The sequence below is a fragment of the Anopheles gambiae genome, chromosome 2, assembly GCF_943734735.2.
Source record: "Anopheles gambiae chromosome 2, idAnoGambNW_F1_1, whole genome shotgun sequence".
NCBI lineage: Eukaryota > Metazoa > Arthropoda > Insecta > Diptera > Culicidae > Anopheles > Anopheles gambiae.
In genome coordinates this window covers 66,339,935-66,582,274 of record NC_064601.1, presented here as the reverse complement: position 1 = coordinate 66,582,274, position 242,340 = coordinate 66,339,935, and the positions used below count along the sequence as shown (strand labels likewise).

General features: G+C 38.0%; 19 protein-coding genes and 1 long non-coding RNA gene across 40 annotated transcripts; 13 read left to right on the top strand and 7 right to left on the bottom strand.

The window, feature by feature from the left end:
• Window positions 1–1,635: 1,635 nt before the first annotated feature.
• Window positions 1,636–7,697, top strand: LOC133392178 (uncharacterized). The gene is made up of 2 exons (XM_061651362.1): window positions 1,636–4,185; window positions 4,260–7,697. Exons 1-2 carry the CDS (start codon window positions 3,019–3,021, stop codon window positions 4,263–4,265), a joined length of 1,173 nt encoding a protein of 390 aa, XP_061507346.1. The 5' UTR covers window positions 1,636–3,018; the 3' UTR covers window positions 4,266–7,697.
• Window positions 7,698–12,267: 4,570 nt separating this feature from the next.
• LOC4576578 (zinc finger protein pita) lies at window positions 12,268–15,235 on the top strand. 2 transcript variants are annotated; one of them, XM_061645189.1, is made up of 8 exons: window positions 12,268–12,748; window positions 12,824–13,412; window positions 13,479–13,793; window positions 13,883–14,010; window positions 14,072–14,161; window positions 14,262–14,351; window positions 14,432–14,572; window positions 14,652–15,235. In XM_061645189.1, the coding sequence occupies exons 1-8, from the start codon at window positions 12,617–12,619 to the stop codon at window positions 14,718–14,720; spliced, it is 1,554 nt and encodes a 517-aa protein (XP_061501173.1). In that variant the 5' UTR covers window positions 12,268–12,616; the 3' UTR covers window positions 14,721–15,235. The 2 variants fall into 2 exon arrangements, with proteins under 2 accessions (XP_061501173.1, XP_061501174.1); XM_061645190.1 differs by having other exon boundaries at window positions 12,610–12,748; window positions 12,797–13,412.
• Window positions 15,236–30,076: 14,841 nt separating this feature from the next.
• Window positions 30,077–38,423, top strand: LOC1278500 (armadillo repeat-containing protein 2). 2 transcript variants are annotated; one of them, XM_061647220.1, is made up of 9 exons: window positions 30,077–30,471; window positions 30,540–30,887; window positions 35,291–35,469; window positions 35,565–35,708; window positions 35,776–35,910; window positions 35,999–36,101; window positions 36,190–37,091; window positions 37,184–37,739; window positions 37,813–38,423. In XM_061647220.1, the coding sequence occupies exons 1-9, from the start codon at window positions 30,315–30,317 to the stop codon at window positions 37,953–37,955; spliced, it is 2,667 nt and encodes an 888-aa protein (XP_061503204.1). In that variant the 5' UTR covers window positions 30,077–30,314; the 3' UTR covers window positions 37,956–38,423. The 2 variants fall into 2 exon arrangements, with proteins under 2 accessions (XP_061503204.1, XP_061503205.1); XM_061647221.1 differs by lacking the exons at window positions 30,077–30,471; window positions 30,540–30,887 and having other exon boundaries at window positions 35,323–35,469; window positions 35,567–35,708.
• A 6,446-nt stretch (window positions 38,424–44,869) lies between these two features.
• On the bottom strand, window positions 44,870–47,406 carry LOC1278501 (gustatory receptor for sugar taste 43a). 5 transcript variants are annotated; one of them, XM_061648735.1, is made up of 13 exons: window positions 47,178–47,402; window positions 47,013–47,067; window positions 46,794–46,938; window positions 46,567–46,678; window positions 46,408–46,470; window positions 46,196–46,339; window positions 46,022–46,126; window positions 45,851–45,947; window positions 45,673–45,769; window positions 45,509–45,604; window positions 45,375–45,443; window positions 45,214–45,303; window positions 44,870–45,124 (listed from the first exon to the last, which is right to left on the bottom strand). In XM_061648735.1, exons 1-13 carry the CDS (start codon window positions 47,332–47,334, stop codon window positions 45,041–45,043), a joined length of 1,314 nt encoding a protein of 437 aa, XP_061504719.1. In that variant the 5' UTR covers window positions 47,335–47,402; the 3' UTR covers window positions 44,870–45,040. The 5 variants fall into 5 exon arrangements, with proteins under 5 accessions (XP_061504719.1, XP_061504720.1, XP_061504718.1 ...); XM_061648736.1 differs by having other exon boundaries at window positions 46,794–46,926; window positions 47,178–47,401; XM_061648734.1 differs by having other exon boundaries at window positions 46,022–46,339; window positions 46,794–46,926; window positions 47,178–47,406.
• Window positions 47,407–50,573: 3,167 nt separating this feature from the next.
• Window positions 50,574–56,906, top strand: LOC1278502 (uncharacterized protein CG3556). 2 transcript variants are annotated; one of them, XM_061641970.1, is made up of 7 exons: window positions 50,574–50,952; window positions 52,322–53,265; window positions 53,373–53,656; window positions 53,890–54,209; window positions 54,337–54,414; window positions 54,476–54,558; window positions 54,669–56,906. In XM_061641970.1, exons 2-7 carry the CDS (start codon window positions 52,329–52,331, stop codon window positions 54,728–54,730), a joined length of 1,764 nt encoding a protein of 587 aa, XP_061497954.1. In that variant the 5' UTR covers window positions 50,574–50,952; window positions 52,322–52,328; the 3' UTR covers window positions 54,731–56,906. The 2 variants fall into 2 exon arrangements, with proteins under 2 accessions (XP_061497954.1, XP_061497953.1); XM_061641969.1 differs by having other exon boundaries at window positions 50,575–50,952; window positions 52,298–53,265.
• Window positions 56,907–58,651: 1,745 nt separating this feature from the next.
• LOC1278503 (eukaryotic translation initiation factor 3 subunit C) lies at window positions 58,652–62,447 on the bottom strand. Its single transcript, XM_318103.5, has 3 exons — window positions 62,269–62,447; window positions 61,826–61,940; window positions 58,652–61,755 (listed from the first exon to the last, which is right to left on the bottom strand). Exons 2-3 carry the CDS (start codon window positions 61,916–61,918, stop codon window positions 58,981–58,983), a joined length of 2,868 nt encoding a protein of 955 aa, XP_318103.3. The 5' UTR covers window positions 61,919–61,940; window positions 62,269–62,447; the 3' UTR covers window positions 58,652–58,980.
• Window positions 62,448–62,955: 508 nt separating this feature from the next.
• LOC1278504 (intraflagellar transport protein 74 homolog) lies at window positions 62,956–75,182 on the bottom strand. The gene is made up of 5 exons (XM_061644667.1): window positions 73,819–75,182; window positions 65,230–65,344; window positions 64,119–65,094; window positions 63,526–64,046; window positions 62,956–63,446 (listed from the first exon to the last, which is right to left on the bottom strand). Exons 1-5 carry the CDS (start codon window positions 73,977–73,979, stop codon window positions 63,372–63,374), a joined length of 1,848 nt encoding a protein of 615 aa, XP_061500651.1. The 5' UTR covers window positions 73,980–75,182; the 3' UTR covers window positions 62,956–63,371.
• Window positions 75,183–88,731: 13,549 nt separating this feature from the next.
• LOC1278505 (chromobox protein homolog 1) lies at window positions 88,732–92,769 on the bottom strand. Of its 2 annotated transcripts, none has more exons than XM_061644665.1 (5): window positions 92,480–92,769; window positions 92,219–92,375; window positions 92,044–92,164; window positions 91,827–91,964; window positions 88,732–89,110 (listed from the first exon to the last, which is right to left on the bottom strand). In XM_061644665.1, exons 2-5 carry the CDS (start codon window positions 92,312–92,314, stop codon window positions 88,932–88,934), a joined length of 534 nt encoding a protein of 177 aa, XP_061500649.1. In that variant the 5' UTR covers window positions 92,315–92,375; window positions 92,480–92,769; the 3' UTR covers window positions 88,732–88,931. The 2 variants fall into 2 exon arrangements, with proteins under 2 accessions (XP_061500649.1, XP_061500650.1); XM_061644666.1 differs by having other exon boundaries at window positions 92,582–92,722.
• Window positions 92,770–96,859: 4,090 nt separating this feature from the next.
• LOC1278506 (iron-sulfur cluster co-chaperone protein HscB) lies at window positions 96,860–97,912 on the top strand. The gene is made up of 2 exons (XM_318106.4): window positions 96,860–97,238; window positions 97,318–97,912. Exons 1-2 carry the CDS (start codon window positions 97,065–97,067, stop codon window positions 97,816–97,818), a joined length of 675 nt encoding a protein of 224 aa, XP_318106.3. The 5' UTR covers window positions 96,860–97,064; the 3' UTR covers window positions 97,819–97,912.
• A 155-nt stretch (window positions 97,913–98,067) lies between these two features.
• LOC133392162 (uncharacterized) lies at window positions 98,068–98,486 on the top strand. The gene is made up of 2 exons (XM_061651152.1): window positions 98,068–98,266; window positions 98,336–98,486. The coding sequence occupies exons 1-2, from the start codon at window positions 98,202–98,204 to the stop codon at window positions 98,427–98,429; spliced, it is 159 nt and encodes a 52-aa protein (XP_061507136.1). The 5' UTR covers window positions 98,068–98,201; the 3' UTR covers window positions 98,430–98,486.
• Window positions 98,476–100,501, top strand: LOC1278507 (N-acetylglucosamine-6-sulfatase). The gene is made up of 7 exons (XM_318108.4): window positions 98,476–98,613; window positions 98,676–98,735; window positions 98,807–99,145; window positions 99,232–99,406; window positions 99,484–99,684; window positions 99,747–100,174; window positions 100,254–100,501. The coding sequence occupies exons 1-7, from the start codon at window positions 98,482–98,484 to the stop codon at window positions 100,401–100,403; spliced, it is 1,485 nt and encodes a 494-aa protein (XP_318108.4). The 5' UTR covers window positions 98,476–98,481; the 3' UTR covers window positions 100,404–100,501.
• Window positions 100,502–107,352: 6,851 nt separating this feature from the next.
• On the bottom strand, window positions 107,353–124,116 carry LOC1278508 (TWiK family of potassium channels protein 7). Its single transcript, XM_061651135.1, has 6 exons — window positions 123,861–124,116; window positions 110,605–110,903; window positions 110,370–110,526; window positions 110,189–110,285; window positions 109,232–109,361; window positions 107,353–109,054 (listed from the first exon to the last, which is right to left on the bottom strand). The coding sequence occupies exons 2-6, from the start codon at window positions 110,777–110,779 to the stop codon at window positions 108,315–108,317; spliced, it is 1,299 nt and encodes a 432-aa protein (XP_061507119.1). The 5' UTR covers window positions 110,780–110,903; window positions 123,861–124,116; the 3' UTR covers window positions 107,353–108,314.
• Window positions 124,117–130,508: 6,392 nt separating this feature from the next.
• LOC133395109 (uncharacterized) lies at window positions 130,509–131,918 on the top strand. Its single transcript, XM_061663807.1, has one exon. It carries the CDS (start codon window positions 130,968–130,970, stop codon window positions 131,916–131,918), a length of 951 nt encoding a protein of 316 aa, XP_061519791.1. The 5' UTR covers window positions 130,509–130,967.
• Window positions 131,919–138,426: 6,508 nt separating this feature from the next.
• Window positions 138,427–140,955, top strand: LOC1278509 (CLIP domain-containing serine protease C9). Its single transcript, XM_061651140.1, has 3 exons — window positions 138,427–138,975; window positions 139,039–139,216; window positions 140,520–140,955. The coding sequence occupies exons 1-3, from the start codon at window positions 138,442–138,444 to the stop codon at window positions 140,876–140,878; spliced, it is 1,071 nt and encodes a 356-aa protein (XP_061507124.1). The 5' UTR covers window positions 138,427–138,441; the 3' UTR covers window positions 140,879–140,955.
• On the bottom strand, window positions 140,936–175,333 carry LOC1278511 (potassium channel subfamily K member 18). 4 transcript variants are annotated; one of them, XM_061651136.1, is made up of 10 exons: window positions 175,172–175,333; window positions 174,120–174,524; window positions 164,226–164,373; window positions 163,730–163,878; window positions 162,362–162,463; window positions 162,139–162,269; window positions 161,853–161,989; window positions 161,637–161,760; window positions 141,346–141,450; window positions 140,936–141,262 (listed from the first exon to the last, which is right to left on the bottom strand). In XM_061651136.1, the coding sequence occupies exons 2-10, from the start codon at window positions 174,256–174,258 to the stop codon at window positions 141,161–141,163; spliced, it is 1,137 nt and encodes a 378-aa protein (XP_061507120.1). In that variant the 5' UTR covers window positions 174,259–174,524; window positions 175,172–175,333; the 3' UTR covers window positions 140,936–141,160. The 4 variants fall into 4 exon arrangements, with proteins under 4 accessions (XP_061507120.1, XP_061507122.1, XP_061507121.1 ...); XM_061651138.1 differs by having other exon boundaries at window positions 175,241–175,332; XM_061651137.1 differs by having other exon boundaries at window positions 175,217–175,331.
• LOC133392158 (uncharacterized) lies at window positions 141,734–144,837 on the top strand. Its single transcript, XM_061651141.1, has 2 exons — window positions 141,734–142,788; window positions 142,865–144,837. The coding sequence occupies exons 1-2, from the start codon at window positions 142,748–142,750 to the stop codon at window positions 143,820–143,822; spliced, it is 999 nt and encodes a 332-aa protein (XP_061507125.1). The 5' UTR covers window positions 141,734–142,747; the 3' UTR covers window positions 143,823–144,837.
• Window positions 153,023–153,851, top strand: LOC133392160 (uncharacterized). The gene is made up of 2 exons (XM_061651151.1): window positions 153,023–153,459; window positions 153,537–153,851. Exons 1-2 carry the CDS (start codon window positions 153,199–153,201, stop codon window positions 153,540–153,542), a joined length of 267 nt encoding a protein of 88 aa, XP_061507135.1. The 5' UTR covers window positions 153,023–153,198; the 3' UTR covers window positions 153,543–153,851.
• A 6,986-nt stretch (window positions 175,334–182,319) lies between the features above and the next one.
• On the bottom strand, window positions 182,320–212,354 carry LOC1278512 (uncharacterized). Of its 4 annotated transcripts, none has more exons than XM_061651133.1 (11): window positions 212,276–212,354; window positions 211,337–211,619; window positions 205,273–205,392; window positions 204,952–205,078; window positions 189,855–189,981; window positions 188,901–188,999; window positions 187,183–187,323; window positions 186,394–186,680; window positions 184,555–184,863; window positions 183,254–183,538; window positions 182,320–182,707 (listed from the first exon to the last, which is right to left on the bottom strand). In XM_061651133.1, the coding sequence occupies exons 2-11, from the start codon at window positions 211,568–211,570 to the stop codon at window positions 182,511–182,513; spliced, it is 1,926 nt and encodes a 641-aa protein (XP_061507117.1). In that variant the 5' UTR covers window positions 211,571–211,619; window positions 212,276–212,354; the 3' UTR covers window positions 182,320–182,510. The 4 variants fall into 4 exon arrangements, with proteins under 4 accessions (XP_061507117.1, XP_061507115.1, XP_061507114.1 ...); XM_061651131.1 differs by having other exon boundaries at window positions 211,968–212,343; XM_061651130.1 differs by having other exon boundaries at window positions 212,148–212,343.
• Window positions 201,957–205,008, top strand: LOC133392159 (uncharacterized). Of its 7 annotated transcripts, none has more exons than XM_061651144.1 (6): window positions 201,957–202,186; window positions 202,394–202,490; window positions 203,372–203,407; window positions 203,562–203,772; window positions 203,879–203,992; window positions 204,295–205,008. In XM_061651144.1, exons 3-6 carry the CDS (start codon window positions 203,398–203,400, stop codon window positions 204,815–204,817), a joined length of 858 nt encoding a protein of 285 aa, XP_061507128.1. In that variant the 5' UTR covers window positions 201,957–202,186; window positions 202,394–202,490; window positions 203,372–203,397; the 3' UTR covers window positions 204,818–205,008. The 7 variants fall into 7 exon arrangements, with proteins under 7 accessions (XP_061507128.1, XP_061507130.1, XP_061507134.1 ...); XM_061651146.1 differs by having other exon boundaries at window positions 201,957–202,199; XM_061651150.1 differs by lacking the exon at window positions 202,394–202,490 and having other exon boundaries at window positions 201,957–202,143.
• LOC133392161 (uncharacterized) lies at window positions 212,350–218,708 on the top strand. The gene is made up of 5 exons (XR_009765497.1): window positions 212,350–212,739; window positions 215,133–215,291; window positions 216,054–216,128; window positions 216,208–216,297; window positions 216,657–218,708. It is a non-coding gene; the product is annotated as an uncharacterized LOC133392161 (long non-coding RNA).
• Window positions 218,709–242,340: the final 23,632 nt, after the last annotated feature.

Sequence of the window (242,340 nt, the reverse complement as noted above, 5' to 3'; positions counted from 1 at the left end):
TCTATTAAGGAGAACAGGTCGATGCAAAGCCCGTTGCTAGGTTGCCATTTTCAGGTCGCTTTTGACAGTTTCATGAAAAAGTGTTTACAAACAAACGGCTAATAGTTAACGCGGAAAAGTGGACGAATTTACTATTAGGAAGATTATATTGGTTAAATTTCTTGTGGTCAATCACTTCTGGAGAATTAAGGAGGCGTAATTGCAGTCTACTCTGTGTTCAGAAACGTTGATAATCTTTTTGATTGTTTTCCATTCCGTGACCACAAACCACTACCGTTTTCAACGGTCCTGCTGGGAAAACGAAAAGTTTAACATGTTCCAACTGGGTAAAAGAAGTCCTATTTACTTTCAATGAAACACTGAGAGTATAATGAAACATCCAATCGACACACACTGATACAATATGCATACCGTCTTTTACTTATAACCCGGCGACGAATGATAAATGAGATCCATGGATTCAATCAGCCATGTAATATTCTAATTAGATTCTATTTTTTATAATATTCTAAAAGGAAATGAGTGCAAAATGCTGAACAAAACTTCCATTCGCTCCATAGCAACGTCCATCGCTAAACATAAACAATGTTCACTTTAACTGTCAAAATTTTCCCATGGCTTTCTGTCATTTTACTCTACGCTTCGACCTGTTCTCTTTCAAGGACCTTGGGTGGTATCAGTAATATGAAGATTTATTTACGAAGTACTTGCATTGATTAAAACATTTTCCGACCCGTATTCGCGTTACCAAAAATAGGAGCACAGCCTGCCGAAAACAGGAACAAATTGCCGAAAATAGGAGCAAAAACAGTGGGTGGGATCGCCAATGGAAGTCGTCAAAATAAACGACGGTTAAAAAAGACGACATCTGCTCGATTGCAATGTTTCATCGTCAAATTAATAATCGTAGTTGGCTAACCGCAGGACTCCACACAGCATAACACGGAGCGCAACATAACAACTGCTAAACGCTTCAGAAAACGCTTCTTTGATGGTAACAAGTTTTGAATATCCTTAGTAGGCCGCTCATTGCTCGTAGAAAAGCCACCAACCTACTGCGATGACCGACAGGTAATTAAACGCTTTGCCTCCTTTCCCAAGCGTTTTCTCAAGCGTTTGGCAGCTGTCAGTTGTTATGTTGCGCTCCGTGTTATGCTGTGTGGAGTCCTGGCGTTATGCTGTGTGGAGTCCTGCGGTAAGAGTCGTTTGTTTTCCAGTTAAATTGAGGTGTTTCTAGTGTGCATTTGTGTATTTATGAATGTGTTTTCCAAACGAACAACATATTCTATATTCCATATTCCAAACGAACAACATGCACGTCATAAACCCATGTTCTCACTTTCCTCTGAATCTTTATCCGGTTGCTATGGATCGCAATCCATGAGAATGGATCGCAATCAACTACGTCTGAATCGTTTTCAACTACGTCTGAATCGTTTTCAGCGACGTTTGGATCGCTCTCAGCTACCATTGGATTTTGCGGTAGCTCTCGCAAATTTCGTTTTGGCGCACCGTTTATTCGGTGACCGCTCGTCGTACCTTAAACCTCGTCGTACGAAACTTAAGCTTGAGGTGGAGAAAGAAGCATCCAATGAAGTCGGTGATTCGAGAATTATGGCTAAATATGAAATTTACACGCTATGACCCTGCGCGGTCGCTTAGTCTTGATTCGCCGGGAACATCGACGGGAACTTCTACCAGCGATCTGGAGCTATTCTGATCGACCCGAAAGGCTGAGTAGGTACAATAAAGCATAAGCGACTCCGAGGTTGGATCGAGCCAAAGTAGGTTCAAGGCCCGACCTGAACTCACTGCACCAGTAGGTCGATGTCACTTATGCTTCATTGCACCAACTGTCCCGTAGTCGACCTTGATTTCGATTCCGACCTTACGCTGCATCCTTGGGTATGAAATATATGAATATGAAATTAAATATAAAAAAAATATTGAGAATATTGATCAAATGAGACGGCGGCGCACTGCCTTCGGCTATGTTTCAAGAGGAGGAGGACAGTTGGCTTCAAAGAAGATATAAACTTACCGCAACGTAGAGTAGCAAACACTATCCCAAGCGCCACAGATTGGGCTTAAACGACTGGAAAATCAAATATCCATAGACAAAAAATGAAAGCTTCGTAGCTTCACTTGGTTTACTCAATAGATGGCGTTTTACAACTGATCATTATATTGCTATCCTTTTCTTGCAATGTGTCGACAAGCTTCATCTAATCATGACATACTATAAATAACCTTCTAACTTTCTGAGAAAAAACCTATATGAATGGTCGTGTGGTCAGATCAAGGTGGATTAAAAATATCAGGTGGTGGATTAGGGCCTTTGGGGGGTCGCCATAGTTGAGGGACTTTACGTCATTTTAAAACCGTTAATCATTGGTTTCCGCACACAAAGCTTAGATAATAGAACAGATTTCTTTGTTATTATGTGCATTTTTGTGTGTCTATTGATTTTGTCGAAAAAATGAGATAAATTAACAAAAGATTTGATGATTTGTTAATGCACGAAATTTAAAATCATGTGAGTAAGAGTTCTAATCTCACGTAAATTGTCCATGCGGCTCGTAGATAATGAGGAATTAATGTAAAAATTGAAAAAAATTATGATTTTTTAGTTTGTATCATCAATAATGTCGAAAACACAATTAATTATAGAATACATTCACGGAATAACACAAAATAACACACTTTAATCCATGTTTTAATCTTAAATAAGAACTCGCAAAGTCAAAAATGTATTTTTTGTAGAAATTAGAAATTCGAATTTGTATATACCTCACACATACACCTTGACATCCTTACACATACACCTTTTCTATATGTACATCTTGTTTGTGCGATCACACCTAGGTTTAAGTATCTCAGGCAATACTGTCAAATAGAGATGTCATTCGTGATTGAGCGCTAAAACAGAAAACACGCAATTCTTCAGCCTTCAGTTAATTCTTCCGAAATTAAGAAAGATTACAATTCAGAAGTGGGATAAACCGTTTGTGCCGAAAAATGCTTACAAAAGAGGAACTTCTTTGTGCTTTGGAAGTTGCTAACATCGAAGTGCCTCCGAAAGCAACTTTACCACAACTACGCATGTTGTACGAGCAAAGTGTACCGAAAAACAAAATGGAGGAACAATCAACCCAGAATTTCATTCCTCAAAGAGTGTGTGCAGATGAAGACGAAGTGACGAACAATGGAAACCACGTTGCAGCAGCCGCCATCTTGATGAAAGACAAAGCTGCTCCGACATCTTCGACGCAAGGTGCTTCATTCGACGCAACTTCTCATCAATTGGAATTAATGGCGCTACGAGCAAAAATTATGGAAATGGAACAGCGGCAGACGTTTACGGATGGTCGATTGGTTCATCCCGAGGAGTTGAAACATTTGATACCGGAATTTTCTGACGGCCTCGGTATCAATAAGTGGATCAATACGATTCGCTACAATAGCGAATTATATGGATGGCAGGATCGCACGATGCTTTTATATGCAGGCAGTCGGTTGACTGGAGCAGCAAGCGAATGGTACAATGGCTTCCGTAACACTTTGAAGACATTCGACGAATTCGCTGACACAATTAAAAAGGCTTTTCCTGATCGCTGTAACGAAGCCGTTATTCATAGCCAATTAGCATCGGTCTACAAGAAAATTTCTGAGTCGTACACAAGCTATGTATACCGAGTAAATGCGCTGGGAATGTCAGGCCACGTGAGTGAGGAGGCTATCATAACTTATGTCATCAGAGGACTTTCTCGTGACCCTCTCTATGATAGCCTTGTGACCAAGGATTACCGCGATATTTACGACCTGATTGATAACATTAAGCGATATGAATCCCATCTTCTGTTGCGCAAAAACCCAGAACGCCGCAGCCCATCTCACATCAACACCATTTCCCCGAGACCGATTCCACCAAGACAAACGACGACAGAACCTCTTCGATGTTATAACTGCTCGAATCATGGACATCATTCATCGCAATGCACACAACCTCGCCGAGCTCCGGGTTCCTGTTTCCGATGTGGTAGCACATCACATGTCATTCGCAACTGTCCTGTCCCAGATAGACGTCAACTAACGGTTGCTGCGGTACAGGGCAACGACAATGAAACAGCGCATCTAGATTCTGGGGAAAATGGAAACTTCGTTCAACTTGAGGCCTATCAGGAGGTAAGTGTAGCTTTTAAGAGAAACAATGTTTGGAGCCCAGGGTTAATTATAACATCTCTTTTTGATTCCGGTAGCTCTAAAAGCTTCATAAATGAAGCCATTGTTCCGGTTACAAAACTAAGCGCTCCCCAACCAAGTGGATTTCGAGGAATAGGAAATGTGAATTTACAAACTCTTGGAACAGTACAGCTAAAACTTAGTTTTCGTAATCAAACATTCATTCACAATTTCTATATTTTACCAAAAAGCTACATGTCCCTATCCATGATAGTAGGGAGAGATTTGTTATCAGAATTTAACATCACACTCGCTCAATTCCGTAAACATTACAGCAAACTTATGCTGATGAATTTAAATAAAGATAAAATTCTGAACTTAAAAAAACCGGGTTTTTACCATAAGCTCCAAACGTTGGGTCTTTTACGTAGTTCGATCCAGGCTCCCTTACCAGAGGTATGCAAAGATTCGAAATTGTCCGATCCCAATATTTCTTCAAAATTCATTTCGATATCAGACAAATCTGAACATAAACAACAATATGACACAACTTTTTCTGAAATGTGTTCTATAAATATTAGCGATGAGGCTAGCACTATAAATGTTGGAGAACATCTTTCTAAAGAACAAGGCATTGCTTTAAGATCAATAGTGTCCAATAATTACATTAATTTTCCGGATAAACATATAATACCATCTGCTCATAAAATGCGAATTAGCTTAACTCATGATACTCCTATTTTCACAAAGCCTAGACGACTTTCTTTCGATGAAAGGAATAAAGTAAAAGTCATTGTGAAGGATTTATTAGAGAAAAATATAATAAGACCCAGTAACTCTCCTTATGCTTCCGCACTGGTACTCGTTAGGAAGAAAAATGGCGAAATTCGTAAGTGTGTCGACTACCGACCTCTTAATAAAGTAACAATCCGCGACAACTACCCGCTTCCACTCATAGAGACGTGCCTAGAACACTTGGGCAATAAAAAATTCTTTACGTTACTAGACCTAAAGAGTGGTTTTCATCAAGTGGCAATGGACGAGGATTCAATTAAATTCACAGCGTTTGTTACTCCAGACGGCCAGTACGAGTACACGCGTATGCCCTTCGGATTAAAAAACGCGCCAGCTGAATTTCAGCGTTTCATTAATACAATTTTGCGGAAATTCATCGAGAATGAAAAGCTGGTTGTATACATTGACGACATTCTCATAGCTTCTCAAGACTTTAAAGAACATCTTGAAATAGTTAGTGAAGTTTTGCATACTCTACGAAATAATGGGTTGGAGCTACGGCTTGATAAATGTAAGTTTGCTTACGATGAATTGGATTACTTAGGATACAAGGCCAATCATTCAGGTATATGTCCTAGCGATAATCATGTAAAAATTATCAAAAACTATCCTGTTCCTCAGAACACAAAACAGGTACAACAATGTTTAGGTCTTTTTTCGTTTTTCCGGAGGTTTGTTCCACATTTCTCTAGTATTGCAAAACCACTTACTAATCTTTTGAAAAACAATGTTCCATTTATTTTTGATGATGAGTGTAAAAAAGCATTTGAAACACTCCGAGATAAATTGATAGTAGCTCCGGTGCTTGCCATATACGACCCTAAACGCGAAACTGAACTTCACTGTGACGCAAGTTCGATAGCTTTTGGTTCTGTGCTTTTGCAAAAACAGGATGATGGTAGATATCACCCTATTTCGTATTTTTCCAAAACCACTTCGGCTGATGAAGCTAAATTGCACAGCTACGAGCTTGAAACATTGGCCGTTATATATGCGCTCAAACGTTTCCATACCTATGTACACGGCATTCCAATAAAGATAGTGACTGATTGTAATTCTCTGGTAGAAACGCTTAAAAATAGAAATTCGTCCGCAAAGATAGCACGTTGGTCACTGTTCCTGGAGAATTATAATTACATTATTCAACATCGCCCTGGATTAGCAATGAGTCATGTAGACGCATTAAGCCGACTGGAACATTTGGCTGCCTTCGATGATGTTGATATTGACTTCCAAATACGTGTAGCTCAGGCTAGGGATCCGCTTATCCAAACTCTGAAAAAAGAGTTAGAGACGACGGATGTCGAAGGTTACCAATTACAAGACGGTATTGTATTCAAACGATCACCTTCTAATAGGCTAAAATTATACGTGCCAACAGAAATGGTTAATAATCTGATACGATCAATACACGAACAAATAGGTCATTTGGGAGCCGAAAAATGTTGCAACCAAATAGATCAGAATTATTGGTTTCCTAACAGAAAAACACGGATAATAAACTTTATAAATAACTGCTTGAAGTGCATTATTCACTCTGCTCCATCTAGAGTAAATAATCGGAACCTTCATAGCATCCAAAAAGAACCTTACCCATTTGATACCTTGCACATTGACCATTTTGGACCGCTACCTACATCATCTTTAAAGAAAAAATACTTATTGGTAGTAATAGACGCATTTACGAAATTCGTTAAATTGTATCCAACAACTTCCACTAGTACAAAAGAGGTGTGCAATGCTCTAAAACAATATTTCTCTTACTACAGTCGACCTAAAAGAATAATTAGCGATCGAGGTACATGCTTTACTTCAGCCGCATTTTCCAATTTCCTTTCTTCTCGCGGAATTAGCCATGTGTTGAATGCCACAGGATCACCACAAGCTAATGGTCAAGTGGAAAGGGTCAATCGCATTATTCGTCCCATATTGAGCAAATTATCAAATCAGACCGACCATGTAGATTGGGTGACCCATTTGCTATCTACAGAATACGCTCTTAATAATACCATTCATTCGTCCACTCGTTTTTCCCCTTCTATGCTATTGTTTGGTGTTAACCAACGAGGCCCTTCAGTAGATATATTGACCGAATATTTAGAAGACAAAAACAAAGCATTTTCAGATTTAGAAACTATACGTGCAGAAGCATCATTCAATATTTTAAAATCACAACAAAATAATGAGAAACAACATGCTAAACACCATCGCCCTGCTCCCGTATTCAATGAAGGAGAGTTTGTTGTAATTAAAAATGTAGATAACACACCAAATTCAAACAAAAAACTCATTGCCAGATATAAAGGTCCATACGTTATCCACAAACGTTTACCTAATGACAGATATGTTATACGTGATATCGATGGAATACAAATGACGCAAATACCATATGATGGAGTGTTGGAGTCGGACAAGTTGAGAAGATGGATAGTGCCTCTGGGGGGAGCTTGATCGGAATATGTTCATAAAGCTACACTTAAGATTAAGGGTAGGGCTATACATATGCAGGAAAAATTGAGGTCAATTTCTCGTCAGGATGGCCGAGCTGTAGAAATTAGAAATTCGAATTTGTATATACCTCACACATACACCTTGACATCCTTACACATACACCTTTTCTATATGTACATCTTGTTTGTGCGATCACACCTAGGTTTAAGTATCTCAGGCAATACTGTCAAATAGAGATGTCATTCGTGATTGAGCGCTAAAACAGAAAACACGCAATTCTTCAGCCTTCAGTTAATTCTTCCGAAATTAAGAAAGATTACATTTTAAAGAATATTTAATAAAAAAAGGGGGTAGATAAGTTTTATGAACAAATTTAATATAAATGTAAAGAAAGTTTGAATCCTGGGGACCTTACGTCAAGTGACGAATTGTCAAAATGCACTAGAGTCCAAGGTGTATGGATATTAGGAGGTGAAGTGCTTCAGAGCAAATTGACATTTCACGACTTGACATAACAATACTGGAGGCTCCGGTATTAAAATCAAAGTGGGTAGAAAGGAGGTGTCGTCATGTAGAACAATTGGGCATCGAGGCTTTAGAAAAAAGCACAAAACCAGGATCGACGGCAGTTGTCAAATGCGACGAATGTTGTTGGTATTTGGATATGATAAATGAATTGTTTTCGTTCAATAAACATTTGTTTAGCACTAAAAATGTGTATTTTGCATCCACACTCCATAAATTGGCATTTTACACATTATAATGCAGCTGCTGCTTGTAATCAAATATCGACGGCTGTTGTCAAACAGAATCTCAAAATGGCAACATGCCAAACGCTAAGACGACACCTCCTCTATATTCCACCTTGATTAAAATCGGGGAGGGCTGGAGGGGGGTATAGAAAATTGTATGCGATTTGACATAACAATACTCAATGATGGCGCCCGGAAAACGCGCTAACAATTCACCTCCTTAATAAACACACCTTGCTAGAGTCCACCACCTGATATTTTTAAATCCACCTTGGGTCAGATACATGGGTATCAACGCCAGCGACCATAACTCAACCCAAGCGCCACAGATTAAGCTTAAACGACTAGAAAATTGAATATCCATAGAAAAAAAATGAAAGCTCCACAACTTCATTGGTTTGATCAATAGATGGCGTATTACAACTCATCATTATATTGCTATCCTTTTCTTGCAATGTGTTTCGACAAGTTTCATCTTATCAAGACCTATATAGCCTTCTAACTTTCTGAGCAAAAATCTATATGAATGGTTGTGTGGTCAGATACGTGGGTATCAACACACACGACTAGGCATGGGCAAAACGATTCTTTTCACCGAACGCGAACGAACTAGTTCGCTCACCAAAAAGAACCGAACGCGAACGACGATTCTTTCGTTCTTTGTTTCATGAGGTTTTTATTCACAAAGAACGGTCGTTATCTTTTTCATTTACCCACCATAGACGCATACTGTAGCCAAAGAAGTACTCATTCTGCGGTTGAAACCAATAATTTAAAAACATTAAACACTCGGCTGTCTGGTCAACACAATCCATCGCAAAACCGACTAAAAACTAGCATGTAAAAAACTAATACGAGCAAAAATGTCTCCTGCATATATTGTACCCCATGCCTTATACACACTGAAGGATTCTAAAAAACAAAATTATTTAAATATGGATCAACATGATGAACAATGACTAATCCGTTTGAACGGGCTCGATCTATTGAATTGTATAGGTATAATTTCCATACCAACAGAACACAGATCGAACACCAGTTCGAACGCGTTCGATGAATTCAGTTGTGTAGGTACGATTTATACACCAACAGAACACAGATCGAACACCAGTTCGAACGCGTTCGATTGAATTCAATTGTGTAGGTACGATTTATACACCAACAGAACACAGATCGAACACCAGTTCGAACGCGTTCGATGAATTCAGTTGTGTAGGTACGATTTATACACCAACAGAACACAGATCGAACACTAACGGATCAGATCGAAAGCGTTCGATGAATTCAGTTGTGTAGGTACGATTTACACACCAACAGAACACAGATCGAACACCCGTTCGAACGCGTTCGATGAATTCAGTCGTATAGATACGATTTCCACACCAACAGCACACGTATCGAACACTGCTGGACAAATTCGACGGCGTTCGAGGAATTGAGTTGTATGGGTACGATTTCAACACCAACAGGGTACATTTTGATCTCTGACGACCCGTTCGCACGGTGCGAAGAATGAGCGAGAAAGCAATATGATTTTGCACGTTTTATTGCCACATTTATATGTGCCGTCGAACACTGAACGGTGTAGTCAGTTTCTTCCAAAAGTCCTGGTCGTTCTTTTTGTTAAGAACTTCGTTTGTTCGTGCACTTTACCGAACTGTTCGAACGGTGCGATTCTCGTTCATTTTACACATGCCTACACACGACCATTACTCAAATCTTAGGCGGCGCTCTGGGACCAATCGAACGAGACAAACAAACACGACTCTGTTCGATAGGTGCTCTGTCAGCTGTTCGATGTCTTATAGACCTGTCATGATGCACTGCAATACGCCTTTCTTTTCGTCTCGAAAATGAAGCATTTTCATAGTTTAAATGAATATCCACCTACAGGGGGAAGATTAAACTCATAATTTACTAGTTATTCACATCTATAATAACATAGAAATCATTCAAATTTAATATTGAAAAATGTAAACAAACGTCCATGCCAAAACACATACAGTGCATACACATGAATTATGTACACACAATAGTTTAATACGTTTCAATCCTTTATATTTGATGTTATAATTGATTGAAAAGTTTAACAATAATTATCGATAGCTATTTTAAATATTTTGCACGCAATTTTAAGAAGAAAAAGAGACAAACTACGTAAACAAACTTAAAAATGCCCCGAATTGAATTCTATCTACTGTAGCTGTGAAGCGTTTGACAGCCAAGGTACTCACAGCACAGGTGGGTATCGAACATCACAGACAGAATCAACTGACACGTGTTCGACTCGACGTTTGTCTTGTTTGTTTGTTTGTGTCTGACAGTGCACCTCCATATGATTATATGGGTTTGTTCGTGTCGGATGTCGTGTTCGATTGCAGCTAGAGCGCCGCCTTACTTGCTTCAGTGCTAGAGGTTTCCGTTGGAGTTTAGTATTTAAACAATCGTATCGCCGTTCTAGTTCTAGCGATGCATAACTTCAATGCGAAACCATACAACAGTACAGAGAAAATGAGAAAGCTCTCCTCCAAGCGATGAAGCTCAACTGGTTGAGGTATCCCACCAACAGAGAGCGCCACCAGCTTTTTCGCTATTTTTAGAATCCATGAGTCGTTTGCCGTCTGCTTAACGAAGTCTTTCTACATTCCGTTTAGGTAGAGAGCTTGAGTCGTTTAGAAGCCGTTTAGTGGTCGTTTAGTGGATTTGTGGCACTTGGGAAATCTCACTTGCTTCAGTGCTGGTGGTTTCTATTGGAGTTTAAAACTTAAACAATTGTATCGCCGTTTTATTTCTAGCGATGTATATCTTCAATGCGAAACCGTACAATACTACAAGGAGAAGGACTAAGCTCTCAAAGCGAGGAAAGCGGGCTAGTTTGGGTATCCCACCAACAGATGTATGTCGCCACCAGTTTTTTTTGCTATTTTTAGAAAACATCAGTCGTTCACCGTCTGCTAAACGAAGTCTTTCTATATTCCGTTTAGGTAGAGAGCTTGAGTCGTTTATAACCCGTTTAGTGGTCGTTTGGTGGATTTGTGGCACTTGGGACCCAAAAAAAACTCGAATTGTTAGGCGGGACACTGGAATAAATAAAAAAATAAACAAATAAACAAACCAGTGAAGCTATGGAGCTTTTGTTTTTTTTCTATGGATGTTTGATTTTCCAGTTCCCAAGTGCCACAAATCCACTAAACGACCACTAAACGGCTTCTAAACGACTCAAGCACTCTACCTAAACGGAATATACAGTTGAGCTTCATCGCTTGGAGGAGAGCTTTATGCATCGCTAGAACTAGAACGGCGATACGATTGTTTAAATACTAAACTCCAACGGAAACCACCAGCACTGAAGCAAGTGAGATTTGAGTAATGGTCGTTGGTGTTGATACCCACGTATCTGACCACACGACCATTTATATAGATTTTTGCTCGGAAAGTTAGAAGGCTATATAGGTTATGATAAGATGAAACTTGCCGAAACACATTGCAAGAAAAGGATAGCAATATAATGATGAGTTGTAATACACCATCTATTGATCAAACCAATGAAGCTGTGGAGCTTTCATTTTTTTCTATGGATATTCAATTTTCCAGTCGTTTAAGCTTAATCTGTGGCGCTTGGGTTGTTTAAGCTTAATGTGTGGCGCTTGGGTTAGACCTGTTTTGCTGTGAAAATGTAGGTTTAACGTTGTTATGTAGGTTTTAGTAACAAGTTTTTTTAACGTTTTGTTTACCATTTTGAAAAGCTAAACCATTTACTTAAATGGTAAAATTGCGAGTAGAACCAATCTTTAAAGTGTTTTAGAAAAAAAACATTAGTTTCCAATTTCCATCAATATATTGCATCGATAACGGATTACACATGTAAAATATATAAGCCTACAATGTCGCTTGCTACCCGAATGCGTCGTTAAGTTAAAAATACTCAACCAGTAAGATTTTATTTTAGGACTAAAATTGGGAGTGACGAATCAAAACGATTTATTTTACATTTAACAAAACGTGTTTTTGAGAAACGAGATATTTTGAAATGAAATGTGACATTTAAACTTATCGTTTCTCGTTGTCATTTTGCTTGACGTCAAAGGATATGTCAAAACCGTTTCACGACGCTGCCATGTTTGCATATTTTCGTCCGATAAAAGTTTTCCTTTTGTTTACATCGATGTGTTGATACAAATTGTCGATTAAATGCTTCGTGTTTGGTAGTGGATAAAACAGTGTTGCATATACATTTTACTGTACAGGTGGCCACTGTTATGGAATACGTTGCGGTAAAGCCATTTACAGAACGTTAGCAAACGCTTGATGTGTGTGTGTGTTTGGCAAGTCAAAGGGGTCGCTGGATAGGAAAACAACACTTTTGTTAAGAGCTATAGGAAGGAAGGGCAATTGCCCGTAGTTTGTTTTTGTAGCAAAAATTACCTCTAAGAGCAATGGAGCAATTAACGACACGGAACATCGAACTGGATAAAATTTGTCGCATTTGTTTAGTGGTGAAGAAGGAAATGCGGCCGCTATTCGGAGAGATGATTGCTGAAATGTTGATGGAAATCGCCAAGATACAGGTTAGTGTTAGAGGAAACAATGTTAAGCAGTTACAAAGATGTGTGTAGCGAATTGTTCTGTTGCTGTCATTTTAGATTGAACAAATGGATGGGTGGCCGGACAAAATTTGTGTCCAGTGCATACACCAAGTAAGCCGCTGCCATGCGTTTAAGACTCGTGTGGAAAAGTCAGATGTAACATTGAGACAATATATCAAAGGTATCACGGTAACCGAGGATCAAGATCACAAAGAATGTATACAAAAAGAGATACAAAATATAACCCTAAGTCCACCCAAGCTCCAACAAATGGCTCCGACGATGATCGCTCCGCAGTTGCACGAGTTACACATCCAGCGAACGGATATGCAAGCAATTCAGACTGAAGCTCCACTGGCCGCTCCTGCAATGATATTGACTAGTGCTCAGCTTATTAATGCTGGTGCACAAATTATAAATACAGGCCATATAATCACAACGGCTACTGGTCAGCAGATCATTCAGACCACACCACAATTTCAAGCTGCCTCAATCGGTCAGTTTATACAAGGTCCAAATAATACCGTACAAATGATTACTCAGAACGGGCATCCAGCACACGTACTGCAAATTCAGCGTACTGCAGATGATCGCTGCGAGATAATAGTGCAACCAGAAATGACAGAGGCACAATACCTGGAAAATGGTAAGAGTACGACAAATGGTTGGAATAGCTATTATATTTTATTAATATGAGCCTTTTTGTCAACAGTTTCATCAGTTCCCTTGATGGTCACGGCACCAGCAGCAACTACAGCCATACCTACCGACGCAATCCATGCACATCAGCTACATCACCATCATCACATGGCAGTGGAGCAAACGGAGCCCACAGAACTTGAGGAAAGTGAAACAGAAACACAAATACATGAGAAGCTGGAAGAGGATGTTGACTATTTGTTACCGGATGATGAAACAGTCGAGACAGATGAAATTATTGAAGAGACTGGGGGCGTAGAAGAAGGAGAGATGGAATATTATGCCGAAACAGAATGTGAGGATTCGGACGATGAAGAAAAACTGATAGGTAAGCACGCTAATCTGCCAAACGAATTTAGATGTGAGCCTAATGCGTTAGAACATAAACTAAAGCATACTGAACAAATGTTTCCACAGCGGAGTTTCTAACCTATCAGACATCTTGCCCTAGTCCTGGCCGGTATGTCTGCAATCTTTGTCACAAAGAGTTTAATCAACCGAAATGGTTGCATCTTCACATGTCATCGCATACCAACTGGATAAAGGTAAAGAGTAAATGTATGAATGGTTGATATAATTTTTTATCATGTTTTTTTCGTTTTTCAGGCGAACTGTAAAAAACAACCAGAATGTGAAATTTGCCATAAAAGTTTTCGGGGCCCGGGAATGTTGCGAATGCATATGAAAACACATGAGGTAAGCATCATAGCAAAGATCATAATAAATAAGGAGTATATTGAATATTCACATTATACTGAATTCTTTCAACCTTTTCTGGTTTAATTTTATCTTGAAGAAGGTAAACAAAATACCCACATGCAGTATTTGCAACAAAGAGTTTAAATCGAAATCGATATTGTATCGCCATCGACAGACGCATTTTGAGGTATGTCACGAAATATCGTTCCGAATTTTACCAACTTACTTAATATAATCATCTTTTTTACAACATGACTGTAACTTCAGAAAAATTTTGAATGTTCTATGTGCGAGAAGAAGTTTAGCTCAAAATACCAACTAAACATCCACGAGCAACGCCACAAAAAACAGAAAAGTCACAAATGTCCCCACTGTGACAAGTCATTCTTCAACGAGACGGAACTGAAGGTAATGCTAGAAATAAATATCTATACCAGAAGAGATTCACCAGCGCTAACACAATAAATATTTTCATTCCCATTTGTAGAACCACATTCAGCACCATTTGGGAACAAAGATGAAACAGAACAACAAAATAGCCATTAGTAGGAGTTAATCAGAAGCAATCTTCTATCGGCAGCAGTTAAGGAATATTAGATAAAAGCTAAATAAGTAAAATTCAAAGTAGAAAACATTTACCACAACAACATATGAAACAAACGGAAAACCAACACACTTTTGAGAACATGATAGCACATCAAGAGCTTATCGAACAGGTTTCGAGATCTTAGCTAAATACCCCTTACACAGGGTATGAGTCTCACAGGATGTGCAGAAGATTAACATTTTCTAACGTTTGTCTTATCGTGGGTTTTCTGTAGTTTCCTTATCTAACTGGTGCAATTGCTACGGTTCCAGCGAACATCACAAAGGGGCCACACTGCAAATTTAGTTATAATTTATCTAAATAAAGCGTCCTCATTAATAGCCAAACATTTTAAGCTACTGAACGAATCGCTTACTTATTGAATTCAATGAATTATACTGCGTGTCTACAAACAATTTGCGTTTAGTTAACGAATGCATATTTAAGAGCAGTGAAATAAAGCGGTATGGAGAGATCGATAAAAATTCGTGTTTATGTTTTCGACTTTCTCGTACAATGTTGCATACATTAGATCACTGTGATATTTTTATTTTCTCTTATACATTAATGCTGTCCTTAAACTACAGGAAACGAAGTATGCTATCTATTTATGACGTGTAATTGGCATGTTTTTCTATAGGATTTTATTTTAAGTATGTTATTATGATTTTTATGCTTTGTACTTACCGCTTTCCCACATAAAAGCGCACTTTTCATTCCAGCTGCCATCTAATTCACATCTCACATTCAACTAAACAAGGAAGCAAACTAAAAAGAGTTCAACTAGTGTATTGCAATAGCGTATCTTTTTTATCAATAAATATTTCTTCTTTCTCACTATGACTATACTTTTTTAATGCTAACATACTGCTTCCCGATTTGATAAAACATATCAGTTAGTTCTACAGTAATGGTTATGTTAAAATTGATTAAATATTAATTTCATTTAATGCCGTACAACCTAAATTTTGATGTTCAAAACTTTTGATGTTTGTACATAAAACATAGCAAAATAAAGAGATCTTATGATTTTGCAGGCATAGCCATAATGATTTGTATTTAATGCTTAAAGAATGCTATTATTTCCATGCCAGGTCTCAAGTTACCAATCTTATGAAATGAACATCAAACTTAAGGCCATTGATCAATGTATTTTTTGATTTTTTTTCGATCTCTCAATCCAGTTGAGCTCCAAATCATAACCTATCGAACGTGAAGAATGGGATAATAGTAATGTTAATCTAGGAAAACTAATAGAAAACCCATTTTTTAACTTGCTCTTATCATGTAAATTCCGGAGAATGTTAAGCTCGTTTATTTAGATTTGTAGAAGAGACTTGGTTTCTGTACGCAAAATTGAATGTAAATAGTTATGTTATATAAATAAACTAGACTTTGTGTACGGTCATTAAGCGCAACAACCGTAGTTGGTCTTTACCCAACTTTATCACTAATTCCGAATTCGCTTCGGCCCTCTTCGGCGGTGCGTTGAATTTTAAACAATAAATGACAAATAACTAATGGGTTCCGCTATCAGAGACTTATTGATTACCCATATCAGAATCTTACATGTCCTTCATCCTATGCCATAAGTATGTGAGTCATAGCCTTAAAACCGCGACGAGCTGTTGTTGCTGTTGATCTCAAGGAAATGAATTTAATTCATTATTCCAATATGTTTTACAGTTTAAATAGTTGGGGAATTGAATATCATTTGTTTTTTATGTACAATAAGCCACATTCTGATAAATATTCAATGAAATATAGCAAAAAAAAACAAATTTCGCCGTTCAATTTCACGCGAGGTCTAAAGTAACCTTAAAACGGACACCGTGCGGCAGTTTGTTTTGGACCAACATGATGCAAAAAGATGCGTTGATGTTGATTTTTTCAAATGCTGGCTTTTTCATGCGTTTGCATTTAACTCAACTGTCAGTCAGCTATCGAGCGTTCCTAAAACTAAACTATACACTACACTACTACTACAAATAAAAACCGTTCAACTATTGAATTCTGACTGTACAGTTCACGCTCAGTAATCCGCACTTGATCGACGTTTTGATGTTATGATTTTTTTAAATTTATTTGTTTTTGTCTCGGCTTATGACTTAATTATTACATAACATACATTTTCATGTTGTACAAAGAAAGCTTTTTATTTAAAAAATAGAAAGATATTAATCTTTTGAATCACATATCACTACTTTTGACCGAACGCCATGCATGATTTTGTTTGTCAAAAGTGCGGATTATCGAGGTGCATATTTGGAGGTGCATTTCCGCGGATTATCGAACGTATAATTGGGCCTTTGGGTCTATGGAGAACATAACGTTGACTAGGGTTTAAAGAGTCATACATTTTGTAGACTTAGTTCAAAATTTTTTTTAATCAAAAATATATTTAAATCTTTTTCTAGTCATGCCTGTAATCTGAATGTGAAAATGTAATCTTGATTGTGGGAAAAAATGTAGGATATGTATATATGTATAGTCAGAATGTTATAGTTGAACGCTCGATATTGGCTGACAGTTGAATTAAAAAGGAAGTGTTTGAAAAAAATGTTATAGAGAAAATTTTAATTTTTTTGAAAAAGAAAAAAAAAATTGAAAAAGGGATTCAGCTCCAGCCCACAATGCTTAAATCGTTGAGGAATGGCGTAAGAAGTATTTGCCTTATTTCATTGTTGGATCCCAGTTACAACAAGGACAATGGAAGACGAACAGGCAATGGTAGCTGATAGCAAAATAGAGAGTATAAAAGCAGCTCAATAGCTCATCACACAGTCACTCTTAAGTTGACTTCCGAATAAATCACTTGCAATAATTATTCCGGCTCACCATATTACTAGTGGCGGATTAAGGGTATCGGGGGCCCTAGGCGGAAAGACGAGTTGAGGCCCTCTGTAAATGGTAAATAGTGATGAGTCAAGTAGCACTGTGCCACCACGCACACACAGCACAGTAAAATGTGCGAGCCCAATTGCACATTTTATAAAATTGTGGTGCCACACTTCGCACGATTTTTGTGCTCCGCACAGTTTGTGTGCTCCGCACAGTTTGTGTGCTCCGCACAGTTTGTGTGCTCCGCACATTTTGTGTGCTCCGCACAGTTATTGTGTGCTCCGCACAGTTATTGTATGCAACTGTGCGGAGCACACAAACTGTGCGGAGCACAGACACTGTGCAAGTGAATAAATCGAGGTTTTCAATGTTATTTTATGCAATCTAAAGTGTTAATATGTTAATATATATACTTAAAACATCATTTATTTGTAAAGTAAGATTAAATCTAATAAGTTTCATCAAAATGAAACTTTAATGACTTTCATTAGACATTTAGCGGTAGCGGCACTAAACTTGCTGTTGCGAGATCGTCGGGGGCCCCTTCGATCATCAGTCACAGGGTCTAAAATTTTTGCTGGGGGGGGGGGGGGGGGGGGAGTGGCCCCAACGGCCATCCTTCCGGGGATTTTCGACAGACCGACATACACCCTCTGTTATTTTCAAATTGGGACAGGTTTTGTAAATCTTAGTCCAAGATCCTCCAAAAGTCCCTTCAACCATATAGCTTCAGCAGTAGCAGCACTTAAAGCGACGTATTCAGCTTCACTGGATGATGTGGCTACAGTTGTTTGTTTTTTGCTTGACCATGAAACTGTATTTCCATAAACCTTGAATATGTAACCACTAACTGATTTTCGATCAATAGTATCGACTGCCCAGTCTGCATCTGCAAATCCGACGAGTTGTTCGACTTGTTCGTTCCTTTTCAAAGTCAGTACCAAATTCTTTGTACCTTGAAGATACCGTACAATTCGCTTCAGCGCAATCCAGTGTTCGTGTCCAGAATTCTGTTGAAGCTAACCCATATATGCAACAGGGTAACAGCTATCCGGACGGGTGGACATCATAACGTACATGAGACTTCCCAGAAGCTCACGATAAGGTTCTGTTATACCGGCATTTTCTGTTCCAAGTTTCAGACCTTTCTCCATAGGTGTTCTTGAAGAATTACAATCTGCCATTCCAAATTTTTCAAGAAGTCGATCGATATTGGCAACCCGTGACAGCTGCATAATTCCTACATTTTTATCGTAGTCAATCTTGATTCCCAAAAAATATTTCAAAGTTCCACAATCCTTCATCTCGAATATTTCCAATAATTTCAATTTCAGCTCCATGCACAATGGGCAGTTTAGAACAAATTGCGGGATAAAATTATTTTTGCAGAAATTGTTAGTTTTTATCGTTTGTAGTAAAGTATTATGATAGTAAATAACATTTTATTTGTAGTTCGCATCCATACCACCAGGTGGCGCTACATAAAATAGTGTTTTAAGGGATCTTTGCTTAGTTTTATTAATTTTGTGTGTTTTTTTCTTGTATTATTTGTTGCTAATAGTATAAACCATTTTAAAATATACTGTAATGTTCCATAATGAAGATTAAATAAATAATAATAATAATAATATATAAACAAAACATAATAATTTTGAATAAGATAATTTTTTCTGCTTTGTATAGGACAATTGTAGCTAATTCTCGTCACTTTTACTCACAGGTAGTACAAATATTAAAAATTTACATACACAACTTAGGTGGATGCTATTACAAGCTCCTGACGTCTAGTTCACTTTTCTAAAGACATGAATAAAGGCATTTAAATAATTAGATAGAGCAGGTGCATTGAAATAAAGTACTTCCCATATTCGTAATGAAAAGCAGCACATGTTGTTTGTCTTTGAATATTCATCCAATACCTTTCCAAGTACTATACTGCCTTTAGAAGGGGTAATAAACTAAAAATTCCTTCTTGGTTTTACAACTATCTGAAAAAATCAAAATTGCACGATAGCTACAAACTAAGTATTTACTTCATTTGTAAAGTTAAACCCTGTCTTTGTTTTAGTGCGTGTAGCTACTGATATTGAACTGGTTAACGAATCAGAGGAATACAGCTCATTATACAAATTGTCCTTCTGGATGCATTTTCTTTCTTGCAAAATATGCTTTGTAGCATACTCCCCTCTATCCTTATATTTAGTTTGTCATGAGTTTTGGGAGTTTCTTCTCCCAAAACGCCAATAGATGCTACTGCATTCATAACGTTTTCCTGTTATGCGTATAATTTAAGAATTATTTTCCTTATATCCTTCTATAATCTGCAGTAGGACCAAAAGGTATTTGGTTCTGATTTGCTTCATTATATTTAATAATAAAGTTAGGTTAGATTAGAAATTTACATATTAGATAAGTACATGAGCTGAAACTAAGATACACAGCTTCGTAATTGAAATGAAAGTTAATCAAAAGCACGTAGAATATATTTTTGTAGAATACACGAAATACGCTACACTAGGCACTTATGGAGCCGCCTAGTTAAGCATGTGTCTGTTTTTAGAAAAAGTTGATGTGAAAAAACTTCAATAAAATTCGCGTTCGCAAACTTTCGCAGAATATTTCTTCACAGATTGATAGTATATATATTACACTATGATGTGACATATATGAGACAATGCCACTCTACGCCACTTTTATAATGGCATCAAGTCAAAAGTTAAAATGATGAAAATTTTCAGGAGGTTTCTTCAGTTATTATCGTATATTTTTGCATAAAATTAACTTAGCTCAAAAATGTGTTTTCATGTGTTTATAAAGCTGACTAAATATCCTTTATAAAATGTCTAAACTTATCAAAATCGGTTCATATTTGAAAAAGTTACAAAGGTTCAAAGTTTTCCAAAAAAGTGAAAATTTTTCTGCGTTTTTTTTTAACAAATCTCGACTTTGAGAGGTTTTTCTAGAGAACCAGAACAGATACAGAGCTCATATTTGGTATTTTTCTTAGTTTAACCCTTAGTATTAAAACCTATTATTTGGAATTGCGCTATTACAAAGTTGATTTTTTGAATTTCATCCCGGCAAATGCCCATTGTGCCATGATGGTATTTTTGTTTGGGCCTGCTATTATCAAATCAGCGACATGTAGTACAATATACATGAAATCGTTACCTTCTTTGTTGAGCCAAGTGTAAAGGCAGCAGTCATGCTTGGAACGAACAAATTTTTCATTCCAGCAACGAGGAGGATAGCTTTAGCCCATATAAAGATTTTTTTTCAAACGGCACACCATACCCGGAGCAGCTTCTACGCCATGTGGAGCTTCCATATAAATCAGCCGTATCGGCGAACTCGTTCGTTCCTAGGAACTTTCGCCGCGACGCTTATTTTCACTCATTTCATAGCCCTCTACCTCTAGATAAAAAATTAGAAAACCGTATAGATTTTGTACTGGCCAACCTAGTGGTACAACCCTGTCCACTCATGAGCGACGAATGTTTCTCGTCGAACGAGTTCGCCGGTACTGCTGAATTTCTTCTTGAAGCTCGCCGTGAAGGAATGCTGTCTTGACATCCATTTGATGAAAATAAGATCCTTTTTGGATCTTCATTCATTTCTTCCTTCAGTACTGGCCGTTGCTGCTCGAATTGTTGTTAGTTTTGCCACCTGGGCATATGTTTAGTGATAATCCATTGCAGGCTTCTGCAGAAAACCCTTCACTACTAGTCGGGCTTTATACTTCACTGGATTACCATTCTCATCCTCCTTTACACGAAATACCCACTTGGATTTCAATGGTCTACACAATGTCGGTCGCTTCACTAATGCCTAAACATCGTTTGTTTTCAACGACAACAATTCTTCCTCGATATCTTCCATCCATAATGTACGTTCTTCCCGATCCACGATTTCGCTGTATGTACATGGTGGTTAAGTTGACAACTGTCTATTTCTACCAGCTGTTGCACTAAAACCAGTGAAAAAATCACGACATTTTCTCGGCAGCCTTCGTTCTCGTTCATTATGTCGTGTTGCTATTGATTTTTCGCTTGCGCCAGTTTAGCGAGATTCATCATCACATACTGCATCGCGATATTCCTCGTTATTTTCATAAAAATCATCATGCGGTGTGGTTTCGTTTTCATCATTACATGCGACATCTTGAAGTGCTTGCGTGATATTGGCGGCATCGTCGTGTTCGTCCATGTTGGTGTTGATTTCTTCTACGTTAACAGCATCATTATTATTCTCTTACCTTCCCCTCTTGTTGAAAACGGATAGACATAATTTGTTTATCGTGATTTTCAACATTCTTCATTTAACAAAACGGTAAGCACTTCTCGTCGAACTTAACGTCTCGCGCAATGATAATCTTCTCAGATATTTGATCCCAAATACGATAACCGTTCGGAGCATACCCGACCATTATTCCCTCAAGACTCTTATTCTGCAGCTTCTTTCTTTTCTGGTCCGGGATCCACGTAAAAACCTTAATTCGCAATTTCAAAAATTCGCAGCTTTCTAAAATCTTTACCTTTACCTTCAACTAACATTCAACAGGTGTCATATAGCCCTATAATGCGCTTGTTGGGCTGCGGTTTATCAAATATGTAGCCGTAAACACCGCCTCTGACCACATTCGCTTTGGCATGTTAGAATCAATAAGCATGGTTCTGACCTTCCCAACAAACGTTCTGTTAAAACGTTCTGCAACGCCATTCTGATGTGGAGAGTAGACTACCGTACACTGCAATTGAATTCCTCTTTGCTTGTAATATGTCAGCTGTTCACTGGAACAATATTCACGGCCCTGATCTACGGTTATTTGGCTTATTTTTCTCTCAAAGAGAGCTGTTGCTATTGCTTCACACTCTTTGAATAGCTCAAATACCTCAGACTTTCTTGAAATTGGATATACTACCACAAAATGCGTGAAATTATCTATGAACAAAATATTTGGATCCGTTCCATGCAACAGAATCAATAGGACCACAAACATCTGAATGTATCCTATCTAGTGGACGTGTGGCTCGTACTCGGTACCATCAAACGGTTCGCTACAAAGTTTCCCGAGAACGCACGTGTCGCAAAAACCAATCTGCTTTGCCGTTGGATCTAAACCAGCTACCATATTATGCCGCACTAAAGTGTCCATATAGTGTTGACTTGCATGTCCAAGACAACGGTGCCTTAGTGCACTCACCTCAGATGTACACATACTTGCAGATGGTCCGGTCGTCTCCAGCTCTAGTTGCAACTCGTAAAAGTTTCGTAAAAGTCGCATATGAGCCACAGCAATCAACTCCGGTAGGTAAATTACGTTCTTGATTTCCACCGTTACGCCTTCTTTGGTTTTTCTAGTAACGCTACCTTCGTATTCACCTACCAAAGTTACACCGTCTTTGGCAACGTCCACCACGAACGGTTCGTTAAGTTTCCTTATATTTTTCGAATATTTTCTGTTGTTGATCAAGTGGTCACTGCATTCAGAATCAACGATGAAAGAGTCTACTGCGAGCTCTTTTTCTCCGATTTGAAGCTGCTATTTCACCATAAAACTCACAGGGGTCACAAAGGGGTCTTCAAGAGCTTTCCACATTTTCTTGGCTGTTTCCTTTTCTTCGACTATGGCTAGGCAATCATATCCAACAAATCCAACCAGCAAGGATTTTGCCTTTCGGTCCATTCGTAAAAACTTGTTCCGCGGTTCTCCGACCGCCTCAGGCACGTCTTCTTCGAGCGCCTCCCAAACTTCTGAAGCTTCCAAGAAATACTCGAAAATACCATTTTCCATAATTCGTTCCATTCAGCTGGGGAATGCCAGCACCTTCCTTTACAGAGGAGCCCATAACCTAAAGGAACTCGGTTCTTTGAAACGCTTAAGAAGTTTTGTTAACAAGTTTTTATATGACCGTTCTCTTCAACAGATGATTTGCGACTAACTTACGATGAATCGATGATCGTTCCTAAATCTATTCAAGACTACTTCGATAAATTGTTACTTCGATTACACGCCGCTACTTCGTTTACATTGAAAATCAGTCAAATCCAATTGCGGGCCACAATTAATGTTGCGGCGCGCTGGACTTTGCCAACCGTTGCTCTACGTCAAGCATCGACCTGGCAATAAGCGATCGCGGTTTAGTTTTAAAATTACAGGCTGGAGAATAGCGCCGGCGAGTCAAGACGGTTGTCCAGCAGTCCCACAACAAACAACCGCTGGGCCTTGCAATTGCGTTGGTTCAGCATCTCGAGACCTATTAGCGCACAGCGACTACAACTCCAGAAGCGCAAAGTGAACAGCGTGAACTTGCGCTGTCTCGATTCTAAACGGTTCTGGGGGCGTGCAGTTGATGGCCACCAATACCGAAGCGTATTCCATCCTTGGCCGCACCAAAGCACAGTACAGCATCTTGATGCAGACCGGGCCAGTGATGTCACGTATAGTATGTTTTAGTAGGAGGACATTGCAATTATAAATATCTAAAACCACCAATTGCTATCATACTGGCGTATTATAGTCGCCAATTCGCCAGACCTAACAACATGCCCGGCATGGCTTCAATCCTCAAAGAAACCGTGCTCTCACCGCAGGACTCCACACGGCATGACACGGAGCGCAACATAACGGCTGGTATTATTGAATCCGTTCGTAGCGGCGGCGTACGTCCCGACACTCATTTTCCTAATGTACTAGATGGTTGCTACAGTTATTCACCGCGGCGTGGTAGGAGCGGGTTCAAGAAATGTGTTGCCGTCCCTAGAATTTCATGTGAGCGCCGTACGTTCCCGCTACGAACGGATTCAATAATACCAGCCAACAACTGACAGCTGGTAAACGCTTCCCAAAACGCTAAGGAAAGGAGGTAAAGCGTTTCATTAACTGTCGGTCATCGCAGTAGGTTGGTAGCTTTTCAATGAGAAATTTGCGGCCTACTAAGGATATTCAAAACATGGTACCGGTAATAAAGCGTTTTCTCAAGCGTTTGGCAGCTGTCAGTTGTTACACCTGTTCTCACTTTCCTCTGAATCGTTATCCGGTTGCTATGGATCGCAATCCATGAGAATGGATCGCAATCAACTACGTCTGAATCGTTGTCAGCTACGTTTGGATTGTTTTCAGCTACGTTTGGATCGCTCTCAGCTATCTTTGGATTTTACGGTAGCTCGCGCAAATTTCGTTGCGGCGCAAAGTTTATTTAGTGACCCCTTGGCGTACTGAACGATTCACATCATAACAGACAATATGAAAAGCAACAATTTAATATTGTTCTATGTTTGAACCCAATTGAGAACTTGTGTTGAAAACCCATTTTAAGGCAATGAATAACAATTGACAGATTTGTCGGCTTCTACGCATCAGAATAGATTCGCAACCAGACCGTCCCTCCATGGCATAGAAGGAATATCCGGCTAAATCTCGAAAGCTGGAACATGACTGAAAGACCACGAAGGTCGTTACGCCAAAAAGAAGAAGATTGTGCAGATTTGTTAGGAAAACTTGGTCAAAGAAAAAAAAAAAATTTATGAATGGTAATGTATGTAAGTTTCACATAAAAAATATGATTAGATTTTACATTTGAATGGATTAATTTTTTAATGCTTTCCTTGGGATGCAAATGTGTCCCGCGGGCACTGAATAAACGGTTGCGCTACAATGAAATTTGCGCGAACTACCCCAAAATCCAAAGGTAGCTGAGAGCGATCCAAATGTAGCTGAAAACGATCCAAACGTAGCTGACAACGATTCAGACGTAGTTGATTGCGATCCATTCTCATGGATTGCGATCCATAGCAACCGGATAAAGATTCAGAGGAAAGTGAGAACAGGTGTATGTTATGCTCCGTGTTATGCTGTGTGGAGTCCTGCGGTCATACGTAGAACTGAATAACCTGCTATGATTAATCTAAAAATCAAAGAAAGCCAAGCTCGCTTGTGATTCAGACAGTAGGCCTTGACCGACAACGGGGTTTGTGCCAAAGAAGAAGAAAAAGAAGTGTGACGTAATTCGTGCCATCTTACTAAAAATAGCAAAATTATATGAGATTCGAGAACTCTTTGGAATAAGGAATACAAATTCATTGTTACAATGTATGTTGTACCAATTTTTAAACGAGTTACGCATAAAAAACCATCACGATACAAGCAACAAATGAGACTCATCAAAATTAATTGGATGGGATTTGTTATCCCGTTATTACAAACACCACAACCGTATGTTCAAATATACACTTTAATCGTAGGTAAACACACATAAAAAATGCTCTTGTTGAATCGAGATTTTAACCCAGTATGGGAAAACATTAGTTATGGCTACTTGTAGTTAACAACTATGACAAACACTCTCTTCTTTAAACTGAAATTGTTTGTACAATAAGTATCTTGGTAAAAATCCTATTCCCATCGGACCCTCAATCACATGCGTTTGTCACGCATTGCAAAAACAGTCGGGAGCAGCTATATAGTTTAAAAAAACATAAAACTTTATAATATTCTTAGGCGGTCCCGTGGTACAGTCGTCAATTCGTACGACTCAATAACATGCCCATGGGTGCATGGGTTTAAGCCTAGAATGGACCGTCCCCCCGTAGTAAGGATTGACTATCTAGCTGCGTGGTAATTCATTTAGTCTCGAAAGCCTGTATAGGCCGGCATGTCCGCGTTAGGACGTTACGCCAAATAGAAGAAGAATATTCTTGGGACGTCGTGGACTAGAGGTGTTAAAAATGGATATTTTTGAAGATCGGCTTAGTTCCGGTTCGTTCATAAAGGTGATCCAGATCATTTGATCGGATCAATCTTACAATCGTTCGTTCTCTGCTAATCCTGTTAGTTAATGTCAAATCTGTTGTATAAGACAAAGAGAACATCTTTTACAGGGATTTTCTTAGGTTTTTGTGGTTGATTCACAAACTTTATTGAATGCTTCCCAGTGGCGTATTTAACGGTAAGTAAGCAAGCAATCAAAGACGGATGCCGAGTACCCCCCCCTAACCCCCCCCCCCCCCCCGTAATCATGTACAAAGGGGCCTCAACAATTCTTACTGCTTAGGGCCCCCGACACTGTAAACCCGCTGCTGATGCTTCCCATAGTTTGTTGGCTCGTTCCCACGATTAATTAGGCGTTACCCTTATTTTTCGGTTGAATTGTTTGATGTCCAATAGAACGATACCAAAACTATGCGGAAATAATACAAAAATATATGGGAAATGGGGAAAAATCGAGAGCAAAATCCAAACAATTACGGGAACCAACCAATAAATCGTGAAAACGCTGTATCCACTGCTGTTCGTCCTTCAAAGGCTGGCTAAGGCGAAGCACGAGTCGTAGAGATGCAGTACATGTTAACGAGCGAGCGAATAAGAGAGCCAGCTATATTTTCATCATCATTGTCGAGTGGACAATACAATCGCAAAAGCTGCTTTAGCACACGATTAGCGCAAAAGAGTGAAGGTGTCTAGTTTCATATGAAATTGACACCTTGCACGGAGATATCTTCATACGATTGCTCATTGCTAACAAAAATATGCTATTTGTGTACATATTCGTGGTCGAATACAAAGTGTGAATCGGATCAGAGCGGTGTGGCCAGTCATACTTTATCGTTTTGGTATAAAGAATCATATACAGTGCAAACCCTCATAACGAGTATCTCTTATAATAAGTTTTTCGCATAACGAGCAAATCTAAATGCTCTATAAATACCCCTCTTAACGCGTAACATCTCGCATAACGAGCAATTTCATTTTTGTTCCCGATAAGAAATCGTGACCATTTCGAGAGTTTCAATCAGAACAAATAGCGAAGCTGAGAGTTTTTCTGCGCTTATCGACAGGTTAACTTATACGTGTAAAGGCTGTTTTGCAGACGAAGTGAACGTGAATATTTTTTACATTAAAATCTGGCGAATTCAGTTGCTCTGACGGCGATAAATTAAAGCTTACATCAAAACAAATAATACAGAAATTCAAACAAGACCCTTTAGGACCATTTTACCCATACGTACGACTCTGGATGATTATTTAAATTCGTTTCCCTTTAAATGAATTTTTCATCATTTAAAAATTTATTAATGAACTTATGCAATATAATAGCAGATAAATATTATATAGTTATTATTTTATGATGAATTGAATGAACGAATGTTAAATACTAATGTAAAATTTTATAGTAATATATTATTATAAATATATTTAAATCGTTTTATTCAGTTTATATTGATTGGTTTATCGAAATAATTTAAGAAACCCATCATTGAACCACATAGGATTTGAGTCGTTGACATTTTTTACGGTGAAATATTTTTCCGAAAAGACAGAACATTAGGAGAATGAGACGGTAAATTTCATTTTTTTCGCCCGAAACCAAGAGCTGTGTAGGAACGAGGTCCCGTATTGTAGAACGGTTTGACAAGTAGCCAAAAGTTCGTTACAAGCAGTTTGACATCTAAGAGCCCTTTTCGATTTGAATTTTATTTGTGATTTAATAGATAAATCGGTCTGGTTATTGCAAGAAAAATGTTAATTGGTTCATAAATTTCACAGGAAGAGTATGTATGCCTGTAGTAACAGTAAATGTTTGAGGGAATGATGAATTTTCAAGGCCTTTCTGTTGTCAAACGGCGTCCAAGATGGCCAATCCGATTTTGGCTAATATTTGACTACGTTGCTACACAGTCCTTTCCCGAAACGATAAACTTAAACCGCTTCAACAATATTACATGCTTTGCGCTCCACTCAGAATTTTACGCTTTATTCACGGTGGAAAATACTGGGTTTTGGCAGGGGTTCTCATAGTTGTGGGACACTTCCTTGACTCTTTCCTATGGAAAGTGAACTTCATATGTAGGAAATTGGACTCTATGGAACCCTTTTGGACAGGCTCCTTGGAAATTCATATTGAATTTGTCGAACAAGGGTGCTATAGAGTCCAATTCAAATTACATTAAGTTCATTTCACGTAACAAAGAGTTAATACAGGGTTTCACACTTTATCTCAAGACCGCGGGACCCCTTCCCGAATCTGTCTTAGTCAAAGCCAAGACTGCGGTATGATGATTGAAAACGTTGATGATACCTGAATTCATCGGATGCAATGCTGAATCTGCGGCACATTTCTCGAAACACACTGGTCCGCGTCGAGGACATGCGGTCGAATATTTTTTTACACGGATAACCTTTGTGTACATCAGTCTATTAGAAACACTCAATTATCCTTTTCATTTTTTTACCAGAAAAGATGATTTCCAGGGTTTCACACTTTATCTCAAGACCGTGGGACCCCTTCCCGAATCTGTCTTAGCCAAAGCCAAGATTGCGGTATGATGCTTGAAATGATGTAAAGTGGTATGATGTAAAGTGTCCCACAGCTATGAGAACTCCTGGGAAACCCTGTAATGGTCAGCGGGGAATGATAAGGAAACGCATTTAATTCATCATTTGAGCTTGTTTTATAGTCTTAATTGTTGGGGAATTCAATTTCCTTTGTTTTGGTGTACGATGAGTAATATTCCGATTAATATTCTATAAAATATAGCGAAAAATCAAAATTTCACGAACACGTAAGGTCTAAAGCGGACTTAAAGGCTTACCCGAGTACAGACGGCGCCCATGGGCCTGTCCACGCCCGAATGCAGAGCCGATTGCATACGCTTCTATCTTCACCATTAACGTAAGAGGAATAGGCTTACACCATGAACGTACCCGAAAACCTAAAGTCTACGTTGACGGGGCCCCTAGACCGCCGGAGTCCCTGGCGGCCGCCCAGTTCGCCCACAGTTAGACTCGCCACTTTATATTCGCATGTTCTGTTTAGATCCTATATTGTTGTCCGATCATTTCTCCCCGACTCACGATCAGCTTCGCCTTGCCGGTGTTTGTTGTTACACTCTCAACGTCTTTAATTTGTTTTTCTTTATTTTTATAGAGACTTTTAGCCGATTGGCCTCATTGCCGATTGGTGTTCGTCTTTTTAATGCTACCTCAGTCGGCTCTGACGGTATCTCACTGCTCTTGGCCACCGTTCTCAACACTCACAATCCTACAGTACGGATTCAGTGATAATTTTGGTATGGGTTGCAGATAAATAACCATACGAACCGGGTCGGAACAGGATTGGGACCAGTTCCTAGAACGGTTTGGATCAATTCAATCAAGTTTCAGGAATGACATGGGTTTGAGATATCAACTCCAAGGTATGTGATCTGAATCAGTTTCGCTTTATGTGTCAGTCTAATTTAAGAGGAGCCCTGGTTATTGCATTGTCTTTATAAAAAACTTGTGCGCATCCTGACGATATTAAATATTTCCATAATTGTATTGCGTGGCCCAGTAACCAGGCCAAATTAACTAGTTATTTTATGTTGTGTCAATGGTCAATGGTTTATTTCATGAAATCGAGAACAATGAACTTAGAAGTTTTTGTTGTTAAACGATTTCCATAGTAACCAAACAATAAATTGACGCATGCTTGTTGCAGCAACGTGGACAAGCACATTTGTCTGCAGTGAAGGTATATTGAGCCAAAGTTTAGTGTAAAAGACGCGGTTCCTGAAAAAGGATAATATTAAAATAAACATTTAATAACAGTTTTGTTTCATTCTGTGGGATCATACATCTCATGTGCTAAAGCTTGAACTGGGAAACCTATTCCATTAATTTGTGGCATTGCATTTGCACAAAAATAACGAAAGAAGTTTAGAAAGTTTATAGAGTAAATAGTGATGGAAAACTCGCGACCATTTATGGATTTTCCTGGAGCTGGAAATGTGGATAGCAGTGGTCTCACATTGATTAATCAGCGGTCAAAGGGTGCAGGCCGGTTAGTACGCAAAACTAGTGCAGAGATAGTTAGTGAAGCGAAAAGCATGCTTGCTGGAGGTGAGCGATGATTAAACAATACTGTATTGCTCTGGATATAATAAGGATGATGATTCTTCATGATGTAGGTATTGGAGGCACCAGGTTGGTTTCAGCCCGCCGACCAATAACGCCACGCGAACCTAGAAGGCAACTGTATGGCCGTCTGGCTCCTCCGGGGCGACCTCCAAGTGCAATAAATTTAAAGTATTTACAACAGGGAGCCAATACGCTACCATCGTTAGAGCCCATCCAGTTAAACAGCACTGCAGGAACTGCAGCGTCTAGTTCCTTACGGTCTGATTCTATCGATGTGAAAGGCAGCATAAGCATTGGAAGTGAACCGGCTGGGCACAGTTCATCTACAGTCATAGGTAGAGAAAAGTTGCCAGCACTTGCCAATATTCCGCAAAAATTATCTGGATCGTTTGAAAATAGTAAGTATTGGAATTGGATAGAACTTCGGTTCAGCTTATTATAATATATAGTTTGGCCGCTCAATGGTTTGTCGTATTAAACAGTACATCAGTGTTGCATAATTGTAAGCAATACATTGTATTACATTATCTTATGACAAACGCGACATACATTACGGCGTGGGGCATTTCAAATAATCATTCCTTATGCGTTGTTTTTTTTTAGAATAAATCCATTTTGCGATTATTGTGAAATACTACGTATTGAATTAAAGTAATGATATAATAATACTCTGCTTTTATTTCAGTCTAAATTCACTGGTTGAACTTCGATCGCAACTGTTGATTTTTTTGGTATTTAGTAATATAATATTTTCCATACAAAAAAAACCGTATCCTTGTAGCAAAGACTGACTATCCGGATGCGTGGTACCTAACAAGTTTTGAAAGCCTGAATAGGCCTGGTAACGATAGGATTTAAGGTATAACCCTATGCCAAATAGAAAAATCAGAAATTTTAGTTTAATCTTAATATCTATCATTCTTTCTTGCAAGTCATTTTATGCTAGAGTGTGTATATTTGTGGTTCTACATTAGCTCTTTCGAGTCGTCAACCGTCAACTCCATACAATATTAACAGGAGTTTGATGGGTTTGCTCAAGGTCTTTGAAAGAGAACAGGTCGATGCGCTTAGAGTAAATTGACAGAAAGCCATGGGAAAATTTTGACAGTTAAGTTGAACATGGTTTATGTTTAGCGATGGAGTGAATGAGAATTTCGTTCAGCATTTTGCACTCATTTTCTATTACTAATGAGAGCAATTATAATGTTACATGGCTGATACAATCCAAGGATCTCATTTATCATTCGTCACCGGGTTATAAGCAAAGGAAGTTATGTGTATTGTACATGTGTGTGCCGATTCGATATTTCATTTTACTCTCAGTGTTGAGTTGAAAGTTAAGAGGACTTTTCACATCCAGCTGGATCATTGACTGTGCTTTATATGACCAAAATCAGTTCCTTCTGCAGGCCTCGCTGCAAACGGTAGTGATTCGTGGCTACGGAATGGCAAATAATGAAAAATAATTTAAATGTTTCTGAATATACAGTAGACTCTATTAACTTCTCCTTTTTCTCCATGAATGGTTGGAACACTCTAAATATAAATTTGTCTTCTTTTTCGCTTTAGCTATTACCCGTTTGTTTGTAAATACTTTTTCATGAAACTGTCAAAAGCGAGCTGAAAATGGCAACCTAAAGAGAAAGGCGGTATGATTTTGTAAATAAATTTTAATTCTTTTGCCCCTTATATCTCGTTTTTATTCCATTATTAATCAGTAATCTATTCTAACCGTTACTCATGAAAAAATATAGCCTAATATGCTGCAATTGTGACGTAAATGTGACTACAGATGAGGAATTTTTTTGCAAAACATTTCTATTTATGCCGTACAATCTAGAACTTGTCTATCATAGAACTATGAGCAAAAGAATGTTTTTTACTATTTTTTTTATTAAAGTTGAATTTACTTATCTTGAGGCTTCCTTACATAGATAAATTGCCTAACAAGCATTTTTCTATCTATTTTTTCAAACTGTATTGATCGGAGCTACGCTCTAGCTTTAAAGACTTGCAATACAGGTGATAGCGCTCCTCAGAAGACAAAAAAAAAATTAGTAATAAAAATATCAATGGACTTGATCTGACTGAATTGATTCCATTTTTATCCAGTTCATACAACCATATATTACAGCGATCGGCAAGCTTTTGAGGTAAAGGGCCAAATTGTGTAAATGATCAAGAGCCGCGGGCCAGTTAATTTAGCACTCAAATTATTACATCATAAAAGATTTCAAACCGAATAATTGGATCATGATATCAAGCAATACGATTCATGATATTGTTGATTTTATGTAATAATGTCATCCAAGCAAGGTTAAAGATTGGTAATTCCTATTATTAAAACTAATTGTAAAAGTAGTACGGTAGTGAGATCTCTGCACATGCACATGCTAGTCACAACATTATTTTTCTAGATAAAACATTTATTACTGTGGTGGTAGTTTTGAACAAGAAAAATGATCGTGTTCGTGGAGCATTTCTTGATATACCAACATTTAACCAACTTCGTTATGTACAGTCAAGCGATATCAAAATGTATCACCTGAGGCTGATTTGGGGAGCTATATCGACCATAGAATAAATGGCCAATGCTTTTCATGAGCAAAAAAATTTTAAAGCATTGCGAAAAAATACTGTTGGGAAAAGAAAGTTATTGCTTCTAACAGGACTCAGCTACAACCCATAAGGTTTCAACGAAGTTGTGCGTGCGGCTTGCAATGACTTTGAAAAGCGTTTACGTGGGGTTATCAAATACAAGGAAAAAGATTTTAACTCATCTAAAATAAACGTAATTTTACTACTTAAAGATGGTTTAAACATCGATTCTGCAGATAAATAGAAACTATTGGTTTGATTTTTAAGAATTACAAAAGTGTATCAAATTTTGCTGGTGAAAGACGCATGTAAAGTTATTATTAAAAAAAATCATTGAATCAATACTTTATTGCATTTTGAACGAGCCTTTCCAAAAAGTGTGCCGTAGAGTTCACTTATCGATACATACAGTACAATTCCCGTAAAAAAGAGTCAATAAAGTGTCCCAAAATTATCTTGAAAGTGTCCCAACTTCTGAAAACCACAATAATGATTAGTCCATCAATCCATATTATGTTAATCAAGGGTGACAAGTACGACGGAATGATTTGTCATGCTAAAAGTTGTTCAGTAACTTTTGTATCATCTTCATCATCATCTCTCTCATTTGTTTCCAAGCTTATACAAATAAAGTGTTGTATTGTTTAAAACTTATTCTCTTTATTTTAAACGCCACACGTGAAATTCACTTTTTAACAATTAAATAAGCGTAGCACGCACGTCTGACCCTTATCGCGGTCCGTAGGAGAGAGCCCCAGTTCGTGTATCGATTTCTTGCATCATGCAGAAGACCGATCACCGATTATCTCTCCCGATCGGCACTCATCCTGTCGGCTTCCCGGGGTAGGCAACCTCTTTTGTCGCACACAGCATAAAGTTTATGTAATGTTTGCAATTTAAGTGATGGCAGCTCAGAATTATAACTACCCGATTTCGATGCCGTGTTCAGAATCGATTTTGGAGCTGATTCCGATTCTCGAATCGATTTTGATTTTGGAGACAATTTCAATTCTGGAATCGATTCTAATTCCGGAGGTGATGCCATACCCGAACCCGATTCTGGAGGCGATTCCGTAACCGATTTTGGAGCCAATTTCGGAGCTGATTCCAAATCTGACTACGCTTCCGGCTCCGGAATCATACTCAGTTCTGGAATTGAGATCCGAAGTTGCAGAAAAAGTTCTATTTGAAACTACAGTGGAGCGCCGTTTATCCGGGCTTCTCGGGACTCGATCTCGCCCGGATAAGCGAATAATACGGATAATGAGTCAAATGATAAATTTTATCACCAATTCCTGATGAGGTTCTGGAAAATTTTCTAATTTTTTGATAAAAATAACCCAGTTTTAATGTACTTTATGTTTTTCCAATGAGAATATTTAAAATTTGACAATGACAATGTGCTCTGATAACCGCTTTTCTAATATCCTCCTGCGCACGAAATGTCACCTTTGTATTGAGCTGTCATTTCTCAACAGCACGGATAAACAGAAAGACGGATAAAAGGTACCCGAATAAACGGCGCTCCACTGTATTCAACAACTTAGAACCTTTGTGATTATCGATACAATCGTAGCTACATACGCCAATACCCATACGTTTGCTTTCATGGAGATGCCGCAACCGATTCCGTTTGGGCAGTCGATTCTGATTTCGAAGCCGATTCCGATTTCGAAACCGATTCCAATTCCGGAGCCGATTCTGATTTCGAAGCCGATTTCTGAATTGATTTTAGAAACTGATTCCGGACCTGCGATTCGGAATTGATACCAGAAAAAAATCTGACCTAGCAGTAACCAATTCCGACCAAAACTTCATTTGGCCCATAACGCCATAATGGCTTTGTACACCGATGCTGTATGTTAACACGTTCAGCTCTAGTAAACTTTCCGTATGCCAGTGGTGGTCCCCAGGGATCGTCGTTAGTCTTTTGGTGGGGGCTAATGTTACTATCCAGCTAAAGATTTATGGTATTTGGTGGCTCCGAACAGTCAGGCGAGCTTGGAGAGTGTTCAAAAGTAGCTTAACATAATTTACTAAGGTTCGAAAACGGTGGTACTACAATTTTATTTATTTTTTATTTTTTTATTAATTTTTTTTATAGAGACGTACGTGGTGTACGTTAGGGCGTGTTACAATGTTTATGACAAATGGGATCCTGCTTCACATTCCTAATCGTTAATATTTTGTAATTTAATTGTAGTTCACGATTATGAAAATCAAGAAAGCAAATCATCGGACCAATCGAATAAGTCGTCACAGCCTGTCCCTACACATGGTTCAGCGAATAGTATTGTAAAAAACCATCCCTTGAAAAGACGCCAGGTTCAATCGTTTGAAGAAAAACTACAAGCTCCTAATGCAATTGCAACGGATGATAAGGTATAGCTGAATTAATTTGTTCTTATTGACAATCAAGCAATTGAATGAAGCAATGGTTAGCAATAATCAATATCTATTCTTAACATTACCATTAGAGTTTACTAGAAGATCAGTCAAAACTGCTAAGAAGAAGTAATGATTTGCTAGTGCAGTCTTCGACCGAGTCTCTGTTGGAGATGCTGAAAGCGTATTCTGGATTGAAGGACTGCGATGAAAGTACAACCGCTTACATCAGTGCGGTAAGCAATCGATGAAAGTGTTAATTTTTCTCAAGGGTAACATAACATAATACTATTATTTTATCAGATTCTTCATGAGCTATATGTAAGAGTAAAGAACTCTAAAGGCAGTTGGCGTGGTACAGTTTTGGGTGCATTGTACGGACTAGTGGAGGCCTCTTCGTCCAAGATATTACTATTGGTGGCCAGCACAGTTTTGGCTGTAAGTGCTATAAACGAACAAATGCAATAGCGGCTGTCTCGAGTTGTTTTTATTTATTTATTTATTTTTATTAATTTTTTGTTTGCAGATGAATGTTACGGGAAGCAATCTGACCGGTGCCTGTAAGCTTGTGTTCAAGATCGCCCGTAATGAGAATAACGACAATTTGTTTATGGATAGTGATGTGCCCGGTATGTATGCACTCTAAACGAAACTGTGAATTAGTAGTTATAAAGGATAGATTGTACGAAATTAAATCGATTTTTTTTTGTTTCGCAGAACTTCTAGTTGATGGGCTTGGACGCGCATCACCTATAGAAGATTCAGAAGCTTGCATATACGGTTACGGGGCAGTACGGTTCCTTACTGGCTCGTCGAACGGTGCAAACAATACCACAGCTAACGGTTCAGATGTAGGCAACAACGTACGTTCACTTGCTGTTCGTTTGGCTAAACATGGTCTCTGCCAGCTGATGGTGTTGCATCTAAAAATGATCAATGAAATCGCATCTACTACACAATTAGCAGGATCTCCACTGCACGCGTTGTTTCAGCTTTCGGGGGCTTTGCGCACATTGGCTGGTAATTATTGTGTAGCTGTTCCCAGCGCATGTCACTTATCCAACCGTCATCATCAAAGGCCCGATAAGAAAGATGAGGATGAGGATATTGCGCAGATCGAACAAGCTGTGCCTTTGCTGGTACGTGCGGCTGAAATGTGTATCAAAGAGCCGGAAGTGCAAGCTAATATAATTCGAACGCTGAGCGTTCTTTCGGAACGGGCGGAATGTTGCGAACGTTTAGCAGTAGCTGCCTCACGGTTAGGAATTTTGCTTGGATCCGTAATGCAGACTAGTCAAACGGTGGAGAAAGGATTGGCTACATGTAATCGGTTGGGCTACATTCTTGGCAACGTAATGGCGCGCTGGGATACAGCGCGTAACCAATTCTACTGTTGTGATGTGTCGTGCGATGCTTTGTTGGCAACGTTAGAGTACTACGCAAATAAAAGCTTTACATTGAAGAATCAGATGGGAGACTCTGTAGCACAGGTGTTGACCAAATTGATACGAATTCTGGCAAACATGTGTGTGAATGGAGACGTAGGATACGGGATGAGCAGGAGGTCACCGTTGGGTGAAATTCTTTTGAATATTTTGCTCAAAGTGAAGGACCCTAAGGCAAGTTGATGAGCATTGTTTTGGCGACCAACGTATTTGTGTTAAGTATGAAACGATGTGTTTTTTTCGATTTTTTTTTTAATTTTTTGCAGTCTACAGAATTGGAGGAGCTCTTGTTTGCCACGCTGGGCGCTTTGCATAATCTTTCGTACTACTATGAACCGAGCGACACAGACGGGGCTTCGTACCAAATGCATGCTGGAAGCATTGCAGAGCGGATGAAAGACATTTGTGGTACGTTGTGCTCCATTCTGGGAAGTGATCATAACCCTGCCCGATCGGAAGTGGCGCGTGTACTAGGCAACATGACCCGCAACACGGCAACACGTCAAACGTTCAGCGAAGAGAATGGGATGAAGATCCTGAAACAGTGTTTGACATCAAAAAACGACGAACTCATGGTTACGTCCTGCGGTGTTCTGGTGAACATGCTCGGTGATTGGTCCAGCAGAGTTCCATTCCACGAGATTGATGGTCCCACCATACTGAGGCGTTTGCTACATAGAGGCGTTAATAATCGGGACTGGATTATGGCAGGAATTGCGTGCCAGGCTATATGGAACTATTTGATAGATACGTCTGATATCATGAAATCATTGGGACAGGTGGAGATTGACTTAATTTGTGGAGCATTAGCAGACGGACTAGGTGAGCAAAGCACATGCGACCAGTAAAATGAATAGCTTGTGTAATTCCCGTATTTATTTTTTATTTATTACAGATGAAGACAATTTATTCGGTGGCAAGGAGCCTGACATCTTTTGGGAAGACTTTGCTCCGGTAGCAACAGATTTATGGGAGCGATTACAAATGTGCTTGTCAAACGGGAATTCTCCTTGTGAGTCTTCAGATGAATATGTGTGAAGAAGATGTGAACTGGGCTTATCTACCATAGCGATCAAAAGATATAACCTAGATAACATTATAGGTGAACCAAAATGTGTTATGTGTTATACAGCCTGCACCCGATTGCTGAATGTTGACGTTAGGGTCATGTTTCATAGTTTTAAACACAGAGCCGGGAAGAATTATAAGGTTGGTTTGGTGAATGACGGTACCACAATACCGAAACTAATAAACAAATCAAAAACCAAATCCCACATCCCACACAGTCGAAAATATCAATTTTAACGAGACACAATTAATGGATGACGCCGCACTGCGAATACACAGCGTGGTATTGTCCATAAAGGTAGCATCCGGTGATTTTCAAGGTACGCCCCCCAGATTTAGTAAAAGGTAGATACACATGTACAAAACTTTTCTGATCCGATTTCAGTAAAAAACATGGAAAAATAATTGAAACAAATAAAAATAATTTTCAAAAGCGGCTTCAAATCGTTTGGCATATATCGACTTTAAGCCGGGTTCGATAGCATTTCGCATGTTATTCTGCTTTCAAAGCTTAAAAAACTGGGTTTCGCTGATAACCATATTACCTGGCTTCACTCCTACTTAACCAGTCGCTCATATCACATAAGTATCGGACCTCATCGCTCTCACACTTTTACCAGTTCGTCCGGAGTCCCTCAAGGAAGTAATCTGGGCCCATTACTTTTTCTCATTTTTATCAACGATATATAGTTTGTGTACCGACGGGCTTACACCTCGTGTACGCCGACGATGTGAACATATTTCTTCCAGTGCAAAATGCCAGTGACTGTCAACGCCTCCAGATAGTCCTTGATGATATCGATAGTTGGTGCATCAGTATGTGTGGATAAATGTCAGTGCATTTTGTTGATATTAAATTAACTGTGATCAAGTGATCAAGTGATTGAACACGAGTTGGTTGCACACAATGTCACCAAGCATGCGATGGTCGCACCAACTGTTTGAGCCTCGCCTCTGATCTTCGCAGTAGAGCTCGTGACTGAGATGATTTTGTTTCAGCCAGAATTTTGCATGACTATGTCAGTGACATTTTGCAAAATTGATCACAGCAAAAAAAAGTCGTGATATAGTGACTGACCAAGCGATGGTCGCAAACATGTCATGAGCATGTATTAGTCACACCAATCGTTCTGAGTATCACCTCTGATTATCACAATTGAGTACGTGACGCTGATATGGATTTTGTTTCAGTCAGATTTTTTTATGACATTGATAGTGACATTTTGCAGCACTGCTCGCATCTTATTCGAACGTCATGTATTCGCGACCTGGGAGTGTTACTAGACGACAAACTATCATTTCGTCCCCATATCGACAGCGTTATTGCGAAGGGAAACCAGCTGCTTAATCTTATAACGTACACCTGCCGTGAATTTATCGATCCCGTGTGCATCAAATCGGTTTACTGTTCCGTTGTACGATCTTGTCTTGAGTACTGCTCTCTGGTTTGGTGCCCGCCTACTGTTGGTGATATAAATCGATTTGAAGCCTTGCAAAGGAAAATCACTAGGTACGCGATCCGGTTCCTTCCTTGGCAATCTCACCATACTAGGCCATCCTATCATCAGCGATGTCTGCTTCTCGGACTCGGAACACTTAGCAAACGGCGTCGAAATGCGCACGTCGGCGTTTAAGGAAAAATTGCGGTTGCGTGATGTGTAACGTATATGTCTGACGTATGTGTATTATTATTTATAATATAAACGATTAGACCAATAGGTCCGTCTGTTTAAAAAACAAATATAAACAATATAAAATGCTTCGATCAGCCGCCGCCAGATGCGCTAGTCAAAATTGAAATTACACGGTCGAGTACGAACAATGTACCCCGGCCTTTAACGTGGTGGTGTAGGGCATTTCGGGATTGAAGCCTTCTCTTGATAATCTCTGCCTTCTCTTGATAATTCGTTGTAGGCTGAGTGTGTGAGTATGTTTTTCATTTACGCCTTAAAAACCTCGTTTTGTGTTTCTCAATATCGTCTGTGACCCGTCAAGACCCGTCTAAAATGAATGCTATTACAAAGTTGTCACTTCAGAAGCACGTCAAACAACGTCATTCGTTCCTGGAACTCATGGACTGTTACAGTCGATTCGTTATCCAATTGAAGCAACTAATCAATAGTAAGGTAATCGCATACCTCTCGTTCACTGACACTAACAAGGATGACCTCCTGCAAAGTAAAGACCTGGTGTATGACCGAATTCCTGTCTCGGATGATCTCATAATAGCGCATACCAAACGAGCATTACGGCCTTAGTGCCGTATACTTTGATGATTCAACCATTCCTTCAGTAATCAGTCACACACACATACATACACACATAAAGGCCGGGGGACACTGTCCGTACTCGCTAGTGTAATTTCGATTTTCACTAGCGCATCTGGCGGCGGCTGACCCAAGCATTTTGCTAAACAATTTGGAACCGCTTCAGAAAATATGTTATTTTTCCATGGTTTTTACTTAAACTGGACTGGAAAAGGTTTAAAATTGATAGACAAATATGTTGTGCAAGTATTTCAGCCATTTTCGTCTAAAACAATGGTAGAAAAACTACTTAAATTTGAGATTTCAGACATCCAATCCCAGGATGACCAAAACAAGCTTCCACCAGCCGCCGCCAGATGCGCTAGTGAAAATCGAAATTACACTAGCGAGTGCGGACAGTGTCCCCCGGCCTTAAAGGTTTTTGAAAAAGTGGTTTACTCCAAGCTCTTAGCATCAGCATATCAATACATCAGCCAACAGCAACTCGGATTCGTTCCTAAACTTTCGACAGTGACCAACCTGGTCGATTTTACATCTCATTGTTTGAGAAATATGGATAAAAGATTCCAGACTGACCTAATATATACCGGTATCTAGGCAACAGTCGATAGCATTAATCAAACCATTTTACTAGAAAAGTTGTCAAAATTGGGATTCGTAACTAAAATATTAGTATGTTGGCTGAAGTCATACTTTGTTGACCGAACGTACGCTGCGATCATCGAGTAATGTATTTCCCAACTGTTTGTTGGATTGTCTGATGTTCCACAGGGAAACAATCTTGACACCCTAATTTTCATTTTATTCGTTAACTTGCTGATTTACCCGGTTTCACACGGGAGAATATGATTGTATCGTTTTAATTGAAAATAGAAGAATATGCAATCCGAGGAGTACAAACACTATTCCAACGATTATATCCCAAAGCTTCGTTTCTTCTTATCTGGCGGAATAACCGTAGGTAGTTAAGATCTGCCATAGCAGTAATTCATTTGGATACCAGTGAGTTTATTGGTTTAACCATACTTACTTACTTATTCGGTGCTACAACCGCTTTGCGGTCTTGGCCTGCCTCAGGAGAGTCCGAAACCGCTCACGGTCTCGCGCCTTCGTCTGCCAGTCCATTATCCCGGCCTTAATGGCGGACGCTTCCACGCTATCTTGCCACCTTAGTTTGGGCTCACCTCGCCTCTTCTGTCCTTGTGGACGGCCTATACCAGGATAAACAGTTTTGAGTATCAGGGACTTGATCCATGCTAAAGTTGGGCACATGACGGGCATTCTTTTGGCAATATAATTCAATTAATTATGAACTACATCAATTCAACAATGTTCTGTTTTAGCAGTTTTACTTACTCATTTTTCCAGTTTCATCTTGTTTTGTTCAAGTGACAGTAAACGTACAGAAGTCATTGTTTATATAAAATTTCCACAGCACGTAATTCCGTCGTCTTCTTTTTCTTCTTTGGCAGAACAACCGCTAATCATTGCTACGTATTGAGGGCTCGGTCCATACCAGGCTTAAATACAGGACGGGCATGTAGGTAGGTCTTGCATGATGACAACATTATCACGGAACCGGTCATTCCTCGCGATTACCATGTGATTGATGGTGTACAAACATTTAATTTGACTTTTAATTTGACTGCTCCATGGACTTTTTGTGATAAAAATACTCGTTTCTATATGGTATTCGCATATGTTTAACCCTTGTAAGGATACTATAGCATTTTTCGATATGAAATCGTTATACGCGTTAGAGCGTTAGAGATAACTCAGACCAAATTACTTATATAGTAATTAATTTACTCTCCTATTTTCCCCTATGGTTTATCCGTATTCTTTTAAAACTTTTCACAGAAAAGTGTCATGTCATCTTCATTTTTTGTGCTCGGAAAACATCGTTCTACAACTATAAATTTTGTGGTTCTTCAATCGAATATACCGACCACAGAAACGAGTTCACCGCTCCAAGAAGCATGCTTTGGAAGAGCAAAACATGCGGGAACTCGAGCAAACCAGAGAGGCGTACGGACCGACACGAAAGTTTTACCAAGCGATAGCAGGTCACCGAAATAACGTGGTACCTAAGGTTACCTGCTGTCCCAACAAGGATGGAGATCTGGTTAGTAACCAGCCAGAGGTCCTCTCGCGGTGGGCTCAGTACTTTGATGAATTACTCAACGACCAGTTAAACGAACAGCTAGAAGCGCCACTAGCAGATAGTGTCATGCTACTGCCACCTAGCATAGAAGAAACACGAAAGGCTATCCGTCGGCTGAAAAATAACAAGGCGCGCGGAACCGACGGAATTGCAGCTGAACTGGTCAAGAATGGAGGTGCACGACTAGAAAACGAGATTCATCAAATCGTTACTGAGGTGTGGGATAGCGAATCGATGCCTTGTGATTGGAATCTCGGCATCATCTACCCCGTATACAAGAAGGGAGACAGGTTGGACTGTAACAACTACAGGGGTATTAGGGTGTTGAATACCGCCTATAAAATATTCTCCCTGACCCTTCAAGATCGCCTTGTCCTGCACGTCGAAGAGATAGTAGGGAACTATCAAAGAGGATTCCGAAACGGAAAATCAACCACTGATCAGATCTTCACCATGCGGCAGATCTTGGAGAAGATGGCTGAATACAGAAACGACACATACCATCTCTTCATAGACTTCAATGCCGCATACGATAGCATAGCCAGGGTAAAACTGTACGACGCTATGAGCTCATTTGGAATCCCGGCCAAACTGATAAGGCTAGTTAGAATGACTATGACCAACGTCACATGCCAGGTGAGGGTGGATGGAAAACTCTCAGGACCTTTTGCTACCACCAAAGGTCTGCGCTAAGGAGACGGGCTTGCTTGTCTCCTATTCAACCTGGCGCTATAGAGGGCCATCCGTGACTCGAGGGTGGAGACTACGGGAACCATCTTTTATAAGTCAACCCAGATCCTGGCATACGCTGATGATATAGACATCATTGGTCTGCGGCTCTCCTATGTAGCAGAAGCCTACCAAGGGATTGAGCAGACGGCAGAGAACCTCGGATTGCAGATAAACGAGGCAAAGACCAAACTGATGGTGGCAACATCAGTGGACCTACCAATAAATAATCAGAATCTACGTAGGCGTGATGTACAGATAGGTGAACGCACTTTTGAAGTCGTCCCAGAATTCACCTATCTGGGGTCAAAGGTCAGCAACGACAACAGTATGGAAGCTGAGTTGCGCGCAAGGATGCTGGATGCCAACCGGTCATTCTACAGCCTGAAAAAGCAGTTCACCTCAAAGAACCTGTCGCGACGGACGAAGCTGGGACTATATAGTACCTATATAGTACCAGTACTCACATACGCCTCTGAGACATGGACACTGTCCAAATCTGACGAAGCCCTCTTAGCCGCGTTCGAGAGGAAGATGCTCAGAAGGATAATTGGCCCCGTATGTGTGGAAGGACAATGGAGGAGCCGCTATAATGACGAGCTATACGAGATGTACGGCGACCTCACTGTCGTACAGCGTATAAAGCTCGCCAGGCTCCGGTGGGCTGGACATGTTGTACGCATGGAAACGGACGACCCAGCCCGTAAAGTCTTCTTAGGTCGTCCACAAGGACAGAGGAGGCGTGGTAGGCCCAAATTGAGGTGGCAAGATGGCGTGGAGGCGTCCGCCATTAAGGCCGGGATAACGGACTGGCAGACGAAGGCGCGAGACCGTGAGCGGTTTCGGACACTCCTGAGGCAAGCCAAGACCGCAAAGCGGTTGTAGCGCCGCATAAGTAAGTTCGAAGCTCTTACTTCTCGGTCTCCAGTCAGTCTCTGCTCGACGCCGCATAGTGCAACAATAATTTATGGCTGCACTAGTCACGAACAACATCGATTGCGCATCTCTACTCGAGCATCTGAACTTATATGCGCCCACCACCTCATTGCGTTATCGGCCGTTGCTTACGGTGGCTCGACGGCGAACTGACTAACGTTACAATGATCCACTTAGTTCGATGAGTTGTGCATTTAATGATGTGAATCACTTGTTTGATTTTGGCAGTACTTCGCAGTTGTTTAAACATCTTTAATATCTGGGAACTTTGTTATTCATTCAATGTAACAAATAAATAATGAAATAAATATATCAGATGATTGTGACTAAGACGCTTAAAAGGATTATGGGTCGACCACGCTGGATATCTGGAGCAGATTATTTTCGAAGGATTGCAACTGTCGGCAACAGTGCTCACAATAGCATCGAGAGGCATAAGCTGCCATCCGATCACTATGTGGTCAGATGAAGCATTGAAGCACCTAAAAGAGGTCTCTTTCGCCACGAGGTCCAAAACCCTATAATTCTAATATAGGGTAATAATATTTTATGGCATGAGTTTCTGTTTTGAGTTAGGTACGGACAGGCAGTGGAAAAATACCAATGGAAACTTTCGAGGCAAGAATCACAATGCAAGAACAAATATCATCCTAGAAAGCAAAACAAAAGGATGCAACACCAGCGAGGTAAGATTGATGGAAACTGGACAAATAATACGTATGTTTACATATGTTTACATATGTTTACAATTAAAAAGAGCCCAACTTTGAAAGAAAAAAATATTTACATTCCTTATTGTGAACTATTTTTTTATTATCAAATTTATTATTTTGATATGATTATTCCACCGTACGTTTGTTGGTGATAAATAATGTTTAAATTATGTTGCTACACATAATTTTAAATTTAAACCATACACATGCCACTTTTAATGCTATACTTGTTTCATCTGTAGTCGTCTAGTGTGGCGTTTTTCCAGAATTGTCATCGGCTTCTTTAAATTGAATTAGTATTACTAAGTAAGTGGCAATCGCTCCGCAGTACTAAAATAAATAATAAATTAAAAAATTATCGGAAAAAACACAGATATTTTTTCATCCCTGAAATGTTAAACAATACAAATGAAACAAACCGATGTGATAATTCGTCTGTCAATTGTACATAGTCCACAAGCGGTGAAGGAAAAGTTGCTAGCGATCAACTGCTGCCAAAACATGTTGATCTAAACGTATATTAAATTAAGATTAATTAATTTTAAAACGATCTAATGTTATAAATTACGCTAAGACATACACTCTCTATCATTTCAACATCTTTGCAGGTCCTCCTTAAGCTGTTTATAATGGTTATAGTACGATTTGACTGAAAGAATTTAGGTTGATTAGGAGTATGCGTGTTACTTTTGCTACACTTTAGGGTGAATTTACCTCAACATTAGTTATGTGACAGGGTTCAATGGTTAGTAAAAATCTAAAAATATGAATGAATAACCACAATGCCTGAATCCACGCAAATACTGCATCCTGAAATAAATAAACAGAGCAACATATTTAACCAAGCTACGGTAACAAGCGTTATAGTTGACGTGCACCTTGTCACCAACCAACTCAACCATTAAAAAGTAGGACGTGGCGACGAGATGTAGTAAGCACGACCCTAGCACCGCCAGCAAAGCAATTCCAAATGTCCTGAAATGGTTGTACACAAAACACGAAAATTTAAGATAATATGTAGATGTGAATTTTCCTGCATTGCTTCGGTTCACTTGCTTCGAAACCAACACTATACAATATGAAAGAGAAGCATGTATTACGGCAAGATCTTCAATTATTTTTCTCGATGATAAGGTTCGCTTCCTATCAAATCCTGAAAATGATTGGTGAAAGTTGAGCTACTTCGTATCGATGGCCATTTAGAGGTTGAGTTAAACAATACCCTACCATGCGCCACGTTTGCTACACACTTTCGGAAGTCAACATCGATAGGATCATTTTTATCGGAATCTAAATTGATGGATGAGATTTCGATGCGCGGTGTTCTGCCAACTGAAAAGATAACCAAGGGATGAGAAGTACGATCTATTGATGATGAATCTGTATGAGCGAGGGTCCTACATTCGGGAAACATTTCGTACAGCGCCACATTCAAGTGGCGAAATCGATTACCAATGCCCAGTGCAGCTTGTGCGAACAGGACATGAAACATCATCAGTATGTAGTACAAGCAGTAAAATGGAAAGTAGCCTAGTACGTTGGCACCTAAAAAAAGACAATAGTGCAATAGTGAACAAAGATTCCAATAGAGGAAACACCATGAAGAAACTTACTGGAATTGCTGTTTTCTTTCTTTATCTTATCGGCAATGCGATACCATACCCATATGTCCAGAGCTGGCAAAGCAAAAACAGGAGCAAATCAATGCAAATAAAACTCAACTCTTGGCGAGTTTGTTGTAAGTCTAGTTCAGAGGAGGAGTAGAATCTTACAGAGTGCTCCAGTAATGATGAAACATACTAATCCTAGCATGAGGATTCCTTTGCGTCGTTGCCTCCGACTTCGGGTACTTTCCTTGACGTACAATGACAGTATTTCATCGGCCTCGTACATATTATGATTTAAAGGAGTGTAGAATGATTGAAAAAAATATTACAAATACATGGTAAAGTGCTGTACAGCTGTGGGAAAATTTAGAAAACACTTAAGCGGATCTCACTTCGGTTAACCGTCGATTAAGCTCACGCACAAAATGCAGTCCCCCTATTCCACTGAGTGTGCCACAAATGCAGGCAGACACTACAACCGACACGTCTAGAATGGTCACCACCTTTGAAGTAGCTGTTTTCATTCTGAAAACGAAGCTTTTTAACATTGTTAACGGGCTGTTCCTATGGTCGGGGATGTACGACATGTAAAGGCACATCGTATGTCTTACCGTATAGGTTTTTTGGAAGTTACATCGAAAAATATTCCTTTGTAGGTGAGGCCAGCTGGTAGAATTGTTTGATAGTTGATAACACAAAATGATAGAAGTGGTAGGGAAAGGCTTATTTTATAGGCGCAAACAAATGGGTACAACATATATAAACGTTGTACGTACCTAAGCAAAACACAAGACCTACACTATAAACTATGAGAAACACGCTGCGCTTGTAATCCACTATTTGGCCAATAGGAGTGCGCTTCACTACATAAGGTGCAAGACCAAATATTCTGCTTACGTAAAACACTACTTTAGTAGACTCTGATATTTCCATGACCGGGCTGTATCGTAGTATGCTTTAGACTGTAGCGCATAAAAATGCCAAACAAGGAAATTGTAACTGCACTATGATGCGTCCCTCGTGAAGCAGAACCCTTTTATAGCCTTGGATCGAGCGAAGTGCAACCACCAGGCTTGTACTTGTTGTTGTTTATTAGTTTTTTTCCGAGCTGCGTTTTACACGACTGCTATTAGCACTCACTAGTTCAGGTTTTAAATCATACTGTTTACATTGGATTAGTGCAGGCGTTGGTCGTTATCCGTTATCCATTATCAGGTGACCTGCTATCGGCTCTGGGAAGAACTGGGGAAAGGCTTTTAAATAATTGTTTCTTGACAGTCCTGTAGCAGGTAGGTGGGAAAAGGTTAATATGAGTAACAGCAGGTTACCTGTATGTTGGGTTTTGTTTATTTCCGGAGCTAGGTACGGACTAACAAAATCAACACTTGATTGTATAAGTGTGGGTATGTTCCATGTTGTATTAATGTTGTGTACAGGTTCTTTCACCGAAAGAAATACGGCTTCGTGCAACAACAAAAGGCTCATGCTACTTTGGTAAAACTTTATTAAAGCCTGAATAATAACTCAGAAGCAGTTCGGTTCTGTTTTCTAGAGACGCGCCGGCGCCCACAAGTCCGAATCGGATCGATTCTCATCTGGACCGTAGCGAAGAATATTCGGCTAAAATCTAGAAAGGCTGCATAGGCCGACCTGACCAGTCAAACTTAAACTTCATTTCTATAACCACCTACCCGGGTATGTTTTGCTTATTCTTTTTATGATCACTTTTTATTGGTTTATCGAATCGATAAAAAAAAAATAGAATGCCTATAGAAACATGTTTTAAAATCTTCTTCTTCTTCTTCTTCTTTGGCTCAACAACCGCTGTCGGTCAACGCCTGCCTTGTACCACTACTTGTGGGGTTGGCTTTTAGTGACTTATGGATAACCCCCCATAGCAGGATAGTCAGTCCTACGTATGGCGGCACGGTCCATTTGGGGCTTGAACCCATGATGGGCATGTTGTTAAGTCGTACTAGTTGACGACTGTACTATGAGACCGGCTCGATGTTTTAAAATAGTGGTGAAAATGTAGATTTTTTTAAATGTTCTTTAAAAAACGAAATCAACTTTAACCCCTTACTTCTATAACCACCTACCCGGGTATACATACAATAAAAGATTTTGGTTTCGGTTAGTCGTTAATTTTGTAATGATATGTTTATGCAAAGCATGTAGTTATATTTATAGAATCTATTCCAAAAGTTTTCTAGCTCCTAATATTCTTCTAGAGTCACATAGATTAAAATGATTGCCCAGACAATACAATGCTAGCAATATGTGCATTCTTTCTCGCTCTAAGTGAGATCGATCTTCTTGTCTCGTTGTGTGTGACAAATTCTGCCGATCCAAAACGAATGTTTTTTTTTTTCGTTCAGTTTATGACACCGACAGTTATCTTGCATCTTTTTCAGAACACATTTCAGTCAGATCTGTATGCGTGCCGAAGACCTAACCGTTCACTTTTTCCCATGCGGCGATCAACCGCACACTATAATGAACTGAGTGTGCGGCATAGGTCTCGCACAATTGTCCCATGCCTAGTTTCGAGTCATATAATGGAATAGTTCAAGCGGTTAAGGGAATATTTCAACCGGGTAATATAGTCGTGCAAGCATTCTGTGGAGGTATGCTATCATATAATGGAATGTTGCAACTGAATATGTGAATTTTGCAAGCATATTGTGGAGCTATCATCAGACTATGGGCGCCGCTGTAAATGTACCAAAACATTTTTGTTTATTTTATTAATTTATCATGTTGCCTTTGTGACTCTGAATGTCACCTGAAAAAAAATCGGTTTTTTAGAAAACAGCAGTCGTATCACTTCGAAGCTGTTTAAATCGGCGGCACCCACAATTTGATGACAGCTCCAAAGTATGCTGTCAAAATTCGCCTGTTCGGTTGCAAAACTCTATCATATGATTGCAAACCTCCACAGAATGCTTGCACGATTCCACTACCGGTTTAAAACATTCTCTTAACCGATTGAACTGTTCCATTATATGCCTCGAACCCCCAGAAGGAAACGACATGTATTAGAGATCAATTTCAACGAATGGGTTGTAAACCAATTTCACTAAATGTTTCTCTCGGATTAAAGATAACACACGGAATAGTGTTATCTTAGAAAAAACTTTGTGCACATCCTGAAGGTATTAAACATCCCCATAATTATATTGCGTAGCTCTGTAACCGTCGGCCCGGTTAACTAGTTTTATGAAAAAAATTGTTGAAACTCTAAATTTTCTATCAAACGTTATATTTGTCCACTCAATTTCCCTCTATGGAAAAGATGGTAAGAACACAGATGATACTTATAGAAAACGTTTCAAATCATTAGATATCATATTAAAACGATATCATATAACTCAGTGAGGACCGCGGCGCTAGAAGGACAAGTCGTCCTCTCCTCGCATTGCGTGTGTGCGTTATTTATAATGTATCCGTGTATCTACCAAACCAAAAAAATGTTAAATACATATTCAATATTTATTTCATACTTCATTTTGTGCGGACTTCTTCTTCTTCTTTGGCTCAACAACCGATGTCAGTCAAGGCCTGCCTGTACCCACTTGTGGGCTTTGGCTTTCAGTGACTAATTGATTCCCCTCCCCCCATAGCAGGATAGTCAGTCCTACGTATGGCGGCGCGGTCTATTTGGGGATTGAATCCATGACGGGCATGTTGTTAAGTCGTACGAGTTGACGACTGTACTACGAGACCGGCTGCGGACATTTGTGCGGACATAACTCTTAATAATGTTGAATTGTTAAAATATAACAAAGATCAGATAAATAAAGCAAATAGACACTTATACTGTACACCAATGCAGTTACAATTAACAATAATTTGATATAAAACATATAAAGAAGATAGAATGGACATGTTAAAAGCAAAAGAACGTGTTTTTGTAAAATTGAAATATTTTCATGTTCGCTACGATAATACGGTTCTAACAAACATATGAAGTTAATAGAATTTAATTTAATGAACTTAATTATTTACCAGTTTAATTAAAACACACAGTTATGTTATGATACTGAATATAACGAATTTCACATTACAAAAAAATATATATTCAAATAAGACAAACATGGAATGCTGCCAACATAACATTAGAACATGAAGAATGCGCATGTCCGTCATCTGTCGAAACCTAACATCATTATTTTTACCTTTCTTCATTGCACTTTCACAATCAAATCAACTGGGGTGTGTTTAGTATCTACTGCACATATTAATGAAAGCTGCATTATCTTTGTTATTCAGTCATTTTTCGTCCTGTGAGAACTGGGTGCATATCCCTATCGATAAACGACGGTAGTCGAATCGTAGACTATTAGCTGTGCGCTTCCTAGCTTTGAATATCTGAATGCTATTGAATTTCTTATCAGTGTAAGAAAGTGAAAGTGATTATTTAGTGGCAATCTCGTTAGAACTTGGTGCATGTATATTGCTGGTGTAAATTACGAAAGTTCCGCCCAGTAAAATAATGTGCGGTGCAATATAAACAGCTTTGAAGTATTTTCGCCGAAACCGTATTAAAAGGTAGGGAAGAAAACTGTTTGACACACGCCCTTCGTAGAAAAATAATGAGTCGATGGAAATCGCTGCAAAATCCATATCGAAAAAACAATTCATTTGTACTTCGGAGGGATTTTATATTTATTACAACATTTAAGATTTGTAGATATATTATTATATATTTTACAAATAGCGCTGTAAACTTGAGCTTTGATGAATTGACGTAGTTGGATTTTAAGGATATTGAAAAACGTTCCAAAGAGAGAGAGTCAAACTTGTTAAGCGCCGGCTTCGAAAATCATCACAAATCTCCTAAGAAGGTGACAAAAACGTCATAAAGTTCACTATATACTTTAAATCTTTTATTCATTCACTGGTTCATTGATGATAGACTATCAATCTTTGCCACTCCGTTTGCAAACTTTCAGAAATATTATTTATGATTTTTTTATGTAATTGAAAAACATTGCCGTTGTATTAAGATTTGCGGAACAAAATGAAAGTCTGATCGATGAACACCCAGTCCAGGGAACACGCCTATCCCTGGTCACTGATACCTCACCATGAAACCCGACGATTGATTGCAAAGGATGAATCACGTTACAACCCATGAAGACGAGTATTGATTTTACGATGCTTGTCGATAGATTCGACGAGTTCATGGATGTGTGTTTGTGTCTAGGCCGCGTCATGTTGTCTAGGCCGCATAGCATTGCCAATGTCGGCAGATAGAATAGTTGCTGCTTGATGGTTGTCCATCGCTACTACACACTTTTTAATAAAATATGTGTTTTGGTTAATAGTAATAAGATACACATGTTTACCTTTTGACAACATTTGCGAGTGGTTGATCGATTGAGAGCAAGCAAATTTCAATTTATTAGTTTTACTTATTCAGCATGGTAGAAAGTTCTTGTTTAATTAAAACTGATCGATCCATCAGACTCGGGATTTCTGCTAATAATGATAATTTTATTGCCCTTTGAATGTTTGCGTATTGCCGCTCCACTTGAGCGACCAGGATGTGACCAGGACAGTATTGTCAATATACTTATATTGATATTGGCTGTACGATTCAATTTGCGATGGAGGTCTGTTGAATGAACGAACGATCTAACTGCCCTTAGGAAGCGTAGAGGTTATCATCGTTCGTCTCCGCCACCGTTAACATGTTCGTCATGACATGATTAGTCAGTCATATTTAAATCATTGGTGGGTCTTTATAGATGGCCATATCGCAGATAGGGTGTTCCTTTTATTTGTTTATGTAAATCAAGCCCTGTACTAGCAGCCAGCTGCGTAAATATTTACGTCATTCACAATTAAATTCTAATTCTAGCAAAACTAATTCTAAACCATACGCTTCAAGTGCATCAATTTACAAAACTTGCAGGTTAAACATGATACATCGAAAGCAAATTGCGGCAGTACTTCTTGCTACGGTGTTACTGTTAGTCAATAGCATACTTGGTGAAAATGTTACCTCTATCATACCACCGACAATGCAAAGTACGTCTGATACAGCCCACACAACCACCGGTCTAGCACATACGACACAACAGCATCAACATTACCAGTATGCAACATCGACTGTGCAGCTAAACGCACTTCCTACCGAGCAGACGGGCTCGGTTACCGTTGGCCAGCCGGGTGGAACCGTCGCAGGATTGTATGTTAGTACCACCATTGATCCTATATCCACACAGCAATCGACCGTTTCTCCGCTGTATATATCGAACATGTCTGCTTCCTTTGCACCGGCAACTCAAATATCCTTACGGCAAGATTTAGTCGATAGCTTGCCGGTCGACGTTTTGCAGATCGAGGAAAAGCAGCTTGGGCCGGGAGGACCAAATCAGGCGGAAAGCGTGGGCATTCAGCGAGCGCTGTGTTGGCTGAGGGAGAAACGGTTGCCCGACTACAGTTGGGGCAACGACACGCACATGGTAATTCTGGCCAAAGAGTTGTCCGGAGCCCGCGACCCAACGGATAATGATAATCCTATACAGGCGGTATCAGACTTGGAGAACCTGTTGTCCATCAAGCAGATGGATATTGAGGTGTTGACGATGCTCGACCGGCATCATGCTACAGCGAAGCTACCGCATACCGATCACATTGCCAAGTACATCTTGGCCATGGGAGGTCTCTGCAAGGATGCACGTCATTTTTACGGTCACGATTTGGTAGCCGCGCTGGAGCATCATGAGCACGATCAGGGACAAGAGTATGAGTTTGCGTTGACAGCACTAGCCATATGCAGTTCTGCCACACATGTGCGAAAGCGTCAAATTCGACGACTGTTGGACATAGCTAGCGGAGAGGTGAACGATGTTGGTAAGTAAAATAACGTCGGTTCAATCCTTGTCCTTAGTTCTGCTTTAGTTTGTGGTTTATGATCCTAGCTAGATGTTTAAATTGCATTGTTTTTTTTTTTTTTGTAGATACGATTGCCATGGTGTTGTTGGCACTCCGTTGCATAGTAACCGATCATCGTCACCGACATTTGCAGCATTTTGTTCGTCGTCCTGCTCGGGGTTTGGCTAGCTTGCAGGGGCCGCAGGGTAGCTTTGGTTCCCTGCGGAGCACGGCACTAGCCATGCAGGCGCTGCAAGATTTGGAGCCCGATCCCGCCGGCAAATGGAATCGAACTGCCGCATCGGAGTGGTTACTGGCTAAGCAACGTACCGACGGAGGCTGGACGGAGGAACCGCTGCAAGATGGACAGGTTAGCAAACGATCCGCATGATCGTGAGCTGAGTGGCTCTTTTCCCATTCATAAGTTTCACCGAACGTTCACACATATATTCATTCATCCATTCATGGCTCTTCACGGGGAACTATGAACATTTTTATAGACTTTTGCTCTTTTAGCCTTCAAATTTTACCAGCCACTGCTCGAGTAAATAGCGGCCATAATTATTTAAACCTTCGTTTATTTAACCGATTGTTGTTTGATAGGATCCTAGCATTGGCATCGGATTAACAGCTGATATCGTACTTGCGCTTGGTTGGCGGGGATTGGGAGCCGTTCGAGCGCTGCAATGCGATCACGTAATGCGCGAATCCAACGAACCATCGGAAAATGGCGAGCCGAAGCTAGCTGCCCCGGTTGGGCTCGGTATTTCGCCCGTAGAAGAGCTGGAACCAAGAAACGTTTCATATACGTACACCCTGTGGGTGGGTACAAACGAAACTGAGGAGTATTTCCTCGATTTGACGTCACCGAAAAATACAACATTCTTCCGGGCCATGAAGCAAGCGGCAGAAATAGATCCTAGGTATGGCGATAGCTGATTATGGTGCGGTTATACCGTTCGTTTATGACTGTACAAGAAACATAAGCAAAAAAAGATCCTGGGTGTTGTGTGTATGCTAACTGATCTCTTTATGCTGCATGGTTTTCAGGTTTTCGTTTGAAGCACGTGAATGGCCCAACGGACACTACGTTCACACGTTGGCTGGAATGAAGGAGGAACCGAAAAGGTAGATATGTTTTAGTCTAAGAGTGGTAAACGGCTAACACATGTGACCGTTTCCTTTACAGCTATCACTTTTGGCTGCTATATCGCTTGCCCGAAAGGCCAGACACAAAAAATCCGCCTGGTAATCAGCTAATAGCTCCGCTAGGTAAGAGAGTTTTGATTTTACCTATTCTCTTGTGCCTACAGTAACTGTGGATAACTCAACATCTGTGGTGCGAGAAAATGTGCAATTAATACTGTATAAACTACTTACAGGGGTGGATGAGCTGTTAGTGGAAGATGGAGAACACTATCTCTACTGGTACAAAAAGCTTTAAGCTTTGATTTTCTTCGATTCTACAAATCTGATAAGAATAGTAAGCAATAAGAAACAACAAGTAACTTCAGCGCCACCAATAGTATTGATCAACAGTAGCAGCGATTAAAACAGCAATAAAGTATGTAACAAATGCAAATAAAGCGGTTGCAGCTTTCTGTATGAGACTGGAAATGAGCAAAGCTGCAGCATCTCTAAATGTAGGTTAGATGATCAAAAGTACACAACATCACGAATTTTGCGATGAGCAATGTTTCGAACTTTCCAGCACAACATACGATCTAGTTACACAGTTAGGTTGAATATGAGTGGTCAAATGCTCAAACCGGTCCGATCACGCGTTAGATGATACATACAGATGATACTGACGCTTCAAGGAAAAACATCGTTTGCTCAACAGTCAGGTTAAGATGCTGACGAAGAGTGCTCCGTGTAATGAAACATAATTACGATTTACGTAGTAATACCATAGAAAGTATATGTACCAGAAGAAATACGGGACGGAGGAAGGAAGATCATGTGAATCGACAGTCTTCTCTCCGCTTGCTGGCAAGGGACGGATGAGGGAAAATTAAATAATATGTGGACCATCCGTAAATGAGCATAAAGGAAGAATGTAATGAAGCTATGAACAAACACGATATATTGAGCCACCTTACAATCCATAGGCGGTATGAACATGATATAACCGTATACAAACAATTATACAAAATATACATAAATATCTATATACAAAACCGTAAATGAATATATATATATATATACACATATACATATACAGCCGTAAAATATACATATAAATACAATGCAAATGCCGAAGCATGGTAGGAACGCTAAAACAATGGTAAAAACACAACTAACCAGTAAGCCATCGCTTGTATGGTCAGTCAGCAAAAAGGTGGGCGCCTTTGCAATTGTGCAGGAGTTTTTTTTTTTTTTTTAATTTGGCCTATAACGGATCTAGCGAAGTGAATTATTGCTCAAGCAGCACCAGCAAATGATGCACTCCAAATTGACAATAATTAAAGCATAAAGAAACAAAACAGAAAACAACGGTTCGCTAAACGGTATAAGGAACGGTTCTAATCGAGCAAATAATACGTTAAGATCACGAACAGACACCAGCAATGTAGGACTGTAAGAAGTTTTGTAGCCTCAGTAATAGTGATCTGGCAAAAGGGAACAACAACATGGGTTGAGATGAAGGGAAACGATTTTAGTGCATTAAAACAAACACGAGAAACAGCAAGTACAGCAAAGCCAAGTAGTAGATTGTCTCGTTACAATGATGCTAAGTCGGTAAGCTTAGTTGGCGGAATTAGAATCTGGTATGGTAAATGTGGTGCGACTGGGATTCTTCTATTCATGATCTCGTTTGGATCTGCTAGCCCTGTCGCTTTATTACATTATAACATCTATAATGTTAAACATCGTAGCTGTATGTTTGTGTTAAAGACAATATACAATATGACCTCACTGGGAGGGATAAAGATTGAGTACCAACTAGTGGATGTGCAACTCGATGGTTGAGTTGTTTGGCAGACCGCCAATGTGATGAATGAATACGAAACTGAAAAATTTTGTCCTCCAAACTTGTTTGAACCAAACGCAAATTCATCGCAATGGCTTTGATTAAAAGCTGACCATGACTACCATTCCGAGTTTTCTTTCTGTCAAAGCTACCTCGTTGGTTGGATGACAATTCCACTATTGAGGTGCCAGCTAGTGAACAATCCAACTAAAAAAGTCCCAACTAGTGAGGTTATACTGTAATTTACATTATGCTACGCGGCTCAAATGAAGTTAATGATGGCAGTGATCTGATATTGCAAATAGGAAACTTTACCTATTATAATATTAGTTGCTCCATAAATGCATAAACTGTTATTGAGTTAGACAGTTAGACACTAACTATTTTTCGACATTCTTAAGTGTAAGCTAATTTGAATAGCTGATATGTTTCCTATCTTAATAAAAAGACAACAGCAAGCCAACAAAAACGCAACACGTAGGGTCCATCACGATACTAAACAACAATTCCACATCGCAACGGAACGGAGACGTCTTAGGAGACCGCGCTGAAAGTAACTTCATATAGAATTATTAGCAAAGCGCTAATCTAGCATCACATAGCATGATAGCAAATAAGCAACGCAATAAATAATAATAAAAAGCTATTATTGTATTGTCTACTTTAATTGTGATTAATTTCCTTGATGTAATACTTTATCTGTATTGTAGTCACAGTACACTAAACCTCTCCTTATGTTCTTCTATTTGGCGTAACTAACTAAGCGATCATGCCCCGTCCTACACAGTCTTATGATCAAGACTTAATTAAGTACCAAGCAGTCCGAACAGCCAGGAGGATAGTAAAATTTTATTATCGAGCACAATGGATGAACGTGCTACAATCGAAAATATATCACTGGTATAAAACAATTCTCTTAATTTGCCTTTGTTCATTTTTTATTGATAATATTTGTTTGTTTGTATTTGTATTTTGTACTTGTAGTCCGGTGTGAAATAGTTACATAAGCCTTAATGATACTAATATAATTTCATATGTGTTATACAAATCTTAAACGCTCTTTAAATTTCCATGTTGTCGATTTCGATGTTACGAGCATTACATTTTCATAGCCAAAAGTAAGCGACTTCAATTAAAAAGTAAAAAAAGTAATATAATAATAATGCCGATTGAATAGGCTATTTTTACATTTCCAGAATATCCGCACCGATGAAGAGTAAAAACGCGCGAAACGCAAACTCCACGCTAGAGTTCTTGTTGTGTCCGCAAAAATGAGACATGGAGACGGTGGTGTACGGCACAAACAGAATATGTGTTTTATTCCTATCTTTGGTATAGGTGCAATAAACACGGGTAATAAATAATATACACAACACACGCAATGCGGGGAGAGGACGACTGGTCCTTCTCGCGCCGCGATCCTTGCTGAGGACGTCACAGGATTACAGCCCTGCTGTCAACAGTGAGCGCTCAGGATGAGGCAGCTTTCTGTCCACAACAGTTCTTAATTTGGGAATACACATTCAAATGTATTGATAAGCGAACATAAACTTTTCCTCACACCAAATTGTCGAGAATTTAACGAAAAATCCGGTACCCTGAGAAATATATAGATAGCGCTTGGCATTTTGGCCCCACGCTTCACGTGAAATGCCCTTCATTGACGTCGATGAAATTGGAGAAAGCCTTGGGGATATCTTCAAACAAAACAACACCCAATTAACCGATTCAAAAACCAGCGCATTTTGCTCTGCGGAAAATCTTGGTCAATTTATCATTATCATCATCGAGTCGGGTAACAGTAGGTTCAATAGTCGACCTGAACTCGCTACACCAACGAATCGGAATCGCTTATGCTTTCTTGCACTTACCGGAATCATTGCACCTACTGAACCTACTTTCGGGTCGACCTTTACGACTCCGGATCGCTTATGGATGGCTCCGATCCGGTAGGTTTGGGTCGACCCGCTCATCACTAATGTACATCATGAAAGAAAATAACACCAATTATTTTTACCAAGATATCATACAGAAGTAGACTACCATGCTTTCACTACCCTCCAACCAAAGGGTAAATGTGTATTATTTTCATCTGTTTTAATCAGGTATAATTTTTAAACATATGTATTTTATTACAACCCAGAAAAAGTTAATAGAGCTAGATAGTGTTTGTTGTATGTATCCTTTAATTAGAAATGTTATGTTGTTTTGAACCTGTAATGGTCCCCTCCATACCTACTGTTGCTCAACAATTGTGTTCTTTCCAAAACATGATACACTTCAACGTTTTTTTGCTCCGATGTTCAATACAACATGCCAAGCATTCGTAACACCCTGCAGGTTTTCGATGCTCTGCTTGATGTTCCAAATGAATGGCAATTATGTATCGGCTTTTTATTTGTAGTACTGTTGGTAATAGTATAAATTTAACGGATTTTCTGAGGAGCTTTACTTTAATGAACATTTTTTGCGTAATATTTAGTCGATAGAATACTACCCTTCTAGTACCTAGAATATCTAAAAAGCGGAAGAACGATGGTAAAATCCTCCGTATTTCTATCAATTCTGTGCACTTTTAGGTGAAAGTTTACAAACCTGATTTTAAAAAATGTATCGCGTTTACCTCGCTGTGGCAAAGATACTGGTAGATGAATCTGCCGCTATCAGTGATCTGAACGAATCTGCTCTCCCGGTGCGTTGCAACGCAATAATCCAAACAATTACTCAGCCTTGTTTTGGTATTCAACGTTGCGCATCTGCTCGCGCTGTTCTCTAAATTCTCGATTCTGATGCTCCCGGTGTTCGCGCTGGTCGCGATGGTGATCGCGGTGGTGTTCACGTTGTTCCCGTCCCTCTCCACGGTTCTGATTGCCGCGGTTACCACGATTGCGGTTGTCCTGGCGACGATTGTTGTTCCAGTTTTGATTTTGATTCTGATTGCGATAATTCTGGCGATCGCGATTGTACCCTTGGTTACCGCCACGCTGAAAGAAGTTTCCTTGCTTCATTTCGAAGATTCGTTCGTTTGCGTCCACCAGATTGGTCACTTTGTCGGCCAGCTGCATCGAAAGGGCTTGTAGACGAGATGGTTCAGAACGATGCATGACGATCGTTTCGGTAGGATCATCCAGTGATGCCATTAGTTCTTCATTGATTATCATTTTGCTGATTAACGAGTGGACCTTGCTTTTCGGTAGCTTGAACATGTCGGCCAAGTGTGGTACGCTAATCGATGCAAAGACATTCGAGTATGTGAACAAATATGTGCGGAGCGATTCTTCTTTAATGAATTTAATCATCATTTCACGCACACGATTAGCTTCGTAGAAAAGATCCCACACTTTAACATTCATCTTTTTGTTGACAATGAAGTTGGCACAAGCATTCCAATCGCCGTGCCGCATTGCCTTTGCAGCAGCAACCACATGCTCGCGCATCGACTCCGGTGGTCCAACCAGAGACTGTCGCTCGGATGATCTCAATTGCTGGTAGAATGTCTTACTGATCATTCGACGACGCGCATCGAACTCATGAGCCGCCATGTATGGAATCTCGAGCAGCATAGCAGACACCAGATAGACACACTCGAGCAGCTCCAGGTTAATGTGCATGTGGAACGGCATTTGACGTTGCTTCTCGATTTTCTCTTGTTCAAGCGAGCGTTCGTGTTGACGTTGCGGTACTAGTCCTTGAGCGAGTAATTCTTTCGGCTTACCCGTCATCATCAAATCTACCAGACACAGGTGAGCATCCTTGATATTGCCGTGGCGGAAGGCACACAAGCCTAAATTGGCCATCATACGATTGTACAGAATCTGGGTTGCGGGATCGGAATGATGGATTGTTTCCTGCAGGTGCGACATCAGCACTAAATCACGCGCCTGGAACCAGTTATCATGCAATGCATGATGGAATATGTGCGATAGGATTGCACGTGTGCGTAACCGATCCGTTTGATCCTTGGCATAGATGTAACGACAAAGCTTATCCATCTCTTCAACCGACGTTATGGTGTTGGCTGGCAGTTGACCCTTTCGTTTTTTCAACACGTCCGGGTCGAATTTGTAGTACAGATGATCAATCTTGCGTAGATAGATGCGGCAGATTTCCATTTCATTACCGAGTCGCTCAACGTAAGTGACAACTTGTTCTATTATGTTCGTGACTGGGACCTCATCCTTCAGCCGGTCAACGTACTCATTGCTGTGCGGATCGCATTCTTTCAACAGTTTTGTGAACTCGTCATCCAACCGTTCCACTGCAGTCAGCATGCAGCCGCGTATCTTGAACGGTGCAGTATCGTACTCTTCGTATTCATCCAAGATCGACTCGGATAGATGCACATCCTCGTGAGCCAGAAGCAGTTTCAGCAGTTCTTGAATTTCTTCCAATAGTTTACTCCAGTGTTCCAGTTTCATCGCTCCAGATACTTTTGGATTGTAGTCGAATATGGCAGAAACAATGTTGAAACGAATTTTCACCGCCACCGCCGGGCCAAGATTGTTGGTCTCGGCCACTGTACGCAACTCACGAAGAAACTCAATCTGCATTTTTCGATCAGTACGTTTTTTACCTCGGGCAGCCATCACTTCGTTCAGCTTGTTTACGACCAGCTTCGTGTCGATTTCTGCATCCTTGGCGAACATTTTTGGCTGCTCGGAAGCACCGGACCTTGTTCCGTTGACCACCTTCCAGCCTTCTTCCTCCTCCTCGTTCTCGTCAAACATTTCATCTTGCTTGGGTTTCTTCTTCTTGCTCAAAGCTTCGCCTGTTTTCTTCTTCTTCTCTTTCTTAAACGCATCGTCACCAGATACACCGGAAGGTGCTGAAGCAATTTCTTCCGTACCCTTCTCTGGCTTCTTCAAGAACCGGTCGCGAATGCTGGTGTATTTAGCATCCTCGTCGGAAGAGGTGCTGTCCGAGTCGGAATCGCTGCCCCAGTCCGACGAATCGGAATCCGCCACAGGCTTAACAGGTTTGGCCTTCTCTGGTTCCTTTTTGAAGGATACCGCTTTCGGTTCGACTTGTACCACAACCTTCTCCTCTTCCTCATCGGACCCCTTTTCGTCTTCGCGTTCATCATCCTCTTCCTCTTCGGCAAAATCTTCTGGAGCGGCGCGGAAACGCTTCATATCCGATTCGAAATCTTTGATGTATTTCCTGAATTTTTGTCGCAGAGTTCCTAGCGCTTTGTTATTATTCTTCGAGAGATTTTTCCGACTCTCCTTGTCGTCCCAGCTCTCATTAACAAAGTCCTCCAGCTCAGCAAGCGCACGAACGACAATACGAGGCGTTACGCCATTCTCTTCCTTCATAACTACCGGCAACGCCTTCGTATACGCTCGCATAAATTCCTCAAAGCTCGTCAATACACTCGACATATCCTTGATCTTCTTATGGTTCCGGATACTCTTGATGATATTGGAGAGGTCTTCATAGCGCTTCTCCTTCTTCGATCTTACGACGCGCTTGACGTCCTCCTCCTCATCACTGAACTGTATAGTTTAAAACAAGATCACGTTGTAATAATGCAGTACTATCATTGCATTGCAATTAATAACTTACTGTGAACTGAGCCACTTGCTGACGAATTACTGGCTCGCTATCAGAAGAGCTGTCGGAATCAGAGTCCGAACCACCGGCGAAGAAACGAGACATCGTAACACCAGTTAAATTTTGCCTGAGGAAAATAGAGATGGTATACAGTTGAAACGCCGTTGCTAAACAAGATGCCGAAATGTCGAAATAAAATATAAATATATTTTTCACACAAAAAAATCGGAAATCATGTACGGTTGAACAAATGAATTGAACTGCAAGTGCCGATAAGGCAGATTTTATAGGTTAGGAAATATCTTTCATGGAATGTTCACAGCAGCTGCCACGCACTACACATAAAAAGCCAAATAAATGGTTATATTCTGCTTGAGCGAAAAAACACATTTGATCAAAAGATATGTAACACGTAAAAATGAAGAGAGCTTTTCAAAATTCTATGGAAGACTCACTTTTTACACAATTAATATAGCTTTTGTGTTACACGCACGCGTCTAGCTCGAAGGACTGAACCATTAACTGTCAGAGTTCCGAAAAAACATCGCATTTCGGTAATGCGCTTTTACACCAGACGAACTGGACAGTTCGCGCGTTCGATCTCTTACCCCCTGTTTACACATGGCAATCGCCAGTAGTGAACCCATCGAACTCCTGTCAAAATTTTATGGAGTTGAGGATGGGTTCGATGGATGGGTTTTCCGTCACTTGCGGGTATCCAGGAGCTTAGTTTTGAAAGGTATGAACGGTTACCGGTTACCGTTCAAATAGACATAGAGCGAAAACGTCGCGCGCGACAAAAAATAGCTAAATATTTAACTCCGCGTAGATCAAAGTAGCTCATTTGGCACAGTCAACCTTCATGCTTTGAAAAAAGAGTTCAAATGTGTTCAAATATATTTTTACTTTTGGCATTAATCTGGCTCGTAACAAAACTTAATAACTCGATTATTTCGGATGAAGCAGAAATGTCGCGCGAGACGAGTAGCTCTGTTTGCAAAATTGAGCTACTTTTTGCCGCGCGAGAAGTTTCGCGCGACGTTTTCGCTCTGTGTCTATTTGATCGGTTACTGCAGAGAAATCATGTGAGCGGTTGGCTGCATGCTTTCATCTAACAATATGAAATTAGTTTTCTGTTAACCTTACAATACACAAGAACTTTCAACTATATTTACCATCGAGCAATAATTGTAAGTAAATATTTATTTTGAACAGGGATTGATACAATTGTAATAATATGTCGTGTATAATATAAAAAATAATATTTTTTAGCGGGTCTCGTGGTACAGTCGTCAACTCGCACGACTTAACAACATGCCCGTCATGGGTTCAATCCCCAAATGGACTGTGCCGCCATACGTAGGACTGATTATCCTGCCATGGGGGCAAATCAATAAGTCACTGAAAGCCAAGCCCACAAGTGGTACAGACAGGCCTTGACCAACAACGGTTGTTGAGCGAAAGAAGAAGAAGAAGAAGAATATTTGATATCGATTTAATCATGATTTTGGGGTTGTTTGTTTGAGTCCTCCGGAAAGAAACACTGTCGAATTTAAATTTACAAAATTAAAAGAGTATTGTGTTCATTTACTAATTCATGCACTTCAGTACGTATGTTCGAGTAGTCGTTTTCCTGTAATGAAATACAAAACGAATGTATTATTTTTGGTTGACATTAAATTATTTCATTTAAACTGGTATGCATTATATACCTGCTGTATGTTTTTCACTGTTTCTTGAAGCACTTTATTGTCCTTCATTAAATCTATCAGCTTATCTTCAAGATGAGAAATTTGTCGATATGTATCGTTACTTTTCAGATTAATCTTTATCTCATGATTTCTATTGCGAGCTTCATCGACCACATTTTCTGTAACACGTTTTTTATCTTCCATCTCTTGCAGAATGGTGGTAAGCTCATTCATTTTTGCAATTGCCTCGGATCGAGGTATTTCCAAGTTAGCATACTTTTGAATACTTTGCAGAGCTTCTGTTTCTTCCTGGCGTAGAGAATTCATTTGCTGCACTGTACGTTTTTCCAATATTTGGAGTTGCTTGAGTTGTATGCCAAGTTTTTTGTATTCCTTCATCAGTCCCGAGTGAGAATTAAGATCATTCTTAGATGTAAATCCGTTTCCTTCTAGTTTCGCATCATACATCCCGTTCATGTTGATTCCTTGCATTGTAATTTGCTCAATAGCATACGTGATTTGATTTTTCAGCGTATCTATACCTGTAACATGTTTGCAAAGAAGAGATTGCGTTATTATAAGACACTTTGAGTAAATTAATTGAATGCACTTACATTGCTGTTCCTGATTCATGTTGCTTTTAAAACTGTCCATAAATGCTGACATTACATCATCTCGTTTTTTAAGTTCCTTGTACTTTACATGGCGCTCGGAGTTTCCTTCTTCAAGATCTTGGTCGATCTGCTGTAATGTTTCTTTTTTTTCTATCAATTGATCTTCAACGATCTTTAGTTGCTTGCCAATACTAGCTAGCGCCTGGTTGTTGGATCGTACATCGTTGATTAGTTTTTCGCGCTCCTGAGCTGGCGAGAGGCGATTGTTTTCCTCTTCTCGTAAAGCATTTCGTTTGTTTAGCAATTCTTTCAACTTTGATTTTAGACGATGTGCTTCAGAACGAGATTGTGAGTTCATAATCATTGTGTTAAGTCTGTCCTTTTGTTTTTCCATCTCGCTTATCTGGCTATGGTAAATGGCATTCTGTTTGCGAAGATTTTCCGACAAAGCTTTGTATTCCCGATATTTGTGCTGATCCTCTTCTGGTAGCGAATTGATCATTTCAATCACCTTATTTTTCTCCTGTTCTGTATTTCGTTCCAGTGCCTTGTTTTCGATGTCTTTTTGTTGTCGCTGCTTGAAAATGACCTCCAACTGTTCTTGAATGTGCTCGTTGCGTTCTCGTAATGCTACCGTTTCGTTTAATAGATGTTGCCGTGTCATACCCGATGTACAGTTGTCCAAAGCTAAATTCATCGACGTTAGGGTGGATTGTAGGTTTGTCAATTCTTTTGCAGCTTCTTTTACACGTTTCTCGTACAGCTTTCTAGCTGATCGTTCACGATCGAGAAACTTTTTTTCCTTCAAAATCTTTGTTGTTTCTTGATTGATTTCTTGAATTTTGCTTTGTAATAATGCTTGCCAGTAGCGTTTGTCTTTAATTTGACGATTACTACTAACAGCAGTTCCAAGACGTCCGTAAGACGTCGAAAGACCACTGATGCCATGCTGTGTAATTGGACGGTCTGCCATTCGCTACAAGTTGAGTTGTTTAAAGACCTTAATTAGATACACTGAAATTTCAATCAGACCCTCTTCCCACTCGTTTTAATATTTCCTGGGCTATTTATTAAATTTTATAACAAAAAAAACTCAATACCCTATGCTTACATTTCCAGCATTTCCTAAAGCTGTTCCAATGCGTTGGGATGTCGACGAAATCATAGAAATTCCATTATTTGCCAACAGCCTACTTGCAGTTCCAGAGCGCAATGCAGAAGGTGGTCTGATGGATGTAAAAATAAGCAGGTAACGTTATTATTATTGTTGTGTCAAATCGTATCTAAAGGAAAAAGATCATACATATTTAGGATACAGACTTCTTTGTCTGGTTTTTTCAAGTAATAGTCTTCCTACCGGTCTCGTGGTACAGTCGTCAACTCGTACGACTTATATATACTGTATATATATATTTATATATGTGCATATATAGATAACTATATATACGATTATAAAAAAATACCGGCTTTGGTATTTCGGGGTATTAGTCGGTATGTACAGTTTTCCATCACGCAATAACTCCAACGTTGATTTCATCCAAATCTACCGAATAGTTGAGAGTATCTCTTTTGTGATACTCCAGCAACTACACCGCAACTCCTTCTTTTGGACTAATTGCAAAATTTGATTCATATATTTTTCTTCTTCTTATTTGGTGCAATAACTCTTCTTTATTGAAGGCCTGCTTACATCATTCACGGGCGAGGCGTAGTGATTGATTGAAGTAGAAATGTTGTTGATGTAAAATGTATTGTTTTTGTACAAAAATATTAGCATTTGATTTTGTTCGCAACATTTATAAAGATATGTATCAAATATTGTTGCTTAAATACAGGTATTAAAAAAGTCGCGGAAGAAAAATTATTATGCACCTCAATTTTCATTTGTTTTTCAATATTTTTACATTACCATCCCTAACAGCCGGGGGACATTGTCCGCACTCACCAGTGTAATCTCGATTTCACTAGCGCATCTGGCGATGGCTGACCGAAGCATTTTGCAAAACAATTTGGAGCCGCTTCAGAAAATATTTTATTTTTATATGTTTTGTACTTAATTCGGACGAGAAAAGTTTTGTAAAAGGTAAATACACATGTCATGCATGCATTGCATCCATTTTCATGATAAAAAAACGATGGAAAAACTACTTAATTTTGAGATCCAGCATGACCATTCCCTCGATAACCGAAAAAAGCTTCTACTAGCCACCGCACGATGCGCTAGTGAAAATCGAAATTACACTAGCGAGTACAGACTAGTAATGGATCATCGGAATCGCAACCACGACTCGGAATCGCTTCCGAGCATTGCTACTCAGGCTCATCGAAGCCGACAAATTCAAACCGTCGATTCTGCCCTTAGCCGTCGGAGCCGTCGGAGCCGTCCAGAGCCGGTCGAAGCAGTCGGAACAGTTGGAGCCATCGGAGCCGGTTGGAGCCGTCAGAGTCATTGTAACAGACTGAAATCTGAACGACTCCAACTCCTCCAACCGGCTTTGTCGGCTACGACAGTTCCGACGGCTCCAACGACTCCGAGTTCAGAATTTCGCACCTGCCTTCCGGAACCGCTTCTTATTTTGGCGGTGTCGTTCGGAAGCGATTCCGGATTTTTCTTGAATTTACCCATCACTAGTACAGACAGTGTCCCCCGGTCTTAACAGTTATGTTGTTGCTTGGTTTACTCAATCCTTCATGTCTGGTTTCTTTTGATTATTGCTATTACCAATTGTTATTTATTTATAAGCAATTTTATAGTTCTAAACTCATAGTTAGAAAAGTTCCTCTTTACTCACAAAATTTGTCGTAACGTCTTATGCGAACATGCCGACCTATACAGGTTTTCGAGACTTTTTCCGTATCAAGCAGCCGGATAGTCAGTTTTACGAGTTAACGACTGTACCACAGGATGAGTTAGAAAAATACATCGTTTAATACAAAAACTTTCAGTTAAATGTTTAAAGTGTAAAGGAAATATGCACAATAATGTAATATAAAGAGAATATGCAATTTCATGAAACATGTTAAGAAAGCCTATATAACCTGGTATAATCGTTTCAATCGTAATGTCTACTCTTTGATCTTAGCCTTTAGGCCAATCGTAACGCCTTAGGAGATGGAAAAAATTTAATCCTGGCAAGTATCATCAGGGGCATGATTGCCACAGAAGACATTATACATCGATTGATTAATTAAAATTAGTCGTACTCATGTTATTATCTTTGCTACTGAGAATAACTCACACATCATTGAAGGCCTTGCGTACATCGAAAGGTTACGTGGAAGCTATTCTAGCAGTTGGTGAACTGCACAATACTACTCACTGATGTTTGATGTTTGTTAGATAATGATTGTATTGTTTGCTCCAGACAATATTCGTTGACGACTCTGGATCCGACCTCGCACCCACGGCACTGGAGCCAGAACTGCACCCACGGCTCCGGAGTCGGTTAAAACACAGAGCACTAAAAAAAAATTTTTCAAAGAAGTTTCAAACGGGATAATGTGTTCAAAAATGCGGTACTTAAGTGAAGGGGCGATCCTGTGTTACAGTTGTCAACTCGTACGACTTAACAACATGTCCGTCCCAGGCCAAGCCTACAAATGACCGATTCCCGGTAGGAAGGATAAGTGGCGGATCTAACGGTAGGCGGACTAGGCAGTAGCCTGGGGCTCTGCCATATAAGGGGGCCCGTAGATCGCTAGTGTATAGTATGCCGTATAGACAGAGTACTAGCGACTAAGGCCCCCGGATGGATGGACGTTGGGCCCCGAGGCTGGCGAATCATCAACGCTCCGAAACGCCCATCAATAAACTTGAATGTCTAATTAGACCTAGTTCAATGAAAATTGTTATACAGGTGTCCCCCGAGATACGACTGTATTTGGGACCGAAAAAATGTCCCAAAGCAAGGCGTAAGTCGAAAAAGTCGTATGTCGAATATCTATGAATATAAAGTTTATAACCGAAGTTTAAGAGTTGGAATTTATGATATCGTGTATTTTATTTAAAATAATGTTCGATAATGTAATAATTACATTTTAAAAACCGTACACAATATAGATATTCAAGATCGGGTAGTTTTGGAATCGGGTTTGAAGTTTGGAAATGTGTGTATAACGGTTATCAGCCCAAATATTCAAAAAAAAATACAGTAGAACGTCGATTATCCGGGCAGCTCGGGACCGGACGGTTGCCGGTTAATCGATTTGCACGGATAATGGTCCAAGAAATGTCATTTTCATACAAAAATTATTTTATTACTAGTTTTTTATTAGTTTTATGATTAATCCAACTTGAATAAATCGATTAATCGTTAGTAAAATATTATTTTAATCCATAACTATAGGTTAAACACCTGTTCATGAACAAAAATGAATTTCGAAAATATCACTAGACACTTTAGAGCCGCACAAAAATCTGGTTGCTCACTTGACTATCGCTGCAAATGTTCGCTGTACGTTTGAACAGCTGTCACAATTATGCGCACGGTTAAGCCGCCCGCCGGTTAATCAGCCCCCGGATAATCGACGTTCTACTGTACATCGATTTCTTGTCAATGACAACTTTTAACTGTCAAAATCAAAATCGTCGTATCTGCGAATCGTCGTAACTCGAGGGGGTCGTAACTCGGGGGACGCCTCTATATGAACCCTGGTATTTGACAGTTGTGTCATAACGCCTGACAGGTTGACCCTACCTTTCGTTTGTTGTAAAATGTTATTCCTTCTTTGCACCTTATTGAATTCGTTTGTTACTTTTTGCATCAACTCCTAAAACAAACCTCATGTGAACTTTTCTGCCTAATAAAGAGAATTAAATACATAACAAAAATGTTACGGGAACATTTGTTGCCAAATCGTATTGCCAATCGCCAACTGTCAAACTCAAGATGCTGGAACATTTTTGTTACAAGAGAAACAAATCGATTTGTTTCACGTTTATTTATTGCAGGGAAATTTTCAGATGCGTTTGCATCATGCATTAAATGCATTTCCTTGTGATTCCCCGCTTTGTTTATGGTAAAAATTAATGCTCAGCGGGGAATCGCAAGGAAATGCACTCAATTCATTATTTTAATATGTATTGCATTATAAATAGCTGGGTAATTGATATCCTTTCATTTGCATAAGCCATATTGTAATTTAATTTTAAATTTAATGAAATCTAGCAGAAAAAATACAAAATTTTACGCTCAATTTAACTGGAGCTGTTATCCGTGCATTATCTGCTGACGCGTAAACGACGGGATGGCGTTTACGCGTCAGAATTCACTACTCTCCTGAAGATCCCATCCCAGTAGGGTATGTGGACCATTTATGGACGAGTTTGTGCAGCGTTTGGACCAAAACAAGAACTGTGAAAAAAATATTGAATAACGTTGTAGCCGTTCTCCAAAACCTCTTCCATCTACCATTTTTTGTTCTATGTGTTCTAAATGTTGTGCTAGCTATGTACCAATTGTTGTGCTAATCCAAAAAATGTACTAAGATTGTTTGATTTGAAAATTTTGTTTGAAGATTGATTTTCAACACTAAGGTGAATATTTTTAAGGAATCTACAATTTCAAAATTTGATAACCATATGTTAAAAATCAATAAAATTTAATATTTTAAAGATAGGGTTTAGAATGTCAAGAATGTCGATTTTACATGCAAAATTACACAACTGTTTTTTTTTGCTATCTGACAGCAAAACTTGTAGGCATGAGAATAGCACATCAATTAGTACATGCCATGTTGGCAATTGTTATGCTATTTTTCAACTCGATAATATAATTATTTAACATTGTTAGACGCTCAAAAACTGTGATGTTTCAGTGTTAACGAATAATAATAAAATTTTCAACATCATTTCGCATAGGTTCTGTTCAAAGAGGCGAAAGAACTCCGTTGGAGCCAAAGCCTCTATAAACTATTCAAACAACAACATAGGTTCTGTTCTCTAGTTTACGTATAAATTGATATTGAATGTTGGGCGGGTTTTTCGCTCATCGTTAAGCAGTAGTGGAGTTTTGGACAGTGATAATAAATATAGTGATTATTTGTTTAGTTGACCTCGAAAAATTTTAAAACTTGTGAGAAAATAAGGAAATATGATAAATTACATGAATACATTGAAGTTACCACGTTGTAAATATCTTATTAGTATTTGTATAGGTTATTAGATATAGCGTTAAGTAGTATTGCGTTGATAGTGTTAGATCTAATTAGAAGTATGCGTGAAACACATATGTAATGGATATTTTTGGTAGAATAAACGCAGTCTGTAAGCAACCTTCGAAAAGAAGCGACTCGACTCGATAACTGGCGCCCGAATTAAAAGAAAAAAATTAGTAAACGTATAAGCTCCTAGTACTGGAGTGAAGCTACCTATAGCTGTCTTTGTTACGACATCAGAGAATACGACATCCAGCCTTAGAGCTATTGCCTTCCAACTGGTGATTTGCGGTGTTGTAGCGCGAATAGGTGCATTAATTTATTCATCGTGAAAGACCGTTCGATCATTTTTTTGTAATCTACGTCTACCTAGTTAGAATCTAGTTAGAAAAAAGATGGAACAACGCCAAGAAGAAATGAAATTCTTCATACAAATGGGACAGGTCCCTGACATCCTTAAAATGTTGCCGGAATTTGACGGTAACCCGAAACATCTCAACACCTGGGTTGAGGATGTCGAAGGAATATACAACTACTATTCCGCATTTGCAAATTGCCCGACGCATTTTGGAATAATAGAACGTACAGTGCGTAGAAAAATAATTGGTGCGGCATCGGACGCTTTACATGCCAGTAATGTAGGATTTGATTGGTCAGCAATCAAAGAAGTGTTGGTGAAGAAGTTCAGTGATCGTCGTGATTTGATGAGTTTAGATTACGAACTTACTACAATTAAGCGTAAGAACTATGAAAATATCGAATTATACTTCGGTAGAGTGAACGAACTTCTTACATTTATTACAAACCACATTCAAAATAATGTTAAGTATAATTCTCCTAACCATGCGTTTTTAGATTATTTTAAAGATAAAGCCGTAGATAGTTTTATAAGGGGATTAAATAGTGACTTAGGAATATTAGTTAAAACAGCTGCGCCAGACAGCTTGAATAAGGCATATGAACTTTGTGTAGAGCTCGAAAAATTACGAAAAGGTACATCGGCACAAGGTTTCCTACCAACACAAAAGTTCCCTCCGAAACAAAAACCGCACGCACCAATACCGAGCGAAACGCACACGCGTCAAGAGCCGATGGAAGTAGATCGTACCATGCGTACACACTTGCATTATCAAAACCGGCCGGCTCAAGCTTACGCTCACCAAGAGAATGATAGCACGGCAGCTCAGTGTAGCCCAACTTTTTTTGGGACAGGCTCCAATACCAACAGCCTGCCAAGGTAAAAAACAGTGGGTTAGTGTTGCCGTTTATTAAAGTGCCTACAGAACATGGTTTTATTAAACTCCTAGTCGATAGTGGTGCAAATATAAACATTATTTCGGAGAAGTGGGCAAATGTGATAGGGAGTGAAACAGTTAGAAGTGAAACAAAACAGTTTAAAAGTGTTGCCGGGATAGGAAGTGCTTCGCAAATAGTTTTTCTTGATATTTTCTCTCCAGTGCTAGAAACAAAATATAAATTTGTGGTGTACAACTTTCACGACTTTTTTGATGGCATAATTGGGACTGAAATAGTATTTGCACACAATATCAATTTAATTACACGTGCCCGAGAGATCGAACTCACAAAGCCGGACAATAACAAGTATAAAATACCACTGCATTTCCGAAAAAAAATGTGTCGTGAGTATAGTAGTGTGACAATCGATCAGATACTTGACGTAGAATCTAACACTCACATCGCACACCTAACAGAAGAAGAGTTTGAATTGTTCAGAAGAAATCCTAGGAAAATTTCAAAATATCTTCAAAGAATATTCAAGCACAAGAATGTATAAGATACGTTTCACGCAAAATATTTTGAAGGGTATTACGAACACAGAAGAACAAGAAAACATTATACAAGATGAACACGAAAGGGCCCATCGAGGCATAGAGGAGAACAAACGTAAAATTTTGAGGAAATTTTATTTTCCCAAAATTATACAAAAAATTAGAAATTTCATTCAAGTTTGCGATGCGTGCAATACATGCAAATATGATAGGCGCCCATTGAAAGTACAATTGCAGGAAACACCTATACCAAACCATCCTTTTGAGATTTTGCACTTGGACATATACCAGATAGACGGGGAAAGCATTCTTTCAAGTGTTGATAAATTTTCGAAATTTGGAAGAATGATCCCCATTAAATCAAAACAAACGATTCATATAAGAAAAGCTTTCGAACAAACAATTACATCATATATAATTCCATCTATTGTAGTAACGGATAACGAGAAATCTTTTCTATCAGCAGAAATTCGAGGGATAATGCTAGACCTTAATATAACCACCACACCAAGCAATAAATCTGAGGTTAATGGTCAAGTAGAACGCTTCCATTCTACGATTACCGAAATGTATCGCATACAAAAACGTCTGCAACCTAACTACTCAACTAAAAGGCGTATGGCGATAGTAGTAGGAAAATACAACGACACTATACATAGTGTAACTAAGAAAACTCCAAAGGAAATCCTTTTAGGTATTTCTCAAAATCCAGCATCCGTTGAAGAAATTGACGAAGTTAGAAATAGGATTTATGATGAGGTAATTTTACAATTGAAACAAGCTCAAAGCAAGCAGCTAAAAACTCATAATAAACTAAGGCAAGTACCTCCGCAGTTAGAAGTAGGGCAAGAAATCTTTGTAAAAGATAAAGTCTTCAAGGGGAAAGAAAAGCCCATATTTAAGAGGAATTTCGTGCAAGATGACAAACGTGTCACTGTTCAAAATGAAAATAACTTTAAAATACACAAAACAAATGTCAAAAATTTAATCATCTCCAAATAACTATATACCGATTTTTTTGGTTTTAAAGTTGATTCAGGAGAATCAACACTAGAAGGATGGGGCAGTTACCACGTTGTAAATATCTTATTAGTATTTGTATAGGTTATTAGATATAGCGTTAAGTAGTATTGCGTTGATAGTGTTAGATCTAATTAGAAGTATGCGTGAAACACATATGTAATGGATATTTTTGGTAGAATAAACGCAGTCTGTAAGCAACCTTCGAAGAGAAGCGACTCGACTCGATAACTTTGATATAAAACCGCAATTAACCAGATTCCTTTTTAAATTTTGATCTTTTTGTCGATAGCACAATAATTGATGCTAACACAACGTTTGGTACACCTACCCTATACTTGTTGCGGCACAAACGATCAGCTTCTTAGTGCACTATCGGCTTCTAACGATTCGTTCCATTTGCTAGACTAAAATGTATCTTTTTTTCGCCTTCGTTACATCTCCTTTCTTCTTCCTTGATTATGCCCAGTTAATTTGTATATCATTCATTATATCACTTACCCTCTCAAATATAACTGTTAACCTCTAGGGGTAGACAGTGTTTATAAATAGTATTATGATAATAATAATAATAATAATAATAATAATGATAATAATAATAATAATAATAATAATAATAATCATAATAATAATAATTTTTAATTATTATAATTATCGGTAGTATTATTATTATTATTATTTTTATTATAACATAAGAAAGAGTTATAAAATACGTCGAAGTTCTTAGCACTCACTTCAAAGCAGTTCCGGGTCTTATGATGGCAACAGGGTTAGGCGTTGCTGAGGTGGTTGTGTTATTTGAAGCAAATAGATTGTTAGTTGGACCTAAACCTCTTCGGGATGCAGGACGGTCTGAATAGGATCGTGCCGATGAGTTATTGTTAACATCTTCCATGTTTTTCTAATGCGTTTCGAAAACTAATATTCTAGATATATCTATATCCCACAGTTAACGGAGTTAGACTGCTTTCTTCAATATGTTTATTTGTTTGCCAGTAGTTTGTTACCTTGGTTACGTACAGTATTGAGCAAAGTCGGTACAAGTGGGTCCACCTGTATATTGGACTTATCCCGAACGAATTGACAACTACACCGTAGAAAAGCTATAGAAATGGTTTGCCACATTGTGGGACGGTCGCTTGATGGTGTGGGTGAGTATATTATTAAATGCAGTCAGAAATCAATACTTCAACGCTTTTTAGTTTGCGTGATTTTTAGTTGGACGCTCGATAGTTGGCTGACAGTTCAATTAAAAAGCATGCGTTTGTACCGGTTTTTGAAAATTTCACAAAAATCTCCTGGCTTGCCGAGAAAAAAATCATAAATTTTTGGTATGGTTTTCCATGTTTTTGCCAACTAAAAAGCACATATTCAATAGTTGGCAGGGAATCAAAGTTCAACCAGTGAGTTTAGACTATACAGTCTTTCCTGAGTTACGTGAATAATGCGTTCGGGAGACATTCGCGTAACTCGGATTTTCGCGTAAGTCGAGTATCATGTTTTACAGCCAAAATATACTCGATTAACCTTAATTTTAGATTGAATTTAGTTCATTCATATAATTTATTACTTATTTGATGCAAATGGTGTAGAAAAATGAGTTTTATCTGTTTTTTAGTGATTTAAAACTTTTGAAAAAAATGCAAGTTATTTTTCATTTGACAATTGATGGAGAAATTTGCACTGATTTGACTCTGAACTGTCAAAAATAAAAATTCACGTAAGGTAATGGTCAGAACTTCGCAGCATGCAATTTTGCCGCATGCGGCAAGAAAAGAGTTTTCTCAATTTTCTAGCTTTTCAAGGTATTATAATGATATTTTGTTGTTTCTTTATAAAGATAATCATTCATTGATATGATTTTAGGCATTTGACATCTGAAATAAAATCGCATGCGGCGATGCGGCAAAATCAAATGATTTTGATTTTGCCGCATCGCCGCATGCGGCTGATTCGCAAGTGCTGTCATTAACGTCAAATCCCATACAAAAGCTTGCGGCAAAATCGCATGCGGCGAAGTTCTGACCGCTGCCTAACTCGAGTGTCGCGTACATCCGGGAAAGACTGTACATCAATTTAACATAAATTAAAATGAAGCATTCATGTTATTCTCATCAAACTCACTTTTTGTTTGTTTATAATAACAAGCGTTATGCCGAAAATACACTGACCGGAATATCGCGGCCGCGCAAAGCAACAATTTTTGAACAAACATAAAACCACAGCAATCGCTATTAAAAATAAAACTCATTGATAATTCATGCGTATAAGTAAATTATAATATTATTATTAAGCTATCATTTTAACAGCAATCAAAGTTGTAACAACTTCAAGAATTACAATTGTTATTCATAAAAATAAAATATTCATAATAAATAAAAAGACAATGTTATTCATAAAAAGGGTTAATAGTAAAAAATGGTTATTTATTTATTTACCCAGCTATTGATAAAGCAAGATAATGAAATACATACAAGTATTTATTAACTTCATTAACTTTACTTTAAAAAAGAGCCCTCGCACCTAAAGTAATTTTTATTCAAAATGGTCGGAAACATAGATTGAATATGTAATAATTATATTTCATACATTAAATTTATTTATAAATATTGTTGATATTTTATATTTTCTACTCATAGGAAATGTTACTCCAATTGCAAGCTTTTGGGGTGTTTATGAACTTCCTCCTTTCACCGCAGGACTCCACACAGCATAACACGGAGAGCAACATAACAACTGACAGCTGCCAAACGCTTCAGAAAACGCTTGGGAAAGGAGGCAAAGCGTTTAAATACCTGTCGGTCATCGCAGTAAGTTGGTAGTTTTTCTACGAGCAATGAGCGGCCTACTAAGGATATTCAAAACTTCCATCAAAGAAGCGTTTTGTAACGCCAGGACTCCACAGAGCATAACACGGAGCGCAACATAACAACTGACAGCTGCCAAACGCTTGAGAAAACGCTTGGGAAAGGAGGTTAAGCGTTTCATTAACTATCGGTCATCGCAGTAGGTTGGTAGCTTTTCAACGAAAAATGAGCGGCCTACTAAGGATATTCAAAACATGGTACCGGCAATAAAGCGTTTTATGAAGCGTTTAGCAGCTGTCAGTTGTTATGTTGCGCTCCGTGTTATGTTGTGTGGAGTCCTGGCGTAAAGCGTTTGGAAGCTGTCAGTTGTTATGTTGCGCTCCGTGTTATGCTGTCTGGAGTCCTGCCGTCAGACTATTTTTTATAAACCATAGTGCAACAATGAAAAATATTAAAACGCGTAAAAAGAACAAAAATATAATCGAATCGAAAATTCGTTGCAATTTGAATGGTACGTGTACCTTGTTTGGTGTCGCTTCGCAAGCTGGCCCTTCCTTCTATTTCTTCTTGAATGTCAAATCGCTCTACATTATTCGACCTTCTATCTTTAAGGGACCTTGGTATACACGCACACTGTCGCACACACTAAGTAGGCAAGGGTTAGGGTGTGCTGAGCGTCGGGAGAGTGTGCACGAAGGCCGATCGAGCAGGGGCGCTAGGTGCGGCTGGCGCGCGGCCTACGTTTTAAAGTTTGTATTTTGTGTGTATTTATTATAATGTATAATTTTTGAACGTTCGTGTTGAACCAGCATATATTTGCGAAATGAATGCGAAAGAGGATGATGGAACCCAAATAACCAAATCGTCCTTAACCCACTGTAAAGCCACTTCAAACCCACGTGGGTTTGTGGTGGTCGATTCAGTCGTTAACCCACCAAATTTTAGAACAATCGGAGCTGCCAGTTCCGATCCGATGTATTTATCTTGCCCACCCTTAACCCACCTATTCCAAAAATGCTTTGAGGAAAAGTTTGGTCAAGGGTTGGCTAAGGTCAATATGCTGAACAGGATTTTAACTCTTCGATTGATTACATTCATTCACTTACATCACTGCACTTAAACTTCAGCAATATTATTAGTCTATAAACTATGCACTGACCAGCGAAATGGAGAGATCATTCGCAAGTAAACAAACACACATATACACATATTAAACATATGAGGCGAAAGAACTCCGCAGGAGCCAAAGCCTCTCTAAACCATACTAACAACAACAACACATATTAAACAGCGTTGTTTTACATGTTACAACAGCGAATGTTTTACAACAAACCAACTTAAACACACACGTTTAATTGTTTCCTTTGCACAATTAAATCACATTTTAACACAGGTGAAACATGTTGAGCAAATAAATTGCCCGAGCATAATAACTGACTTTAACAAAATTGAAGTGGCTGCTTCTGTAGCCGTGTGGCTTAACCCACCAAACTGATAGTTTTTTAGCTTTGTTTGATGGAACTGGATTTTTAGTACAAGAAATTGGTGGCGTTTTCAGTATCTTGGTTATATGGGAAGTGTGGTGTTTGGCAGCCCTGCACTTTAATCAGTGAGGCGGCGCTCTAGCAGCAATCGAACACGACATCCGACACGAACAAACCCATATAATCATATGGAGGTGCACTGTCAGACACAAACAAACAAACAAGACAAACGTCGAGTCGAACATGTCAGTTGATTCTGTCTGTGATGTTCGATACCCACCTGTGCTGAGAGTACCTTGGTTGTCAAACGCTTCACAGCTACAGTAGATAGAATTCAATTCGGGACATTTTTAAGTTTGTTTACGTAGTTTGTCTCTTTTTCTTCTTAAAATTGCGTGCAAAATATTTAAAATAGCTATCAATAATTATTGTTCAACTTTTCAATCAATTATAACATCAAATATAAAGGATTGGAACGTATTAAACTATTGTGTGTACATAATCCATGTGTATGCACTGTAGGTGTTTTGGCATGGACGTTTGTTTACATTTTTCAATATTAAATTTGAATGATTTCTATGTTATTATGGATGTGAATAACTAGTAAATTATGAGTTGAATCTTCCCCCTGTAGGTGGATATTCATTTAAACTATGAAAATGCTTCATTTTCGAGACGAAAAGAAAGGCGTATTGCAGTGCATCATGACAGGTCTATAAGACATCGAACTGCTGACAGAGCACCTATCGAACAGAGTCGTGTTTGTTTGTCTCGTTCGATTGGTCCCAGAGCGCCGCCTGACGTGCAGGTTCAGACAGCTCCGACAACGTCAATCTGTCAAAGCGACAAACCGCATGAAGGTGAAATAAACGGGCATTAGACAGAAGACAACCAAACGGTGTGGTCATCATTTCTATATCACAAGCTATTTCGGCGTTTGATACAAAATGGTGGAATCTGCAGAAATTCGCTTTGTGGATGTCGTAAAGCCCTTTACAGGCGATGGTGATATCGTCGGTTGGCTGGATCGCTTTGATAGGGCTGCAGAATTGCGCAAAGTGAAAAATGTTGCAGAACTGTTGCCGCTGTTTTTAGATGGCGGAGCAGCCCTGGTGTACGATCGCTTGAGCGATGAGAAGAAGAAAGATTCAGAGGCAATAAAGGTGGCGCTCAGAAAAGCCTTTGGTCCGGATCCGGCTGAATCTTACGCATCGTTCATTGGCGCACAGTGGGCTGGCGAACCACCCGAACAGTATCATCAAAAGTTATGCCGTTTAATGAAAGACGCAGGCATCAAAGGCGACGAGGTGTTACGTGCACAATACTGCCACGGGTTGCCCTTGTCGGTCAGAAGCGCGCTGCATGCGATGACAGAAAATTTGACCGACACCGAGAAGCTTCTAGATGCGACGCGATCTCTTCTCCGCGAGTACGGGAAGCGGCAAGCAGATGAAAGAGTGCGCGTGAACGACAACATGGCGGCAGCAGCTATTGTTAACCGGCGGTATACAGGGCAACAACAAGGAGAAACAATGCAGGTATGCCCGCGATGCGGGGGACAGCATTCGGCAAAAAAGTGTAAAACTCCAAAGCAACCACCTCTATGCTGGACGTGTGGGCAGGTAGGGCATTTTCGGCGTAATTGCCCTGCGGGAAACGGACAAGGGAGTTCTACGGCGCCAGCGGATCTCCCACGACATGCTTAGAGGCGCTGCCTATTGTTCGAGTTGTCGTAAACGGTGTACAGGCGCGGGCCCTTATCGACACTGGCTGTGGAAAATCGATCATCTCGCCCCGGTTCTCCACATCTACGGCGTTTGGACCGCTCGCAACGATAGTAACAATTAATGGAGACAGGGTTTCTTGCCAAGGTTATGAACGTGTACTGGTCGAATGTTCTGGAATGTCAGCCCGCATCGAGTGTCTTGTTTTGGACAAGCTGGTCGATGGCGTTGATGTAGTGCTTGGAATGGACGCGATAGAATTGTTCGGTGGCGTAATGATTACGAGCACCGAAATTTTTCTGGGAACCACTACTGCGATCCGGAGACAAAGTTGTGCGCTAACCTCGAAGCCATCGTGTGGTGCAGCATGTGGAGCGGTGCCAACAGCAGTGACAATAGACGATAGAGATTTTGAGGCGAGCTTTGACGGGAAGGAGTGGACTGCACGGTGGAAATGGAAAAAAGACCCTGCGGTGCTGAGAAACACTACCGCTAGTTACGGCAGCGTTGATGATCCTGTAAAGAAAGATCGGTTCGATGAAGAGGTTCAAACATGGATTGAGAATGGTTGGCTGCGACCATGGAAGTCACAGGTATACGGTAGGCTGCCACTCATGGCGGTAGAACAACCGAATAAGAACAAGATTAGACCGGTTCTTGACTATCGTGAGCTTAACAGCTTTGTTCAATCGAACCCTGGATTGGATGCTCCTGCTTGCGATGAAACGATTCGAAGGTGGCGGAGAATGAAGGGACCCTTAAAGTTGGTGGACCTGCGATCTGCCTATCTTCAGGTACGGATCGATCCTAGCCTCTGGGACTTTCAACAGGTATGTTTCAAAAACCGATCTTATTGCTTAACACGCTTGGGCTTTGGGTTGAGTAGCGCACCAAAAATCATGAGTAAAATAGTTGAATACGTACTATCTCAAAATGATAAAATCAGACGAGGTACTGGTAGCTACATTGACGATATTATTGTGGATGAAAGTGTGGTCTCAGCAGGCGAAGTTGTCAACCACCTGAAGCGATATGGGCTAGAAGCGAAGCCACCAGTACATTTGCATGGAGGGCGAGTTCTTGGGCTAGAACTTAGCGAGAACGAAAGGCAAGTGTTGTTTCGTCGAGGGAATGATCTGCCGACTTTCCCTGATCACGAGTTGACGAGGAGGGAATTTTTCTCTGTGTGTGGACGCCTGGTGGGACACTACCCAGTGGCTAATTGGTTGCGCGTCGCGTGCAGCTACTCGAAAAGGCATTGTCAGGGGCAGCGATGGGATGATGGTGTTGGAGAAAAGGCAATGATGATCCTCCGGGAAATATTAGAAAGAGTGCAACGCGATGATCCGGTTAGAGGTTGTTGGATGGTGCCACCAGATGCTGCGGAAGGCATTGTTTGGTGTGACGCTAGCTCTGTAGCATACGGTGTAGTCTTGGAAATTGGTGGTGAGATAGTAGAAGACGCAGCGTGGTTGCGAAAAGAAGCAGATGCTGGCCATATTAACATTGCGGAGCTAGACGCGGTGATGAGAGGAATCAACCTTGCACTGAAATGGGGCTTGAGTAAGCTGAAAGTGATGTGTGATTCGGCTACTGTGGTTAGCTGGCTTCGATCGGCCTGTGATTTGGGACCAAGAGCCAAGGTTTCTGGTGCTTCAGAGATGTTGATCAGAAGACGTTTGGGCACAATACGAGAACTCATGAACGAATATGCACTGGAGTTGAACGTGATTTTTGTTCAGTCTGAAAAGAACAAAGCAGATGCCTTGACGCGAGTGAAAAAATCATGGCTCACTAAACCGATCACACGTGAGTTACACGTGGCGTGCGCAGCAAACGTGAAGAGGTTGCATGAACAGCATCATTTTGGCGTAGATCGTTCACTCTATCTGGCAAGACTGGTAGATCCAACAATAAATAGAAATGAAATATCGCAGTGCGTACGCGAATGCATACAGTGTCAATCTATCGACCCAGCACCGACCACACACGAGCAAGGTGATCTCGAAGTAAAAAGAATATGGCAACGATTAGCTGTAGACGTAACTCACTTTGAATCAAGTAAATATCTTACAATAGTAGATTGTGGACCAGGACGATTTGCGATATGGCGCGAGATAAAAACAGAGAGTGGCTCAGAAATAAGTCAGGTGTTGGAAGGAGTATTTCGTGAAAGAGGACCTCCTGATGAATTGCTAATGGATAACGGATTGGCATTCCGCTCTAGCTATGTCGAACTGCTGTGTAGGAACTGGAATGTAGTGAGGCGATATAGAGCAGCTTATCGCCCATCCGGTAATGGTATTGTCGAACGTAACCATCGAACAATTAAAAGAATAGCTGCCAGAAGTGCCACGTCACCTCTCCAGGCCGTGTTTTGGTACAATCTGGCGTCGGATTGTAGTCGAGAGGAATCTCCAGCAGATGCCATCTTCCGTTACAAATGGAGACATCCTTCGGCAAAACCTCGAGAGCCTTCAGAAAAAGGCATCGAGGAATGCCCCTTCAAGCCAGGAGATTCAGTATTCGTTAAGCCACCCCAAGTAACCTGTACAACCAAATGGAAGCCTGGTACAGTGACTGGTGTCATATCAAGAAACACTGTAGAGGTGGAAGGCACGCCGAGACATGTGCTTGACATTCGAAGAGCTCCGAGTACATACGGGGGAAGAGATTTTTTGACAACCTCACACATTGCTTTACCATCATCTGCAGCTGAGGACGAGATAGATCTCTTTCTTGATGCGAGGTCAAACCCGAATGATTCTATAGACGCTTATGTCGAAGTTGATGAGGAGCAAGAGGAAACAAGCGTTGAGCAATATGCTGAAATTCCTGCCCAGTTTGATGAGCAACCCATAGAAATGAATGAAGGTCGACCGGCGCGGAACCGACGGCCGCCACAGGCACTGGCAGATTTTGTTGTAGACATTAAGTGATGAGAACATCATGGGGGCGTGTGGTGTTTGGCAGCCCTGCACTTTAATCAGTGACGTGCAGGTTCAGACAGCTCCGACAACGTCAATCTGTCAAAGCGACAAACCGCATGAAGGTGAAATAAACGGGCATTAGACAGAAGACAACCAAACGGTGTGGTCATCATTTCTATATCACAGGAAGAACTAAAGTTACGCCATCAATACCTTAGGGGGCGTCCATAAATTACGTAACGCTCAAAGGGGGGGGGGGGGGGGTTAACTGTAGCGTTACGGTTTGTTATATAGGGGAGAGGGGGGGTTCACATTCTGTTACGTAACGTAATACAATCCTATCACTGGTCACTGACAAATGATCGCCCACCTGGGTAAGTTTTGCACTTTTATTTCTTTATATCTTTTGATAGGGAATACGAACTTGACATTTATAAAATACCAAAACAGAGGTTTGGCAGAAAATTGCCATGAAAAAATCCACCGTGTAATACAGGTTTAAGAGCCGTGTGTCTCAGGTAAAGACTGTAGTTTTCAATCTTACAATTGAAGCCAATCTGGCAAGATGTCTAAAAATGCTCAACATACATATTATGCGTTTCTTTAATTATAAATTTTTTATCTAACTTTCCTTTCATTAATTAAACATTAATTTTAATTAAACATTAATTAAAACAACTCTGCATACTTTCTAAAAGCAATCAAATAAAAAAATATAAACCCATATTTTTTTGTATTTGTTGATGCAAAACCAAATTAAGGGGGGGGGGGGGGTTTCGATCATGCGTTACGTAATTTTGGAAGGGGGGTCTCCTCCAACGTTACGTTTTGTTACGATAGGGGGGGAGGGGGTCGAAAAATCCCAATTTCAGCGTTACGTAATTTATGGACGGCCCCTTAGTTGAAATCAAGTAGCCATTGGTCACAGCAAGCGTGGTTACACTGAATTTCGAATCAATGTAGTCTAGTTGACTCTTAGAACGGTTTACATCATCTTTCAATCACTCCCACAAAGCCATGTTGGAAAATACGGGAATGCTTGAGCTTGCAGTCTTAGTCTGAACTAGATTTAAAATTTTTTTAACTTTAAATCGGATTACTCACAAGTTGACTTCACCGCGTGAAGTTAACTATACATTCTAATTGCTCTTTCACTATCGGCTTTCACTGGTATATATTTACTTACTTGCTTACTTACCCGGCGCTATAACCGCTTTGCGATTTTGGCCTGCCTCAGGCCCAAGCGCTTCAAAACGCTCGAAAGTAATAAGGAAAACAGAATATGAAGTAGCCTTCTACTTCTCGTTCTAGTTTGGTTGCTTAAAATCAGAAAAATGTAGAACATGTGAGTTCCAGGAAAGAGCAAAAAATGAGTTCTCGAGTGTACACACTCACACGCGACGACTCACGCTTACGTTCTCTGTTCTACGCCTCCCCCCCCCCCCTCACTCACCCGACATATCTATTTTTAGAACATCACTCACTTCCATCGACCGCGGTCGATGTGACGACGCGATGTGTGTCGTCGCGTGTGTGTTGTCGATTTGGTCAGAAAAACTTTTTCTTTCACACCAAATCTCTGACTTGGACCGTCGGCGTTCCGATTGGACCATCGCGACTTTGATCAGTGTGCGCGGTTTAAACGACCTTTTGTATTGTGTTGTACGTAGCGTGCGCGGTTGTACGTAGCGCAAAATTTTCAGAGTGCGCGGAGAGTGAATGTGGTTTTTTGGGGGTGGGGGAATGATAGAGACAAATTTCGCTGCACATTAACACATACATTCTCACTGCACGGGTTGAACTGCGAATACTCAGTTCTGAGAGAATATACTCGAGCGCTCGCGCATGAGTGCAAGCAAGCGCGGTATAGAGGATAGAGGGAGACAAACGATTATTTTGCTCCAAGCTTTCTACTTTTGTCCCGTTGGGGGAGTGTCCGAAACCGCTCACGGTCTCGCGCCTTCGTCTGCCAGTCCGTTATCCCGGCCTTAATCCCGGACGCCTCCACGCCATCTTGCCACCTCAGTTTGGGCCTACCACGCCTCCTCTGTCCTTGAGGACGGCCTAACTTTTTACGGGCCTGGGTCCGTTTCCACGCCTACAACATGGCCAGCCCACCGGAGCCTGGCGAGCTTGATACGCTTGATACGCACGACAGAGGGGTCGCCGTACATCTCATCGTACATCGTACATAGCAGCTCGTCATTATAGCGGCTCCTCCATTGTCCTTCTGCACATACGGGGCCAATTATCCTTCTGAGCGGCTATCCTCTCGAACGCGGCTTAGACGGTTTCGTCAGATTTGGACAGTGTTCATGTCTCAGAGGCGTATATGAGTACCGGAACTATATAGGTACTATATAGTGCCAGCTTCGTCCGTCACGACAGGTTCTTTGAGGTGAACTGATTTTTCAGGTTGTAGAATGAGCGGTTGGCAGCCAGCATACTTGCGCGCAACTCTGCTTCCATGCTATTGTCGTTGCTGATTTTTGACCCAAGATAGGTGATTTCTGGGACGACTTCAAAAGTGCGTTCACCCATGTGGACGTCACGCCTACGTAGGTTCTGATTATTTATTGGAAGGCCCGCTGATGTTGCCACCATCAGTTTGGTTTTGCCTCGTTTATCTGCAATCCGAGGTTCTCTGCCGCCTGCTCGATCCCTTGGTAGGCTTCTGCTACATAGGAGAGCCGCAGACCAATGTTGTCTATATCATCAGCGTATGCCAGGATCTGGGTTGACTTATAGAAGATGGTTCCCGTAGTCTCCACCCTTGAGTCGTGGATAGCCCTCTCTAGCGCCAAGTCAAATAGGAGACAGGCAAGCCCGTCCTCCTGGCACAGACCCTTTTTTTTTTTTTTTTTTTTTTTTTTTTTTTTTTTTGTTAACGAAGAGTGAGCATATTCCATCCCCCTCTCCGACTCACCCAACTCGGCCGGTACGCTTGTGGTGCGTATTACTTCTTGCGGAGTCGTGTAACCTGGCACAGACCCTGATGGTAGCAAAAGGTCCTGATAGTTTTCCATCCACCCTCACCTGGCAAATGACGTTGGTCATAGTCATTCTAACTAGCCTTATCGGTTTGGCCGGGATTCCAAAAGAGCTCATAGCGTCGTACAGTTTTACCCTGGCTATGCTGTCATATGCAGCTTTAAAGTCAATGAAGAGATGGTATGTTTCGTTTCTGTATTCAACCATCTTCTCCAAGATCTGCCGCATGGTGAAGATCCGATCAGTGGTAAATTTTCCGTTTCGGAATCCTTTTTGATAGTTTCCGACTATCTCTTCGACGTGCGGGACAAGGCGATGCAGTCCAACCTATCTCCCTTACTGTATATGGGGTAGATGATGCCGAGATTCCCATCACAAGGCATCGATTCGTTATCCCACACCTCAGTAACAATTTGATGAATCTCGTTTTCTAGTCGTGCACCTCCAGTTCAGTTGCAATTCCGTCGCAATTCCGTTGCAATTCCGACCAGTTCAGCTGCAATTCCGTCAGTTCCGGATGTTATTTGTTATTTTTGTTATTTTGATATTTTGTTATTTTGTTATGTTATTTTTCAGCCGACGGATAGCCTTTCGTGTTTCTTCTATGCTAGGTGGCAGTAGCATGACACTAGCTGGTATCGCGAAAGAATTGGTTTAAAATTAACAGTCGTTAAAAATTAACCAGAGTCGTTAAAAATTGCTAGAATTTGGCATCGCGAACGCATTGAGTTCATTTGTTAATTTTAACGACTGGTCCTATGCCGTCGTTAAACAAACGACTGTCAAGAGCGTATGCGATACAAATTAACAGTCGTTTAATTATACTGCTCGAATTTTTTCCCCGTGTTTGCCTATATGCGATATCGAGCAGTCGTTAACTGTTTTGACGGTCGTTTATTTTAACAGGAATGAACAACAAATGAACTCGGTTAAACCAAAATGAACTTTAAACGACTGTTAAAAAGAGTTCATTTATTCGCGATGCCGGCTACTATCTGCTTGTGGCGCTTCTAGCTGTTCGTTAAGCGGGTCGTTGAGTAATTCATCAAAGTATTGAGCCCACCGCGAGATTACATCTGGCTGGTTACTAACCAGATCACCATCTTTGTTGCGACAGCAGGTTACCTTAGGTTACCACGTTGTTTCGGTGACCTGGTATCGGTTGGTAAAACTTTCGTGTCGGCCCGTACGCCTCTCAGGTTTGCTCGAGTTCCCGCATGTTTTGCTCTTCCAATGTTCTTCTATGCCGTTGCTGCATTGCTCGGTATGCAGTATTCTTACGTTCGGTCACTTGTCTGCATTCATCGTCGAACTAGGCAGATTTGGAGTCCGTGTTTTCTCCGCCCCCATTGGTACGGGGGCGGGCAATTCTACAACGTACACTGGTGGACATAAAAATAGGAACTTTTTTCTGTGACCGAAAGACATAGTTCTTGTCAGAAATATTTGGTAGCCCTGAAAAGGACTGTTTAAGTGGTTGTTGGGAGGTGGTGTTGCGGTGTTCCACAGAGCGAAAACACATTCTAACGGTCAATGTGTTGACCGTTATTCGCTATCACTTCCTGACAGCGTTTGGCCATATCGCCGATGAGGTTACGGCATTCGCTTCTGGGTATGCGTTTCCACATAACCTCGCAGCGTGTCCATAGATCATCGGCTGAACGTGCAGGCTGGTTCTTAAGCTGATGCTTGAGAGTTGACCACAGATTTTCAATCGGGTTTAGGTCAGGACTCAACGCAGGCCACGGTAGAACTTGCACATCCTGGTTTGCCAAAAAACATTTAACTGTTCGCGATGTGTGCTTAGATTCGTTATCATGCTGAAAGATGTAATGCTCTTCGTCTCCGAATTTTGTTCGGGCGTATGGCAACATCTTACGACTAAGTATTTTTCTATACCCTTCCGAGTTCAGTGTCCTGTTGATACGGAACAAAGGACCCGGGCCGTGCCAGGAAAAGCAACCCCACACCATTACGTGGCCGCCTCCGTGACTAAGGGTTTTTATCGTATTTTTCGGATGATACGCCTGATTAGGAAGGCGCCAGACGTATTTAATGCCGTCCGAACCATCCAGATTGATTCTGGACTCATCCGAAAAAATGATTTTGCTCCACCAAGAGATGGATGCAGCTAAATGTTCTTCGGCAAACCGAATGCGCGCTTCTACGTGGGGCGGCAGCAGCTTACAAACCTTCCGCGGTCTCCGGTCACAGAACCCAGCGGCGTAAAAAACGGCGAGACACCGTTTGCGCCGAAAAGCTCCTGCTTGATACGAGCGCAAGTTTTGAAAGGATCCGCCCTGATCATCTCAACAATCTGCGCGTCAACGTCGGCCGTTGTTTTTCGCGGACGACCTGTCGATTTACCCGTAGCCTCGCTACGAATGGCGTTGTCCACAAACGTCCGCGAACGGCCGAACGCCTTGCAGATTGTCTTGATCGGCACGTTCTCACGATATAGCCCCTGAATGTGTTTTCGCTCCTCTGGTGTGCAGTGCTTTCCGCGACCCATGATGATTTTGTGGAATTTTTAAATAGCAACCTTTCACCTTGACCACTGATGGAAGAATGAAGCGCAACACGGTTTGGCTCTCCTTTTATATTGCCACAAAACGCTGCCGGCACTCAAAACTCAGATAAGTAGCGCACCAAAAATGAGAGTATAAAAGGCAAAAATCTTCTATTGCAAATTCAGTACGCCTCGAACTGTTGGCGATGACACACCTAGTGCACGCAAAAAAAACACACAATTTTTTTTTCCTATTTTTATGTCCAGCGGTGTATCACTAAGCCAACCAAGTAGTGATCGGAATCGATATTGGCTCCTCGATATGTTCTGACATTTAACAGACTTGACTATCGTCGTCGGCTTACTAACACGAGGTCGATCTGGTTGAGGGTTACTCCATCCGGGTAGGCCCATGTAACCTTGGGGATTTTCTTGCGAGCAAATTTGGTACTTCCAACAACCAAATTGTTCCCTGCGGCAAACAGGACCAATCTACCATCATCGTTACTGTGCTCATGCAGACTGTGACAGCCAGTGTATTGGCGGTACATTGGCTCCCTAAAGACCTTTGCATTGAAGTCCCCCAGTATGATTATGAGGTCATGCCTGGGGCACGCATCTATATTTCTGGGGCATTGCGTAGGGTCGGAATCGTTGGTTCCGTTTCGTTGATTCCTTTGGCTTTCCGTAGTCTGGTATTACATGGGACTAAGTAACTGGCCCCGCGCCCACGTGACTGTTTTGTTTAGCCTCGGGCGGAATAGAAAATTATTTCGGGCCAAATGAAGTAGCACGTCAGAATAAAAGAAAACTTCTTAAGTGAGATGAATTATGCAGCTCACATCGCAAAGTGATTTGGAAACCCTGTACTTTTGTAATAAAGACAGCATTTCGGCTGCTAATCGACAATAAGACAAATGAAGCCAAAATTGTCGCGGAACACTTTTTGGTCGTCTAGAAGTGTTGCAAAACACAGACAAGAAAGTTACTCGTTTTATTTTTATTTTACAATTAGATATATATATATATATATATATATATATATATATATATATATATATATATATATATATATATATATATATATATATATATATATATATATATATATATATATATATATTTCCTCAATCATTTTACACAATGCTCTTGGTTTTGAAATTGTTGTCGCGTGATGTTGTGATGGATGACCGCTGACGATGTTTTGAAGTCTGTCTGAAGCCGATTAAGCTTTTCTACCGGTTTATAGTTTCATAGTAATTGCTTAAAATATTCTTGCAGGCTGATTGCCTGATAGGGTGGACATATTTTCACTTCGGCGATTGAGTATTACTGAAGAAACAGTAAACATAGCAGAAAACATAATGCTGTGACGCTCACAAAATACAAACAATATTTCCTTCTAGTCGTCCCGCGTATCATTTTTTGCTTCTGCGGATTGCCATGTTAGCCTAGATTCATAAAATTTAATAACAATTTGGGGACATTTTACGTTGGCTTGCTCAGCGGGTACTAAGTCAGCATTGGCAGCATTTTTCCATTTCATCAAAAACATCAATTTTCCATGTTCATCAGTTGCACCTAAAATAAAAGTATAGAGAAGAGAATTAAATAAGACAACAATCGTGTGAATTAATTTGCAGATAAAATTAAGGGGACACGGAAGTTTACTATATACAATTTTATTGGTACAGAACGCCGCACCAAGAAATTTATTTTCTTCACGAATGCTTTTCTAAATCTTCGAATCGAGGTTGTAGCTTGTAGGGCCAAAACATAACATTACGAAGTAAGTTAATTTGACTGAAGGCTAAATACACCCTTTTCGAGCCCAAATAAACAATGTTAAGGTGCTATTGAACATTGTTCAACTATAAGTAAACATTTAACGTCCAACTGAAATACTGCTGATTTTCAGAACTTCGTTCAATCGTAACTAAACAAGTGATACCCCTAAATTTATCCGTTTTCTTTATGAAGATTAGACTTTTGTTAGTAACTTCATTTGCAAAAATAGTCAATAATTTATCCCGATACCATCAGGACTAATAACTGACTTTTAAATTAGTACAACATAAAATGAATGATAAAATGAAGTTAAACAAACGACTTCTTCTTCTATTTGGCGTAACGTCCTACGCGGACATGCCGGCCTGCATAGGCTTTCGAGACTTAATTCATTACCACGTAGCCGGATAGTCAATCTCTACTACGGGGGGACGGTCCATTTTGGGCTTGGACCCATGACGGGCGTGTTATTGAGTCGTTCGAGTTGACGACTGTATCACGGGACCGCCGTGATAAAAAAAAAAACTAATTGCAACGAAATAATCATCGAAGAAACGATCCCGGATAGTATAAACGTACGTTAATATTAGGGAAAGCAAATGTTTAGTTGCGATTGAACAATGTTCAGAAATCACTATGTAAATGTTTACTCATAGGTGAACAATGTTCAAAGGCAGCTTAACATTTTTTATTTGGGCTCGAAAACGGTGTAAGATTTTTTGGCGAAAATATCAGATCCCGTAATGTAATAATAAGGTCGCAAAGTATCATGTTACATATATCTTCAAAATCTAAAAAAACCTAGAACTTGAAACGGAAAGGGCCCCAAAGATAGTAAGCTATCTTGGTGAATGTGAAGAAGCATATTTAGACACAATGATAAGTAGATTTTTTTATTAAGACTATTAACAACTAGACCGGTAAATGATTATGTTGGTAAAACGATTGAACTAGGCATAGTTTCTCTTAAATAATTTAGCAAGCGTAAAGGCCGGGCTCCATTGATCGTAATCCGTAGCGTAATTTCGATTTTCACCAGCGCATCTGGCGGCGGCTGACTGAAGCATTTTGCCAAGCAATTTGGAGCCGCTTCAGAAAATACGTTATTTTTTCATGTTTTTAACCTAATTTGGACAAGAATAGTTTTGTAAAAGGTAGATTAATATGTTGTGCAAGTATTTCAGCAGTTTTCGCATAAAAAACGGTGAAAAAACTAATTAATTTTGAGATTCAACACGAACATTCCCCCGACGACCAAAAAAAGCTTCCACCAGCCGCTGCCAGATGCGCTAGTGAAAATCGAAATTACACTTGCGAGTACGATCAATGTAGCCCGGCCTTAAGAGAAGATGGTAACGGGGTAGAAAAAAATAACGCTTTCATGCCTCTTTGATATGATATTTAAAAAAAAACCAGCATGTACACGTCATGCCTATCCCTGAAAGTTGATACTCCACTCCCTTCAGCTGCTTCTTTACCCAGTTATCATCGTTTAATGAACTTCTTCTTCTTCTTTGGCACACAACCGCTGTCGGTCAAGGCCTGCCTGTACTCACTAGTGAAGTGAGCTTAGCTTTCAGTGACTTATTGTTACCATAGCAGGATAGTCAGTCCTACGTATGGGGGCACGGTCTATTGGGGGATTGAACCCATGACGGGCATGTTGTTACGTCGTGCGAGTTGACGACTGTACTATCAGACTGGCTCAAATGGTTTGTAGAACAAAAAATGATGGAAAATACTGGTGAAAACCAGACGTTAGAGTAAAACATTTGCCTATAACATGTTGATCTTTTGGAATTTTCATTTTGGTTGCCAAATCAACCAGATACTAGGGTAACTGTTCCAGTATTTGGCAGGCTAGTGCAACAGTTTCACAACAAAAAAACAATTTTTTATTAGTTTCTATGAAAATGAAGTTATTTTGGTTGAACGTGAAAACGTTGACGATACCGGGATCTGCGGATTTGTATCGCAAGACTGCGGCACACTTTGTAGGGTACATTATCGCTTCCCAGGGACATATGGTCTTACAGCAGTGATTTTTTAATTTAAATTTTGTGCGCCCACTGTTTAGGTTTTGGGTATCGTCCCGGCATCGTCAACGTGTTCACGTATCGTACACGCATTCTTGCGATTGACTCCCGCCGATTCATGAATGTGTCCCGCGGTCTTGAGTTCTGTCGGAAAACCATGTAAAACATGAAAAGGTATGCAAACTCGTACGATTTACGATCTACCGTCCCCGTGCCCCCGTAGCAAGGATTGACTATTTGGTTGAAAGAAACTATTAACTGCATAGGCCGGGCATAGGTCGCTATGCCAAAAAGAAGAATGTACAGCACATTTCAATTCTCTCAGCCAATATGTTAGGCATTGCATTGATGAATTGGTGCATTTATTATGATAGATAGTCATAAGAAAGAGTGCTAGATAATATGCATCAAAAGAAACTTAAATTTCGCGTATGATTTCTGAGATTTTTCAAGAAAAAATATTAAAAACTTACCAATAATCTCTTCTGGGATCAATCCGCGGTCAAAGCCTACTTTCTTATCGCTCGTAGCTTTTCGTTTAGCTGGGACAGCTTTAGGTTCTTCAGATGAATCCTTGAGCTTACTTTTCCTTCCAGAACTTTCTTCTTTGGCTGTTGATACATGAAAAGAGGATAGCTGAATGGTTTTAACGATGCAATGTATAATACTTCTTAACATTCAGTGGCTTGCCTTCTTTTTTTTTTCGTGATTCTTTAAAGGCCTGTATCAGATCATCGCAGTCAAGATTTTCCTCCGGTTCCCAGGTGTTTTCTTCTGACGAATAACCTTTCCATTTCAGAAAATATTCAACCTGTTAAAGAATTCAGTATCAATATATGATATGACTTTTCACTGTAGTACGTACTTTGCCGTTGACCACTCTGCTGTCCAAAATTTTCTCGACGGAAAATTCATTTACTTCTTCAACCGGCTCCTCCGGTTTCAGCTTTTTGTTACTCATTCTAGTTCCAAATTTAGGGACACGGCAACTGCACACTGAACACAATAATAATTATCGAACCCTGTACGTATAGTTTAGTGTAAAAGGAAAGAGCTTGTTAATAATTATTATAGAAAGCTAGTTTAATGCACGGTTAGCTGCAAAGCAAAGCGTGCGGTGAATGACCTGTAGTTTATCTATAGTTGTCTAAAGAACGTAATTGTGAGGAGCACCCAGGGATGTGCACAACATACAATATGATATAAGGTTTATTAGTAAATTTATTGCCTTTGGAAGAGGTTTAATGAAATCTAACAACAATGCTGAAAAATGAGGATGAGCATAAATGCAGCTCAACTTTGCGCCCAAACAAACTTGTGACATATGTCATTAATAGACGCGGCCTTATGCAAGGTAAAATATAGAAAAGGTATCTTCTCAGCATTTGGCAGGTTGCCATTTCGAGATTCAATTTGACAACAGTCGTCCAAGGTGGATTAAAAATATCAGGTGGTGGAATCTCAAGGTGGATTGTAATATCAGGTGGTGCATAGGGGCCTTTGGGGGGTCGCCCAAGGAGGATTAAAAATACCAGGTGGTGGATTAGGGGGGTCGCCATAGTTGAGGGACTTTACGTCATTTTAGAACCGTTAACCATTGGTTTCCGCACGCAAAGCTTAGCAAATAGAACAGATTTCTTTGTTATTACAGGGTGTTCTAGATAAAGTTGACAGTTTCTGAGGGAATAGGAAAGGAATTTTTATCAAATTTATGTTAAATATTTAAAAAATATTTTTCTACAAAGTTTAGCTTACCATGTTTGCCGCATTTTTTATTCGAAGAGCCCTCCCTGCGCGTCGATGGCCGCCTGCACCCGGAACCGCGCGCAAGCCCGGACAACCATGTCTCTGGAGATGGCCGCAAACACGGCCTTTATTCTGGCCACCAGCTCCGCTTTGGTATTGCAGGACGCCCTGTTGGTGTCCCGCTCAACTGTGCCCCACACAAAGTAATCCATAGGATTAAGGTCAGGGGAGCTGGGTGGCCAAACGTCGGTGCTGGTGTATTGGTCGAAATTGGCAGTGAGCCATTGGCGTGTTTTAACGGCAGTATGGCATGGTGCTGAATCCTGCTGCCAAACCATTGGCCACCGCCCATTGGCCACCGTATTGTTTTTACGGTGTTCAGCGAACTCATCGCCGCCTTCCGAATTTCGGCATTCGTATAGCCGGCACGAACCATCATAACACACGTTACGCGCTTGTACAATTCGGACGGGTTCCACATATATACGGAGCAAGACATTTTTTACACTTGTTCGCACAACTTTTAGCAATTGAATGACATATCAATCATTTCGATACGCCAACTCAACCTTGAGTTATAAACCCAAAGGCAAGGTGTCAAATTTAGCCCGGACACCCTGTATGTGCATTTTTGTGTGTCTAGTGATTTTATCGAAAAAATGAGATATATTAACAAAAGATTTGATGATTTGTTTATGCATGAAATTTAAGATCATGTGAGTATCCCAAGTGCCACAAATCCACTAAACGACCACTTAACGGCTTCTAAACGACTCAAGTTCGCTACCTAAACGGAATATAGAAAGACTTCGTTTAGCAGACGGCAAACGACTCATGCATTCTAAAAATAGCAAAAAAGCTGGTGGCGCTCTCTGTTGGTGGGATACCCCAACCAGTTGAGCCTTCATCGCTTGGAGGAGAGCTTTCTCATTTCCTCTGTACTGTTGTATGGTTTCGCATTGAAGTTATGCATCGCTAGAACTAGAACGGCGATACGATTGTTTAAATACTAAACTCCAACGGAAACCACCAGTACTGAAGCAAGTGAGATTTGAGTACAGGCGGTCCCCGAGATACACGGTTAATGGGGACCGTAAACGGCCGCAAAATACCGCGTATCTCGAATTTCCGCGTAAGTCGAATCTCGTGATTTCCAGCTAAAATATCACTAATTTTCGTGTAATTTTGCAAGTAGGAGGCGGTTTTAGTCACTTTATGAATTATTTGATATGATTCTGACTGAATATAACTGTTTTAAACCTTTTGAAATAGTTTTTAACATTCGATCAAAACGGAAATTATTTGGCAATTTGAAATTGATGTGTCAAATCAAATACAATTTGCTCAAAGAATTGTCAAATTTAGAAAACCGCGTATCTCCGAATCCGCGTATAAGAGGTACCGTGTATCTCGGGGACCGCCTGTAATGGTCGTTGGTGTTGATACCCACGTATCTGACCACACGACCATTCATATAGATTTTTGCTCGGAAAGTCAGAAGGCTATATCCCAAGCGCCACAGATTAAGCTTAAACGACTAGAAAATTGAATATCCATAGAAAAAAAAATGAAAGCTACAGCTACAGCTACAGCTTCATTGGTTTGATCAATAGATGGCGTATTACAACTCATCATTATATTGTTATCCTTTTCTTGCAATGTGTTTCGACAAGTTTCATCTTATCATGATCTATATAGCCTTCTAACTTTCTGAGCAAAAATCTATACGAATGGTCGTGTGGTCAGATACGTGGGTATCAACACCCAACGACCATTATTAAAATCTCACTTGCTTCAGTGCTGGTGGTTTCCGTTGGAGTTTAGTATTTAAACAATCGTATCGCCGTTCTAGTTCTAGCGATGCATAACTTCAATGCGAAACCATACAACAGTACAGAGGAAAAGAGAAAGCTCTCCTCCTAGCGATGAAGCTCCACTGGTTGGGGTATCCCACCAACAGATAGCGCCATCAGCTTTTTTGCTATTTTTAGAATGCATGAGTCGTTTGCCGTCTGCTAAACGAAGTCTTTCTATATTCCGTTTAGGTAGAGAGCTTGAGTCGTTTAGAAGGCGTTTAGTGGTCGTTTAGTGGATTTGTGGCACTTGGGATAGGTCATGATAAGATGAAACTTGTCGAAACACATTGCAAGAAAAGGATAGCAATATAATGATGAGTTGTAATACGCCATCTATTGATCAAACCAACGAAGCTGTGGAGCTTTCATTTTTTTCTATGGATGTTCAATTTTCCAGTCGTTTAAGCTTAATCTGTGGCGCTTGGGATGAGTTCTAATCTCACACAAATTGTCCATACGGCTCGTAAAGAATGAGGAATCAATGTGAAAATTGAAAAAAATAATGATATCTTAATTTTTATCATCAAAATAACACATTTTAATCCATGTTCTTATGTTATATAAGAACTCGTAAAGTCCAAAATATATTTTTAAATAATATTTAATCGAAAAAATGGGGTAGATATATTATATAAACAAATTTAATCCTTTTGAATAGTTTTTGAATGAATAGTTTGAATCCTTGGGACCTTACGTCAAGTGACGAATTGTCAAAATGCACTAGAGTCCACCACCTGATATTTTTAAATCCACCTAGGGGGTCGCCATAGTTGAGGGACTTTGCGTCACTTTAAAACCGTCAACTAATGATTTCCGCACACAAAGCATAGCACATAGAAAATATTTCTTTGTTACTACGTGCATTTTTGTGTGTCTATGGATGTTATTGAAAGAGTGAGATACAGTGGAGCGCCGTTTATTCGGGCTTCTCGGGACTTCGCCCGGATAAGCGAATAACACGGATAATGAGTCAAATGATATAGTTTATCACCAATTCCTGGTTATTTTTTTGAAATTTTTCTTATTTTTTGATAAAAACAACCCAGTTTTTATTAACTTTATGTTTTATGAAAGAGAATTTTTAAAATTTGCTATGAATTATAGTGTTTTTTGTTATGGCAATGTGCTCTTATAACCGCTATTTCAAATATCCTCCTCATAACCCAATGTCACTTTTGTATTGAACTGTCATTTCTCAACAGCACGGATAAACGGAAAGCCGGATAAAAGATACCCGGATAAACGGCGCTCCACTGTATATTAACAAAAGATTTGATGATTTGTTTAGGCATGAAGTGTAAAATCATGTGAGTAAGGCCGAAAATACACGGACCGGAATTTCGCGGCCGCGGAATTCCGCTTGCTGAAAAATGTATGGATATGACAGTTCGGGAAAGTTGCTGATGACACTTTGTACATGGGTTTGACAGCAGGCGGAATTCCGCGGCCGCGAAATTCCGGTCCGTGTATTTTCGGCCTAAGAATTCTTATCGCACACAAATCATACATGCGGCTCGTAAATAAGGAGGAATAAATGTTAAACTTGAAAAACTAAATGACTTCTTAGTTTTTATCCTAAAAAATCTTGAAAACACAAAGAATTATAGAACAAATTCACGGAATAACATGAAATAAATCTTAAATCTACACTTAAATCTATGTTTTAATGTTTAATATGAACTCTCAAAGCCTAAAATATATTTTAAAAGAATATTTAATAGAAAAAATAGGGCAGATAAATTATATGAACAAATTAAATAAATCTTAACAAAGTTTGAATATTGGGGACCTTACGTCAAGTGACGAATTGTCAAAATGCTCTAGATTCCACCACCTGATATTTTTAATCCACCTTGGTAATGTTATATATCAAGTCTGATTTCTTGCTTGATTGCTGCCAGAGCGCTGCCCTAACCGATGTTTGTATTAGTGTAGGGAAATGTCATGACTGGACTTCGAACTAATTTGTGAATACAGATTTGTTTATTTACATTGTATGAACGTACATCTGAGCAGAATAGTTTTACTTTTGTATGATTCAAAATTACTCCAAGGACAGCTTCTACATTCTCATATTTAAGCTGTGCTTCAGTACTTTAAAAAGCTACGATGTTGCGGACTCATTTAAAACGTGGAACGGAAAAATGGTTGCACTTGACAAACCTTCGGTGCAGATCCAAGTCTGCTGCCGGAAAACAATGCTGGAAATGTAGCAGTTCAGATATTAACAATACGTTTTTTTGTGCTTCGTGCGGTGTGTTACGCGAGTCGGCTGAAAAAGAAGTAACTAACTTTTTAAAGACAATCCTGATGAACCAAATAGTGTGGATTTATTATTAATCTGATTTATGCACAATTTTAGGACTACTTCGAACTATTGAAACTGAAGAAAGAGTTCAACATAGACACTTTGAAACTCGTACAGAACTATCGCCATATCCAAAGTATGATACATCCAGACAAGTTTGCTCAGAAATCAGAGCATGAAAAGGCAATCGCATTAGAATGGAGCTCTTTAGTTAACAAAGCGTACAAAACACTTTCCAAGTCCATTGAGAGGGGCAAATATTTACTAACGCTTAATGGAGTAACTATATCTGAAGACAATACATCACTTGATAAAGAATTTCTCTTAGCAATGATGGATTTAAATGAATCAGTGGAGGATGCAGAAACTGCCGATGAACTAAAAAATATAGCTTCAAATGTATCTGTAAATATTGAACATCTGAATTTAAAGCTAGTCCAACACTTTAAAGCCAATGATTTGGATGGCGCTAAGGAAGCTATCATACGTTTAAAATATATGAACAACATTGAAAGGACCGTAAAAGAAAAGCTTTTACATCTTAATCTAAAGTAGTGAACATCTATTATAATATGCAACGTGTAACTACGATACACGTCATGCTCAATTGTGTGTTGGATGGAATAAACCACTTTAATATTTGTTGCAATTTATGGGTTTTCTGTTGCTCTGAAAAATTTGTAATATTCTGTTATGTAAATTCTGCGGCGCTATTTCATTCGCTTATAGAATAGTCCATGCAGCAAAAATGACGTTCAATTGGAATTACCCATGCAGCAATATTTTGATGCTTTTTGACAGCTTCAGTTATTCCAGTGGGGAAAACATCGAAAATAATCGCAGCAATCACCACGCGCTTACAGGAAATTTACAGAGAAAACGTATCTAATTATTCTGCAAGTTTACGAAAGCAAAAGGACCGTGTGAGGAATACAAAAATGGTGCAGACATCTTCAGGATTCGTTGGATTCTTCAAAAACATATATAACGATGAATACAAATGGTAAGCATTTATGCAAGTGTGCATTTGACACTCTTTAACATTAGTCTATTATCATTTTTTACTTCACAGGGCTCTGGTTAAAAGTGCATCACTGTTCATCGTGGGTGTGCGGTTTGCACAGGAATGTGTTGGTTTGGAATTGATGCCATCGGTGGCTCATTGAATAGTGACAACCCCCTAATTAATGTAACAAACGAATAAATCCGCGTTTTAAAATGTATACATTCGCGTACTGTTCATTGGTTGTTGTCTGTTTTGGTTCGATAAGTGCCGATGTAAATAGCGATTCAGGATACAACTTCTTAGTTATAGTTACTGATGACCAAGACATCATGCTGAATGGCATGGTAGGTATCTTCGGTTACAATCTAAAGGATGAATAAAAGCAATGTGAGCGTTTAATTTTCAGACCCCAATGGCCAAAACTCTTGAACACATCGCAAATGAAGGAATGACCTTTGTCAATGCAGTAAGCAACAGCCTTTTCCTTACTGTGGTGTGGGTATGAGATGCACTGTACTTTCTATGCGTTTATTGCAGTTTACAACATCTCCGATTTGTTGCCCATCACGAAGTTCAATTCTGACGGGAAAATATGCTCACAACCACCAAACAAAGAACAACTCTCGTTCCGGCGGCTGTTATGGACGTGTTTGGCGTGAAACGATTGAACCGGCGGCTCTCCCCGTTTGGTTATCTCAGGCTGGATATGACACATTTTTCGCTGGGAAGTATTTAAACGAGTATTTTTCAGCAAGTATTCCCCCGGGATGGTCTCAGTGGTTTGGTTTACATGGGAATTCGCGATACTACAACTTTACCGTCACTGAAAATGGTAAAGTGGCCACTTATACCAATGAATATTTTACTGATTACTTGGTAAGGGGTATTATAGGAGTGTTAATACGTACACTCATCTCGGTAATGATACTAATTTTCTCTAAACTAATACATTTTAATTGTAGGATACTAAAACGGTAAACTTCCTGAAGAACTTAAGAGCAGATCGGCATTTTTTTGCGATGGTAACACCTCCTGCTCCACATGCCCCATTCACACCTGCAGACAGGCACAAAGATCTTTTCCCCAATGTCAAAGCAATACAAACGCCGAATTTCAACATATCTTCCAGTCCATTACGTAATGTCGATGGTTCAGGTACCCGACAGTTCGTATTAAAAATTCTCATTCGTTTATTTTAACCTCTCTTGAATTAGAAAAACATTGGCTATTAACTATGGAACCTTCCACATTGCCATTAAAGTTCCTGGATGAGATGGACACGATTCACCGTAAGAGATGGCAAACACTGATGGCAGTTGATAATATGGTGGAGAACATTGTGAACATTTTACGTGAAAAGAAATTATTGGAAAAAACATTTATATTTTACACCTCCGACAATGGTTTTCATTTAGGTATAGTTTTTCTTGTGATCGATTGCGAATGAATTTTAGTATTATAAATATTAATATTGCAGGGCAATTCTCCCAAGCCTATGATAAACGGCAACCCTATGAGACGGATATTAGGGTACCTTTATTCGTAAGAGGACCTACAATCAAACCGAAAGCAGTCCAAGAGTCAGCCGTTGCATTGCTAGACATCGTGCCCACGATCCTGCAGCTTGCCAATCTAGAACTGCCTTCCTTCTTAGATGGCCAACCATTGCCACTGCACAGTGATGCAGATGTGTTAATTGAAAGACAACTACTGGTAGAATACTGGGGAGAAGGATCCTTGGAAACGTATAACCCCGAATGCCCATGGGCAGCGCAAGACAGACTACAGTTGTGTACTGTTGATGCTGCGTGCCATTGCCAAGACGCCTGGAATAATACTTACAATTGCGTTCGTCATCTGGCTACTGATTTGAATTTCATTTACTGCGAATTCAAGGATAATCAGGTAATATTGCATAACGCGTATCTTTTCCATTGATGTGAATATTAATACAATGGAACATCATTTAATTTTGTTCTTTCAGAATTTCGTTGAAGCTTATGATATTGCCAATGACCTGTATCAAATGAAGAACATCGGCTTCGAAATACTTCCCTCAATTAGAGCAAAGTACAGCCTAGCAATACAGAATCTCACTGCCTGTGTGGGTCATACATGTCATATTATTTACTGATTTAGTCTCCTGCAATTGAATGTTGGCTAGGAACTATTATTAAATATTGCAGTCAACTGACCGCGACCATAAATAGTCGGCACATATCAGCGCATAAATGTTTTCTTTTTCTTAAAATCTCCAAATAGCCTCGGTTGGTTAGTTTGGACAATCAAAACATTATATAGCAATTAAATGTGATGTGTATGGCAAACAAAAATAAAGCTAAAATAATCAATTTTGTCTATCAAATGTCTAATGAAAAATAATTTGCATTTTTTTGTCAACAGTTTTAAATCAATTAAAAAAAGAAGTAATCGATTTGTGTAGACCAATTGCATCAAATACGTGATAAATTACATAAATGAACTAAATTCAATCCAAAATCATTATAAATCAAGTATAGTTTGGCTGGAAAACGTGATATTCGACATACGCTAAATTCCGAGTTACCGGATGTCTCCGGAACGCATTATTCGCGTAACTCGGTGTTACGTTTTCGGGTGGTTCGTAATATAAAACGTTAAAACAACACGCGTTTTTAACGTTAACAGCTAACAGGATACTTTTTATTCCGCTTACTTCCTAATCGCGTTCCTACTTGCTTGACCGCTTATCCGAGAGTGTCCTCACGATCCCTGGCTAAACCCGAACACACTCACGTTCCGAGGCGCGCAGCTCCTGAGTGCCTAAGGGCGTTTTCTACTCGTCACAACATCTCCCCCTTTTAGTTCATACGATAAGGTGCAAACCTTCGTGGTACCGTTCTATTTCTAGAAGAGCGACGAGGTGCAAGTGGCTGTTGGGCTTCGCGATGACAAGGGGTATGCTGCGTCGACCTTGATGATGCTATTGTTGGCTGTGACGCGCTTTCTGGCTGTTACATGCATGTCGTAGAAGTCTGAGGTATAGACATACATGCAACGGGTGTCTCTGTCTCGCTAGGATTGATCGTGGTTTGCGGCGGTAACGGTAAATTCCACGATTCCAACAAAACACTTAGAGGAATGCTAGCTAATGACCTGTTTTCAGTGCTTTCATAAAATCGTTGTCTTATCTGGTTCATATGACACCTCCTAGTACGCCGATCATTTGTTTGCACCAGATACATTACGTGGCCAATCCTTCTAACTATAACCGCAGGTATCCATTTCCAATTGTTTCGGCTATACTCTTTGATAAATACTAGATCGCTTTGTTTGAATAATCTCGTGCTGTTGTATGTGGCTTGGTTCTCTAATCTTGGTGGCGGCCGCAGTAACTCAAAACAGGTTCTAATATGTCTTCCAAACATGAGCTCTGCGGGTGATTTGTTCTGCTCTACCTGAGGATTTGGAGTTGTTCTATACGTTTGCAGGAATATGTCGATTGCCTCTTGTAACGCCATGCCACCAATTCTTATCTTCCGCAATGCCCTTTTAAACGAATCCACAAAACGCTCGGCCTGGCCGTTGGACTGAGGGTGGAACGGCGCTGTTCTCATATGATGCACACCATTTTTCAAACAAAAATCACTGAATGCTTCGCTGGTAAATTGCGTACCATTATCTGTTACTAAAGTCACCGGCATGCCAAACCGGGCGAATAATCCTCTCAACATAGTTATCGTAGCTGTTGATGTACTACTTGGTGTCTTAAATATTTCCGGCCACTTAGAGTGTGCATCAACTACAATCAGAAAATATTCCCCATCAATGGGTCCTGCATAATCTACGTGTATGCGCTCCCATGGAGTGTTAGTTTTACCCCAAGCCTGTGGAGATTCATGTGGTGGTGATTTTGCGGCAGTTGCACACGATGAACATGTTCTGACATACTCCATTATATCTCTATCCAAGAATGGCCAATATATATAACTTCGTGCAACTGACTTCATTCTTTGCATACCTGGATGACCCTGGTGCAATTGCTTCAAACAACGCTCTCGCAATCTTTGTGGTATCACCACTCTCTCCCCGAAAAGAATACAACCATCAATAAGCGTTAAAGCATCCTTTCTGCTATTAAGACATGCTAGCTCATTACCGTAAGACACGCTTGTTGGCCAACCATCTTGTATATAATGTCGCACTTTACGTAGCATCGCGTCTGCCGATGTATGCCTTTCTATTTCCCTGAAGCTTATAGGAAAATTACTCATGGCCTCTATCGCCATAGCCTTTACATCTCTTTCCATCTCTATACTGGCGATAACATAATCATCCTCTGGTTGCGAACGGTTTTTTATCAATCTGGATAATATATCCGCGTTGCCAAACTGCTCAGTTCTAACGTATTCGATCTCAAAATCGTATAATTGCAGAGTTAATGCAAATCTTTGCAATCTATTTGCTGTATAAATCGGTATGCCTTTCTTAGAGCCAAAAATTTGCAATAGCGGTCGATGATCCGTCTGCAGTAAAAAATGCCGTCCATATAACATTCTGTGGAATTTTGTTACTGCATAAACTATTGCCAACCCTTCACGGTCAATTTGGCTATATCGTTTCTCTGCCTCTGTTAACGCTCTCGAAGCGTGCTGAACCACTTTCATACTACCATCCGCATACCTATGGCTCAATGTAGCTCCTAACCCAACAGAGGATGCATCAGCTGATACCACTATCTTTTCATTAGGGTTATAGTGCGCGAGGAGCAAATTTGATGAAAGTATCTTCTTAAACTGATCAAACGCTTCTTTACATTTATGATCCCACTGGAAACGCTCTCCGTGCTTTAATAATTCATCCAAGCGAAATCGGAGCTGTCGCATATTCGGCACGAATTTTCCATAATAATTTATGGCTCCCAGAAACGATCTAATCTCAGTGAGGTTTGTAGGCTCCGGTAAATTTCTTATCGCTGCAATCTTATTTGGATCTGGTCTTAAACCTTGACTATCAATTACGTGCCCCAGGTATCTTATTTCATTCGTTTTAAATTCGCATTTTTCGTTTCTGATGGTAAATCCATATTCCTCGATTCGCTTTAACACATCCTTTAAATGCCTATCATGTTCTGCTTCGGTTGCGCCTCCGATGATTAAATCATCCATATACCCACACACTCTCTTAGTTCCAGCTAGCATTGTGTCGATCAGTTGCTGAAAAGCTGCTTGAGCAACCTTTATGCCTGGTGGGAGGCGATTATAGTAGTATAGGCCACGATGCGTATTGATTGTAAGAATATGTCGGTAATCTTCGTCTATCTGAACTTGAAGGAATGCATCAGATAAATCTATCTTGCTAAATATGTGGCATCCTGATAGCTTTGCGAATATGTCATCGGGCAATGGAAGCGGGTATTCATGAGCACATAAAGATGAATTCAACCCTGTTGAATAATCGCCACATATTCTAATTTGCCCATTTGCTTTCCTTACTACTACTATGGGAGCCGCCCATTCAGAAAAGTTTGTAGGTGTTATAACTCCAAGTTTTTCTAATCTATTCAACTCATCATCTACGGCACTCTCCATGGCATGAGCTACAGGCCGCTTGGGACGGAAAATAGGTGCAACACCTTCTCTTAACTTCAGCTTTATATTTGCCTTAGTACATAATCCCAATGTGTTGCGAAAAACTGTCGGAAATTGCTCTTTAATTTGCTCTATCTTCATTACACTTTCCGCTGGTCTCTCTTGATTTTCCGAAATATAACAGCAAAATCTATCCATCGGTACAGACCACAGATTAAAACGATCGATTAAATCTGTACCAAGCAATCGTAAATTCGCATCAGCCACTCGTATTGTTGCTACTAGACTTTTTTCTTTAATCCCAACTTGTGCTCTAAATTCTCCGTTTAGCTGCAACCTAGCACCAGATGCTGTTTTGGCTCTTATTGTCACTGGCCTTAAACATGGACTCCCAATTCTTTTCCATAACTGACGATCTATAACCGTAATATCCGAAGCTGTATCTAATTGTAACCTCACATCCATACCAAACAGTTTTACAGGCACGAACTTCCGCCGACCACATACGCTCATAGCATTTACTCGAACCACACGTAGATCTGCACTATCATTCCTTCGACGGAATCCAAACGGTTTTCTTCGGTGAAAGCAATTTTTCCCTATGTGCCCTTGTTTACCACACTCGTTGCACACAATACGCTTTCTAGTACAATCACGTTGTAAATGCTGTCCTCCGCATGACCAGCATGATCGGTAAAACTTTAACTGTTGCTTGCTTCGTTGCCTGTGCTGGAACCCCTGTTGCTGTTTAACATCTTTTTTTACGGCATAAACATTACCCTCGTGAACTTTTTCTATCATAGCACTGTCCTCTTTTAAATTGATAATACGCTGACAATCGGCGGTCAAGCTTTCTAGCGTTATATCTGTACGATCTTCGATACGCGATAGCAAACGTGTCCTTATTTCCACATCTTCTTCATTTTAATTGTTCCTCACTTATCTTGCCGATTTCAAAATCTACACACACACGGTTTACACGACACGCATACGACAAATAATCCTCCCCACGAGCCTTTGTTGTATTGAGGCACTTATACCTTCTGCTTAATAGAGATTCCCTATTACCAAACAGAGCCGTTAGCTTATTTATCGTTTCTTGGAAACTGAAATCTCGCGTATACCTCGGCAATATAAAATTAGCGTAACGATTATACTCCGCAGCACCTAACTTTCTGACTAACAAACGCACTTTCGCTTCATCTTCCAACCTCGATGCATCTTTTGCGAAAAAATCTTCATATCGTGCATACCAAGCCGCAAAAGTAATTTTAGCTTCCTCGTCATACTGAAATTCTCTTACATGGGAACTTAACGAATCCAGTATTTGCTCCGGATTAAGCACTGGAACGGACACAGATTGACGCTCTGGCTGGTGTTGTTTCTGCATCATCAACTGGTTCATTTGTATCTGCAATTGTAAAATCATCTGCATTAGATCGGGTGACGAAGCATTTTGTGGTTGGGAAGAAAGCGTTTGTCCCGTATTATGCGATGGCGATATCGTCGCATTCTGCCCGGGAGCAGCACTCAGCGATGGCGGCACCCCCGCGTTTTGTGCCGGCGCTGTTACAAGCGATGGCGGATTCTGCACTGACGCCACTTGACCGCGCGCTTGCTGGTCCAATGACCCCAACACGAACGCACTGGACGATCCGCTTGCAGGCTGGTGTACGGCTGCTGCGCTCTGCTGCCAAAACATTTGCGAAAGCCGTCGTTGCTCCTCTTCCGATGATTCGCTGCCACTTGGATTCATTCTCCTGCGCTTGCGTTTAGACGGAATTTTGTCCACTTTTCTTCACTCAATACTTCTTTCACTGATAGTTCTTTTTTTTTCTCGTACAATTCACTCGCTGCTATATTTGTCTTAAACACCAATTTTATCACGGAATAATGTTAATGTTCACATACACACACAATTTTCTTTTAACATCGCTTTTTTATCACTCGTCGCCACTGTTACGTTTTCGGGTGGTTCGTAATATAAAACGTTAAAACAACACGCGTTTTTAACGTTAACAGCTAACAGGATACTTTTTATTCCGCTTACTTCCTAATCGCGTTCCTACTTGCTTGACCGCTTATCCGAGAGTGTCCTCACGATCCCTGGCTAAACCCGAACACACTCACGTTCCGAGGCGCGCAGCTCCTGAGTGCCTAAGGGCGTTTTCTACTCGTCACAACACTCGGGGAAAGACTTTAGTCTACCATGGGAGATTTCGGAGAGCTAGTAAAAAATTAGCATGGAATCAAAGAATATACAGTGGAGCGCCGTTTGTCCGGGCTCATCTTGAGGACTTGACCTCGGCCGGATATGCGAATAACACGGATAATTAGTCAAAGAATATATTTAAGCACATATTCTTGATTTTCGTTTGAAATTTATCTTATGTTTTGATACAAACTAGCAATTTTTTTTATTAACTTTATGTTTTTCCAAAGAGTATATTTGAAATTTGCCATGAATTATAGTGTTTTTTGTTATGACAATGTGCTCTGATAACCGTTTTTTTTTCAAATATTCTCCTCACAAAGCAAATTTGCTTAATTATGACTTAAGTCATCTTTGTATTGAACTGTCATTTCTCAACAGCGCGGATAAAAGGTACCCGGATAAACGGCGCTGCACTGTAACTATATTATACAGGCGGTCCCCGAGATACACGGTTAATGGGGACCGAAAACGGCCGCAAAATACCGCGTATCTCGAATTTCCGCGTAAGTCGAATCTCGTGATTTCCAGCTAAAATATCACAAATTTTCGTGTAATTTTGCAAGTAGGGGGCGGTTTTAGTCACTTTATGAATTATTTGATATGATTCTGACTGAATATAACTGTTTTAAACCTTTTGAAATAGTTTTGAACATTCGATCAAAACGGAAATTATTTGGCAATTTGCAATTGATGTGTCAAATCAGTACAATTTGCTCAAAGAATTGTCAATTTTAGAAAACCGCGTATCTCCGAATCCGCGTATAAGAAGTACCGTGTATCTCGGGGACCGCCTGTACACTAATTTTTGAGAAAAAAAACCCAGTTCAGCAGGTTTCAAACGGATTAACAGTAAAAGCATATGGGTGCAGACGCAGGTATTGCAGGATACTTCAGTCATATTTCGACATAGAGGAAAACATACAATAGCTGTAAACTTGATGATTGAAGTAAAATAACATACTGATAATCTCAACGGTTGAACTTTGGTTGGATGGTTGAATTTTCAGCAAACCCCCAGAGTCAGTGTTGCAGGATAAGAGCAAAGAAAATGTATGTTAATAGGCATTATCATCTTCTTCTTTGGCTCAACAACCGTTGTCGGTCAAGGCCTGCCTGTACCATTTGTGAGCTTGGCTTTCAGTGACTAATTGATTTTCCACCATAGCAGGATAGTCACGGTCCATTTGGGGATTGACGAGCATGTTGTTAAGTCGTACGAGTTGACGACTATACTACGAGACAAGGCATTATAGCGTCTAAGTATTTCTTCATGTTTCGACAATTAGAGCACCAGCATATTTATCTATGTAAATTTGGTTTTTATTGGCCTCACAATTTTACAACAAAATATGTACAGTGTTGATCGACGTTATTAACGGGGTTCAATTAGTTATGATAGTGCAGTACAGATTTTCGTTCACTTCATATTCAATGAATGTCACTATTCAAGGAATGCTTGTTTAGTCTCACTCACTTATTTACTACCTACTTTGCACGTAATATTTGGCACGATTTTTACCTCCTCAATGAACCTAATATTGTAGACCCGTTCATTCTTAATGTAGCGCATGAGATGTTATCGGAATGGTTGGTCTTTTGGATAAATTCGCAAACTTCTGTAGCGTTATTTTGCAAGGAAAAAATGAATATGAAGCATATCAAACATCATTTGGATGATTTGGATTATTAAAACTTTCATTATGTCTCTATTCACACGTGATATACATTCACTTGCCGTTTTATCGATCTGATTGCGTTCGCCATTGGAGTTGCGAAAACAAGCTTTTGGTAATTATGAATTAAATAAATTAAAAGCAGGCAAAGCGATCTTGGTTTTCTAGCAATATCAAACCTTAATCACATCATTAGGATACTGGTTCGACGGAGGCGTCTCACCATTACCGGACCCGTCACGTCACATAAACACATCGTTGGTCAGGGTCGGCTTTCTCGGTGTGGTAGGCAAGCCATGCAAAAATTTTGATTCGTCCTCAAACGTTACCATTTTCTCTCGTGGCTTTGGTGCGGCTAGCATGGTAGAGCTAGCTGCGTGTTGCGTAGAGAGGTTGCGTTTAGCTGGAGGAAGCGCTAGATCACCTACACCCGACAGATTGAATTCACTTACGCTTCGTGGTACGAAATATTCCATGTGATTCTCCATAATACCAGCAGAGCGTCGTGCCGGAGTGTTGCGATGAAATGCGCTAGAACGGCGCGGAAGAGAGTTGTATTCGTTGGGAATGAGATCATTTGGTCGTTGTCAAGATTTTATCGGTGTCATAGCTACTGAGACGAGAGCAACATCCTCCGTGGATGTAGGAAGTGATTCGGGGATAGTAAACTTCTTCAACCAAATAATGAGCTCCGTTTGAATGAGACTGAAGCACATCGCCACGACAGCCATGCCAATAATGATGTATGCTGATGCTGCGTATTGTGCAACAGTGCCTTTTGGCATGAGATCGCCAAATCCGATAGTACCAAGGGAGGTGAAACAAAAGTAAAGACTCTCTAAAACTCCCCAAGGCTGCAGTTTATGAAACAGTACCGCCCCGAGGGTAATATAACAAATCAATATCATAATGCAGATCGATATTGGTACAACGGACTGGGAGTGCATTTTACTGTTTGTAGCCATCCCCCCACGCAAACCATGAGCGTTGAGGGCGTATGCGCAGGGATCATGAATGGTAGAGCCACCGTGGTTCCAGGATTGATGGTAGCTCTGTTGTTGCGACCGTTTCTGCAGCTCGGCTACGGTTGCTTTGCTGCTCATGGGAACGCTGACACTGCCAATGCTTGAATTGCTGCTGTTGCTATTGTTGGTACTCCCAGAAGGAGAACGATTGGGTCGTAGCCGACGAAAGAGACATCGCATACCGCTCGATAAGCCTTCCCCAATGGCTGAAAGGTATAGTAGTATGATGGGTATACCAAAAAGTGCATAGATCAATGCCGCTACACGTCCCCATTGAGTTCGTGGAGAAATGCCGCTAAAACCTGTAAGAAAAAATAATAATAAAAGGAGTATTAAGAGAAGAGTTATGATGAATGCAAAACTCTACTCGAACCGCTGGTTTCGATCTGTGCACTTCATCTGCTACGGAAATCTTTATAATTAGCAGACCAAACCAAAGGACAGATAATGTGCATCAAAATACATACAAATATACGTACCTATTGTGGTTATCAATGTTAACGAGTAAAGGAAAGCGGAAGCGAAAGTCCATTTGTAAGGTCGTGTATTTTGCTGTACATTGGTCACCTGCTGGGTACGAGATGCTCGTACCGCACGTATTATTGTATCCTAAAAATGGAAATTGGATCAAAGTATTGAAAACGAATCTTATTCAATCAGTTACATCATTTTATTGAATGTTAAAGCGTCCAAAACAACAGAACTACGTCAAAATTGAAGTCTTTTCAAAATAAAACAATTTCGTGGATGTACTACGTGAATTTTTATGCATGTGAAAGGTGTCGATATTTCATTATCTAGCTTTTTTCCCTTTTTATGGGAACATATTTTTAACTGGAGTGCTTTTTAAATCGCTGACTTAAAGTTCGCTGACTGGAGTGATTCTCAGAAAGAAAACTTAAACATAAAAAAAACATCAAAATATCCGGAATCTCAAGAAGAGAAATTTGTCGCAAATGTGCATTTTTCACACAAATTTATGGCCTACGTTTGATTAATTAATTGCCATCTATTAATTAAATACATTCTATTAATTTACGACATCACACGAATTACTATACTTTTATCAACATTAATGAAAAAAAGAAAATGTTTTGTTTGTTCATTCAAGTCAAAACGAATGGAAGCAATCAATCCATAGAAACGTTACTCCAGTTAGCGACCGTCGTTCATTAACTGGAGCTTGTTTACCTCTCAGTTAGCGGTCAACTACGTATATATATTATAGATCAAACAAATTGTGGACAGCTGTAACGACTGATATGCTTGTCGTGGCAGTTGCGCCACCACTAGTCGGGCCGCTTAGTATGTGTCGTGCACTCAGGACGAGAGTGTATTGTGAGCAGCCGGTCGGGCAGCCGGCAGGCACGCTACAGTTAGCACGAGGCAAATGTTTCAGCATGTTGAATTATTGTTTATATTTATATTAATGTTACCTGAAAATGTAAGACTTCCTGGGCAGCCAAACGAGTCCAATTTTCTTTATAAAGTATGTTTAAATCCTCAGTAATCGACCATAACCGATCCACAGTTCTGCAGGGTAAAAATAACCGAATATTGGAGCATTTTTTTGCGGAGCTGGCAATATTTGTAGTGCTATGGACATTCCCTACTTACTTAAGGCGCATTTCTGCACTAACTAACTCGTGTCTAGGATATGGTTTGGATGCAGCAACAGAAGTCTCAATAATATCGCCATCTTCCCCATCTCCTTCAAGTGTGACGAAAAGTACAGATCCAAGCGCAGTGTACGCTAAAACCAGCACGAAAACACCTGTAAAAAAATAGCAAGAAAACGACAAACCAATTATATTCGAGATATTGCCTCACCTTGGTCATGCGAATACAATACCTAGCGCGGAAGCGCATTGAGATTTCGGGGCTTGCTGACATCCGCAGAGAGATACCGATTCATTTTTATCTATCTTGGATGATGTGGTAGAAAAACAAAGCGACGGACTTTGTGGTCGCGATGTGCTACCACCGCCAATAAAATTCGAAACTTGAAGCGGCGGTTTAGTGTTCATAATTGGAAAATATTGATTTATTGAGTTTAAAAATGTTTTGATCCTCAAACTTGAGTGTTTGTACGCATTTAAAAGCGTAGCTTATCGGCAGTTGCTTTGCTTTTTCTCAGTTTCTGGACGTGTCCTGAAATGTAAGAAAAAATTTAATCATTCATCGCAATTTGGAGGATTGTATTTATTTTATGAATCAAAAAGGTTAAAGAATTTTTGAAATAAAAAAAATCAGAAAATAATTTAACTAATAATTTAAAAATTTAACTTTTTAACAGAAAATGATTTTAATAATATAACGATTATGAAAAATTAAGTTGAGATTGTTCCTACAAAACACCATTCATTTAGTTTGACAGATAAAATCGGATGCGGCGTCCGATGAAATAAAAAAATTTTGATTCCGTCGTACGACGAAATCGCACGTCCGACGTCATCTGTCCAATCACATATAAAATTTTGATAGGCCTTCCGATAAAATCGCATCCGATGGAGCACAGACACGGGCCTAACTCGGCGGACGCCTGTATATCGATTTGACGTTTGATCTGTCAAATTTCGAAAACCGCGTACAGGCGGTCCCCGAGATACACGGTTAATGGGGACCGAAAACGGCCGCAAAATACCGCGTATCTCGAATTTCCGCGTAAGTCGAATCTCGTGATTTCCAGCTGAAATATCACTAATTTTCGTGTAATTTTGCAAGTAAGGGGTGGTTTTAGTCACTTTATGAATTATTTGATATGATTCTGACTGAATATAACTGTTTTAAACCTTTTGAAATAGTTTTGAACATTCGATCAAAACGGAAATTATTTGGCAATTTGCAATTGATGTGTCAAATCAGTACAATTTGCTCAAAGAATTGTCAAATTTAGAAAACCGCGTATCTCCGAATCCGCGTATAAGAGGTACCGTGTATCTCGGGGACCGCCTGTATTCCAAATCCGCGTAAGAGCGTTTCTACATACACCGAGACTGTAGGTGAGAGATGGCTGTGAGAGAATTGACAATCGGTTTCTCACGCCAGTGTGTGTAGAAGCTCCGGATAATAATATAATGTTTCTACGATTATTAGACGGCAAAAATGCAAACTACAATTGATCGTTTGCCATAAACTGCCAATTGAATTTTTCTCAGCTCCATCGTTCTTTGCATGCCGTGGAGAATTCTCTCACCGAAAATGATGTCAGGCGCTGTCAAAGCATGCTGTCAGTTATTTTCTCAGCTGCATTCTCGGTGTATGTAGAAACGCTCTAAGTCGAGAACCGCGTGACTCGGGAACAGACTGTAAATGAAATGAAATGAAATTATACAACGAATAGCTGATCGGGACCCGAAACTCTAAGCATATTTTCTTTAGCTTATAACATATATCTGTAAATCATTTTGTAACTTTATAGGCTTATTTCAGCTTTAATAGGGAGTGTTTGCACCTCAAATTTGAGTTTCAACAAACTTCTACAATGTTCAAATACAGCAAATTTTTGGATGAATAATCCGTTTTTGATTCTTACTTTTGAATATATAAATATTCTAGTTTTGATAAATGGCATTTTGGGAAATTTTGATCGAAAATTATCCCCCCCTCAACAAAGTCGAAATTCGCCCCTTGGGAGGAATTCTCCCTCGGTTGAAACCGCTGCTATTAACGATATGCTATGTACCTTGCGCATGCTAGGCAAATTCCTTAACATAAGTGTTGTGTTTAGCTTTTCACTTAGGTACTTTTATTATAACACTAATATAAACAGTACACATAATAAATATAAATATAAATTCATATTATTATTATAAATATAAATAAATAATAATAATATGAACAAGCACAATACACATTAAAGCAAACCGTGCCCTGCCGGGAGCCCTGCTCGACTGGCTGCTCGCAAGAAACACGGTTGTTCGAGCGCACGACACACACTAAGTGGCCCGCGCTTAGTGTACGTACGACAGTGTGCGGGACACAGATTCGTCCCCCGGATATTAATCGGACCAATAATTTGTTTGTTTGTTTATATTTATAGAGACTTTGAACCAATTGGCCTCACTCGTCTCTTTCAATCGATGAATTATTTCTAGGCTTAAAATTCTAACATTCTTCTTTGCAAGTCATTTGTGGCTTGCAGATACCTTATACCGGGTAATCTCGGTTTACTTAAAGCTATCAATTGATTTTATTGTTTGCTATAAATGTGGTTTTGGTTTTGGTTAGAGTTTTTTTTATTAAGGCTTGTAATACGAAAGAATTATAATAGTTTACGCTGGCAATCGCTGTTTGGTGAGAGGATGGTGTCGATGTTGTGGTCCAATTTGTAGGTGATGCTTTTCGCAAGTATATCCATGGCATTCGGTTAAGATGTGACGGACGGTGATGTCGACGCCACAGAAACTGCATAGTGGTGGGCTGGTGTGGGTGTGTCCAATCCGAAGTCGTGATAGAATTCTCTGGGCTTGGTGAAATGGATGGTCTCTCCATGGCAATGATGTGGTCTTGATTTTTTTTTCTTTATTTTTATAGAGACTTTGAGCCAATTGTACTCATTTGCCTCTTTCAATCGGTTATGTGGTCTTGATGGTTCTCAGGAAAGAGCAGTCGCTGTTAACCCAATAACCATTCCAGATATTGGCGATGATGGTTTTGCTAAGGCAAATATACCCAAGTGACATTTGCTCGAAATTGTTTTCCCATATCTGCTCGATTAGTACTCGATACGCTTAAAATTGTGAATTTGTGTGTGATCAAGTGTGTTCCAAGCGCCAAGACTTGGTGTGTTGGTAAATTAGACTTGCTTCTATCGATTGACGATGCCATCGAGCTCATTTTACACACATAGCTTAGATTTTTGATGAAAAACAAAAGCTAATTTTGTGTGACGTTATTTTATAAAAAATCAATATTATTTAAGTATAAAATGGCTACCTGACCAATTATAACGATAGGAAACATCATTTTCGAGCGAATCTAGAAGAAAACAACGAAAAAGCCGCATCACAGTTGATTTTAAAGGCCTTTTTCTAAATTCCCTTAAACTGGTGCAGTTTAAGGGAAGTTTAAGGCTCCAGTTTAAGGGAATTTGCTCGAATTCCCGATTATTCGTGCTCGAAAATGTCACTTGGGTAGTCACGGCGGGGAAGAGTGTTATGGTAGCAGGCCGGATTATTACGTCATGCGTTGGCTAGTCGGTCTGCTATTTCGTATCCCTGAATACCTGTGTGATCAGGAATCCAGCAGAATGTGACTTGGTGTGAATTCGGTATATTGTAGAGTTTTTGGATGTTCGAGTCACGGGTGGTTTCAGATTCAAGTGCTTGAAGGACACTTGCACTGTCTGTGAAGATCACGTTGCGTCTGCGTAGACCTTCGTTGGCTGCAATAAGCAGGGCTATTGCTTCTTCATTGAAGATTGAGGTATGGTCTCGTAGCCGGATGGTGCCATTATCGATGCTAGAGTAGATTCCATAGCTGGTGAAACCGTTTTGTACAGATCCGCCAGTGTAGATCAGATGGTGGTTAAGGTATTTTTGCTGAACAAGTCCAGCAAAATGACGGTTTGCAATGAGTCTATTGCAACCAGCCCGAAGGTGATTTTTGATGGTCCAGTCTATTTGTTGTGGGCGGCAGTACCAGGGGCAACTACCGATTTGGATGATTTTGGTGACTGAGGGTGGTGAAATCGGCGTTTGTCCTTTGCATAATGGCATCGGTTTTGATGTTGTTCTACTTTAGGGGTCTCCAATCTTTTCAGTTCGCGGGCCACATTGCTTCTCATATAATGGTGTTGAGGGCCATCTTTCCGTTGCCTGTTACTAATGCGAACGTTTAAATTTCGTCTTTATAGGAAAATACTAACATGATATACAAAATTTATATAGCTTTCTAATATTTAAGCCTGGTCTACGTCTCTGAATAGCAACAATTACATTTTCTTTAAAAATAGTCACAATAATTAACTATTTCTTTTAACTTTAACAAAGCCGCCAAGGGCCGCATAATAGGCTCCCGAGGGCCTCATGCGGCCCGCAGGACGTAATTTGGAGACCCTTGTTCAACATCATTCGTCCTGCAGCTGCTACTATCTTGTTGGTTATGATGTGGTTGAAAGGTTGATGTCCGCTTTCATACATAAGTGATGCGATGGGGCTCGTAACGAAATCCACCAGAGCGGGATGGCAGTATGGTAAAGTGGTGCAATTTGTTTTTGGAAATTTCCCCGTTGCCGGGAGACTATTTCAATGTCGTAGAGTAGTTATGGTACAAGCCAGCTATTGATGATTTGAAGTAGTGTTTAGCGAGAGGCTTTGGTATTACTGAGGTATTGTATTTAATGGGTTTTAGAATATGATGTATGCTATTGCAGATGTGACTTATTTTGGATTTGAAGTGTGAAATTGTGTTGCACAGGTTCAACGTGACCATTTCTGAACTATATTGACTCCTTCTTGTAAAGTTGTGCGTGATTCGGTTCCATTGTTGGATGCTGAGACAAGAACTATATCATCAGCATACATGAAACATTAAATGTTACTGGGCATGGGCGGCAGAGGAATTCTACACTAATCAGAAAAAGAGTGGGAGAGAGAATGGCACCCTGGGGAACACCATTCTCTTGGACATGAAAATCAGAAGATGTCGTCGCAATTAAAATTTTAAAAGTGTGATTTGATAGGAAGATTTAAAGATACGCTGTAATGCGTCCTCCAAAACCCCACATATTGATCCGTTCAAGAATTGTATGTCGCCAGGTTCTGTCGAAAGCTTTTGATAAATCTAATATTGCACAGTAAATGTGGTGGTCTTTGGAGTAGTGGGTTTCTAAAAGTTCATTAAGTTCGGCAAAATATATCTCAGTACCTTTCTCTCCTCGTGTTGCGTGTTGATTGGTGCTAAGGAGGTTACGGTCTTCTAATTCTTGCATCTTCTATTTACCATTCTCTGTATGATTTTGCCAATGCAATTCAGTAGAGAAATGGGGCGGTAACTAGATATTGTATGTGGCGGTTTATTGGGTTTTGAAATGGGAATTGTAAAACAGGGTTTCCAGTCATCCGGTATGTTCCCGGAACACCAAATATTATTGTAAATCTTAAGGAGGACTGTTTTGGACCGGTAAGGGAGATTTTGAAGCATTCCCTACTAGCAAAGAGAATGTAAAAGTGTGCGTCTTTCAGGCGAGGGGCATGTAGAAGCAGGGGGAGACGGTTGGAAATACGCGGAATTGTTCGGAGGCGTGAGCGTGTTTTGCTTTCTACACAGTTTTCGCACTCACACAATCACACATGTGTGAATGTGTGCGTTCACTTTCAGCCAGCGCGCTCAGTTTGGTTTTCTCGCAGCGGCTTGCTGGTGTCGGTGTCTCACTCGCACTAGTGCAGCGAGTATTCCTCGTGCGTTCCCTTTCTTGCTACCACACAAAATCGTCAGTACAGTTCAAGCCTTCGCAGTGTGAGGCCGCGCGCGTTTTAGCCTAAGTCCCGGGCGCTCGATGTAATTTGAAGTGAAGTGTTGAAGTGTTATTTATTTCAATTCACATTATTACGGCCTCGGTAGTATTAAGAATGCGCGGGAGGGGGCACCCTTTGTAAGAGGGATACTGGTCAAGGCTGCATTTGTTATTGTCTCTGTAAAGCAGGTAAGGGAGGGAGGATCATCTAAGGTTGATGTGTATGTTATTTTAGTAACAAATAAATTTATTTCCATTAAATTTTCGACAACGGCGATTCGAACTTAATGCGCACGCTTAAAAATTTGTCCGGTCTCTCTCGTGTTTGATTTCTAATTGCTTGCTGCTAATTGCGCCAAACTCGAACCCCTTTGTGGATTTGTGTGTGATCAAGTGTGTTAAAAGCGCCAAGATTTGGTGTGATCGTAAATTAGACGTTCCTCTATCGATGGACGATGCCGTCGAGCTCATTTTTCATTCATAGCTAAGGTTTTTTGATGAAAAACAAAAGCTAATTTTATGTGACGTTATTCTATAAAAATGGGTATTATTTAAGTATAAAATGGGTACATGACCAACTATAACGATAGGAAATATCGTTTCCGAGCGAATCTAGAAGAAAGTAACGAAAAAGTCGCATCACATTTGATTTTAAAGGACTTTTTCTAAATTCCCTTAAACTGGTGCAGTTTAAGGGAAGTTTAAGGCTCCAGTTTAAGGGAATTTGCTCGAATTCCCGATTATTCGTGCTATAAAATGTCAGTTGGGTAATCTCCTGATCGTATACTAGCGCCAATCTGCGTTTGGTGGTGGAAGCTCTCCGGTTAATCCGTTCGCTTCAACTCGCTGACAGGTGTTTGTTTATATCGTACCGTGTGCCGAAACGTGTCAACAGTGTATGTAATTTATATTTTGTATTTTTCCCAATCAACCTCCTCACATTTCCATCTGAGCAACGATAATGGTAGTACATTGGTTCAGTTCACTGCAGCGTACAATCAGACAGGCGCAGATCACATCCACAAGATCACGTGGGCGTACCAGGATCGAGAAACTTTCAACCAAATCGACCACATGTTAGTAACCGGCGACGATAGTCGAGTCTGTTAAACGTCAGAACTTGCAGAGGATATACACGGTACCTCTTATACGCGGATTCGGAGATACGCGCTTTTCTAAATTTGACAGTTCTTTGAGAAAATAGTATTGCTTTAACACATCAATTGTCCAATGCAAAATAATTTCCCTTTTGATTGAATTTTAAAAAGGTGGTTTAATTTTTTAATGGTTAAATACTGTCAGAATCATATCAAATAATTAATTGAGTGGCTAAAACCACCTTCTACCAGCAAAATTAAACGAAAATTATATTCGTGATATTTGGGCTGGAAAACACGAGATTCGACTTACGTGGAAATTTGAGAAACGCGTTTTTTTGCGGCCGTTTTCGGTCTCCATTAACCTTTAAGTTGGCAACCGGATACCCGGGTACAGTGGAGCGCCGATTATCCGGGCTCTTCGGGACTCGCCCTCGCACGGATAGTCGAATAGCATGGTTAATGAGTCAAAGTATTTAGTTTATCACGAAATCCTGGTTTGTTTTTGAAATTAATATTATGTTTTAGTAAAACCTAGCCAGTTTTATAAACTTCATGTTTTTCCGAAGATAATATTTGAAATGTGCTATGAATTATAGCGTATTTTGGTATGACAAAATGCTCTGGTAACCGCTATTTCAAATATCCTCCTCAGCACGCAATGTCATCTAGGTATTGAACTGTCATTTTTCAACAGCACGGATAGACGGATAACCGGGTAAAAGGTACCCGGATAAACGGCCCTCCACTGTATTTTTTTCAACTTTAAACTTCAATAACTTTGGATTCATTGCTTTTATTGACCTGAAATTTTTCGTAGCCTCCCAACTTTTAATTTATGATTTTTTGGTGCATAAGTTGTAATTTTAAACAGGCTGTAAGTATTTTATTTTGATTTTTTTTAACTTTACCACGTAAGTTGGCAACCAGCATACCCGGGTATTCCATACATTTTGTATGGAGAATGACGTTTCTCTTCTTCATCTTTTCGTATTGTGCTTAATTTCGAGTCAAATTCAACCGATTCCAAATTTCAATTTGACCGTTATTTTTATAATAAAATGAAAAAAACTTAATGAATAAATGAAATAGAAGAGAATATATGGTCGGCATTACTTGCTTACAGCATTAAAATATAGAAAGCATTGTTTACCTATGAAAATCGTTAATTTTTGCGTCAAAACGTGTGGAATACCCGGGTTTGCCGGTTGCCAACTTACGTGTGTAAATCTGGTTGCCAACTCTACGGTTAACCGTGTATCTCGGGGACCGCCTGACTTTGCGGCGCCATGGACAGTTCCCTAGACCACTTAACGGATTTTTTTCACACGTCTCTGATGACATTCTTTAACAATGTACAAGCAAAAAATCAGATCGATATCTTTTAAAATCTCGGAACACCATTCATAAATGTGATAAAAAGTATGAAATTTATGCGGTGCACTGAAAGTTGGACAGTCTTCATTTCATAGTGAAATGATCACGTCTTGCCAATATTGACCAATATGGTTCTTAAATCATTTGATATCAGTTGTTAGAGGTCCATCAACTAGTTTGAGTGGTCATCTGCGTTTTAGATTACATAGGTCATGCGCTCTACGGTCCGGATTAACCAATTTAAATATCAGAGTTATTTTAAAGAGAGTATTATTGTTTTTTTTCATAATTTTAAAGTTATTAGATCTTGTAGAAGTATCAGAAATTGAGTTATAAAGACAATTTTATCAGCTTTTTGCAACAATAAAGCAAAAAACAATAGTTTTGATGCATAAAATGTCGCGCAGGCTGTTAAAATCTAGAAGGATATTCATGCCCAAAACCGTTGAACTTGTTAGGGTATCTAGAAAGTTATGGGGATGCATGGGCGCTTATGGCACTAAGCCTTATTCATTACCTTGCTAAAAAGTTATACAATTTTTGTTATTAACATGTTCAAACATGTTCAGTAACCAGGCCAGGAACAAAAATGGTCAATTTGAAGCAGTAACTATTCTATCTAAATAGTGAACAACGGCATTGTGGCAATTTAGTCTTCAATGGCAGGCTAGGTAGTGTTTTTTTACTATTTCATTCATTCCTGATAGTAAGTAACTCTAAAATTATGAAAAAATTAACATTATCTAAAAAACTACTATACTGTTTCTTTAGGAACTTTGCAGAAACGGTATTTGGCTGATTAAGACCATAGAGCGTGCGCTATGAAATGAAGACTGTCCGACTTTCGATGGACCGCATAAATTTCATACCTTTTATCACATTTCTGAATGGTGTTCCAATATTTTAAAAGATGCATGTGCATAGCTAAAGAGTGTCTTCAAAGACGTATGAAGAAAGTTTTCCGATTAGCGGTCTATGGAAATGCCCAGGGTGCCGCAAATTCAGATAATAGGTGAAAATATGAATTGTCCGACTTTTGGTGGCCGCCACTGTATATGAAGATTGGGTGTTAAGGGAATCTTTACAAATTTAGGTAAAAGTAAGGCTCAGCCCTCTACGTTACGCTAGCGTTACGCGTAACGCCTGTTTATCACAAACCCAAGCAACATTTTTGAACGCCTGTTTTAACCGCCGTGGATGAGCAAATTAATAGATTACCATGTCTTAATATTTCTTATTTTTACATGATAATACATGATTTACAAGAAAAGCAACAATTTTTGAACAAAACATAAAAAGAACAGCAATTGCTAATAAACATAACACTCATTGATAATTCATGAGTATATATAAATTATATTATTACTATTAGGCTATCATTTTTAACAGCAATCAGAGTTGTAACAACATCACATATTATAATTATAACAATCTTACACATAAAAAATGGTTACTTATAAAAATGATTATTTATTTATTTTCCCAGCTATTGATAAAGCAGGATAATGAAATACATAAAAGTATTTACAGTAGAACGTCGATTATCCCGGGGCGGATTAACCGGCGGGCGGCTTAACCGTGCGCATAAATGTGACAGCTGTTCAAACGTACAGCGAACATTTGCAGCGATAGTCAAGTGGGCAACCAGATTTTTGTGCAGCTCTGAGGTGTCTCAAGGTATTTTCGAAATTCATTTTTGTTCATGAACAGTTGTTAAACCTATAGTTATTGATTAAAATAATCGGCCTCAGCACCATTTTTCGATCGAAAAAATTCGATAGGCGATAGGGCTCGATCACCCAAAATATTGAAAAAGAACCAGAACAATTACCAACTTGCTTGTACATAACGTTTTTCAAAACCATTAACCTTAATTTATGGCATTTTTCTGATATTCGAAAATTTCCGCAGCTCAATGAGTTGCGGATTTTTCGCCATACAAAGCGGAACGATCGAATTTTTGTAGCATAGTTCATTTTGCTCGTGAGTGTCATGGTATACCAGTTTTCAAAAAGACCAGTAAAATGAACACCTTGGCGGCGAAATGAGTGTCAAATGACACCAAATTGACAGCCGGATCGATCGAATTTTTTCGATCGAAAAATTGTGCTGAGGCCGAATATTTTACTAACGATTAATCGATTTATTCAAGTTGGATTAATCATAAAACTAATAAAAAACTAGTAATAAAATAATTTTTATATGAAAATGACATTTCTTGGACCATTATCCGTGCAAATCGATTAACCGGCAACCGTCCGGTCCCGAGCTGTCCGGATAATCGACGTTCTACTGTACTACCTTCATTAACCTCAATTTAAAAAAGAGCCCTCGCACCTAAAGTAAAGTTTATTCAAAATAGCCGGAAACATAGATTGAATAGGTAATAATTATATTTCATATACATTATTAATTTATTAATATTTTTAATATTTTATACTTTCTAATCATAGAAAATGTTACTAAAATTGAAAGCTTTTGGGGTGTTTATGAACTTCCTTCTTTCAGATTATTTTTCATAAATCATAATGCAGCAATGAAAAATATTAAACCTCTTATTTACTTGTTATTTAAAAATCAAATCTCGTAGAAATCGATTCATCTTAAAGCAATTAACTTGTTTTTCATCGCAGTTTAAAATATTTTCTATTCAAATAATGCACATTGGTCGGTCGCGTGGATGTAATGTATGTAAAGGCCAGTGAGACTTAAAAAAAGTATTTCGAACAGATTAGTCGGAGGATTTTGATTATCTATGATTATCCATGATATGGCTACGATGTTACTAAAAAAGGAGGATTGAATGTAAATTCAAAGGAGATTTGAACTGAAGGTGGACATGTTATAAAACCTAACTACACGATAATCAAGTGTTTCTAGTATAAGAAAAAATAAGTCTTAACAGTAGAACAAATAAACATCAGTTCTACGACTTTTAACTTCAAGTGGTTGTTATTCACTGGAACAGAAAGATGTTTCTTCTGAAGTCGGGGGTCCACTCAGACTCTGGGCTTAGCAGTTTTGCAGAACTTATTCCAACTCCAGATCGTTCCAAGACAACACTCCCCCCCCCCTCCACTCCTGCTTAATTTCTTTATTTTTAAATATTTTCCGAACGAGCTTCACGAGCTAGAGTCAACGACTCTGAACGAGTATCTGTATTCACCTTTGACCATCACCACCCCTCTGCTCGAGAAAGTCGGACTCACTCCGATTCTGTCCGGAATCGGATCAAATCGACTCCGGAAAAATTGGGAATTATCCCAATACTAATGCTTGAGCACTTGTATCACCAAACATGCCCGTCATGGGCTCAAACCTAAAAAGGACCGTCGCTCCGTCCTAACTAAACGCCCGTACATGGGCTCAAGATCCTTATGGACTGCGAACTCACCGAATTTATGTGTGTTTTACCAAAGCAATATGGTCACTGAAACTAAACTAGTAATTGATAGCCACGTGACCAATTTGATCCGAATACAGATGTTGAATACAATAAAAAATACGTAATACGTATACGTAATACTTAAAAATGCGTACAATAAATAATGCAGTGCCTGCACTGACAAAGACTGCAATGTACAATGGGTATGAAGTATTCAGCTGCCAATTCTCAATACCCATATAACCAAACTATCGCAAAATCATCCGTTTATCAACAGGGCAGAAAAAGTGTGAGTAATTCATAATTAGATATGGGAAGAGCGATGGTTCATTTATAAATGCTTTTGGTAATCGAATCAAGGAATAACAATTCAGTCTATTCCCGAGTTCTGCGGTTCTCGACTTACGCGGGTTTGGAGATATGCATTTTTTTCTCTCTAAATTTACAGTTTATGTGTCAGATCAGTTCAAATAGGTTAAAAATTGTCAAATGCAAAATAAATTGCTGTTTTTGATAAAAAAATGAATTCACTTTGTATCCAGAAATATCGTTATTTTCTTATTATACTCCCTCATATTTCTTACAAATTATTACGTGTGTAAAAGTGCACATTTAAACCAGAAATAATTATTTCTTAAATGTATTTAGGCGAATGATTATAGCATTCGAATTAAGCGGATGGCTCGGAAACAGACTGCCGATTAAAATATTTTGCTTAGTTTTTATTCTCAATTATGATTGTATGAAGGAATGCAAGGCTAGAATGCAACATACCAACACTACTGCTAATCCGTATGGTTGTGGTAAATCCTTCCTCGTGTGGATGTTCTTTTACTCTTTCGTTGGAATATATTTTATCTCGGTGATGTCGAGGCGAATTTCGTTAATAAAAGACCAAAAACTGCACATACTTTCCGTTTTTTTAGTAAGAAAAACGAGCATCATAATTTGATTTAGGTCTTGGAAGCTTGGGCTTTTGATTTGAACAATATAACTTTGCCAGGAGATCGAAGGCAATGAGAAGATGAAACTTCACCCTTGTAGAAAAATAAAAAAAAGTAAAAAAATGAGCACCATCAGCGAGCGAATTTGTTGTGAGAGGAATTCTTCTTTCTTCACTATGCTGCTTCTCAAATGTAGCCCTGGTTTTATCTTATTTATGAGACAATCTTTATCCACCCGCACTGAAACTTCATCGATTTTTCTTATATCGTGCACTAAGGCTAGTAATAAAACGCAAATTATTTCCTTTTTCTATCATTCACATTTCTTCTGCCACTTATCCGTTCTTGTGCCACACCTTACTCAATATTCTCATGCACGCGCTCATTCACAGCATATGGGATTGAGAAGTTGTCTGATGAAAAGGTATAGTAGTTTTCTACTCGTTGGATTGGATGCTCTTCTCTTGCTGTTTTGCATATTATATCCACGTATTTGTTCCCTTTAAGCACCGTAAACCAGATATTATGGCATTTCCACTAGAAAATTGTCACATGAGCTTCCACCCACAAAGGGTTTATTCGGCATGCAATACGGATACATGGAAACCGCATACTATTCTATTTTTTGCACAAACGCGGCCATTTCCACAAATAAATTTCGTACAGTGTGGAGTCGAAAAGACATCGCATTCTTTTGGTTCTCAGTGTACCACAGCGCTCACAGTAAAGTTTGTTGAGCTTAGAAAAAGAAAACGGGATTACAGGAACATTGCCACATAGGAAAGTAACTCCGACGAAGCACAACACATATGCATAGCTTATGATACTAGATGAGATGCAATATACCAGTGTACAACTATTCGCGTATCACTAGGCTAGTGATGCCTTTTTCAGCGGCTAAAGACAGAAACATTTTTTTAACAACTGTTTTATCACGAACGGTAATATTTCACATTCATGCAAACTACTGACTGTGGCATATGCACATAGCATCAGGATGCTGCAATGTGCACCTGGTTTGTTGGAGGCATATCAAATGTTATTTTCCGCAGATAAATGCAGCGTTGTTGTTCACACACACCCGAGTCTCGCGTATAACTAATTTTACCACATAGAAGAGATTAAAGACACCAAACATGAGTTTCTTGAAATCCTCTCAACAGTGGAGAGCACGTCAGTGATACGTTCTCGCTGATTATGTTTAAAGATGAGCAAATATTTCAATACTCACACAAACACACACCACGTATCCCAGGGAAAATAGCCAGGTTCCATTGAGAAAACTAGGGTACACAAATGGAAACTGGCACTAACTCGAAATGCGCATGTCTCTGCAAGTGAACTGTTAGCAGAGAAGGATTTTTGGTCTTTACCAGATTTGCTGCTCATTTACAGGTGCTCCTTATTTGTGTACTCTTGTAAGAATGTTCTTCATGATACGGATGATCATTGGGAAAGTTCAATGGGGCATCAGTTTTGGATTGTTTTGGGGTTCTTTTTGATTGTGACTAATAATATTAATATTAATATCAATATTAATTTTTAATATTAATAACCTACCTATAATGCTAATGATATTTCCTACCAACTTTAAACCACATTTGGCAAGCCTTAAAAAAACTTATAAATAGTATCCCTGACAGTTAGGTAGTTCTGAATTGATAATATTGGCTTTAAAATTAACTCTGGCAGATTTCTGAAAGGATTGAAGTGTCAACTTATTTTTTCACAGAAAAAAGTCAGTCCATTCTTAAATCTCACATTGTAAAACGCCTAGCTGTATAGAATAGTGATGTGCTGTATGGAGCGCACCGTCGACTCCGGACGACTCCGGTCGATTCCGGACGACTCCGATCCGACTCCGACCATTGTTAGTCCGATTCCGACTCCGGCAAAATGGAACCACTAAATCCGCCCGGAGACGGAGTCGTTCGGAGTCGTCCGGAATCGACCGGAGTCGTCCGGAGTCGACGACTCCGAACGACTCCGAACGACTCCGAACGACTCCGAACGACTCCGAACGACTCCGACTCCGGACGACTCCGGACGACTTCGAACGACTCCGAACGACTCCGGACGACTCCGAACGACTCCGAACGACTCCGGACGACTCCGACTCCGGGCGACTCCGGGCGACTCCGGGCGACTCCGGGCGACTCCGGACGATTCCGAACGACTCCGGATATTGAAGCGCGGACCTACCTTCCGGAGTCGATTCCGAATTTATCGGAATCGGATCGGAGTCGACTCCGGATTTTTGCCAACTTTACCCATCACTAGTATAGAATATGTGACTTACAGTAAATAAATTTATCAGTAGCACGAATAACATCTTACCCTTTTTTCTCAGGTTGTTATTAAATCTGGAAATTGATATATACAGCTCTATAGTATTGGCATTGTATGTCAGGGTTAAGAATTTAAAGAAAAAAAACCCAATAAAATCCTATACCACTCCATTTAAAAGTGTTAGAATACAGCTGCTCTAACAAATGATGGTACACCCAGCTGTTTTCCAATCATTAACCAATATCTTGAGCAATTTTCAAATTACACTTAAAAATGTTGATGTTATTCTGTCATTGATTTTTATGAGCATCGAACTGGATTTTAAAGAGCAGAATTATCAAAATTTTCAGTCATGTTTTGAACAAATTGTTAACAAAATACCTTAACTCGAAGGCAAACTTTAACTTTGTCAAAACTGCTTGTCGATTGCAAAAACTAGCTTTCTTGTGGCCGCATCACAAATCTACACATGAACTGCAAAAAGCTGAATCATTTGAATATCGTAGAAATTTTGTTGGAGAAGTACTAAATAGGTACTTAAATCAAATAGAAATATGCATTTTAGAAATATTACCATAGGGATAGGTCACAACTACGCCAAATAGCTGTGAGATTGTTCTCAAACGTCAAATTTTGTCACTTTTTGTTTACCTTTGTTAACTTTATTTCCTGCCTACTCCAGTTTACGAAATTTTGAAAAAAGCTCAAAAAAGTGACAAAAGCTCAAAAAAGTGACAAAAGCTCATATTTTGCCAAATTTGTCAGTATTCTGTCACCTCCGTGGCGCAGCACCTATGATGAAATGGACAAAACTACCACCTTTGAGGTCATAATTAAGTTTTGTTTCGCAGCGAAGGCCACTGACACATGTAAATAATGAAAACAATCCGTTGAAAACAGAAAGTCAGATTAAAAATAAATAACATAGAAATAGAAAACGTAACGGCATACAAATATCTGGGAATAACAATAGACAAACAACTTAACTTCAAAAAACATATTGAAGATATAAAAAATAAGGCAAGAGACAGATTATATGTCTTCAAAGTGCTGTGTGGAAAAAATCGAGGATTAGGAACAGATAAAGCTAGGAATATATATAGAGCTACAATTCGCAGTATACTCGAGAACGCATCGTCGATTACAAAAAATGCAAAAAACAACACCAGAAAAAAAATAAGTACTATAGCCAATACGGCACTAAGGAAAATATCAGGATGTACCAAAACAACCCCGATTAATTCGCTGCATGCCATAAATGCAGAAATCCCACTAGAGATAAGGTGTAAATATATAGCAAACAAAGAAATGACCAAAGCCTACACAGTTAGCCCCATAATAAGAGAACAACTGTTGAATGCAGTACGAAACAATACAAACAAGAAAACATTAACAGCACAACAACAATTATTTAAAGAGAACAGAAGTACCATACAAAACATAGCCATAAGTAAAATAAACGACATAGAACATAACGTAAGCATAAATACCAGCATAAAAAACAAGATAGAAGAGAAGAAAAATAGGAATAACCAAGTAACAAAACAAATAGTATTAGAGAACATAAATGAACAAATGAAAAAAAGAAACAACATATTTACAGATGGGAGTAAACAACAAGAAAAAAACGGAATAGGAATATACATACAGAAAGGACAAGAAAACTGGTATCATAGCATTAAAGCAAATAACGATGCTTGCATAGCAAGCATAGAACTGACAGCAATTGAAATAGCTATGAAAATGGCAGAAGAACTAAAGATGGAGAGACCAACAATATACACGGATAGTTTAACAAGCTGTGATATCCTGAAAAAAGCCAAAGATGAGGAAGAAATTGAAGAAACGATATACAATATAATAGAAATAGGAAATAGATTAAAGGCAAAAATATGGTGGATACCCGCACATGTAGGAATACATGGAAACGAATGTGCGGATAGATTAGCCAAAGAAGGAACAATCTCAAATATAACAACAGAAAACAAAATAAGATTGGTAGATGCGTACGAAAGATACAAAATAGAAATGATAAAGACAACAAAAAGCTGGTACGAGGAACAATGTCAAACCAAAGGAGAAAAATTCCAGGCATTTCAAAAAAAATTTGAAATGATACCATGGGAAAAAGATATTGACATAAACCCGGAAGAAGTGAGAACAATAAACAAATTGTTAACAGGACACGACCTGTCACCATTTTGGCTGGCCAAAATGAATCTAGTAGAATCAGGATTGTGCCAAATATGCCAAACACAAAATACAGGGCGGCATATGGTTTTTAACTGCAAAAAATACGAAACAAATAGAGGAGACATAACATTTGATAGATTAAAAGAAAGATGGAAACAAAAATCAGGATATGAAATTAAAAAAATTACCAAATTCATGAAGGAAAATCAAATAGAAATTTAAAAAATACAAAAAAAAAATAGCATAGAAAGACAAAAATGAAGTCAAGGAAAAAAAAAACAAAATAACAAAAAAAAAAAAACAACCAAATGACAACTGTCAGGTTAAAATATAGAGTGGGTAAAACCTTGAATACATTTGAAACGTCAAATGTAGGGGAATACATCCTCACTCACCGAAGAAGAAGAAGAAGAAGAATCCGTTGACCAATTTGGGTTCTGTAATAGTCGAAAGGAACTAATGATAAGTTGTCCTAAATCGTACATCTGGGACGTATTTTGATGTTCGAGCATATTTTTGGTCAACATCAACTTGTAGACAAGATGTGCAATGGAATAAAACATTTATATTTGTCAATATTTGTATGGTATGTCATATGCTGATCTACAGTAGTGTTGGATAAATCTGATTTAGATTCATAAATCTGAATAAAATTAAGGAAAGATTAAATTAATTTGAAGCTCGGTTGGAAAAATTCATGAATCTCACAGATTCATGTATCTCGAGAGATTAATGAATATCAAAAGGTTCATGAATCTCAAACGATTCATGATTCTCCAAAGAATTATATGTCTCGAAAGGTTCATACAGCTTGAGCTTCTGCTTAGTGTTATACTTCTTCTTAGCGTAATAACCTACGTGATCATGTCAGCTTATACAGGTATTCAAGACTTCTTGGTACCACGCAGCCGGATAGTCTTTTTTGTTACGGGGAGACGTTCCATAGATTCATGAATTCTTCGAGATTAATGAATCTTTAGAGATTGTTAATATAGAGGTTGTTCCATAGCTCGATATTGATCCATCATTTTCATAGGTGGTTTTGACTTACTTACTTACTTATCCGGCGCTACAACCGCTTTGCGGTCTTGGCCTGCCTCAGGAGTGTCGCGCCTTCGTCTGCCAGTCCGTTATCTCGGCCTTAATGGCGGGCGCCTCCACTCTTGCCACCTCAATTTGGGCCTACCACGCCTAGCCGTACAGCTCGTATAGCTCGTCATTATAGCGGCTCCTCCATTGTCCTTCCACACATACGGGGCCAAGTATCCTTCTGAGCATCTTCCTCTCGAACGCGGCTAAGAGGGTTTCGTCAGATTTGGACAGTGCCCATGTCTCAGAGGCGTATGTGAGTACCGGAACTATATAGGTACTATATAGTCCCAGCTTCAACCGTCGCGACAGATTCTTTGAGGTGAACTGATTTTTCAGGCTGTAAAATGACCGATTGGCAGCCTTGCGTGCAACTCAGCTTTCATACTATTGTCGTTGCTGACCTTTGACCCAAGATAGGTGAATTGTGGGACGACTTCAAAAGTGCGTTCACCTATCTGCACGTCACGCATACGTAGATTCTGATTATTTATTGGAAGGCCCGCTGATGTTGCCACCATCAGTTTGGTTTTGCCTCGTTTATCTGCAATCCGAGGCTCTCTGCCGCCTGCTCGATCCCTTGGTAGACTTCTGCTACATAGGAGAGCCGCAGACCAATGATGTCTGTATCATCAGCGTATGCCAGGATCTTGGTTGACTTATAGAAGATGGTCCCCGTAGTCTCCACCCTCGAGTCACGGATGGCCCTCTCTAGCGCCATGTTGAATAGGAGACAAGCAAGCCCGTCCCCCTGGCGCAGGCCTTTGGTGGTAGCAAAAGGTCCAGAGAGTTTTCTTTCCACCCTCACCTGGCAAGTGACGTTGGTCATAGTCGTTCTATCTAGCCTTATAAGTTTGGCCGTTATTCCAAAAGAGCTCATAGCGTCGTACAGTTTTACCCTGGCTATGCTATCATATGCGGCTTTGAAGTTAATGAAGAGATTGTATGTGTTGTGTCTGTATTCAGCCATCTTCTCCAAGATCTGCCGCATGGTGAAGATCTGATCAGTGGTTGATTTTCCGTTTCGGAATCCTCTTTGATAGTTTCCGACTATGTCTTCGACATGCGGGACAAGGTCACCGCTGATCAACCACTCAACCACTAGCTGTTGATTAACCTGGTCGTTGAGTAATTCATCAAAGTACTCAGCCCACCGCGAGAGGACCTCTGGCTGGTTACTGACCAGATCTCCATCCTTGTTGTGTCAGCAGGTTACCTTAGGTAAAACGTTGTTTCAGTGACCTGCTATCGCTTGTATTGTATTGTTGTATTGTTCGGTTTGACGTTACGTTCGGTCACTTGTCTGCATTCATCGTCGTACCAGCCAGATTTGGTGTTGCCACGATGTGGTAGGAGTATATTTCTTGCACAGTTTATTATTTTTGTTTTTAGAGTGTTTCACCTCTCGCTCGTAGTTTCATATCTGTTTTCTGGTAGTAGAGACTCGTCTAAAGTGGCTTTGAATTCTTGTTGGACAGTAATGTCCCATAGGGAGTCCTTGTATGTTTATGCTTATGTTTATGTTTATTTGTCTATCGATGGACAGCAATGCCCTCTCGAACCATTCTAGCAATGTTTTACAATTAGTGTTTTACAATTTTTTGGCACGATTGGTAGATGAGTGCGGTTGTGTTGTGTAGTGTGTCTTACAAAATTGTGATTTTCTTATGTTAATTTGAAGAAATTGTTTGATGGTTTCATCATAAATTGTTTGTTATGTTATGTGCTAGTGCAACTCGTTGTAGTATATACTTTATAAGCTGTATTTAGATCGTAAATTGAAGATAAAGTTTAATAAAATTTCAGCGTCGATCCTAACGAAGTGTGCTATGGTAGTAGTGAACGAAATTATCGGATGGTATGTTGTTTTTTGTTCAGTAGTGTGTGTAATATAGATGTACAGTGCCTCTATACCATTGAAGCAGCGTAAACCAAATATTACTGGTGACAATGGAATGTGGAATATGTGCCAAATGCTCAAAAGACGTTTTGCCGGGTGATAGTCCCGTATTTTGCAAGGGTGAATGCAACTGTATATTTCATCGACGTTGCACTACCCTGAAAGTTTCAACTTTCAAGGTGCTGAGTGATAACCCTAATTTGTTTTTTAGATGTGATGCGTGTAACACCATCGACATGAGCAATACAGGCATAATAGTTAATAGGAACAGTATTGATGATAATATTAGTAACTTGATTAGAAAGTGTATGCAAGAATTGGAAGCTAATGTTAGTGAGAGGCTAAATAAAGGATTGGACGAAATTAGGGCACATTTACACAATGCAGACAAGTCGCTTGTATGCAATTGCCATACAAGTTCGCGTGAGATAGAACACATTGACGAGCCTTACGGGGGTCCTGAAAATGACGTGCCTTAATTAATGCATAACAACCATTCTTGCAATCTGGTTGAGGACAAGAAGAATGTAACCGAAGATGAAATGACTTGGTCTAAAGTGGTCAGAAAAAATAAGACAATGATGCCAAAACATAATGATCATGCCTTAGAAAATAAAATTGACTCAGGTGAACACCGTGAACACAATGCACTCAACAATATATGTGATATCGATACTGTAGAATTAAATAAAAGAATAAAAAACCAATTTGTAATCATTCCTCATAAAATTCAATCATGCAATGTAACCAGAGCATATTTGCGAGCCAAATTGGACCCTGTTAAGTACAACCTCTCAGATTTCCGAAATGGTACTGGGGGTCAAATTATGGTACAATGTCCACTAAATACTAACAAAGAAAAATTACGTAAAGACATTGAAGCAGATCTCGGAGCGGAATATTCAACATCTAATCCTTTGATTAGAATGAAAGTAATGGGCATGACTGAAAATTACTCTGATGAAGAAATTATCAACTTTTTAAAAAAGCAGAATTCTATTATACCATGGTTACAAATCAAAATTGCTGGCAGGTACGAAAATAAAAATTTGAAGTATGAAAAGTTTAATGTTTTTATTGATGTAGATGAAAAATCATTCACTATGCTAAATACCCTAAAAACTATACGTATTGGGTTTGCTGATTGTCGTCTGGTCCGTTCTATAAGAATATTACGGTGCTTCAAATGCTCACAATATGGACACACCAAAACATTTTGCAAAAATGAAGAAACATGTTCAAAATGTGGTGAAAACCACCTAACCGCAACGTGCAAATCATTATGCTTCAGGTGTATAAATTGTGAAAATGAAAATCTAAAAAATAATGCCATGCTAGATACAAACCATGCAGCCAATAGTAAATGGTGTCCAATATATAAAAAAGAATTAGAAAAAAATGTCCAAACTTGTACAATAGCAATCAAAGAATAGCAACCCAAAAAATGGGGAAATAATTTACTTAAACGTCGCAGGTCTTTCTACACATTATATTCTGCTAAGAAAAACTGTGGAAACTATTAAACCCTTATTAGTTTTCATTTCTGAAACTCACATCACAGAAAGTGAAGCATTTGAACAATATTATATTCCTGGATATAGATGTTCCTTTTGTTTATCTCATTCAAGACATACAGGAGGTGTGGCGCTGTATATCAGAGATTCTATTCTTTTTAAACAAATTCTAAGCGAATCAATTGATGGAAATTGGTTTTTGGGTGTCAGTATTTTGCGAGGAATGTCTCCAGCTTTATATGGTGTTATATATCATTCACCAAGTTCTAATGAAACTAAATTTATTGAGCAAATAGAAATATGGATGGATAGCTTCATTGATTGGACTAAACAATGTATAATTGTAGGAGATTTTAACATAAATTGGTTGGATCAAGAAAAATCCAGAAATTTAAAAAATTTAATGTGTTCAGTAAATATGCATCAAAAAGTAAAAGAGCCAACTCGAATCACCAATCGCTCGAGAACTTTAATTGATCACGTTTATAGTAACATTGATTCAATTATCGTAAAACTGAACCATCTTTAAAAATCTCCGATCATGAAACAATTAGCATAAAAATAAATGAAAAAAAATAAAAATATGTACAAAAAGTCAATTATTAGCTGGAAGAACTATTCACCGCAAAGGATTTGTTATTTAGTTTCAGCAGCACTGGAACAATCGAATTTTGTAGGGATTGAAGAAAGTGCTTGTGGATTACAAAACATAATGGAATTAGCGATTGATAAACTAACCCAAGAAACAATGATTAAGTCTACGAAAACAAATAGATGGTATTCGCGTGAACTTAAATCACTAAAACAAAAACGAGATAGGTTGTACAAAAAATTCATTACTACTAATTGTGAAATATGGTGGCATCGTTATGCATGTATAAGAAATGAATATGTCAAAAAACTAAATACAACTCGTCAGAATTATAATTATGCAGAAATCAACAAAAACAAGGCAAATAGTAAACAGTTGTGGAAATTCTTGAAATCTTTGATAGAGCCTGAGAAAAAATCCACATCAGTAGTAAAGTTTGACGGTATAATTGAAATAAATGAGTCTGCTATAGCAACAAAATTTAACGAATATTTCATTACCAGCATAAAAACAATTAATGAAAACATACAAATGGTTCCTAAGCCAAATCAACTAATACAGACCGAAGATCCGAGACATTTGTTCAACTTCAAAACAATATCAGCTAGTATGGTGGCCTACAGCTGCTCGTCCCCTAGCTCGTTTAGAGTTGATCCAGCGCAAATTCACGCGGTTCGCTTTGCGCTCCTGGAGTGTCCAACTTGACTATGAGGGACGCTGTGCGTTGCTTGGCATCGAGACGCTGAAGCAGCGGAACTGCAACGCTCAGAGGCTGTTTGTCGCGGGACTTCTTGACAATCGGATCGACTCGCCCGCGCTTCTTTCGAGGCTCAACATGTATGTCCCGCCGAGATCGCTCCGAGCTAGATCGCTACTTGACGTGGAGGAACGCCGCACTCGCTTCGGCTCCTCTGATCCGTTTATTCGTATGTGCCGTGAGTTTAATGTCATTTGTGATCGTCATCAACCTGACATGTCGCGCACCGCATTGTTGAATAGTATTCGTGTCGTGCGACCTTTTACATGTTAATTATGTTACTTAAGACTAAGCGTGACAAATGAATGACCGTAATGTGACTATGTTATAATGAATTAATGTAAATGAATTCGCTTCAAGTGGGCCACTTGCGGTCCGTTGAATTTTAATAAATAAATAACAAATAACAAATAACAAATCCCTGAAAGATTAAAAAAAAATTTGTTTCAATCTAAAAAATACAGCGGCTATAGGGAATATAAATTCAAGAGTGATTAAAGATAGTTTTGATATCATTGGAGCACAGCTTTTATCAATAATTAACGAATCTTTGGTGACTGGTATATTTCCAAAAGTGTGGAAGATGTCCAAAATCATTCCTATCCCAAAAATTCCTGGTACTATTAAGGCAGAAGAATTTCGGCCGATTAATATCTTGCATATATTTGAAAAAATATTAGAATTGGTAGTAAAAGAGCAGCTAATGAATCATCTTACCACTCATGGCTTATTGATACCAGAACAATCTGGATACAGAGAAGGACATTCCTGTGAAACTGCACTTAATCTTGTGTTGTCTAAATGGAAAGGTTTTATAGAACAAAAATATGAGGTACTTGCAGTGTTTTTGGATCTCAAACGTGCGTTTGAAACTATAGCGAGACCTTTATTATTGGACACCCTGCAATCTATTGGTATTCAAGGAGTTCCTCTAAAATGGTTTACAGATTATCTCGAAGGAAGAACGCAAATTACCTCTTTTTTAAATAGTTCTTCAGATCCACTAGAAAACACCCTGGGAGTTCCACAAGGAAGTGTTTTAGGGCCAATCTTGTTTATAATGTATATTAACGACATAAAGAAAATACTGCATTTTTGTGAGGTAAACCTGTTTGCCGATGATACAGTATTATTCATCGCAAAGCCTAATTTAAAACAAGCAGAGACTCTATTAAATCTAGAACTAAATGTTTTAGATGGCTGGCTAAAATATAAAAAACTGGCTCTAAACATTAATAAAACAAAATACATGATCATACTTACTTACTTACGTGTATTTCAATAAATCAAGAAAAAATAGCCAATACTTCTGAACTAAAATATTTAGGGATTATAATTGACAATAAACTCACGTTTGGGCCCCACATAGATAATGTCATAGCAAAAGTAGCAAAAAAAATGGGGTCATTATCAGGCTTAGCAAAGATTTAAACTTTTTTGGTAAACTGCAACTTTACAAGTCGCTTATTTCACCACATTTAGATTTTTGTGCTTCTATTCTTTTTCTTGGCAATAAAACACAGATACAAAGATTACAACGTATCCAAAACAAAATTATGAGAGTGATTTTGGGTCTTGGTTCAAGAACTTCTTCTAAAGTTATGCTTGACATCCTGCAATGGATGTCAGTAAAACAAAGAATAATATATCAAACAATGATTTTCATACACAAAATATTGAATGGAATGTTACCAAGATATCTCGGGGAACAAATAGTTCTAGGGACGGATGTTCATCGTTACCCTACTCGTAGATCAAATGAACCGAGAACACCAAGCTACCTTTCATTAAGAGCTCAGAACTCCTTATACTATAAGGGAATTCGAATGTATAATTCGATGCCAAGAGAAGTTGTTAACGCCACAAGCCTGGGTAATTTCAAAAAGGAATGTGCACTGTATGTGAAGCAGGTTATTTAGTAATGTGGTCGTGAAGTGTTTTAGTATAGTAGTATAGTGTAATGTAGAATGTATACTTCTAGAAGTGCTTGCTAGTTTGTATTATGTAAAAGTATTTAACCGCATTTATCTACTTGATGATGATGGTGTATTTTTTAATTTGTTTTTGTTTAACAGCTTTTATGAAAAAAAATAAGATAATTTAAAATAAAATTTAAAAAATAATGAGAGTCTTCAAAGATTCGAGACACGCGCGCGTATAGTGGACTTTGGGGTTTAGACCCACTGATTGTAAGATGATAGGACTTAGCGGCACCTTATCGGATTCATTAGTGGGTCGAAAACACTCAATCATCCACTCGAGTGTTATGTAGAAATTTTTATTTTCATTTTTTATACCTAAATATCTTTAAGATAATTTCGTCCTTCTCGAACCTTTGAAGGGGAAAGTGGAGGGACCATCATCATCATCAATGAATTACAATAACATAGAACATAAAAATGTGCACTATGGAACCAAATTTAACACAGAAACACGATCATTAAGCTCAGTTGGCGAAATCCTCGGCTCAAAAGCGTCGATGACTGCGTTGAAAGCACGGCACATGAGTAGGAACGGATCAGAGGAGCCAAATTGCGTTCTACGGTCGTCGAGGACCAGCATTGCCCGAGTCTGGAGCGGCCTGGCCGGAACGTACAGGTTGATGGCAGCCAGTAGTGACGGAGAGTCAATACGGCCGTCGAGAAGTCCCGTGATGAACGACAACCTGACTTTTCGTATTCGCTCACTTAGGGTAGGTAACCCGAGTAGTAAACACCTAGTCCGGTAATCGAGCCTTTGGTTCCATGAGCGAAGTGCAAATCGTGTAATTTTGCGCTGGATTGATTCCAATCGAGCTAACGGACGCGCTGCAGTTGGCCACCATACGATATTTGCATATTCCATCAACGACCGGATAAGTGAGCAATAGAGCGCCTTGGTGCAAGGTATATCGTTACGCTCGCGAGTCATATTGATAACTAGCCCTAGCATTCTATTGCTGCGGGTTACTACGTGATCCAGCTGATCCTTAAATGATAGTTTTGTATCGAGCAAAACGCCTAGATCTTTAACACATTGTTTTCGCGCCAATGACTGTCCATCAAGCATATTCATATAATGATGGGCGGCGAGAACGACTGAAAGTAATGGCTTCGCATTTATCTGTGCATAGGGTTAAAGCATTACGGTTGCACCAACACTGGAACTCATGCAAGGAAGTTTGCAGTCGGGCGTGGTCTTCTGGTTCACGAATAACACGAAAAATTTTCGCGTAATCTGCGTACAGTAGATGATTATCAGCCGGAAGGATCAACGTCGCGTCGTTGATGAAAAGAAGGAACAGCAAAAGACCCAGGTTGCTGCCCTGCGGGACTCCAGAAGATGCATGCACTGGACTTGACATGTACGGGCCTAACTAACATGTGTTGAGCCGAGGCTGCGTGTTTTCTCCGCCCCCATTAGCACGGGGCACGTACCACTAAGCCAACCATGTAGTGATCGGAATCGATATTGGCTCCTCGATATGTTCTGACATTTAACTGCGGCGAACTGGACCAATCTACTACCCTTATCGTTACTGTGTTCATGCAGACTGTGACAGCCAGTGTGACAGCACGGGGGCGTGAACGTTTATGAGGCTTATATAATAGAATTTGCCTCGCATGCGCAGGGTGCATAGCCTATCGTTTATAGCTTTGAAATCCATGATTGCGGATTTCAACCGGGGACCTGTGCTTACCACGCTTGTTGAGCACACCGTTCCCTAGCCACCGAATCTCTTGTAGAGCTACGAGGTCCATGCTCAGTGTGGCTAGGGCATCATCAAGTTTTTTTAAGGATCCGGCTTTGCTTAGAGTGCGTACGTTTCATGAGTCCATTTTAAGAGTAGTCCTGTGGCTATTACGTAGGGTTGGTATCGTTGGTTCCGTTTCAATGATTCCTTTGGCTTTCCGTAGTCTGGCCACCATCCGGCCAAGGGGTTGGGTCAAGCCCGTGTACCCAAGCTTGGATATGTGGTGGCACACGTTACCACTCTGCACGACGAGGACGTGTCGGAATAGGAGTTGGATGGGAGAGCCTGTATTATCCCTCGAGGGGCTTCAGATCCTATCCCATTGCAGAGTAATGAGATAGGATCCGAGCGGTACACCTGCAATATATGTTATACATAATAAAAGAACACAAGCAAAACTTTTACAAACGATCCAAAAACAAAATGGTTGATTGAAGTGGAATTCTTATATACCCCCCAATATACGTTGCGTAGCCCTGTTATCGGGCCATTTTATCTAGTAATTCAAATGCCTGCTATTTAAATTACCTTTTTTCTTTATTATCTCTTCGAAAATAATACTATAAGGAGAAGTTATACGGCCTATACTTTGTACAAACTGATATTTACAAAATATGATATTCTAAAGTCATGGGTTCAAGCCCCGAATAGACCGTGCCCCCATACGTAGGACTGACTATCCTGCTATGGTAACAATATGTCACTGAAAGCCAAGCTAACTTCATTAGTGGGTACTGGCAGGCCTTGACCGACAGCGGTTGTTGTGCCACAGAAGAAGAAGATATTCTAAAGTTGCGACAAGTGTATCTCGATTTATGGACAAAAGCTTTATTATAAGTGTTTCTACATTGTGTAGTAACTAGGGAAAACATGAACGCACTAAACTCTATTATTTTTACCACGTTGAAGGCAAATATTTTATTTATTTTAAGTTTTCTTGTTATAGTTTTTCCCATAACTTTGCTAGAAAATGAAATAATTATAGATAAAAAGGGTATTATTTTAATCATCAGGCATCTCGCTTAGTAACACAGCGGCATATGGCAGGTAAGCAGTACAAATGCAGCTACCTGATACGCACACATGTTTAACGAACACAACTATTTGGTTCGGTTCGGTAAACGTCGGGTGGACGCCAGAACGCAAAGGCGCAGACTTTTTCATGATTTTGTATGACCTCGGCTGCTTTGGACCACGCGTGTGGATGCTCGCTATGAATCACAATACAATCATTTATAAAACAATTTGTAAATAGCAATTGTACATAACCAACTGATTGGTTGGATTCTGACCGTTCATTAACCATAGTGGTACTGATAACTGATTGTAGCTCGGGTTATCAACAACAGTCTATGTGCTCATGTGCATACTTACTTTAGTTGAACGAAAGCATTTGAAAAACATGGTACATGTACGGCTGCTTGTAATGATGCATATATTGATCATTTATAGCACATTTGGTGCAGTAAGAAGGCCCATTAACATACGGGTATTGGAAGGAAATAGTTGTGACACTCCTCAAGTTATCGGTGGAAAGTGCATGAATATATCTTTATGTGATCCAGCTTTTGTGCACTCCATAGCCTATCAAGAGCATACCCCGGTGTGTCAACAAAATGCCTTCTACAGAGTGATTTGCTGTCAACCGTTTCTTGATTTTTGCGAAAATAGTAAACAATTTCAAATCATGCACGGCATTGAAGCAGAACCTGGAATGTTTCCCCACCTTGCTAGATTAGGGTTGAAAAGTGAAGAGGATGGGATTGCTTGGACATGCAGTGCGAATATTATTTCCGAACGATTTCTCCTTACCGCTGCGCATTGCAATCCGGTGAACATTGCGGGACTCGGTTGTGCTGAATCGATGCAATGCGATCAACAAAATACTGTAAAGGTATAAACTTGTAGTTTATTTTACGAAGTAGAAAATGTGGCCAATTATTTTTTTTTTCTTCAGAGCTTCATCTCGAACCCAAAATATAAAACATCTTTTAAATATCATGATATTGCTTTGGTGGAACTAGAACAAAATATAAGGTTTAACAAACGTGTGCTTCCAATTTGTCCATACATCAGTAAGACTGATTTGCATGAGAGCGAAGATCTTGTTATTGCTGGATGGGGTGCTACAGAAAGTAAGTAAATAAATATATAAATAAATAAATAAATAAATGAATAACATTAATTTGATAGCATGGTGATGGGAGTTTCAGGGATTATGATGATTTTGGCACTCTTTCTTGACACTTTAAGAAAGTCGAAAAGATAATTCTGTATCCAAAAAGGATACGGTAGAGTTCACTTCCCATCACATAATGATCACTTCTCGTAGAAAAAACCCAACAAGTGTCAAAAAATTACCAGAACTGCTGAAAACTCCAGTAATACAATGGAAAGAGTTTGTTTCATTGTTTTCATAATAGAATGGCAGCCACATCAACGCTGACACCTTATATGTTTAACCATTTTCCGACTTAGCGACCTTTTTAAACAGTTCCTAAGACAATTTATTGGAACACTGTCTTCACACAGAGTTGAGGATACTATTTACCTATCCTACTGCATAACATCCATTATCTTGAAAAATCTTACAAAACCAGGTATAAATGAAAGAAAAAACCTAACATATACGAGATCCACTGAAAGAAGTTTAGCCTTTATTTTTAACAAAATGACCGGTTAACCTGCCAATGCTGGCCAATATGGTGCTGGCATTGAATTATTAAAGTTACCAGTCAATGATGTTAAATCATCGGCATTAATTGACAATTCATGTGCACGGGTAGGATTTTTTTACACATGATTTTCAACACGACTAAAGCTGGATTGAGTTTGACAGTTCTTTGTTATGTGTTGAAAATCATGTGTTGAAACTGAAATTTCATTTTGAAGCAAATAAACCATTTCGCAACTGTTGAAAAACATCTTGGATGTGGTGAATAACAATGTTTACATTTGAAACTGACTTTGAAATCCCTGTAAGTCTCTAATTCTAGAACTCTAATTATAACAATTCATGAAATGGCTAAATTCGTTTCGGTATCTACCTGATGTTTTGCACTAGCATTGCCAGAGCATATCCACATCGATTTGTGATATTCCAATATGTAGTTTGAGTAGCTAAGTTAAGGAAAAACAGGGGATTTTTCATGTTGATAAATTCTTTATTAGTATCATTATTACTATTACTGTGCTTAAAATTGGAGGTGTATAATTAATCCTTCATGGCAGATTTTTCATTAATAATTGACTTTTACGAGATTCTTGCATAGTGAAATAATCTATTTCTTGACAAAACGACCTAAATGAATATTCTGGATTGCTGATGACATCCTAGACTTAAGTAATATCTCGCAACTGGATATTTGTACGCTTTCATGGCAAGCCCGCCCCTTAAGTGAAATGTTGAAGCATGTTTAATGAGGTTGTACATTTTAGGTCACTTTCAATCACCTCGATTAATGTTTGCTACTGTACGGACCGTGCTGCAGAATGACTGCAAAGATCATTATGCATCATTATTGAAGGCATCCCCGAACAAAAAACTCCATCAAGGAATAACCGATGAAATGTACTGTGCGCAGGGAGCTTTGGTAGATAATGTTACTGAATACATCGATGCGTGCAGTGGAGATTCAGGTGGACCATTGCAAACAAAACAGAATAACAATCTATATTTGATTGGAGTGATATCGACGGGATTCGGCTGCGGATCATCTTCACCAGGGTTATACACACGTGTTGCATCCTATTTTGGTTGGATCAAGGAAACGGTTAGTGCTACTAGGGATAACTAAAGTGTGAATCAGCATCTCAACATCTTCTGCAACTCAATAATCAAATAAAGCTTATAATAAAATTTGTCATAATGGTACATATACGGCTACACATTTATTTAGTTTTTTCGCAGGAATCGGAATGTATAAATTATTCGTAACTTCATAGTCATAACATTACACATGGGGCAGGTTTTTCAACTGTGTCTTCTTTTAGCATTATTATACCAACGTACATTATGTCTTTGATAGCTTGAATAATATTTAATGCATCGAGAGTTGATGAGAATCGATCTCATGTTTCTAGCTTTCAGGCTCTTCCATTGGTACCGGTACTGCTTTCGCACAACGAAAACATCCTCTAACACACTTTTTAAGTGACCTTATTTTATAGATGACTTGTTCCTAATGGCAAACAGAAAAATATATGTGTTTTTTTAATGCTTATGCTATTTTTAATGCTTTCATGCTATCTGTTGAACAATTACCTGCATCAGATTAAAACACATCGCAATCAGAGCCATTCCGAGCAATAGATAGACCGCACAAAGAATGAAACTTATTTCCATTTTGGTATCTCCTTTGGTTTGTAGCTGTGGGATAAAATGACATGTTGTAGTAATAAACACCTTTAGAAACCTCTGACCAGTGCATTTTTTTCATATTCGTACGCAGTTTTGGCATAGTCTCTTAGTTAATATATCTAGTATATCTGGTATATATCTAGTAAATAAATTAATTAATGATTAAATAATTAATTAAATAAATAAATAAATAAATAAATAAATGAATAAATAAATAAATAAATAAATAAATAAATAAAAAAATAAAAAAATAAAAAAATAAATAAATAAATAAATAAATAAACAAATAACGAAATAAATAAATGTATTATTCATTTAATAAAATAACTGATACATAAATTGAGCCGGTCTCGTAGTACAGTCGTCAATTCGTACGACTTAACAACATGCCCGTCATGGGTTCAATCCCCAAATAGACCGCGCCGCCATACGTAGGACTGACTATCCTGTTATGGGGGGGGGGGGGGGGAATCAATTAGTCACTGAAAGCCAAAGCCCACAAGTGGGTACAGGCAGGCCTTGACCGACATCGGTTGTTGAGCAAAAAAAAAAAATACATAAATAAATACAAAAAAATAAATGTATAAAAAAAGAAAAATTAAATTTCTTACGCAACTATGTTTCAACCCCTTTATATTCCCATTGACGATGTCGTACTACCTTATCTTTTGGTATGTAAACGATTCGTTTAATTGTATCAAAAGATCGATCTGATAACTCATAAAATTTCAACATAACCAATCATCAAGAACAAATACTTTTTCCTCAAATTGAGAGCTTTAAGTCTTTTTTATTTATTCTAAGGAAGCATATCTTATCAATAAATTTAAACGCATTCAATCAAAGCGTTTCACCGACTACATTTGGTATTCTCCAACTAGGATATAGGTAAGTAAGGATCAGAGAGAGATTGACTGTCAAACTGAGTGGATGTGCCTTCCTCGTGCTCCTGATTTTATACGCTGTTTTACCGTGTTATTTCTGGAATTTCAACATTTGCAACAGTGGTGCTGCTGAGTTGTTCGTACTGGCTAGTGCGTGCCTTCGATTAATATAAAGCTGCTTCTGTTTATTCAACATTTTTGCCGAGAAAGTGTTTGGCTTCGTTTCTGCTCCTGTCACTCATCAGATTGTGCTGAGTCATCGTTATGCAGTGCTCAACCTGCAATGCACCCACCGATAGTGCTAATTCGGTGTCCTGTGCCGGTGTTTGTGGTTCCAAGCATCACACCCATTGCACGGGGTTGTCCCGTGATTCTACTCGTGAGCTTGGGCGTAATAATCAATTGTTGTGGTTGTGCAAAACATGTCACGAGTTTCGCATTGGCACAAATTCACTTCTCACAAGTGAGATAGCAGCCCTACTCGAATTGGTGAAAGCAGATATTCTCACCACAATTGACTCATCTCTCTCTTCTCTTAGATCGGCTATCAAGAGCGATTTGCTTCCTGAGATCCTCGCTCTCGTTGATAAGCGAGCGCTAACACCCATATTAGCTAAGCCGTCTGTTAGCAACGCATCGCGATCGCACACATCCACTAATGTATCGTCGCTCAATGCCACAAATACATCCAGAACGACTAAAACAGCTTCCGCTCGCCGTACATTTACTAACTCAACGGAGCTCACTGATGATATCCAAGCTGCGAACGATACCAACACTGTGGATGATTCTGACAACTGTAACCACTACAATCATCGTACTAAGCCGACTAGTGATGTTAGTGCTGGAAACTATCGAACAAATACACAAGCATCTTCTGATCCTGTTTTGAACCAAAACACCACCAACACGGGCATAGCCGAGAAAGTATGGTTATACTTCACGAACATCAAATCGCATGTCTCGGCTGATGATATGCGTGTGTGGCTTAAAGCTGTGCTACCAACGGACGATATTAATGTTTACCGTCTCACGAAAAAGGGTGTGAACCTGGACTCGATGTCCTTCATATCGTTCAAAGTGAGTGTTCCTAAATCTCTTAAGGAGCTTGCGCTGCAGTCTACTATTTGGCCAGTTTCACTTACTGTTCAGGAGTTTGTTGCTCGTGGCCTACCAAAGCAACGTGTACATGAAAGGGCTCGATTTGACCCTTCTGAGCTTATTTCGCATCGTACAAATAGTGAAAATTGCTCTTCAGCTGTGCCAAAAACTACCGCTCATCCGGATCATTTTTTGGAACATCGATCGCCACCCCCACAGCGCGTGATTCTATCACCATCCCAGATGACCGAGATCCTAGAGGCTATTCAACTGGAGTTTCCTCCCACACCGCCTCAGTTATCACCGGGGGTGGGGCTTCAATCACAATCCAATCTCAGCAACACGAACCGCTCACCACAGATCAGCCCGTTTGCCAAACGGATAGCTCACAATTAATAGACCCATTTGTGATATATTACCAAAATGTTCGAGGCCTTCGCACCAAATACAATGAATTGCGCCTTTCTGCGAATGAATCAGGGTTTGAAATGCTTGCCCTTACTGAAACCTGGTTAAATGAATCGATTCCATCCAACATGGTCCTTGATAGTGATGCCTACAACATATACCGCTGTGATCGAAGCAGGTTAAACAACGAACGTTCGCGTGGGGGTGGTGTGCTACTTGCATGTTCCGTTCGATATCCTTCTGTGGCACTTAACATTAATCAACCCACGCTTGAAGCTTTATGTATACGTGTTTCTTTTTCTAAGTTTCGTCTTTATGTGGGGATTGTTTATGTGCCACCGTATTTGAGCAGCGACCGCAACTATTTGGAATCCCTTTCTGCTTTCATCAGTGATGCATATATGCAAATGAAACCGAATGATCATCTTATCCTTCTGGGTGACTTCAATCAACCTGCGTTAGAGTGGTCGCTTTCTACCGCTGTAAGGCCAGATTCATCTTCAGCTATAAGACATTATGTGCCACTTATTTCTTCGAATACATCCAGTTCCTGCTTTTTGGATATGTTAAACCTGCATGAACTCTATCAGCTGAACGGGGTGCATAACCATTTAAATCATTATTTGGACCTGGTGCTCTCCAACTCTGCTGCAGCTGCTTGTTGTTCTGTGTATCCTGCTTCGTCACTGCTCCTGCCCCAGGATGCCCATCATCCTGCTCTAGAAATTGCGTTACCGTCTTCTTTATTTAGGGCTAGTAGGGTTATGAATGTATTACCTTCTGCTCCTAATTCATTGAGAGTTCGTTATAATTTTCGGCTCACAGACTATCGTAAACTTAATTCAATTCTATCTCGTTCCGACTGGTCTTTTTTTTATCAATGTACATCGGTCGACGAGGCTGTCCAATCGTTTAATGCTTTGTTAACCTCTGCACTCCTTTCATGTACACCTATTTTTCGTTCCCCTCCTAATCCTCCCTGGTCCAATCGTACTCTTCGCAACCTGAAAAAGGATAGAATGAAATATCTTAGGAGGTATCGTCTGAACCGATCTGCTTTCAACTTTCGTTTATTTAAGTACGCTGCCTCTGCGCATCGACTATACAACAGGGCTTGTTTTGAGGCCTATTCGAGTAGACTGCAATCGCGTTTCCGTTCTGATCCAGCATCCTTCTGGCAATTTGTTAGGATTCGAAGAGGGTGCAATACGTTACCTAATGAAATGGTACTTGATTCTCGAACTGCCTCTACGCCTGTTGAGATCTGTGAGCTATTCTCTGCACATTTTTCCCAAATGTTTGAGCCACCGGTTAGTGACCCTAACCTTATTGAGGGTGGGCTACTCTACACGCCAGAGAACTTAATTAATCTCTCCGATATTTCGGTTAGCTCTGAAACAGTTGTACAGGTGTTATTTGGGTTGAAACGTTCTTTTACTCCTGGTCCAGATGGCATTCCTGCCTCTGTTTTAATAAACTGTAAGGACGTGCTTGCTCCACACCTTGCTAAAATTTTCAACCTTTCACTTTCTCTTGGGGTTTTTCCTGCTCTTTGGAAATCCTGTTGGCTTTTTCCGGTACACAAAAAGGGATGCCGTAGCATTGTTTCTAATTATCGTGGGATAACCCAAACTTGCGCCACAGCCAAAACTTTTGAGCTATGTATCCTTCCAACCATACTTCATAGTTGTAGTTCAGCTATTAGCCCTAAACAGCATGGGTTTATGCCTGGTAGGTCTACTTCAACTAATCTCATGTCTTTTATTTCCAATATTTTTAGATCTTTTGAGGCCGGTACCCAACTTGATGCAATATACACCGACTTTCATGCTGCTTTTGATAGTTTGCCTCACTCTTTATTATTAGCTAAATTGTCTAAACTTGGTTTTGGTGATGGCATTATTAGCTGGCTGTCCTCATATTTAAGTAATCGATCATGCAGGGTTAATGTTTCAGGCTTGTTTTATTGGTGGCTTATTACTTTCTGCTACTGATGCTCCTGATTTACTCTCGTCCATCTCGCTGTATGTTCCCTCTCGTTCTCTTCGTCCACGTGATCCTCTGTCAATTGAAACACGTCATACTCTTTATACTTTCAATGACCCTCTTCTGTCCTGTTTCAGGTTGTTTAACCACTTTTACTATCTCTTTGATTTCGACTGCTCTCTTAACTCTTTCCGTAACCGTATTTTTTCTTCCAATTCCCTTTAATTATTCTCCTTAGTTTTCTATTACTCTCTTTTTTTTTGTTTTTGTTAAGTTTATGATAGTCTCTACGCTCTACTCTTGTTTTTTTTCTTTTCTTTTTTGCTAGGTCAAGACTAGGTTAGTTAGGCTTAGTTTTTCATGAATTATTTTGTTTATTTGTTAGTATTAAATTAGTTTTAAGTCTATTATATTTAGCCTTGATGGCGGATATTGTATGAAATAAATGAAATGAAATGAAATGATAAAATAGACTCGAACTAGTCTATACATGACATGGCCGTAAATAAGGGAATTGACAACAGTTGAAAGATCTTTTAGCAAGTGTTAGTGGATTATCCACTGAGAACAGATTGAGAATAGATTATCTACTGATCGAGCTGGAAAATTGACGTATTTGCAAGGACATAACTTTCCCAAATGTTTGTATAGATTCAAAAATGTTAACAAATTCTGAAGTTAAATACTACATTCATACAAAAGATACGTTTATACTGATTTACTTTACAACGGCCAAGCCGTATTGCTAATATAAAACAAAGATGCTTTTTGCAACTTTTGCAGATGCTTTTGCAGATGTACTGACGCTATCCTCGAATGGTGATACAAGTGAGTGATGGGTCGTACCAAAGTGGGTTTATTATACAGGTGGGCTTATCCCGAACAATTTGACAGCCGTGCTGTAGAAAAATGAAAACGAAATGACAGGAGGGGATTCGATCATTTGTTGATGTATGCGTGTGAATTCGAATGGCTGTTTTGGTTGATGTGTCGTAGTATGGGTGAAAAACTACGTATCACAATCGAATCCCCTCCTGTCATTCGTTCGTCCAATATGGCCTTCCCGCCAAACCTATAAGCCCACCTAGTCCCTATACCCACTTTGGGTCGTACTATTCATTTCACGACCCGACGTACATCAGTAGGTGCGAGAAAACATAAGCGACCCGCGGAATTGTTGCTCCAACTGAACCTACTTGTACCTTTTTGGTCGACCCGTACGACACCTGGATGGATGGCTCCAACCCGGTAGGTTTAGGTCGACCTGCCCATCACTAATGCTTAAGCACTATCGGTTGGAAATAGTAGCACTGCTGTCTTCTATATTCTTCATTTATCCGTAGAGGTGGCAACCAGATTTACACACGTAAGTTGGCAACCGGCATACCCGGGTATTCCACACGTTTTGATGCAAAAAATTAACGATTTTCATAGGTAAACAATGCTTTCTATGGGGCCCTTCACGATTCTAGTCAGTTTTTTGTATGGAGTTTGACAGTTGGAGGCTGAAATCATGTAAACACTCCATACAAAACCACACAAAAAACTAGCCTGCAATTTTCAGTCTAGATTATTCTAGCCTCAAAGCTAGAATTAGATTCGAGTACCTGCTCGAAAACACGGTGTTGTTTACATTTATCCCAAGGTGCATTAAAGAGTTCTGGTGATGGAATCTAGAATCAAAATGTATGTAGTCCAGGTGGTCTCATAGTTTGTTTTTTAAAACCAAATTTGAATATCACTTTTTGACAGGGTGAGCGAAAACTTTTGTTCAAACAAGCTTTCTGGAGGCTTGACAAATACACAAAACACTCTTAAAATCTTCATTCAGAAGTAGAAGCGATAAAAATCAGCCTTCTAAATTCATACACCGTGGGATAAGCCCACCTGTATATTATACTCACTTAGATAGCTGCTTTAAAACTGCTATACAATGCAAACAGTTGACAGGCTGAAATTTCAGCGTACGCACTTACAACGGAAAGGGTCCCTATATTTTAATGCTGCAAGCAAGTAAAGCCGACCATATATTCTCTTCTATTTCATTTATTCATTAAGTTTTTTCATTTTATTGTAAAAATAACGGTCAAATTGAAATTTGGAATCGGTTGAATTTGACTCGAAATTAAGCACAATACGAAAAGAGGAAGAAGAGAAACGTCATTCTTCATACAAAATGTATGGAATACCCAGGTATGCTGGGTGCCAAGTTACGTGGTAAAGTTAAAAAAAATCAAAATAAAATACTTACAGGCTGTTTAAAATTACAACTTATGCACCAAAAAATCATAAATTAAAAGTTGGGAGGCTACGGAAAATTTCAGGTCAATAAAAGCAATGAATCAAAAGTGATTTCAGTTTAAAGTTTAAAAAAATACCCGGGTATCCGGTTGTCAACTTAAAGGTTAAGGTATGTTCTACTGGAATCATTCCAGTGGAATCAAACTGGAATCAAACTATGTGCATCCATGCTTGTTAACATGTCCACTTCAAATTCCAAAATCACTTCAAATTCCGTTTTAATACCGTTATTGGCTTGCTCACGATAGAGTACGTCGATGTAATATGGCCAGGTCAACAACAATTCGCCAGGATACTCAGTCCCTGGCTGCAGCCTCCCATCCAAGTAGACACCCGATCTCCAATATGTCTCGCTTCTCCTGATCCAGCCATCGAGTTCGTTGTGCTCCTTTGCGCCTTATGCCGAACTGAGGATCGCTATCGAACACCTTCTTGGTGGGGCATGAGTCCGGCATCCTCATAACATGTCCCAGCCATCATATCCTGCCAGCCAGTTGTCGCCGTCAACTAATACACTGCTTCCCAGATGAACTGAGTCTCTGGCAAGCAGGTACTCCGTCTTCGTCGCATGGATTTTCAATCCAATTATTGCTACTATGCGTTTAAGTTGCGTGTACACCTCATAAACCTTTGCTATTGTCCTGCCGATGATGTCGATTTCATACGTGAAGCCAAGAAATTGGATAGATTGGTAGAGGATCGTGCCACGGATGTCGTTGTCTAGCCCCGCTCTTCGAATGACACCTTCCAGGACGATTTTGAAGAGCAAACAGGAGAATCCGTCGAATTACCTCAGACCCCTGGTAGATTCAAATGATTCCGACATCAAGTTCGACACTTTCATCTTGCACTGTATCCCGTTCATTGTGGCCTCTAATAGCCGGATCAACTTCCCAGGAAAATGGTACCGCTGCATGATGTTCCGTAGTTCATACCGGTCTATGGCGTCGGTGGCCGCCTTGAGGTGGATGAACAGGTGGTCCGTAGGGGTCTGCCGCTCTCGGCACTTCTGGAGGATCTGCCGTAGAGTGAAAATTTTGACGGTGGTAGATTTGCCTCCAACAAACCCTGCTTTGTAGCTGCCGATAAAATTTGTAGCAAGGGGTGAAAGTCTGCAGAAAAAGATCTGGGACAGGATCTTGTAGGCGGCATTAAGGACCGTGATGGCTCCAAAATTCGAGCAAATCAGCCTGTCGTTTTTTTGTATACTGGGTGATTTTTTTCTTAGTTTTTATAGAGACCTTGAGCCAATTGGCCTCATTGGCCTCTTCCAATTAATTGATTAATTCTATACTTAAAATCTATCATTCTTCTTTGCAAGCCATTTGTGGCTTGCAGTTACCTTATACCGGGTAGTCTCGGTTTACTTAAAGCTTTCCGTTGATTTAATTTTTTGTTACAAATGTGGTTTTGGTTAAAGTTGTTTATAAAGGTTAGTGATAGTGGTTAGTTTACGCTGGCAATCGCTGTCTGGTGAGAGGATGGTGTCGATGCTGTGGTCCAACTTGCAGGTGATGCGTTCTGCAGTATAACCATGGCATTCTGTTAAGATATGACGGACGGTGATGTAGACGCCATAGAAACTGCATAGTGGTGGGCTTGATTTTTGTAATAAAAAGGTGTGGGTGAGCCGGGTGTGTCCTATCCGAAGTCGTGATATGATTCCCTGGTCTTGGTGCGATGGATGGTCTTTCCATGGTGGTGTTGTGGTCTAAATGGTTCTCAGGAAAGAGCGACCGCTGCTAACCCAATAATCATTCTAGCTATTGGCGAAGATGGTTTTGCTAAGGTGAATGAAATTACGCCGTGGAAGAGTGTTATGGCAGCAGGGCAGGTTATTACGTCCTGCGTTGGCTAGTCGGTCTGCTCTTCCGTTTCCCTGGATACCTGTGTGACCAGGAATCCAATATACTGGGTGAATAACACTCAGCTTCCATTCCTTCGGTAGTTCCTCCTGCTCCCAGTCTTTCACGATCAGCTGATGCATTTAGACGGTAAGCCTCTCCGACTCTATATTCAAGAGCTCGGCCACCAGTCCATCACTGCCATCAGACTTATTGCTCTTAAGCTGCAATCTCATCCAGAGATGGCGGGGGCACCTCGTAGTCTGCGGCGATGCTGTCGCTGGTGTTACTGCTGTGCTCTTGCTGTGGTGGTTGCCTTGTACTGCCACTTGCGCCAGCCACTCCTGCCTCTGCTCCATTCAGGTGTCCTTCGAAGTAGCACTTCCACCTTTCGATCTCCGTCAGGAGATTTCCTTCCGCATCCCGGCACATTGTGTAGCCATGTCATTGATACCAATTACTTCCAATATACAAAAACTGTCATTAGCTGTTGCGCCATTGAAAATTTACCCAGGAAAATATTGTTTTTACCATGTAAATACCCGTAGATTTTTCCCGAAAGCCAGAAATATCAGAATTTTCTGCACGAATCTTATAAAATAACTGATAAAGTGTATTAAAGTACTAAATTAAATTAACAACTCCGAGTGATCTAAAGCATTTTGCAAAAAAAAAGTGAAATTCGACTTACGCGAATATTTGAGATACGGGGATTCCTCGGTAACGCACAAACCGCGTAACTCGGGAACAGACTGTAGTTCGCCGGGCATTAGGCCATAGGCAAACACACATTTAATGGCAGTTCCAAGGTCGAATTTCTATAGTTTACTCGTTACCCCTTTACTCGTACTCGTCCATGGTTTAAGACGATAAATAACCAGGAATTTAAATAAGGTTTTCTCGCCAACTGGCGTCGAACGTGGGTGAAGTAAACGCTTACAAAAACATCACCACGTTATCTTTGAAGTAATTTTCAATTGTGAAGGCAACTATAATATTATTGTGGATGGAGCTGGTTCTTCTTCTTCTATTTGGTGTAACGTCCGACGCGGAAATGCCGGCCTGTACAGGCTTTGAAGACTAAATTCATTATCACACAGCCGGATAGTCAATCCTTGCTACGGGGAGACGGTCCATTCTAGGTTATCGAGTCGTACGAGTTGATGACTGTACCACGGGACCGGGGGGGCGTATTATGTTATGTGCATTTAATTTATTGTTGTACAATGTGTTTGTATTCGTATCTATGTTTATTGAGTCATCTGGAAATCTCAAGCCTATATTACAATACAGGTAGTTCCCGAGATACACGGTACCTCTTATACGCGGATTCGAAGATACGCGGTTTTCTAAATTTGACAGTTCCTTGAACAAATTGTACATCAATTGTAAAATGCTAAATAATTTTCTTATTGATCGAATATTAAAAAACATTTTCATAGGTTTGAAACTGTTAAATTCAGTCAGAATTATATAAAATAATTAATTTGATGTCTAAAACCACCCCCTACTTGCAAAATTATACGAAGATTAGTGATATTTGGGCTGGAAAACACGAGATTCGACTTAAGCGGATATTCGAGATACGCGGTATTTTGCGGCCGTTTTCGGTCCTCATTAACCGTGTATGTCCCTGAGATACGCCTATATGCGTGTTTCTAAATTTGGTGCCCTTTCCGTTGTAAGTTCGTAGGCTGAAATTTCAGCCTGTCAACTGTTCGCATTGTATAGCAGTTTTAAAGCAGCTATCTAAGTGAGTATAATATACAGGTGGGCTTATCCCACGGTGTATGAATTTAGAAGGCTGATTTTTATCGCTTCTACTTCTGAATGAAGATTTTAAGAGTGTTTTGTGTATTTGTCAAACCTCCAGAAAGCTTGTTTGAACAAAAGTTTTCGCTCACCCTGTCAAAAAGTGATATTCAAATTTGGTTTTAAAAAACAAACTATGAGACCACCTGGACTACATCAAAGTGGATTAAAAATATCAGGTGGTGGATTAGGGCCTTTGGGGGGTCGCCATAGTTGAGGGACTTTACGTCATTTTTGAACCGTTAACCATTGGTTTCCGCACACAAAGCTTAGCAAATAGAACAGATTTCTTTGTTATTATGTGCATTTTTGTGTGTCTATTGATTTTATCGAAAAAATGAGATATATCAACTGTAAACATTGAATTTAGCTCGCTAGTTATATAAACCTCGCTACACACGTCACACTTTAATAACCTTAGTTTGTGTGTCACTTTTGACACTGGTGAAAACGTCAGACGGGCAGATAGACGATGTTTAGAAGTCAGCAAGATAGGACTTGTGCGGTATGCTGTAGCTTTGTGCAGAAAATAAAATATAATGTCTTACAACCTCAGAAGTGGGATATCTAACGAGAAAACAATGGAGCCATCTATTTCGAAGGATAAAATGATGGGTGTTCTTAAAGAAGTTGGCGAAACCGTGCCTGAATCAGCTTCCATCACCCAAGTCAGGCGGCTATTTGATGCAACACACACCGAAAGCAAAATGGCGACTATCCAGACCACGCCATCTTCTCTGGAATTTGAAACATGTGCCGAAGCAGCGTCAGGCAATACAGAAGCTTCGGCGAGTACAATTGAGAAATTGACTGCAAAATTAAAACAATTGAAGCTGGAAAAAGAAGTTTCGCTTCTTAAACAAGAAATGGCCAACATGAAGCAAATACAACAACCACTGCCGTTGGACACAATCAAATGCATCGAAGGGCTAGTTGATAGTTTTAGTGGCGAAAAGAATGAGAATGCCGAATGTTGGATTAAGCAACTTGAACAAACTTTTCAATTGTTCAATGTTAATGAACTAGAAAAAAATATTATCACGCGCCGACTTTTGAATGGTACCGCTGCAATGCTGACAAAATATATAGTGTTTACAAGCTACGACGAGTTAAAACAACAAATTCTGGAAAATTTCTCAACTAAACCTTCACCGGAGAGTGTATATCATCAGCTTCGCCGTAGACAGCTTCTTCCTCAAGAAAGCACCATAAGATATGTGCTAGAAATGGAAAATATTGCTAAAAACGAAACAATATCAGAACAAGAACTAGTTTCAATAATAATCGATGGAATTGGAGATCCTGTGAATGCTGCTGCGATTCGTTTTTCTGCAAACTCTTTGACCGAACTTAAGACAGCCCTGCAAAAATACGAATCGATACGTTTACAACCGGTGTCAGTTTCATTCAAACCAAGGATAATGACCAGACCTGACAATGTTGGAGGTATAAAATGCTACAATTGTTCGAACTACGGGCATCATCAACGGGACTGCCAGCAACCACGACGGCGAAATGGGTCTTGCTTCCTATGTGGAAATATGGGACACGTTGCTCGAGATTGCACTCATCGTACTCAATCGACGTCGGCTGCCATCTACCATAGTGAAGCAAATCAAAACAATGTTATCCACGAACCGAACTATAATGAAAGCGCAGTTCAGATAGAAGCTATTCAGGAGGTAAGTGTTGCTTTCAAAGTCTCTAATGAGTTCAAGATTTTGCCCTCACGTGTACTTTCTTTGTTTGATACGGGTAGCCCTAGGAGTTTTGTCAGCGAAGAGCTTGTCCCGACTCTTGCCCAAAATCCGTGTTTTTCTGGATTCCGCGGATTAGGAAATCAACCTTTGACATCGCTAGGGTATGCAGAAGGAAGAATTCGTTTTCGTGACACTTATGTTAACCATTCATTTATCATCATTCCAAAGAAACAAATGGCATGGTCTATTATCATTGGACGGGATTTGTTAAAAAAATTTAATATTCATTTGCATTACATACGTTACCGTTGTTCCAAACAAAGTTTAATGAATTACAAAACCATAAATAAAAACGAACTTCAACCACACATGAGAGCGCGTCTTGAACATTTAGAGATTTTACGGGGTTTTTGTAAGAATGGGGAGGATATTCATTCGCAGTCCATTGGTTCGGTTGATGATAATAATAATGCTGTCTCTGAAAATATAACCACGACATTTAGCGAGTTATGTGCGATCGACATTAGTTCCGAGGAGGCAAAAATAGATGTAGGCTCCAATTTAAACCACGAACAGTCACAGGAAATAATTTCTGGGGTATTTAATCATTATTTGCGAGTGTCAACAGAGTCAATTACGGAGCCCGTTCATTCAATGACAATTAGTGTCACAAATAGTACTCCCGTCTATTGTAAACCAAGGCGATTATCTTATGCTGAACGAAATCAAATTCGAGACATAGTTCAAGATCTTTTACAAAAACAGATAATCCGCCCTAGCAGTTCCCCATATGCCTCTGCGTTAGTATTAGTTCGCAAAAAGAACGGTGAGACTCGTATGTGTGTCGATTACCGACCTCTAAACAAAATCACGATACGGGATAACTACCCTTTACCATTAATCGACACGTGTCTTGAACATCTCAGCAATAAGAAGGTTTTTACTCTCTTGGATTTAAAGAGCGGATTCCATCAAGTTAGAATGCATGAGGACTCCATTAAATATACGTCTTTTGTTACACCAGATGGACAATATGAGTATGTGAGAATGCCGTTTGGATTGAAAAATGATCCTTCACAATTCCAACGGTTTATTAATTCAGTTTTGCGAGAGTATATAGATGAAAGGAAACTTGTAGTTTATTTGGACGACATAATTATTGCGTCAAAAAATATAGACGAACACGTAGCAACACTTAATAGCGTTTTGCGAACGATAAAGATAAACGGGCTTGAACTGCGTTTGGATAAATGCAAATTTGGTCATAGTGATCTGGAATATTTAGGGTACCATGTGAATTCTAAGGGAATACATCCAAGTGACTATCATTTAAAAGCAATCCAGAACTATCCATTGCCCGCAACAGCTAAAGAAGTGCAACGCTGTTTGGGTCTTTTTTCATATTTTAGACGCTTTGTACCATCCTTTTCTAATATTGCTAAACCTTTGAGTAACTTGTTGAAGGAGAACACAAAATTCGTTTTCGATGAAACTTGTTTAGACGCTTTTAATAAATTAAAAATAAAATTGTTAAATGCTCCGGTCCTAGCGATATATGATCCCAACAGAGAGACTGAATTGCATTGTGATGCGAGTTCAATAGGATTTGGGTCGATTCTCCTACAGAAGCAAGATGATGGAAAATTCCACCCGGTGGCTTATTTCTCCAAAACTGCTTCTGCAAGTGAAGCAAACCTGCATAGTTACGAACTGGAGACTCTTTCGGTAATTTATGCCCTTAAGTGTTTCCATTCCTACGTGCACGGTATCCATATCAAAATAGTCACGGATTGCAATTCACTAGTAGAGACCCTAAAGAATCGCAATTGTTCGGCAAAAATTGCCAGATGGTCTCTATTTTTGGAGGACTACGATTATTCAATGCAATATCGCCCCGGCAATGTAATGAGTCATGCTGATGCCCTCAGCCGTAGCAATGTAGCTGCAGCAGTCGATGACATTGACATCAACTTCCAGTTACAAATTGCTCAGTCACAGGATCCCGAAATACAAACACTAAAAACTAGGCTTGAAAATAATACAGTACAAGGATATTTATTAATGAATGGGACTGTGTACCGTCAACCTTCCCAAGGAAAATTGCAACTGCTTGTTCCTAAAGGCATGATAACCAACTTAATTCGTAACATTCACGAAAAAATTGGCCATCTTGGTGTTGATAAATGTTGTGCCCAACTGAGTAAGTTCTATTGGTTTGCTGGAATGAAAAACTATGTGCAGAATTACATAAAAAATGCATAATTTACTCCGCACCACCACGGAAAGATCAGCGTAATTTACACAATATATACAAAGCTCCAATTCCTTTTGATACAGTTCATATAGATCATCTAGGACCACTACCTTCCCTGCAATCAAAGAAAAAGTTTCTACTTGTAGTCATCGATTCATTTACAAAATTCACAAAACTATACTCAGCCACGTCCACAAGTAGTAAAGAAGTATGTAGGGTAAATGTACCAATAGTGGTGCAATTTGTAGTGGTACTGATGTGTTTTAATGGCTTTAAAGTGACAGGAAGGACAATTTCTAAAAATTTTAACACATATGTTTTAGAATATGTTTTATCTTCGCAATCACCACCATTTTTACCCTGAAATACATCAAATTTACGAAAAAATACATATTTTTGTGACTGCTTCGTTGTACCTATAATGGTGGTATGGTTCCTATAGTCGTCGTATTGTGTTCCTATAGTGGTGGTAAACAAAGATGCATAAAAAACGGTGTATAATATCAATGAAACTTAGTTTCGAAGCTGTTTTCGTATGAATAGCAAGGATTACTGCCATAATATTGGTTTCTTGCGTAATTTGATCGTAACAAAATGTATAAATTTGATTAATGAAACTATTCACTAAAGTACTGCATCACACCTGTTGTCAACCTACACCCGGAAGAGTGTGCTTGATTTGAATTCAATTTTTCATTCAGCCATATAAGCGAATTTTGGCCTGTTTTTGGTAAATTACCTACATAAAACTCATTTCTGTTGCTTATTTTAGTGAAAACAGTACGACATGTCAAAAATTTCCTCAAAAAAAACTAAAACGACCTGTTTTTATTGATTTTGTAACTATAACCACTATAGGAACATGCCTGTTTTGTGTACCTATAATGGCACTATAGTAAAAAACACTTAAAAATGCATAAATATGGTCAAAAGGCAAATAATTTTAGTAAAATAATAACATTACATAACAGTTATGTTGAAAAACTAGTAATTGCGTGGTTATGTGGTCGTTTAGAACGTTAACAGAAAAATGAGTTTCGTTATGAAATCCTAAGGATTTTGGAAAAATGTTGACACATTTCACAAAATAATGGATATTTTGGTCACTATGTAACGGAATGGCCCCATTTAACTTTTAAAGCCTTTGTAAAAGGCTAAAGAACATTTCACACTAACGTAAATAACTTAATTACTTTTAACTTGCCATATGAACCGCATTTTAGAGCAATAGCACCACTATTGGTACTACCACCACTATAGGTACATTTACCCTAATGCATTAAAACAATATTTTGCCTATTACAGTCGGCCAAAACGACTAGTGAGTGATCGTGCCACGTGTTTTACGTCGAATGAATTTAAAAAATTTCTCGAAAATAATAATATTTCTCACATTCTTACTGCTGTTTCTTCTCCTCAAGCAAATGGTCAAGTGGAAAGAGTAAATAGAGTAATAAGACCAATTTTAAGCAAAATTTCTGATCCTTTAGATCATGCCGATTGGAGCTCAAAATTACAAATGGTAGAATATTCATTGAATAACACTGTGCACTCGTCAACAAAAAATGTTCCATCCATTCTTTTGTTTGGTGTTGAACAGCGCGGCACCGTCATTGATGAGTTGACAGAATATCTTGATGGAAGTATTGAATACCCTAGAAATTTTGAAAAAATACGTTCTGAGGCCTCAGAAAACATAATCAAGTCACAACAAGTAAACATGAACCAGTTTTGTAAGAAACATCGCCCTGCTCTAGAGTTTGAAGAAGGAGTCTTAGTAGCCATCCGTAACATAGATAATACTCCCAATACAAATAAAAAACTTGTAGCTAAATTTAAAGGACCATATGTCATACATAAACGATTGCCACATGATCGCTACGTAATCCGTGATGTCGATGGTTTTAAACAAAGTCAGATACCATATGATAGCATTTTAGAGTCAGACAAGTTGAGGTCGTGGATTGCGGTGAATTGTGACCCTTTAACTGAAACCCCCAGCAACACTATAGAAACAAATTGAGGACAATTTACTGTCAGGAACGGCCGAGCTGTAAACATTGAATTTAGCTCGCTAGTTATATAAACCTCGCTACACACGTCACACTTTAATAACCTTAGTTTGTGTGTCACTTTTGACACTGGTGAAAACGTCAGACGGGCAGATAGACGATGTTTAGAAGTCAGCAAGATAGGACTTGTGCGGTATGCTGTAGCTTTGTGCAGAAAATAAAATATAATGTCTTACACAACAAAAGATTTGATGATTTGTTTATGCACGAAATTTAAAATCATGTGAGTATGAGTTCTAATCTCACGTAAATTGTCCATGCGGCTCGTCGATAATAAGGAATCAATGTGAAAATTGAAAAAAATAATGATTTTCTTAATTTTTATCTCCAAAAATGTCGAAAACACAATGAATTATAGAATAAATTCACGGAACAAAACAAAATAATACACTTTAATCTATGTTCTAATATTTAATAAGAACTCGCAAAGTCCAAAATATATTTTTAAAGAATATTTAATCGAAAAACTTGGGTAGATAAATTATATGAACAAATTTAATAAATGTAAACAAAGTTTGAATCCTGGGGACCTTACGTCAAGTGACGAATTGTCAAAATGCACTAGAGTCCACCACCTGATATTTTTAAATCCACCTTGGACTACATACATTTTGATTCTAGATTCCATTACCAGAACTCTTTAATGTACCTTGGGATAAATGTAAACAACACCGTGTTTTCGAGCAGGTACTCGAATCTAATTCTAGCTTTGAGGCTAGAATAATCTAGACTGAAAATTGCAGGCTAGTTTTTTGTGTGGTTTTGTATGGAGTGTTTACATGATTTCAGCCTCCAACTGTCAAACTCCATACAAAAAACTGACTAGAATCGTGAAGGGCCCCTTTGACAGTTTGTCGAGCAAACTCAAGGTGTGTTTATTAAGGAGGTGAATTATTAGCGCGTTTGCCGGGCGCCATCATTGAGTATTGTTATGTCAAATCGCATACAATTTTCTATACCCCCCTCCAGCCCTTCCTGATTTTAATACCGGAGCCCCCAGTATTGTTATGTCAAGTCGTGAAATGTCAATTTGCTCTGAAGCACTTCACCTCCTAATATCCATACACCTTGAGCAAACTGTACTGATTTGACACATCAATTGTCAAAATCCAGATAATTTCCCTCTTGATCGAATGTTAATGACCATTTGAAAAGGTTTAAAACTGATTTGAGTCTCTTTACATTTTAAGTTCGTTGGCTGAAATGTCAACCGGTTACAGGCGTCCCCCGAGTTACGACCCCCTCGAGTTACGACGATTCGCAGTTACGACAATTTTGATTTTGACAGTTTAAAGTTGCCATTGAAATGAAATTGATATATTTTTTGAATTTCTGTGCTGATAACCGTTACAAACACATTTCCACAGATTTCACAACTCCCCAGTCTTGAATATCTATATCGTATAAATTTTACCCCAAAAGCCGTTTACAAATTATCGTACATTATTTGAAATAAAATACTAGATTTCATTGATTCCTACTCTACAATTTTGGTTATAAACTTTATGTTCACTGATATTCGACGTACGACTATTTCGACTTACACCTTGCTTTGGGACATTTTTTCGGTCCCAAATACAGTCGTAACTCGGGGGACACCTGTATTTGTTTGCTTTGTATAGCAGTTTTCCATTTTTGTTTCGATACAACATCGTCCTACCTGATTTATGAACGCACCTTGGGAATAATGAAAAACACATGTTGTTTTGAAAATCTGACTAGAATCGTGAAGGATCCCATGTTCAGTCAGAGTCATATCAAATAATTAATTGAGTGACTAAAACCATCTCTTCTTGAAAAAATACACGAAAATTAATAATATTTTGGCATGAGACTCGATTTACGCGGAAATTCATACGCGGTATTTTCCATCCATTTTCGGTCCACATTAACCGTGTGTCTCAGGGGCCGCCTGTACTTAGAAAATTGGTCTAATTTCTATTTTGCCCAAAAGCGAAGAGAGCCTAGTAAATAGGTGTAAAGTAAAATTATCTTTATTTTTTCTGAGTTTGTATAGGGTACATTATTATAACCTAATGTATTATACCACCATTTGTCGGATATTTTACGTTCAAATATTTAATTTCGCTGTAACGTTTGCAAAAAATTGAGTTTATTCGGATGGCTATAGGTCACGATTCGGGCTATATGGCCGGTCTCGTGGTACAGTCGTCAATTCGTATGCCTTAACGACATGCCCGTATGGGTTCAAGTCCTGGATAAACCATGATCTCATACGTAGAACTGACTATCCTGTTATGAGGTAATACATAAGTCACTGAAAGCCAAGCCCATTAGTGGTACCAACCCCAGGCAGGCCTTGACCAACAGCGGTTGTTGAGCCAAAGAAGGAGAAGAAAAAGAATAAAATAGAAAAAAACTAAGACAGATAATTGCTGTTAATAAAGTTCCCTTGAAAGGTAATTATATAAACTTACATGCCAGAATAAATCAACGACCTGGCAAGCTACCTTCCGTCAGTTACTCAGATTGTTCACCATGGCGGAAGAGACATGCGTGTAGGCATGTTTATAAGTTTTACCTTCGATTTTTAACAATTCCACTTCAGTTTTCGTGACAAAATTGTTGGAATAGATATTTTGTACCATTTTGGTCCAGAAATTCTTGATGGGACTGACTAGGGTGACACATCGATATTCAGTCGCTCCATTTCCTCAAGTGATCGATACGATTTGTTTCGTCATTCAGTCACTTTCCCCAATTTGATCGATGCGATGATCAAAAATGATATGAAATGGTAGTTTCCTTGGATATTTCATCAAATATTCAAATGCTTCACTGTGCGTGGTTTGTAACACTCTTGAGGTAGGCCAAGACCGCAAAGCGGTTGTAAAGCCGGATAAGTAAGTAAGTAAGATCGTGCAACCAGACACTCCTCCAAATGGCGTCGTCCTATTAAACAAGAAGCCAAAATCGATGATATTCAATGATATACGAAGTCAAGTCCATAAAAAAACAATCTGTTGCATGGCGAATATTTTCACACCACGTTTGGCCACCATTTTGGCAATTTATCGAACGTCAAGTTTACAAGTTAACAAGTTTACAGTTGTGTACATCAGGGGCGCATTAAGCACTACACTAGTAAGGGCTATGAGTTCTTGAAGGGCCACGGAAAAATGGATCCATTCCCTGAAAAATGGATCTACAGGATGTCTGTTTTGGTCGTGGATATGGTACATTTCGTTGATTGCACACGGTTCTACACGAAGTTGATTCATTTTTTGGCCATCATGGTTAGAGTTCGACTGATAGAGCTGTCAAATTTTGTCTGCTAGCAATTTATGTACATTTTTAAATTTTTTAATGAAAATGTTGATGGCCGTGCAGTAACTTTCTAGACTTTTTCGAACTTGAAGTGATAATTTTGTCCCACTTTCTGGACTCTTTTACACTTCAATACTTTTAGTGATTAATTTCTTCCAATTTGAATCTTATATGACGGTAATGAAAGTACCCTTAATGGAACTTCAACTTTCCAGTACAGAGCCCAGAACATGTACCAACATTATCAGAACCCCTGAAAATCCCTGTACAACTATCATCCAAATTGTCTCACAAAACTTGTCTATCAAATATTTATCGGGCATAACCACTACAACCACTTCGCCGTTCTGACTATTACAGATACGCCGGATACTCCCTGACTAATTAATATTACTCGATTACTCCTACGGGCTGGAAACCTGGAAATCAGTACTTTGTTGACAAAATTCATGGGAAATGTCGTAGTTGCTTTTCGAAATACCAACGTTGATTATGAAAATGGTATAAACCTGAAGGATAGAAAAAAATTGTTTTATTTCACTTACCGATGCACCGGGAACGATATCGCCGAATCCTATACTGCTCAAAGAGATGAAACAAAAATAACTTCCGTCGAGAATGTCCCAGTTTTCCCAGTCAGCAAAAAGGCGAGCTCCGAAAAATATATATCTGTGTATCGTTCAAACCGTATGTGGTCATCATATTGAATACCGAATATGGGGAATTAGAAGTGGCCTACTCAATGAAGTTCGATTACTTACCCTATCATTATCATAATACAGATAGTTATTGGAACGGTGACGGTATTCGTCTCGGCAGTGATTTCCTCCTCAATTTCTTCGTCTACGTTAGAAGTGGTGATGGTATTAGTGTCAAATCCATTGTCACCAATTTCCGACTATGTTAATGAAACGTAGGCAAAAAAGTAAAGTAAAAATTGTATTAAATTATTATTAATATCTTTATTACCTAATAATATACGTCAACGTATTTAATTAATTGTGATAAGGGATTTCTTGAAATTTAGATGGTATATGCTTTACTCACCGAGTAGTCTCGTTCTTCCGTACGTGCTCTTCGTCTTGCTCGCATTGCTCTCCTTCTAGCAACTCCTGGACATACTCGACATAGGCAAAACTTTGCATATATCCACTTAAAAGATTTAGCCAAAATATCACCTGGAGCAAACAAGAAGTAACAAAAACCGGAAACAGAATGGCAAAGATAAGAATCGTTACTTGTTTTTTTTCAAATTATTGTCATATCTTACCAATGTTGGAAAGGTAGAGCAAAAATAACGGCATACCGATTATTGTATAAAATATTGTCGCTATTTTCCCCCACTCGGTGCGAGGGACTATATTTCCATATCCTGAAACAGGAAGAGATATGACATGATGTGCATTTTCTATGCAGTTTCCTTCATAATTTAAATAAATACTGTTTTTACACAAATATTTCATGAATGGTTTAATATGATTTAATTTCGTTTACAATAAATGGACTACATACATATTGTATACCATGTTATTACATTATATATCTACAATATATCATCGTCGACTAAAGATATTATGGTAACAAATATGTAATTTTGAATTATTTTAACGATATTTAAAATTTTTGGGCCGGTCTAGTGGTACAGTCGTAAGCTCGTACGACGTAACAACATGCCCGTCATGGGTTCAAGTCTCGAATAGACTGTATCGCCATACGTAGGACCCACTATCCTGCTATGGTAACAATAAGTCGTTGAAAGCCAAGCTCACTGCACTAGTGGGTATAGGCAGGCCTTGACCGACAGCGGTTGTTATGCCAAAGAAGAAAGAAATATTAATAATTTAGATTTTTAATTTCGTGTGAAAGCCAATTTATTATCTGTTGATAGATGTCCAAATCAGCCATGACATCAACAACTCAATACAATAAACGTAAAACATTTTGCATTCTTAACTGTTGAAGGAGTTGTTGAAGGAGTTGTGCTTCATAAAATTTTCTGTACGCTAATAAAATACACAAACTGTATTATAGCGTGATCTTGCAGAAAATCGAAATCAAATTTGCAAAGTGAAAAGTACAAAGTAAAGTGGACCCTGTCATAACGAATGTCATTTCGAATGAGTGTTTAACATAACGAGCTAATCGGAATGTTAATACAAATGCCCCTTTTACGAGCAAAATATTCCATAACGAGTAACGAAATTTTTTAAATACATTTTTTATCTACGAAAACTGTTGGCAAACTATTTTTTATTTTAACTACGTGTTCATAAAGGTGAGAGTTTTGATGTTTATAACTAATTCATTTGTTGCAACTACCTGTTAGAATTTTCGAAAGAAATATTTTAGCCCTGGAACCGATAGTTTTTATTTTCATACAAATTCTATGGAAATTAACTACAACAAATAATTAGTTTTTCGTATAACAAAAAAAAAAAATAAACTCATTATGCAAAGGTAAACTTTATTTTTAGGCACCCATTATACATGGATTTACTGTATATGACATTATTTGCTTTAGATGTCTAAAATGAATTAGAACATTCCAAAAATAAAGCTTTTTTTAAATTACACACAGGTGGTATTTAAGCACGAAGCTACTGAAAAAATGGAATAAACTTTAGTATGTACTATTTACCTATTGTAGTAATAACTGTTAATGAGTAAAGAAATGCTCCAGAAAAACTCCAGGGAGTTTCGCTCTCCAAGGTGATGTCGCTGCCTTGCCAGCCACGACGAGCCCAGAGCACTATTTTTTCTTGATAGGCTCGTATTTCATTTCCTACTCTAAAACGAAATAGGAATACACCTTTATGTCAGTGGTACTGTCTAGTAGATTAATATTTGAATGCGTACATGCTATGGGTATTAATGCAACCATAACGCCATACATTGCACATGTTTCTTGAATTTACGTATTTTGTGTTATTTTACAATTTAGAATAGAATGTGAGCCCCTTTGAGGACATTGACTCTTTTACAGGTGACGCTGTCTATCATCAACAAACACGCTTTACCCATGCGAAGAGCGCGCTTTACCTTCATTGGCTAACGTGCGTGAGATGCGAGTGTCCGAAAAGGAAGATAGAAAAGAAATCGAAGGCAATGAAATAAAAAAATGTCACATTACTCACTTTTCCTCGAAGACACTTTTGTTGAACACATTCACTTCACAGCAGGATATTTGCCACAATTTCATAGCAGTTTCGTTCCTTTTAAACGGTATTTGAGCAAACCTCTCCAGTGCTTCGTTGCCTTCTATCGCGATGAACATGAACGCACCTGTAATTGAAATGTACATAATAGATGAACCAGTGTGCAAGCTTCCTCATACGAAAATTTTAAGATTTTTCTTTAAAATACTGGATTTGCTTAAATGGAGTGTAATGAAACTGCGAAAAAATGAAGTGTAATGAAGTTTTATGAAAAAAAAAAAAAAAATATATATATATATATATATATATATATATATATATATATATATATATATATATATATATATATATATATATATATATATATATACATAAATATAAATATATCTATTTAATATAGTTATAGATATAGTTATAGTTATAGTTATAGTTATAGTTATAGTTATAGTTATAGTTATAGTTATAGTTATAGTTATAGTTATAGTTATAGTTATAGTTATAGTTATAAGCCTGGAAAACCTAGTGATTCTCAGGTAACTAAAATACACCAGTACAAATTAGTTACTTTGGATATTTCCGACAGCATCGTATGCTTCTAAGTCAGTGGCTGTGAACCTTTTTTCCCTTTTTCCCCTCTCGCAATTTAGGGGCTCCTGGGTGATTTCCCCATTTCCCCCAACCTTCCTAAATCGATCAACACCTTGACGACTGCGTTGGAGAGCTGAGCGGATGATGAATTAACGCTGAATCTCGTCAAAACCAAGCTCATCGACGAAGTAACTTTTTTTATAGAGACTTTGATCCAATTGGCCTCATTCGCACTCGACGAAGTAACGAAGCTGCTATTTATTATTATTATTATTATTATTTTTATTATTATTCTTATTATTATTATTATAATTATTATTATTATTATTATTATTATTATTATTATTATTATTATTGTTATTATCATTATTATTATTATTATTATTATTATTATTATTATTATTATTATTATTATTATTATTATTATTATTATTATTATTATTATTATTATTATTATTGTTATTATTATTATTATTATCATGATTATTATTATTATTATTGTTATTATTATTATTATTATTACAAAATTTTTTCGTTTATCCGTGATTAGCTAGACCCTTGGAAGACTTTGTTTGTATGAGTTGAGACTCGTATTGAAATCAAAATACCTCGAAAACGTATTAAATTGTCGTATCATGGCCGGTAAAGGAGCGTAGGAACCATATAGCGTGTTGTGTCGGCGATAAGATTTGAGGTATGTATACAGTCAGTCCAAAAAGTATTCGTCTAGCTGAATATTTTACAGAAGGCGAATTATGGCCGCAATACGTATGGGGCGATAAAAGTAATGATGAGCTTTGATAAAGGGACCATCAATACACACGTTTAGCTAAAAATAAGCATTCAAATAGTGCAATAGCTACCAAAATACATAAAAAACTTAAAAAAGTCATTTGATGGGCGCGCAAAAAGTATTCGTCCATATAGATTTTTAATTATTTACGCTGGACAACCTCTACGTAGACGTAAATTAAATTTATTATTATCAACCTGCTGGTGACTTCCTTCTAAATTAATGCATTTCTGTTGTTTCAATTGGACTTCAAGTGGTCAGAGAGGCTAAAGGCGGGGGAGTTAAATGATTGGGGCATGATGGCGAAAATCGTATATTTAACTTATGCATAACCTATCCTACCAATTTTTGAAGGTTAAAAAATGTGTGGGAGGCCTCGTTTCTTCATTTTATCAGAGTTTGGCCATTTTTATGACACAAATTGTGAGACAAACTGCCATGTAAGCAGCCATCCTTACCATCCACATACCATCTCTTCATTGACTTCAAAGCCGCATATGATAGCATAGCCAGGGTAAAACTGTACGACGCTATGAGATCATTTGGAATCCCGGCCAAACTGATAAGGCTAGTTAGAATGGCTATGGCCAACGTCACTTACCAGGTGAGGGTAGATGGAAAACTCTCAGGACCTTTTGCTACCACCAAAGGTTTGCGCCAGGGGGACGGGCTTGCTTGTCTCCTATTCAACATGGCGCTAGAGAGGGCCATCCACGACTCGAGTGTGGAGAGTACGGGAACCATCTTCTATAAGTCATCCCAGATCCTGGCATACGCTGATGATATAGACATCATTGGTCTGCGGCTCTCCTATGTAGCAGAAGCCTACCAAGGGATCGAGCAGGCGGCAGAGAACCTCGGATTGCAGATAAACGAGGCAAAGACCAAACTGATGGTGGCAACATCAGCGGCCCTACCAATAAATAATCAGAATCTACGTAGGCGTAACATACAGGTAGGTGAACGCACTTTTGAAGTCGTCCCACAATTCACCTATCTTGGGTGAAAGGTCAGCAACGACAATAGCATGGAAGCTAAGTTGCGCGCAAGTACACTGGCTGCCACCCGGTCATTCTACAGCCTGAAAATCACTTCATCTCAAAGAACCTGTCGATGGACGAAGCTGGCACTACCTATATAGTTCCGGTACTCAAATACGCCTTTGAGACATGGACACTGTCCAAATCTGACGAAACCCCCTTAGCCGCGTTCGAGAGGAAGATACTCAGAAGGATACTTGGCCCCGTATGTGTGGAAGGACAATGGAGGAGCCGCTATAATGACAAGCTATACGAGATGTACGGCTACCTCACTGTCGTACAGCGTATCAAGATCGCCAGACTCCGGTGGGCTGGCCATGTTGTACGCATGGGAACGGACGACCCAACCCGAAAAGTCTTTTTAGGCCGTCCACAAGGACAGAGGAGGCGTGGTAGGCCCAAATTGAGGTGGCAAGATGGCGTCGAGGCGTCCGCCATTAAGGCCGGTGTAGCATATCTGCTAAAAAGAACTTATTATAACTATAATGAACACTATCAACTATAGACTCATTGTAACACACCTCGGGAAGCCAAATCACACTATTGCAACCCATTCATTATATTACATCAGCAAATCAATCCACAACATAGCAACATACCTAAACCATGCCGTCCATAGAAAAACCCATTGAGACACATTTATCAAAAACAACCAAAACTCCCAACATAAGCAATTCAAGCGTTACTGCAGCAAAGTGGACAAACAGACAACGCATAGCAAACTTATTGCTAAAAGCGCAGTGTAGGCAAAGATCGACGGACGCACTCGTTCTTTGGCTAGAACAGTTGAAACTTTCCAGAACCTTTGTTATAACACTAAAAGTGCAACATAGGCACATAATGACAGACACCTCACTCCGATACAATGTATAAATTGCACCTCATATCAATAACCTTTAATTAGGACAAAAAACACATTCCTAAACCAAATATACGAAACTTATTGAGTATAAATAAAACAAATTTCGACCGTGGCAGGTCAGATTCGATCGGACTGTCAAGATAGGACGTTACGCTGCTTAAAAACTTCGCCTTCCAACTTATTTCAAGAGATTAGTTATGTCCCCCTTCCCAAGGTAAGGCTTCTAAACTCCAACGTTTCCAATAAGGGAAAGCTCCTAGAGGTTTTTATGATCGCCTGGACGATCAAGTGTCGAAAAGTCGAGACGAAGGCACGAGACCGCGAGCGGTTTCGGACACTCCTGAGGCAGGCCAAGACCGCAAAGCGGTTGTAGCGCCTGATAAACGTTAATTTGCCGTTCGAGTCGATGAAAATTTCGTCGATTTTTTTGTTCTTGTTCCAGCGTGCTTGACAGTTGGTCGAAGCAACCGGTGGTCAGAGTGAATGTAAACAAACGGATTCAACACTTCTTTAAAATATTTTTTTCTATAATTTTGTTGGAAATGGGGTAAATATGAGTGATGAAAGTGTTGATAAATTAATGTTAAACCTAATTACAAATACAGACAGCGGCTTAAATTATTAGTGTGGATAAATTTACGCGTTCCCGATAGATTAAACTATCGGCAGAAATTTTCTCGAAAGTACCTGTCTGTTCGAACAATAAGGTACCGATTTTTACTTCGTCGACTCGAAGTTGCTGACGGGTTACTCGAAGGGAAACGTCGCTAGCAAAACGATAGCAAAATGAACATAATGAACGTGCCAGTAAAATTTCTCGAATGCCGAACGCAATATAATAGGCCTGTATATCTCGCTGAAAAAGTCTATTATATGCCTGAACAAAACTACAACTCGCTGAACATGTCTATATAATCCTCAAAAACCCTGTAAAACACGACCTTCCCCCGGCCTTTAGATTTTTTTTGACAGAATTTTGTAAATGAATTTTAGTTTAATTTACGAATTATAGTACGGGGGAGGTGCACTACGAACGAAGTGCATCTCCGGTTAAATCACGTGCCAGTACGGTTGAATCGCGTTCCACTACTCTCGAATCATATGCCACTACGATCGAATCGCGTGCCGCTACCATTGGATTTCTGAAAGGTAGGGCACAACAGACTGCGTTTGTATTTACGTTTGCGTTTGAAAGCTGCTCCTTTCTGTGCCGATGACAATTCGTTTGTAAAATAAACAAAAAAACGTAAACGTTTGAACGAATTCTGAAGTTATTAAATAATCCCACAATTTTGTATATTGCATAGCCGTGTTGTTTACAATACATGTTTAACTGGATAGTCCGATCAAATGCAATCGGATCAGTTCAAATAAAAATTGAGCCTTGTGTGCCACTATCCGACTACAGCTTATAATGAATAAGATGTAAGTTTCGCTAGTTTAATTTACATTTTGAAGTATGTTAATTTGCTAACAATAACAAAAAGTTTAATAATATTTAAAACACTTGTTACACAAAACATTCTACAAAATATCTTAGAAACCATGGAAAACGTAAAATTGAACATTTTTAAAATCTTGTTTCGACGAAACGATTTCTGCTTGAAAACTCCTGTCAAAATCACCGTCTCCCGTTAAACATTGCGAGGGTTGCTAGTAGTATCTAGTAGCAAAAGAGCACGTATTCAATTTTTGTGGATTTTTCAACAAGAATTTAAACCCTTTATTATGCTATAATTTACGCTATTTGAACTTTTTGTTGGGTGTTGGGTAATTATAACTGCTAAAACTATAGGCGAAAAACCTGTTTGCCCTCACAATCTGCTTAAATGTGAGGGCGCAGAGGCTATGAATTTACAGTCAACTCTCTCTTATTTGAGAGGCAATGGGACTGTCGAAAAAGATGGGTTTTCAAATTACAGAGGTTGAAAGTGAATGAAAGGTGCATACAAACTAGAAAGAGACAGAACATTTAGTATGCAGCCTTAACTGTTGCTATAGGAAACTGCAAATAGAATCGCCATTTTGAGCATACATCTTTCAATAACCATGGCAACACCATACACAAATAACATGAATACAGATTTCAGAGGTTTCCAAATAAGAGGGACAAAAATGTACTGGAAATTAAGGGACTGTGAAAAATGTTCAAATAAGAGAGGTTTCTCAAATTGGAGATGTGTCAAATAACAGAGGGTTCACTGTATATGGAGTACGAGGCTTCTTGTGAGCTCGCAGACTGTTCGAATTTGTTAACGGGCTCTCATGGCAACGTAAAATCGAGCAGAGTTCAGAGATTCTTTTTCGTGCAATTTTGGCCATCCGCTGGTGGCTGGATGGCACGAATCTTTGCTTGTAATCTTTTGATAGGTGCAAAGGAAACTGTATATTTTGTTGTTTAAACTTATTTTTGGAATCTGTGGTTTGTTCAAAGGTTTTTAGTGATTTCTAAACGGTAAAAACAAGTGTTAATGTGTAAACGTTCATAAAATCGCCATTTCCGAATCTACTGACTAATCATGTCATGGAAACACAAAACTGTTCGCGATTTTGACAGTGGAAGGGGAAAGGTTCGTTCCGTGGAGAGTTACTTTATCAGAGCTAGATTAGAAATATTCAATTTATCGCAAATAATGGGCTCCAGAGACATTCGCGTAACTCGGTTTTCAGCATAAGTCATAAATTACGTTTTTCTGCCAAAATATGGTTGACAAATAGTTATTTTTGATTTCATTTAATTCTCTACATTAATTAATTAGATGTTTAATAAAATTGTAGTTTTAATTTTTCAATTATATAACTGTGCGTATTATTCAGTATATCTGAGTTTTCTGCGTGGTCAATCTTTTAGCACTTTTGTACCGCTATAAATTTTCTGCGACCTCATTGTTCTTAAAAACGTCTCAACAAAAAAAAAACCAAATCAAGGGCTACCGTGATTGTCGCAGGCTTGTGATTTGTTCACAGAAAGGCAACGCTTGCGTTTCGCGACATTACGATCGAAGTAAGCCATACTTTCGTGCTATAACATAGACAGTTTGACAGATGGAAAGTGTCGCCAAAAATTGTCGCGAAGATTTGTTGGGTGGTCTAGAAGCAGTGTAAAAGCGGTGTTACACTGCTTCTAGACGACCAACTTTTGTACCGCGACCAATTTTCAGCGAACTCTTTGTTCTAAATGAACTTCTCAATTTTAGAGCACAATCAGAGGCAACCATGATTGTCGCGGGTTTGTGAGTTTTTCACAGAAAATCAGCGCTCCCGTTTCGTGACGAAACGATCTAAGTTAGCTATACTTTCGTCCTAAAACATAGACGGTTTGTCAGATGGAAACTGTCGCCAAAAATTGTCCCGGAAGATTTTTTATCGCAAAATACAGTGCAAATTGCATAAGAGAATTAAATGTAATCAAGACGACTTTGGGTCGTCTAGAAGCAGTGTAAGAGAGGCTTCATTGAACTGCTGATTACCTGCAAATTGGACCCCTGCCTAGAAATTATTTTTTTACCAGACACCGATTGCCAGCGAAAACTTATAAAATAATATTCTATAAAACTTATTAAGTATCTTTAGAAAGAATTATTACCAAAACCACATGTAAACTAGCTAAACCTTTTCAATAAAATAAACGTTTAGATTTATATAAACCGAGACCACCTGGAATAACTTTGTGTAAAGTAAATGGAAGCCAAGGTCCATTAATTGGACCTTAGCCTAGCTCCCTAGCCTTTGGACTCCCTAGCTGTCAAATAAAAATTTGTCAAAGTTACTTAGCAACTCATACAAAGTCCTTAGCAACCCTAACTCCCTATTTTCCAATCTCCATAGAAATCTTTGAATGTTACATTTCACATTATAATTACATTATAATTAATACATTGATTTAGCATAAATGCATTTTTGGCATTTGACAATTGCTGGACGTATTTGTACTTATTTAGCAGATAAACTGTAAAAATTAAAAATTCACATTATTCAAATTCGCGTAGCTCGAGTGTCGTGTAACTCGGGAAACGACTGAAATACATAATCAAAATATTTGTCCTTAGAATGAATATGTCATATAGCACAACATAATCCAATATGCTACGGATCGGATGAAATTAAACAAACATTTTTATTGCGTAAACTGTATCAGCCTGTACAATATTTGATCAAATCTATAACTCTCATGAGACGGCTATGGTTTGTTGCATGAAGTTCTGTATCAAATATCCTTTATGCAATAGATTTAAAGTTCCTATTGCTTCTTATTCGGTTCTTTACTGCTGCCAATTGATAGACTAACGGCAGAGGAAATTTAACATTTACAAATAAGTGAAGCGTCAAAGAAAAGACATGTTCCAATTAATTCCAATGTACATTTACGTCTTAAAGACATTGACCCAGTACGTTTATCCTTTTGTACCATTCGATACTTTTTTTACTTTTATTATGAAACTCTTTAAACAACTTTTCCATACTATCAACAATGCACAATGGGCAGTTTAGAACAAATTGCGGGATAAAATTATTTTTGCAGAAATTGTTAGTTTTCATCGTTTGTAGTAAAGTATTATGATATTAAATAACATTTTATATGTAGTTCGCATCCATACCACCAAGTGGCGCTACATAAAATAGTGTTTTAAGGGATCTTTGCTTAGTTTTATTAATGTTGTTTGTTTTTTTTTCTTTTATTATTTATTGCTAATAGTATAAACCATTTTAAAATATACTGTAATGTTCCATAAAATATGAACAAAACATAAACATTTTGAATAAGATAATATTTTCTGCTTTGTATAGGACAATTGTAGCTAATTCTCATCACTTTTACTCACAGGTAGTACAAATATTAAAAATTTACAAACACAACTTAGGTGGATGCTATTACAAGCTCCTAACGTCTAGTTCACGTTTCTAAAGACATGAATAAAGGCATTTAAATAATTAGATAGAGCAGGTACATTGAAATAAAGTAGTTCCCAAATTCGTAATGAAAAGCAGCACAAATTGTTTATCTTTGAAGGTTAAAATTTTAAATCTGTTGTTTAAAAAAAAAATAGGATTTACACTTTTTCCTGGGCATTGATATCACACAATATTCATCCAATACTTTTCCAAGTTCTGAACTGCCTTCAGAAGGGATAATAAAAAAAATCTGATGTTCTTGGTTTTACAACTATCTGAAAAAATCAGAATTCAACGATAACTACAAACAAAGTATTTACTTCATTTGTAAAGTTAAACCCTGTCTTTGTTTTAGTGCGTGCAGCTACTGATATTGAACTGGTTAACGAATCAGAGGAATACAGCTCATTATATAAAATGTCCTTCTGGATGCATTTTCTTTCTAGCAAAATATTCTTTGGAGCATACTCCCCTCTATCCTTATATTTAGTTTGTCATAACTTTTGGGAGTTTCTTCTCCCAAAACGCCAATAGATGCTGATGCATTCATAACGTTTTCCTGTTATGCGTATATTTTTTTAAATTATTTTTTTACATCCGTCTATAATCTGGAGTAGGACCAAAAATTATTTGGTTCTGATTTGCTTCATTATATTTAATAATAAAGTTAGGTTAGTATAGAAATTTACATATTAGATAAGTACATGAGCTGAAACTAAGATAAACAGCTTCGTAATGGAAATGAAAGTTGATCAAAAGCACGTAGAATATATTTTTGTAGAATACACGAAATACGCTACACTAGGCACCTATGGAGCCGCCTAGTTACGAATGTGTCTGTTTTGAAAAAAAGTTGAAAAAACCTCAATAAAATTCGCGTTCGCAAACTTTCGCAGAATATTTCTTCACAGATTGATAGTATATATATTACACTATTATGTGACATATATGAGACAACGCCACTCTACACCACTTTCATAATGGCATCAAGTGAAAAATTAAAATGATGTAAATTTTCAGGAAGTTTCTTCAGTTATTATCGTATATTTTTGCATAAAATTAACTTAACTAAAAATCTTTCATGTGTTTATAAAGCTGACTAAATATCGTTTATAAAATGTCTAAACTTATCAAAATCGATTCATATTTGAAAAAGTTACAAAGGTTCAAAGTTTTCCAAAAAAGTGAAGATTTTTTTGCGTTTTTTTAACAAGTCTTGACTTTGAGAGGTCTTTTCTAGAGAACCAGAAAAGATAAAGAGCTCATATTTGGTATTTTTCTTAGTTCAACCCTTAGTATTAAAACCTATTATTTGAAATTGCGCTATTACAAAGTTGATTTTTTGAATTTCATCCCGGCAAATGCCCATTGTGCAATGGAAGGGTAAAAATTTACAACGTAGCGAAACATTGAAAGATAAATAATAGTTACACGTATCCTTTTTTGATGAAACTCTCTAGTTATATATTTAATTTAAAAAAGAAAATATATTTGTAAATATTTTATAATCATCAAATATGTCAAAATGCTAATAAAAGTTACAATACAACGTTATTTATAACTACATTAATGGTAACAATGGTACTAATAGCAATAGTAATCATGATAAATATCGACACAGTAATAAAATAGTAGTAGTGGATGATGGTAAATAACGATACGTAAAGAGAATATATCCAGTCAGAAATGTTGCTTACCTGCTATCATGTATAATACAACGAGGAATATAATTCCTACATTGCTAAACATGAATGCCGTAAAATTGCGGCAATGATCTTTAGCCCGCTCCGCAAATGGTGGCTTTTGGCGGCGTCTTATTGAACGTTTTCGTTCCATTGAAGGAGGTTTTCCTTATTTTTGTGCAGTGTTGTTTTGAATCAAATGCTACCACGGTGTTGCCAAGTATAATACCTGGATCAAGATCAACCAGATATTGTGGCACCAGCTGAGATTGCTGGAATATTGATACTGCCTGCCTTTTATCACCAAGGTAAGACTAGTTAGAACCATCACTTAATTGTATTCAATAGTGGCTATGAGATTATCGTAGATTCATCACTGTTTATAACATTCTTATTTACAACTCCGAGAATTGTTGCATACTAGAACACGAAGTAAATATGGATTAAAAAGTGTTTGACACTTAATGAAATTCATGGGTTGTGTACATTTTGTAGAAAAAAGTGAAATAAGAGCATTTCGTTTGCTTCAATTGCTTATCTTTATTATTAATATTTTTGACAACACTGTAACACATTTATTATGTAGACTGCAACTAGCAGTTAACACTTTTTATTAAAATATTTTCATGTTTATTTTTTTATATTTATTATTTTTATATTAATTTTTATATTTTAAATCACTGAGTAGCATGGTTGTAGCGGAAAAAGGGCTTGAGATAGATTGTGCACTGCGAACACATTCCCAACTAATCCGTCGTATCCCCCTTGACTAATGTGTTTTTATTTATTATAAAATGTTTTAGCTTTATGGATTGTCTTGTTTTTATATTTTGTACGATAACAGTGCGTTACACATGTTTACTCGATTGCCGTTTATCATTCACTGCATTTGCCGCGCTAGAATTCGTTGAACTATTACTTTTACTATATTTGGTGTCTAGCAACACTTTAATATCATATTCATATCATATTTTAATATCATATACATTTCCAAAAAACAAATTAGTTTAAAAAAATAATATGCTATGGACTGCGAATCAATGTATGGCAAATTGTGCTAACACTACCGTAACAACGTAAGATGTCTCGAAGTTGCTCACGTAGATACTAACTGAAAACTAAGAATACGAATATACATTTTACGCTCATCGTGATGTGTTACTTAATGCACAAAACGTGATCTTTACAGTGTGAATTTTCCGTTCCGACTGAATTTTAAGAGCAAATCTGAGCTTGCTGTACGCTCTCCAAAGCAGTAACAAGCAAGATGAAATGCATTACCACCACACACGAGAAGATGTAGGATTTATTCTACAGATATACCTTTCCTCAAATATATACCACAACATTGGTTAGAAACTGATCTGCAGTTGTGTGCAAACAGACGAATATTGGTTATTGTATTGGTGGTAGTGTGACTTTTTTTGTCATCGATGAGTTCAGAAAGATGTGAAAATATATTTTCACGTGTTTCATTGGAGTGAACGATCAAGTATAACACTCAACCTCAGACGTACGTTGCGCAAACGGCGAACGGTTTGAAATCGTATCGGAAGTGGTATTATTCGTCAATAAGATTCATTTTTTCATAACACATCTGCGGTTTTTCTAGTATACATTATCATTCAGTTTATATGAATCAGTTTGGCACAAGGTTTTTTTTTGCATGAAAACCGTGTCTGACACAGTTTTTAGTCACAGAATTCTGGTGGCGTGGCGGTATCATGCAATAGTGTCCAAAAATAAACATGACACGTTCGATCATGATCTCCCGTTCAGAGTGGTGTCTTTTTTGCTGCCTGATAAATGTCTCATACCTGAAACCATGGTTCGTTCTTCGCAGTTCACATGCACAAAAACGAACTTGTCATGTTCAATTATCTTCAAGCGGACAGCCGCTCGGCGTTCTCAAAACGTGAAAACTTTACCGTTTATTCAGAGTTTGCAGGTAGATTGAATGATTGTGGTGTTGCGCTAAGTAAATTTACGTTTTCGCAGTAGTTATATAGTATAAGAGTGGTCGTGATCCTTGATTTCGATATTGAACGTGCATGGTGGTAGACACTGTTAAACCACGACGTCCATGAGTTGCGTTATATGTTTACGTTTGACGCTGTCTGGTATGAAAATAGAACATATTTTTCTCTCTTCTTGATCTTCTTTCTTTCTGCAAAGACAAGAATAATTCTAGCTGTGCGATCGCAATGTTACGACGGCGACAACAGTGTTAAATGAATGTGTGTATGTGGAGTAAATCGGTAAATACTTAACTTAAGAAAATTTTGTTGGAATAATCTCTATAAATGAAACGCAAAGTAAAACCATATATCAATAATGTCAAATATAAAGAAACATGAAATACGGTAATTATTTAATTGATTGAAATTACTTCAGCTATTAACTAAACAACCTTTGCTGGCATTTACATGATTATATAGAGTCATCAATTTCATAACCAGTGATGATGAGAGAAATATATAATATTAGTTCGTAATATTAATATTAGTATAGTGTATAGTGAAATACATATTGAGTAACAACATATATTAAGAGTAGAAAAGTATTGCATGAATTGAACCAGTCTTTCACTAGGTTATGTACAAAGAAAGTTACATCAATACTCCTGCGCCTACAAATAGTTGGTTGATATTACTTCGTACAGCGTAACCTAAGACGCTTGTTCATGTTTCATATTATTATTGATACAAATCATTTTTGATCAGCTTTCAGTTTTTGCGTAAAAACACTAGACATGGAAGAAGAAAAAAATTACAGTAACACTGCATGTATACATGCGGTTAAACCATTGTATAGTTCTCAGATTGCTACAAAAAAGGAATTTTCCATATATCTTGGGGCCAAAATAGGCAAAGCAATTTTTTACTCAACGTTCTGCATATTTTGAAGTTTTCTTTGTAATAAATGAAGAAATTATCTTTTCTTCATTTCTTATTTACCAACCTGTGTCTTTTAAGCGACTTACAACATGCCCGTCCGTACGACTTAACAACATGCCCATCATTGGTTCAAGCCTCAAATATACCGTGCCGCCATACGTAGGACTGACTGCTATGGGGGGTAATCGAAAAGTCACTGAAAGCCAACCCCACAAGTGGTATAGGTTGCCCTTGACCGACAACGGTTGTTGAGCCCCAAAGAAGAAGAAAAAAGAAATCTTGTACTTTTGATGATGAGGTAGTGGCCATATCATCCGTAAATTATTCTCCTAATATCTGTCTAGATCTGGTGTCCCCATAAATGCATAAACCATGTATTGAACTGCGGTATTATAGCTAATACTGTGTACAAATAACTGTCTCTCTACTATTTTTGGCTAAAAAATGTAACATTTGACGAACGGGAAAATCCAAGTTACGTGAATGTCTTCGGAATGCATTATTCGTGTAACTCAAGAAAAGTCTATATTTTAGTTAACATATTTTGTGAAGAAAGCAAAATGTACAATATGAATGAGGGATAGTGAAGAAATTCTAGGCTAGGCTTCAATATAATTAACTTCTGTGACAGTGGTCTATTGAATGGACGCGTGACCGTTTGGAATGTCGATAAGTTATGATTCCTCTCAGGATTGCTCCTGCAGAGAAAGGTCTGACTGTTCGGTTGTATGATACAAAAAAAGCCTAGTAAACTTAACAAACCGGCCTATTTAAGTAGACCATAATGCCGTGAACAAGAAGAACCTTTAGTAATAGGATCTTTTCATATCCTACATACATACATACATACATACATATACTTGATCGTTTGTCGAAAAGGAAGGTACAGGGAACACATTTTCCACGTACAGTATGTTTTTACTATTGTATTTTTTGTCTGTTCCCGTAAATAAAAATAACGAAAGTATCAGATGGATGGTTGCCAAATGTATCTTTGTTTTAGAGATGTCCTTTGAAAAAAACAGAAAATAAGTCCATTGCTCTGGGGTGATCAGAGTATTTTTGTACGGTTTTTAGAGAAGCGTTGCATTGCCTTTTGCTATGATTTACCTGGTCTTTTCCGTAAATAACAATTCGTCATTGTGAGATTGTTGGATGTTGTCGTCTGAGCTAGACTGAGGAAAATTTATGACACCTCAAATGTATTAAGGAGGGGTTTCTTACAGAATGCGTTTGCGGTATACGTTTGCTTCAAAGCTGTATACGCTAGACACACATCGTTGGCGATGTCGATGATGCCATGAAATTTGATATTTTGAATGACAGTTTATTCATAATGCAAAACAGATGTGTGTTATGAGAAGTGTGATGAATAGACATACTGTAAGTAGACGAGTTATGATGATGTTGGCATTTTCATGGTTTTGATTTGATTTTTTTATGTACAGTTTGTTTCCGATGTATGCGGATCTCGACTTACGCGGATTTAAAGATACGCAGTTTTTTTAAATTTGACAGTTTGTTTATCAAATCAGTACAATTTGTTCAAACAATTGTCAAATAAAAAAACTCCCTTTTCCAAATCTTTAAACTACTTTAAAGTTTCCTAATTTTCTGCACGAAACATGTTGAATAAATGGTTAAGTGAAGTGAATAAATGGTTAAGTGAAACGTGATATTGGACTTACGCCGATATTCGAGTTACGCGAATTGCTAGGGAACGCATAAACCGCGTATCTCGGGAATATGCTGTACTCGTTATGTAACGAGAAACGATATATTTTAAAGACTATTTTTCAAAAATTTCGTATTCTCAAAAATCAACACAGAAAAAAGCAATCCGTTGTAGCAGAATGTACAAACACAAGCCGTGTTTTATTTTATAAAATTCATTAATTACTTGTTACAATGTTACAATAGATCAATGTCTCCCATAAAAGAGTGCTGTTGCCATAAATGAGCAAGATATATATTGCAATAACGATAAAATATTTCTATCAGAGGCATATAACTGTTTGTATAACTGTATTACCATATGAATAGATTTTAAACATCGAAAATGGTGGTAAAATCTATTGAAATAATATCCTACGTATGGCAGTCACGGGACTTAAACCCATGATGGGCATGTTGTTAAGTTGAGTAAATTGACTACCTTACTGTGCCCAGCTTATTGAGGCGTTGATGGATTAAATTATAACGATTGTAATTCAGTATAAGAACAAGACTAAACAAAATGAGTGATCAAGTAACCTCATTATTTTATTTAAACTGGGGAACAATTACAAAAATGCATACATCATAAAGATGCATAGGGCTTTGAGGCAAAATAAGCACGAAATTTATTTCAAATTAAAAAAAAACTTGGAAACCGCCTAAAACATAACATCCTCAATCCACATCAGTGGAAGAACATTCCAATTTGAAAAACCTTGACAAAATATAGTAAAAATGACTAAAAATGGAAGAATTAATAGGAAATTTAAGCAAAAAAATTATCAACAATGTTGCGAAAGCTCAATTATTATAATTATTCAATCAATTGAACAATATTTAATATGTTATTAATAAATTTATTATTTTTATTAATAATTAATTAATTAATTATATATTATATATTATTTAATTATATATTTTAAAAAAGTTTATATTTTTTGTACATAGCTCTCACCTTCTCTATCTTGTTATGGATAAAGTTTTACAAATTTAGGTTAAGGTTAAAACTACATGTGCTTTTTTGCACTTTTCTCATATAAGTAGATTTATTATCACAAAACAACATATTGTTATATTATGTAAAGAAAATGAAAAACTTAAGGAATAAAACCAATTTCAAAAGTTCGCGGTAAAAATAATCCTGTCATGTAAGGCCAATAAAGCGCTGATAAGTTCCAATATCGGTCGCAACGTAATAAAAAGAGACATAGCTCATGCAGGCAACAATAGGAAGAAATTATTCAAAAAAATATGTCACATGTATAGCAAAATAGAATATAAGAAAGATTTAGAATTTTAATAAAGCCTGAAAGATCATGTGCGCGTTTCGAATTCCCTCCCTTTATTGTAAAAAAGTTCCTTTCGCCTGCTCTTAGGCATACGGTTCATGATAATTGCTATTCAACACCAACAAGGTATTTTGTTTGGTAATTGAGGCTATTCTATGGTACAGTCGTCAACTCACAAGACTTAACAACATGCCCGTCGTGGGTTTAAATCTAGAATGGCCCGTCCTCCCGTAGCAAGCACCAGCTATCCCATTGCTTGGTACTGATTATGTATCGAAAGCTTGTATAGGCCAACATGTCCACGTATAACGTCACACCAAGTAGAGAAAGAAGAAGGTAATTTTTTAAGTTTCAAATTAACAATTAATGTTTTGTATAAGTAGTGTATAGTATATGACATCAAGATATATCATGCGATGGCCTAGACATATTCATTTATAGAATATTAGGATTTTAAATATTGATTTCTAGTTTTTAGCACCATTAAAGACTGTTCCTTCAATAAAATACAAACTAAAAGAAAAACATATTAAACATATTAACAGATGTTTAAAATTATACCTTCAATACAATAAATTTTAAAGAACTTTTGCTAATGTGGATTACATCGTTCGTCAGCTACAAATTTGCTAGGTTAAAAAAAGATGAGCTGGATAAGATAAAGATACTGGTGAAAAATATAAAAAAGTAAAAAAGATAAACATTTTCAAATTAGAACACATAAAAAAAAAACATTAGGTTTAAAGAGTAGCAGGTAACAGGTTATTTAAATTTAAAGGTTTTTTAAATGCTAGCAGCTCTGTGTTGATTTCGACATAAATTTTGTATCGTACGTTAAAGGACACCAGAAAACTTTCACACGAAGTGCACCACTAATGCATGAAGACCATCTAAAAATATCAAACCTAGCACACATGTAGCATTTCTGAATTCAGCAGTACTAGCAGATTTCTAATGTGAAAAACAGGCAATGAGTAGCGATAGTTCAGGACCATATGTTCGTCAAAATGAAATTTGGTAGAGAAGAAATGCTATTTGGCGTACGCGTTACCCTTCGTTCCATCGTTCTATCACGCTTATGATGATGATGTTAGAAAATTTAACTTGTTTCCGATCGCTATCGATTGGAAGGGAAAAGCAATACTTCTCGAATTTTAGGAACCAATTTGAATGGTTGATAAAGCTAGGGAGCGTAGCTAAATCTTAACGTACTGTTGACAGGTTAAAACATGCGTAAATGTGATCGTCTATGGCATCGAAGGATTAAACATGATGGGCGTGAAAGTTACATACGTTCAGTCGAATCATATGTTCTAAAATGAAAAAGAAAATATACTTAAAATGGGAAAATATATATGCTTCGAAATTTCATATATGTGAGCGTTGTGTATTATTTTTAATGCAAAGATTAAAACACAATAAATTTATATTTTACTTATTTTTATTACCCGGATTTTTGGTTTGAAATGTGATACAAATAAACATTTACTTTTTGCTTTGTTTTTGTTTTCAATTGTCAAATTACTTCATCATAAACATGCTTACTTATCCACATACTTATAAAACTAGCAGCATTAATATCTGTTACATTGTATTGTTTTGTAGTTACATTGTATTGTATTGTGTTGTATTGTATTTGTAATACAATGTAATACAATGTATTGCATTTGTAAACAGAACGATAGCCTGCGTTGTAATAGGATTGTCTCAGCATTGATATCCTCCCATATTAACCGTCTCTCTTCCTCTCGTTCCTCTTAGTATTCTTACGTATGTGTCTTTTATATAATATAGTTTTCCTTTCTCTTTCCAACTTTCTTTCCTTTGCGTTGTGTGTGCTCTATCTGTTCAGTTGTGACCTGGTAAATAAGATTTTTTGTTTTCTTTCTGTATTTTTTTTAAATTTATTTACATTGTTAAGCTTTGTTTTGCCTGACACTTGTTAATTTAGATTAGGAGTAGCTTTAGGTTTAAAGTTAGTATCTAAGTATAAGTTATCAATTGTACTTTCCTTGAGATAAACAATTTTCTGTTAATAAATAGATACATAATAAACTTACCTAAAAAATTAAATAAATTATAATAATAATTATTATTATAAACTTACCTTTGCAAAATATTTATTATCACGTTGTACTGCTTATTTGAGATAAATGTAAATAAAAAGCTACATTTATCTTGACATAGAATGTTATGAATTGACAATACTTGGTAAGTAATATGGGTTTTTAAGTAAAATCGCCTAGAACGGTAGTATGTTCTTTCTGAATAAAAAAAGAAACGTTTGGAGAGAACAAAACAAACAAAAAGAGATTATTTTGACATATTGGATAACATTTTTAAGAACATTATTTTATTGCTCAACTAGATGTGAAAAAAAGTACGACTAAGATTAAATTATTTCACATAATTAAGCTGTGTCATAAAAAACACATACTATGATGAGGATGAAATTTTATATCGATAAAACAATTTAATTTAATCTTAAGGAAGAAGAATTGGATTTAATCATCCAATTCTTCTTCCTTAAGTATTCCTAGTCTTCGTGCGACGCTTTTGACATTTGAGATCACTTCTTCTTGTACTAGATTGAAACTCATGGCCAAAAGTGCAATGCCAAAGAGAAGATAGAGAGAACAGAGTGCTATTGAAATTTCTGAATCATTTTTAACCCCTTGAGCTGGAACAAAATCACCAAAACCTGAAAAGAGTTGAGTAAAAGTAAAGTTCATATAGATATTCTTAGCAGAACGAAAATTTAAAATACGAAACTAAGATACAATTTCACAAGCATTTGTCTTTAGGTTATGTATAGCACCGGACGAATAAAAAAAGTTTCGTGCCATTTTCCCAACAATCTAAATTACACGATCAACAGGCTAGAATAAGATTTAAACATATTTTTGATTAACAAAATCTTTTAACTAAGTGTATAAAATGAATGCCCTCAAAAGAAGTGGGTTGTGGCAAATTTGAAAGTCTACCTGGTCCGCGATCCTAAATAGGTAGGAGAGCACTGATGTATAGTATAGAAAGTGTAGAATATAGATACAAAAAGTAGAATAAAGCATAGGATAGTTGTATAGAAATAATCGCCCGTAAACACATTAACATTAATGATAATTGAAAAAGTTGTAGTAAAATGTATCTATGCCTTGTATTTAACAATAATTAAACATTATTTGTATTTGATTTCAGCTATCCGCTTGACAATTTAATATTGTTATTTTGCTGTAAAACTACTTACCTATAGTAGTAAGGGTTATGAAACAAAAGTATGCAGAATCAAGGAAGCTCCACTCTTCCCATTCAGAAAACATAAATGCGCCGGCAATGATATAACTAACGACTAGAAAAACGCACAACCAAATTGGCACTGGCCGCACAATGGAGGATGGTGGAAGCTCGCCGCTGTGGAGATCCCATTCGTCATCATAGAGCGAATTATCATCGATCACATTTTGTAGATGGCGGGCTTGGCGATGAACTGCGAATCCCATCGGTGACATTATACGTGGCGATGGTGCTGGCACTACAGCAATTATAGTTAAAACGGTAAGCGAAAAAGGTATCGTTTTAATTGCAAGCATGTAATTAACGGTAAATTATGATCCACGCGTACTGTCAGAATGGAGAGTTTTTTTTTCGTTTGAATATCAATCCTTTTATGTTTTTAGCAGCGTCTCTTCGTGAGACTGCCTTTAAATTTTGCGATGGCTCGCGCTCAACAGCTGGCATTGGATGTAAAATGTAAAAGAAGTCAGCAGCCAATCGAGATGGACTGCTCTCGCCTCACTCTGATGTTTGAGTATTTATTCCATATAGATGTCACAAATTTTTACAACATAAGCTGGTATCGCGAAAGAATTGGTTTAAAATTAACAGTCGTTAAAAATTAACCAGAGTCGTTAAAAATTGCTAGAATTTGGCATCGCGAACGCATTGAGTTCATTTGTTAATTTTAACGACTGGTCCTATGCTGTCGTTAAACAAACGACTGTCAAGAGCGTATGCGATACAAATTAACAGTCGTTTAATTATACTGCTCGAATTTTTTACCCGTGTTTGCCTATATGCGATATCGAGCAGTCGTTAACTGTTTTGACGGTCGTTTATTTTAACAGGAATGAACAACAAATGAACTCGGTTAAACCAAAATGAACTTTAAACGACTGTTAAAATGTGTTAATTTATTCGCGATGCCGGCTATAGTCTGCTTGATTCATTTCTTCAAGTCACACAGATAACTTTTGTGCTTGAAAAAAATTATTATTTTAAGACAGAAAGTTATGTAAAATTATTGTACTATCTCATTCAGGGTTCTGATGCTGATGGGACATTATGATGTCACGAAACATGTGGAGTGTGTTTGTTCATCATTCATTCTTTTTAAAGTTCTGCGCTCTGATTTAACCCTCTGATGTGTACTAAAGTGAGTTAGTCAATCGTGTTCTTGCGTTTAGAATCGACTTGGTGGTCGTCACGTTTGGTGGTCCCAGAAAATTTGCCAGAAATATAGCACGCTTGCTTATGTATGTATTCACTTACCGGGACGTGGCTCACGACGTCGTTGTGGGGCTGATTTGCGCACGGATTGCATATTTTCTGCTATCTCGTTGTCCTCCGTATAGTAGGGCATCCGATCGGGCATCAAACGGTCACCATAGCGACCTGTTTGGCGTGGCATCGATTGACTGCGTGGATTAGGTCTCGTCGATCTGCCGTCCTGGTCATCCACATCGTCAAGCGCATATTTGTTACACAGTATTGGCGTTTTACATGGTGAATCATCATCCATGTCTATCATTTGTGAACCCTGCCGAAACATACGGCGATCAAGGGATTGCGCTCGCATTCCTGGTTAAAAATATTGAAATTGAAAATTGTATTTATACAGTAGTAGATACAGTTTACATGCTAAATTAATTAATGATTTAACTGATTTGTTTTTTAAATATATACAGGGTGTTCGAGATAAATTTGACACCTTGCCTTTGGGTTTATATCTCAGGGTTGAGTTGGCGTATCGAAATGATTGATGTGTCATTCGATTGCTAAAAGTTGTGCGAACAAGTGTAAAAAATGTCTAGCTCCGTAAATATGTGGAACCCGTCCGAATTGTACAAGCGCGTAACGTGTGTTATGATGGTTCGTGCCGGCCATACGAATGCCGAAATTCGGAAGGCGGCGATGTGTTCGCTGAACAACGTAAAACAATACGGTGGCCAATGGGCGGCCGTACGTTTGGCAGCAGGATTCAGCATCATGCCATACGGCCGTTAAAACACGCCAATGGCTCACTGCCAATTTCGACCAATACACCAGCACCGACGTTTGGCCACCCAGCTCCCCTGACCTTAATCCTATGGATTACTTTGTGTGGGGCACAGTTGAGCGGGACACCAACAGGGCGTCCTGCAATACCAAAGCGGAGCTGGTGGCCAGAATAAAGGCCGTGTTTGCGGCCATCCCCAGAGACATGGTTGTCCGGGCTTGCGCGCGGTTCCGGAAGCGGGTGCAGGCGGCCATCGACGCGGAGGGGGGGTACTTCGTATAAAAAATGCGGCAAACATGGTAAGCTAAACTTTGTAGAAACATTTTTTTTTTAAATATTTAACATAAATTTGATAAAAATTCTTTTCCTATTCCCTCAGAAACTGTCAAATTTATCTCGAACACCCTGCATATATTTATATTATTATAGCCGGTCTCGTAGTACAGTCGTCAACTCGTACGACTGAACAACATGCCCGTCATGGGTTCAATCCCCAAATAGACCGCACTGCCATACGTAGGATTGACTATCCATACGTAGGATTGGGGGGATATCAATTAGTCACTGAAAGCCAAGCCCATAAGTGGTACAGGCAGGCGTTAACCGACAACGGTTGTTGAGCCAAAGAAGAAGAAGAAGATTTATAGTATTATATATTTAATCCATGGGAATTATATTTAATATTTATATATTATATTTATATTATATATTGTATAAAGATATATATAAAAAAAATTTATATATATGTATATTATATATATATATATATATATATATATATATATATATATATATATATATATATATATATATATATATATATATATATATATATATATATATATATATATATATATATATATATATATAGATATATATATATATATGTATATATATATATATGTATATATACTTTATATATACGGATAAATATATAAATATATATATATATAGAATATGTTTATTTGTGTACTTTTCATATTTAAAATGTTCGTGGAAGAAATATAGACGAAATTTTGGAAAACATGTTCAGCAATAATAACCTCTGCCAAGATGGTAATTATAACATTGTCATAGACAAGATGATTGCAAATAATATAAGAGAAACAAACCTTGTGGTTTTCTGTATTGCCCATCAAACTGACGAGGTTTTTGTAACGATCTTTGCGATTGATCGAGTCCCATGGATTCGACACGGGAATGTCCCGGGGGTGGACGCTTTATTTGTTGTGAACTTGCGAGATACTCATCATTCATAAAAGCATCGGGATTGGGAGCACCTCTGATTTGGTGACGTATACCTCCAGGACCGGTGGGATTTTGAGTGTCATACTTCGTTTGTTGTCGCATGCTTCGATCATTATCGGGATAGTATGCATCATCCATGGCAGCATTATACCTGTTACGATGAAGTAAATAACATTTATTTCAGTTCATGTTGCATTGTATGTTTGTTTTATATGTTTTTTTTATTATTAATAATTTATGTTTTACATCATCTGATTTTACTACTAATACGATCCGATAACCTTTATATAATAGGTGGTTTCTAATTAACAGCACGATACTTAGTGTAGTGTAGGGAAGATAGCTTGTATTGAAAGCAATCCACTCTCCATTGAGCCATCCCTATATTATTTTTTTAGGTTAGTAAAAAATATCTCATCCGGTTTTTTTTTAATTTAGGAGTAAGGGTCCATTGCATAAAGGCCGTATTGCTTAAATATCTCATCTTGTGATGTTGCATAATAAATAGCGCGATGCCACTAACTTGAAAGATATGTAAAATAAATCTCTTTGCCTGATTTTGTTATTATGACAACAAACCTTTTCAAATTGTAAAAGTTATGTTTTCTTAACTCTTTTGTTGATAACTAGTAGCTTAATTCTATGTATAATACCTGCAATCCGTATCCGAATATGAATGAGATAAGCCTGGTTCATAGTATGGATCAAATCCTGAATCAGCTGAACGTTGAGAATTTCGCACCGAGCGTCTTAAATTTGTTCCAGCTGCTTGAACAGATCTCATAGAACTTCTCCTGAAGATAAGAATTAATAATAATTCTCAAAGTCGGGATAGTTGAATTCTTGTTTATTATTTGTAAACATATTGAGCACAATGTGCGTTTGAGTAGCTGTCATATTTAGTGTTAGAAGTTTTAAAAACTCACGCATGCACACACACAGCATATACGCCAATATCTATACAGTGGAGCGCCGTTTATCCGGGCTTCTCGGGACTTGACCTCGACCAGATAAGCGAATAACACGGATAATGAGTTAAATAATATATTTTATCACCAATTTCTGATTAGTTTTTAAAAAAAATCCTATATGTTGATAAAAATAACCCAGTTTATATTAACTTCATGTTTTTCCCATGAGAATGTTTGAAATTTGCCATGAATTATAGTGTTTTTTGTTATGATAATGTGCTCTTTAGCCGCTACTTTAAATATCTTCCTCAAAGCGCAATGTCATCTTTGTATTGAACTGTCATTTCTCAACAGCACGGATAAACGGAAAGCCGGATAATAGGTACCCGGATAAACGGCGCTCCACTGTATATATAAAAATCTCGTGTCACGGTGTTTGTTGCGAGCAACCTCCGAAACGGCTTGATCATTTTCAACGAAACTTTGCACACACCTTATGGTGGTATGAGAATAGGTTTTAAGACTTAAAAATCGTTCAGATGTTACACTAAACATAATTTAAAAATGATTTTCTAACTCCCATACAAAGAGCAGGATTGTTGTTGTGTTGTATACAGCACTTTGACACTTGGTGTGAGGGGTCTGGCGGTTTACACTCGATGATCGGATCCTGAGAGGATACGGGCACGATACAACTATCCCGAGTAACTATCGAGTAACAAAGCAATAATGGAATATTTTAGTTTTTTTTTATGAATAACTCAGTTTGTCGGGCCAGCTAGTATTATATACTAATTAGCTTAGATTAGATATTCCCAAATATCTAAACTATATCATATTTGCTTAGTACTTGGGATATTTGAGACAGCATCGTAAAATTACACAAGTTTAACAAATTACGCTGAGTTCAAAAAGCTGTGTACAACAATAATTGCAATCTTGCTCTTTGTATGTGACTTAGAAAATGGAAATTAAATAAAGTGAAGTGTAACATCGGAAAAGGTTGTGTTTCTTAAAACCTATTCTGATGCTACCATAAGGTGTATACAAAATTTCGTTAAAAGTCCAGCCGTTTCGAAAGTTGCTGGCAACAAACGAATCACACATATATGTAAGTATTATTATTATAATTATTTTATTGTGTCTGTAAACAAATTTATAAAACAAAATTCCACGTCACGTGTACGATACATGCGGTTCTATAAGTGTAGAAGATGAGTGTTGCGTTCTAGTCATAATATATGTAACATAATGAAGAAGACGTATAATATATGTCATATAATACATATTATGTATGCTAAAATAAATATTTATTGTAATATTCTTCACATAAAACATCTTTGACATAGTATTTTTTCTTCTCGACCCTGTTCGGGAGATGAGATCATCGTCATCGTCATTTTATTGAAAATAATTAAAACATCACAGTATAATAAAAAAAATATTTCACATTTTCTCACCCTTGCCTGACGGTTCCACGGCTGCTACGACTTCTTCTTGAATTGGACCTTTTAGGTTCTCTCGTACAGACATAACAACATACTCGCCAATATAAAAATCTGTAACAATAATAATATCAATCGTTTTTCTTCATTCTATTCTTCTTATTTTGAAATCTGTGAAAGATCACTTCACAAAAAATAGTTTAAAAATACTTTAATAATTAGCGTGCGCCTAGCCACACCGCCAAATAGAATAAAAATCTATGACATGCAATTGTTTTCGATGATGATATTCGCTGAGATGTACATATTAATAAAGTCTCATGGCGAACTTTTACACTCCATGTGTGGAAACATGAACAATTTGATATTTTATCGAATGTGGTGACAATGCACCATACAAAATGGCAGTTGAACACATATATTTCTGCGTGAAATATTGCAGCTATGTAGATTTTGCTACTTTTTTACTTTTGACGACTCGTCGGAATTTGGTCTGGATGGATAGACAATAGGCCCAAATGTGCTTTAACACAAATTCATATTTTTAAATTTTGCTATTTTTTTTATCCAGTTGGTTCCTATGAAATCCATGTTTTTATAAGGAACATATATTAAATCTGTCAAAAATTGTAGTTTTGTAAGTCAACAATATGGTATTATAACTGGGTTGTCTATCATTTCAGAGGGGCACTGATAAACGGACAATCGGATAAAAGGTACCCGTAGCACGGGCGTTATTTGAATGTTGCGCTGTTTCCAGTGGGCAAATTTCCAAACAAACCTACGGTTTCCTTTCGTTTTACAATGGCAAAAACTATAATTTTGCGCTAAGTAAATTGTGATGTAGTAAAAATAATAAATATATTAGAGAAAACATTTGTTTTAATATGGAAACTTGCTGAAATAAAACTTGCTGAATAAAATTCAACATAAATCTATTTTAAAATAATCACGAAGGAATGTGCTTACCTAAAAGAACTAGCCATAATATCGCCGATGTTAGAGAGACACAGTAACATGAGTGGAATGCCCAAAATGGCATAAAAAATGGTTGATATTTTTCCCATGTATGTTTTGGGTGCTATATGACCATAACCTATGATAAATAAAAATGAAATATTAATAACTTGTTTCTCTGTAAGATTTTTGTAGAGTGTAGTGAATAAGCATATTTTATTTATTCTTTAATTTGAATGTATGGTTCACTGGTTCAAACTCGATCCAAGACGACATTCCTGCTCCATATCGCAGTATTTCGATAAATCACCGGGTTTGAACTTGGAAGATTCTTTTTGATGGGAAGGGGAGGAGGAGTGACTGATGGCAAACAAAAAAATATGTAAGCATCATTTCGTCGAACTATGTTTTATAAGAAGCATCATTTTGCTTTTTCCGTTATGCACAGTCGGATCTCACTGGTTGAACTTCGATTCCCTGCCAACTATGGAATATGTGCTTTTTAGTTGGCACGTTTATCCATACAAAAAAAATCTAAAAATTTTCTCGGCAAGCCAAGAGATTTCTGTGGATTTTTCAAAAAAAAAAAAAACGGTTTCTTTAATGCCAACTATAAAGCGTTGAACAATTGAATTCAGCCTGTACTGGATTTAAATGGGAGTTTTTTTTTCCAGATTTTTCAATGAAATTTTCAGTTAAAGATATAGATTCCAAGAATTGTTGGAAGAATAATCGATTTTTGTTTTTTTTTTCTAGATAATAACAATTGAACAAAGATTCATTAAATTCTTTTAAAAACAGTAAAAACTAACTGGTTTTGGGTATGCCTTGCGCTTGAGCTTGAGTATTCCACCTTTCCAACTATTATAAAATTATTAAAAATATTCTAGAATTCTGAACCTGAAGGATATGGTGGTTGAGGAGCTTTCTGTCTATGTGTTTTTTTTTTATAGATTCTGACCAATTAATGCCTAAAAAGACATATGCATGTCTGTTTTACCATTTTGGTATAATCATATAAAGACCTTTTCCCAGTGGTGCTATATGGAACTATTTCTAATGTCAATTGGTGATGAGTTGATTTCATCGGATACCTTAAATAAGGGCATTCGGACGATATAAGCCATCTAACAACTAGAGAAAGTATTTAAATAAGCGAGATATGAAGCACCGGTCAAAATAGCAGTCATGCGTTATGCTATTGCACGCTCCATGCTATTTCGACAAACAAAAAGAAGGAGCATTGATTAGACATTGTTTAGCAATAGTTAAGATTACAAAGGATACATGGGATATTTATAATCTCATTATATGGGATTATATGGGATTACAACGTGTTATGAGTTTATAGTAAGCCGGTATTTTGTGTAACGAAGAACCTTAGGGGAAGGTAGGTAAAGACGGACACTGCGGGTAAGATGGACACTTCTCATAAATGCATCAAAATGGTAATTTTCGAAGAAATCAACAATGCAGCATCTTAACTTAAAGTTAAACAACACATTTGAGAACATTTTTGGCATAATATATGCAAAATTGGTTAAATCCACGAACAAAATAAATTTTCAATCATGAGCATCCTTGTGGATCTAATTTGACTACTACGGATCTTAAGCTCTACAACTTGTATTGTTTATATTTTCGGAAGTTTTACTTCATGAATGAGTTGTCGTGATCATTAATGAAAAAACTGGCGAAAGAACGAGAATGAAAGCAATACAAAATATTGTTTTCTGGTGGTTTAAACATCCTGACATCAAAGCGGGAAAGACGGACACTTTGGTGTAGGGAAAGATGGACACCAAATTTATTGATTTATTTTACTTCTTATATCAATTGGTTATGAATAAATTTCATCAAATACCTTAAATAAGGCTATTCCGAATCTATAAACCAACCAGCAACTACAGAAAGTATTGAAATAAGCGAGAAATGAAACACCGGGCAAAACAGTAGCCATTCGTTATGCTATTACTCGCTCGACGCTGATGAGGCGCTTCACGAAATCCAATATCTTGTCACGACTTGGACAACTTTAAACAATAAAAAGAAGAGGCATTGATACGACTTTGTTCAGGAATAGATGAGAAATTCTATGGGATTACAAATATCAAATGTTGAATTGTGACATGGTGGAACATGGATTGAACTATTAACAAGCCCCTCAAAAAAGACTGGGGTTGTGGACTTTTCCTAAAAGGAAGTTCTAGACTGTTGTTCTGTAAGCTGGAGCAACATCAGCTGTAAGTGTGCAATATTTCAATAATGCTTTAGATGCTGCATTCTACGATGTTTTAAAAGCGGCGCTTACAATTCCTAAAACCATGGCTGAATGAATCGTCGTTGCAATAGGCCAAGAATTGGTTTATAAACGTACCAGGACGTGGAAAGCGATAGAATTTATTAAAATAATGTAAAACTCTTCAATTTCCACCGTTTTTACAGGTGTCCATCTTACCCTTCATGGTGTCCATCTTTCCCATATCAGGTGTCCCGAACATTTCAAAACCGCACGAAAAAAAAACATGTTTTTCATTCATGAAAAAAACGCAATAATCGATGGAAACTTAAAAGTTTCAACACATTTTCTAATAAAACATGAGTGTAGGATAATGTATGCACATTTTCATGGTCGTTGCATTTATATATCACTAGATTTTTACCATTTCCCTTAAGGTGTCCGTCTTTACCTACCTTCCCCTAATTATAGAAACCTATGTCGGTCGTAGCAGTAACCGCAGGACTCCACACAGCATAACACGGAGCGCAACATAACAATTGACAGCTACCAAACGCTTCACAAAACGCTTGGAAAAAGGGGTAAAGCGTTTCATTAACTGTCGGTCTTCGCAGTAGGCCGGTAGTTTTTCTACGAGCAATGAGCGGCCTACTAAGGATATTCAAAATATGATACCAGCAATAAAGCGTTTTCTGAAGCGTTTGGCAGCTGTCAGTTGTTATGTTGCGCTCCGTGTTATGCTGTGTGGCAAAAAATGCATTTTATGTGTGTTTGTTTGTGTTATATAGATTACAAAAGTTTAACTCTCCCTCTCTCGTATGAAACAAAACGTAACGTTTGACGACCTGACTAGTAATAATTCAACCAATTCTGTTTTTAAAACTATCGACATGAAATAGAAAGTCTAAATGCTGGTACGATTTATTAAAGCTCCTACTCATATATGTAATCCGTTCGTAATATGCGTAGTGTGATCTGGATCGCAATGAGGAGAATGACCAGAGTGAATAATTATTTCAGGCACATTGATGTAGATTTTCACTAGGAAAGTTCAAGCATCATTCTCGTCTCGTCATCGTCTTTTTTTTTGCCACAAATGGGCATTTGTGATAGTTAGTTTTTAACTATCCGATATGATACTGGGATCCGTGTGGAAATCCCAGTAGCAAAAATTTAGCTTAGACGGATCTCTCTTCGCGCCAAGATGCCGAAGGTCTAAATTAGTAAAGCATGTCTGAAGTGTTTCATGTTCGTATGAAACCACAGGAGTCCGAACACCAAATTCTTCTATTCGTAACGATCCACGCGGTCATGCTGGTCTATACAGGATTTCGATACTTATTTAGTACCACGCAGCCGAATGGTCAGTCCTTGCTTGTCCCATGACGAACATGTTTTAAGTCAAGCGAGTTGAAGACTGTACCACGGAAACCCCAAGCAACCCATATAAATTGAGGATACATCTATCACATCGCAACATACAGGGGAAAGCGGAACAAAATGGAATTGTAATCAGTTTAATGAATATTCCTTTGAATTATCTACAAAACACAATTATTCGGGGCTTTCACAATTCTAGTTAGTTTTTTGTATGGAGTTTGACAGTTGGAGGCTGAAATCATGTAAACACTCCATACAAAACCACACAAAAAACTAGCCTGCGATTTGCAGTCTAGATTATTCTAGCCTCAAAGCTAGAATTAGATTCGAGTACCTGCTCGAAAACACGGTTTTGTTTACATTTATCCCAAGGTGCATTAAAGAAATCAGGTGATCGAATCTGGAATCAAAGTGTATGTAGTCCAGGTGGTCTCATAGCACCTTTTCGAAACCAAATTTGAATATCACTTTTTGACAGAACGAGTGAAAAATTTTGCTCCAACGAGCTTTCTGGAGGCTTGACGAATACTCAAAACACTCTTAAAATCTTTATTAAGAAGCAGAAGCGATAAAAATCAGTCTTCTAAATTCATACACCTTGGGATAAGCCCACATGTATATTATACTCACTTAGATAGCTGCTTGAAAACTGCTACCCAATGCAAACAGCTGACAGGCTGAAATTTCGAAAGGGCCCCAATAACGGAAACATACTAGTGATGGGCAAAATTGGTCTGCCGCCGGATTTGGATCCGGATCCCACTGCTTTCTGATTCGAGTCCGGATCAACTCCGGAGTAAGTGGATGGGAGGGCTGTTTGGGATGGAATAATGTTCAGCCTTTTTTATGTTGTTGGGTAAGTTTCACCATACTATACAGTGCCACTATACTCTATATATCTACGTAGCTATAAGCTAAAAGTTTTCTGTGAACTTTCCGATTTGCTTCAGATAGTCATGATTTATTGTTAGCTGCAAAAAAAAAAATTTGGATTCAATAAATTTATTTGAACTACCCAGTCAGACCGCCTTCTGTTAATTTACCCATTCGAGCAGTTTTGTGTCTGTCATAACAGTAATTTAAGAGCAATTTAGCGGTACGAAGTGTTGTCGTTTGTTGCAGTAAAAAGATATAAATAATAACATAACAAGTATTGTCTTAATGATCCTTTAGTGGAAGAAGACTTCGGCGGTGTGTTCAAAACTGTTAAATGTAAAAAACAGCCGAGAAATTGCGTTTATTAGTGCTATTTGTGCATCATCTTCACCGAATGAAGAGGCTGTTCAAGTCAAGTTTTGCTAAAAAAAATACATCGAAATCGTGTGTATGAGTTAAGGAAAAAGATTGAATATAACCATTAATCAGTAATAAAATAAATTTCGTGTTATTTATTGACAATTTGGTCGAAAAAAATAAAAAAAAATAGAGGAAGGAATAGGATCTGCCAAAACTGCTCGAATGGGTAAATTGACGACTGCTTATTTACCATTAAATTACTCTTAAATTACCGGTAATTTAGCGGTAAGATAGGGGTCAATTAAGTCCGATTTGTCTGACTGCGGAACGAATTATGTATTTGATAAATAGTTAAATAATGCCAACTTATTTTGGAAACGGGTAAAACAGGAAACTGGCAGGAAACTGTTAGTAAATCATTGAAAGAATCCAAACGTATTAAGAAAACAAACCATAAATCAGGAGGTTTATCAAATGAAAAATCTGGAAACAGCCAGAAAACCAGGGAAACCCCAGTAAACTGTTTTTTTGTCAGTACGCACATAGACATCGTATTTTTGCTTATATGTGTGGCTATGAACACGTCAATGTTAACTATGAGCTAGGGTTGTTTGTAAGCTTAGTTTTATAGTGTAACTATTTTGCTCTACGAATTAAGCACGGTAGTGAAACGGATTCAAAAGGAAGCATTTGGATTCGATCGGAGTAATCCGGATACAATCGGACCCAATTGAATCTGTATTCGTTTGGATCAGCCGGATTCAAAGACATATATATTTCGGAGTCCGATGCAGTTTAAAAATTTCTGAGTCGGAGTGGTTTCACGAATCCAATCGGGAGCTCCCATTACTAAAACATACGAAAAAATCATACTGATTTCGATTATCACCGACTGAGAATATCGCGACCAAGAGTTGGACATTGCACACAATGTCACCAGCATGTGACGGTCGCAACAATTGTTTGAATCTCATTTCGGATCATCACTGAGCTCGTGACGCTGACATTTTTTGTTTCAGCCGGAATTTGTCATAACTATGTTAATAACATTTTGCAGATTTGATCACAGTAAAAAAAATCATGACATTGTGACTAACCAAGTGCTAGTCACAAAAATGTCATTATTACAATTGCGCACGTGACGCTGGCATAGATTTTGTTTTAGTCAGATTTTTTATGACATTGACAATGACATTTTGCAGGCCATTTCTGGTCACAACAACAGCACTTCGGTAATGGCCAAAGCTTTTGCACACGTTTGTGAAATGTATGCTCTTTCTATCTTTTGTTTTGCAATTCAGGAAAACTATTTAATTTTCCGATAAAAAAATTATTTAAACTAAAACACTTTCTTTCTGTCAGCAGTATTGTGTGAAAAAAAACCATAGCCTCACCTAGCGCTATGTGTCAAAAACACCGGTTCAAATTGCCCCATGTGTAGCATTTTTTTTTGTTATATTGGTCTTCAGCTTGGTCCTCAGAAATATATAAAACTTTCTTGGTGTCAATAGAATGAATAGTTAATAGAATGAATGAATGAGTGAATCTTTGCCATAAAATAATGCTTAAATAAAAGGTGCTTACCCGTATAGCCTTCAAATACCCAGAATCAGTACATTCATTCGCTTGCCTAATCGGGAGCTTGGCATGTTGATTGCTTTGTTTGCTATATTGAAGTAGTGGTGATGGAAAAAAATCTTTTGACTATAAGAACAGGGAACCAATATCGCGAACATTGCACCATTTTTCTAACACTTTATCACGTTAATATTCCTAACATAATCTTGTACATACTTAACGAGACAAACGAATGCATAAACATTGATATATGGAATGCGTTATATCGTTACGTACACATCATAAAAAAAAATTATTCATCCGTTTTCTGTTTCGAGTCAACAAGCTGAAAATTCAGCATGTCAGTGGAACAATATACATCATCCGGTTTGTACCCATTTGACAATTAAGTTCCACCATATCAGGTTTCACCATTTGTTTACAAACAAAGATGCTTGTTATTTGTTTATTTGTAAATGTTAAGTGATTGGCCATCATTGGCCTTATCACTGATCTTATAAACTAAACTTATAATTACATAAAGCATCACGGTACAATGTAACATCAGCACAAAATAAATAACACAGAGTATCACAGCAAGAAAAACAGGTTAACTTAGGGAATTCCAGTCAAAAGAGTCATAAATGTTTTCTTTTCTTGATTCTATTTGAAAAGAATTATAGTACTTTTATTAAACCTAAAACAGTCGATCAAACCAATTTTAAACCTTTCTCGATATATTTATCCTTCACGATAACACGATATTTATTCTGCAGCAAAATAAAAAAAATACAATCCTTTATGAGTTACATAACCTGAACTCGCGACGATACGGCATTTGTTAACATATTTCTCAACCTTAAATACAACCATTGCCGCTAAATTTTGACACTAACGCACCTATTTTTGTCTGTAAGTCATACATTTTTGACTCTTGTAGGAATCATGATAATTCTTTAAAGTATTTAAGCAGATTTTTGACAATTGTAATTTTAAATCACATAAACCATACAAAAAACCATGTAATACGATTGTTGTTTTTAAGGAAAAAAATAATGCAATTTTATGAATTCTTAGGCTATTGTTTATGCCTGAACACACATGCCAATTTTTTCACTCCATTATTGGATTCCATTATTCACTCAAATTCCAAAATTGGCACAAAAATTGTTTTATTTTAAATTCTATATATGAAGTTATTCACTACCTAACATAATTAAATTTCAAAACACACATTTTCAGAAATTACGTGACATTTTTTAAATAAAGCGATTGACTCAAAGGCGAAAATTGATGAATTTAGATTGAATTGAATTGATTGAATTTAGAGACAAAATTGATGTGCATTGTCAAAAATTGATGCCTTCGAGGCAAAAATCGTGACACGTTGTCAAAAATGTATGACTTACAGACAAAAATATGTAAGTTAAAGCCAAAATTTAGCGGCAATGGCTATATTTAAGGTTGAGAAATATGTTAACAAATGCCGTATCGTCGCGAGTTTAGGTTATGTAACTCATAAAGGATTGTATTTTTTTGTTTTTTATTTTGCTGCAGGATAAATATCGTGTTATCGTGAAGGATAAATATATCGAGAAAGGTTTAAAATTGGTTTGATCGACTGTTTTAGGTTTAATAAAAGTACTATAATTCTTTTCAAATAGAATCAAGAAAAGAAAACATTTATAAAAAGCATCTTTGTTTGTAAACAAATGGTGAAACCTGATATGGCGGAACTTAATTGTCAAATGGGTACAAACCGGATGATGTATATTGTTCCACTGACATGCTGAATTTTCAGCTTGTTGACTCGAAACAGAAAACGGATGAATAATTTTTTTTTTATGATGTGTACGTAACGATATAACGCATTCCATATATCAATGTTTATGCATTCGTTTGTCTCGTTAAGTATGTACAAGATTATGTTAGGAATATTAACGTGATAAAGTGTTAGAAAAATGGTGCAATGTTCGCGATATTGGTTCCCTGTTCTTATAGTCAAAAGATTTTTTTCCATCACCACTACTTCAATATAGCAAACAAAGCAATCAACATGCCAAGCTCCCGATTAGGCAAGCGAATGAATGTACTGATTCTGGGTATTTGAAGGCTATACGGGTAAGCACCTTTTATTTAAGCATTATTTTATGGCAAAGATTCACTCATTCATTCATTCTATTAACTATTCATTCTATTGACACCAAGAAAGTTTTATATATTTCTGAGGACCAAGCTGAAGACCAATATAACAAAAAAAAATGCTACACATGGGGCAATTTGAACCGGTGTTTTTGACACATAGTGCTAGGTGAGGCTATGGTTTTTTTTTTCACACAATAATGCTGACAGAAAGAAAGTGTTTTAGTTTAAATAATTTTTTTATTGGAAAATTAAATAGTTTTCCTGAATAGCAAAACAAAAGATAGAAAGAGCATACATTTCACAAACGTGTGCAAAAGCTTTGGCCATTGCCGAAGTGCTGTTGTTGTGACCATAATTGGCCTGCAAAATGTCATTGTCAATGTCATAAAAAATCTGACTAAAACAAAATCTATGCCAGCGTCACGTGCGCAATTGTAATAATGACATTTTTGTGACTAACACTTGGTTAGTCACAATGTCATGATTTTTTTTACTGTGATCAAATCTGCAAAATGTTATTGACATAGTTATGACAAATTCCGGCTGAAACAAAAAATGTCAGCGTCACGAGCTCAGTGATGATCCGAAATGAGATTCAAACAATTGTTGCGACCGTCACATGCTGGTGACATTGTGTGCAATGTCCAACTCTTGGTCGCGATATTCTCAGTCGGTGATAATCGAAATCAGTATGATTTTTTCGTATGTTTTAGTAATGGGAGCTCCCGATTGGATTCGTGAAACCACTCCGACTCAGAAATTTTTAAACTGCATCGGACTCCGAAATATATATGTCTTTGAATCCGGCTGATCCAAACGAATACAGATTCAATTGGGTCCGATTGTATCCGGATTACTCCGATCGAATCCAAATGCTTCCTTTTGAATCCGTTTCACTACCGTGCTTAATTCGTAGAGCAAAATAGTTACACTATAAAACTAAGCTTACAAACAACCCTAGCTCATAGTTAACATTGACGTGTTTCAAGCCACACATATAAGCAAAAATACGATGTCTATGTGCGTACTGACAAAAAAACAGTTTACTGGGGTTTCCCTGGTTTTCTGGCTGTATCCAGATTTTTCATTTGATAAACCTCCTGATTTATGGTTTGTTTTCCTAATACGTTTGGATTCAAGAGTCAAGAGTCAAAGATGTATGACTTACAGACAAAAATAGGTGCGTTAGAGTAAAAAATTGATGCGCACTGTCAAAAATGTATGCCTTAGAGGTATAAATTGATGCGCATCATTAAAAATTGATACCTTATTAGAGCCAAAATAGGTGACAACGACTGTAACCTAGGCTGAAAATGTGAGGCTATTTTTGCGTGTGGTTTTGTATGGAGTGTTAACATGATTTCAGTAGCCAAGTCTCAAACTCCATATAAAACAGCAGAATACCATCGTAAAACTCCCCATTATTACATAGTTGTTTTACATCTTTATTTATAAAGACTTGGTTTTATAACTAGACGACTGGAGGCTTCACCCGCCTAATGAGACTAATGTATGTCCGCGGAAAATGCCGGAAGAAAACATCCAAAACTGACATACTACTGAGAATGTATACAAATTCAATTAACAATAATAAATTTCACATTTTAATATTTCATATCATATCAAATGCATTGGAATAACAGTAAAAGGTACAAAGGGTACCACATGTTATGCTCGCTGAAATATAGAATATCTTACTTATAACATGCGTCAAGTTAAAACAGCATAGTTTTGCTATATGGATATCGTGGTCTCCAAAGCGAGAGTACTCATGATTGTCTATCTAATATATATTCGCAACATTTTTTGCAATATGAGCTGCTGCCAAATACTAGATTTGACTTAAAGTGTCACCTTGTTTGTGACGCAATAACCGTAAACAAACTGTTAAAGCAGTTAGTTTACTAGAACAGGATCCGAAAACATTCAATGTCAAGATTACCGAGCTGCTTCGAATAAATATAATTAAACTGATAAATCATAGAAGTGCGACCTAGCGGGCTCTTCGGTAGAGTAGCCGACTTCTACAACGGCCGGCAGAATATATTCATAACCGGGCAATCCTCCCGCAGGAAACACTGAATATTCGTCAGTGTGGTACATATAAGTCTCGGAAGCCCAAACAAGCATCAGCGTGCACCGCACACACGACTCCGCATGAAGTAATACGCACCACAGCGTACCGGCAGGGTTGGGTAAGTCGGGGAGCGGGATGGAATACGCTCACTCCTCGATAACAAAAAAAGCCTAAACAAGCATGACGCATGAATGGCATAGTTCGCATCACGAAAAAAAGAAGAACATAAATCATATCAAATTTCTTAGAAAAATCGGATCCATAACAAATGGCGGTTTTTTTTTTCAAACAAACAAACATCGATTTTTGTTTCAAAAGGCTTGAGATAAGAAAAATGGTTCAAATATATACACGTTTATTTCTATACACACAAAATGTTCGATTTTTTAAAAATGTGTGGAAGAGATGAAATAACATACATGGTAAATAGTCTTGAAAATGTTTCGCGAAGGCGATCAGGTAGTCTCAGAAAGGGTATCAGCGGAAACAGTTTTTTTTAAGCAACAGTTAAAACTCGAAGGTCTAAGACATGCATGGCTCTGTTGTGGGTGTGAAATCGTATTTGGCTGAATTGACCTTAACCTAGATGCGGACGTCTCTTGATGGTTGTAAGCACAATGGTCAGCTTTGCCCCATTCATGAACTCTGAACGCTCAAAATGGGTTGTTTGGGAATGAGCATATTTTTTGCAACCGTGGTGTTTTTAAGACATAAAAAATGTATTATTATTATTTTGGTGTGGTCAGGAGATCAGGAATATTGCGAGCGAATATTTGAAATGTAAATGATACTCGAATTTAAATGTTGATAGAAGCTCATGCTTATGTTAAATTTCATGCCAATTGAATTGCTTGATCAAAATAATAAAGAAAAATGAAATATTTCGAGTATATCTGAAAATAGTTTGTACATTTTATGTGAATGTTTTGCATGTAAAATTCATAAAATAAGTCTAATTAGGTAGATCTATAAAACCTCTTAAACCTATGCTCTAATAAAAAGATATTGCAATGTATGCACATTTTATATGGTTTTATGCAATATCCGCTTTCAAAAGCTGTGCTTTGTATGCTGGGAATTTTACAGGGAAACAAAGTTAACCAGAGACAAATGCTTGTAAACGCACCTGCTGCAAAAGATGACGGCCGTTGATTAGCTGCTGGTAGTTTGCTTTAGCTTTTTGTGTTTGGCATTCACGCTATAGTGTGACAGTTTCCTTTCTCTTGCAAGCGACCAGCGTGACAGTGATGCGTTTCATGAAATCTTTTGTTTTGTCTCCCAAACCCAGTTGAGACGTTTGTGTTACACACATTTACGTGAACTTGGACCGAAAGAGTCCGTAAAGCTGATGAGTTCCCGGCCTACTGTTCGAATCGCAGACAATGAAGCGTTTATACTGATGCTAGGAGAAATAACCTTACAATGTTTCGTAGTATTTGTTTGGTGCGTTGGTGTGTGCTCATAGTTTGAGTATAAGAATTGCAAACTTTTAAAGTGTATAGTTTAGTAGACCGAACGCAACGATTGGCATCGGATCACTTTCGGGATATTTCAGCCACAACGACAAGTTAAAAAGGCAGCATTAGTTGTACAACAGAGGCGAAAGAAATCCGTTGGAGCCAAAGCCTCTATAAACTATTCAAACAATTGGTTGTACACTGTGCTCTGTGATTCGTATTTAAGTGTACACCAAAAATTGTATTTATTACGGTTCGTTTAAAATGTGGGGTATTTTATTTCATTATGAAAGCAGATCACGTAGTTTGTGTGTGACAAATTAGTGTATAACAATAAGACTCGTGCAACAATTGAGCAAAAAATAAAAATAAAAATGATTTAAATTAAGAAAGTGAATTAAGAAGATTTTTTTGCTTATTTAAATATGTGCTGTTTTAATTTTTTAACTATTTCAACTAGAACGTAACATACATAGACTAACAGATCGTCATACTGGATTGAAACTATCGACGACACGCTCATGTTTTGTTCTAAAGAAGTGAAAAAGGTTTAAGAAGTGAGTTAATGATTTTACATAAAAAAGTGTCGTATGGTGAATATCGTTTAAAAACTGACATTGAACAATATAATTGTACAGAAAAAGTGAAGTATTCAAAAGGCAATATTTTACATATTTTACCGTGGATATGAGAATATATAAAACAGTTTTATAACAGAAATATTATTAATTAGACAAAGCAGGGTAATTTGCCTATTGTTGCACACCACTCAATTATTGCACAATGAGTATAAATGGTTGTTTATCCAAATATTTAAAAAGTATTAAGGAAAGCTATCTCTTTTTCCTTAAATATTGATCATTTCTGTCGCATATTCTATTTAGTATTTTTTTAGATTTTTTAAACAAAAATGAAAATATTTTGACTGAATGGGTGTCTTATTTAAACCGTTAAGGGATAATACGTTTTATTTCGCCCTGTGAACCACTTAATTGGAACAACGAGTGTGCTTCGATACCACCTCCTTTTTTCACCTTGCTATCATGTTGACAGTCCTTTCTTTACCATAAGCTTGCGGCAGCAGGTGCAAGTGCATTACTTATTTTGCGGAATTCTGGCTTGAACCACGTGGTAATACATTAATATTGTCTTATACATTATTCGGTAGAAAAATAACCATTTTAGGGCTCATTTTTCTAGTTCAGTGTATTAGAAAGTGTTCAATAATTGAATATAAAGTGTGCAACAATTGTTTTTTCGAATACGTTTAAAATCATTATTTCTTGCCATTATTCATAAATTTAATCCCTAAAATAAAAAATACATACTAGTTTTTAAACAATAATTATGTATAATAGACACATATAACCTGATTATTGTGACTTTAATCATCACAAACATATGACATATTTACCACAATTGGCAAATTACCTTTTAGCACGTGTCTACTAATATACTGCAAGTATGCTACAATGTAAGTATTGTAAATTGTGTACGTTATTCGTTCATTGGTAAATAGACTCTTTATCCCTGAACATTTTTGTCAAACATCGATATTGTTTTCTGAGATTTAGCATTATTTGAACTATTTGTGGATGAGAAGATGAATCTGTTATATTTTATTAAAGCATTACTTCGGCTACTGACGATATTTGCGGTAATCCTTACGGTGACCGCCCAGGAGCGATGGTCATGGTCAGGAGGGGGAAATAACGACAATAGCAATAATGCCAAAAACGATGCTGATCGATACAACGTGCGTAGCGATGTGTTGGAATTCCAAGGCACTGGGTCACAAGCAGCAGCATCAAATGAAAAACGGAATACTTTGGCAGTTAGGTAAATTTCAATCTTTAAAGGAAAGCAGAATAATTATAAACAGCAAATTTCTATCGAAAGATGAACTATTGTCCGCCGTTTTATCTTAAACTTGATTCTATTCCAGAAAAGGCCGATACGAGGTAAAAGAAATAACTACGAAAAGGCCATCATTCTCAAGGCCACAAAATGATGAGTTTTCTGGCGAATTTGGAGATGGAAATCAATCTAATGATTTTGGGTACTAAAACATAATTTAAGATATACAGGGGCCGACAAAATAAAGTGCTCACTCCTTAAATTCTAACATTTGTTAGGTTTTAAAATGAAACTTACTTGCCGTATTATTATTTGAAACATTAGTCATTATGTGTTTTAAACGAACAATGCCAAATTAAGGCGAATATGAAAAGTTAGCTTCAATCACCTTTTAAAAATGGGCTTTTAATTTTGCCGGTCACTATATATAATAACAAACAATTGTATATTTCAACATTTTTTTCTCTATTTCTCTATTTATGTCTGTATTTTCCAAATTTCCAGATTCAATCAAAAGTTCGGTGGGGGAGGACTTATTAACGGACAATTTGGGCCGAACCCGTACGGAATTAACCTTGGCCAACAGGGTGGTGTAGGAGGATTCCCGTTCCAGGGTGGTAATGCATTAGGAGGTGCAGGATTTTACCCGGGTCAACCACACTTAGGCGGAGGGTATGGCGGTTTGGGACACGGTTCCAGTGGTAATGGAATTCTCGTGGGCCCTGGAGGCCCGACCGGCATTATAGGCCGTCCGTATCACCGGTTTCCGTACGGCGGTGCCGGATACTATCCTGGAGGGAACGGATATCCCTATGGAGGAGGATTCGGAAATCCGACGTTCAATGGACATCCGGGTGGATTCTTCTCGCCCGGTGGCTATCCCTCGGGAGGCTATTTTCCTCAGCCATTCGGTGTTGGTGGAATAGGGCCGAGACCGTTCGGTTCATTCCCAGGTGGATCTCAATTCGGTCCACAGTTTGACCAAACCCGCCAAGCCAGTAAGAAGGTGGAAAAGAAATCAGTCTAACAGAACAACTTGAAGCATCACTTCAGCTCCACTGAGATTGTAAGATAAAAGTTGACTGATGCAGCTCGTTACAACACTCTTTCAGTGTTTGTAGTTTTTGGTTGTCACCATGCTAAAATAGCTTTGTTACTTACCGATTGTTGTTATGACGATAATAGAATAAAAAAGAGCTCCAAAAAATGTCCATTGAATTTGATCCACATCTTCGTTTCCATCCCAACCGTCCTTTTTCATGGCTGTGAGTATTTCTTTTTCGAAAGACTGTTATAGGGTAGGAGAGCAAATACAGCTTTTGTTAAAGTGTCTGTGGGTAAGTATATACACTAATGTTTAACTTCGATGGATAGCATGATAGTATAGTATAAAAATAGTACAAAAATCTTTCAAGTTGGTATCAGAACAATAAACAAAAATTATCAGAGTGGTAATTTTAAAATATTTCAATTGTAACATACCTGTAGATGCATAATAGCAGCGGATGTCCAATTTTGTTGATGCAAAACTGGTCTATCATTAGTCATTTTCCAAATAGCATCAGTGAGATTGACACGAATAGAACTGATTCCTTTTTTGACCTTAAAACAGTAAAGGAAAATACGTATGTATGTGTACTTTTATTGAATGGTCTGTAGCTGACTAATGGAAGATAATGCAGTCGAAACGATACTTTCAAATCAGGGGAAATAATGTCTATAAATATATTGAGTCTTAAAAGAATTCATCAAGCTGAATATTTTACAGCAACTAGCGAATCATGACCGCAATGGGCAAGTGACGATCAAAGTATTGATGAGGTTTGATAGAAGGACCACGTGTGTTCCTACAAATTAAGCATTCAAATAGTGCAATACTAGCAAAAATACAAAAAAAGTCTTTTGGTGGACGCTTCAAAACTATTCGTTTACCCGGTTCTTCGCGTAATATGCGTAGAAAATAAAAGGTATGCTAAAGGTTTCACTAGCAGAAAGCATTGGATTAGAGCCACCCCAAAATCAACGAAACTCGAAAAGCTATCTGTGCACTGAAAAATAGCAAGGCACTGGAAATGGAATCGCAGCTGAACTGGTCAAGAATGGAGATGCACGATTAGAATAGAAGATTCACCAAACTGTTGCTGAGATATGGGATAGCGAATAGATGCCTTGTGATTAGGATCTTTTTAGTAGAGTACGGGTCTTCTTTTTACTAGAGTACGCCACGAGTTTGCTGGGCTGTTCGGCGAACTGAGCATCCTGACGGTGGCGAAGGCTGACAGGATACGATGGCTGGGACATGTTACTTCATTTCATTTCATTTATGTCTAGGGATGTACCAAATCGGGTATTTTTAATTTCGGGAAAAAAAAAATCCACGATATCCAAAGGAAATTTAAAGTGAGAGTGCCAAGCATGGATGCACGAAGTTTAAGTGATTTCAGTAGAACATATCTTAAACATTGAAAACATCAAAGTTACAACTCCTAACAGAAAACGATTAAGCACTTGTATTAGTGATGGGTGGGTCAACTCAAACTTACAGGGCCGCCCAGTCAGACAGCCTTCTGTTAATTTACCCATTCGAGCAGTTTTGTGTCTGTCATAACAGTAATTTAAGAGCAATTTAGCGGTACGAAGTGTTGTCGTTTGTTGCAGTAAAAAGATATAAATAATAACATAACAAGTATTGTCTTAATGATCTTTTAGTGGAAGAAGACATCGGCGGTGTGTTTAAAACTGTAAAATGCAAAAAACAGCCGAGAAATTGCATTTATTAGTGCTATTTGTGCACATCCTTCTCCGGGTGAAGCGGCTGTTCAAGTCGAGTTTGCTTAAAAAAATACATTGTAATCGTTTGTATAAGTTAAGGACAATGATTGAATAAAAGCATTTAACCGTAGAGTTGGCAACCAGATTTACACACGTAAGTTGGCAACCGGCATACCCGGGTATTCCACACGTTTTGATACAAAAAATTAACGATTTTCATAGGTAAACAATAGCTGGTATCGCGAAAGAATTGGTTTAAAATTAACAGTCGTTAAAAATTAACCAGAGTCGTTAAAAATTGCTAGAATTTGGCATCGCGAACGCATTGAGTTCATTTGTCAATTTTAACGACTGGTCCTATGCCGCCGTTAAACAAACGACTGTCAAGAGCGTATGCGATACAAATTAACAGTCGTTTAATTATACTGCTCGAATTTTTTCCCCGTGTTTGCCTATATGCGATATCGAGCAGTCGTTAACTGTTTTGACGGTCGTTTATTTTAACAGGAAAGAACAACAAATGAACTCGGTTAAACCAAAATGAACTTTAAACGACTGTTAAAATGTGTTCATTTATTCGTGATGCCGGCTAATGCTTTCTATATTTTAATGCTGTAAGCAAGTAATGCCGACCATATATTCTCTTCTATTTCATTTATTCATTTAGTTTATTCATTTTATTATAAAAATAACGGTCAAATTGAAATTTGGAATCGCTTGAATTTGACTCGAAAATAAGTACAATACGAAAAGAGGAAGAAGAGAAACGTCATTCTCCATACAAAATGTATGGAATACCCGGGTATGCTGGTTGCCAACTTACGTGGTAAAGTCAAACAAAATCAAAATAAAATACTTATAAGGCTGTTACAACTTATGCACCAAAAAATCAGAAATTAAAAGTTGCGAGGCTACCGAAAATTTCAGGTCAATAAAAGCAATGAATCAAAAGTTATTGCAGTTTAAAGTTAAAAAAAATACCCGGGTATCCGGTTGCCAACTTAAAGGTTAACTGTAATATAATACATTTCGTGTTATTTATTAACAATTTGGCCGACAAAAATAAAAATAAAATAGAGGAAGGAATAGGATCTGTCAAAACTGCTCGAATGGGTAAATTAACGACTGCTAATTTACCATTAAATTACTCTTAAATTACCGGTAATTTAGCGGTAAGATAGGGGTAAATTAAGTCCGATTTGTCTGACTGGGCGGACCCATCCATAAGCGACCTGTCGTAGGAGTCGTACGAGTCGACTCGAAAGATACATTAGGTAGGTTCAGTCGGTGCAACGATTCCCGTAAGTGCAAGACACCATTAACGATTTCAACCCAACGATGCACTAACGATTTCGGATCGGGTCGGGCAAAGGTAGGATCAGTCGTGGGTTCAGCGAGTCCGGGTTGACCCGAATTGTCAGTAGTTGTGAGAAGTAGGTTTAATACCCTACCCGAAATCGCAGCCCATGAGAATAATTATTTTAAGAGTGTGTATCAATAATTAATTCGCTTGCAAACAAATAAAAACCCAATACAGAAGCTCTTCGCGATTCTAGTCAGCTTTTTATATGGATTTTGACAGTTGGAGGCATGTAAACACTCCATACAAAACCACACACAAAACTAGCCTGCGATTTTCAGTCTAGGTTATTCTAGCCTCAAAGCTAGAATTAGATTCGAGTACCTGCTCGAAAAAATGGCAATACAAGGTGATGTTTACATTTACCCCAAGGTGCATTAAAGAGATCAGGTGGTGGAATATAGAATCACAGTGTATGTGGTCCAGGTGGTCTCATAGCATGTTTTTTGATAACCAAATCTGAACATCACTTTTAACAGAACGGGTGAAAACTTTTGCTCAAACAAGCTTTCTGGAGGCTTGACGAATACACGAAACACTCTTAAAATCTTCATTCAGAAGCAGAAGCGATAAAAATCAGCCTTCAAATTCATACACATTGGGATAAGCCCACCTGTATATTATACTCCCTTAAATAGCTGCTCGAAAACTGCTATACAATGCAAACAGCTGACAGGCTGAAATTTCAGCCTACGAACTTACAACAGAAAGGGCCCCACAGTTAGTCAAAACCGAACCAGAAAACGCCCAAAAATTTTAATTCAAAAATCCTTGCTGTCAGACCATATGTCCCTAAAAGGTGACAATGTGTCCGAAAAAGAGTGCCGCAGTCTTGCGATCCCGGATCCCGGTATCGTCAACGTTTTCACGTATCGTTCTTGCGATTTACTCCTACCGATACATCAAAATGTCCCGCCGTCTTGAGTTCTATCAGAAAGCCCTGTATGAGATCCTATACAGATTTTCGAGACTTAATTCATTACCACGCAGTCGAATAGTCAATCCTTGCTACGGGGGGACGGTCCAGTCTAGGCTTTAACCCGTGACGGGCATGTTATTGAGTCGTTCGAGTTGACGACTGTATCACGGAAGCGCCTCTACCTTCTATTAGATTTACAGTGGAGCGCTGTTTATCCGGGCTTCTCTAGACTTGACATCGCCCGGATAAGCGAATAAAACGGATAATGAGTCACATGATATATTTTATCCCCAATTCCTGATTAATTTTTGGAAAATTATCTTATTTTTTGATAAAAATAACCCAGTTTTTTTTAACTTCATGCTTTTTCCACAAGAATATTTGAAATTTGAATTATCGGGTCTTTTGTTATGACAATGTGCTCTTTTAACAGCTTTTTCAAATATCCTCCTCATAACGGAATGTCACCATTGTATTGAACTGTCATTTCTCAATAGCACGGATAAACGGACAGCCGGATAAAAGGTACCCGGATAAACGGCGCTCCACTGTAATTTGGAGGATGCCAAATTTATCAGGTAAAACGCTTTAATTAACCACGTTTCAGCTTATTGTTTAAAAATAGTTCTCTATTCGAAGAAATAATATTTGCTCTATAGAAGATGTTGAACACTTTGTTAAATATCAAATCGTCCTTTTGAATGTTTTGATCGAACAAATCGTTTGCACAACATCTTAAATGAATAAATAGGTGTTGTATCATAGTCTCGTTAGCAATAGAACACCATTTATTAAATATGTAGGCAAAACAACCTTGTAGTAGCCCAAACTGTATATAAGAATATAGAATTGTCTATTTTATGTAAACTTTGCAGAAATATTTCCAATATAAGTGATAAACAGCATTAAAAATTCAATTCAATCGAAAATACCCAATATTTACACGAGTGAAAACAAAAAAGTTAAAAACCCGATAAAAACCCAAAAAATAAATACAGGGTAAAAAGGTATTTTCACCACGGTACAACACTGTCTGGGGCTAACACTGACATCAATGCCGTTACACTGAGTGGCATGGTACAAAGCTACACAACTATGAAAAGTTGTATTCGAACTTATTGAACACCGTGTAGAATATCTCTAGGTCTATGTATCCTCTAGGTCTATGTCTATGTATGTAAGTTATTTTTTTCAAGAATGGACTGGACGTCAATAACAACACAGAAAAGTTTTTGTACAAATATGCACTGCGCCGTCATTCTCCTATGCTGTCTTGGAATTATATATGATATCGGGTGACCCTTGTTTTTTATTTTTTGGTTTTATTTATGTTGTGTAACATAGAAAAATAAAAAAAATAAAATTGTTTCATTTTTAACTACCGTTTTCATGTGTACAACCCAACGTGGACTTCCCGTGTATAAGATAAAGAATTTTTTACACTTTATTTTTACAAGGTTCAAAAACAACAAATATTATCGTTTTGGATCAGATCAAATCTTCTTTTTTATTGGAAGTTTTACTTTCGTTCTTTTGATATTTTCTAAGCTTTATTTTTTAACCTCAGCTTAAGCTGTTCCTTTTTATGAATTTGAATCTTCAATTTAAAGAACCAATGAGACGAATTGTATCCTCCGATTGCAAATCCTTATTTTTGACCCTTATTTTTCCTTATGCTTTTCAGTGGCAACACTTTTTTCCCGTTTTAGTGTTATGTTTGTGGATACCCATGCACATCACTATCTGTTAGTAGGTAATATTTGTTGTTAGTATGTATTATGTATGCTAAAATACGGTAATTCGTAAAAGTAAATAACAGTTAAAAATTTAAAACGTCTGCATGGTTTCGAGACACGCGTGCGTTACATGGACTTTGAGTATAAGCCGAAGATTAACTGGTAGTCGGTTACATAGGATTAATGCACGATTTCGCCATAATGGTTCATTCCTTTGATTTTCACGCCTTTGATGCCTCTGTATCCGTTCGAAGTACAATTGAAATTAAAGAAATGCAATACTTTTGGATTAACTTACAAGCAGATTGACAACAATCAATTTATTCTATGTCTACGTAGTGTTTGACCCTCATAGATGAATAAAAAACCGGATAGACAAATACATTTTATGCGTCTACCAAATTACCAAATGAATTTTAGTTTAGTTTTAGTGTTTGTGTTGGTACTCCACTTTTTGAATGCTTAAGTTGTAGCAACACTTATGAATTGATGGTTCTTCTATCAAACTTCGTCATTACTTTTACCCACGCACATTTATTGCGACCATAATGTGTATCTAGACAAAACGAAACTAGACGAATGCTTTTTGCACTCACTGTCTATCAAGTACTTCCTGTATGTGTATTTGAGCCCTGCGATGTATTTAATGAAGAAAATTAGTACAGACGAATTATGTCGATGTTTTCATATATTAGTGTCAAAGCGAGGAGTGTTTAACGGAATACAATAGTATTCTAGACATAATTGGGGTTTACTCACGTTGCGTTCATTTTCTGCCTCTAAATGTTCGAAAGTAAATGCTCCCAGAAAACAGTATGCAACAACTGTGGCCACTAGCGTTACATGCGAAAAGATGCAGGTAAACACCTTCCACATGCAACAAACAAAAGACATGCATTTGCTGCGCGGTTTTTTTTCTGGTTCACCATAGGAAATCGACATTTGCGGCTGCAATTGTTGCATTGGTGGAGGTGCGGTACGCCTAGATGACATTTCTTAACAGTTTTGTGCTTGCTGGATATACGAGCTTCCTTTCATTCAACTAGTTTCCGAAGGAATAAAAGACAAAAAAAATCGCAAGTATCATATCATAACAGACACTTGTTGCATTATCTATTTCAATCGCAATGGACATAATAAAGTAAAGTTATTCTAGTGTACTATTATTAATAATTATGCTTTATCTGTAAAATAAAAATAAGAGTTTTATTCTATACGGACTTCGTAGAGTAATATCTACTCGCTTTGTAGTACATGCTTATATGTAATTAAGGCTGAATATTAAATATGAATCATAAATTAAATAATCATCTATTTGCTACAATAATTTCGGTACAATAATATACAGAACATTGATGTCGTTTTTACAGAAGAAAACTGATAACCATACATTCACTCCACTAAATGTGCGGTATGAAGTTTGCTCATTCGATTCACAAAATTAATACTCAGATTTCCACAGTCGTTCATGTTAGACCATACGCGGAAAAACTATTGAGGCATGTTTCTAATACATAGATAGAATGTACACCCGTTAGCACTTGTTCTCTTTCGTCTGAGCTACTCTCACCACAAACTCGTTTCCAATCTGATCTGATTCATACAGAAAGATATTTGATATAATAGTTCACTTAATGCTCCATGAAATGTTATTTCTAAAAAAACACACACTACACAACCACAGCTGCATTTGTTTACTAAATATGTAGCGTGAAATTTCACTGCAGAATCGAGACCAGTCCCTCTAATAGCAACCAGTATACTGAACACACAAATTATTCAGCTCGTGTTATGAAATTATTCCCAGCTGACGCGAACGATCGTAACAGCACATTCGGTCACATATTCTCTTAAGCACCGATACAAGCGTGTTCGGCTAGCAACGAGTTTTCTCAGTATCGAAGATTTTCAATTTTCTCTGCCTCAACCAGTCGGGCCGAATATAGGAAGTTCTATTTTTTACAGCAGTTGTAGTGAGATTTTCTGATCCAAACGAAAGACGTAGCGGATAAGTTGTAGTATTGGTAGCAGACACGCTCCTAGGTTTCAGTAACCTGCAACTCTCACAAGCAGTCGAGACTCTTCCTCTATCCTCTTCCTCTATACGTTTCAATGGATGTGAATACGTCCATCAAATGTGGAGAGGCAGCGTGCTTTCAAATGTGAGTACAATTAATTGATTAACTTAAGCACAGTAGTTTGCATTACTTTATCCAGTAGTTCAATTTACTTTTTTTTAAATGCCAAAATTTTATTCTGTATGAGAATTTTATGATTTTAGATTGTTTTGAGTGTGATTTGAGCTATGTTTAAAAGTATGTATGATATGCTGGTGTATTTTGCAATTTTGTTCATTTCTTCTGATGACACTTTGCACGACGTCGGCCTTCGAATAAGGTGCGCCGAATTATTGCTGCACGCAATCGAATAATCTGTTTTTGGACATTTAGGACTGTTCGGACATTTTAGGAATGGTACGTCTATTGAATTGAACCAAATAAACCACGGGGTCGTTCACTTTGGGAATTTGAGGAAAGTTTTGTGATTGAGCTGAAGGACCGGGAAAATTTAGTGTCCATCTCTTGCATGTTCATTTCCATGTTGTTAGTTAAAAATGAAGTTCAGTTACTGTTTTAAACACTATTCGGTTTTTGATTACAAATTTTTAATGCTGAAGCACAACAAACAAGATAAGTTTGATTCAAGAAATAGCATAATTTAGTTAAACTACTGAGAAAAAATTATTTGGTAATTTGAATTATTCAAGGCAATTATATACATTTAACAAAAGTAACATCAATATAAAAACTTGTATAATTGCTTTTGCGTCTTGAAATCCGAAGAGATTGCATAAGCATATTGCATAGCATATCTAATTAAAGTTATTTTTGGTAAATAAATATATTTTTCGTGGTTAATAGCAGCGACCACTTAAATTTGTCACGGTGATTGTGTTCACTTTGATCGAATTATTTGTTTGTTTTTTTTTAAGCAGATTTCTATTTTTGTTGTGGTTTGGCAATGTACATTTAAAATCACATAATTTCTCGCTCGTCGTACTCGTTATGGCCAAACGATGGTCTTCTTATCAGTACGCAACACTTTAAATCTTATTTTTCTCAGTTCCATTTTAATATATGTCTCTTTTTACCTTTTTTAGTTTTTAATCTTATATGTACGATGTGGTAGCTTAGGTTATTTGATAGTGTCAAACCACAAAGGAAGACCCTTATACTTAAACAATTGACTTGATTGACGAATAAAGCAGTAATAAACTTTAATTTTTAATGAGATGTAACAAAAGGCTGTGCCAATCGTTAACAGCTTAAAACAGTACATTTGTTATGATCCAAGAGGCACTCTATATTATTATTAGCGTCAAAAGCACATGCCAATCACCACTTGAAAATGAAATTAATTTTATTTGAAGGAATATTGTAACTTATTGATTGGTATCTAAAATTATTTCAATGAATAGCGTAACTTTACATTTGCATTATACACAACATATTATCTCAAATATATGTCAACACAAATAATTTTCCTCAAGTCTCAATGATGAAATAATTACCATTTGAACGTCATGAAACAAGTAATTTTCCTCTTATGCTAATCAAATTAAGTAATTGAATGAGACACACCGTTTCAACGCTTCAATATATCATATTCTTTCTACATTGATTAGTTCAGTTTGGAACTGGTAATAGGCAGCATGAGTTTTCGTAATCATAAATTGGTGGAATATTGTGCGTTACCGTATTTATTTGCAGAACTATCCATTTCAGGAACAAATTATAGATTCAAGCAAACAGTAGCTCGCAGAGCAGTCACGTGTGTCTTTGGTGCCGCAGTAATGTTATCTGGAGTGTCACCAATATTAGCTTTGTTCTTTAACATAAATGCTTTAGACCTCACCAAATGGATATCTTTGCTGGAGCTGTTGCTCGAGTGGGGCTGTGCAATCTTAGTATTTTTTGTATTCTTCAGACACCGAGTACAAACCACGTGTTATTTTAACAAAACAATCAGCATTAGTGAAACAATCGTATTCGGTTATGAATCTCATACCTACCTCTCACGAATTGCTAACCGATGGCTAATCAAACTCTCAGTCATTGTAATATTTCATCTGTTGCTAACTTTTACAATAACCGATGCAATCCCTGACCAATGGTTGACCGAACCGTTGCTTTCGTGGAGCTACAGATTTTCGTTATTTTGGTCCTCATATATTTTGTCGACGTTTGTTCGATCTTTAGAACTTTTGATGCTGTTTGTTTGTCATTTTACACATGAATTGTTTAGACGTTTTAACAACGAAATAATAAAAACAAACCTTAACTGTAACTATTATAACGTTGTTCGATTGAGTCAAAGCGATGCTGAATTCAATTGCTTGGTAGTTGGACAAATTAACCGTTTAAATACGATCATCTCTACTGTGTTAGTATACTATTTTTTTGGAACTGTTTCTGACGTGCGTATTATTAAATTCCTTGGAAGTGATTCAATCGCTAAAAATGAGGTTTGAATTCTCAATACTTTTCATTGACAGAGTTATGAGCTTTTCGTTGGATTAATGGAAATGTATAATGCGATTCGCCTCGACCATGTTCTGAATAATGCAGTAGTGTTTCGTAGCAGTTTGAAGCTGATTCTTCGTTACATCGATTTTCATTCTCTGATTTACGGATTCAACAAGTTTCATCAAAGGGTAAAATGTATTGAATAGTATGCGTGTTCAGTGGTGGATCATTCAGAGAGCGAACTAAGCGGCCGGTTGAATCCCCGAGGTCAACGCACATCTTGTAACTCAAACAGATTTTATACGTTTCAAGAAATTCTGAAGTAGAAATATTATTGAGCATGTTTAGGAATGTGTGTTACAGGTGCCCATATTCCGTGTATGTGAAAAATTTCAACTGCGTTTCTCGTAATTGCGTTTTTATCGGATTGTGCGTATAATTGAAAGTTTCTTTTTTGTACGTATTGGTGCGATTAGGATAGCGGGAAAGATCTATGGATTGACACAACAACCAACACGTCATGAGTACCGGTTTTGCGTAAGCACACAAAAGTTTCGCGTTATCATTTTAATATATTAGTTTTAAATAAAAATATATTTAAAAAAACACAACGTAGGGATTTTGCGCGATCAAAGCTTTATGCTTGATATTTATTATTACATAAAAAACTTGTAAAATATATTTTTCTTTTTGAATTTGCTATTTTTCTATTTGCAATTCTGTTTAAAATAGTTCCGTATGTTTTTGGAATGCCAAATAAAGCAAACACCTCAACATTCAATTATTTAATGATAGGAAAATTTCTTAATGTAGGCATTTTTTATATAATAGCTTTCAGTACTAAGGATAAAGAAACAATAGGGCCTTCTTGGCAAATGATCCGCCACTGTGTATGCTTGAAAGATACAAGAGAATACTGAGCCATTTTATCTATTGTTGATTACTTTTAGCAACTTCACTCCATTTTCACCTTCTGTCAAAAAACTCCATCTTCAAGTCGTGTAGGAAATAGCTTTCGCAGAGTGGTAACGTATCGCAAGTGAATATGAAAATGTTTTGAATATAGCTCTCTAACCCTTGTTTTTTCTAACTTTTTATGAATAGCATGACGTAGTGTTAATCCATATGATGAACAAAGTCTCGTCAATCGATATTTCTAAAGGAATATCGCTAAATAATTCTCTTCTATTCCAGGTAGGGATTTAAAATACTACTAACCTCCTTTAAATTATGTGACATGTAACCAAGTTGTTCAGAACAAATTGATATTTCTATGCTCCGCCTAAATACCAGAGGCTCTGGTATTAAATTCGTGAAGGGTGGACCAGGGAGGGGGAGGGGTCTGCTTATTCATAATTTTATGCGTGTTGACATAACAATTCCGAAAGAAGTCACCCAGCAAAAGCGATACAAAATCACTTTCTACAATACTCTACTAATTCATGCACTTTGCACGTAACGATTTCTCACATAACTTGATTTTACGTTTTACGTAATTGTTTTGTTGTATTGTTATAAAACTGATATTGGATGTTTCTATTTTTATTTTCCAGATAACTGGTTCCACTATAAGTTTTCTTGTATTACTTATGCAAATTAAATTATCCGAATAATTGTGAAAGTTTGATTTTTTGTGTGGGTGGCTTGGGGTAATTTTAAACAATGTTTAGAAAAATATAATTGGATATTAAAAATATAATTCTAGCAATATGTTAGTGACAATGCATTCAATACAGTTTATTAGTATGGATTTTATTATCAAAAATGATTTTGAATTTAGTCGTAGGGAACTACCATATTTAAGCGATGTGGCCTATGCTCGTCCGTTGAAGAATACAAAATTGATAATAATGAATCAATCTTCAGAAAGGGATGAACGGCATCTCTTTTTCTAAACGTTGACTTCAAAGTAAAAAAGTAACTGATTAAAAGCTTGCGCTCCGAATTTGATGCTGATGCCAGGGTTCCGATTTCGGAGACTATTTTTTACTCTCCGGATTCGATTCCAGATAAATTCTGAAATTCAAAATCGATTCCGACCAAAACATCATTTATCCAATCGCAGGTTACTAGTAAAGTAATTACATGCTATCATAGAACTAGAACTGTTATGAAGAAATAAGTCAACAAAAGTAAAACTAAATTAGCTATTTAGTATATTGTACCAGAGTACTCTACCAGAGTAGAGTAGTTTTATTATCATACATAACAATCTTGTATATAGTATTCTAACATAAAAAGGTAGCTAAGTAACCTTCTATACGCGGACGATTCAAAGCTGTTCCCGCCGATCCGCGACCGGCAAGATCAACTCCGCCTTCAAGCCCTCCTGGAGCTCTTTGAATGGTCTTGAATTGTGCGTCGAGAAGTGTGTTGTCATTACGTTTGCAAGAAGCTGTGTCAGGGATCTTGGAGTGCTCCTTGATGAAAAGTTGAGCTTTCACGACCAGCTAGAGAACGTAGTCACTAAGGGAAACCAATTGATCGGCTTACTAATACAAATTACACGTGACATCACTGACCCAGTCTGCATCAAGACGCTGTACTGCGGTTTGGTGCGATCAGTGCTGGAATACGCTTCGGTAGTATGGTGGCCATCAGCTCCACGCCCGCTGGCCCATTTGGAGTCAATCCAGCGTAATTCCCCACACGGTTTGCCTTGCGCTTCAGGAGTGTTTAGGTTGATTATGCCGGTCTTTGTGCGCTCTTAGTCCACGAATTTCTGAATCAGCGACACTGCAACGCCCAGAGACTGTTGCGGGACTCCTGGACAAACGGGTCGACTCACTGGCGCTTCTATCTAGGCTCAACATTTATGTCTCGCCGAAGTCGCTCCGAGCTAGATCTCTACTTGACGTGGAGGAGCGTCGCACGCGCTTTGGCTCCTCTGATCCGTTTCTTCCTATGTGCCGTGAGTTCAACGTTATCCGTGATCGTCATCAACCAGACATATCGCGTGCCGAGCTACTAAACAATATCCGTGACGTGCGTCCTTCTACGTCCTAATTTTATTGACCTATGACTAAACGCATACATGTATTTTGCGAAAATGTCAAATATTATGTATAGTGTTAATGCTTTGAGAGGGTCATGCGGTCCGTTGAATTAAATAAAACAAATAACAAATAACAAATAAATGCTTTTCCCTGCATAAGAAAAATAATTTATTACTGTGAAGTTACATATACAGTCAGTCCAAAAAGTATTCGTCTAGCTGAATATTTTACAGAAAAAGGCGAATTATGGCCGCAATAGGCATGGGGTGGTAAAAGTAATGATGAGGTTTGCTAAAGGGACCATCAATACACACGTTTTGCTAAAAAATAAGCATTTAAATAGTGCAATAGCAACCAAAATACATAAAAAACTAAAAACAGTCGTTTGATGGGCGCTCAAAAAGTATTCGTCCATCTAGCTTTTTAATTATTTACGCTGGACAAACACAACTTAGACGTGAATTAAATTTATTATTATCAATTTCCTGGTGACTTCCTTCTAAAATAATGCATTTCTGTTGTTTCAATTGCACTTCAAGCGGTCAGAGAGGCACTAAAGGCGGGGGAGTTAAATGATTGGAGCATGATGGCGAAAATCGTATCTTTAACTTATGCGAGTTAACCATCCTATGTGTATGTGACACACCACTATGTTTACCAATAGCTATAGCCAAGCACCATATTCATATAAGATAAGCCGTACACTCATACATACAAGATAAGGTTAGGATTAGAGTTGATAGGAATCAAACTAGGAGAAATAAAGACAGTTAGAATCTGGAACTCAAAGCGTTCGCATCATTTGATCCGAAAATATATTAACTGGCGCCCGAATAGGTTGTATGTGTGTGAGGGAAGAGTATAAGTGCATATAAAGTATAAAAAAGTCCTACACGTGAAGCTAAACACTTCCATCGAGTGGTTGAAGGAGCCACTAATTATTTGCACCAAGCGAGAACTGGGACACTGTGGATTTCGCCCGATTGATTGCTGAGGCCCCTAGTACCCGAACGGAAAAAAGGACCATCCTCTGCAAGCTGCCCAGTTTTCCCCCGAAGACATCATACTGTGACAATTTTTTTTGGTAAGTAGGAAGTAAAAATGACTACGGAGACAAATGTGCCGAACATTTATGAGCTTGGAAAAGTTCCCGATTTTGTAAAAGATCTTCGAGAATTCGACGGTCGACATACAGAGCTAATGAACTAGATAGCAGATGTGGAAGAAATTTTAACTCTGTGTGTGAGTTGCAAAATATCGCAGCTGCTAGGTACTTTAGTTCAAAGAACAATAAGAAGAAAAATTGTTGGTGAGGCAGCTGAAGTATTAAATACGAATAATATTTCCACAGATTGGAAAGAAATTAAAGAAGTACTTCTCTTACATTACGGTGATAAAAGAGATTTGTTCACGTTAGATTTCGAATTATCTACCATGCGGAAAAGTAACGGTGAAAGTTTAACCGCATACTATGGGAGAGTAAAAGAGACGTTAGCACTTATAATTGCACATGTACAAACTAATGAAAAGTATCGAGAACATGCACCAATACATACGCAATTTTTCAACGAAAAAGCACTGCATTCGTTTATACGGGGATTAGATAAGCCATTGTCTTTCATCCTAAAAACATCTGCTCCAGCAAATTTAAGCAAAGCTTATCAGTTGTGTCAGGAATATTACAGCACAGATTTACGTTTCGCTAGAATGTTTGAACCACGCGGCCAAGCCGATTTCAACCAAAAACCGGTTCCGAAGCCTCGTGGTAGTTTCAATCCAATGCCCTATCCAAGAGCTAGCACAAGCTTCGTGCCATCCACAGCATCCCACAGCGTACCGAATACAACACACACGATAAAAAGTAATCGTTATCAGACACCAACACCGATGGAAGTGGATGGTAGTATCACATACGATAACGGTTCACACTCTAGACGCTTCACACAACAAACATATCCCAGAGTACCATCTACACAAGTGAAGGATTTTAAGCGTCAGGCGAATACTGTACATGACGACACGGACAGAAAAATAAATAATACAGGCTTAGAAAGTGATTACCAACACCAACAAAGTGAATACGAAGCGGGTCATGATCACAATTTGGACGGCTCTTTATATCAGAACCATTTTTTAGAGTGGGATCCCAAATGGTAAAACCTATTTTACCATTTGTTAAATTAAAAACTAATATTGGAGAATTTCCTTTCCTAATTGATACAGGAGCCAATGTAAGCCTTATAGATCCAAAATTGGCGAATTCTTGTAAAATAGGAAAACCATATGATTTATGTGACAGAAATATTGCAAGTGCTAGTGGGAAATTTATTACATCATCAGCGATAGATATTAACTTTTTTAGTCCGAAAATTGATCAAATTTGCACATTTCTTTTGCATTCTTTTCATTCTTTCTTTTTTGGAATAATTGGTACAGATATTCTTAAATGTTTACATGCTGTAATAGATTTAGAAACTGACAATTTAATACTAAAAAAAAATTCTCAGGTCTTACATATTCCACTTTTTTCTTACTCATCTTCTAAAACTACATTAAATCCAATATTTAGATTAGAACATTTAAATTGTAACGAACAAGCGAAGCTTAAAAAGATACTGGATGCAAACAATTCAGTATTCCACGAGCCGAAACTACAACTAACATGCTCAACAAGAGTAGAATGTGCTATCAATACTAACGATGATGTACCAATACATCAAAAAGTATATCCATACCCAGCGGCCTATACACAAGAGGTCAATAATCAAATCAAAACCCTTTTAGATAACGGTATTATAAGACCGTCTCACTCCGCGTGGACAGCTCCTGTGTGGATAGTCCCGAAAAAAATAGATGCATCGGGAGAAAAAAAATTTCGTATGGTTGTTGACTACCGAAAGCTTAACCAGAAAACAATTGCCGATCGATATCCGATGCCAGAAATAAATTACGTAATTGATCAGCTTAAGGGGCATCAATACTTCACCACATTGGACCTGGCATCAGGATTTTACCAAATTCGCATGAGACCATGTGATATTGAAAAAACAGCATTTTCAATTAATAATGGTAAGTACGAGTTCTTACGAATGCCTTTTGGGCTGAAAAACGGCCCAGCAATTTTTCAGAGAGTGATCGATGATGTACTTCGTAGTGAAATTGGCAAAACATGCTATGTGTATATGGACGATGTAATTGTATTTGGTAAAAGTTTTGAAGAACATTTAAACAATTTAAACAATATTTTACAATTATTAAGCAACGCTAATTTAAAAGTACAGATCGATAAATCAGAATTTCTACACGATAAAATCGAATTTTTAGGTTATATTATAACTTCGGAAGGCATTAAACCGAATTATAAAAAAATAGAAGCAATAAGCAGATACCCAGAACCTTCCAACATAAAAGAATTGCGTGGGTTTTTAGGAATGATGGGATATTATAGGAGATTTATCAAAGATTTTGCTAGAATAGCTAAACCGCTAACAAATTTATTGAGAGGTGACGAAAATAAGGCTTCAAAAAAGAAAATAGATTTATCTATTGCTGAAAAAGCATGTTTTCAAAAACTCAAAAGCATTATATCGTCAGAAGATATTCTTATCTATCCGGATTACAGTAAACCTTTCTTACTTACAACTGACGCTTCTGACATAGCAATAGGTGCCGTATTATCACAAGGTCAGATTGGCAAAGATAGACCAATTCATTTTGCCTCCAGATCATTGTCAAAGACAGAGGAAAAATATTCTGTTCCCGAAAAGGAAATGTTGGCAATATTTTGGGCTCTCAAAATATTCCGTAACTATCTGTATGGTACTAAGTTTACAGTTTTGACAGATCACCAACCATTAACATTTGCCTTATCCGCAAAAAATACTAATGCCAAATTGAAACGTTGGAAATCGTACCTAGAGGAGCATGATTTCGAAATCGCTTACAAGCCAGGAAACACTAATGTTGTGGCGGATGCTTTGAGCAGAAATGTATGTTCTTTGACTGGTACTCAACACTCGGCTGAAACATCGGATGATTTTTTTATAATCAGTACAGAAACACCGCTAAATGCTTTCAAACATCAGGTGATAATTAAAAACGGTTGTGATAATGTGCAACGAAGACAGATATTTTCATCGCATAACCGAATAACAATATCATTGAACGACACTAATGAAATTTCTTTATTACAGGTTCTTAAGAAGTACTTCGACCCATCAAAAATAAATGGGTTATTTACATCGGAAGCGATAATGGGAAAAATTCAAGAAGTATATAGGAAGTATTTTGGTAATACAAATTTATTGAAAATTAGATACACTCAAAAATTAGTTCGAGACATAGAGGACGAAGAAGAACAATGGCAAATTGCTAAAACAGAGCATGTTCGAGCTCATAGATGTGCAGAAGAAAATACACAGCAAATTCTTCGAAATTTTTATTTTCCCAAAATAAGAGCAAAATCAAAACAAATAGCAAAAGAATGCCAAACTTGCCATGAAAATAAGTACAATCGAAAACCAATTGACTATCCTATTCAAAAAACTCCAATACCATCAAACCCGTTTGAAATAGCTCATATTGATATACTGTTTCTTGAAAATAATTATTTTTTAACTTACATAGATAAATTCTCCAAATTTGCCCAAATTAAATTAATTGAATCAAGAGCAACTATCGACATTTTACCAGCAGTTAAGGAATTAACAACAAAATTCTTTCCACCCAAAACCTTGGTGATGGACGGAGAAAAGTCTTTTTGCTCTAGAGAATTGGAATTATTTTATAAAGCATACAACATAGAAACATATGTAACGGCTACGGGAAGAAGTGAAATGAATGGTATCATCGAAAGATTTCATTCAACGTTATTAGAAATCTATAGAATAACAAAAAAAGAAAATCCAACATTTTGTACACCAGATCTTGTCGAACTTTCCGTACAAAAATATAACAGTTCAATCCATTCAGTAACCAAACATACTCCTATTGAGGTTATCTTGCCTTCAGTAAGATCGTCTGAGATAATTAATAATGTACACAAAAATCTGATCCAGAAACAATCTCAAGACCTAATTTTTCACAACAAAAATAAAAAATCAGTCCCAATAGACATAAATAATGACACTTACGAAAAAACTAGAGCAAGACTTAAACATAAACCAAGGTACAAAAAGAAAAATATTATGAACATAAACAATAGTACAGTTCTCTTAGAAGGTAATAGAAAAGTTCATAAAAATGACCTTAAAATTAGATAAAAAATTAAAAGAACTAAACCAAAAAAATGATTTATCAACGTTATTTGTAAATTTAAATTGAATTCTTAACATAATTGATTGATTAATCAACTTAATTTAAATTGATACTCATACTTAATTGCTACTACTTTTTTCTCTCTTTTCATTATTCTATTTCTTATATGTTAAATTTATGTATGTGTTGTCTATGTGTTTTGTCAAAAAAAAAAAAGTTTTTGTTTGGCACTATTTAATAATGTTAGTATGTATATATATCTTTTTATATCTACATATACATTGTGGTTAGTTAAAGATTAGTTTTGATTCTTTTGATAGGAAGCAAAGGATTCATAACGAGAGCCACAAGAACACCTGAACTGTTCCTCTTTTCATTCTTTTTTAAGATAAAATAGATAATAGAATAGAGTAGGTAAAATTTAAAATAATTTAAATATGCCAAGTTTTACTTAAGACAACATAAATGCATTTGTTAAACAAAGAATAGATACAAACATGCTAGATTATTTCCACTTATGCTAAAAAAAAGAGGAATGATAATAATAACGTAGATAATCAACGGCAAAATATGGCTTGTGCAATTCTTCTACATCTTAAACAAATTGATTTGTAGACAGTCTACATGTGTACATGCGTGTGTGTATTTATATATTAATGCTTAAGTATATTTATATATCTATACACATCGGAATATGTGGACATGTGGGTTCTACACATGTATATTTGTGTAAATAGTGGTATTGCATACTGAGAATGGTTATACTAGAAAGTGAGGAAAAAATGGGCTGTACAATTTTAAGTGATGAGGAGCTACAATCTGTTCAGATTTCGAGATTCGTTGTGTTCTCCAATTTGTCGCAAAGGAATTCAAAGGTCCGTTACGATCTTTTGATGCGAAAGAGGCCAACGACAAAGATCTGTCAGGAAAAAGGAACTAAGTCTTATAATCACTTGCGATCGGTAAAGGTCCTTGTGAAAAGTCCATTATGGATTATACGAACATGAACAACATGAACAACATACCATCCAGTGACAGAAATGTCAGGTGTTTCGAATGAAACAAAGGATACAAAAATATCCAAGCATGAATGTTGTTCTAATACTATTAAATGTTCCGCAAGCAGTATCACTAAAAGACGAGGACGTCTTTTCTTGTTGGCCCGGGAGTAGTTAACCATCCTATGTGTATGTGACACACCACTATGTTTACCAATAGCTATAGCCAAGCACCATATTCATATAAGATAAGCCGTACACTCATACATACAAGATAAGGTTAGGATTGGAGTTGATAGGAATCAAACTAGGAGAAATAAAGACAGTTAGAATCTGGAACTCAAAGCGTTCGCATCATTTGATCCGAAAATATATTAACTTGCGTAACCAATCCTACCAATTTTTAAAGTTTACAAAATGTGTGGAAGGGCTCGTTCCTTCATTTGATCAGAGTTTGGCCATTTTTCTGACACTAATTGTGTGACAAACTGCCATGTAAGCAGCCATCCTTGACGGTTGTGAGGTTTCGTTAGATTGAAAGAAGCGGTTTAATGTCCAAAAAATCAAACTTTACCATGGAATCAGTGCATTTTGTGATGGCCAATAAGAAAAGGAAAAGATATGGGTCACATTTGTTTGATGGGTCATGCTGCATTTCATCGTAGCTGGTCATGTAATAGCTTGAATGAGTGAGTTGTTACTAACATGTTTTGTTTGAATAATACCATACACAGAAAGTGGCCAAATCTGTTAAGTTGCATCAAATAATTCAGGAATTTGTAGCAAATTAGACTCTACTAACATATTAAAACATGTTAAAATCGCCAAGGTCAAACGGGCGACGTCTACCATAGCAAAACAGTCTACTAAGATCCAACATCAAAATCTCGGGTAACGGTAGCATCATGGAGTCATGATACTAGGGCTCAGTGAGGTAAGGTGAGCTAGAAAAATGATTCAAAATGATAGGAGACGAGATGGAGAAACATATTAATGCAGTTCTTAAGTACTTTGAGTCCCAGTTCTGAGAAATTTTACTTAAAATGTATCACATGTTTCAAGAACAGTCGAGCTGGAGAACAAACAGGGCATTGTCATTTGTCCAAAATGCCAAACCAGCTGAAACCAAACTGATGAAAATGATTTAGTAGACTCTTAATATGATATCAGTTGCCATTTTTCAATGGAACTTGGCCACGTAGTCCGGAAATGCAATATTTCTATCAGAGGATAATTGTACCAAGTCTTGTAGGATGAGTGGATAAAAAATACGCCTTTTTAAAGGTTCAAATGAGTTCTTGAATTGTGCAAGTAGTCACCAATAGTCATAAATGCAATAAGAAACAAGATCAGGAAATTTTTTGATTCCATAACCTTTGTTTTCATACGCATTTTATGCCAAAAGTCTGATAGACGAATACTTTTTGCGCGCCCATCATACGACTTTTTTTAGTTTTTTAAATAATTTAGTTATTATTGCACTATTTTAATGCTTATTTTTTAGCAAAACGTGTGTATTGATAGTCCCTTTATCAAACCCCATGATTACTTTTACCTCCCCATGCCTATTGCGGCCATAGTTCCCCTTTTTCTGCTAAATATTCAGCTAGACGAATACTTTTTGGACTGACTGTACATTTATTATTACACATATATACATTAGATTTTATGCATTAAACTTTTGAGTAATTACATATTTCTTTAGAAATAATATAAAAAATCGACTGATTTGTATGTCAATGTGTTACATTTAAAAATTAACAGCTATTTCATTATAGTGTCGGATCCCTCAAATTTTCACCATTTATCTGGCCTTGAAAAGTAAGTTAGAATAAGTTATTCAATAGAATGTTGTTATTTCATGTGCGTATTAAACAACCTAATTTAACAAAATTAGTTCTGAAAGTTAATACAATGGCTATATTGCCGGAATTTTTTTCCGATACCGGCCTTGTTTTTGCAACAGCATAGCCCAAGAGTTTCCTCATCGTTATTTGAAGGCACCATTACGTTCCACGGTTTAAAGAAACATCAAAGTTAACACAAACCTAGTGTAATGCATAACAAAAAATAGGTGTCTAAGTTAGGGTGGCCGTGACTCTGAGTGATTCATGATTGTCTTTAAGATTGGGCCGAAAATGAAGAAAGCACGCATTTGAGATCGGTTTGAAGTATCTTATGTATCTTAACTTGAAGAGAAACTGGGAGTTTGCGGACACTCCAGAATCCGTAGACATCCGGTAGATTCTACCGGGCATTAAGTTGTCCCTAATAAAATAAAGAAAATAAATAACTAAATTAATAAATTTATAAATAAATAACTGAATCGATTTCTTCCAACATGATTCTTCATAATGATTCTTACAACATATACCGTAGCGATCGTAGCTGGTTAAACAATGAACTTTTGCGTGGGGGTGGTGTACTACTTGCATGTTCCAGTCGATATCCTTTTGTGGCACTTAGCATTAATGACCAAACTCTTGAAGCTTTATGTAACCGTATTTCTTTTTCTAAGTTTCGTCTTTATGTAGGGATTGTTTATTTACCACCGTATCGTTGAGCAGCGACCGCAACTATTCTAAATAAATATTCTAAATCTAAATATTCCCTCTCTGCTTTCATCAGCGTTGCATACATGCAAATGAAACCAAAGAATCATCTTATCCTTCTTGGTGACTTCAATCAACCTGCGTTAGAGTGGTCACCTGCAGCCGCAGTAAGGTCAGATTCATCTTTACCTATAAGACATTATGTGCCACATATCTCTCCGCATTCATCCAGTTCCTGCTTTTTGGATATGATAAATTTGCATGAACTCTATCAGCTTAACGGGGTGCCTATTACCATTTAAATGATTATCTTGACCTGGTACTCTCCAATTCTGCTGCTGCTGCTTCCTGTTCTGTATATCCTGCTTCGTCACTGCTCCTGCCCCAGGTTGCTAATCATGGTGCTCTAGAAATTGCGTTACCTTCTTCTTTATTTAGGGCTATTAGGGTTAGGAATGTATGGCCTTCTGCTCCTCATTCATTAAGTGTTCGTTATAATGTTTGTCTCACAGACTATCGTAAACTTAATTCCATTGTTTCTCGTTCCGACTGGTCTTTTTTATCAATGTACATCGGTCGACGAGGCCGTCCAATCGTTTAATGCTTTGTTAACCTCTGCACTCCTCTCTTATACACCTATGTTTTGATCGCCTCCTAAACCTCCCTGGTCCTATCGTACTTTTCGCACCCTGAAAAATTATAGAATGAAATATCTTAGCAGGTATCGTTGGGCCGATCTGCATACTACTTTCGTTTATTGTTACGCTGCCTCTGCGCATCGATTATACAACAGGGCTCGTTTTAGGCATATATGAGTAGCCTGCAATTGCGTTTTCGTTCTGATCCAGCATCCTTTTGGCGATTTGTTAGTTCACGAAGAAGGTGCAATGCGTTACTTAATGAAATTGTACTTGATTCTCAAACTACCTCTACTCCTGTAGAGCTTTGTGATCTCTTCTCTGCTCATTTTTCCCAAATATTTGAGCCACCTGTAAGTGACCCTGACCTTCTTGAGGGTGCGCTACTTTACACGCCAGCGAACTTAATTAATCTTTCTGATATTTTGGTTAGCTCTGAAACAGTCGTACAGGTGTTATCTCTCGGGGTCTTCCTGTTGTTTGGAAATCCTGTTGGCTTTTTCCAGTGCACAAAAAGGGATGCCGTAGCATTGTTTCAAACTATCGTGGGATAACCCAAACTTGCGCCACAGCTAAAACTTTTGAACTTTTGAAAGATACATTCCAACCATATTTCATTGTTGTAGTTCCGCTATTAGCCCTAAACAGCATTGGTTTATGCCTGGTGGTCTACTTCAACTAATCTCATGTCTATTGTTTCCAATATTTTTAGATCTTTTGAGGCCGGTACCTAACTTGATGCAATATACACTGACTTTCACGCTGCATTTGATAGTTTAACTCACTCTTTATTTTTAGCTATATTGTCTAAACTTGATTTTCTGATGGCATTATTTGCTGGTTGTCCTCATACTTAAGTAATCGATCTTGCAGAGTTAAAACCGGGTCGTACTTATCTGAAGAGGTTTTTTGTACGTCAGGTGTCCGTCAGGGTTGTGTGCTAAGCCCTCTTTTGTTTTCTTTATTCATCAAGAATGTTTGCAATGTGTTACCTCCTGATGGTCATCTCCTTTATGCAGATGATATCAAAATCTTTTTACCTTTGTCTTCTTCTTCTAATTGTTTGAGACTTCAGCACTACCTCAATGGTTTTGTTTATTGTGTGGTAGGTTCGTCGCGCACTGTTGTTTATCAGAACCGTGTGCGGTAAGCTGATGCGCGGAATGCAGAAGAAGAGTGCAGAAAGAAGCGGGGTATCGAACGAGAACGTACCGTAGGTTAGTTCAATTGCGATTGTGTCGTATCGTTCGCTTGCTACGTTAGGATGGTCAAGTTACACTTATGCAACGGACGAGTAAAACAACGGAACTTTACTTTACGCAACGGGTCGGATTCCAGGCGGTGTTAAAGCACTGCGGGAGTATTAACCGATTAATGTGCAAACTTGCACTTATGTTGTAGAAGGGGTTTAGCTGATCGGTCAACCGACTGAACAGCTGATAACCAAACGTTACCAAATTGAGCAGAGCCTTCGGCGGAATCTGCAAATGGGTGAGATACACCAGAACACGAGTGATCTACATGTCTGTAAATTGTGAACTGAAGTCGCCATCAGTTTAAGCTTTATTTATAACCAATTATTTTCTATGATGACACACTTTGTCATCCATATATTGTTATATATTTATATTTTAAACTGACCTACTTTCTTCTGATCGTCTGTCGAGTTTCCTGTTATGTTTTTGTGGATAAAGACGATCGAACGTTATTGTTTATTAATGGGTGTTCTTTTTGGGTTACCCTGCGCAATTGGTTTTGCAATTGCGTTATGATTTGTGAAACGTTGCGATGCGCTTCCTGCTTGACGGTTTTATATTTCGTAAGTGTTTATGTTTTTATTGTGGCTGGTTTTCTGCTGGAGTTGTCCTACTGGGTGGTTATAAGTTTCGCAATGTTCTCGATATGATATCTAATTACGATATTGATCGGATTGTTATGATTACTTTGTTTAAGTTGGATGTGACCTACTGTTAGCAGTAAATCTGCTACAATTGGTGTTCATCTAATTTACTTCGCCTTTGTCCTGAAAAGTGTTCTGTTATTTCTTTCTCTCACGCTCTTTCTCCTATTTTATTTAACTATACTCTCTCTAACTCGTCCCTCTCTCGTGTTATGTCCATCCGTGACATTGGTATTATACTTGACCCGTCGCCTTAACTTTAAACTGCAGCTTGATGAGGTTCTACTAAAAGCTTATCGAACCCTTGGGTTTATTTTACGTTATACCTCTATCTTTAGAGATCAAAGCTGCCTTAGAAACCTTTACTGTGCTCTGGTAAGGCCTCTTCTTGAATATGCTAGCATCATTTAGAATCCTCTCACTATCGATGGCTGTTCAAGAATGTAAAGCATTCATCGCCTCTTTACCAGGTTTACTTTTCGTCGTTTGTTCGGTGCTGCCTCACTACCCTATGAAATGCGATTGCAGTTTTTAAATCTTTACTCTTTAAGCTTCCGTCGCCAAGTGTTTCAAGCTTGTTTTATTAGTGGCTTATTACTTTCTACTTTTGGTGCTCCCGATTTACTCTCGTCCATCGTGCTGTATGTTCCCTCTCGTTCTCTTCGTTCCCATGATCCTCTGTGAATTGAAACACGTCACACTCTTTATGCTTTCAAGGATCCTCTTCTATCTTGTTTCAGGTTGTTTAACCACTTGTACTATCTCTTTGATTTCGACTGCTCTCTTAACTCTTTCCGTAACCGTATTTTTTCTTCTAATTCTCTTTGATTCTTCTTCTTTGTTTTCATTTACTCTCTTTTGTCCCTAAGATTATCCAATTTTTTTTTATTTTTTTTTTGCTAGCTCAGTACTAGTTTAGTTAAGGTTAGTATTTTATGATTGATTTTGTTTGTTTGTTAGCTATTAATTAATTTTTATGTCTGCATTATTTATCCTTGATTGCGGATATTGAATTTAATAAATGAAATGAAATGAAATGAAATGAATTATTGAATAAAGGAATAACTAAATATAAAATCTATAAATAAATTAATTTATTAATATATTAATCAATAAATATTTTTTTAAATTATTTATTAATGAATAAATAAATGAGTATATAAATAAATTAATAAGTTAATAAATAAACAAATATTATTTAATAAATAAATAAAACAGTTATCGCAAAGTACGACTCGCGAACAGTAGTTGGACTGATTTGTATGTCAATGTGTTACATTTAAAAATTAACAGCTATTTCATTATAGTGTCGGATCCCTCAAATTTTCACCATTTATCTGGCCTTGAAAAGTAAGTTAGAATAAGTTATTCAATAGAATGTTGTTATTTCATGTGCGTATTAAACAACCTAATTTAACAAAATTAGTTCTGAAAGTTAATACAATGGCTATATTGCCGGAATTTTTTTCCGATACCGGCCTTGTTTTTGCAACAGCATAGCCCAAGAGTTTCCTCATCGTTATTTGAAGGCACCATTACGTTCCACGGTTTAAAGAAACATCAAAGTTAACACAAACCTAGTGTAATGCATAACAAAAAATAGGTGTCTAAGTTAGGGTGGCCGTGACTCTGAGTGATTCATGATTGTCTTTAAGATTGGGCCGAAAATGAAGAAAGCACGCATTTGAGATCGGTTTGAAGTATCTTATGTATCTTAACTTGAAGAGAAACTGGGAGTTTGCGGACACTCCAGAATCCGTAGACATCCGGTAGATTCTACCGGGCATTAAGTTGTCCCTAATAAAATAAAGAAAATAAATAACTAAATTAATAAATTTATAAATAAATAACTGAATCGATTTCTTCCAACATGATTCTTCATAATGATTCTTACAACATATACCGTAGCGATCGTAGCTGGTTAAACAATGAACTTTTGCGTGGGGGTGGTGTACTACTTGCATGTTCCAGTCGATATCCTTTTGTGGCACTTAGCATTAATGACCAAACTCTTGAAGCTTTATGTAACCGTATTTCTTTTTCTAAGTTTCGTCTTTATGTAGGGATTGTTTATTTACCACCGTATCGTTGAGCAGCGACCGCAACTATTCTAAATAAATATTCTAAATCTAAATATTCCCTCTCTGCTTTCATCAGCGTTGCATACATGCAAATGAAACCAAAGAATCATCTTATCCTTCTTGGTGACTTCAATCAACCTGCGTTAGAGTGGTCACCTGCAGCCGCAGTAAGGTCAGATTCATCTTTACCTATAAGACATTATGTGCCACATATCTCTCCGCATTCATCCAGTTCCTGCTTTTTGGATATGATAAATTTGCATGAACTCTATCAGCTTAACGGGGTGCCTATTACCATTTAAATGATTATCTTGACCTGGTACTCTCCAATTCTGCTGCTGCTGCTTCCTGTTCTGTATATCCTGCTTCGTCACTGCTCCTGCCCCAGGTTGCTAATCATGGTGCTCTAGAAATTGCGTTACCTTCTTCTTTATTTAGGGCTATTAGGGTTAGGAATGTATGGCCTTCTGCTCCTCATTCATTAAGTGTTCGTTATAATGTTTGTCTCACAGACTATCGTAAACTTAATTCCATTGTTTCTCGTTCCGACTGGTCTTTTTTATCAATGTACATCGGTCGACGAGGCCGTCCAATCGTTTAATGCTTTGTTAACCTCTGCACTCCTCTCTTATACACCTATGTTTTGATCGCCTCCTAAACCTCCCTGGTCCTATCGTACTTTTCGCACCCTGAAAAATTATAGAATGAAATATCTTAGCAGGTATCGTTGGGCCGATCTGCATACTACTTTCGTTTATTGTTACGCTGCCTCTGCGCATCGATTATACAACAGGGCTCGTTTTAGGCATATATGAGTAGCCTGCAATTGCGTTTTCGTTCTGATCCAGCATCCTTTTGGCGATTTGTTAGTTCACGAAGAAGGTGCAATGCGTTACTTAATGAAATTGTACTTGATTCTCAAACTACCTCTACTCCTGTAGAGCTTTGTGATCTCTTCTCTGCTCATTTTTCCCAAATATTTGAGCCACCTGTAAGTGACCCTGACCTTCTTGAGGGTGCGCTACTTTACACGCCAGCGAACTTAATTAATCTTTCTGATATTTTGGTTAGCTCTGAAACAGTCGTACAGGTGTTATCTCTCGGGGTCTTCCTGTTGTTTGGAAATCCTGTTGGCTTTTTCCAGTGCACAAAAAGGGATGCCGTAGCATTGTTTCAAACTATCGTGGGATAACCCAAACTTGCGCCACAGCTAAAACTTTTGAACTTTTGAAAGATACATTCCAACCATATTTCATTGTTGTAGTTCCGCTATTAGCCCTAAACAGCATTGGTTTATGCCTGGTGGTCTACTTCAACTAATCTCATGTCTATTGTTTCCAATATTTTTAGATCTTTTGAGGCCGGTACCTAACTTGATGCAATATACACTGACTTTCACGCTGCATTTGATAGTTTAACTCACTCTTTATTTTTAGCTATATTGTCTAAACTTGATTTTCTGATGGCATTATTTGCTGGTTGTCCTCATACTTAAGTAATCGATCTTGCAGAGTTAAAACCGGGTCGTACTTATCTGAAGAGGTTTTTTGTACGTCAGGTGTCCGTCAGGGTTGTGTGCTAAGCCCTCTTTTGTTTTCTTTATTCATCAAGAATGTTTGCAATGTGTTACCTCCTGATGGTCATCTCCTTTATGCAGATGATATCAAAATCTTTTTACCTTTGTCTTCTTCTTCTAATTGTTTGAGACTTCAGCACTACCTCAATGGTTTTGTTTATTGTGTGGTAGGTTCGTCGCGCACTGTTGTTTATCAGAACCGTGTGCGGTAAGCTGATGCGCGGAATGCAGAAGAAGAGTGCAGAAAGAAGCGGGGTATCGAACGAGAACGTACCGTAGGTTAGTTCAATTGCGATTGTGTCGTATCGTTCGCTTGCTACGTTAGGATGGTCAAGTTACACTTATGCAACGGACGAGTAAAACAACGGAACTTTACTTTACGCAACGGGTCGGATTCCAGGCGGTGTTAAAGCACTGCGGGAGTATTAACCGATTAATGTGCAAACTTGCACTTATGTTGTAGAAGGGGTTTAGCTGATCGGTCAACCGACTGAACAGCTGATAACCAAACGTTACCAAATTGAGCAGAGCCTTCGGCGGAATCTGCAAATGGGTGAGATACACCAGAACACGAGTGATCTACATGTCTGTAAATTGTGAACTGAAGTCGCCATCAGTTTAAGCTTTATTTATAACCAATTATTTTCTATGATGACACACTTTGTCATCCATATATTGTTATATATTTATATTTTAAACTGACCTACTTTCTTCTGATCGTCTGTCGAGTTTCCTGTTATGTTTTTGTGGATAAAGACGATCGAACGTTATTGTTTATTAATGGGTGTTCTTTTTGGGTTACCCTGCGCAATTGGTTTTGCAATTGCGTTATGATTTGTGAAACGTTGCGATGCGCTTCCTGCTTGACGGTTTTATATTTCGTAAGTGTTTATGTTTTTATTGTGGCTGGTTTTCTGCTGGAGTTGTCCTACTGGGTGGTTATAAGTTTCGCAATGTTCTCGATATGATATCTAATTACGATATTGATCGGATTGTTATGATTACTTTGTTTAAGTTGGATGTGACCTACTGTTAGCAGTAAATCTGCTACAATTGGTGTTCATCTAATTTACTTCGCCTTTGTCCTGAAAAGTGTTCTGTTATTTCTTTCTCTCACGCTCTTTCTCCTATTTTATTTAACTATACTCTCTCTAACTCGTCCCTCTCTCGTGTTATGTCCATCCGTGACATTGGTATTATACTTGACCCGTCGCCTTAACTTTAAACTGCAGCTTGATGAGGTTCTACTAAAAGCTTATCGAACCCTTGGGTTTATTTTACGTTATACCTCTATCTTTAGAGATCAAAGCTGCCTTAGAAACCTTTACTGTGCTCTGGTAAGGCCTCTTCTTGAATATGCTAGCATCATTTAGAATCCTCTCACTATCGATGGCTGTTCAAGAATGTAAAGCATTCATCGCCTCTTTACCAGGTTTACTTTTCGTCGTTTGTTCGGTGCTGCCTCACTACCCTATGAAATGCGATTGCAGTTTTTAAATCTTTACTCTTTAAGCTTCCGTCGCCAAGTGTTTCAAGCTTGTTTTATTAGTGGCTTATTACTTTCTACTTTTGGTGCTCCCGATTTACTCTCGTCCATCGTGCTGTATGTTCCCTCTCGTTCTCTTCGTTCCCATGATCCTCTGTGAATTGAAACACGTCACACTCTTTATGCTTTCAAGGATCCTCTTCTATCTTGTTTCAGGTTGTTTAACCACTTGTACTATCTCTTTGATTTCGACTGCTCTCTTAACTCTTTCCGTAACCGTATTTTTTCTTCTAATTCTCTTTGATTCTTCTTCTTTGTTTTCATTTACTCTCTTTTGTCCCTAAGATTATCCAATTTTTTTTTATTTTTTTTTTGCTAGCTCAGTACTAGTTTAGTTAAGGTTAGTATTTTATGATTGATTTTGTTTGTTTGTTAGCTATTAATTAATTTTTATGTCTGCATTATTTATCCTTGATTGCGGATATTGAATTTAATAAATGAAATGAAATGAAATGAAATGAATTATTGAATAAAGGAATAACTAAATATAAAATCTATAAATAAATTAATTTATTAATATATTAATCAATAAATATTTTTTTAAATTATTTATTAATGAATAAATAAATGAGTATATAAATAAATTAATAAGTTAATAAATAAACAAATATTATTTAATAAATAAATAAAACAGTTATCGCAAAGTACGACTCGCGAACAGTAGTTGGCCTGTTTTCCCTGTTAGAATAATCCAAAATTATTGGTAACTACAAAAATTTTACTCTTTACAAGCTGTTGTATACACCTGCAATATACCAATCAACCTCGACAATACGAAATAATGTAATAAGAAATAAACAATATGTGGTGTTCAAAAATCGAACCACCTTTGAATATACCACAAATTAACGAACATGTCTGTACAATCCATTACATTACTTGAATTAAAACGATCAAATAAGAACATGTGGAAGCAATTATCTGAAAAGAAAAATAATAAACTATTGCGCGCTCATAATGACCATGCATTAAAACAAACTTACCGTCATAACTAGACTTCGATCCAGATCAAAGTAACCATATAAGTTAGTGCTATCCAGAACATTACGCACAATCAAAGAAAATATTGTCACCTACATAAAAAAAAGAAATTTTGATTTCAGCCGTAAAAAATTACATGGTACTTACACTTTTGTGAATTTCGTCATAGAAATTTTTGTGCAAATTATTTCGTTCATAGCTTTCAGCTACTGCAGACACACAACGAATAATTTCTACTGAATCTTCGATCTGCGAACATGCAATGCAATATTTTAACAAACGTAATTAAATAAAATCATAAATCGTTAAGGATTACGATAAGCGAGGCATGTGTCAATGGAGCATACTTTGCTATTTACGTTGGCGATCATATCAACCAGGAAAACGATCTGTCCTGCACTTGCGATAGCCGATAACATTGGAAAAAGCGTGTCATTTAAATTTGCTGAAACACTAGTTGTACGCGACATTTGTCGATAACATAAGAAAAGCTGTCACAAGAAGACACAAAGTTATGATATTAAAAATTACCATATTTGAAATTTTCATGATTTTTTCCCTATAATTTTATTAAAATGGAAAGTTATTTTGACTGTACACTTGGAATAAATAATCTTTATAACCATTCCGCGTAAGGTGCATGTGGTGATTGTAGTGAAACTTAATGGACAATATATCTCTCAAAATAGATAAAAAAGATATTCTCTTTCCCAGCTATTGGAAATATATTGTGTATTTCTGTATTTCTGTTGAATTGCCTTATTTCACGTCTATAACCGCAATGAAATTTGACCGAAATGAACAATTTGACTGGTGAAATATCTGTCAGATAACAGCAACCAGCTGATGTGCAATATAAACAAATAACGTATATAAAATCGCAACTAAATCCATTAAAAACTTCGATATTAAGTATTTCGTTAATTTTTAGTCAACAGTTGCTTTACAGTTGCTTACTAACCGCGCTTTACTGTTGGGCTTCTTGGACCATTTCGCTTGAAAAATAGCGACTGTTGCAGCATGTACAAACTATGAAACAGAAGAGCAAGCCCTCTAACCAGGCTACATTGATCAGCTTATTTTTTCTCTCTTCTTTCATTGAACATGTTTGCACACTTTCTCTTTCGCTCTACTTACAGGGTTTCCCACGATTTATTAGTTGGTTCCCATAATTTTTGGGTTGATTCCCATAATTGTTTGGTTGGTTTCCATGTTTCTTGGTGTGTTCCCATGATTTGTTGGCCGTTTCCCATTTTTTTTGTTCAATAGTATCCAATCGTTCGATACCAATAAATTTTGGGAACCAACCAAAAATATATGGGATACGATGAACAAATTGTGAAACGAGCCCAACAAATTATGGGAGCTGACCAATAAATCGTGGAAAACCCTGTATGCTATTGCACTTTTGTTTTTTTATTCATTATTCTTCACCGTTTTCCTTTTTTTAGCAATTAGCCAGATCAATCAAACAAATAGTTATCTATCTAATTTTTGGAGTGCAATAATGATCAAATAAGAGCAGAATAAATTAACATTATTCAATTCATGCCGGCTCTAAACATTATTTATTTATATTAGAATTTTATAATTAGATTTTCAACAGAACAATAAAAGCAACAAGCCAGGGACGCATAATAATATTTTTGAAAGACATTTACGGAGTCTGTCACCAGAAGTGAAACATGAATTGATCTCTAAGGGGCAGCAAATTAAAACGGGATAAAAAAGAGTTATTGTGTTATTTGTTGCGAGGTTTTTTAGTATTTGCCTGTATACTGGTATAAAGAAAGAGATATGTTTCAGAATTTTAAAGGTGACTATGAGAGAACATGATAGTAAATGTGGGAAATAAAACCATGCTCCCTTACATCAGGATTAGTGATGCGAAAAATGTAGTTTTCATCGGAATCGATTCTGCGCTATGCGCGATTCATACTTCACAAGGCCCGAATAAAAATGACAGTGCCCAATTGAGGGTTTACGTCGCCCGAAAAAGTATTTACGGCGACCGATAACGCTTTGACGACAACCGATTAGCTAGGTAAACCCTGTACTGAACCTTCTAAACCTGCTGAACTCGTATGAGCCTACCGACCCGGAGCGGATGACATGTGGATGGCTTCGACTAGGTAGGTTCGGGTCAACCCGACCATCACTAGACGGTACTGTATATGGTACTGTATATTACGTGTGAAAAACGTGTTATGCACGACAATGTCATTAAATTAAGATTTAATGAAAACCATTAGGAGTTGTTCTGTCTTATTACAAGCTAGTACAAGTAAGTATACAAGTAAGTAAGTACAAGTTATATTTACGTTAGACTACTCTTGTAGAATAATCCTTATTCAACTCAAACAATTTACAATTTTATTATGTTTTATGTGTAGTTGTCATTTTGAATTACATATTTTAGATTGAGATTTTTAGAAACACGATTGTAATAATCTATCATAGTTACACAAAATTTGAGTTTTATCAAATTTATTCAACTACAATCCTGTAAGTTTTTATCCTGGAGTTAAAGTTTAGCCTGGGGTTCATTAGGATTAGCACTAAATAGTTATACGGTTTGATGATATAATTCAAGTAATATGTACCATTTTTTACAAATAAAAACAACAAAATAAAATAATAAGTTTGTTAGGAGTGATCGGTGGTCCAATGATCGATTCGTTCTAGCCCAGTACAAGAACAAGTATTTAACACATACCTGCATCGTGAAAAGTATAAAGTGCATTCCTATAATCAACAACAAATTTGATGAATAGAACTGGACAATTTCTAGCATAAATTGGCACAATTCGTCGTATTTTGCGATGCACTTGCGTAAATAGCCCCGGATGTCCATGGTGTACGGAGACCATTCGTCTGATGCTTGCAAATGTTGTATGAGTGTACTCTTTCTAAGTCTTTTTAAACCATTGTCCGCACAACTGCACCGAACCCAAGAATCGAGAGACCAATTTAGGATAGTTAATGTGCGGGCGATAAATGAAAAAATAATACCCATCTCAATTGAGACCAGCACACACACGACAGCTGGAAGCATTGCAGCCATCGATGAAATTAATTTGCGAATCCAATAATTGTCCACATTACCGCCTTCTTCCGTGTGCTTTAACGGCCTGAGATTCAACCACAGCACACCCAAAGCCATCACTTCAAACAACTGCTTCATAACTAACCGACCGTACTGGTCCCAGAAACAGTATTGCCGCTGGGCGTGAAGGGAATGTTGATGACTGTCGTAGATGCATCTAAAATTGCGATTCAGATCTGCAATCATGGCTCTACTATTCCAGCGGTACAGATAGATGTTGACGGTCACCAGCAAAGGCAATACAAATGCTACGATCACTTCCATGCTGAAGGCTCGCTTTGATTTAGCACAGTTTTGACTGCGGCAATCGCTCGATGCAATTATGCCATTTGTCAATGACGTTTCGTCAGACCAATGCCAATAAGTGCCAAAACCAACGCACGACGACAATAGCAAAACCATCATCGTAAACAGTCCTCGAAAGGCGCCGGGGTGTGCAGTTGCGAAATTGGAAATCCGCCCTGATACGCTACCAGGGAACGTTAAAGTTTGCTGGACAACAATAACTGCTGGTAGTCCAAATAGAACACGTAGTACTGACGGCACCATGAAGGCATTCGCCAACCACCACTTGCGAGCCCACTCCATCTGCACTACCAAACGAATCGTACTGGAATGGTGTTTGTGTTAATGGCAGGCTTGTTGCTTAAACCCGGTATGAATGGTTGTCCTTACTGACCCTTTTTGATAGTGCTCAAGTCAGAAAGCAATGTAGTTGGATGTGAGGTTTGAGCTTTTAATTCATAATTGACCCGTCAATCAGGACTACGCGTAGAATTCCTTTCATTAGTGTTTGCTGGTTGCAATTATTAAATCAAGGACACGTTTACGGAATGCTAGAGCAGTAAGAATATATAAGTAATTAGTTACGCTGTTCAATCATTTGGCGTGATGTTGGCTCCTTTAGGTCTCAATATAAAAAAAAAATATTCATCGTTTTGTAGCAATATAAGTACGGAGTTTAATCGATTATGCAGAGTTATTAAAAAACAAATCATGGCTTTAGAATAATCCAAACAACGCCATTTTTTCAAACAAAAATTGATACTTTTATAATAAACACGCAGGTTCGACAACCGAAACATTCGTTTTTCAAACCCCCACAGGGCACAGAATAATGAAAACATAAAACCTTTCCCAGTAAGGTTATCCGGTACATCTTGACTTGCATGGTTTTAGCAATTAGGAAATTATATTATATTATAAATTTAAAATAAAACTGTTTAAACGCAGGCTAGCTAGAAAACATCCAACGGGTAAATCTGACAACACAGTATTGATAAACAGACCAAACCCAAAATCAACTGAAGATGCAGTGGTACATTCGAAACATGCACAAGAAGAATCATAAATGGTAAGTACCTTTCAATAAAAAAAAAACTTGCGACTGCAATCAATACAACCAATTCAACCTTATACGAGATAAGTAATTATTAAAAGGAGATCAGGCATTTCGATCAATATCACTTGAAATTAAACGGATACATCAGAGTCAAAAAGAAAAAGCGGAACAATATACTTCCTACTATGGAACGCTAAGACAATAGTATATAAACTCTAATTGTACATACGACTAAAAACACGCGCATATCAAAACTCAACGAGGACGGTCACATGTGTGTGTGTTGTTCTAGCGAGTTACCATTTAGCTGGTTCGAAAAGCTGACAAATATCCTTGAACCATCGCTCGATCACATTAAAGGTTGTTTTTGTTGTACCTCACAACAACACAACCATACATGGATTTCTTTGTGATAAAGCGAATAAATCCTAGGTATCTCAGATCCGATTGGAACGAGAATATCCATCGTCTTCGGTGAAAATGATTTTAGATATCCATCGATATACAGAAGTGATACTAGAACATATACATATTTCAATATCGAGAGTTTCATAAATAGTATTTTAACCTGTCCAATACCTTCAGTAATTAAGCGATTCATTGATTGGATTTCTGGTATTTAGTATCAATATCCATAGTTTTTAAGGTCCATCAGTGTTCCTATAGCATGAATAAAAAAAAGGGTTTATCGTCTAGAACGAAAGTTGGCAAACTGTCCCTTCAAAGCCGGAAAAAGGACAGTGTTGTGATTAAAAGCACTCATATTCTTGTACAGATACACGAGAATATTAAACATTTTCTGTCTTTTGTTGCTAATAGTCAGTATTGGTTTGTTGATTATTTTTAGTTAATTCATTATTTTTTAATTGTTTAATTGTTTAATTCTCGTTCAATGGATAACAGCGATCCGTGTGAATGTTCTTAAGTCTAATCTTAACAGGTTGGTTGATAAGTCCCCGGTCTAACAAAGAAAAACACATTTTTTTGTCAAAATTCGTTTTTATTATTCAACATAGTTCCCTTCAAGAGCGATACAACGATTATAACGACCTTCCAATTTTTTGATACCATTTTGGTAGTACTCCTTCGGTTTTGCCTCAAAATAGGCCTCAGTTTCGGGGACCACGACTTCATTGCAGCCAAATTTTTTCCCTGCGAGCATCCTTTTGAGGTCTGAGAACAAGAAAAAGTCGCCGGGGGCCAGATCTGGAGAATACGGTGGGTGGGGAAGCAATTCGAAGCCCAATTCATGAATTTTTGCCATCGTTCTCAATGACTTGTGGCACGGTGCGTTGTCTTGGTGGAACAACAAAATAACAAAAGTTGCTTGACAAAAGACGCTCTGGCTCACAAACTAATTGACATACAGACGTCAAATTTTGACACGAATCATTTGAAGGTTGGCACTATATAAAAATAATATGCATTTAATTCTAGCGGCGCCATCTATGTGTCAGACCGGGGACTTATCAGCCAACCTGTTAGTTTAAAATAAGTAGAAAGATCAACTCAATAACTCGTTTCGAAGGCGGTTTTTAAAGCATCACACTGAGATTTCAAAATCAAACAAATGACGAACTTCGTTAAACACCCTAATCATGGAGTTGAAGGGGTCTCTAGATCCATATCCAGTTTGACTACGGTTCAGGGCAAGTAACGGATGAGAATGAAGCTGAACAGCAGACGCGTAAAAGTTTAACTGCTGGCAGGGATGGACAGTCGATGGTACTTTGCAGTAAACCAGCCACAAACAGTTGTTGCGCGGTACGGCGTCTGATGTGGAGCTGTTGCAGTCCGAAGAGCAGAAGTCGCGTTTCATAAGGTGGTAACTGACTGCCAGGTGGCCAAGGTAACAAGTGTGTTGCGTATCGGTATAAGCGACACTGTATCGATTCCATTTTCTCATAAAGTCTTTGAGGGCTTCCAGACAACACAGGCGTATTCGAGTACCGGACGGATAATACCGTAGTTTAACGCTTTGATGCAGATTGGGTCTTTGAATCGATTTTGAGTTTTAGATAGTAGTTTTCTCAGTAAAAGATATTTCTGTACTAATAATTTTGCAAGAGGAACTCCAACATATGTTTTTCTACAACAGACACACACCGAAATAGATCACACCACCGAAAATAGAGTAACTCGGACATTCAAATTATGTTTTCCTTAACCAACCATTCCACTAATGCAGGGGTCTCTAAGCTTTTCAGTTCGCGAGGCCGCATTACTTTGCATATAAAGGTGTTGAGTGCCAATTTTCCGTTGACT

What these genes read in the sequence shown, in the direction of transcription:
- LOC133392158 (XM_061651141.1), top strand. Translation starts at nt 142,748, where the DNA reads ATGTCACGAGTTTCGCATTGGCACAAATTCACTTCTCACAA. An exon ending in CACAAATTCACTTCTCACAA is followed by an intron (nt 142,789 to 142,864) that starts GTGAGATAGCAG and finishes CTCTTCTCTTAG; the next exon opens with ATCGGCTATCAAGAGCGATT.
- LOC1278508 (XM_061651135.1), bottom strand. Translation starts at nt 110,779, where the DNA reads ATGAACACTAAACCGCCGCTTCAAGTTTCGAATTTTATTGGCGGTGGT. An exon ending in AGTGCAGAAATGCGCCTTAA is followed by an intron (nt 110,286 to 110,369) that starts GTAAGTAGGGAA and finishes TTTACCCTGCAG; the next exon opens with AACTGTGGATCGGTTATGGT. An exon ending in AGGAAGTCTTACATTTTCAG is followed by an intron (nt 109,362 to 110,188) that starts GTAACATTAATA and finishes TTCCATTTTTAG; the next exon opens with GATACAATAATACGTGCGGT.
- LOC1278507 (XM_318108.4), top strand. Translation starts at nt 98,482, where the DNA reads ATGTATACATTCGCGTACTGTTCATTGGTTGTTGTCTGTTTTGGTTCG. An exon ending in ACATCATGCTGAATGGCATG is followed by an intron (nt 98,614 to 98,675) that starts GTAGGTATCTTC and finishes TTTAATTTTCAG; the next exon opens with ACCCCAATGGCCAAAACTCT. An exon ending in GCGAATTCAAGGATAATCAG is followed by an intron (nt 100,175 to 100,253) that starts GTAATATTGCAT and finishes TTGTTCTTTCAG; the next exon opens with AATTTCGTTGAAGCTTATGA.
- LOC1278502 (XM_061641970.1), top strand. Translation starts at nt 52,329, where the DNA reads ATGATACATCGAAAGCAAATTGCGGCAGTACTTCTTGCTACGGTGTTA. An exon ending in AACCGCTGCAAGATGGACAG is followed by an intron (nt 53,657 to 53,889) that starts GTTAGCAAACGA and finishes GTTGTTTGATAG; the next exon opens with GATCCTAGCATTGGCATCGG. An exon ending in TCAGCTAATAGCTCCGCTAG is followed by an intron (nt 54,559 to 54,668) that starts GTAAGAGAGTTT and finishes AACTACTTACAG; the next exon opens with GGGTGGATGAGCTGTTAGTG.
- LOC1278509 (XM_061651140.1), top strand. Translation starts at nt 138,442, where the DNA reads ATGTGCATACTTACTTTAGTTGAACGAAAGCATTTGAAAAACATGGTA. An exon ending in ATCAACAAAATACTGTAAAG is followed by an intron (nt 138,976 to 139,038) that starts GTATAAACTTGT and finishes TTTTTTCTTCAG; the next exon opens with AGCTTCATCTCGAACCCAAA. An exon ending in TGGATGGGGTGCTACAGAAA is followed by an intron (nt 139,217 to 140,519) that starts GTAAGTAAATAA and finishes TGTACATTTTAG; the next exon opens with GTCACTTTCAATCACCTCGA.
- LOC1278501 (XM_061648732.1), bottom strand. Translation starts at nt 47,334, where the DNA reads ATGGAAATATCAGAGTCTACTAAAGTAGTGTTTTACGTAAGCAGAATA. An exon ending in GAAAGAAAACAGCAATTCCA is followed by an intron (nt 46,340 to 46,407) that starts GTAAGTTTCTTC and finishes GTCTTTTTTTAG; the next exon opens with GTGCCAACGTACTAGGCTAC. An exon ending in TTGAGTTGGTTGGTGACAAG is followed by an intron (nt 45,605 to 45,672) that starts GTGCACGTCAAC and finishes TATTTATTTCAG; the next exon opens with GATGCAGTATTTGCGTGGAT.
- LOC1278500 (XM_061647220.1), top strand. Translation starts at nt 30,315, where the DNA reads ATGGAAAACTCGCGACCATTTATGGATTTTCCTGGAGCTGGAAATGTG. An exon ending in ATCTGGATCGTTTGAAAATA is followed by an intron (nt 30,888 to 35,290) that starts GTAAGTATTGGA and finishes ATTTAATTGTAG; the next exon opens with TTCACGATTATGAAAATCAA. An exon ending in CAACCGCTTACATCAGTGCG is followed by an intron (nt 35,709 to 35,775) that starts GTAAGCAATCGA and finishes TTATTTTATCAG; the next exon opens with ATTCTTCATGAGCTATATGT.
- LOC1278506 (XM_318106.4), top strand. Translation starts at nt 97,065, where the DNA reads ATGTTGCGGACTCATTTAAAACGTGGAACGGAAAAATGGTTGCACTTG. An exon ending in GCGAGTCGGCTGAAAAAGAA is followed by an intron (nt 97,239 to 97,317) that starts GTAACTAACTTT and finishes GCACAATTTTAG; the next exon opens with GACTACTTCGAACTATTGAA.
- LOC1278504 (XM_061644667.1), bottom strand. Translation starts at nt 73,979, where the DNA reads ATGGAAGATGTTAACAATAACTCATCGGCACGATCCTATTCAGACCGT. An exon ending in CTTTAGGAAATGCTGGAAAT is followed by an intron (nt 65,095 to 65,229) that starts GTAAGCATAGGG and finishes CTCAACTTGTAG; the next exon opens with CGAATGGCAGACCGTCCAAT. An exon ending in CAGTGAAAAACATACAGCAG is followed by an intron (nt 63,447 to 63,525) that starts GTATATAATGCA and finishes ATTTCATTACAG; the next exon opens with GAAAACGACTACTCGAACAT.
- LOC133395109 (XM_061663807.1), top strand. Translation starts at nt 130,968, where the DNA reads ATGCATAACAACCATTCTTGCAATCTGGTTGAGGACAAGAAGAATGTA.
- LOC1278512 (XM_061651133.1), bottom strand. Translation starts at nt 211,570, where the DNA reads ATGTCATCTAGGCGTACCGCACCTCCACCAATGCAACAATTGCAGCCG. An exon ending in CGTGGAACCGTCAGGCAAGG is followed by an intron (nt 187,324 to 188,900) that starts GTGAGAAAATGT and finishes TCTTATCTTCAG; the next exon opens with GAGAAGTTCTATGAGATCTG. An exon ending in GCAATACAGAAAACCACAAG is followed by an intron (nt 184,864 to 186,393) that starts GTTTGTTTCTCT and finishes ATTTTTAACCAG; the next exon opens with GAATGCGAGCGCAATCCCTT.
- LOC133392162 (XM_061651152.1), top strand. Translation starts at nt 98,202, where the DNA reads ATGGTGCAGACATCTTCAGGATTCGTTGGATTCTTCAAAAACATATAT. An exon ending in TATAACGATGAATACAAATG is followed by an intron (nt 98,267 to 98,335) that starts GTAAGCATTTAT and finishes TTTACTTCACAG; the next exon opens with GGCTCTGGTTAAAAGTGCAT.
- LOC1278511 (XM_061651136.1), bottom strand. Translation starts at nt 174,258, where the DNA reads ATGGAACGAAAACGTTCAATAAGACGCCGCCAAAAGCCACCATTTGCG. An exon ending in CGGAAGAACGAGACTACTCG is followed by an intron (nt 161,990 to 162,138) that starts GTGAGTAAAGCA and finishes TCATTAACATAG; the next exon opens with TCGGAAATTGGTGACAATGG. An exon ending in ATATCGTTCCCGGTGCATCG is followed by an intron (nt 141,451 to 161,636) that starts GTAAGTGAAATA and finishes TTTATCCCACAG; the next exon opens with CTACAAACCAAAGGAGATAC.
- LOC4576578 (XM_061645189.1), top strand. Translation starts at nt 12,617, where the DNA reads ATGGAGCAATTAACGACACGGAACATCGAACTGGATAAAATTTGTCGC. An exon ending in GGCACAATACCTGGAAAATG is followed by an intron (nt 13,413 to 13,478) that starts GTAAGAGTACGA and finishes TTTTGTCAACAG; the next exon opens with TTTCATCAGTTCCCTTGATG. An exon ending in TCAACGAGACGGAACTGAAG is followed by an intron (nt 14,573 to 14,651) that starts GTAATGCTAGAA and finishes TCCCATTTGTAG; the next exon opens with AACCACATTCAGCACCATTT.
- LOC133392178 (XM_061651362.1), top strand. Translation starts at nt 3,019, where the DNA reads ATGCTTACAAAAGAGGAACTTCTTTGTGCTTTGGAAGTTGCTAACATC.
- LOC1278505 (XM_061644665.1), bottom strand. Translation starts at nt 92,314, where the DNA reads ATGAGTAACAAAAAGCTGAAACCGGAGGAGCCGGTTGAAGAAGTAAAT. An exon ending in GCAGAGTGGTCAACGGCAAA is followed by an intron (nt 92,165 to 92,218) that starts GTACGTACTACA and finishes ATTCTTTAACAG; the next exon opens with GTTGAATATTTTCTGAAATG. An exon ending in GATCCCAGAAGAGATTATTG is followed by an intron (nt 89,111 to 91,826) that starts GTAAGTTTTTAA and finishes CTTTTATTTTAG; the next exon opens with GTGCAACTGATGAACATGGA.
- LOC133392160 (XM_061651151.1), top strand. Translation starts at nt 153,199, where the DNA reads ATGACCAGACCTGACAATGTTGGAGGTATAAAATGCTACAATTGTTCG.
- LOC1278503 (XM_318103.5), bottom strand. Translation starts at nt 61,918, where the DNA reads ATGTCTCGTTTCTTCGCCGGTGGTTCGGACTCTGATTCCGACAGCTCT. An exon ending in AGCAAGTGGCTCAGTTCACA is followed by an intron (nt 61,756 to 61,825) that starts GTAAGTTATTAA and finishes TAAACTATACAG; the next exon opens with TTCAGTGATGAGGAGGAGGA.
- LOC133392159 (XM_061651150.1), top strand. An exon ending in CGGAATACTTTGGCAGTTAG is followed by an intron (nt 203,773 to 203,878) that starts GTAAATTTCAAT and finishes ATTCTATTCCAG; the next exon opens with AAAAGGCCGATACGAGGTAA. An exon ending in AATCAATCTAATGATTTTGG is followed by an intron (nt 203,993 to 204,294) that starts GTACTAAAACAT and finishes CCAAATTTCCAG; the next exon opens with ATTCAATCAAAAGTTCGGTG.